Source organism: Pseudorasbora parva, chromosome 6, assembly GCF_024679245.1.
Source record: "Pseudorasbora parva isolate DD20220531a chromosome 6, ASM2467924v1, whole genome shotgun sequence".
NCBI classification, from domain to species: Eukaryota; Metazoa; Chordata; class Actinopteri; order Cypriniformes; family Gobionidae; genus Pseudorasbora; species Pseudorasbora parva.
This window is the reverse complement of record NC_090177.1, coordinates 21,679,876-21,920,757: the sequence shown is the minus strand read 5'-3', so window position 1 is coordinate 21,920,757 and position 240,882 is coordinate 21,679,876. Positions and strand designations below refer to the sequence as shown.

The following is a 240,882-nucleotide window of genomic DNA, read 5'->3' as shown; positions in this document are numbered from 1 at the left end:
CGTACATGCAACTGTGGTCCTTAGCAAAATACATCAAATAAATGTATTTTATTTTTGTTTTATGTTACGGAAGAGTTTAAACATGTCCAGTAATTAGTTTGCACTCACAATTCAAACAATTAAGAGGAATAAAACTAGCGACAACATTTTAAAAAGGCAAGCCATACAGATATTGATTTACATGTTATGTGAAGTTTACAAGTTAGACATCTTATTTTTGCACATTTGATATTGATACACTCCCAGAAAAACATAAAGGGTTCATATTGGTTCCTTAAAGGTACATATTAGTTCATAAAGTGGGCATATTATTACCTTAAAGGAACAAAAGTGTACCTTTTGTAAAGGTACCACCAGTGACAGCTTTTGTACCTTTTTTGTCTGAGTGTAGACAGAAATATACAGATATGCAGATGTCAGACTTACAGATTGACACATTGACGAGTTATGCATGTCTATTAGACTAGAGAATGTCTATTTTTTGTCTTGATCAACACAAATCATGACAATATGGTTACTCTGTTTAAATCTGTTTTAAAAAATCACAAGATTTATGCTATGTTCTGCAAATATCAAGGACAGTAAGCAGGTTTTCAGTGACCATGACCCATTTATAATGCTCTTGGTCCTGATATGTGACACAGAATAGGCTACTCTATGTTTGGAAAGAGAAGGTACACTTAAAAAAATTCTAGGTAAAAAACAACCCAATGTTGGGTCAAATATGGACTAACCCAGCAATTGGGTTGTTTTAACCCAGTGATTGGGTTGTCTTAATCAAATATTTAACCCAACCGCAGGATTAAAACAACCCAAATGCTGGGTTAGTCCATATTTGACCCAACATTGGGTTAAAACAACCCAGCATTTTTTAGAGTGTATACATGCAATCATTAAGTTAAATCTGTGATTAACAAATCTCCACCAACTTAGTTTATAAAACATGCACATCTATTGAGAAAAATTATGATCTGACCTAATTTACTACCCTCAGATGTTCTTACATCAACAACTTGTAATCAACAGATGTAGCTTGAACAGAAACTGTTGTGCAAACGATAATAAAAGTCAAGCTTTAGTACTATTCAAAACAAAACAAAAAATTAATAGAAAAAGGAAAAACATGGGGTATATTAGCTTTGTAATTCTATAAAATATCAAATAGACTGTATGAAAATAAATAAATACATGGGTGGTATAAATCTTATAAATCCACACAAAATATAGACTATCTGTCTGTATAAAAATTTTTATGTTTTATATATTATGTACATTATTAAACTAAACATCACAAAACTACATTTACTATCAATATGCCTTAACTCAACAGATCCCAGATATCTCATTTTCATTTCAATAATACTAACGTAATTGTGTGGCCAACACACGAACCAAAAGAACAACATCCCTGGCTGTGCTTGGAGAAAAATCACACCTTGATACGCAGAAAGAAAAATCAAGCAGAATTCTCATACTGAAACACCGACGCAAAGCAACAGTAACTGCTCAGTATTGACAGACCATTCGAATTACGCCCAAATTATGACACAAACCCCACGAATACACATATAAGGCCTTAATGTGACAATCTCCATTTGGATAAATGAAATGAAATGGGGAAGACTGTGTTTCGGAGGCTGGAGAAGGGCTCAGGCCTATGAGCTGTTAGTAGATGGGGAACCTGTCAATTTCTGGATCTCGTGCTAGAATTCAATTCATTACTAACGTTTTTATTTAATTTATTTTTTACCTTCCACAGTTGCAATGACAGACGCGGTCCTCCCCTCGTAAATGCGGTAAGATGTAGTTGTGAAAGCGGTCCAGGAGTGCGTTCATGTCCATTAAACACGCTATCGCCTGCAAAGAACCATTCGAGTCAACCGGGACATGACAAGCAGTATTGGAACACAGCAACCGCTACATGACCTGGTACTGTGACCACTGCAGGGGAAAATACACATTACATTTCCACATCAGCCAGTAATAGACACAAGTACGGTTGTGCTGTCTTAATGAGATTTTTAAATGGACTTTCAGCAGTCCACACTCTCATTAAGCCCCGATTTCACTTTGAAAATGACAGAAATGCACAATTACGAAGTGCTTAGACAGACTAAAGATCTTACCATGACAACTGAAGCACCGAGGATCATAAAAATCATGGTGGTTGTGATCATATGCATCAAAACTTCCGAACTCGCCTTTCCTCTTCCTCAGTCTATTCAACAAATCCGGTTAAACTAAAAACATGCCGTCCCGGGAGAAGACGCTCATGGATGCGCCCTCGCCGCTACACCTGCCTCAGTCCTGAACCCGCCAGATTGGGAAGTGTTCTTAAGGCGCATAGGGTTAGGATGACCAGATCTCGCTATCCCAGCGTATGAGCCTACACGCGCATTCGCACAGTCTTCACCCACATCCAGCGATACGTTCCCCCAGTGCTGCAGTTGAATCCGCCTCAGCCGTGCGGTTGGGAGGGAGCTGAGGAGCGCGTCCTAGTCTGATTACTGATGCTACTGCCTCTCTCTTCCTTCGCGTTCCGACGCCGCTGGAAATGTCTTGCGAAAACGACCAATGCCAGGGTCAGCTAGTTCTCTGATATATCTGTCTGGTAGTTGACATCTAGTAGACCCGTGATTCGTCGTCAAGGCTTTATTTGAAGAAATGTGTAGTCGGCGTTAGATATCTGCTGCGATCGCCACACTATTTGTGGCAAGCCAATTTAACATTTAGACTATTAATAAGGAAGTTTTAAACACTTTTTTTAAAAATGTTATTGAAAGTAGTCTCTTCTTAAGGCTACACTTATTTAACCAAAAACACAGTTAAACACTGTTGTGAAATATTATTACAAATACAATTATTGTTTTATTGTTTTATTGGCTATTTATATTTTATATTTTTAATGAACTGAGAAATCAAATTTCCCTTGAGTGTTTGACATAGGCCTATTATAGGGTCATCAAACTATAAGAATATCCTGCAAGTTAAAGAACTGAAAACTTACTTTTAGTCCAAAACAGTTTATATTGATACCAAGCCTTCATCATTGCAACTTTGGCCCCAGGCACTGACGTGTTAGTGAGATCATAAGGAGGAGAAAATAGCAATTCAGGATCACTCAACTTAAAAAGAATAATGCTATTAATGTGGTTATTTTATTTATTTTCAACCACGTGAATATTCTCAGTTGAGCATTATTATTATTTGTATGCAATACATTTCACTGTGGATTCTCTGGTAAATTAGTCACAATTTTGGTGCAGGCTTTGCAAACAGACTTTTACGATATGGACTTGACAGTAATGGGACAACATGCTGTGTTAATTCTATCTATGACCAGGGATTTCTGATATGATTCGTGTACAGTCAGATGTTCTTATCTGTGCTAGTAAATCAAACCAGTGAGTGGCAGTAAACTTCATATTGTTTCTCTTAGTATGTGAAAATAATCTGTTATTTAAACTGTGAATAAATTACATATAGAAAGTGATCAAAGAATTTGCAATAACTGGAGATGTCAATCATCATACTCATTCCAAAACTCCCAAAATCAACAAATATCTTATTTACATTGTGTTTGCACTTCTAGTTATGACATTCATTAGTGTGCAGAATCTAGTTGCAGTGATCGCTGCATTCAGCTACAATGCTCATCACTACAACTTTTCATGTCATGATCTAAATATAATGTCAGATCTAAATATAATGCCAGATCTAAATATAATGCTACAACCAACACTTTACACAATTAGTTAACCTTGAGAGCTGTAATAGTAAAAAAGTGCTAAAAGTTTCAGAGAAAGTTACACATGTAATATGCTAATTAATATACAAAAATTTCAGCCAATCACAGAAGTGGGCGTTTACACTGAAGTCTCACAGCAGACAGGCCCCTTCAAACAGAGCATTCAAATCAGAGGGTAAAATCAGTGAAGGATTTTTATTTTATTTCTAAATTATGACAATTTATGATGTAAAAATAATACTAACATTATACAGTAAGTGCACCACAGGAAACATTATAAAAAAATAAAACAATGCAGTTCATAACCCCAAGCTGAGTTTTCATCATCCTTACTCTATGAGAATTCAGTGTCACGTGATCCTTCAGAAATCATTTTAATATGCTGATTTGGTGCTCAAACAATTCTTAAAAAACATCAATGTTGTGCAACAGTTGTGCATCCTAATGGAAACCATATATACACAGGCCTATCGGAATATAGGCTTTAAAACATGGAGTTTAGTTCAACCTAAAAATCTTACAATATTAAAAATGGAATTAATAACAATTAAAAAAATAAATAGAGTCTAATAAATGTGTAGCCTACTAGCATCAGTTGCATGGAACTGAAAAATAAATAAATTATAAATAAATATTAGGCCTACTTAAACTGAACTAGGTACCAGCAATAACTATATTCTACCTATATTAGGAAAGTGAATAGCTGAATTCGGAATCACAGAAATATACTAGTTTTAAGGAACAAGTGTTAAAATGGCTTGCCACACATTGTAGGTTTTTGTTGATAAAGTAGGCTTCTTCAAGCCACCATATACGACCAGATCCTTCTTTCTTAATATCCATTTGGGGTTATATGCAGAATCTGCCATCACCATTTTAAATCTTGGGATTTATCCACAGCAGCCAGGAGCGTTTCTTCTCTATCTCGTGGCGGTGCGTGAGCGTTTGTGCTCGTGAGAAGGTGGGGGTGGGGTGGAGGTGTTGGAGGGGTGTGAGGGGGTTTGGGTGGGGAGTGGTAGAAGAGTCTTGACTAATTCACTTTTCCCGTAAAAACACGGCTGATCTTTTTCAATTAATGAAATGTACTACATTATATAGGACAGCCATCCCCCAAGGAGCGTGTAGTTTTTCCCAACACATCCTCACGCCCCCTCACGCGCTCTGCAGTTCATATTGCGCCATTTCGTTATAGCCCATGATTGTTCAGCTTCTGTTTTCCACCTCCTGTTCCAGATCGGCTTTGCACGTTAGCTAACACATGTGAAAGGACCTTGGCCGAAGATACAACACTGACTGGCTTGGCAGGAATTCAGACTTTAAGTCTTAACTCAATTTCCTATTGATGCACTTCAGTTTCTTTCCAGAGCGCGCATTAATGCAGAGTGATAACCAAAACGCAACCAAATCCATTCTGTTACTACAATGCCGTGACAGGAGAAAATATATCTGTGACGTTTTTCAGTAAGCTTTTCGTGCAAAACTTGCCGCTATTTTTGTTAATTCACACCAATTCTCGGCTGATAAATGATGACACATCTTTATCTGTGAAGGTCACCGAGAACATGCCACGATGTCCCCCACATTCAGCAGCAACGCATTTCAGCACCCTGGAGAGCAGCAGAGTAGAGATTTACTGCTGACCACCATCAAACACACACACACACACACACACACACACACACACACACACACACACACACACACACACACACACACACACACACACACACACACACACACACACACACACACACACACACACACACACACACACACACACACACACACACACACACACACACACACACACACACACACACACACACACACACACACACACACACACACACACACACACACACACACACACACACACACACACACACACACACACACACACACACACACACACACACACACACACACACACACACACACACACACACACACACACACACACACACTCTCTCTTTCTCAATAAGCTGACACAATGTAGACTGAAATGGAGAAATTCGTTTTTGTGAAAATCCTCCAATTTATCATGCTCAATAGTCTTTAGATTATTTTTGCACTGTAAAACAACAGGATTAAAGAGTAGGCCTATTATTTTACAATAAATTACTGTAATCGGAAATTTACTGTGAAATGAATGCACAATGGGTAACTTTCCTACAAACTACTGTTAATCAACAGGAAAAGGATGCTGACATCATAGTAACTTCCTGCACTTGTTTCACTGTGAATTAACCATGCCACTGTAAGAAATTATATTGTTTAGTACTGTAATTGTTTTGAAGTCACCATAATGGTGATCAGTGTTCCATTTGCTTGGGATTTCGGACCTTGTATATTCATATTAAAATTTCTGATCTAGCTAAGTCATAAGTGTGAAAAAGGCTAGAATATAAAATAAGCTATTTGGCTGATTCTAAGTAAGTCAAACTATACTGCCATTTCAGGACTAATGCAAACCTCATGATGACAAGCATAAAACTGACTTATCACATTGATTTAGATTATTTATTGGTGTCAGGGATTCTGAATGAGAGAGGACCCAGGCACAGAATGAACAATATGAGACTTTATTAACAAGACTATAGAAAGGGCACGAAAAGGAGATACGAGTGAAATTTCAGACAGCAGGGCAGGGAACACGACACGATGAGAGGCAGGGAGGATGACCCCTGAAACCAGTTTAAGGAGACAACAGACTTGGGGACATCTTGGGAGGCAACACCAGGCAGGATGAGGGGAAAAACCAGGCAGGAACACAAGGAACCCGAAGCTTGATGCTTACTCTCAGAAGTAGCTCCAGTATTGACTGCTTGGCAAAGAGTGGTTTAGTCAGTTAGACAAAACTAAAGCAAACAAAACTTTAATAACTAGATCTAGCAAAGAGAAAATTAACAAATACCAAATTCTAAAAATAAAATAAAATAAATAAATAAAAATATTTTTAAAAAAATCACTGGAACTTAAAAACAAAATTAAACAAGACTGCAATTGTACAAGGGACTAGAGATACATAATAAATAATAATAATAATATATATATAATATATAATAATATTAATAAATAATAAATAATATTAGCTAGCAAACAAATAAAAAACAAGATAGACACCAAAAAATAAGGCTTGAAAGAACTAGATAAAAAAAATAAAACTAGCACTAGACTTGAGAAAAAATTCAGGAAAAAAACCCCACTAGATTTTATCAAAAGGATATCAGACAATGAAACCTAACTCTAGCAGAGAACTGCACATACACACAACAAATGCAACAAACCAGTGAAGACATGAGGGAAAGGAGCACAATATAAAGAGACAAGGGCACACAAGGATCAGGTGAGCACAATTAGTGACACAATTAGCACAATTAGTGTGGTAACAGCAAACAAGGAGGCGGAGCAAGCGGTGGACATGGCACACACAAACAAAGACACACAGCCATGTGCTCAAGCACAATACAAACAAAGAAACATTAAACAGACAAAACAGACAAGACTGTCAGGGCAGGATCCTGACAATTGGCCCTATGTTCAGTGTACACACCAAGTTTCATTAGAAGAAAGAGAATTATAACATAATTATAACATAAACTAATAAATGAATAATAATAATAGAGTTTTCATAAAGCAAAATTCTGTCACCTGCCCATTACCCATTATATTTTAGTGAATTTTTCTGACACTTATGTCTATGCACAACTTCTCCCTGGTCTTTAAAAATGACTGAATGGTCAAATTTAGCATTCTTATGTAAATATATTAATATTTTGTAATATTCTGTAACTATAATTAAAATCTGACTAATTTTCATTATAAATTTGTTATAAATCAATATCTCAGCAAAATGTTAAGGCGTTTCTAAACAAAATGCGACTTTCTGTTATAAAACAAGGCATTGATTTCATATAGGACACTGGGACTTAAAGCATGTTTATCAGGCATTTTAGGAGATACAACAAGGTAGAATAGTTTAGAGTTTCAGCAGAAGTCAGCTTAACGGCTTTTTTTAGTTTGTACTGTCCTTAAGGGAAATCATTTAATTTTCATTTTTTTTCAATACTAAATTTACATTGATATGAATGTGAAACTTAAATGATTACAAGATTGATAATATAAGCTTAATTTCATATTAATTCCAGATTCCAGATTTCATATTTGAAAAAAACAATTACATGTTCGTATAACAAAAGAAAATTACATTCCAATTTGTCATTAATCAATTAAAAAACTTCCTTCCATAACCTCTTTGTAGGCTAGCCTATATTTAGAGTGGCAAAAATATGTCTAGTTGCAAATAACAAAATTAACAATTTACATCTTTATCTTTGTTAAACTTGGATAGAAAATGTTTAGCGGGGAAAAATTGTGCAATATCTTAAAATAATAATATATAACCGCGCGCGCGCGTGCACACACACACACACACACACACACACACACACATAGTTTTGTTTTAATTTTATCTATTCATAAGTCTTCTCTGATGAAATATATGGCTAATCAACTTATACATATTTATCAAATAACTACGTTAACTAAATTAAACCAAATAACTTTGGCACTTTGTACAAAAAAAAAGGTTTCTAAAATATCAAGTTATGAAGTTTTTTCTTCATGGCATATGCTCTAGTCTAGTCTAGTAGTATGTTGCCTGGTCTACGGTCGCTTGCTTCACGCGGGTAAGTGCTTATCCTTCGACGTCATTTCCGCTGCAGTTCACGTTGTTGTTGTTATCGTCTATGGTTGATGTGAGTAAAAGTAGATTGAACCTATAATAGAAATAAGTTATGTGCCACTTAAATTATTTAACGAATGAAATACCATAAAAGCGTTTTCGTCACAAATTACACAAAACGCCGTATTACATCTATCAGCTTTGGAAAACGTAATTTTATAAGTACTGAAATGCCCCTTTACGAGAGTTAGCTCGCTTGCCGGTATTACATGGCAACCGTCAAAGCTGACAACTGACAGATGGCTTTTTTCTGCACGTTCAGTTACAAATAACCCACCAAAGAGGTATATAAGTTACCAATATTTAGTTTAATTAATTAAAATGAAAAGATAATTATTTTCTCAGGTGTTTTTATTTACATTTGTGAATATTGCTTAATTTGATTTAATCATCTTCGTGCATTAAAGTATTTTAACATTTATGTTTTTAGAATGATCAAGAGTTTGCCCCAAGATGTTCAAGCACAGCTGCGCTCTGGTGTTGCTATCTTCTCATTGCAACAATGTGTGGAGGAGCTCATATTAAACAGTGTTGATGCTGGAGCAACATGTGTCGCTGTCAAAATAGACATAGAAGCCTGCAAGCTGCAGGTGATCGACAATGGCTCAGGAATGTGCCGGGAGGACATGGAGAAAGTGGGATTGCGATACAACACGAGCAAATGCAGCTCGCTGGAGGATCTGGATAATCTCAGATTTTATGGGTTTAGAGGGGAAGCCATTTCCAGTATTGTCTCCCTTGCAGAAATGGTGGAAATGTCATCTAGGACTAAGCTGTCAGTGAAAACATACGTTAAAACCTTTAATGAAGCAAATGCATCAGATGTTTTGGAAGCTCAAACTGTTCGTCCCTCCGCAGGGACGACTGTGTCAGTCCACAATCTTTTCCACAACATGCCAGTCCGAAGAAAGAGAATGGATGCTGTTTTAGAAACCGAGCGCATCCGTCAGAGAGTGGAGGCCATATCTCTGATGCACCCATCTGTGTCATTTACAGTGAAAAAAGAAAATTCGGCTCACATGATGGTGCAGCTCTCTAAAACCAGCAGTACCTATTACAGGTTTGTTCAGATTCATGGCTTGAATCGAGCCCAAAAGCTCGGAGAAGTAAGTTACGTCCATGAGCAGTTTGAAATGACTGGTCATATCGGCCGTGAGGGTCACTACAATAACAGCTTGCAATTCCTTTTTGTAAATGGGAGACTTCTTCTGAAGACACAAATCCATAAAACACTCAACAGCCTTCTGAAGAGAGTAAGCAGTGCCGCGAGACAAAACAACAGCCCGACCGCATATCCTTTAACATCGAGTCCCAAACAAAAGGGTGGGTGTGATGTCCATGGCGTCTATGTCTTAAATATCAAATGCCATTACTCAGAGTATGACATATGCCTTGAACCAGCCAAGTCCTTGATAGAGTTCAAAGACTGGGATAATGTGCTCATCTGCATTGAAGAAGGAGTAAAAGCATTTCTTACTAAGGAAAATCTGGTGACAGACTTTTCTACGAATGTTGATGGTCTACCACGCAGTCCAGTGAAGCATGCAAAGACTCCTGTGGCAGAACAAAACCTCAGTCCTGAGCAAACATGTGAAGCATTGCCTGAGAAAAAGGATAATGTAAGTAGTTTGGACATCTCTGGTGGTGTTCAAATGTTGGAGCAAGTGTCGATAAACAGCGAAACCATCCCCAGTGAAGAATCAGATGCTGAAAAAGCTCTTCAGTGTGGCGATTTGCCTTTGCAGACAACATGTGCAGTTGCTGCAGAAATGAATAACAATAGCAAAGAAGATGAAAATGCAGTTTATCCAAATACAAGCCATAACGATTTGCCAGTTAATGTTAACAACAAAAATAACAACAACATTAATGCGATGGGAAGCAAAAAACACAAGATTTCAATTCTGGATGTGAAAGGAGCACAGGATAGTTTAAAAAAGTTCTCCTCTCTAAAAAAGAGAAAGTTGCCATTAAATGACATTGAAGAAGACAAACATGTTTTTTATGGTACCAGCTCAAAGACTTGCAGAACTGCACCATGCCGTAAATTAACTCTGTCTTTTGAAACAGGATCTCTTGACAAGTTCAAAAGGTTGTTTGGGAAAGATGCTGAAAAAACAACCAGAATCCAGAATCCTCCACCAGAACCGTCTAGACAATCCAAAGACTGCTTTGTAGAATCTAGTTTGTGCTTCCATGATTTAGACAAGCCCTTATCGAGGAACATTTCAGGTGCTCCATATAGTTCTAAATGTTATGTAGAATCTTCACCATGGAGCAAGGGAGAACAAATATCATTGGCTGCTAAATGTTCTCAATTAAAACATGACAAAATGGCATTCAAAGAGGTCAGCAGAGATACAGACCTTCTTACTATGGAAACGTTATCTTTTCCAGTTGTACATGACTCGCACTTTGATGAAAAGTCCTGTGAATTAGAAAAAAGCCTTTTAGAAGATGTTTTATTTGGATCCTCTGGAACTGTTGGTTCACTTGTCCATGATTCTACAAAAGACTTTCCTGTCTTTGCTCAGATTGAGCCGGACACAACAATACCTTCCTCCATTTTAGAAGACTCACACCCCTGCAACAAAAATGTGACCCCCTTTTTGGGAATTGTGAACAGTGTTAATGAAGACAGCGTAACCTCTTTGCATGATCCTCTGTGCAGCAACACAGGAAATGAATGTCAGACTACAAATGAAGGTATTGAAAGAATCCCAATGTCCAACAGCTGGCTGCCTCATTATGACAGTTGCTTAGGAAAGCTGGTTTACATAAACCAAGTAACAGGGCTCAGCAAATACGAGACTCCTCCTGTGGAGGAGACTCAAGTGCCATGTACCACAGATGTCACTAATATGGCAGTCAGTGTTATTTCAAGAACAGGTGGGAGAAATTCAGTGAGACATATTTGGATCACTAATGTACAGATATTTATATTATAATCAGCTTGTCTTTGCTCATAGGATTTGAGTACAGGTGTTATCCATTTCACACAGACATTGTACTTCCCTTTCTGCCCAAGCCCAGAGCAGAAAGAGCACTTAATTCAGGGACAGACAGCAGAGGTACAGCTCTAGATTGACAGCAGGACTGAAATCAGCTTTTTAGTGCACATTAACTAATTGTTTTTCTTGTTACTCTTTTAAGAGGATGCCCAAGGTTCATTGTCGACTTTATTCTCAGAGTGGAGTAACCCAGTGTTCATACGGCCACCAGAGGTATAAAGACTACTGGTTTAATAAATTAAATCATATAAGCATTTTAATACATTGAATGAATGTATTAAATGCAATGCATTAAAAAAATATTCGGATTAATTTTGTTCTCACTATTAATTATTCTGAAAAGGTTGCTGTGGATGTAACCAGTGGTCAAGCTGAGGGTCTTGCTGTAAAAATACACAATATTCTTTTCCCTTACCGGTTTACCAAAAATATGATCCACACAATGAGAGTAAGTATTACACATCTACTCTTTTTTTGTGCACTGAGGAACTGACACTTACACTGATGAAAATGAATATAAGATTTATTTATTTTTTACCTCAGGTCATCAATCAAGTGGACAAGAAGTTCCTTGCTTGTTTGATAAATACAACAGAGAAGGATATGGCTGAAAGCAGTACAAATGAAGGTGCCATGGCCAGAACATCATTACATTAAATAGTGTGATAATGTCCTAAACATTTGTCATTGCCTTTTACCTGCAGGAAATCTCCTAGTGTTGGTTGATCAACATGCTGCCCATGAAAGAGTTCGACTGGAGGGGTTAGTAACAGGTAAATGGTAATTATTTAAGGGTTAAAGGGAAAGTTCATCAAATTACCCCATGATTTACTCTCCCTCAAACCATCTTAGGTGTATATGGCATTCTATATGATTATTTTTATAATGGATTTGTGGAATTGTGGGCTCCCATTTGCTGCCATAATAAAGCTTGGATTAGCCAGTTTTTTTTTTGTTTTTTTTTTAAATGTAACTGTGATTGTATTTGTCTGAAAAAAAGAATGTCATATACACCTAGGATGGCTTTAGGGTGAATAAATCATGGTCTAAATTTCATTTTTTGGTGAAATAACCCTTAAATTACCAAAATAGCATGTTAGAATGGTTTCTGAAGGATCATGTGACACTGAAGAAGAGTAATATTGCTGCTAAAAATACATCTTTGCTATCACAGGAATATATCACATTTAAAAGTATATTAAAATAGGAAAAACAGAGATTCTTGATATTTGTAAAAACGAAAACAAAAAAATAAAACAAATGTAGCCTTTGCGAACATAAATGTATTTCATAAACATTTCGGAATCTTAACAACCCTAGATTTATTTGAAGATTAGAACAAAACAAAGTCCATGTAAAAGCATTAAAAAAAGGCTAATAAACTGTAAGAGGTGCATATGGATTCAATGTATTTTTCCCCACACTGCTTGTTTGATGTAGACTCCTATGAGGATGACCCAGACATACCTGGAAAAAAGAGGCTATGTTCTTCAAGTGTTACCCCACCGTTGGAAATTAATGTAACTGAGGAGGAATTGAGACTTCTGAGGTCAGTGCAGCTGTTTGAACATTCCTGATCTCATAGTCATCTCCTCTTAAACATGCATGTGTGTTCAATTAGTTCTGCACCTTTGCCGAAACAAAACGCCATAAATCTTTCTTTTGTTCTTGAAGGTCATGTCAGGCTTTCCTGAGGGGTCTTGCTTTAGATGTAAGGCTCCCAAAGAGTGAGTCACTGAATGTGTTGTTGGAGAGACTTCCTACGTGTTTCATAGAAAAAGAAAGCACAGAGCTCCGCCGTGGAAGGCGGTCAGTAATTAAAACCATAGCAGAGGTCAGACTCGGTTCTTATTTCATTTAATATTTTTAATTTCAAATTAATTTTAATTAACCCTTACATGTATATTTTATTCTGTAGGACTACCTGCGAGAACACATTGAGGTGAGCTGGCATGTCCATACGTGATTTGCAGTTTTGGGTAGATTGCTTACAGATTGTAGTCTATTGCTGAATACAAATTACAAAAAAATTGTAGTTAGTAATGCAATCTAATACATTACTCTTTTTAAGTAATATAATCTGACTGCTTTTTAAGACTACTTTTTGCCTAATTTGATTATAACATTGATTTGGATAGTACAATCTTGTACCATATTAATAAAAAATACAAAGAGAAAAAAATAATAACATGAAGTGCATTGAAAATTACATTACATTAGGATTTCCCAAGCTAGCATTTGGGAAGGATCTGAGGAGGCATTGTAAATCGAAAAGCTACAAAATTAATTAAATCACACAAATTTTAAATTAATAGAAGTAATTTTTAAAATAAAAAATATCAAAATAAAACTTTACCAAAAAGATTAAATATTTTATTTGTTTATGATTTGTGGCCTTTCAGTTCTTCACATAATTAAAGACCTCATTCACAGCATCGCAATATTTGATTTTTAACGGGAAAGACGGCGAGGAATAGACATAAATCTCTTCAGTATGTTGTACTGTTAATGTGTTTTTGGATTGTTCTGCAGGCGAAACACTGCAAAAATATCTTACCAAGAAATGTCATTAGACAAAAAAAAAAACAACAACAACTCCAGACAACATGTGCTGTGGAAAATTATAAAAGATCTAGGAGCTTTATCCTGCTTTTTATAGCAGATGCCATGGAAAATATGGTCAGTTGATTCCTCACAACCTTGGCTCTCATACCTGTCATGACACTGCTCTGAATAAGGTCTATAGTCATCCTGACTGGCCAGTGTGTGTGACACTGGCAGTGTGTGACTTTCTGAACAAATGTAAGCAAATGAAAAGAAAATTTAAAAGATAAAAAAGTGAATATGAATTCTGAATAATTGACGTACATTTTGTGAATGTTAAGTAATAATGTGTTCAATAAATTATGTGGGTTTTTTCACACATAATATAATCCAATTCCAAGTATTTCATTTTTGGAATCTAATTACATAATCTAGATTACATGTAATCAGTTACTACCCAGCACTAGATACTACTGTATCTAATATGTGAACAAAATGGGATGTTTTTTGAGCTTGAACAGGATATACAGCATATTTATGAAATATATATAATTATTTTTTAATTTATTTTTTACTCATATTGCAGCTTCTTCGCTCAACAGGAAGAGTGAGAGGAACACTGCCTCTGACAGTACACAATGTTCTCGCTTCACAAGCTTGTCATGGTTAGTTATAAATCCATCACTGAGTTTAACTTAAATATATTCTATTTATTAACTGTTATTGGGAACACGGAAACAGTCTCTCATCCCCCCATTTACAAAAGACGCCACAATGCGTCTAAACATTTTTGTGTACATTTAACAATTGTCCAATTTTATTTGGTACTTTTAACTATGTAGGCAATAGTTTTTTCAAAATATTCTAGTTTAAATTGAATTTAATTTGTTTATTTGCCTTATTTCTCTCTAACAGGAGCAATTAAGTTCAATGATATTTTGAGTAAAGAGGAGTGCTGTAGTCTGGTGAGCTCGCTCTCCTCTTGTCATCTTCCTTTCCAATGTGCTCATGGAAGACCTTCCATGGTTCCTCTGGCAGATCTTCACCACTTAGAAGATCAACAGGTATATTTCAACAGAATCACTTTATTTGACAGTGTCCTTGTTACATATGTTACATGCACTTACCATAGTTATAACAGTACATTTTGCATAATTACATGCAACTAACCCTTAACCAAACCCTAATCGTATCCTAGCTCATGTAGTTATTTAATATAAGCATGTAGTTAGTTAATATAACTCAGTACTTAAATATATGATACACTATAACATTGACACTATAAAATAAAGTATATTCGTTTTAACTAACAAATTTAGTTTGCTTTGGAATATCATAAAAGCTGAGGATAAGCATAGCATTATCAGGCATAACCCATAGCCTGATTGTTTTTTGTTGTTGTTGTTGTTGTTGTTGTTTTTTCTAATATTTTATATGTTTATTTTTTATATCCACACAGGATCTTCCCAAACCAAATTTGAGGAAATTGAGAAGGATGTACAAGTCATGGCAGCTTTATGGAAAAGATCAATCTCTTGCACAAAACAAAGAATGAATTTATAAACAAAAAACCTCCTGCACTTCACCGTTTTTGAATTAAATTATTTATTTTAGAGTTTGCCTGCTTCTGTGTATTGCTGGACTGCTTTTATTTTGTTACAATTTTGGCGCATACAGTTGCTGCCACAACAACAACTGCTCTGGGATAGAGTAGCCAATAATAAACGTCTGTACTCGATCGTGAAGTATTTTCCTCCAATGAAATGGTTCCTTACAAGGTTGTGGTCCAATCAACGTAAACGTAGGAGGGCGCTAAAATGGATGACGACGTTAACAGAGCTGAGAGCTCATTGTTACTAGTGCATTGCGTTGATCTCTGGAAGGGGCAGCGGGAAGATCCCACTTAAACGTTAACAAGTATTGCTCCATAGGTGAGTTTTCACGTAGAAATGATAAAGTATAATAATAACTTAAGAACAGTTTTATACTCAACTGAAGATTATTATATTGATTCATTATATCAGTTTTTGTGAGTTAAAACCAAGAGTATCTTATCCTCCCAATTCAAAGATGGCCGAACAGCAGCACTGACGTATGAATTTGGCGCTTTCTGCATAAGATTAAAACGACAATCTTACGATCTCTGATAATGTTTAAGAAATCGCAGTTATGCTAACGTTACAGTTTTTTTAATGTAAAGTTAAAGAATTGGTTTATACGATTGGTTGAATGCTCTTGAAGATTACTGTTTAGCCCACATGCTTTAACGGGATTTAAACGAATATCGTGTGCTGATGTACGTTAGAGTAAAGCCTTAACGTTACCATGTTACGTTTAAAAGTTATTGTTTATCATTAGAAGATGCGCATAATGCATTCCGGACCGTTTTGGCCACTTTGTTTATACGTGAATTGCAGCATTTATGACATGTGGTTTGCAGGAACTGTAACTTAAGTATCAGGTCATGGAAAACCTAGACATATCGGGGAGTTTAAAATTTTTGATGCGGATATTTTTAAATGTTAAAAGTTAAAAACAAACAAACAAATGTTTTGTGGTTATGCTCTAAGCATATTACGCTGCATTATTTTCTTAATACATAACATTTTTATGCTGTAGTAATGACCTAAGTAATAGTGTCTGTATTTGATTAGGTTATGTTAACTTGCTCACTGCATCAGTGATGAACAGGATTCGGATCCACGTGCTGCCATCCAGCAGAGGCCGAGTGACTCAAGCTGCTCGCTCTCAAGAGCCTCAGACCTGCTCCTTCACCCAGAGACCTTGTTCACAGCCTCGTTTGGAGGGCCTGGAGTTCTGCATCAAACATGTACTTGAAGATAAAAATGCTCCGTACAGGCAATGCAGTTATGTTTCCAACAAGAATGGCAAACGCTGCCCTAATGCAGCCCCAAAACCAGAGAAAAAAGAGGGGTGAATGTGCTTGCTTTACTGCCTTAACATGGTTAAGAATGTAGCTGCTGTAGACATTTGACTAGTAATGTTGTTTTTCTTTATGTTAGGGTAGCGTTCTGTGCTGAGCATGCGCGCAGAAATGCTTTAGTTCAACAAGCTCAAATGCGGAAGGCGTCTGCTTCTGGACCGTCGCCCGAAGTTCTACTGTCCCAGCTCAGTGGCTACAGTCGGCCAGAATCTGGAGCTCACAGTCAGGAGGGCCGGAGTGAAGCTAGTCGCATACTAGGTGAGATCTAACTTGCTTCAAATCGCGCTGTTACTTGCTTTTGGCATTGTAATCATTGAGAAATCTCTTTTAAAGTTTGGAAAGGTTGAAATTTTTCTTTGCAACTAAAGTGACACCAGTTTGATTGGTGCTCCAGAGGAAATTACCGGCAGTGAAATCAACAAGCAACAAAGACCCCATTATAACAAGCAGAATGCTGCAATTTTTGCATGTTAAATTTTATATATATATATATATATATATATATATATATATATATATATATATATATATATATATATATATATATATATATATATAATATGATTTAACATCAATTGATACTGATAGTTTATGCAGTGTATTATTTTATTGTGATATTGTGCCATTTAAACATTTATGAATTTAAACAGAAATACTTAGAGTATTAGTCATTTTATGTGTTGCCTTTTGATCCAAATGTTTAATAGATTTGGACATAATAAAATAACGATGCAAGTGGTGAATTTTCTTTTTGTGATGTATTTTGTCTGTATTTATTTCCCTTGTATAGATGAAGATAGCTGGAGTGAGGAGGAGCAGGATCCAATTGTTTTGGATCAGACGTGGAGAGGAGACCCTGACAGTGATGCTGAAAGTCTTGATAGTGACCACGAAGATCCTTTAAAGTGAGACATTGCTTATTTGATTCTTCTTATCTGCTTTGTCAAAATCAGTTTGAATACATTTCCATTATCTTCCATTGGTAACAAACCTCAGTGCACTTTTCTCCTTTGGATTGCCAGATGCCAAGAGAATAAATCCCCCAAATGTGGCTTTTCTCTAAAAAGGATACATTTTCTTCCTAGTGTTTTATCATCTAAATCTGGCAACAATGTGCTCTCTGCGGTGCAAAAAAGTGCTGATGATCTGACAACACTGATAAACATTTATATTGGAGTTGTGATACTCCTTTGTGAAATTCTGCCTAAATGAGCGTCTCACAAATAAATAATAATCACGAGTGTTTGCTGTAGCATAAACATGAGTGAAACTTTGGACTGGTGGTGGCGCTAGAGGGAATGTTTTAAAGACTCCAAATTTGGCGTGGTTACTATTGGTACTGACCTCTATAGGTGTACCAAAATTCATAACTTTCCCGCAAGCGGTTCTATGGGCTGCCATAGACTTCAATGACGGAATAATAATAATAAGAAATCTAACAATTTCAAGAGGGGCTCTGCACCTTCAGTGCTTGAATGGCGTAGCGAACAGTTCAATATTATATTGACAATTGTGGCATCCCTAATACACATACACTACTGGTCAAAATTTTTAGAACAGTAAGTTTAAAAAAAATGTTTTTAAAGAAGTATATTGTCATTTTTTTATATTGTGAAATACTATTAAAAAATAACTTTTCTATTTAAACAGCACTAGGTAACTTTTGCTCTTGGGGTCCTCCTACAATTGGGAAAAAATATTGTCCTCTGCTACTGTCGTAAACTCTGTCATCCTTCATCAGGGGATGCGCGGCATGCATTTGTTGACATGACATCCATGATAGCCCTGAACTAGTGATGAGCGGGGTCGGCTCATAACCCTGGGACCCGGTATGTCTATTTAAAGGTCCCGTTCTTCGCAATTCCATCTTTCAAACTTTAGGTAGTGTGTATTGTTGCTGTTAGAGCATAAATAATACCTGTACAATTATAAAGCTCAAAGTTAAATGCCAAGCGAGATATTTTATTTAACTGAAGTTCCCTGTTAAAGCCTACAGCAGTTTGTTGACTAACCCGCCACCCAGAAGAACACGCAAAATAGGGGGCGTGGTCTTGTTGCTCTTCCACGTGGAGAAGAGCGCACATTCAGCACTTGCATTTCCCCGTTATGGTAAGAGGCGGGACCTTTCCGGGCAAAGTGCGCTAAGCTGCTGTCCAATCAGAACACGTGAAGCGCTGGCCTAATCAGAACTCGTTGCGTATTTCTGAAGTAGGGACTTCATAGAACAAGAAAATCATCAGGCCGTTTTTAGGACAGAGGAAACAGCGCTGTACAGATAAGTAAACTGTGTGAAAAATACTGTTTTTTTTACATGCGAAACATGAACTCGTTATATTGCACACTGTAAACATAATCAAAGCTTCGAAAACACACGAAGAACGGGACCTTTAAAGGTTGTGTGTGCGGGGCGGGTTATAAAAATATATACAGTGGTGTGGGGAGGGTCAAATAATTCATAAAAGACCCGAGAGTTGGAAAAAAAGCAGACCCGTGCATCACTATCAGTTACCCTGAACACTGTTCAGATGCAGTTGTTCTGATTGCGTCGCGTGTGAAATGTCTTCATCTCAGGTACAGTGGCATATGTTTCAGCATGTCATATGAATATAATATCATTGGTTTGATTTTTTTCAAACGCCAAATGATCGTGATGCTCACATTTACAGGCCAGCATCATTATAGTAGCCTAGTCTATTGTTTACCGTTTTATAATCTATGATGCGTCAATTCAATGTTTGAGTGGTAGGTAATAACTATAGCAAGCATGACAGCCAAGTCATCATTGGTTGGGCACGCCTCCTTTAGCTCACGCCATCGAGCAAACGCTGGCCCAATGTTGATCCTTGTCCTGCCTTTAATCCGATCACTTTTGTTTCCTCTTAATGCTTTCCTCCAACAAAACCTTTGCTTTTTTATTTTTCTGTGCTGCTTAGGACATGACTATAACATCCAACAAAAAAACGATAGTTGGGCTCACACGTCCGAATGTAAGGAAGTGGTGGTGGAAGTGATGTATATGCCGTAAAGCAGTCAAATTTTGTTGGTCCTTTTGTTCTTGGGTTACTACCGAAACCCAAAGTTTAAAAGTACCATTAAAAATGATAGACCCAGTCAGGCTGTGGCAGACGTGTAATTCAACCTATTGTAAGTTGATGTATAACTGTCACTTCATCATTTTAATGCATCCCTGCTAATAAAAGCTGCTGTAATGATACTAATTATAGTAATCATGATTATCATTTTATCCATTATCATGTAGCCCTACTTTAGCTGATGGAGTGTGACTTATTTTCTATAGGCATGCAGGTGTTTACACAGCAGAGGAGGTGGCGCTCATCACGCGTGAAAAACTAATCAGACTTCAGTCCCTCTACATAGACCAATTCAAACGTCTTCAACATTTATTAAAAGAAAAGAAACGACGATACCTGCACAGTCGCAAAATTGAGCATGAGACTATTGGTAAGGCTGCTGCTGTCATTCGTTGGTTGCATTCATGTATTGTCAACATATAATACAGTACATTTTTTTGATACAGGTGGCAGCTTGTTAACGGGTCCAGAGGGCCTGTCCATGAAGGAACGAGAGAACCTGAAAAAATTAAAGGCTCTGCGGCGTTATCGCCGTCGCTATGGTGTAGAGGCGTTGTTACATCGCCAGCTCAGAGAACGAAGACAAGCAATTACTGAGGGAGGCACGCCACAGGTATGGATGGACTTTCTAGTAATGTCTTATGGTTTTGTTTCTCTGTAATAAAATGTTTAAACTGGTTTTAACAGACCTGAATGAAATTTGATTGTTAGATTGTCAAATGGGCATCAGCAGGGCTGTATGCAGGGTTTTATAATTATAAAGTGCAGTTCTGTAGATTAGACATACGAAACATTATTGGATAACTGACATTTCTCTGGGCCAATCGGAATCTTAGCACTTGCCCCAGAATCTTGAAGCACACAGCGTCAACTGAGCTCGCCATTGATTGAATGAGACGCCTGGCTACCATGCGAGTCTGACGGTTGGAAGGAAGCAAGCTTAGATTTCAATTCAAGCATGGGCGTAGATTATGGGGTGGGGACGTGCCCTCTGCACTTTTAATAAAGTGTATTTTCATCCCCCGCACTTTTACTGGGTCTCACAGATCCTAGTCGACCCGCTCCGAGCGGGATTCGAACCGACGTTACTTGCGCAAAGGCGGGCAAGTTAACAGGGATGCTAAAGACAGCTTTCTCTACCTCAGTTGATTGCGCGCTTCTTGAGGTCACATGCAAGTGTATTTATACATAAAAACCAATGTGAATACATCAAGATTTAAATTCAGAGACAAAAAATAATCTATGCATGACCTGTCATTTTATTCGTATCTAAATATGAGGTCGGCGCTCTCACAGAAAGTCCAAAAGCGGATTCGTAGAAACTTACTGTCATGCTGGTGCTGCAGCTGAAGGAAAACAATCGTTATGAGCTGAAACGTGACAACGACAATCAGACGATTGCGACAATATATGCGCTATGTGTGTGTTTCAAGCCATCTCAATGTAGGCTATTTATTGACAGTAAAGTAGGCCTATATCGTATGAATAATGCAGTGCTAACTGGCAGCTTTTTAAATGTTTATCTTCTGCTCACCAAAGCTGCATTTATTTAATCGAAATACAGTTAAAACAGTATTTAAAAAATATTTGTAATGGTATTTTATTTCACAATGAAAACAGCCTTTTTTCTATGTGAATATAGAAAAGTGTAATTTATTCCTGTGATCAAAGCTGAATTTATCAGCATTAATCCAGTCTTCAGTGTCCCTAATCATCAAAAATATTTGTTGAGCATCAAATCCTCATATGAGAGCCCCCCCCCCACCCACACCGTCACCTTTTTTCTCTGAGGAGTTTGCAGGTTTGTTTATAATACACATTTAAGATGTCTACATGAGTTCTGAGCAGGTCTAAAATTTTTGGGTCGTTTGGTTTATTGGTACTGCCATCTTAACACAATGACAACGTGAAAATTCCTGTCATTTCTGAGCTTTTTTTTAAAGCTTTATTCGCACGGGACTAGTATTATCTGGGGAACTCTGGTGATTTGTAATAATTGCAGAGAATGTCTGTGATCTTAATCCTGTGCAAATCACCTTGTTTGTAATTCGTAAAGTAAAAATTTCCCCGCAAATTACTTTGCGCTTAACATCGTAGTCCTGTGATAGTAGTCCTGTGCGACTCTGTGATTTGGCCAGGATTAGGTGGATCGTGTATAATTTTTGCAAAGTTTTTATTTCCTGTGCGCATTTCTATCTTTATCTTTCACGAAGAATGGAGAATTCATTCAATGGGAATTCATAACGGTGCACATTATGACTATGTAGCGTTCATAATGCGCAACGTTATGAGTTCCCGTGCGGCCGGATGGATTACTTTCACTTTAGAATAAGTACCAATTTGGGAGCAAACTGATTGAATGGTGTGTTTAATATTAATATCAATACTATTCTTAATGAAGAACAGAACAGCTTTGCTTATCCCGTTCGAATGTGCCACACAAAACTGGGGGATGTGGGGGAGTAAATGTGATTTCTAAAATAAATACTATTGAGCAAAGATACTAATAAAATAAACAATGCTTTTCAGGGTTTTCAGGGAGGTCTAACATTGGTTTTTAGGCAGAGGAATGGAATAAAGTAATCAAATATAAAATAACTGCATATTTAACTGTTTAAATTAAAAAGTAATCCTTATTAAACTTACAAAAGCTATTCAATCAAGAGCAGTGAGTGATGTCCTTATCTTTTGTTTGACATTAAACAGACAGCAGTAAAGGCTACTGCACCTTTAACTGTAATCCTTGACTGTATAAAGGCATATACAGAGTACAGATCGTCTGCTAGGATACTCATCAAGACAGTTTGACATGCTTTTTTTTGTGAGTTGTCCGTTCAAGCACAAGATTTGAAAGAGAACTCATCATTTGCGTGCTTTGAGACGAGTGCGTGCTTTGGGACGAGTGCACAGAGACAGGCGAAAATGACTGGTCATATCCGGACTAGGGCTGGGCGATATGACGATATTATCATATATCGAAGATGTCTCGCAAATATGTCGATATCGATAACAGTCAGTGTTATCAGACGATAATCGACATCATAAAAATGACGACTGATAAACTCACAGGACATTGCGTTGCCAAATTCATTATAAATAGTAGTTACCATACACTCACCTTTTTAGTGTTTTTGATGCATAACTACAGTAGCCTATATGTGTTCAAGCAAAACATTGAATTATGGATAAGACGTTGGTTGTGTTTTCATTATACACGCGCAAAGAGAAGCACATTGGCTTGGCTAAATGTTTTAAAACGCTCTAAATAATATTATTTCCTATTAGGCTAAATTATAAATATAATAGCCTATTAATAATAGAAACATTAATCAAACATGGAAACCTGGAAAACATTTAAAATAGCCTACTTACGCTAAAAATAAAACGAGAGAGAAACCTTTGGGGGAAAAATAGCTCAACGGAAAAAAAATAGCTCAACCTTAAACGGTTGAAAATGTCTATAAAAGCTAACCATAGGCCTGTATTTTAAATACTATAAAATAAAGGTGTTAGAATAAAATTATTATAATATAAAAAATGAAAGAAAAATATATTAAAGTGAAGTAAAAACTCACAGCTCGTGCAGTGATGGAGCGCAGTATTCTGAACAGAAACGCATGAGCTACTCGCGTCAACACTGCACTTTGCTTAATTACATATTTTGGTTTCGAATCGCTTCGTTTAAAAGTGGACATTTTAAGCTTTCTATGCGCATATTTCTCTTGTCTGTGAGGCAAGTAGCCTGCTGCATTTTGGTTTATTTATGAGACAAGCGCTCCAGTTCATAAGAAATTAAAGCGATCACTCCGGCGACTTCGACACGTCTTCCATTTGCATATTATTTATTAAACCCAGGCAATTGGCCAAAGAAACCTTTATTAAAATTAAGATACAATTTAAACAAAACGAAAGAATGCTTTCTACAAAACAAAACTTAATATTAAACTAAATATAACCACCAAAAGCATTTCTGACTCACTCGCATCTTTGCACTTATCATAATCAGATGAAATGTAAATATACTATTATAATAGGCCTTTTCAAACATAATATGCAAAAAGAAAGAAGACAAACATTGTTTAATGGCTACAACAAAGTGAGCTACAGATAAATGTCTGAGCTGGATTTAATTATTTTACAGGTGAGCGGTTCACGAGCGCGCCTGCGGATTATTGAGCCGAGTCAAGCCAAGTCAGCTTTATTTATTATATAGTTCTTTTACAATGACGATTGTTTCAAAGCAGCTTCACAGTGTTAAACGGGACAATATTGCAGCAAAATTTGATTTCCAGTCGTTCTGGGAAAACAGTGATGTTATCAGCTTTTTTCGTTAATTTTAGTTTTAACATGAGTCACTCCGGTCCGCTTCGCTCATTACATGCTCGTTCTCATAATTAGTTAATGTGCCGGGCCGGGCAAGGCTCGGACACAACGAGCACAAGCTCCGGTAGGGTCGGGCTTGATTTTTTTGAGCACAATCTAAGCTCTAATTGACATTTAATGTGTCATTGCCGCTCGACCACATATCCGTCGTCTTTGAGAAGCGGCTGCAGAGCGGAAACGAGGCCGCTACTGCTGGGTATGGTGTAGCCTACGTGAATATGGCTGCGGAGGGTTCACTTTCTTTCTTTTTTTTCTTCTTCTTTTTTTTTGCACAGCCTGCAGATAGCCTCTGTTGGATCCACTGGTTCACCATTTGCATTTGGTTTAAATCCATAATACTGCCAAATTACTAATGTACATCTTTTCTTGGATATTAAGCGTTGTCCTCCATTTTATGCCTGGAAAATTGTGGCGCGGGGATCAGTGCGGAGTAGATGATATTATCGGATATCGCGATGTTTTTGAAGGCGATTATCGCCCCCCAAAAATTAACATATCGCCCAGCCCTTATCCGGACCACACAACACAAACAAATTTTACAAAGAGACCGTTTTGAGTGTATAACTGAGCCAGCCCATGCATCTATCAACAGAAACATACATAAAGCATTATTTTCAAGTTACAACCCATATTAAAGATGCGTCGTCAGATGTGAGATGAACTGCGTTGCAAGTGCGTCTCGGCACCCCTTCTTGCGGCACCCCGGTTGGGAAACACTGGCCTTGACACAGCACTAGTTTGTCTAGAACTATTGAGAGTGCCGTGACATGAAGGCATATGTGGCGGCCGGTGTTGATTCTGTGGCGGACTGCCACAAAGTAGTCAATGTGTGGGAAACACTGGAGATAGCTCGGATGAGGAGATCTTGGTCCTTTGCAATATCCTTGCAGCACAAAAGTAGAGGTAATACTATATTAGGCAATTATTTTATACACCTCTGAAAAATACAGAGGTCTGGACCTCGTGACCTCACAGCTGGCTACGGCCATGGGCGTCAGTCTGAGCCTATTGTCATGCTCAGTTATTTTATTAATATAATTTGTGCATCTTTTAATTATTTTGTTTTTTTTCTTCCCCCAACACAGGCGATGCGTTTAGGCCAGAGATGCATTTCCTTTGTGGAAGGAACACGCTGTTCAAATCAGTGTCTGCCAATGACACGACATTGTGTCTCTCGTATCCTTATTTATTTATGCTGTAACTTTATGTTCAGATCTATTAAAAAAAATGTAAACTGACTTTTGAACTAAAATAATACATGTATTTAGCTAATAATTTATTTGAATGGTATGCATAAACATTCACATTCTCTTGTAGCCCTGAATCAAGGCCCACAGCTTGCTGTAGTTGTTGGTTTCAAACAGTGGCTTATACAAAAGTCTTCTAATCGTGTGTTCTGTTGACTTCCCAGAATTATTTAATGGGATAAGTCGATTCGGTTTGAAGGAACAGTTTAAGTTTTACACCTCCACTAGCCTCCTATATCTTTGACAAGTTAAAAGCTATTTCCTCAGTTCTCCTTCTCGCTTCTTAACCCTGCACAATAGACATTTATCAAGATAGTAGCCAAGTTTTATTCAAGATGTGCCCTGGTCTGAAAGACGTTCCATGTGATCGGCCTGTGCACATGGGACAGTCAGAGGAGCCCCGCTGTCCTCTGCACCTGTCTCTGCCTCCACCCATGTACCAGCCTGAGCAGGAGTCTCTTGCCCCAGAGCAGCTGGCGTCTGCGCCCACAGACATGTACCTCAGTGCTGCAGAGCTCCAGCCAACAGAAAATCTACCTCTGGAATTCAGTGATGTATGATTTGTGTTGGTTTTTCCTATTAAAATGAAAATCGCTGCTGTCAATTGCTTTCCTTGTGTTTTGGAAATCCCTTCATGTAGAGTTTGGCATTATCAGAATAATTAACACCATAATCTGCACTAAATGTGTTCACCAAAATATCTTACTCCATCTTCAGATTGCTGAGGTATCCATCAAGTATCTACATGCCTGCTAACAGTGCTGCTCAAATATGTTCCCCGCTGTGTAAATCATATCCCGGAGCTTCACATTAATGAAAAGCAAATTAATCTCAATGTTCAGCAGTCATCTTCCTTTAATTTTGTGTCTGACTTTTTCTGTGCCCACAGTAAAACCTCTCATTTAATTTCATTTTTGGAAACGTCTCATTTTCTTGTTATGCTACAGACTATTTATGTGCTTTTCCATTATTTGTTCCCACTGCCTGCCTTCAAAGACGCAAACAACATTGCTGAATTTTGTGTTTGTTATTTGGCTGTCAATGACACTTCAATTTTGAAATCTTTGATTTAAAAAACAAAATAATTGTTTTAAAAAAAACATGTTAAAACGCATATGAAAGAAATGACGAAGTGCCAGTATTTTCTGGTTGTCTTAGATAATTATAATTTTTTTATTAATATACTAAATTATTCATATTTTTAATTAATGGGCTATTGAGACTTTTCAAAGGAAGTTTTGTTGCGAAGACATTATAATAAAAGTATCTCAGATTAAAACCAATCAAGATGTTGTTTGGTACAAATATGAATACCAAATCAATTATTAGTAAATTTTTTCTATCTGGAATAGGATTTCTCCTACTTGGACATTTTACATGTTTACATGTTCTTTAAAAAAAAAAAAAAAGGTTTACCACTGATAGTGTAACATTTTATTTTCTAGATGAATATCCATTTTTCATGCTGTACATTATAATTGTGTGATGCTTATTCTCTTTGAGCATTTTAGTTTTGATTTATCTATTTATTTTCAGACAAAAATAGCATGGGATTTAATATCAGCCATTGGTAATGTTCTTAACATAAAATAGATACTGTCCAGAGTTGAAATATTAGTGCATCCCTAATCATCAGTGATGTAATTATAGTCTCTTTGTGTGCAGGATCTTGATGTTGAAGATGAGGGATTGCAGTGTCCCCCGTCCCCCTTGCTGTTCGACACAGCGCTCGCATTAGAGGACCAAACCATCAGAGAGATTGCCGAGGCCCCCATGGACATTCTGACTGGGGCGGAACATGGAGATCTAGACGGATCTGCCCAAGATGCTGAGCTCTCGGAGAGAGACGAGTTGTCTGTAGAAGATGAGGTAATTATCATTATTGGAATAGGTAAACGATGCAACCTCAGTTTTGTGTTTCTTCCTTGCAATGGCTAGTGGGCACTTATGCACCAAACTACTGTCTTGTTTTACAGGTTGAATCTGAAATACTTGAAGCAGTTGGACATGCGGTTCCCATGCAGAATTCATCAAAGGATTCTGACACGAAAACAACAGATGCCTTATCCTGAGCACATTGTGACCTGATTTTCTCAGCTGTCATACTGTTGATATTTCGAACAGTTCAAATGATCTATTTAAAAGCCATATTCCGGAAGTCTTTCATCACAATTCAACTCAACATTCTCATGAATTAAAATAGCACAATGGCACATGTTCTGATATAGATTGTGTTTTGTTAAACTAAAAGAACATGCACAGCAGTTATAGGATATGGACATAGTTGTACAGAAAGTCAAGTCTCCAAGCACCATCTACTTTAATCCAGTACATTTCTGGCTTCATATGATTTTCATGAATCATACTGGGATTTGTTCACTAAAATAAACCTTTACATCTCATCTTGCTCTTGTTAATTATAATTTTGCACTCATGAAAGAGCTCCTCTGGGACAGTCAGGGTTCCCACGGTCTTGGAAAACCTAGAAATATCAGGGAATTTTTATCTTCAGAGCCATGGAAATTTCTATAGGGGATTACATGCTTGTAGTAACGATTAGGGGTGGGTTTCCCAAAAGCATCATTAGCCAAACTAGTTTCCTTGAACTCTTGGTAATGATGGAACTTTAAACCATATAGTTGGGAAATGCAACCCTGCTCTGTAGAACTTGCTTGCAAGCCATTGTTTGATTTGTGATAAATTGTAGAGTAAAAAAAGAAGATACAGAAATCAAACTGGTTCACAGAATATATATATATGTGTGTGTGTGTATATATATATATATATATATATATATATATATATATATATATATATATATATATCTATATATATAATGTTTTACACAAACAAATGACTGGAAAGGGTCATGTAAATAGTGAAAACCCTGGGCAATGAAATGGTGTCTTAATGTTTAGCATTTACTAGTTGTTTCCTGCTTTGTTTGAAACATTGTGGCTAGCAAGTAGAAAACATTAGCCAAAAATAATAGTTTTTAAATTATATATATAATATACATTTTATAAACTTAAAGGCAGAAAAAAATCAAAGATTGGCCACTGCATTTTACAATAAATATGTATAAAATACAGCTGACTGATGACTGCTTAGTCACAAGTCATGATTAATGAAATCACTGCAGATGCGTAACGAAAATAACGTGATGACGTCTTCGCTTAATAAAATAAAATGGGTTAGTAAATTTAAAAAAAATACTACTTAACAAAATAAATGTGTAAAGCAATACTATAAATGAAAAAAAAATGCTTTTGAAAATGCTACGTGGAGCATAAGATAGGGCCTTTTACTAAAAGTGGGGCGGGCAACACAATTTCAAGCCATGACATCACTTTTCCTGCGAGTGCTTTAACCTAAACACGGGAAGAGAGACGGATGGGAAGAGACGACGATAAAAGCTTTAATCAGCGGTTGGGGAAACAGATAAACATGTCCACAAGCTGTGAATTTAAAAGTACAGTTCAAGGTATTTCTTAGCGATATTCATCGGGGATATTTTCACACCTTCCGAAGCAGCACAAGGATCGCGCGAGGTAAAGATTTTTTTCTCTCCAGCTATCGCGCGCACAGTTTGACGTTTACGTGTCAAAAGTATGCTGATTTTGCAAAATGTAATGTACTATGGACATTATGGGTGTTTGTTGTGGTATTGAATGTTGATACGCGCGGTGTAAGATTGGAAAGGGAAATGTGGGGCATTAGCCATCCGGCTATCTGGGACACCGGTGGGGTTGTAGACTGAGGATGCTTGTCGTGATATCCTGCTTTGCTCAGAAATGCATCTGCGCTTGGCTCTTTAAATCACTAATTCTGCAACAATATAGTTTTCTAAGATGGCTTTATATATGAACCTTGCATTCTTTATGGCAGTGCACAAAATCACAATAATCCGATTTTATCCTAAGCCTTTGCATCAGTTCCCCCTGATCACTCTTGTTTTATGTAGTTAAAGCTATAGCCCTTCCTCTTTCTTCAGCACACTGAACCTGCAGCCTGTTTATACTTGCACACAACTTTTGTGTTTACACAAAAGTATTTACTGTGTGTGTGTTTGTGTGATGGGGACGCAGACTGCATTGTAAAATTGCTAATTTTGGCAGTTCATTTTGCTGGAGACCCTAAAACAGCAACTAATTCAAGAGTAATTGAGGGTAAAAGCATGTCCCCAGCCCCTCCCCTTTAATATTTTACAGATGTTTTTCACATTGGCAAGTCCCATGTTCAAAACCATGTTAATGCTGGCTTGCAACCTACAATTCTCCCACATTTAATATTCAAGATTTCTGGGATTTTTTTCAATTAGAGGAGCTTTCCTGTCTCTTAGGTTGATTTGAAAGCAATCATTGGTATTTTAAAAGTTTATTTTTGTTGCATATCTTTATTACTTTTCTAAGTAATACGTGTTGAAATCATAGGTTGAAATGTTCAATTTGCTCTGTACTCGTCTGTCTGTCTATCTATAGTTAAAATGTGCTTTGCACATTTTTAGTTGTTTGTATTTATTTATTTATTTATTTATTTATTTATTTATTCATTCATTCATTCATAGGAGTCACCGTTCTTGCTGTCATTGCACTTTTTATTGATGGAAAATACAGTAACATCATTGCACAAGTCTAAGTTTAAAGATTAGAAATTCATTTTTACTTCATTATCTGAGAGTTGCTTTACAATATGGGTGCCATATACCAAACTGGTCAGTTTTTTTAGAATTTGTTTCAGAAGCAGTCGATTTCTTTTAAGTTAGTTGACTTCTAGCTAAATTGTTGTGATATCAAGTCCAAGGTGAAAAATGTCATTACCATCATGGTATACCAAAATCTATTTAAAAGTTTTGAATCTTTTTTTTATTACCATGTTTAATAATAAGTGCTTAACATATTTTTTTAAAAAAAACTTTCATTCAACATTTAAAAAAATCAGAAGAGCCTCTATTTGAAGAATCACCCATTTATTCTTACATAGATCTCTTGGAATTTTGATGCACAGACAGACCGTTGCACAGACGATCAAGTAAATAATGTCCCCAAAATAGCTGACAGCAATCTAAGGCGAGATAAACTCCAAATTGCTCAGTAAACCAAATGGCCACAGAGGACATTAGAGGCGGCAGGGGGCCTTGCTGCCAGTTTGCTGATAGTCATGGTTGTGTGGTAATTTTGCGAACTACTCCCATGATCACAACATTATCTTCATTTGCTTTTGATCTTTTTGCATGCCCGGCAGACATGCATTGTCCTTAATGGGAGTCAGATGACATAGGCAAGATCACATTATTAAAGATTCCAAGACACTTAGTGAGGAATTCAGAATGTTTTCTTTCGTAAATTCACTTAAGTGATGTGTGAAAATATAAAAACGTTTCCATAGCTCCAGATTATCTGTTTGTGCAACTATATCTATCTAAACACTTTTTAAAAATACATATATTTATTTGTTTGCGTTCAATTTATCCTTGCTTGTAGAACACACACATGCCAGTTTGCTTTAGGCCGTTTGTGTAAAGCCGATTTTCTTGTTGGACGTCTTTACTCTGCAGTCTCATTTCTCAGGGCAAATCATTTTTATACTCTGCTTAAAACATAACTTCTAGCATTATAGAAGAGAGAGAGATTGATTAAAATAAAAATGCTAACTTTCCATATACCTACACAAGGTTTTTTGCATGTGCGGAAATAGCTGACTCCGTACTAATAAATATAGCAAATTCTGTAGAAATCCTCGGACTCATTTTAAACTAGTGTAGTTTGCATTCCTATATGTAATGGCTGTGGCCAAAGTGGTCACGCAACTATTGTTCCCATGTATACATATTTAAATAAGATGCTATCAGTCGTATCGCTGCAATGCCTTTCAACGCGTTGCAGCTCCCACATGGCCTGAAGTTGTAACTCTGTTATGTTGTAGCCTGCGAACAGTGCCGCTCGTTGTTTTTCCAGGTTGTGGCTCATGATGTTATTCCATGGATTGGAGCCCAGAATGGTTGGGGGAGATTGTGCTTGGCCACCTGATCCTAGTGCACGGCAGAGACGCAGATCAGCTGCTATCGCAAAACAGAGCCACATGAGCCGCATGCAAACAAAAGCCCTGTGAAACATCTGATAAAGAAATGAAATCACACAGGGTGCTGTGGGAAAATTTACTAGTGATATATTGCAGATTTGGCCCCCGGCTTTAATGTTTGTTGTTAAAAGGTTTATGTCTTTTAATTTGTTATTCGGTGGAACTTTAAGGCAAAACACCCCGGGTCAATAGGGTAAAAAAATGTACTAATTGTCACCATACTTCCCCAGTTGGTTGATTACATTTAAGCATTTTTAGTATTACAAGTTTTCTGATACGTTTAAATATGCAACTGAGGCATGCACTAATCTGCATACCTTTCCAGAAGAGAAATCTGAACATTGGATGAAGCCTGCATGGTTCAAAGTTCCTGTTTCGTTTTGTTGACATATGAGTCAAAGGTTTTTACAGATGGGGTTTTGGATATCTTTTTATCACTCCATAAATAAGAAATACTGTAAACAGACAGAAAAAAAAGTACATTTCCACCGTATATATATTTTAGGAATACAGTAATATTCAAACAAAATTAGGCTAATGAACAAAGCCCTCTGTAAAAAGCTGCAGAATATAGATAGGAGTAAGGCCGTGTGTCCACCAAAGCGTTTTTAGCCTGCTGAAAACGCCTCGCTGTGAGCGCTTGAGAGCGTTTTGGCAGGCAGCGTTTTTTTTCTCCTCAGTTGAGACTCTGCTTGTTGTTATGATACGGAAAATCAGCGGAAGTCTTTCTAATTTCACAGGTAGTTTGTTCATGTATTGATTCTATATAAAATTGCAGATACAATGTAAAGTATTTGCTCTGGCTTTTGTTTTAAATCATTTTATTCCATTATTATTTGCTTGTTGTCATCTGATGACGACACGCAGAATGGGGCGGTTGGTCTGTGTTGTGTTTGTCCCGCCCCTCCTCCACTTTGATTGGACGGCTGGGTGAAAAGTGACAGTAATGAGCGCTTTATTTTACTCAAAGTTGAACATTCTTCAACTCTCAGCGCTCAGCGCATGAGCGTGAAATACTCGCTCAGCACCTCGGTGCGCTCCAGGCGTTCTAAAAACGCGGCGCTCTCATTGAAAACGCCAGCCAGCAGCGTGAAAAAACGCTTTGGTGGACACGCGGCCTAAAGCCGTAAAGTTTGGTGTATGTAAACGCTGATTAAGTGGAGATTTCTGACTCATTTTACGAAAAGGACCTTTAAAGATATCTATTGTAATTAAAATCCACAGGCACAGATAGATAAAGTGCAATAAAATAAACACTTAAAGGAAAAGTTCACCCCAAAATGAAAATTATTTTATTTTACTCACCGTCAAGTTGTTCCAGATGTGTATGAGTTTTTATTCTGCTGAACATAAAAAAGATATTTTGAAGAATGTCGGTAACCAAACAGTTGATGGTCCAACTGAATTTATTATATTTTCTTCATCAACTGTTTGGTTAACCATTTTCTTTTGTGTTCAGCAGAAGAAACAAATTCATCCTGGTTTGGAACAACTTGAGGGCAAGGAAATGAGGACAGAATTTTCACAACTATCCCTTAAAAAAAAAAAAAAACCACGTGTTTTGCATGTTTTCTTTCGGCTAATCTGAAACAACATGTCATGAAAAGCCAAACAGCTCAAAACTGACCAGTGCACGAAAAAACTGTTTTTGAGGAACCACCTCAGAAAGTAAGGAAGTGAACCCTTCCTTAAATTTAAACATGAAACTGTAGAGTTTTTAGCTTGCGCAGTTTCATCCTCGTGCTTTGTCGGTCATCTAAACATGGCTCTTTGGACAATTAGGGCTGAGGCATGAAACTTTTGGCAGTGGCTGTTTGGCTCCGATAGCCTTCGCATAACCGGGCAGCTTGATTGGGGCCCAGAAGTCTTGCATTAGTCTGAGAAAATGGAAGCCATCATTAAAGCAGCATCTTTCTTGTCAACATAAAAGGCTAAGAAGTCTACAGTTGGGCCAGCGTTGGCACAAAACATGTTTAAACTCCCTCCAGACACGCAGGGTCTCGTTTTACCCATGCTGAGTTCGGGCGGCCATGTCTGTTATCAGTTTCTCTGCTGGCGCGTTTCCCCCACCCTGCTCCCCGGCAAACAGTTACCATGGTTATGGATCGGGGGATCATATAAATGTAGAAAACTCATCAATTACTCTGGGATGCTGGAAAGATATGCCATATACACAGCAGGGAAGTGGGCTGCCATCTCCCCAAGACATTGCTACTGTTTTCACAAACACTGCAGAAATACGGATGAGAGCAATTACTCTTGCAGCATTCTCCCCATCCAGTCTTTGTTGCATTTTTTGAGGTGCACAGTGAGGCTTTCTTGCACATCCTTGCCTGTATTTTACACATTCATGTATATGGGTGACTGGCCTGATGGTCGTTTTTACTATTGTCTGGGTCTGTTCATTTATTACGTTCTTATAAAATATCAAATAATTTTACTTTTTATGGAGGTTCAGGTTGAAAAATGGCGAGTGTTGTGGTTCCCCAAAACTATGAATTAATCGTTAATAATAACAATTAAAAAAATTGGTTTAAAAACATATTAATAATTTTTAATGGATTTTGATACATTTCAAAATATTTTAATTTACATTTTAGTCATTTTTAATGTGCCTTTGTCATTTTTATTAGTTTTTTTTATGTTTAGCTATAAATCTTTCAATTTTGGTATCATTGTAATTTTTAAGTTGCCAACATTTTCAAAAAAAAATTTTTTAATCATTTAAAACATTTAAAAAAAATATATAAAATATTTTTTAAATCTAATATTTATATTTAATTTCAGTAAACAAAAATATAAAAGTTATATTTTATAAAATAAAATATCAAATGTTTTTATAATGATAAAATATTGTAATTGTTTTTGTAAACATCAACATCAGTCATTAACTCATTAAACTAGTAGAAAATGGTATAAAAGTTTTTTGTATATAATTGTATATATTTATTATTTATATATCAATAATAAAAAATAGTAATTTATTATTATTATTATTATTATTATTATTATTATTATTATTATTATTATTAATTATATATTCTTTTTTATTTTATTGAACTTTTTCCCCCTCTTAATCATGGACACACTTATGTCATTGACATGTACATGTTAAGGTATATATTATTACAGTGGGTTTGTCCAGAGTACATTCCTATTACCTGTATACTTAGCAAGTAACAGTATCTTTTGCGTCGAACAGTGGCGCTTAGAGAACCTATCAGCAGTGACCTAGTGAAAGCAATGCACCATTGCAAAAATATATGGATTTATTTTGCTTTACATTCACACTGAAGAAAAAAAAACAACGAAGCAAACATTTGCTTTGGTTTCTCACAGTACGCCAGTCTTTAGCTCCTACAAACATTCAATTCATAGTTTTACTCCGTGGAAATATGCTTTGGAATGTGGCCTTAATCAATTCAAGCAAACCAGGTCAATGGCACATCCTGTTTGGGGAGAGAGGGGATAAATGTCTATGATTTGGTTGGGCGGCAATGAGAGTCAAACAAACCTCATCATCAGTGGTGTAGAGTGGGGCATTTGTACAGCACTATACATTTGATATGGCAGGGGTCCCTTTTCTCTGGCACAAAGAGACTACAGTCACAGACCCCCTTTGAAAAGCCACACCACCACCCTGTTTGAAAGCCGGGAAAAATGGCCTCACGTGCTTTCATTTCCCTTCTTTTTTTTTCTCTCGAAATGAAAGCGTCGGTGGTTTAGGATCCTGCGACCTTTAGCCCGTTAATTACACCAACTATTCCCCTGAGAGGCTTACCAAAGCTGATGTATGTTATGTTTATGTTAAATGTGCATCCTGCCCTGCGACAGGGTCATTTCTTTTAAAACACCCACATTATCAATCTGGCCTGTAAGAGCGGTCAGTTATCTTCGCAACCTTTTTTGGTCGACAGAATTCACATATTTATGTAGCGCAGAGGATTAATGGCAGGATGGAAGTAGACGCAAAATGCATTAATACGGCTTAAATATAAATTCTTGCTTTTCTAAGTGGACTGTGGCCACGTGCGGCAGAACAAAAGAGGAAAGGTAGGGAGCTGGAATGACTGCGGCGGCCCAGCTGGAAGGTGCCGGAGGGTATTCGCTTTGAGCCATGACGCCTGGTGTCCAGATGTTTAGTGGCTGTGTCCATGTTCACTGGCTCTGCAGTCTGCTGAAAGCCAGGCTTCACTGCACTTTACTGCAGTGCCGGCACGGGGACACCGGCTCGGCCAGCACAACTCACATGCCAGCCTGCAAACCAAGCGTATAGCCCACTGGTTTATTATGCCGAGCTGTTTATTTTACAGTGAAATAACTTTTTTCCAGGTTTGTTATATGTGTGGCTTTTTTTCTTCATTGTTTATCAATGGAACCAGAGCCCATTTTCCCCTCCCTCTTTTTTTTGTGTGTGAGCGTAGCCAATACAGTAGCCGGTGTGACATTTAGTCAAGGTGGTAACCATGACTACAAGATTATTCCGCTTTGGCTTTACCAGATGTCCTTGTCCAGCAGATGTAGCGTTTACTCGCTTGTTTGTGACCTCCAAGTCAAATTTGCTTTGTCAGGCGGGTTATTTTATCTCAACATGTTTATGTACAGTTCGTACATGTGTGATATATTTGAAATGTAGTGTTCACTCAGATCTTTGAACTGATGTGATTTCCATCTAGGAGGACAAATACTTTTAGAGAAGTGTGGTTTAAGTTATTGTTTATTGGAAAAGTCATGGTGCTCAGTCGTCAGTGTTTATCACTACATAATTGTTGCTGTAATACAGAAGACGCATTCCCCGCGGGGCAGAAGGACCGGTCAGTTTAGAACAGTGGTGTACTGCCCCTCCCTCTCTCCCCCCAAGACTAGTGTCACATTTCTAAAAGGTGGATCAGCCCCTCCACCTCACATGGAGTTCAGCACATTACCGCCCATTAAGCTGTCTCACTCTCAATGGGGGCTTTTTTGCCATGAGCCTGATTTATTCCTTTAATCCTGAGTCACCCAAATGCTTTGTCATTGACCAACTGCTGGCAAATGGAGTTGGACCAAACACTAGCAAATGTCTGTCGGGAGGATTCTTTAATTAGGGATGCGGCAGTATTAAAATTCAGGCTGAAATCAATAAGCACAATTTCATGTGGCAGTCATAAATTAAATGTTGTTGTGGTTGTTGTTATAAATGATATGGTATTATTATCTAAAAGAAAAACATTAAAATCAGTAGTAGATGTCAATGTTGTGATGCCTAAATTAAAGCATCACATTGATTTGACAAGGATTGTATTCAGGGGTGGGCAATATACACGATTAATCTGTAGAAATTTGTCAACCGTTTGAGATTTTGGACTATCGTCTTTATCTGGGTTACACTCATGTGACGTCGCTGTGCTGTCACAAAAGCCTATCGTTTGCATGCGTTTTTAAGCATTGCGGTTTAAAAACAGGGGTGTATTCCAGAAAGGTTAAAGGGTTAGTGCAACCAAAAAGGAAAATTCTGTCATTAATGCCCTCATGTCGTTCGACACCCGTAAGACCTCCGTTCATCTTTGGAACACAAATGAAGATATTTTTGTTGAAATCCGATGGCTCAGAAAGGCCTTCATTAGCCACAATGTCATTTCCTCTCTCAAGACCCATAAAAGGCACTAAAGACGTCGTTACAAAGCCCATCTCTGTACAGTGGCTCTTCAATCATTTTATGAAGCAACTAGAATAGTTTTTGTGCAAACCCCCCCAAATAACGACTTGTATAGTGATGGCCTCTTTTAAAACAGATTCCTGAAGCCTCTGAGCTTTATGAATCAGCGTATTGATTCAGATCGCATGTCAAACCACCAAACTGCTGAAATCACCTGACTTTGGCGACTGAACTGTTGATTCGATACACAGGTTCATAATGGTTCGAAGCTTTACGAAGCAGTGTTTTGAAAATCGACCATTGCAATATAAATCATTATTTGTATTTTTTGTGTGCACAGAAACTATTCTTGTTAATTCATAAAATTATTGTAGAACCAGCTTTGTAGCTTTGTAATAATGTCTGTAGTACCTTTTATGGGTCTTGAAAGAGGAAATTACATCGTGGCCAATGAAGGCCTTTCTGAGCCATCGGATTTCAACAAAAATATCTTAATTTGTGTTCCGAAGATGAACGGAGGTGTTACAGGTGTCGAACGATTAGAGTGTAAGTAATTAATGACAGAATTTTCACTTTTGGGTGAATTAACCCTTTAACTTACCATCACATATATCTTAAACTCTCGGTTGATTAACCCAAACCTTGCTTACTCGAGGTATGCTGGTTCCAAAAACGAGTCCGGGAGTAAGTTCAGACAACTCAGAGTATGTTCTCGGTTAACACAAGACATTCTCAACAGAGCTAGAAATCTATGATTCACCATGAAACAGACGCTAAGAAGAAGCGTGCCATTTTACTTCCTCTTCTTCTTTTGTTTAATAGCGATTTACATAACATACTTAATTCACATCATCACCTATTTGGTGGTTATGCAATCATTTTTCCAGTGTCTTTGTTTAATAAGTAATCTGTATTAACTGAGAATAAGGATTATATTGTTTATTTGATGCTAATAAATGGAATGCAGATCCAGTGAGATGACTAAAATAAATACATATTTTTTAATTGCATTAACATTTACACTTTTTGTAAAAAAAAATTGTATTCTAGTTCTTTAGAATTAATATATAATATTGTATATTATATAACTGAAACAAATTTGGTTATATTAATAACTATATTTATTATTCAAAACATCTGAATACCTCTTAAGCAAACTAAGGCCAGTTTCACACTGTACACGTTAGCAGAGCGTAAGCAGATTAGAGGATTCACATCGTACGCAGAGACGGCGCGGCAGCACGGAGCAGAGCCGAATCGGCAGTGCTTGCAAATTGACCTGATTAACATGAAAAACAACAAATTTTACCATAAAATAATTTAATGAAGTGTCCTGTGTTTCACTATCACCATATCAGATCAAGTGCTGTGAAAAATATTAAATAAAATACATGACAACACATCACTGCCAAAAGTTTTTTCCTAAACTTCAACAGGCCGTTTAAATGATTAAAACTAGAGGCATGTGTTAACTTTAAGGATACTTTTACAATGCATACCTACAGCATGTTATATGCATTTGTGTTTTGGACACAGGGGAACATGTCACATTTGCGGCAGAATTTGCTGCCCATCATAAATCAGAGCACAAGAATGACAGTATTGAGGAGAACACCGGAAAATGTGACAGAATGGACAATATTCATGCGGTTCAGCTGCGCGAGACAAACGCTGCCAGTGAGAATGCACAACGGGCGCGCACTTGCTCCCGCTCTCTATATGCACTGCTTCTGCCCTGCCAATGCACTGCTTGCCTGTGCAGTGTGAAGCCGGTGTTAGCCTGAAACACAACCTGCTCCGGAGCAGGTTATGTTCAGAGAGTGAGTTGCTAGGGTTACCTGCATACCCTGAAAGTTACCTCCGTTTTTGGATCTGAAAGTTGAGGTTATCTGCTAACTTGCCACTAAACATACCAGTGTATGTCACATAACCTGCTTTCTGGAATACCTCCCAGATTTTAAAGGGGTGATAAACTGAGAAATCAACTTTCCCTTGAGCTTTTGATATATAAAAGGTCATGGTAATTAGGGGTGTGCCAAAAAATTGATTCACAGAAGAATCTAGATTCTAATTTGCAACGATTCAGAATCGATCTGAAATGTCCAAGAATCGATTTAATAAATTAATAAAATCAGCTGGCTGTTTGTCTCCATTTTGTAACTAGCCTATACGCGACGTAGAGTCCTGCAACGGCATAAAAGTGGCAAATTGTGACATTTATAAAAATCATGGGCGGGGATGCGGATGGATAATTAACTCTGTGCGGGGGGGTAGTAGCCCGGATGAAAATTATGTGCAATATTTCTGTGGCGCGGTGGACGAGCGAGAGAGCGAGAGAGCGAGCGAGACCGGGGCGTGATTGTGACTGAGCGTCAACTGCAAGCCACACCGAGTCCTCTAAGGGAGCTCGGAGGCAAATAAGGACGAGAGCTCACCAGACCTGGATTTGACGTTGAGTTGTGTTTACGTTTTATGTGTGCGTGTGGCAGTTGTCCGTGAGGGGCTGCCCACGTTACTTTTTTTGTTTGTTTGGTTAAAGTCTTTTAAATGTTCGCCGGTTCCCGCCTCCTTCTTCCCCCTGTAACATACTGTATTACAATTTCTATGTTCAAGTTACCATTACACATACACACAACAACGATATGCCATTTGAACCATTACGTCACCACCTCTGCGACAGTGCAACTGTTGATGCCTCTTGTAGCCCAGTCGGAGCGAGCGTTGCAGGAGTAGCAATGGATGAAGAGTTGGTGAGTGGAGTATATGAAATTGTTGACAACGCGTCTTTAAAGGCAGAGCCTCTTTCATTAGCCCATTCATGACGCGGGCACGGGTTGGGTAACGGGCCAAATATTAACGGGTCTGGGAGGGTGCGGATTTTATTTTGATATTTTCAAAATCAAATCGTTTTGAATCAAAAATCTTTTTTAATCGAAAATTGGTTATGAATCGAATTGTGGCCTCAATAACCGGAATCGAATTGAATCGTGAGATAGTAAAAGATTCCCACCCCTAATGGTAAAATAAGAATATTCTCTAAGTTTCAGAGCTGAAAATTTCCTTGTTAGTCAAAGAAAAGCTTTTATAGACTCCAGGCCTAATAAACGGTCCTGTGCTTCATACTTGGGTGACGAAACATTGCCTCTACAGAATCTACAGTGCATCTAATCCAGTAGCCTTGCCCACCGACTCATGGAGCTGATCGATATTTGTGATATATATCATTATCGTAAAATAAAATTGCTCATATTGTGATATAAGATTTTGGTCATATTGCCCACACCTAATTGTATTGGTTTAACTTTAAAAAAAGAAGAAAAGTATTTTAGTTTTTTATTAAAATAATTAAATATGGATAACTGTTTATTCTGGAATCTTCTTAATCAGTATGAATGCAATAAATGTATTTATTTGGGGGTATTATACTGTGCGTCTGTCTGTTTGTATACTATAATACCACAAAAAATAAATTAAATAAAAATGATAAATATATACAGACAAAGTACTAATATAAAATATACATAGGCAGAAAAGAGATGCTAATTTAAAAACAAAAACAAAACGTATCTCTCTGTTTCTGCATCTTTGGATTAGAGTTTGGTTTCCAAGAAATTTCAGTAACATCCTTTTCTCAAGTGTTTCATCATCTCCCACACAGAATCCAAGATTCCCTAATCAGCTCTATCAAATCACTGTTGTTGTAGTTATGTAACATTTGTGAGTTCCAGATATTGCCCAGTCAGTCTTGAAATGTAATTGCCTGCATTACTTCCTTTGAGATTGTCTAATTAGGCCAAATGTCCAGCTGTGTTTAAGGAGATGTAGTTGAGCAGAACTGTTGCAAGCATGTTAATGTCACTTGGCACCTGAGGCTTACAGACGCTTTCAAGTGTGCTCCACTTTGCATGTCATTGCTGAGCAGTGAATTGGCAACTCACTGGAAAGGCAAGACGACCTCCCAATAAGATTCTGCTCTGAATTCCTGACATTTAAGACCATCATGTCACAATACACCTCATTATGGATCCGGATCATTGTATGTAATGCCGTAAGTCTATCCCTCTTGGGTGTTTAGAGACGTGAAAGTGGAGTTTAAAGGATCACAATGGCCCTTTGTCCAGAAAGCTCTCACCCCTTGACTGTTGACTCCAAGAAAACATGTGACCCCCTTGCATTTGGGTCATTTCATCCAATTTGGTCGACTCATGTGAAGACACTAACAGCTGAGGTGAAATTCCTCCTACAGACATGCACATATGAATTAGTATCTGGCAAGGGCATGATCTGAGGTTCATTCACAGTCAGGGACGAGCTTTTTCAGCCCTTTGGTCTCCTAGACCAGCTCTGTAGCCATAACGCTGAGATATTTAGATAAGATATTTAGATAAGGTTTTAGTGCCTGTAAGAATTTTGTTGTCCCAGCAAAGGGATTGTTTTTTTTTATAAGGGGAATATACAACGGTGTCAAAATCTCCTCTCAGGTTACCAATAAACATGTGTACATGTGCAGTTATAATCTAGTTAGAGCGAAGTAAAGTCTGTCTGTCGAAGGATGCATGACACAATGTGTAATCGAGCTCCATTCACATTATATAGGACACTTTCAAAAACCCTTTCTGGCACAAGCATGTATTTGTGCTGGTTCTAACCTTGTGAGAGAAACCTTTTTTACTCCATTAACACTCTTGAACACAAGTTGAAGCAAATACAGTTTTAGAGTTTTTAGCAAAATAATTTGTAAAAACCTGATATAGTTTTACCATAAATATTCTCGCTCTGAAAATAGCCACAGAAGCTGGCATTCTGTTAAAAAACAAATTCACAATTTGGTACAATTTTAGTCATAAGCATTTACATGACAATAAAATATAGTTTTAATCAACCTGTAATTAATCTTTTAAAGGTGCACTGTGTAAATTTTAGCGGCATCTCACCCCTCCCTTTCGGAATGCATAGAGAAGCTACGGTGGCCGACACAGGACAAAAATGTCATCATCGTAGACCATAGAGAGTAGCTAGCGCGTTATAAAGCAGTTTGTTTAGGGCTACTGTAGAAACAATACAGTGCAAAAGTTCACTGTAAGGGGACCCGCGGTGTATGTAGATAAAAAAAATGTTAAAGAATAAAAATGTAAAAAAATACAAACTCCCATTCTAAGGTATTGCGGTTTATTTGCGTGATATAATATTCTTCATCAGTACAGTCTGCTGATGTCTGTACATTACAATAGGCTACTTTTGACATTGAAAAAAAGATCATGATCATGGTTTTGAGTATTGATATATGTATATGCCCTTTCCAATTAACCCAAGCATACACCGTAATCTCAGACATCTTTATCCAGATATTTTAATCGCATCTGCAATTTTTTTTGAAAAACAAATTAGCCAGAGATCAGTTATCATGATCAGAAGATCATGGCATCTGTCAAATAATTTCAGATGTAATAAATAAAAGACATGTACCTTCTTTTTCATTACTCGATTAATTATAAACCAAGATGTGATAAAAGAATGGTTGTTTTCCCATTCATTTTTTTTATTTTTGTAAAAAAGAAAAAATTCTGCACAACAATAATTTAAATGTGTCATGAACTGGCTTTTTTATTTTTTATACTGTTGTCTGAGGTCAACTAATGACGTTCGTGTGGTTTTTACATTTAAAAACATAATAACTAATAAGTAATAGGCTATTTTCAACACTGGTTTTGAGGCTCTCTCCTGAACGCTGGGTTTTGATGGGCGTGACGCACTGGAGACTTGGAAGTAAACGCTCATGGCTAGGATTGGTTAAGATTTGCATATTTAATGAGCTTCAGCTCCGCTGTCATTTCTAGCCCCTGTCAGTTCACATGAGGGAGAGATTATTTTGAAAGCGGCAACTGCAACTTGTCTTTATCAAACAAACACAATGATTTATTTCTGATCAACCTGCGATTGTATTACATGGCCCTCACCCGCACGATTGGTCGATAGAAACTGCGTAGATCGGAACTGCGCATTCGCTCGCTCGCACACACACACACACACACACACACACACACACACACACACACACACACACACACACACACACACACACACACAGACATATATATATATACAGCTCTAGCCACAGCTCCAAAATAGCAAGCACAACATTGTGTCTGCAAATCCAGCACTTGAGACTTGTTTACAAACGATTCCGCTGTGAAATGAAGTGAACACACCTACATGGTCTTCCCTATGTGAGCTGGAACTTCACACATTCCTAATATTATGATCCGAAGGAAGCTTATACAGCGACTGTGTTCTTACACAATATCTTGCTATCTTCTTCCACATTGTTATTGCTGCTGGCTAGTGATCCGATCATCTTGTGGCACAAGGTGGGCAGGGCTACTGAATTACACGTTCTGTAGAGGTGTCTTTCATAGCCCTATAACGTAACAATGAAGCTCACAATCGTAGATTTCTCAATTCACGATCATTCAAATATACTCCAGGGTTTCTACTGATAGAAAGCCATATGCTAATTGCTGAAATAACCCTTTAATCTTTATTTCACAAGGTGGCAATATCTGATAGACAATGATAATGTGACATTTCACTTAAAGTTACTGCAGGCAGAAAACAAAAGAATAGGAATTATCATCAGCGAAACTTGAAAGGGCTCAGTGATTTACAGCAGAGCAAGCACTGAACACAATCAAATATTAGTTTCACTGTCACTTGATAGTAGATCTGGTAAAGAAGCTGTCAGCGAACAAAATTTTGAAAACGTTTAAAATTATAGTTTTGAGAATATGTTTGAGATCATGATGAATGTACTGGGAAATGAGCTCTGATGAGTGATGATGGTGTAAAACATCTCCTCAAACTGAACCCTTCCAAGCTCCAAAAGGTAACAAAATATTATTATTTTTAATTTATTATTCTATAATGTTACTCTAATCAGGAGAGTTTATTCTATCGCAACAGGTAGAGATCGATCCATGTTATGTATGGATCTGGGTCGCCAAAGACCCAGATATGTAATGATTGGCAAAATATTCATGCAAGAACGGACCCCTAATTGAAAATTAACATTGTTTTTTTTTAAGTTGGACAATTTTTTTTAATTTTTACTCTGCATCTTAACGTTCAAGTTTGAACACTCCATAAAATGGCCAAGGGCATCCATTTGAATGCATATAGCTCAAATTGTGATACATTTTTTGTGTGTGTTGTTTCAAATTTCGTTTTTAATCACCCGTAGTCTCTTGCCAACAATGTTATTTATCCAGGTCAGGTTTTGGTCATGCACTTCTACATTGACTTCCAAAGTATCTGCAGTTGCAATCCAATCAGTGCAAGTCTGATAAAGCAGTCTCAATCCTCTTAGAAAAGAAGCTTGACAAGGGGCCGAGTTGCCCAGGTAACTCCTGTTTTTTTTTGTTGTTGGTTTTTTTTTTTACCCTTGCTTCTGTTCGGATATCCGTCCTTGTCCTCATCTTTGTTCAGGGTGCCTTTTGGAAATATAACCCCCTCTATTTTTATGGCCTCTCCAGCAGTTGTAGGGTTAATGTTTAGCTGCAGCCGTTGGAGGAGGGAGAGACACTCAGAGGAGAGGTGGGGGGCTGGCCCACAGCTGTTGTAGTAGGCTGGGTCTATTGGGGTAGGATGCCTGCTTCACACTCCCATGAACAATGGGAGGACATGGAGGCCACTGCAGACGGCAGAGACAGTTTCCTCGCACTTGCCTAAGGACAGGCACTGTACTACCAATGTAACGTGAGGAGGATTTCCTCGGAGGGACGCTAAAATATCACAAAAGGGTTTCTTTGTGGCGTTTGCAGATCCTGCTCTTGTGTCTCACATATGCCCTGCATGGGCTGCACTAAAATGTCTGGGATGCTCTGACTGGAATTAAAGGTAATTTTTTGCATAGCTGTTTGCAGGTGTAATTTTTTTAGCCATGGTCGAATCTGTTCTATACACTTCTTGCTGTATTTCAGTGACTTGTGTTAGGAGGCACTTTGTCAGGAGTGTTTCGTGAACCGTTGGATATCAGATTTGGCTTAGTATGGAACAACTATGCATTTATTCGTTGGCAAACAGTTCTGCAGCAGTCTGTACAATATATTTTTCAGTATTATCCTGCTGCATTAACGTTTTTAAAAGCTCTAGGTAGGTCACAATGGCAATGATCATCATTTTTGTATGCTAATCAATCAAAACGGTTTGCCTAAGCCGGTGTAGCATGCTGAAACAACCTATACAAGTTTTCCTTGTTATGAAAAACAGTGGATGCATTTTTAAAAAGACTATCAAAAAGTCGCCATCTAGGTTAGAGAAGCAGTTGCATGCTAAAATGTTAGTAAGCACAAGACTGTTTGCATTGGTTCAGGGACAGCGTGGTTTACATCCTTCAGCGTGATGCCTGAAGGACTCATTGTTTGGGTGTGAGTGATCACCTTATTTAACTCCATGCCAACTGTAAGTACTTGAGAATTAGGCTGGAGTTCATTTACAGTTAGTCTGCGAATCAAAGTAGTCCTTGAACAAGCTGAAGCTTTTGCTTAGTCCTCATTTAAGTGTGTTTAGGTAGCTCGTGCTGCAGTCAAGGCCTTGCAGATGGAGACGGTGTTCTTCGTGTAGATAGGTGCACTGCCGCAAAGGAACAACAATAGTGCATGAGTCTGCAGATGGCTGCGTGGTAACTTTGCTGAAAGCTACAGAGTAACATGGCTTACCTTTCATGTTTGGAGCAAAATGGAGGACTAGACAGTCCATAAACATTTGGGGGGGCCTTTGCTGTCACCGATGCGACAGCCAGAGCGAGTGGATGAAATAATCTTTAAAGCGCACAGAAAATTGCAATGGAAATCTTTACCCTAGCTGCATAAACCTGCATTATTAAAGATTTTATATATTTAATGCCACATTCAGGAATAGAAGCTGTCTCGCCATACTTCAGAGACTCTTTATCCCTGGAAATAATTTACATCAAAGAGAAAAAATAATGCCCTTAGGGACTTGATGGACTGTCTATAATATGTTTGTTTGCTTTTTCACAAAATGCTTTTCTTCATTTTAGCTCTATTTAATGCATTTGCATACAGCCTGTTTCCTCTCCTAGCACGATTGATCATTTTATCAGCTCGTAAATCATGCGAACAGATCAATAATTGGGTTATGAAGGTGTCTGAGGGCTCTGTGCCCATTGTGCAGGGTGTGAATAATCAGAGATCGTCTCTTCGGATGCCGATTGGCTGTTTCTTAATAACTCCTCGAGTGTGGGGGATGGAGGCGGAGCTCTCAGCACATTTTGGGATCCCTGAGAGCCCTACTTGTGTTTGATTGCCTTCACACTGGCTTTATTCCACCCCTCCGAGCCATGCAGGTCCTCCCCCCAACATCCACTTTCCCTTTTTTATCTACACTCTTTTAAATCCTAATTTGCATTATTCGAGATATCATTCGCAACTATACGAGCCCCCCTCCCAAATATGCAAAATGACAGGCATATCCATGGCAGGCAGTCATTCATGGCTTGTTAGTGAACTGAAGCTGGTGAAAGAAATATGGAATTTTTTTTTTTTTTTTGCACACCGACACAAAGGACTAAGTCAAATACGCTTGTACTATGTTTCTGTGGAGAATAAGAATTTGCTGGAACTGTTTACACTTTTAATTAGCAGATTAAAATGTTTTAATCTCTCAGCCATCTACATTGTTTTTGTAATCGCTAAAAGTATGTACATTACATTTATTAAAAGGCATGTGGTTGTGATTTTTCTCTTAGTCTTCATGCCCTTGCATTGTACAGATAAAATGGTTCAATCTGTGATGGTAAAAATTAATTTGACATTGTGTGCAATCTAAAACTCCTTATCCGTCTTTCTTTCTGATTGAGTAGACATTCTCCTCTACATCATTTGATCAAGTTTACCAACCTCTCCAGATGCTGTGTCCTCTATACTGTCAGATAAGAGTGGCTCTCTTGTGTTTGATATATCCAGCAAAACAGACAGTGGCCTCTGGTGTCTGACTCCACCAGGCTTTGTTGGACTCTCGTCTCAGAGTGGAGCTTTGATTTCTAGTCTTAGTCACATTCAGTAGACTTCTCTCCTCTGGGCATCATACCAAGCCAGTGACTCAGAAGTATTGGAGAATATAAGTCCTACCAACATTAACAGTAGTCTCTCAGAAGCTTAGCCTCAATAAATGTACTGCTTTACAGACAAATGAGTTTGGGGCCCTGTTTTGGGTTTGCCACAGTGCTTTATTGCTATGTTTACTATACAGCATATCAGTGGATTAAGAGGCTTGCATTGTGCTTGAGCACTGCCAAGAATCCTGTTGGCATGGGTGCTTGTTTGCCTCTGTTTTTGCTTGTCGCTAAAACCAACTCTACTATACTGTGGTATATACAGTAGGGCTTTAACTATCCTAGATATTATGGTGGATATGTCCACCCCCGGAATTCTGAATAGTGGTTGATGAATGTGGATTTTTTTGTTTTTTTAAAATGCCTGATTGACCCAAATTTTTTTATCTTTTGTCTTTTGTGGAACAAAGAAAGGTGAATTTTTAAAGCATATTCCAGCCACTCTTTTTTATTTATATAGAGCTGTCAATATAATACTATCAAGCTCAAAAAATATTATTTATATAGATCTTTATAAATAAAATTAAAACATTTTCAACGCAACTTCAAATTAATAAATAATAGAATAAGTGTTAATGTTGAAATTAATCCGTTATGAAGCATACAGTTTCAGTAGGAAATTGTGTGGATATTCAGCTCAATTTAAATTCAATGTTGTTTCAATTCAGTTTAATAACTGTCCATGGCTGGGGTTCCATCCAAACGTGAAGCGACTCTTTTAAAAAGTTAAACTTTCAATTAAGTTGTTTGAGTGAGTGATGGTGGTATTGGTAACCTAGTAACCAACAGTAAATAAAACACCATCTGTGGAAACAGTCACGTGGGTTTAATATTCGTTATGTCAGAATTTATTCAGCAAATGTGTTTCTATCTCCCATTATTCGCATTAAAGGGTTAGTTAATTAATTAATGAATTACCCTAATGTCGTTCAACACCATTAAGACCTTTGTTTATCTTCGGGACACAAATTAAGACATTTTGTTGAAATCCGATGTCGCAGAAAGGCCTCCGTTGGCCACAATGTCATTTTCTCTCTCAAGACCAATAAAAAGGCACTAAAGACGTCTTTACAAAGTCCATCTCACTACAGTGGGTCTACAGTAATTTTATGAAGCGATGAGAAGAGATTTTGTCCCCCCAAAATAAGGACTATATAATGATGGCCGATTTCAAAACAACGCTTCGTGAAGCTTCAAACCATTATGAATCAGTGTAATATCTGATTCATCTGTAATCAGTCAAAATTTGACAGAATTTTTGCAATTCTGACTGATTCTCAAGTTCAACTCAGAGTGAACAGCTCAGCAGAGGGAATGGTTATCAGTTAATATGGGGTTTTTTGTCTTTTTATTGTGACAGAAATATACTTTAAAAGATACTTTAAGTATTGTGTGGCTTTTGAAGACTCAATTGACATATTTAAACCATTGTATGGTGACATTTTTGGAGTTTGAACAGACCTAGTCCCCATTTAATTTTATTATATTGAAGTTTGGTCAAGAATAGATATTCTTCACAAAAAAAATCCCTTTTTTGTTCTTGAAGAAACAAATAATAGGTTTGGAACAACATGAGGGTGACTAAATAAAGACACAATTTGCATTTCATCTATTTAATCAACAAAAGATCCCAGTACAGATCTAGGCTGTCACATGCAATATGACAGTGTGTATGCAGCAACTTTAAGTCCAGATGCAAACTGATGCTAATCTTCTTAGATCCTTGTAAGAACACAGAGGATTAGCCCTGTTGGACTGAACACAGTTGTGTGTTGAAGAAAATATTGTGCTGTAGGTGAGGCCATTAGGACCCTCAGGATGTCTGTCCTCGACAGAACCACATTTTGACAATGATGCAAGAGCCTTGCCGCAATATAGTCATGATTTAAATTCCGATCTGTTTCTCAAACGCAGGAAATGTTTCTAATAGCAGTTTGGTTGAATCATTTTTTCCAGGTGTGGTAGGACTGAAACTAACAATTAGATTGATGAATTTAGATAAAATAGATAATTAGATCAATCTATATCTGAAGTTCAAGATGAATGCAGAATAATATTAAAATGTGTTATGTTAATGATAATATTAATCACTATATCAAAGTTTAAAAAAAAATCCATCATGACTCATCTTCAGTAGCTAATGTTTTAGTCAGTTTAAACATCTCTTGAGGAATGTTGGGTGTTGTCTCTCTGGAGACATTTGAGGAAGGTTAAAAAGTACAGTAGCAGTAGAGGGTAATTTTTATACTGAACATCATCTCTCCACTACCGATGTTATCAAGACCCCAAAATAGGCTTTTGAGGCTCTGATTCACCAGAATCAGCTTAATCACCCATACATTTCTCATTTCTTGTAAGTGTTTCATAGATGAAAAGCAAGATGATCGAGGCTGCTGGTGATCTCATGAGATTTTGCCCAGCCCTAGCCACCAGCAATTGGAAAATGGTCAAGCTTTAACAGCATAGGGTAAAAATGGAGCAGAGACATGGCACAGTTCTAGCTAATCCTGTATTGCAAATGTTGTGGAACCAAAATGTCACAGCTTATGCATTATATGTAGATTTAACTTCCTGGTAGCTCAGAATCTTTATCACATGACTCTTTTAGACAGACATGCATGAGAGCTTGAGCATGACACAATGAAATTCAGAGGACAAGACAAGAGTTCTTAACCTGGAATACCGGTTAGTTCTACTCCTCTAGCTATATATGTTCTTCAGAGCGCTATCGTATGAACTTACTTTTAAGATATAACATTTCATTTGCCCAGGGCTTTGGATTTTTACTATATTCATTTATTGGTGAGTTTTTGGCTTTTATTTTATTTCACTTTATTTTTAAGGCTTTTAGTTTGTAAGATTTATGGATTTGTAAATGAATTAAATTCCGTGTTTTTGGATAAGATTGTCTTCTGAATTATCCGTCTTCTGAATGAAGTCCAAATGTATCCGTTCTGTCACAGTTATGCGACAAATACATCTTTTATTGGAAGGCTGTGCCTTGTGTCTCTGTGAAAAGAGTCTGTCATGTGAAAGGAGCCTCCTGGCACTACAGGAACTACCAGCTCTATAGTGTGGCCTGGAGCCTGTCGTAGGGCCATCCTTTACTGTTAAAACAGAGCAGTGTTCTCTGACCCGCTGCAATCCGTCAACCCTCTGACCCCAATAGCCTTTGTATTCATTTACTTCCAGAAATGGAGTTTCCATTTAAGCTATTCACTTGCAAAGAGTTAAATGAGCACAACGAATACTTAGAGGATCAATTATGAATGAATCCCATGAACATATTGATTTTTAGATTCAATTTTGCAATGATAGTCCATCTGCTGACTACATCCGGTGTTCATATTGAAGGTCAAATTTATGATATAGTGCATTGATGGGAATGGGTGGAGAAAGGTGACTGGATGCTACAGTTGTGGTATAGTTAAACAGTGAAGATGTTTACATAAACAAAACACTGATACCCATCAGCCTTTCCAACACATGTTAAGATGCGATTTTGATATCATTGGGATTTCTTTGAGTTCAAAATATTAACATTTTCTTAGGAATGCACAATCAGTTTGTCAGTTTTTTTGGCTGATAAATGTGTACTTTTTAATGTCATTTGAATTGGTCCAATAAGTATATATGAATTTACATTTTGTGATTGCCAATAAAACCTTAATATCTTAGCCAATACATTGGTTAATGGCTGATAAATATAAATACTTTTCGGTACCAACCATGTCAGTGTAGCCTTGCATTTATTAATATAAAGGTGTTATATGCAAAGTAAAAAGGGGAAAATTCTTGGTTTGCCAATCAGATTTTACTAACACACAGATGCTTGGGAAAGCCATACATTTATATATCATTGGTTTAATTTCAGAAAACTTCAGAAATTAGAGCCCTCATTTTCTTTAGCACACACTAGAACAGGTCTTTGAAAACGGCTTGTGTCATCTAAGTTTGAATGCATGCCACGAGGATGCGATTCTCTGCCCCAGTCAGTCAGTCAGTAGGTCATGAAACTGCATGATGGCTGGAATCCTCTTGTGTTTTCAGTCCTCTTCTTCTGTCTAATCCCCTCTGATGACACTATTAAAGTGAAGATGTGTTTTTGCCAGGGTCTTGAGTTCTGCTTACTCAATTCCAGCTATCTCAAAAACTTGATAATTACACTAACTACTTTACAATAAGATTAAAAGGAACACCATTAGTGTTTGTTCTGTAACTCCTAAAGTACACAAGAATGTATTGAAATCTGGTTCACAGGTTGTTTAACCAGTTGTTTGCAATATGCAAACACAGGGTTTACAAAGTAAGAATCTGACCTTCTGGAATGTGTAATTTGTTGCTCATTAGCACATCAGAGGGGAATTGGATAAATAATACCTGTCTTCAAACAAGTTTTGCCAAACACTTCCCTCATCTTCCATTTGAAGGACAAACAGGTAGTCCCATCCCAAACTCAAGTAGTCCCACCATAGTTGCCATGGCAGGTAGCTCAAACTATTTTGACTTACTTGTAGTATCTGCATATTAAACTTAGACAGAAGAAAGTATTGACATCAAAAACATTTGACACTTCACCTCTAAGAACTATAATAAGAAATACTGGTAATAATTTGTTACATTTTATATAGTGCTTTTATTTCATTCATATATTACAAAAATATTTGTTTTTATGTTTCAAGGTAAAGACAATGTCGGAAGAGGCCCCAAATAGAGTAGATGAGGACTTTGAGTCTGAGGAGGGTGATCTGGAGTCCTATCTAGAGGAAGAGAGTAGCAGTGAGCTTCTGGAGCGAGTGAGAGAACTTCAAGTAAGTGCCATATATACTTTAACCAAGAATACCGTTTTGTTTACTTTTCTTCCTTGCTGTTGAAACTGTTCTATTTTTGTACAGGCTGAGAACTCTGCCCTTTCATTAGCAAACGAGAGTCAGAGAGAAGCATATGAACGATGCTTGGATGAGGTGAGTTAAATATTGTTTCTTACCAAGCCATGCATTTGCCTTGCTATGGAGATTTGCAATGTTTTTTTCTAATGCAGACAGCCAAATCATTAAGGCCCCTTCGCCTTAATCGCCTAAATCGAAGAATGAACTGGTGCGCAAGTTTGCCAAGTCCGCATGTAACGCGACTTTGGGGTTCTTTTTTTTGGCAAGTCGCGTTAAAAAATTAGAGTTGTGGGTTGCGGTTTTTTGGGCTTATTTGAAAAAATGTGGTTGCTTGTTAGGAAAATATGATAAGCAACTTTTTTTCCCTACATTTATGAACGCTGTTTTGTCCAACACATTGACTGACACTGTCTTTTCACAGCTAATAGCCATTTAGTGCAATGATACAAGTGCTGTAGTAATTCATCCTCATACATCCCGGCTCTTTCACCCACTCATTGAAGAACAATCTTGCTCAGCGTGCAGGCATGATGCTATATAAATGCATGTAATGATAGTTAGTAGGCATGAATAGGCGTATACATTTTTTACAAACAATGCCACCAGCAGAGATGTACAGATATGGAGAGGAAATAGGAATGAGAGGCACCTAATTTAATTTTAAATATATTTTTATAAGGTATTTATCATTACAGGCTGTTATATATCAAAAATACGTATACTAATTATAATATTTTATTATAAATATGTGGCTATATTGCAGCACTCTCTTAGTGCTTGCCTGTGTCCCAATGTGGATATTATTAATCCAAAATAGTATGTGGCATTAGTAATTTTGAATACTATTTAGGGCATACTACTTTGTGTATATGCACATTGAGATGCAGGGCATATCTTTTTCACATATTCATCTAAATAGTATATCGCTGCTCACACATTTTTTGAAGTTCTTTTATACTAAGCAAAGAACGAAAAAAGAACTTCCTTTATGAGCATATCTGGTATTTAGTCAGATAATAATTTCATTAGTCAAAACCATTTGTCAAATGATAATTAAAATCTCCCTGAAAGTATTCTGTTTAATTCTTGTTGTTGGTTTTTAGGTGGCCAACCATGTTGTCCAAGCATTACTCAATCAAAAGGTAAAAACTTTTTGGTTTTGCATCAGAAACAAATTTATAAAAAACTTTAATTGAACTGAAAAGTCAAAAGATTTATTTATATTTAATTTGTTTTGATATATGAATTGTTTATTATACATCTTTATTAATTTAGTTATTGTATATTTTATTAGTGGTATATATATTTTTAATGTTTTGCCGTAAATTATTCTTTTAGGATCTTCGAGAGGAATGCATTAAGCTGAAAATGCGTGTGTTTGATTTGGAGAGGCAGAACAGAACACTGTGTGAGCTCCTGCAGGAGAAATTGCACAGTCAGTCATGTGTACATCAGCAGGTAAATGATTAAATCCTTCAACTTTAAACTAAAATAGAACTGGCACTATGCTTTTTTCCATCGTATTTTGATGTTTTGCACAAAACATTCTTCAAACTCCACAGGGATGTCTTATTAGGTTTGTTTGCAAAATGAAGAAAATGGCTCAATTAACCTCTTCCTGTTTAATTTTCCTGGTGTGCTTGGGCAGCATTTTTTAGTTGTGACTACAAGGATTTTATGCGTAAACAAGCAAAATACCCTTGTTATAAATCCATACATGTTTTGCATAATCCAGTAATTGATTCATATAATAAGAAGCTTAAAGCTTACCTGATGTGTCTTATCAAAGCAGCCAGGACCCTGTCTGGAGCACATCGGAGAGCTGCAGCACAGTGAATCTAACAAACTGATGGAGGCTCAGAGAAACTCACAGGCCAAGGTAGAAGCCGTAAACAAAGTCTTTGTTGAATCTTGTATGACAACTTTCCTCATCCTTATAATTTGGTTCCACAGGGCAACAGCGAATGTGCACAAAATTGCATACCTGAGACCCAAGGCTCATCCACGTCCATGGAGGCCATGTCCCCATTCTTGAAGAAAAAAGCACACATTTTAGAAGTCCTCCGCAAGCTTGAAGAAACAGATCCACTTCGGTACCATCGTTCCTCTGGCATTCCCTCGATCTGTGACTATAGCCAGGCTCTTGCCTCTAAGGAGGCTGTATTAGCCTGCAGAGACAATTCATCCAGGTGCAATGCACCCAAAGCACATTGTTCCCATTCCTGTCCAGATGTTTGTACACATCAGCATTTGAATGGAGGAGAGCACAGCAATGTAAAGTGTGGTAGTTGTAGCACATGCTTGATGCTGTCCAATAAAGATGCAGGCAGCTTAGCCAAGAGTAGCCACAATTGTTGCACTTCATCCCCCCTTACCATCGATAACCTCAATTTGGCTCGGCCCGATTTCCAAGAGAACATGGAAATGCAGAGTCTTGTGAAACCTGCCACAGGTACAAGTGAACTGTTTGTAAATAGGGCATCTGGAGATATGTCCATTGTTTCAGCTGAACAAGGTCTTAACCCACAGAATGATCCTCACCCATTAGAAGCCCCTGAATCATACTCGAGATTGACCATTTCAGAAAGAGATCAGCCCAGAGGAGTCTCGGATCATGTATCTGTAGAAACAAGAGACAAGAATAGGTTATCTGACCTTCTACTTGAGTCTCAGTCTAACAGGTCAAGCAGCAGCACCTGCAATGAGACAATTTGTGATGATGGCACAATTGATGTGACACTGCTGGACTCTGACTTGAAGCACTTAAACGTTGTAGTGCCACAAAGACTCGAGAAAGAAGAGTTTGCAACGAAAGAAGACCCTGACTATGTCTGTCGAGCCAGCATAGCCACCTCAAAGCTGCCTACTCTTGGACTCAAAGACAATTTACAAAATACACACTGTGAGATGGACAGCAATGAACCAGTTCACAAAGGTCTGTTATTTTCTCCCAATGAGAATCATACTGCCTCAAAAGTACTGGATGACATCTCTGTCCCTGTGAAAGACACCCCATCTGACCCTCAGTCCATTAGATCGAAAATTACGGTCGGCACAAATCAAGTTTCCTGCCTTAGAGAGGTCAAGGCCTCGCCCTCTAAACTGCTCAAGTTCCTTAAAATACCCACTATTGGAGAACGTACTGCAGTACCTGCTCCACCTCGTCTCAGTCCTCAGTTGACTCGTAGCTCGAAGATTCCTTGCCGGAGCAACAACTATGAGGTGCACAATTCACCCGTAGCCACTCGAAAAGCCACCACAACAGAGAGGCAAAGACAACTGCCCCCTTTTAAATCGGAGTCGCACTCTGCTCCGACTTCTCCACCCCAACCTGACGACGTTCCTGCACCATTGCCAAAAGAACTTGGCTGTGGTATCCCTAAATCAAGTCGAGTAGCCAAGCCTACACAAAGTTCTAATGTTCAAAAAACTCCTCAGAAAATTCCACACTACGAAAACGTCTCGGATATCTCCAAAACCGATGTGTCCCAGCTGCTTGGAGAAGTGAGCACATCTCTTCAAAATTCCAGCCCGGTTAATGAAGGTGCGAAAGGAAAGCAGACCAAGTTTGGTATAGAGAGACCAACGAGTTTCAAGCAGAAGGACATCTCGCCAGAGTCTGATTCTTCAGACCAAGAGGACAGCTCAGAGAGCCCGGTGTGGCATAAACAAGTCAACCATCGCAGTCTGCCTAGTCAGTCATCATCCCAAAAGGCTCAAACTGGGATTAGTACAAGGTCCAGGAGCCAGGAGAAAAACGAAATGGTAGATAATGATTCACAGAGTTCCGAATCACCTTTTAAAAGGAACGATCCACCACCTGTTCCTAAGAAATCAGGGATTGGTAGACATTCAGGTGAATCAAGTCATTCTTTTAAAGAACGACTGGCTGCACTTGGCAAGTTGAGGAACCCTGAGGAGTACACAGCTTGTCCTCCGCTTGCAGAGAAGAAAGAAATTCAGTCTACTGCAAGCATACCAACAAGAACTACCGATAAAAGTAAAACTGCTGATAGAAACTCTGATTGTAAATCTGGAGAATATAGACTTCCTAAAAACACAGATTCCATTGAGGATAAATCATACCATTCAAGTCATCTTGATGGTGCTGTTTCAAAACAACAAGGAGCCTTTCAGCCTGTTGAGCAAGCTGTCAGGTCTCTTCCGTCTTGCACATTAGTCTCCAAACTTGAACATGAAACCTCAAGAACATTCTTAGCCAAGCAAGAAAGCCCAAAATCTAAGATGCATCCACCTTCTACTAACCTAGAGGCTGCGCAGGCTTTGTTTAGCTATGCTAAGAATACAACACCCCATAGCCTTTCGTATAATGCAAAAAATGTTAGTGGTCCCCAAAGTGGCAGCCCCAATAAAATCCCACTCAAATCACCAACTAAAACTGTGCCACCCTCAATGAACCGAGATGGGAAGCCTACTCAAGAGTTTCAGAGGTACATGTCCAAATCTGAGGACAGAAGCCATCTCAGGGCCAATAAGAAGAAGAATTCTTCTTATGGAGAGAGTCTTCCTCCTCCTCCACCAAGGCCAGTAGAGTCCACTGAAGAAAAGAGGCACTCTGCCCCCAGCCCACAGTCTTCTATCGAGCAGAAGGTCATGAAGGGCATTGAGGAAAATATGTTGAAACTGCAAGAGCAAGATAAAGGGCAAATGGCTGAGGTCAAGCAAAAGGCTTCCAATGGAATTGCTAGCTGGTTTGGTCTGAGAAAAAGCAAGCTTCCGGCGCTTAGCCGCAAACCAGAAACGTCGAAAGTGAAAGATGATAAGAGAGACTGGAAACTCAATATATCCTCGGTGGGCAAGGATTCCAAGGGGGCTACGAAGAAAACAGAGGGTGAGAGCCTAAACATTTCTATGCTGATTGAGAAGGCAGAGGGCTTGCATAAAGCTCTTGAAGAAGAGCGGGCTTATGTGAATGGAGTGGCCTTGGACCGACAAGGAAAGGGTCACTCCTGTGAGGTGGTGATGGACCAAGCCCAAGGCCAGCTGTCTGTGATGTACAGAGGAGTGCCATCTGACAACTTCATGCAGCAGCTGCTAAACCGGTAAGTACAATAAAACAGTTGTTACAGTAACTATTTTACAGGCGCTTATTTAAGTAAATAAGTACTTAAGCAGGTCATTTCACCAAAAAGCATTGCATTTTCAGTGTTTTTATTTGAAGACATTTTCTTTTCATGCATGAATCACTAAATAAACCCACAAGTCAAAGACAAGTGAATTCCATGTGAACTTAACCTTTAAGTACATAGTTGTAGTGCAGGTTTGCAGGTAATGAAGGCTAATTGAAATATTTGATGAATGAGTAAGGTGAGAAAATGTGCTTTGAGAATAAGATTATAAATGTGCTTATTTGAATAAGACTAGTGAGTCAGCTGTCATAGTGGCTAGGCGACTGCATATTGCTTAAAGGGGGGGTGAAATGCTGTTTCATGCATACTGATCTTTTTACACTGTTAAAGACTTGGAATCCCATACTAAACATAGACAAAGTTTCAAAAGTTAAGGTGGACGTTTGATGGGAGTATTTCTTTGTCAAAAATACTACTTCCGGTTAGTCATAAGTTTCGGCAAGTTTTTTGAGATCATGCGTCCCCTTTGACGTTAACGGGGGCGGAATTTCCTTGTATGGGCCTTACGGACAATTCTACCGGAAGCGCGTGAGAGAGAGCGAGGGAGAGAGCGAAAGCAACAGGCTACGCCCATCAAAGCGCTGGCTTGTAGGATGCTAAACAGGTGATATAACCAGTAGCTACTGACTTACCCACTGATAGGCCGGCGGTCGATCTGTATTAGCACTTTCCTCACGCGACGGGCAAATCACTTTCCTCACAGAGCGACTCACTTTCCTCACGCGGCAGGCGAATCACTTTCCTCACTGAGCGAATCACTTTCCTCACAGAGCGACTCACTTTCCTCACGCGGCGGGCGAATCACTTTCCTCACTGAGCGAATCACTTTCCTCACTGAGCGAATCACTTTCCTCACAGAGCGACTCACTTTCCTCACTGCAGCGCGCTGCTCCACACGTCATTATTTAGCTCCGCTCACACGACACGCCCCCACCCGCTCGGCTTTTTTCGGAAAGACTCGGAACAGCGCATCTTTCTTATATAATTATAAAAAAAATAAAGACTTTTCGGAGATATGCAGGATGCAATGCTACTCTATAGGTACTCAAGATTGACATGACACTGACTGAAACTGAGTGTTTCACCCCCCCTTTAATAAATGAGAAGGAGCATTCATCCAAAATGTAAAAATCTACTCTCTCTTTTTTTCCATTACAAAGCTCCAGAAAGGAGATATGATTATCATAAAAGTAGTCCATATTCTATATTCTAGAAGTATTCTATAACCATATTATTTTTTAAAGGAACAGACTGGAATGTAAATAAACTTTAGACAAACAATGAATAGTATTTTCATATCAATTTTATTCTGATTCTTCTATAAGGGTTGATGGAAAGGACACTGGTAGCATCAGTATGGCACATCGACGTCTCTCGTTTGACTGTAAATCCAGACCTGTATTCAGTCATCCGAGTGTTGGCATTGCTAGTCAGACAAGAAGCAGTGATGACATGGAAAAGGTAAAAAGCGAAATTCATTAATATAATGTACATTGTTTTAAAAGTAGTCAATAGTACTTTAATGTTAATTTTTCACAGGTCTCTGCCTTACTGAGTAAAGATGTCACATCAGATGAGAACCTGGCAGAGACGATTCACGAACATTTTGCAGGTAAGGCATGATTACAATGCATGACATCATGGCTTTTAGTGTTTCCAGAGGCTGGAATTTGGTCAGCATGTAGCGACAAAAACGGGTTTTAACCCGTCACTGGTGATGAATAATCTAGGTGCGTCTGAATTTCTGTGGCTTCCATACGTGAGTCATACAGCAACAGATGTGTTGCAAGCATTATTTTAATGTTTCGAAAGATCCTTTGTCATTTCTTACCTATCTACCTACATACATACATGCATACAAACATACATACATAATATTCATATATTCTTTTAATAATATTCAAATTCCTCTTTTTTTAGGATCTGGAATCTCTACTCACACCCTTGACAGTGGTATTGGCACCTTTCCTCTTCCTGACTACAGTGCAAATGCTGGTTGCAAAAGCATTCCCAAAGGGAAGGCCCACGGGGAGTGTGACCCTTCTCATCTCCAGGGAAAACATGGCTCAGGGATGAAAATGTCCCATAAGGCCTGGACTTTGGAGAGAGAGTTGTCATGTTTAGAGGAGGATTATATGGGGGGTCAGGATATGGACCATCACACCAGCACTTTGGAAAACAAGATTCCATCCAGCCAGATTGCAAACATCGTTCATGATGGTATACAATACTTTAGCTGTCATTTAATGTTAATCAGTTATGGGAGTTTTCGATAAAAAAAAAGATTGTACAGTAATTAACAGGAAGACGTTCCAGGGGGTGTTTCTCAGCTTTGATTTATTTTTCCAGGCACTGATATCTGTGGAGCACCTATGAAATTGGGCCCCACAAAGAACTGGACTTTCCCAAACCTCAAAGCATCCGCAGAACCGTCTGAGGTTTATCTTGCCGTTGGTGACGGAGTGGAGCCAGTGAGTCATAAGAGTTCATTTAAGAGGGTGAGCATCACTTCAGATCCTAGTTTCACCCAACAAGACAATTACAACAATCCAATCCATTTACATGTTCAGAAGTTTGGGATCAGTAAGATTTTTTAAATGTTTTTGAAATAAGCTATGCTATGCTCTCTATCTTGCGCTCTCCAAGGCTGCATTTATTGTATTAAAAGTGTTGTTGAAATAGGCTCGACATTAAACCTGTTCACATGCTTGTCCTTCCTTCAGAGCAGTAACACATTCACTCAGTCACAAGCAGTTGACTGAGTAAAAAACTTGCTTGTCTGAAAAAAACTAGTTTAAAAATGAAGGTAAATATAATTAATTCTAAAGCAATACTCTCACTAGTGTCAGCTTTGACATATTTAAATATGCATATTTGTGATATTTTTACCTTTTATAAAGAGCATTTTTTCCCCTAATCTTATTAAATATAGGATTCAAAGCACTTAAACATTCAGTAATCATTCAGATGCGCTATGGTTCTGCTGTGATCCTTGTTTGGAACTATTTTCGCTGATGAAATAGAACAAAAACAGTCAATATTGCATCTAAAATGTAATTGACTTAATGTTTATGGTAATTCATTGTTTATGATACTGTGATATAACATCAGTGTCACAAAACGCAGTATGTTAACTGAGTTTCTTTGTGTGAGCTGTGCTCATTTGATATGATTTCTCCTTGAGAGGCTGCGCAAGCATCAACAGTGCATGCAGCCTTGTTACCGTCAGTTCATTATACACTATATATTATTATCCACTATCGATCGATTATTACACTAAATTAAGGCAGTACAATTCTTGCATTTTAGTGACTCCCTAGTTATTTTTGGATATTGACATTTTAATCAGGCTGCTTGTCCGGTCGGGCAAGTAAAAATCTTTTTCACTTGTCCCTTCAAAAAAATCCACTTGTCCCAGACAAGCGTTAATGTCAAGCCCTGCTACTAGGGGTACCCTCATGTCGCGATTCGAAACATATCACAATACTGAACTCACAATACAATATTATTATATCAAAGACATGCTAAAATATACTGTTGAATTTCATGCATACTGAGCTTTTTACACTGTTAAAGACTTGGATTCCCCTCCTAAACATAGACAAAGTTTCAAAAACTAATGTTGGACGTTTGATGGAGTATTTCTGTGTCAAAGATACTCCTTCCGGTTTCTCACAAGTTTCGGAGAGTTTTTTTTCGAGTATGGCTCAGCTTGACGTTAATAGAGCGGAAGGTCCTTGTATGGGCCGTACGGGCTCTTCTCCCGGTAGGGTGCGCGCGCACGCGTGTGACTAGAGCGAGAGAGGAAATGCACACCCATAAACACTGCTCTCAAGGTGCAGATCTAGTCGTCCGTGAACACTTATGTTGGTTATAGTCCGCGGCGCGCTCCACTTCATTCCTGCACTTTGACATTAAGCGACTTCAACGCTTCAGCACAGCATTCCGGGACGGCAGCGCTGCATTTGAACCGATTTGAACGCAGAAATGACGGGAAGCGGCACAACATCACGGTTCAGTTGCATCGCAAAGTGGATCTCCACACTCCAAGAAGTGTGTTTTTGATGGAGCGGTCCCAGCGATAAAGGTTCGGTCCTGCTTTTGAAGCAGCCGGTGAGTAAAACTGCTTCAAATATCTATGCTGTTGCTTATCGTCGCGTGAGTAAACATCAGTAAACGACACAATCGTGTGCTTCGTCATTCAAATGCGCTAACGTTACTCCATTGTTGTTCTATGTATAACGTTACACTAGTCTGACGTGCAAAACCGTTTTGCTTGCTACTGCTAAGGTTCAGTCGCATACAATGTCCATAAACCGAATTATGTCCATGACCTCATAAACTGCGAGTAAACACACACAAATGTTGACAGGCCACTAAATACAGTGCATACCACAGAGACGGACGTCCTGCTGCTGCTGTTTTATTTCAGCCTCCGAATTAGATTCTGGATCATATCTATTAGCTGAGATCGATAGCCAAGGGTTTCTCCACGCTTGAGGACGTCACCGCTTTGTGTGCGCTCGTCATTCTTTAGCTCCGCCCACACGATACGCCTCCAGGCACTCGTTTTTTTCCTGGAAAGACTCGGTACAGCCCATATTTCTTTTATAAAAATAATAAAACTAAAGACTTTTCGGAGATATGAAAGATGCAATACTACTCTATAGGTACTCAAGATTGACATGAGATTGACTGAATTGAGTGTTTCACCCCCCCTTTAAAACTCTAAATTTGGGGGTAGGTAGGTAAGAAATGACAACATGGGAGATCATAGATTGTATTGCATTTTACAAAATGTCCCAATTTTTCTTAATTTTTTGGTTGCACTTTCCATTGTTGTTCACTATGCATTTTTGGGCCTGTTTTTCCTGCAGCGCAACAAGACTAGTGATTCCGTAGCCAGCCGTGAAGGAGACCCGAGAAGTCTTCCTCAACCCGGACAGGCACGTAGAGGCAAAAGTCGTATTCCTGCAAACCCGGAGATGGTGAGGGACACTGGTTTGGAGTTGGTGAGAGAGAGACCTGATGAGGGCCTGTCTCCAAGCCATCCCCAGGTCCTCGAGACCCCCGAGTCCCTGAGTGATTCCCTCTACGACAGCCTGTCCTCGTGTGGTAGTCAAGGCTGAAGTGGTTTCAGAGGGACTGAATGATAACCAGGTACCAACCTTTTTGTAACCCCGATTCTCGTGACACTTCAAATATTTTTCGAAGAAGGATATTTACGGGATAACCCATTTTTTTTGACCAAGAAAAGCTCATGCCACATGTTACCCTCCATACACAATATACCCATGTTTCTATCCTGATGGTTGGAAGGAAGGACTTTTACAATGTGTTTATGGTGGTGTCATTTTAGCCCATTATAACAACTCTATCATCTCATTCGTGTTCTCTGTTTCAAGTGGTAGCAAAAGTAGTGACGTTCAACTCATTATAGTTAAATTGCGTTTCAAGGATGAATCCAAGCTCATCGCAACAGTCTTCCAGTTTTTAATCTCACAGAATGTTCTGGTTCTCATGCATCATCAGTGCACACTCTCTTTGGTAACATTTGTGTAAAGTTATTGGAAAGTGAATGTTAATATATGTGATTTTTCAGTTAATTTAATATGCATATTTCATGAAAAAAAAGGAAAAAACAAACCCTGCATCTGTGTTAAACTTGCATCAGCCGTTTTGATTCATTGTGTTTAAAGAAAAAAAAAAACCTTGTAGCAGCAACATACAGTAAGTTCGATCTATATAAGACAGAGCTACAGTGTTCCACAGTGATTTATTATTTACGTTTATTTATTTATTTTCTTTGAATAGTGTGGTAAGACAAGACCACCTTTTTATTGGTTACTCCTTTTACGTTCTGTTCAAACATGTACTGTGCCTAACTTTGTGTGTACGTGTATCACTTGTGCGTCTATAGGATAGTTTGTTCTCCAGATCCGGCCATGACTTTTGTTTTCTGTGTATGTTACTTTTGATTTGCAATGATTTAAAGAAACTTGTGACTCATGACCTAATTCTGAACTGTGTATTAATATTTCACCCTGAATCAGTGAACTTTTACAAAGCTTCAACTTAAACCCAAGAAGTTTGGCTTTGGCTGATTAGGCTGATTAATCAAATCATTCCTTGTGAATTTTCAAAAGGTGGCTGATGATTTTGTTACTCTTTGTGTTGACGTAACAACGCTGACTCTGCCTTGCGCATCTTTCCACAGCTGTTCAAAATTACCCTACCGTGAGCCAGGTTTCATGTTAATTACTCAGCAAAAGGGGTTTTCTTTGGGAAATGGTCGGGACTTTTTTTTTTCTCTCCCAGCCACAAACCCATCGTATTTCTTCAGCGTTTTGGTGCAATTCAAGTTAAGGTGCATTGCATGCATTTGACTGCTAATCCTGTGTAATGGATTACAGACAAGAACTTTCCATTTTCAAGTGGTTGCTCAAAAAGCCATAGGTTAGTAGATAAGTAGTACAACCCGAATCCTTTCCAATCTGTGCTCACCTCAATAGCTGTTTTTTATGAAGCGACCACAACAAAAGTCTAATTAAAAACATTCCCAAGCATATATACTTTGTCATCCGACAGTCTTTCCAGGCCTGTGTAAAATTTTTGTAGAGATAAATTAACTTTGTAGTCATCCTTAATCTTATACGCATGTTACTCTCTTGATTTGTCACAAAAATCTTGTTTTTGTATTTTATTTTTTTATAAGTAGTTTGTGTTACTATCGTAGTTCTCTAATTTGCCTGCCGTTATAACCTTTGTTATTTACTTTGTTGTAATTGTCAGGAATATTTTATATTAGTTTGGTATGTTTACAAAAGAATTTATGACGAAGTTGTTAATATATCTGTAAAATGTTTATATAAGGTGCTATCTGATTTTTGTTTTCACTCTGTCCTGCAAAAGCCATAAATGTGTTTTCATAATCTCCTTTCTAAGCAATTGCCATCACTCAATAAAACTCAACTCAATAAAAACCTTTTTAAGTACGTTTTTTTGTGGTATATTTATTACAGAATGTGACGCATATTTTCCTATCCTGAGGTTCTAGTGCCCCTAGTGGTTGAAAGGAGGGCGTACAACTTGCTTGTCAGATGTTGGCAACAATTTCATTTGACTGGAAAATTATGAAACGCTCTCTTTAGTATGTATGAATGTGTGTGTGTGTGTGTGTGTGTGTGTACATATATATATATATATATATATATATATATATATATATATATACATATCTATATATTAAAATTTGGAGTTTATTGAAATTAAAAATTTGAGTTGATACAATGAAGGAAATTAGTTTAATAATTAGAAACCCAATATGCTTACAAAATCTTTTAATAAAGGTTGTCGAATCTCCAAAAATGTTCATTGTATTAACTCAAAATTTTAATTTCAATGAACTCAAAATTTTAAGGCAACCAGGTAACTTTTTTTTTTTTAAATCATTTTTTAGTGTGTGTATATTTATATAATATATATTAGCTCAATGAGAGAATGCAGACAAAACAATTACAATGTTCCACAGATTTTTTTTTTTATTGTCGGCAATACAAAAGTCAAAAATATGTCAACACAGAACTTGTCAGGGCAAATTTTTGAACCAAAAGGCAATAATCTGCCCTTCGAACACTGTTGTTTATAAAAAATAAAAAAGCATGGCCATTTTGAATATTTGAACTACAGTTAAAAACAACTTATAATATAAACATGATCATGTTTAAATAATATAAGATGAAGTACAGAGGTGGAGCATCTGGTCTGCATCAACAGATCAAAGATGAACATTTTCAAGTTCAAAGATGTATCATACAAAGATGGACATTTTTCAAGTTCAACCAAATATACACATAAATGACACGTAATTGTCTGCATAAATACAGCAGAGAAGGACAGTAACTGAACAAGATAAAACTCTTTGGTTCATTTTGTGGTGTTAATCCTGCTCCTTGCGTATAATAAAACCCCATCAAGTACACTTGAAGCAGATAGAGATAAGGCCACTTTAAGATGAATACAGGAAGGTACGTAGTTGTAATTCACATGAAACAGTGTTTAAAACGGGTATTTTAATAACTTGTTAAACAAGGCATTGTGTTTAAGTAATAAGACTTATGAGAAACAACGATGTATCGGTGCTTGGTGTCACATTTGCATTTATGGAAAAACTGCATAGCATGTTGGATAAAACAATGTGTATTCCATCTGTGCCATCTCTTAGTTTCTGTGGCATTTCGCTGGAGTCTGGAATACATTAGCGACACTAGTTTTCCTTTAAAGTGATTGCGAATGCTGAAGATTAAAAAAGTGTGAGGTTGAGTTCAGGTAGAACTTGCATAGAGACTGGCCTGAAAGTTTATTGTGCTTTATATTACGTGCTGAGCTGTTGCGGATTACTGATGACTCAATTGGACTCTGCAAACTGTTTAATCTCCCAAAGGATGTCATTATAAACAGAAAACAAAAACAAAAAAACAAGTGACAAGTAAAAAAAATATAGAAAAGTAAAAAAATAATATAAAATCTGTAAATTGTTATTGCAAAAGGCAAGCTCAATGACTTAGACAAAGCTGGCCTCTGACCACAATATTTATAATCACAAACTGTTTAAAGCCTCAAACCATCTAGCATAACCGCATATACTTTGTGCCGAGCAGAATTATGAGCTTTCGTGTTTGTTTTCAGGTCAGGAGGCGGAGTCTACTGTCATATGAGCCGCTTGTGTGTGATTGGCAGTCAGTGCTACACAACATGGAGGTTTGCCCTGGTCCGGCGGTGTAGGGATTATGGACCCCTGAGTTGTTCGAGTCTGCTGTAGACATCATCAGCCTGACTTAACTCTTCAAATACTGGGATGAGGTGAAGCAGCTCGGTGTCCTCCGAATCATCAAACCAGGAAAGAACAGGAACCTGTTAAAGGCACACAGGTTATTATATGCCTATGGCTTACTGGGTTTAAGATATAATCATTTTGGGATTATTTAAATATTAGTCAGTGCATTAAGTAAATTAAATGAACATATTTCAGTTGGTGGGTTAACAATATTTTGTACCGTATACAGTGGGGTCCAAAAGTCTAAGACAGCATTGAACATTTTCAATATAATTTCAAAGCTTTTGAACATTTGTTTACACGGTTGATAATGTATACAAGATATATATTTTTTAATAGAATACTTATTTGCTTCTATAAGAGAGATATATACATGATTTTTCAAAAGGTTGGTATCAGTAAAAATAAATGTAATATTTTTATGTATGTTTACCAATGCAGCATTTATTTGATCACAAATACTGTCAAAACAGTAATACTGAACGACTATTACAATTTCAAATTAATTTATGCAAAACTCAACATTTTCAGTCATTACAAAAAGTTTTAAGAAAATCTGTAACACTGTCTTTACTGTCATTTTTGAACAATTTAATGCATCAATAAAAGCATTACCTTTTGTCTATATAAATATGTATATATAGTATTTCATCTATCTATCTATCTGTCTATCTATCTACCTACCTACCTACCTACCTACCTACCTACCTATCCTTATACTTTTATTTATACTTTTGATCGATCATTCAAAAAAAATGTGCAAAAACCTAACCTTTCATTAAAGTTAAAGAATAGAAAGTCACACATTATGAAAAATGTTTTTCTCCGAAACATGTTGGCCATAATTACTGGCACCCCTAGAATATTTTATGAGTAAAATATCTCTTAAGTATATTCTCATTAATATTTACATTTTTTAGCACACCAGGGTGACTAGGAGCATGAAATTGTTCAGCTATGACTTCTTGTTTCACAGAGTATAAATCAAAGAATATAGTTCTGATGTGCAGTAAAAGATTGTTGAGCTTCACAAAATATAAAGTGACTGAAGGAAAATAGCCAAAGCACTGAAAATTCCCATTTCCACCATTATCTGCCTGGAAGAGGACGTGTCTATATTGCCTTAATGCACGGTGAGGGGGAGAGTTTGAGTGGAGAAGAGATCTCCAAAGATCACAGATGGAGAATCTCATAGATTAGTTGAGTCTTCTGGTCAGAAAGCCAGGTTTCTGTTTTTTTTTTAAAAACCCTACATTAAAGAAAAATCCTTCTTGCTCGGAACTTCAAACGGGACCTGGTTCTGTGGTCAGATGAAACTATAAAAAGAGCTTTTTGGCAGCAAATCCACCAGATGGCTTTGGTGCAAACAGGAATTTTACCCCATGTTCACAGTTAAAAATATTACTGGATCTTTAATATTGTGGGACATTTTTTTTTTTTTTTGCTGGAGGTCCAGGACATCTTATTCAGATACATGGTTCCAGCAAATACCAACAGATAAAAAAAAATGCTGGAATGCTCATCTGAGCCGTGGTTGAATCTTCTATCAGGACAACACAAAACAAGCATCTAAATCAACACAAAAATGTGTCACTTAGCATAATGAAGCTTTGTCCATGGCCATCCCAATCTTCTGACCTGAACCATATAGAAAATGAGTGGTGTGAACTGAGGAGAAGCACCATCATGAATCTGGGAATCTGAAGGATCTGGAGAGATTCTGTATGGAGGAATGGTCTCTGATCTCTTTGTCAGGTGTTCTCCAATCTCATCAGGCATTATAAAAGAAGACTCAGAGCTGGCAAAAGGAGGTTGCAAAAAGTATTTCATAAAAGGATGCCAATAATTATGGCCAACATGTTTTGGAGAAAAGCATTTTTCATAATTTGATGAACCCCCCCCCCCCCCCCCCCCCCCCACACACACACACACACACAAAAAAAAGGTTAGGTTTCTGCTAATTTTTTGAATGATAGATCAAAATGATAAACAATGCAGATTTTTTTTACAGCCCTATTGGAAATTTACCTGGGGTGCCAATCGTTTTGACCAAAACTGTTTATGTATAGATAGAATAAATACTATCATATACATACATACATACATACATATATGTAAGACTTTGGACTCCACTGAATATGTAAAATACAGTGAAATAAACAAGTGTTAAATAGGAAGAATCTACAGGGCAGGTTTTAACAAAAACCTAAATAGCAGCAGGACAGTGAAACCCACAGCATTCTCAGGGTGGAAGATGTAGGAGGCAGGGGAGTTGTCCAGGATCAGGGTTTTGTGGAGCTCACGGCCGAGGCGACTCAGGTCTTTAACATAGCAGCCTTGATAGAACACACAAGATTCACGGAACAGCCGCGTCCGGAACACGCCACACTGATCCAGCAGGTCGGTCACCGGGTCTGCATACTACCAGAGCCATGATTGTGGAGAAGGAGGGATGGGTTTAGGAAATGTGATACTGGAGAAGAAAATAAATCTGACACTACATGGGCACAACTCTTTAACACTAACTAACCAGCATCTAGTAAGGAAATTCTACCATTTTTCTAAAGAAACTTGAAATGTGATACGTTTCGATACCTTAGCAAGGCTGGCAGTGAACAGAACACATTCAAACAGTTCTCCCATCCTCTGGAGAAACTCATCCACGTATGGCCTCTTCAACACATACACCTAAAACACAGATGAGTTTGTTGTATATAAGACTAATGTATTTTAATGCATCATTAAAATGAACCCCGTTTCACAGACAAGGCTTAAGCTAGTCCCAGACTAAAAGCATGTTTGAGCTGTTTTAACTGAATGCAATTGTTTTGTCTCAAGATGTACACCAGTAATGTTTTTCTAAGGCACATTTGAAAAATATATGCTTAAATGTCAACACATCAAGGCCTAATCCAGGCTTAATCTCAGCCCTGTCTGTGAAACCAGGCAATAAAAATTATATAATTTCTTTTTTTTCTGTAAAATCACAAAACGTTGTGTTGTGCACTAAGGCGCTTCTAGTGCTGTTGCTCGTAGCCTCCTCCTGAAACAAGTAACCAAGAATAGGCCGTACTAGTGGGAACTAACCTATCCTGGATTACTTGAACCAGGCAGAGGCCAGTTCTGTGAAAAGTGGGCGGGAACAACAAAGGTTTAGGGAATATTTTAATGCGAATTCAATCTACACATTTTAAAAAACAGAAGTATTCTGGCTGCACTGATTTTTATCACCATTTCAGGAGTAAAACAAAAGAATCAATGGACAAATTTTGCCTCTTGTGGTTGTACACAACATGACATCACAATCCTCCTCCACTGCTGAAGTGTTATTCTTCCATAAATCCAGCAGAGGGTGCTCATCGTTCACTTTTGGATATAGAACAACATCTCCACTGTTTCCTCGAGCAGATGTCCTGCACACTTCAAGTCAATGCGCACTGGCAGGGGATTACTGGTGTTTCTCACATACACAAACATTTATCAGATCTCACCTGGTGTGTGGTCCCCTCAATCTCCACAGGCACAATGAAATCAGCATTGCTTATTGGCTACAAAAACAATGTGGATATGGAAACAGTTATTAACCCTATTGTTTACAGGCAAATGGTATAATTATTGAACAGATAATATTTCATGTATGCAGCTATTCTGAAATTATCATTTACATAGTATTTCCATTAAAATGTTACATTTACAATATCAATCAGTGTTGCTGGGTGTACCTTAAAAGAACTATGCACCAGTGTTTCATCCAGATCAATGACCACACAGATCTTCCCTTGGTCCTGAGAGGTCACTGCTGGCAGCAGACACTCTCCTGGTATCTACAGGGGAGACAAGAACACAGAGGGTCAACAACACCAAGGAAAATGTATATTTGATTCACACACAAAAAGTGTATTACGTTTCATTTTACACATTCAAATTATAAATAGTTTTTATATTTAATATTTGTATGAATTTACCCAAATATATGTGGTGTAATATTATTTGTATTAAATACTAATTGGTATTAATTTAATAATTTACATATAAAAATAATAGGTTCCTATAATACTTTGGCAATTGTCCCATTGTCCTCGGGCGCTAGCAAGGCATCATGGGTAGGTGACGTTGGCAGTTGGGCATCTTGAGCTCGAAGGCAACAGATGAGCTTTTTGAAGATATTCCGACTTCCAGGTTTCTGAGGCGAGTTTTTATTCACCTGATCTGTTTGAAAACAATAAAACCATTTTTAATGCATAATTTGCATATATTAGCTTGTATTTAGCATATATATAGCATAAAAAGGCTCGTTGAGGGGTTTATAAACAACCCCGCTTGACTTCCATTAAGTCCTGTGCATTAGTTTATATTAATATTTTCAATTAACAACTTTAGTCTCCAACAAAACATATGATAAACAAAACTTAAATTCACATTCACCAATCAGCTAGATACATTTGCATCGAATACGCCACTGAGGCTTGATGGATCTTTTAAATAATTCAGAGCACTGGCATGAATTGTATGTTTTCGTCAGTAAATGCGGCGCCTATCAACATCAAAATGACCAAATGCTCAGCCGCCCCTCTCCAGAGATGGCACACGTTGCACAGAAACAGAAAATCTGTTTTAAATGAGACTGCTGGCCACGGCTGGTATATGTTATATAATCTCAGAGGGCGGGAAAGCCCACACATTTCAGCTGTACCTTCAGAGCAAAACATATACACACACACACACACACACACACACACACACACACAAAACTCCTGCCATTTCATCACAGAAGAGTCTGGCTGAAACAAGCCCTCGAAGTGCAAATGCCACAGACGTAACTCCTATCCACAGAAATAAGAGCTTCGTTTTGTAACACAACATCTGTAGCCAGCTTTGTTGAGCATTACAAAGGGGCTCCTTGCATATTTAGGGGGCTTCTGCATAGTTTTGCTGGCAAATATTTGCATGTAAGAGGAACATGGGTTTGTTCAGACATGTCTGTTGAGATTCCCAAGAAGCAAAAATGAAAAAAATGGGCATAAAAGCTCTTGCAACATGAAAGTACGCCATGCAGTGATTAGAATCTGTTTTTTTATTTTTTTTTATTATTCCTATGGTGATGTAACTTCAGTCCTAGTAATCATTTTTTTTCTCAGCAGAAGGAATTGACCATAATGTGAGCAGGGCTGATCCCAGGCACCTCTTCCTATGGCACTTATGTAGCCATAGGAATCATCTTATGTAACATACGAGCAGCATGTACAGCAGAGGGAGGATGAGAGAAAATGGCCTCCTTCGTCATCATTTACTCTGTGCTGTATTTGCCCATCTGTACACTCTCTGATAACGCCCTGCTTAACAAAAGGACTCAGGAAATGGAGTACAAGGAAAACGTATCCATGAATTCAAATGCACTTTCTTGACATTTGTCACATGCATTTCAAGCCATATTGTCAAGCTTTGTGAGAGGAGTGGAAGGAGTGTTTTGTTAAGGACCGTCAAAGGTTTTGCTAGAAGCTTTTAAAGGGTCAGTGTTTCTAGCTATTACATTTCTGCTCATATCTAAACAAATGAGAGTATGTTTTTTTTAATTGACTTCCCAAAAAATATAGAAGTTACTAATTTAATCCTCTGCAATTTGTCATCAATTTTCCTAGATAATAAAGATCTCCAAGACGAATTAAATGCCAAGCATGGGTTTGAGTTTCAGGTTGTCTGTAACTGGAGTCCAAGGAATCTGTTAAGAAAACAATATGTTCTTGATATTTATAATTAGATAAACCAGCTAACTTAGATTTTTTTTGCTCAGTTGTGTTGCATGTGTCTAACACGGGCATAACAGCAGCAATGTTTTCCTAGACAAAATGTCTTAGATTTGGTCTACAACAAACCAATTTTAAACATAACGCATTACCAATACATATGGAAGCGATTGTTCAGGCATTCACATGGCTGCCTAAGCACTGGCCTAAACTCATTTCTAATGCACTTAAGTATATCAAAATGGGGTTCCTAATAAACAGCATGCAGTGAGTATATAGTGACTTAATAGTTACAGACCGCAATTACAATCAGGTTAATAAAATATGTGGTCATTTTGAGATTATCTGAATTTTCTATTTATCTTCTCATTTGTTATCATTAAATTATATTACGTCTATATTAGCATTACATCTCCTGTCAGTCACCCTGATCTCTAGATCATGCATCAGTTTTGGTTGTTGAAAAACATCCATATTGGCTGACCATTATATTTCAACTAAGTATTGCTTTTCATTGCATTTTTCACTCCATTATGAGGTATATCAACTAAACCATAGCTGGATACTCAGCTGATGACAAGTTAAGACATAAGTCTACTACATTATACATTTCTAAACCGAGTCCTTGCTTAATCTGGATACTGTTAATGCAATGAATTCAAAGTAATTTAATCAAATTCCACAAGGTACTATACACACAACTTTACATAAACATTACAAACATTCTTTGCAGTTGGTATGTTTGACAGGTCAATGATGACACTCATGGTTTTTTGAACAGATCTATTGTTATTTAAAAATACTTTAAGAAATGCATTTAATACAGAAATGGCTTGAATGCATGGCTTTTATGATATTTCATGTTTTCTAAATTAAAGGTAAAAACGAGGTAGTGGAACTGGAGATTGTAAAACAGAAAACAGTTTCTTTAAAAAAATTAATTCTTAAAATTAAGCATACACATGTATTATTATCTCTCCAAATTGTTATTTTTATCATTATTATTATTAATATTTGAAAAACTTCTAACAGACAAATTAAAGTCAGTGTGACATCACAACAAGCGGGAAGCCATTTTGTTGACATGTCACTAAACAGAGGACCCCTTTAGACCCTGATGGCTTTCAATTGCAGCCATTTGGTTTGTTAAAAACATACTGTAGTAGACAATTTTGAAGCACCTTTTTGATATTCAAATGCATTCAATTTTTTACCTTGCAAAAAAATAGCTGAAAATATTTTTTTTTAAGACGAGTACACTTGTATGCAAAATGTGAAAAGAAAGAATGTAGTGCTTTTTACTTGGTTAAATCACTTGACATTGAATCAAAATATTTGCACAAAATGTTATATATAAATAAAAAAACTTAATAAAGAAATTCAAATATTTGAATTTTTACGTTTAAACGTGTGTATCATGAATACAAATATCATGAATACAAATATTGTGTATTAGAAACTAACTGGCACATATGTTTTAAATTATATTTAAAAATGTATGTAATCTTTTTATATTACTTTGCCTTACATTTGCACTAATTCATCTGTCCACATCCCGAGCACCATAATTCCCGAGAGCCTTTGCTATTATGGGACACACACAAAACAAAAAAACAAGAAAAAAAGGTCACACTGGACACTTGATGCCAGCGAGTACAAACCGAGTTCAATGGGTCTTCAAGGATTTTGTGCAGACTTGGCTTGGCCATTTTCCCAACATTATGGCTGCTCGTAATTCACCACTACAGATCGTAAACATCTGTAATAACAGTCAAATTGACACCAGTTAAGCATGGCCATACTAGAACGAGTTATGCTTATATCGTATTTGCGTAAGATCTAAAATAAGCGCACAGCTCTGCGCATATTGACGATACACAAGATAAACACTGGTCAAAACACCGAGAGGAGATAGACTGGCCCTCAGGGTAGCAAATACGGGGTTACAAAATGGTTACTTTCCGCATAATGCTTGTTTTCCGCCCAACTCTGTGGCCTTTACTAGTTAAACATCTAGATAAGGCCTTCATTAACCGTTAAGGTTTAAACGTGTGTAATGGTAGCGTCGCTCGGCAGATGGAGGGCGTGTGCTGAGGGGTGTGTTGTGCATTCCAGCGCGGCACCTTGCGCTCTCCATTAGGCCGATGTTTTTCCACATTTCAACTCGATATTTTGTACAGTTTAACTTCAGTACGAGTGTGAGATGTGGGTGTGTAGGTAAGTCGATTAAACAGAAAATGTTTTTGAAACATAATCTGCATAACATTAAAACAACATGCCACTCAAATTATCCATTAACCAGGCGATGAAACGACGTCCACAGAAGAGGAAACAACATGAAACGCGAATTAACATTGGTTACACGTTTTAAAAATGACCGAACACCAAAATTACATCTATTGTGAAACGAATCTATCAATAAATGAATAGTGAAATAAATCAATAGAAAATAATTGTTTATTAAAACACATTAAGGTAACGTTACCCAAAAAAAAAAAAAAAAAATACTGATAAAAATATTCAGAAAGAAAATACAGTCTGTTTCTGCAGGTCGTCTAAAATCGTTTTAAAAACTGATCATATTACGTAAACATTCAGCAATGCCTGACTGCAACAGCAAAGCATTTATAAATAATAAAATTAAGTTACACTGAGATTTATCTTTAGTATATTCCATGCAAAAACAAAGTGCTTAAATATCCTGAAATATGACATTGAGCGTTTTTACATTTCGCTGCTCGGAGGGGAATTCGTCAAGTTTCAACGGTCGGAACTTAACGAATTCCGCTCGCGACTGTGACATGTCAATCAGCTTAATATGACAAATAACTGTCACAGCGCGAACATCGAACATGTTCGAATCGCACATCGAACAGTGGCGCGATAATGGCGATAGTTAGAGTTGACAGCAGCGCTGAAACATCTCTGTATAACGTTAGCATGTGACAGTGCATTGCCTACCTGTTTTCGAAGACAACCGAGAATCCTCTCTCTGCACTTGAGTGATGATAGAACTTTCCATCTAACAAACGCACAGCCCTCAACGTCCAACCAACCTTTTCCAGCGACGAACAGTCGGCCCGCATTTAGTGGCATTAAAAGCTATCGAGGATTGAAAATGAATAATTTCCGTCCGCACAAAAATATCTCAAACCTACGGCGACGAATTATTTTGATATTTATTTATTCCCGCCTTCTATTCTCTTCCACATGGGAGGGGCATGGCACTTTGTTTTTGTTTTATCTTATCTGCTATTTTCTAGGCTTCGCGTCTCGGTTTACTTTATCGCTCGTATATTTATCCATAGCCCCCTCTAGTCTAGGTAAAGCCCTCACTTTTTCTCCAACAACATGGAGAATCCAGGCGAAAGAAGAAAAACAACCGAGGACATGGGGCAAGGACGGTTTCAAGTCCCCCTTACTACAGATAAACAACCCCGCAACTGGGGTAGATCCAAAATAGAATTTTCAGAAAAGACACGACCAATTCGCTCCGATGTATAATTTAAGAAGACAAGAAGCGAAAATAGCCGTTAATTGATGATTTTTATGTTTTTCCGTGTATTGTTTTGCTTTGGACGGACTGGGGGGGGGCGCCTTGAAACAGCTGGCCGTTTCGGATTGGATCATCAGGAAGTGGGAGTAGCTGAAGCATTCTTCTGTTCTGCACACTCCACACCGAAAAACATTCCAGTGCTGGTTTTGTCGCAAATCAGTATTCAGAAGCTGTAGTCCTATTAAATCTAAATTACAGTGCTGGAATGCTAATTTAATAATGAGGAAATTGCGAAGGAAATGAGTGATGCGACTGAATTAGTAATATCTGAGAAAATGCTCATGTTTTCAAAACGCGTCACACACAATCCACCTAATCATTTTCCTACTGATCCTCCTCCTCATCACTGTAATTGTGACGATGATGTTGATGATGATGAAGAGGATTAAGGTATATATCGATCAAATCAAAATATTTGCTAGTATTATTAGTCCACAACTTGAGCAATTCTGTGCTAAAATTGATTATTAAATACTTGAATAAACAAATAATAAGCATTACTCTAACATTAAAAGACAAAGTGTCATTTTAGTGTATTAAAAATGCTAGAGCACAGTCAAATTATTAATTTAATTAAATCAAATTTGTTTTGAATAATACAAATAGCCTAAACAAATGATGATAAATGCTGTTTTGTAATTACTCAAATTAATGCAAGTGTAATTTTGATTCCAGCATGATCTTATGAAGTAAGACATTACTAAAATCTTTTCATTAATCAGGTCATTAAACATTTTAGATTAGATAACAACTTGATGCTTTGACAGTACTTCATGTCCTGATCTGAAACGTAGTTGGTCAAGGCATCATTGTAAAACTGCCATTGACTGCTGTGAGATACATTTCTAAACTATGAAAGTTTAATTACATTTGACCTGCCCTAATTACCCTGTATAATGCCTAGCACAACCCATTTAGGTGCTAATTTAATGATGCAACTAATTATGTCCAAAGAAAAACGTGCAGCTGCATTTACTGCAATGAATAATTTCAATGAACGTTACACATTTGTTTATTAGTCAAGGTGCCATTATTTTAGTGCATGTTTTCAAACTGTTCCCTTTCAATCAAGGGAACAGAGGTAGAGAATGGTAAATGTAAGCAATAAAAGAGCCACAGACTTTTTACCAGCCTGAGTACTGCCCAGAACTCCTATGTTGGAAATCTATTCTATTCCCAAACGGGACCAATTCTATACCACAAAACCAAGACATAAACAAGAACTGTTTGCAGAAATGTGGAAGTTGTGCAGATGTCAGATATGTGACTAAAATAAGTGTAAGCCGGAGAGTTCCAAAACATGTTCTGCTTTTGAAAGAAGTGTTTTTTGCAACTCTCCAATGGCAGGCTTGCATGGGATCACTAAAGAACCCTTTGCTTTACATTGCATCACAATATCAAACCATTTCAAACTAACATTTTCACAGAAGGAAATAAAGAAGACACTAAAATCTGCTTTTATGGTAAAAGAAGCTTTTTCAATTCTGCATCATTATTAGCAACATATTTAGCTTTTTTATAACTTCATCGGTTCATTGCATATTAAAGCGTTTATGTATTACAGAAACTGTAACGATTCCTTGCTGTATACAGTGCCCCTTGTTTGTCCTGTCGACTAAGCATTCCACAGAGGTCAAAGCTGAGAGATAAAGACTCTTAATGAAGCTCTATCTTGATTTAACACGAGTCGAGATGCTGGCACTCTCTAAAAAGACTTAATATTTTAATAGAGTCAGCGAATAAACTGGATGAAAAAAATATTACAGTCACTCGTATGATGGAAGTAATCATAGAAAGCATTGACGGATGCTTTTCAGAGACAAATTCTAATGATTCAAATAATTATTGTTCTTTTGTGTAATTTGTTTTCACAGGAGAAAGACACAAAAATGATATTTCCATGACTCGGTCCATTTCTCATAATTTACATTTACAACAATATAGCTACGTAAAGAGCACAATTTTGTGAATCTGTAAAATAACATCATAGAATTGTACCTGCATGCAAAAAGTTCATTAAACTCAAATGGTAATCCTAGAACTTGCCCCAACCAAAAAGGGCAACCTAATTGTTGTGTTTTTATAAGGTTACAATTCTGGATTGGTGCCTTGAACAAGGACAGGGCGAAATTAGAACCTGTTCCCTAAGACTTAAGCATCTCTGGTGTACATATCAGGACAAGCAAACAAGAAAACTGACCAGCTGTTTAACATAATCATGAAGTTTATTATATATTAAAAAAATCCCTATTCAAAAGTTCTATTTTTTTTTTAAATGTTTTTGAAAGTCTGTTCTGCTGACCAAAGTTGAATTTCTTTGATAAAATATTTTGAAAAAAATAAAAATAAGATAACATTCTGAATATTAAAAAAACATAATATAACAAAAAAATATCCCATGCGCGCACACACACACACACACACATTTATATATAATACATTAATATAATACAAATATAATTATTTAATATGGAAGCAATGTTATATGTATTTATTTTAATAGTACAACATTAACTGTAATGCCAATGCACTTGTCTTGCAGTATAGTAACTGTAAATAAAAGATATATGGAAAGCAATCAGTCATATCCAACCCGTGTCCAAGTGTTGAAATGACGAGATATCTTCAGGATTCATTCAGTCTCTTCAGGCTCTTTGTACATATCAATAATCAGTGAACAGGATATAAGCTACTTAATCCTAGAGCCCTCCACCCTCAGTGACTTACAGTCCGTGCACTCAATGACCTGAACACATATGCTCAACTAGAGCTGTGCCCAGATTGACCAAATCTGAGGTTTCTGTAAGGCTCAGACTCAAGTCTGAACCCATGTGATTTGCAGGAAGGGGAAGGAGACCCCCTCCCACAATCACTCTCTCCCCCACTCCCCAAACCTGCCCCTGAGTGGCCCCTGCCAGGCTCTGTTTCCAGGAAAGGGGCCTAGTGGACAGGCGCAGGGGCCTGCGTCAGGGAGAGCCTGGCTCATTGAGAAAAACAAAAACAGAGAGGGGAGGTGGGAAGACTCTCCCTCCTTACATAACAGTCTCTAGCAGTGAAAAAAAGCTTCTCTCTACCACCACCGTACTTGAAACCCGTCTGTCTGCTCTTTACACAATGCCACACCCTATAGTAGGGCTCTGCTAAAACTTCATTATTTGGGACTGTTTTATTTATTAGACAAAGAAAGACTCCTTTTAATAATTTAAAGATTGCCAGCTGGATTCTCATTAGATGCACTGAGCGTGGAATAAATGACACACACGTTTAACATTTGCAAAAATCGTTGCTGCTGTGTGTGGATTTTAAGATGACAATAAATAATAGCTGAAGGTAAATCAGATATTGCAACAGATAAGTGTGAAGAGCATGTAATAATATGTTTAGGGTCGTAGAGTTCGGAGGCACATATGATGCTCATACCTACACTCATGAATTTTGACACTTTTCTGCCTCCCTGAGGTTACACTAGAAACTTCAGGAAGTGAAAATAATAGGCTTGTTGTGAAGATTCTTTTCAACCTTTATATTTAGTTAATTAAACCATTTTAGTCAAGGTGCTTTCATCCAAATCATCTTACAAATGAGGAACATAGCATGCAATGATACATTTATCAAGAGTCAGTAGTATTCACAGTGTCAAAGTGCAAATTAGAGAAGTGCAAAAGTGAAATTCAGAAAGTATAACGTTCAGAAGTATATTTAATTTAGTAATGAAATTAGATTCACTGACTGTAAATCAAGTGTAATTCCCAGGAGTGTGATTTGACATTTGCAGATTTTGCACAGCAAGACAGTTAAACATATACAGATATAACTACATTAAAATCTAAATCATGTATCAATATTTAATTGGAATGTCTAAATAATGTTAAGGTGTAAAATGTATATTTGCTCTGGAAATTGATTAAAGACACAAGAATAAAGATACAAGGTAGCCAATTCAAATTTAATGTCTAAAATAATAATTATATAGTGAACTACAATTACTGACTGTACTTGCATTTTATAATAATAAAAAGACAATCAGCCTGCCTGTTACCTCTCTAATCTGGAACAAATGTTTCAAGTGTTACCAGTGTTCACAGTTCACAGCATAACCTTTAGCTAATTTGAAAGGTAATGTAATTTCATGCATCGATTATGAATACTGTAGCATAAATACAGAACAACAATATGAAAATATATTATTTCAAAATAATGCAAAACAATGCATTTAAAAGCTTCATAACATTCAGCTCTCCCCTTTTTTAAACTTTAAATTAGGCAAGTCAATTGAACTTCCATACAATGAATGTAAGATATAATCAGTAAATGTTCAATGCAAAGATGGTCAACACATTAGCAGCTATATTTTAACATCCAGAATAACACATAGTGGGAGTTGTTTACAAAAAAGAATCCAAAAATAGCTAATTCATATAGCAAAAAATAAATTTGGAGTCTTAAACCATTACAAAAAACCCCAAAACTAGAGCTCAAATTTATACACAGATAGTCAGGAGGACATATTAGCCTAATTCTTTTTAAGGCAAATGTGTATTTTAATAAAACTTTATTATCAAATCCAGAAAATACATATAATAGTTCTTCCATTTTTAAATTATATTTCCTAATAAAAATTGAATTCCCCTCAAAACATTTCTGTTATGCTAAATTTAAAACACTTTGAATTACTTTTAATAAACTCTGACAGGTGCAATGGAGCAACATCAATGTCAACAGAGAATAAGCTGCTGACTGGAAGACATAGCTAAGGTAACAGGGTCAATTCAATTCTTAAAAGTAATAAAATAATATTCAGGCTATATACAATTGTGATTTTAACATACCTCAAAAGAATGTTGGTAACCAAAAAGTTGATGAACACCATTGACATCCATACGATCTCTTTTTCTATTATGGAAATCAATGGGTGTCGTCTAGTTACCAACATTCTTCAAAATATCTTCTAATGTGTTCAACAGAAGGAAGAAACTCATACAGGTTTGGAACAACTTGATGGAGAGTAAATGATGACAGAACTTTTGAGTGAACTATTTCAATATTATTTCTTTACTAGACTTTTAGACTGCCTTGCATTTGATGATTTCAAATAGAAGTGTCATTATAGTTTTCACAAAATTACAACCCAAATCATTGCTCGCCATCTTTGGAAATAACACACAGCTCTGGAAGCTCAAACCCTGTCAAAAGCAACCCACCCAAAAAGTGAATTCATTTATATATTATGGCACTCCAATTAACTACAGTATTTACATTAATCTATTTTTTTAATCAATGGAAAACACTCTTTCCCCTCACCAATTCCTCATATACAGACATTTCATTTAATTATCAACACTCAAAAAATTCATGAATGTGTCTAACATTAATTATATAGGACTTTATGGAGCTCACATATATGACATTATGAAGGCAGAGTCCTCGTAATATGTCATACGTGCACATTGCAACATTAGATACGTTTTTGTGGCTTGCCGGTCCGTACAGTTACAAACACGTCCAAAGCACTTGTTGATCCCCATTTGGGAAGCAAGCAAGGACCAACATCATCCTTGTGACACTCTAGGGATATATACATGCCAGGGATATATTAAGACTCAATTAAGACTCTTAAAACTCCTCATGTACGTTACGGGCATAGTCCATGAGTTTGCTCCCAGTGAAATACTCGCTATATTTAAGGATCTCCTCTAGTTCCAAGTTGTGGTTTTGGTTCTCATCTGCCACAGCAATCATCTGCTTGGCTTCATTCAGAGCATTGTACTCATTCATAGGGTCCATGTACTCCTGCAGGACAGAGAGAGTATCAGCACGAGACAGATATACATGTAAATGATTCATGTAAATAAAGTGCTCTAATCTATTAACAATAGTGATAAAAGAGGACCAACCTCCAACTCTTCCATGGTTACAATCGTATCATGGTTAGCGTCAATTACATCTTCAAACTCCTTCTTTCTTTCACGAACCCAGTCGTCATCAATGTCTTGGGCCTGCTGATTCTCCACAGTTCCCATGGGAAGGGAGATAAATTCGGCAAGAGTCAACTTTCCATCTCCATCTTGATCTGTTTAGGAATTTATAACATATAGTTCACTTAAGTCAAGTCCCTTTATTTATATAGTGCTTTATACTATACAGATCGTTTCAAAAAAGCTTCACAGTAATAAAATAATTATGCAAACTTGAGAAATATGCAAATATGGGAAATATGAGATAATTATGCTTATGTTTGTTCAATGTTGATTTAGTTCAGTCTTGATTATTTTTGGGGAAAGTTACTTTTAAAAGTAATGTGTTACAAATATTGTATAGCTAGTTGCATTACTTAGTTATTTTTTATGGAAAGTAAGGCATTACATCACTTTTGCATAATTTTTTGTTGACTGAGCTGTTTTTTTTAACAGCAACGCAAACTAAAAAAGTTCTGTTTTTGGGAAATGTCATTAGATTTGCCTTTCACACAAAGTCAAATGACTTCAACAATCTTACTTCAGCAATAAAAGCAAAAAACAAACACAGAGACAAATGGGGTTTAAATAAAGTAATTTTTGCCTATTATGGTTATAAATTATGCATTATTTACCATTTTAATTATTGCAGGTTTTCTTAACAACTTGCATTTCACTGTTTTTATTGATTTTGAGGAATACTGAATCTGTTTTGTAAAAATGCTTTTGACATTAGCCATCATGTTTACACAGCACACACAAAGCCTCATGTACCTTACTCCCGATTTCTCTCAACAAGGGGACAGGAGACATGTCAGTCAATACATGGTAAAACGATTACTTTGTAATCGTAACGATTGTGTATTTGAAAAAGTAACTCAGATAGTTTGCGTTAAATTTAAAAGTAATGCATTACTTTACTCATTACTTGAAAAAAGTAATCTGATTATGTAACTCGAGTTACTTGTATGGCGTTCCCCCAACACTGGTCTCGATGTTGCAAAATTCATAAATTACAGAACAAAGTTGATTAAATTCAAAAAAGCTATGAAGCAGCTCTAGAAAAGACAATACAAATCACAAAAAAAGTTTGGGCATGTCTTTGGTATGAATTTGCTTACCAAGATCACGGACGATCTCCTTGACCATGTATCTGAGCATGCCTTTACTGTGCTCTGGGTGCAGGAACGAGAGGAACTCCTCTTCATTCAGCAGCTGGTCAGCTGGAGGGTTATCTGCCTGGAACCAGCGATCCTTCAAGCTTTCCAACACCTCCTGAGCTGTGGTGAGGCCATGTTTTATTTATGTCATTAGAAATGGCTTCGTTAACAGTACCATACCAGACAAATACATAATCTACATTACAACTTACTTTCTTCATCCACTTTCAGTTCTTCATTGTTTTTTATCTTCTCAGCCACTTCTTTCTCATTGAAACCTTTGCTGGCTAAAAACTTCACACGGTATTCATCCCAAGTTACATGTCCTGAGAGAGCACAAATTGAGCAGTTTCAGTTAAACTTCTTTCACATCACCAAAACAGTAAAGACCAGATACGCGTTATCAAAACATGGAAATCAAAAAATATTTTAATATAGCACGGGTCTAAATAACATACACCTACCATCCTGATCAGGGTCCACGGCACGAAAACTGAGCTTGTTTTCTCTAACAGCTTCCTGAAAATGTTCTTCTGTCTTCTCCATGATCCAGCGCTGCATTTCTTTAGCACTGACACTCCTGTCTTTATTAATATCCACCCTAGAAACAATGTAGCAATTAGATAATTAAAAAGTAATCTTCAATGTAATCAAACATTTACTTAATGGCTAAGTGTGACTGTTTTTAAAGTCAGCATGAACTTTCTAAAAGCATTTTGATGATATTATTGCAAATGATTCACCCATGCATGTTTAATGAAAATAACAAAAAAGTAAATGTAATTATACTATCATTCTTCTGATGACTCAAGTCTTCTGATGAAAATGACTTTTGTCCATCCAGTCATTAACTGACTGACAGATAGAACCAAAACCTGCCTTACACTTTTTTTCTTTTTCGATAATGTTCACTTCCCATTTCACTGAGATGTACTCAGTGAAATGTAAATCTTTAACTTTATTGTTCAGGATGACATACATTAATTGCTTACTGTTCATTGGGTTAAGCTACAAATGCCTTTAGAATAACACCCAAGCACATCATGGGAAAATCTAATTGTTTCCACAGCTGTACACCTACTTGGTGAAGATTTCAATGAGCTTCTTCCTGTTCCGCCTGGGTTCTGAGTCTTCCTCAAACTCTTCTATCTCCTTCCCCAGAAACACCTCCTGATGAAAGTCTTTATTGAGGTGGCCGTCCATCTCCATCTTCACACCGTTCAGATGGTCAGGTGGAAGGATCTCATTGTCCTCCTTACTGTTGCTGGGGTGTTTGTCTTTTAATGCTGATATATTTGCAGGCCTGGCCTGAACATTTAGAGCCAGCATCACAAATACTGCCAAAGTTGAGGCGCACAGGCGGCTAAGCTGAGATCTTCTCCAGCTGAACATGGTGTTACTGATAGCCTAAATGTCAAAACAGCTGTTGAAACTAAGAAAAGAAGAAAAAAAATATTAAAACAAGCATAAGAAGACTTCGAAACATAATATTCAATGAGAGTGCAGTTTACTGGTGAAAATTAAACATCTCAGACTAAGCTGTTTTAAGAGTTTAGAGAGATTATGGGCATGTTCTTGGAAAAGACTGGAAAAACAACTTAGGCCAGTAAACCAATTGTATGTGAGTATATACACATGATGAGATCGAACAGAAAACTTTACTAATCTAAGTCGTGATAAATTGGCATAAGTATAACAATTAATGATTTATTTCGTCAGTGAACCAGTTATATCGGCTACCGTTTTATCAGTTAGTTTTGAATATGCATCAGAATATATTTGACAACACCTGCTGAACGAATAAATGCCACTTGTGAATGTAAATATATAACTTACCTAATCGCCTGTTTGAAAGGTCCTTTCCAAAAATCAAATGTCAGATGATGAGTAAGTAGAAGGCAATGGGCTAATGTATTTGAAGCACCCTGAGCGTACTGTTTATGTGCAGCTCATCGCGCAGTTCCTGTACACGTCGCCACTCGAGACCAAACGATGGTCACTGGAGCGGTTTATGGCCTTGCAAGTGACGTCCTCCCTCTCTAGACTCAGATAACACACAAACAGATACAGGAAAAACCGACAACCACAAGAATTCAGAGAGACTGACAGCAGAAAAGGCGTTCAAGAAAGAAACATTGCTACGTTATCATCAATCGCGCATCTTCTTCTTGTATCGCATGAGGTGAGCGGGGCAACGCGTATATCGCCATCTACTGTACCAGCTGCATGAATGCGTATGAAATTTACAGTGACACGAATGTTTATCTTTTAATCGATCGGTAATGAAATGAGCAAGAGCAAGCGCAAATGCTGGCAGCGGCAGGTCGCAGCGCCACTTCCGGTGGCATCGGCAGCTGCCATGGACTTCTTCTGGCAGATGCCAGAGTTTGTGGCGCCACTTCCGGTGGCATCGGCAGCTGCCACGGACTTCTTCTGGCAGATGCCAGAGTTTGTGGCAGCGGTCACGGACTTCTTCTGGCAGATGCCTGTATTGCCAGAATATATAATGGTTGCCACGGTCTTTCTCGGAGATTGTCGCTGTTTGTCAGCTGTTAAATGGCAATAGTAATTCGCACGAGCGCAAAACACAGTTAATTATTTGCTTGTATATCACTATATTAGCCGTTTATTGTGGCGCCACTTCCGGTGGCATCGGCAGCTGTCACGAACTCATATAGCACATAATCGTCTATGCACATAATGCCTTGTTATGAGTGACCATATTCTACATCTTAACCTATACCTGAACAGTAATTAAAAGTTTGAGGCAAAAGTCAATAGTGAGAATTAGACCCACAACTAAAGTGATACACATACACAGGCCTATATTAAAAAAAAAAAAAAAAAATATATATATATATATATATATATATATATATATATATATATATATATATATATGTTTGGGGTCAGTAACAATTTTTTATGTTTTAAAAGAAGTATCTTCCAGTCACCAAGCCTGCATTTATTTAATTAAAAATACAAACAAAAACAGTAACATTGTGAAATATTATTCCAATTTAAAACAGCAGTTTTCTGTCAATATACAGTAAAGTGCTATCTTCAGTGTCACATGATCCTTCAGAAATCAAATAAGTCTAATCAAGTTAGTGTTTTTATGCATTTTTAATTTTGTTCCAGATTAATAACAAAAGGCAGAAAAAATACAAACAATATGTACTGTTCTTTTTAACGTTTCCAGCGGGTGTCGCTGTTGGCTCATTGATGTTTTAACTCTAGAATTATGCCATATATATAGCATAATTCTAGAGTTAAAACAGCAATAGACACTTTTATTGAAACATTTAAGTCACAATAGTATTCATAAATTAACTTTGTCCAACAGCGACACCCCCTGGAAAGAACAGTACATATTGTTTGTAATTTTTCTGCCTTTTGTTATTAATCTGGAATAAATGTAAAAATACATAAAAACACTAACTTGATTAGACTTATTTGATTTCTGAAGGATCATGTGACACTGAAGACTGAAGTAATGATGCTAAAAAATTGAGCTTTGATCACGGGAATAAATTACAATTTACTGTATATTGACATAGAAAAAAGCCTTTTTTAATTTGAAATATATTTCACAATGTTACTGTTTTTGTTTGTATTTTTAATTAAATAAATGCAGGCTTGGTGACTGGAAGATACTTCTTTTAAAACATTAAACATTCTTAATGACCCCAAACTTTTGAACGGATATATATATATATATATATATATATATATATATATATATATATATATATATATATATATATACATTTTTAATATAGGCCTGTGTATGTGTATCACTTTAGTTGTGGGTCTAATTCTCACTATTGACTTTTGCCTCAAACTTTTAATTACTGTTCAGGTATAGGTTAAGATGTAGAATATGGTCACTCATAACAAGGCATTATGTGCATAGACGATTATGTGCTATATGAGTTTGTGACAGCTGCCGATGCCACCGGAAGTGGCGCCACAATAAACGGCTAATATAGTGATATACAAGCAAATAATTAACTGTGTTTTGCGCTCGTGCGAATTACTATTGCCATTTAACAGCTGACAAACAGCGACAATCTCCGAGAAAGACCGTGGCAACCATTATATATTCTGGCAATACAGGCATCTGCCAGAAGAAGTCCGTGACCGCTGCCACAAACTCTGGCATCTGCCAGAAGAAGTCCGTGACCGCTGCCACAAACTCTGGCATCTGCCAGAAGAAGTCCGTGGCAGCTGCCGATGCCACCGGAAGTGGCGCCACAAACTCTGGCATCTGCCAGAAGAAGTCCATGGCAGCTGCCGATGCCACCGGAAGTGGCGCTGCGACCTGCCGCTGCCAGAGGGAGCGCCAGGCCCTGCTGAATGAAATCGGTAATGAAAGCTTTGCTGCTTTAGTTTTTGAGTAATTGTCACAGCAAATAGGCTAGACACTTAGACATGAAAAGTCTGGTTTTTAACTAGCCTAATAGCCTACAACTGGCCAGATACAGGTGTGATGATGTCCCACAAAGCTTTTTATCAAGCAAGACTTCCTTAATCAGGGCTGCTTTACCTGAAGGACTATTGAACGTTAGAAAACCCCCCAAATAAATAGGTTATTTTAGGAATTGTATTGGTTTTAATGGAAACTGTAATGGTCCCTGTGGGTCTCTACTGGTAATTTGTGTGCCTTCTATTGGTGGCATGTTAAAACCAATAAATCCTAATGGAATATTGCCCAAAGCAAACTACAGGACAAGGGTTGCCAGGTCTGTGTAACAAATCCAGCACAAAGGCAATGTCTGTTTTCATAAGGGAGCTCTAAAAAGGCCCCTTTCTCTCACAAGACATAATCTACCACAATTTTACCATTGAATGTATATTTCAATATGCATTTCAGTAAATTAAAATTATATGTCGAACCTTTAAACCGTGCGTGTGTGTGTGTGTGGGGGGGGGGGGGGATTTCAGCAGTTTACAAGTAGCCCAATTGGCAACCCTGCTACTGAAACGTGATGGTTTTAATGGTTTACTCTTGATGGTTTGTAATGTCTGTAATGGTATTTTTTTAGTTGAATTTTTTTTTTCAGCAGGGAGGGAGGCATTATAGGATATTGAAAATTAATATGCAATTCATTGGGTCTTTGTTTTTTATTATGGTAGGTCTACTTATGGTTAGCCTATTTGTAAGAACAGTGTAGTGAATTTACATTTTTAAAAATTACTAGCAGGAACACAATACATTTAATACAATAAAGTGCAATTTGCACAAATTATGTCTTGGTGGATTTGAGTAAAATACAGATAACACTAAAATTTTGAGTTAGTTCTGTCAAGGTGCATTTCTGCAGCTTTATTTCCAACCACCAGAGGGGGGAAGAGTGCCAAGAGTAGGATCTTGTCGGCTATCTCCCAGTATGGTTGCAGTGCTGAAAGTACTATATTTTTAACCATAAAATTACAATTGTACCTAATTTAACTATTTTAAGTGTGATATATTATAATACGATAATATGATTAACCTATATATTTTGTGCTAATCTGAAACAGAAAGTTAAATAATGGATGGATGAATGACATTAACAGATTATGGTTGTAAATACTACGATCTTCACTAAAATTACACTCACCTTTAATGGCATTTTTTGCACGTTTTCTTCTGCATATAACGTTAAATATTGTTTGTAATGTTGAACATGCTTCTGACTCTTTCATCTCAATGAGTGTCAGCTGGTCAAACTACTTTTTAGTGCCTTAAAGCAGTTCTTTCCGACTTGTTTGAATTCTCTGAGACTAAATGTCACATGTACAGAGCTACTGCAAAGTAGGACACTACACACACACACACACACACACACAAACACACACACACAGATTTACACCTACACACATGAACACGCATTCCCTAGAGTCTGCCTGCCAAAGAGCTCTCCCTCAAGACTTGAGTATTTCATTAGTGAGATAAAACAGGGCTGAGTCCACTGAGGTTGCCAGTTTCACTGATGAGGAAAAGAGAAGCAAGGGAATCAGAAAGAGAGAGAGAGAGAGAAGAGAGAAAGAGCGAGAGGCAGAGAGGGGGTTGTGATAAACTCTGCTGTGAGCCCTCCTGTAAGCAGAGTGAGAGAGAGCAGGAGCAACAGCATAAGATCTGGAGAGGGTGAAAATACAACTGTGAGCAAGACCTACCACAAAGTCCACGCAGATCTTGCACTTTAAGGTGAGCGTGCATGTGTTTTTGTCACCCTGCTGAACTGGGCTGATGCATTTGGGTGCGATTGCCCCATCAAGTGCTTCACTTCTTTGAAGTTTCTCAGAGGGGGATAGATTTTTCCCTATAAGAAAAAAAGGCAATAGAAGGCCAAAGGCTACGAAAACTGGAGCATTTCCAACTTCCAATTCCCTCAGGACTTTTTTTTCCCACCTAGGCTTCAAGAAGGAACCACATGTGAAGACTGATGGGGCTAGAGCTCAACATTGCTTACCAGAGAATCGGCTCCGCTGCATCACTGCAGAGACTCCACATCACAGTAGGAGTGAGACGGAGTTAAAGAACCAAAGAGAAAGTTAGAGGGAATCTAAGTAATCTCCATCCACTCCCCCCTCCCTACCTTGGGACCTTCTTCAGTTGCCCTCTGGTACCCCCCACGGGGCAGGAAGCGTGAAAAATCTCACTAATGGGTTTATTTGCTGTCAGCTCTGCGACGACCTGTCATTTCCCAGGACCACTCCACACTTGATACATTTCATAGTCGAGTAAGCTTCGCTTTGTTTTTGCCAAAGGAGCTTGAGCCCTTGCCACATACTGCTGGCTGTTGAGAAGATCAAGACAAGGCTGAGGTATCAGGTGGAGTGGACAAGTCCCTTAATCACTTTGCCTGTCTATTACAATATTTTTCTTCCAGTGAGGTCAATCGTGTGGGACTTGCTGGCTTTTTTATATTTCTCGAAGTCGAGAACTTCCCGCAAAGAGAGACACCTTGAGAGAATCTGCTTTCTGACCCAACCACGGTCTCCTGGCTGGTGGGCTAAAGATGCGTTGCTGGCTGCTAGCTGTGGTGACAGCAGTGCTCTGGAGCCAGTGCATCCTTCTAGGGTGGGCCGAGGGCAGGAAGGTGCGTAAGAAGCTGAAGGAGCTCGCTCCACAGCACACCGAAGCATTCAACACCACTCTTTCCAACAGTGAGGAGCTGGATGGCAGCACGAAGGTAGATATCATATGATACTTTCTTTGCTTTCCTTGTATATTTAAGCTCTGTTAATTTTCCAGCTCCGCACATGGACATTCCTGTTACTCCATATGTGAGGTCACTGTCAGAAACAAATGGTTGTCAAAAATTTTCCTTTAGGCCCTTGAACAGGTTTTTACAGAGGCAGCATTCTCAAAATTTGTATCATCATAAAAGGTGCTTATTTTTACCGTAAGGCTTAGTATGTTAAATTACTAATATGTAATCAACAGTGTACTTAAATGAACAAGACAAAGGTACATTTTTTTTAAACAAATTTATTTCTGACAGGGTGTCATATGGCAATTTATTCTTTGTTTTTAATAACGTGTTTAAAAAAAAGAATTACCTTGTTCGATGTATCTTCATTTTACTAACAAATGTCTGATATTTCAGCAATCAGTCAGTTTGAAGGCTTTGAAAACTGACGCCACTGTTACTCGTGTTTTAAATGTCTTGGGGCTCTGTTTTATTAAGTAACCTAACCCTTATTGCTTGCTGTACAGTAAGTAAAGTCACATGAAAAATTATAGAAGGCGTTTACTTTGGCAATAATATATACATTTCTCCAAAAAGAGACAGTACCAATTTGAATATATTTTGTATATACTACCATTCAAAAGTTTGGGTCATTAAGATTTTTTAATTTTTTATTAAATTGATCAAGTGACAATAAAGACATTTATAATGTCACAAAAGATTCAAATAAATTCAAATAAATGCTGTTCTTTTGAACTTGATATTCATTTAAAAAAAAAAAAAACGTAAAAAAAATGATCAACGTTTCCAAAACACATAAAGCACTTCAACTGTTTTCATTATTGATAATAATAAAAAAAATCAACATATTATAATGATTCCTGAAGGATCATGTGACACTGAAGACTGGAATAATGATGCTGAAATTTTAGCTTTTCAGCTTAAATAATTAAATACATTAAAAAATATATTAAAATAGAAATCAATTACTTTATATTCCACAATATTACTGTTTTTACTGTATTTTTGATCAGATGCAGTCTTGGTGGGTATAAGAGAAAATCTTACCAACCCCAAACTGTTGAACAGATGTGTGTGTATATATGTAATTATGTAGTACATATTATTTATTTATAGTTGGCTAATACACACCGAGTTCCCAGGGACTCGTGCACAGTGTGATAAAATATATACCTTAAATGCACTTTTAGTTATTTGGGTATAAAACATCTGCCAAATGTGTAAATGTTATGCATTTTAGCAACCAATCATTCCTCACAATGTGTCAAAATCACCCTGCAACAGCTAGGCAGCGAAAATACCTCAGAATGATGTGTATTAATATGCTCTGTTAAATATGTCAGCACATTCATCAGAAAGCAAAGCCGATGCATTTGGCAGTCACAGTTGTCTCTCATCATACTTTTTATATGCGCCTGAGCAGAAGTCGCTGACTGCTTTGCAAACTATTTGAACAAGCTTACGGCGAGCTCATCCAAAGCCCTTGATGGAGATGCTACAACCATTTCTGGTTAGCTTGGCATAGACTCAAACATGTATGTTTCTAGAGAGCTAGAGTCCTTGACAGCTCTAATTCTCAGAGCAGCTAAACAGAGTGAGATTCAGTGTGAAACATAGAGCGGTATTGCAGGTGTGTGCCATTTAGGAGTCTAAGAACAGGCTCTAATTTGTGAAATGGATGATTGAGGCTTGAGTTATGTGAAGAATGCACATTGATGAGCGCATCGATTAGTCCTCTTGGTAGGGGTTCTCCACCAGAGCCTGCAGCCCGCCACCAGAACGTGAAGGAGGGCTTGTTTGCTGTTTGAGACTTGTGGTGTCAATAGGTTACGGATGATGATAACAGTAGGCAGGGCCTCATTACCATTCATTTCCATGTGCATAAACCTTGGAAAATATCATATTGCGCTGTCTGTAGCTGAATTATCGTGCATACATGCGTTGACATTTTCTGGCTCCACCAAGGCCAACATATTGCTATTCCAACCTTGTATTTGTTTATTGCTCCTGTATTGTTTAGATATCAGGGTTTCCATCAGAAAATTAGCTCCTGTCTCAGCCCACCCATAGAGTTGGCATTCTCAAATAACTCTACGCTACCCCTGTGCCAACCGCTCACCATAACTACTGTGCTTCAGTGATCTTGTTGACAAGGGTTATTGTCTTATTGAGTTTTTACACATCGCTGAAGTATGTTGTGACATTCCGGTTGTGTCTTATACCCATACTACTATATGTTTATTTTGACATTAATATTAAGGAATTTCCAAACGGGGACCATATAAAATGTGTATGTATGCTGTTAAAGACTTTTTTTTCAAGGCATTTGATCAAATCTGTCAGTAAAGACATTTCTGTTACAAAAGAATTCCATTTCAAAAGATTATTTGAAGTGCATTACATAAATAATTATTTGAAGTGAAGTCCCCTCTACAAGAGCCCTGTTGACCCTGAGTCAGCCCTTTTGATGGTGTACCTTCAGCTTGTCTCCTTCGCTACCTCCTCCTCTTCATCTTCTTCTTCTTCCTCCTCTTAGTGGCCCAGCACAGGCAGGCTGCCATGATGTAATTCCTGTGAAGGTTAGGTGGGGAGATATTTAAAGACCCTTGGCAGAGCTCTTTCCCAGCCCATTGATTCTGTCATTCACAGGCCAGGCTGACTCCGCTGTGTCTGGGACATCCGATAGGGGCGGTGCGGCCCCCTGAAAAAACTGGGGCAGCAGGCCGCATAAGCCCCTCACAAAGACTCGCAGAAAGGGTCCTGAAAGAGGACACCTCGAGAAGGATTAGTCACTCCCTCCCCTTGCTTACATTCTTTTCATCTTGTCCCATACAATCAGAGAGTAATGACATAATCACTCTAAAACCCAGTGTTTTGCCAAATTTGTCACTGCCAGAAAGCGTCAGTCGGGCTGGGGTCCAGTGCAGGGTGACATTCATAGAGATGGAGATCATCTTTACAGGTATAGGTGGGATTATTCATGTGGTAATTCTCCAACTACTACCAATATATATGCCATTGGCTTTGCCGGTAATCTCACCAAAAGACATATAGAGTTGGTCTACATGTTTTGTTTTTGTTTGTTTATTTTTTATTAATTGCGATCATTTGCGATTCATTTGAATTATGAATAATATTGATTTGTAAAATCTCAATATTGATCTGCTAAATGCCACTGGCTTCATGAAAATGTATTTCTATAGCACTCCACATCCTGTAGATCACTGCATTCTGTTGAATTTCTTCCTTCACTGCATTGTTTGGGCCTGGTTTACGTTTATAAATGAATCTACTTGCGAACTTGTGAATCTTAATCAGATCAAATCGATACCATGCCCTACAAAAGGGTAAACTGTCAAGGGTTAGAGTGAGTTGTCTCTGTTTTGGTTTTATAAATAAGAAGTTCTTTAATATTGAAAATGACTTTGTGAACAATGGCGGAGAATATAAATATTGTAATAAAGGTCTGCTGTTTACTTGAACACTAAGCTTCTGAGGCCATTGGGATATTCACATTAGGACAGTGAGCACAGACAACTTAGGAACACATTGGGTACGAATAACTCATATCACTCTCTTATAGACACAACTTTGCTATAGTGACTTCGTATGAACATCTGAAACCTCAGTTAATATTGATATATAATGTACTAAATAGCTATGTGAGATGTAATCTCACAATTTGTTTTATATCTTTTGAATTCAAAATGGCTTGTGAGCTGACAAAGAAACCACAGGAGTTCTTTGCCATCCTGGAGCCTGCAGCGTTGAGGTACATCGTTGTAGGTGTTTATCTGAAGCATTTCTCAGCTGTCCATTTGACCTCCCACAGATAATAAGGGAAATGAGCACTAGCGCAAACTAGCTCAATGTTATAATTTGCACACAAAGCAGGTGTGAGTCTGCAATCAGACTCCCTTCAACTCTTTGACTTTTTTATGGCGAGAGGAGGGCAGGATAATTCCTCAGTAGATCTCATAATAAGTCTTGTGGCTCTCTCTCCCCTCACATGTCTTCACTAGCCAGGAATGCACACTTGATATACATATAAATATCTAAACAATGTTTACCCTGTCACGATGGCATGGAACGGCGAGAGTTATTAAAACAACACAGAGCCTCATTACTCTGCTTACGTGTTAGTTTTGTGAAGTTACGAGTGTATTCTGACACATACATGTTGTTTCTGCTTGGTACGGGGGAAGATAGAGAGTAAATTGGAATCAGACGTCTTTGATGTCACTGTTTAATGACCTGTGGGTCTATAATGGGCACATTTCCAGCGTTCCCCCCTAAGTAATAACAAAGCGGTTAACTGCCTGTTTCACTGCTCACGTAAGAATGTGATGAAAGAAGCTTTATGGTAACTGCCAAACAAATATTCAACATACATGCTAAAGAAAAAATCTATTTGTCGACCATTTGGAGTGTATTAGTTATCAGACCTTGTCCACAGGGAAGGAATTACAGAATAATGAGGCCTCGGTAATGAAATATACAGTGGTGCTGGGTCTGTTACCTGTTAAATGATGGCCTTTGAAGCTTTCTGCTGCTTGATATCCAGCCAAATAATCATTTCTCTCCCGTATCACTATGTTCTGAGTTCCAAAGCAGTAATGACTTGGTACCAAAAGAAACTGTAATTGCAGGTAAGAATCTGAGGTGTGGTGTGAATGCGTCCATATAATCAAACCCATAAATCTGTGTACCGACCCATAAAGCTGTGTTTTGGAACGTGCCATCATCGTATTTTGTTCTCTCATATACATGCTGTGTTCAGTGAGTGTCTATTGAAAAGTAATATTCTTTTACAGCAATATTTGGTATATGGCTCTCTTTTGTCAGTGAGGGTATATACGAGAAAGGGTGTGTGAATTGGGAAATAATGGGTGCGTGAGATGTAGGATGCATGCAGATCTTTCAATATGGTAAGGGGGATCCTTCCCCAAAAGCTTGGGATGGGTAAAACCATCGAACCATGCATGGATGAATGCACAGAAAGTGATGATACACCCTTCTAGAAACAACAACAACTTTGGGAAAGCCCTCAGTCACTGTTTCTCACTGTAAAGCTCCTTTATGCTGTTTTTGCCAACTATTTCTGATGTGTTTGTATTGCATGCTGAATTTATTTTGCTATGTCAACAAGTTTTATTTTAAAGGGAACGGCATTGCATGTTTGTAGTGTTGACAATAGTTTCAGTCTCAAAGATTATATGACTTCTGTTAATGCAAGTTTTTTTCTGTTGTAAAATAGTATTTAAAATTAAAATATTGACATTTAAATTTGAGGGTGATGACTTTTACCAAATTTTACACTGAGACAGAAATAGACCCAATGGTATGGTTATTTAACTGCATACTTGTCTCTGTGTTACTGTAATGTCTGGTAAAAACTGGACCTGAGGTATAAAGATCAACAAACAGAATTTTATTTGTCATTAAATGTCATAAACCGCATGCTAGAACAGACCTAGTCTGGACTATATACTTGTCACAGAGTTACAGAGTAAAAACATTTTTGTGTCTTTTCGTACCTTCAAACTGTGTCATGAAATGGATATACAGCCTAGATGAGGTTACAAGGTTTTTCACAATTAAACACTGCAGCATAATTGTTGATTGTGGCCTCAAGGCAGATTTTTTATGGCCGTGTTTATGTTTGCTGTGGAGCGCTGCCATAAAAATAGTCTCTGACGTTTCTCTCTGAAAATAAACCAATTTTCTTATTTTTTTTCTCTCTGAATGTTAAATAAATAATGAGCACTAAGACTTGTGGAGAAGGCCGGAGATTTGATTTTGCTCTGCAACTCTGGAAACCTGTACATTCATTTCTACTGCTTGTGTTACACTTTTGCGGGAACCAATCACAGACTGGCTTATCCACCTGGTGCACTATTGGCGGGTTTAACACGATGACGGATATAGAAAGGATGGGTCGTTGCCCGTTGATCATGCCTCTTATGGTCTGATTGGTTGAAGGACTTTCCAATTGTGTATAGAGTCATTTGAATAATGCTCGTTGATCACTCCTCTTGTTCAGTAGAAAATACAGAGCAGACTCCCCAGACCAATGTTCAATATTAAATTGAGCGTGGTCTGGTGATAGCCAGACAAGAGAAATTATGCTGAATCAAGTTACTTCTTTGAAAACAGTTTAAATCTAAAAATAAGTTTGCTTATTAGGTAGCTTTTCCCTGTAGTGAAAACATTTATTTTAAAAGTATACTAAAAATGCATTAACAAATTTACTGACATAACGCTTGAGATTTTCTGATATAAATACAGTATTATAATGAAACTTTATTTGGAGTACTTCTTTTTCCACAATGCACATTTCTTAATATTAAGCCTAAAATATGTTTTAATATAACTATTAATCAGGATAGTATGATCTCTGTATAATATCAGTCTTTAAATGCAAGATATTTAAGCTATAACTGAAGTATATTTGCAATAGTTACATTTTAGCACAATCAAATGAGTAGACTTAAGTAGACCTCAGCTCTATTTCTGCGTTAAAGGCATTAAAGCTACACTGTGTGATATTTTTCCCCATCTAGCGGTGTAAAGGTATATGACCATCCAGTGAATAGTTTCTGTTCCTCTCAATTCTGATTTCGTATTAATTCCTACAGTGGCTGATTTAGTCCAAAATTAACATGGCAATCCCTCTCTTCACATTCGATACAGTGCCATCCATAGATATGTATACGGTGCCAAAGGCGAAGCTTGAATTTATGGGTATGTCCCTCTTTGGCTAATGTACTTTCAAGATGGAGGGCCAACATGGCGACCGGCATTCGAACCCCTCACCCGTATGTATTTTAAATGGCATATTATAAACTTACAGGAATACTTGATTACTTGAAAGAAGTAAATATACATTAATGAGCACATATATCTTTGAAATAACTAAGTGTTTTTAGCTAAGAATAAACTAAAAAAGTTACACAGTGTAGCTTTTAGTACAAAATAAGTTTTTCTAATTTTGAAGACTTTAAGTATACCGATTTAGTATACCATTGCAGGGTATTTAATTAAAGATATATGATATGTAAATGTATCTGTAGTATAGGCCCACTAGGCATAAAAGAAATGTATTTCAAAAACATTTTAGAATATAAATTTTTCACTATGTTTGGAATTTTGATATTTTGAAATTCCATTATTGTCTAAATAATGTTTAAAGATTATGCAATGCTTTTTTTAATCATTATTCAGAAACAACTCTTAACACTAAGGCGCTTTGTTCTGGTAAACCAAAAAAATTGAAATTGCAGGTTGGCAAACAACCATTTGCAATTAAACAGAAGTTTGACACGCTACCTAAAGAAATTACTTTGTAATTACAGGTTCCTTCTTGCACTTGTAGAAGAGTTAGCAGATACCTTTAAAATGCTAGAAATTTGTGGCTGGTTAGTGAATACTGATTTTCACCTTAAAGGGATAGTTCCAAAAATGAAAAATCAGTCATTTACTCACACTCATGTCATTCCAAACAATCTTTTTTTTCTTCTTCCATACAATGAAAGTAAAAAAAAAAAAAAAAAGTCTTCTGTCAGACTCCATTGAATTTCATTGTATGGACAAAAGCAGAAAGATTCTTCAAAAGTAATAATTTTGTTTTTTCAACAGAAGAAAGGAAAGTTTGGAACGACATGAGGGTAAGTGAATTACATAATTTTCCTTTTTGGGTGGACTTTTGAACAAATTAAATATTTTATGCAGTGGTAATGTCAATCTATTTATATAAAAATGAGTAGCTTTTAGTTTGCTTAGTGGTTTTACTCATAATACATTATTTTCTCAGCTTTCTTATCAAACTCATCAAAACTCTTTGATTGACTTTTTTTGCCCAGTCTCTAATGGAGCATTTGGCAGCTTTGCTCCACAAAGCTCTGCTGTTTTAACAAACTCATCAGAGAAAAATCCTCCTCAGTGGTATGCTGAGATAATAACAGCTTGCCATGATCTGTCATGATCTGAAATACTTCAGCATATAGGGCTTTTCATACAAGCCATGCTACCGCTGTCAACCGAATCGACTGTGTACACAGCGCCCTGAAATATTGGAAAGTTTATCGCACTGAGCAAACCACTGCACATTCCATATCAGCCTAAAGTCTCTGTGAAAATGTTCCCTTGTATCTAAAAAACAAAACAAAAAAATGAGCAGACTTTTAGCAGTGCTGGTCTTGTATGTCTACAGTGACAGACTGTTTTCTGACAGTCAGAGAATAGTTTATACTTTTTTTGACTTGAGAACATGAGGGAACATGATAAAATTAGATTGCACGGATATATATGTGTCTCCACAAACTTATTCTACGACTTTCCAGGCAGCAACTTTAGGCAAGTTAATCCTTGTCTTGACAGAATTATGGATCCTCCCTTGCACCATCTGATCTGACTCTGATCACTCGAAGTGTTAATGGAAGTTCTTCGTATATTTTGAAGTGAAGGTTATGGTGTTGACTCGTCCACCTTGCAAATCTTTTGGAAACTGGTTGTAATTCTCTTGGTGAGGCAGTGGATTCCCCTCAAGTTTTAAGTTAGCTTCTGTGCTAGCATCTGTGGTTTATCCTGTGCTATTTTGGCACAGGAAATTAAATTACACTCAATGTAGCTGCCAAAGTTGATATTGATTCTTAATAGAATCGTGTTGAATCAGTATTTAGGGGACTTCATGACCTGAACATTAATTCTTTTTTGTTATTAGAATCCTGCAGATCATTTTTTTGGCATGGCTAGCCTAGCCAGCTCTGTATTGCTTTGACATATAGTAATGATACATTCTGTATTTATAAAGCATTCCATAAAAGACAATGGAAAAGAAACAAATCATGTCTTCTCCCTGTGTTTGGGGAAGATCTGAGGGATTGCCTTTTACTGTAAAAGTATCTGTACGAATCTGTCTGTCTTTTGGCTGTCTTCAGCTCCTAATTCACAACAATAACACTCAGACATCCAACATGCGAGAGGCTTGTGTGATAGTTAAGTTGTTTATTTTGTCTCCTGTCATGAACAGAAAACTACGCCCAAGCAAAAATATGAGCTCCTCTCATTCCAGTATGTATAAGAAAAACAAGGGGTTACTTTGTTACAGCTTAACATGAGGCAAGTCTTTCTGTGAAGAGATGCAGCATGTTAGTTTAACAGATAAGTGATCCAGATCTTGGTGCCAAACCTAAACAAATTCCATTTCAGACAGCTCACCTCTACAACTTGTCTCTATCTCGACCACAGTCATTTGAAGTTTAGGGAAGGGCTCAAGGAGATTCAATTCATATTTGTGGTTACTGGGATTTATAAAGCCTCGCGTTTCATCTAAGCAAAAACATTGTCAGCTCTTCAGTATTGTAGGTGGTTAGACAATATGTGTATATAAATATTTATATTTCATAATAATATAGTTATTTAATATTTAGTTTGGCATTCTGGTGAAGTGTAAGTAAAATTATGGGATGCTGTATTCAAATGTTATTCAAAGTTTGTTGACAAAAACATACTTGAGCAAAGTAAAAAGTAAACTTTTTTTCTTAGTTTTCGAAATCGATAGATACAATTTTATGAACAAACAATGCAATGCAAGCAATTTTTAGTGTTTTGACTTTCTTGAAGTTCTTTATCAACATCAGATATTAAAGTTAAAGGTACACTTTGTAACTTTTTTTGGTTGTGCTTTGGCTACTACCCAATCACTAATGGTTTTAGAGATAAAACCAGTTTAGATGGAAACTCAATCTGACTAGTTTCATTATTTCATTATTTCTTATATACTTTAGACACGTAGAACAGAATTGGGTATCAATCGACTCTATTTTAACGATCTGAGCGTATTGCGCAGGTGCACTTGGGGGGGGGGGGGTGGTCGACGCGATAAATCAATCAGTCTCATCTCCCTTTCCCTTTAAAAGCCTGTTGCGCTTGCACCATGGTGTATTCGCTATTTACATGGCGGAATTTGTAAGTGGAAAGACTGAACGCTTCTCCAGAGTGGAATCCTTTTATTTTTTTATATTTATTTAAAATGTATAATGTTTCTGTTGACTCTCAATTCCCAAAGCCTTAAAATTGAGGAAGGATTCTTTTTGGAATCGACTCCCAGCTTAGCTCAGTAAAACTTGAAAGCTATTACAAAAATGTAAATATTATATATTAATTACATAATATATTACGTTTTATTTAATACTTGTGAACTTAATTTGATGCTATAAATACAATTTTAAAGATTGTTGCAGGATTTTTAGCTTAGCGGAGTAAAAGTACATCTATATAGTCCTGTTTTTTGTTGTTTTTACATTCTCCAAAATATGACTTCCTTACTACTTCAGAGGTGTGATGTAATATTTCTCATGTACATCACACCCATTCAAACAGTGGGTTCTTTCTACCAAAGAGCCATCATAGTCCATTTTTATAATCAATTCTGAATGCTGCTATTGAGAAAGGAGCTCAAATTGTAGAATCTTCCAAAATGGAGAAGATGTCATTGGCTTGGCTGATGATTGCTGAAGTCATTCCAGTGTGGGATTTAAAGGGTTGAAACTGTTGCCAAATAGAATGAGTTATATCAGCGATTGCATATTTGATAACCTCTCTTTAAGTTTGAGCTAGCTACCTCTGAGAAATGCACTTCTGGCTCTGAGATCTTACTGAAAAGAAGAAACCAGCTATGTTTCCACTGAAAGCCACTGTATGTGTGTGTTTTTTAACAGTTGCAAAAAGGAACCCACAGTATAATGCAACATGTCTCAGGCCTCTCATTTTTAGGTGAACAGTAATGTTGTGCTCATGGAAACTTGTTGAGAGAGATCAATTTAGAAAGGCTGTTTATTTTTTACAGACCCTACTGGGCAAAATTGACGTAGCACCTGGAGAACTACTAAGAAGGAGTAATTAAGCAAAGGGTAAAGTCCTCAAGAGAAAATTTGAGTGAGTGTGTTTGGCATGAGGTAGTGCTGCATGCCACACAAAAGACCTATTCCTTTACTGCACTGGTGCAACCTGCCTTGATGTCTGGCACCATTTAATAGCATCTTTATGCACAATTTTCCTGTGAGGGTTTGTAAGCAGAAATTATGACTCATTGGGTCTTGTTATATAGCTACGATGCTCTGCACTCAATGGCAACTGAAGAATGATCTCTGGCATAAATATCTGATATATCAGTTAGTACTCCCATTACTCATCAAATACGAAACTGTGAGTAGTATACCTTTTTTATGCATAGGCTCCGATGTGTACGCTAACCGAACATTATGAGAATTTGTCGGTTGGACATCATATTCAAATAATTGAAGTACTTAAAGTTATAAAGAAAAAAACAACAACAGGAATGTAATTTTAACATTTTCTTATTCTTTCTTATTCAGCAGGTCAGTGAGAACCAGAGAGTGGACCCTCTTGGGTCATGGATGGATTTTGTGAAGAGACCTGTGGGCAACTTTCCCGGAAAATGCCGAAAGCGAAAAAGACCACTGGTGAGGAAGTCTTTACAATCATAAATCATCAAACACAACTGACAGTAACACATAAGACAAATCTGAAATTGTGGAGAGGAATTTTCATTCACCCAGACTGTACTTTAATTCTTGTAAATCAATAAAAAGGTGTGCAATGCAAGAATGTTAAATGATTTATGTAAAGTTACATTACTAATGTAAAGTTAAGCCAAAATTTGTTTGCAGTCGTAGTGGACCAAATTTTTTCTTGAACATAGAGAGCCCGATTTTAACGATCTGAACGTGTAGTGCAGGTGCGCAATCCACTTTTGCTTGTTGTGATGGCGGAAAAAAGCAGTCATGACGCCAGGTACATGGTCCAAAAGGTGCATTAGTCTCTTAATGAGTTATGGGTGTGTTTTGGGCGTAATGCGCAAAAAAAAAAAAACAGTCTCATCTCCCATTCCCTTTAAAAGCCAGTTGTGCTCGAACCATGGCAGATTCGCTATTTACATGATGGAATTTGCGAGTAGAAAGACTAAACGTTTCACCAAAAAGGAATCCTTTCACTTCTAATATTTCAAAATGTTTATGTGCTGCTGCGCATCCCTACACTGCAAAAAATATGATTATACGTACTTTATGACGTATTATTCATAGTAAAAAAACACTTGCGTCTGGCCTGGCAACTCATTGTCTCTTTGCCCATGCTTTTTGTACTTTAGTAAATTTTTTGCCAACACTTGCTTACCAGCATGACTAACTGTACAAGATAATTTCATATATTCATAGTATATATAGTGGCAATTAATAAAACTGGTAGCTACTAATCGTTAGGTGCTGATATGAACTAACAAGCACAAATATAGACATTTCACACTTCAGAAATGTTGAGTAACTTGTCGTTTTGAGCTATTCATTAAACCTGGCTGAGCCATTATTTTCGAGAATCTAACAACAGCATTTGATTTACAAAAATTACTGGCTGATTAGTTTGGGAATTGGACTGCACTGGTCATGTCTGTTGCTTTCTGTAGATTCAGCACTGTAAAAAAACAATGCAGGTTTCCAATTGAACATTTTCAAGTGACTGATCACATCAAAAATTTTCATTTGGCCAAATTTAATTTCTGTTAATTAAATTGCTTCAATTCACACAAAATTCAATTCGGCCAACTGGAAAATTTAGATGTGATCAGGCACTAGAACATTTTCAATTGGCAACCTGATTTTTTAACAGTGAGTAGTGATGTTGGGGTAGGAAGTGTTATCAAAGTATTTTAGTATAGTATTCCATCCACACACGTGCGAGAACCATAAATGGAGCTGAAAGTCATTAAGTACAGATATCTTTTTTAGATATAAGTGATAATTAACTTTTAATACATAATTTACCTCTATCAGAAAATTTGTAATGTGTTGCAAATACATTCCTTTATACATTACAAGTTGTAACACGTCATTAAATAAAGTGATATGCTGTTTTGAGAACTTTGAGTCTTGATGCGATAGTGTTAAAATTATATAACAATTATATTTCTTTGACTATCAGCCTGGTCCCCCAGGCCCACCTGGTCCTCCGGGGCCTCAGGGACCTCCAGGATCCCCTGGGGCAGAGGTCACTCAAGAGGTCCTGCTGCAAGAGTTCAAAGAAATGATCAAAGGTGAGGACCCACAATAAGCAACACATTTAAATCTCAGTGAAGGTTTTATGATGAACATTCTCACAAGATGTCCATCGAGTTTCATATTCATAATTGAGGGGCTATCTGGAGATTTGGACTGCATGCAGTGATGTGATCTGCTTGAACAGAGGCCACAGAGAGGCGAGCAGCAGTGGACAGGCCTAACGAACCAAGCCAGCTGCCCACAGCTCTGATTACCCTGGAGGGTATGACCTCCTACAGGAGAATTGAGGAAGCCTTTCACTGCAAACTCAAAGGCCCTGTCGTCGTGGACAAAAAGACTCTGGCAGAGTTGCAGAACTTTCAGACAGTAAGTGCCTGCAGGGTCCAAAACTTTTAGCCACATCAGTCAATCGCGGGTTAATTGAGTACCTTTATTGGCCAAAGATATTTCATACAGGGCCAAGAAACTATGCATAGGAATGGGAATTATACATTTTGAAAAAGGTGTGTTCTTATACCGATCTAGCTTACTGCAGTGTGCCTCAAGTGTCTCATACCACCCACATTATAACATAACATTCAACACACTCAATTTTTTTTTGTATGATTGTTTTGACCAAGTAAAACAGTGCTGTGTTACCCCACAATTTTAATTAATCAAATAAAGTGACCTGTATGAGTAGTAATTCATCACTTGTGACTATTTCATTAGAATAAAATAAAATAATGTGAATATAAGTGATCAAACGTAACTGTAACAAAGTTCAAGTTCAGGGAAGGAGAAGGCAGACGTTAAACATAACTTTGGTCATAAAATAAACATTAACAACAAAACCAAACAAAAGGAGCAGCAGCGGCCGACTGCAGCATTTAAGCATCATAAACACAGCAAAGTAAAATGAAAAGAGAAGTGCAGTCTGCTTTACATGGAATGATGCATCACCTCACCTTTCCTCGTATTCTCGCCCCTTCACTGTCGTCATTCTCTAGGTTAGCTCATCTATGAACATGATTTTTGTCCCATCGGATTGGTACAGCCATTGGCTGTAGAGGTGAAGATGCCAACTCAAATGATCCCACGCACATTCGCATCAAGCTACATACATTTATTATTGTCTTGAATAAGCTACCACTAGTGGTGAAAATTACATACTGTGCCTTAAAGTCATGGGTTAATGAATCAGACTATACTGGTTGTGCTGTATATTGTTGATTCACTAAAAAGAACTGGTTGATAAGAGTCAATTGTTGTGTAATTGAACAACAATGGTCATGGTGTCTGTTTTGCTGCACTTCTGAATAAGCAGACATGTTGTCATTGGCTTTATTCATGTGCATTTTGTCTCTATCCCAGCTAAGAAAAATATGTTCCAAGAACGTTTTGCTAATGTTTATATTAAGTTGTGAAAAAGTTTTGTGAACGTTTTTTGTGAACCAGTTTTTAAAAATGTTTTAAATAATTTTTTTATTGTTGCTGTTAAGCTAACATTTAAGGACACATTTCATTGTATTATTCTGAAAACATTATGGGAACATTACTTGGAATGCTCTCTGAACATTCTAAACAAGTAACATCTAAAAAATGTAGATGAACGTCCAATTAAAACGTTTCAGAAAAAACCTTCCATGAACGATGCATAGCCTAAATGTTTTTGTGCTAACATTTTGAGAACATTATTAAAGACAGAAAAATAGGGTGTCAAAATTGTAAAAAGATAAATGTTTGTTCATAACTTTAGAATGTTGCCAGGACGCCTGTGAACTGGGATGAATTTGAGATTTTTTTATCATTATTAACATTTTTTTTAGCATTTAAGCATTCATTTTTATGCTTACGGTTCTTTCCTCACCACAAATGATTGGATCAGTCTCAATTAGGTCTATATGTATATATTTAACATAAAATGAACAAAAAAAGGAAAAAATGCATGGCAGCCCAAACAAAAGAAGGAAACAGGGTGTTATAAAACTGTGGAGCAGCTAATTCACACTAATGCCAATTTGAACATTCCAGTGATTTAGAAACAGTGATACCCTAAGGTACAAAAGTGAAAAGGTACATCTTTGTTTTCCTAAATGGTAGGCCTACATATCAGTACTTTAAGAGTGTGTATTAGTACCTAAAAGGTATATTAGCCCCAGTCACAACAATGCACCTTTTTTTCTAACAGTGTACAGTAAATTATACTACTTCCAAAGTGCACATGTGATCGTCTCGGCAACGGGTTCAGCTTTCACCAGAATGTAAGAATTCCAGTCTGTTGCAAATAATTTCAAATTGGCTTATTTTGTCATCGTTCCATTTGGCTTCTTGACTGTGACAGTTTTACAGAATACTAAACACCAATTCTAAACGCTTCCAACATGTGTGTGTTCAAACTAAAGTGTGTAATATCTGCATTAATCAAACGGAATGGCAAAAATTAAGTTTGGTGACGCTGTCTGCCATTGGTCAGTCAAACAGATAGCCCCACCCAGTCATCTTTAATTACACAGCTGAATTAAGGCCACTTGTTATAGTAACTTCATGATTGGCTCTTGTCACAATGGTGACGACACACTGGATTGGCCAACGTTTACTGGGCCAATCAAGCAGAACCTCAACCACCCTCCTCCTAAAAGAAATATCCTTTTTCAAATGCGCTACATTGCTTTCTTGGTGGTGTACAAAAGGTACTCTGTATGATGTTTTGGACCAGTGAGTGGTGTGTATAAAAATAGACACCACCATTTAAAACAGCATGCTGTTTTGAGAAAGAGCTATACCCTGTGGCATTTTGATGAGCCACACACGGAGGACAAACGCAACATTTTTTTGTTAAGTATTCTTTACAGCAGTTATAGGGGAAAAAATGCCATTGATTAATGTAGACAACATTCACACACAAATGCACCAATGAGGATTTAAATCTGCTGATCACTGAGGATGTATGATTCTTACTTTCCGTTTTAGAGAAATTATGATCCTATAGTTTTTCAAATCTGTCAAATGGATGAAATAACAGTTGTAAATGTCAACGCAAACTTATTCATCCCATGTAGAAATGCATGTCAAATAAAATAACGTTCTTTTCACATATCTCTTCGGATCGGACATGTATATGAAAGGCATTCATTGTATGTGTTCAAAGCTGACAGTACAAAAAATGGCAGAACTGAACAGTGTTTAGCACACTAATCTGAGGACTCATTATAAAAGCGTCTGAGTCTGGAACTCTTGGTGGGTTCTGGAGGCGTAATGCAGAATAATGTGGTCTGGCATGGCTGCAGTGTGCAGTTATGATCAAAAACAGAATCGGAGGATTCTTGGCAGATGTCTACATATTTCTAGCCATTTAATGGTTATGTGCTCCCAAACTGAGCCCTACAACTGGTATATTTTCTAATGCTGTATGCAGGATGCTTCGATTTGTATGTAAGTTTATTATAGTGTGGAGAGCAAGAATTTAGCTGAAAAACATATTCTTGAGATGCTTGGAAGGCTAGTTATGCAGCAAGTCAATTTACGTATATGATTTTCAGAGTGAGCGCTGTTGATGTTTGACAAATGGTTATAAGGTGTATTCATGGTAAGCCCTCTATAATTCTCACCTGTTTCATACCTTCAGCCTCCTGCCAAAGGTGCCTTCCTCAGAGGGACGGGGATGGATCAGTCCACTGGCCGATTCACAGCTCCTGTAACTGGAATTTATCAGTTCTCTGCCAATGTTCATATTGGTAAGGAAAGGTTCAAACGTTCTCCTCACTCAGTAAATATTCTGTCTTTCGTATTTTGTTTTCTGCCTTTTTCACTGTGAGATATGTAGGTTTGGGGTATGATAATAATCGGTTTGAATAATAATCATTCTTTGTTTTTAAAGCTCAAAAAGAAGAACGTGTGATTTTTTTTTTTTTTTACAATGTATACATTAAAATAAATAATAATAATAATATATTATTAATAATATTATTAAGTTAGATTTTATTATTAAATATATACAGCATTACCATTCAGTTACATGTATATATTTATTTATAAAAAAAGAAAAGAAAAAAGAAGAAGTGCTCACCAAGGCTGATTTCTATTTTGATGCATTTTAAAATGTAATTTATTCCTTTGAAGTATCAGAAGCCATTTCTCCGGTCTTCAGGATCACATGATGGAACATCCTTCAGATGTTATTCTAATATTTAATATATATTCAGTGTGAAACATTTCTTATTGCTATCACTTTTGAGGAAATACATTTTTTTTTTTTTTTACATATGAATTTCTTTCTTCTGCTGCATCCAAAATAAGATATTTTGAAGAATGTCAGGAACAAGACAGTTGATGTATTTTTTTTCCCCCATATTATGAAAGTCAATGAGACCCATCAACGGTCTGGTTACAGACATTCTTCAAAATATATTTTTTTGTGTTCAGCAGAAGAAAGAAATTCATACAGGTTTGGAACAACTTGAGGGTGAGCAAGTGATGACATATATAGATTTTTTGGGTGAATTATCCCTTTAAAAATAATCCTTTACCATACCTTAACCAAACCTTGTGAACAGTATGATGGATATGGAAAAAATATATATACATTCAAATTGCTTTGGATGTATTGCTTTGAGACTTTGACAAATACAGAAGAAAGATGAATGGAAAACACTTTTTCTCGGTTATAAACACAAATCGCATTGAGTACAAATTAATATTTCAATGTCATCTCTATCAGAAGGTGCCATCATGTAATGAATGTGTTTCAGACTTGGCAAATTCTCAACAGATGGATTGCATTCCCCTGTAACGTACATTCCAACTGTGCTGCATTTGTTTGCTGAGATTTAGGGTGTCTTGCACAATCTTGCATGTTTAAAAAGCTAAAAAAATTGTGCCGTGCCTGAAAACATACAAGCGTATTTTGTTTTTGTTGATTGATGCTCTAAAAAAGGGGTTCAGTGATCCTGTTGACTTCATCCATCGTTTCAGAGGCAATGCTTATGTGGAGTTACACTGAAATAAGCCCCAGGGACTCAGAATGCAAAACTCTTCTAAGCTGTGGCGCCGCCATGCAGCTCCGGGAAAAGGAATTGGCTTTCTGCAGTAGACTGTGGCAGAAAATCAACATCCCCAAACAAATTCACAAATCCACTGCAGACTTATAGAAGAGACCAATATTTAGACACGGCTGGAGGTCAAACATGACTGGCTGTGGCATCATGTGCTCCAGATACAAAGCTCTGTCAAACAACATTTCAACAGCCTTTACTCTTCATGCAACAGTTTGTAGTGCATGTCTGAAAAGTATTGTCAAGAAATATGTAATTTTTTTTGCACTTTGTGTACTTTCTTGCAGACCACACAGAGGTGAAGAGAAGTAAGAACCAGCTGAGAGCCAGAGACAATGTCCGAGTTTTGATCTGCATTGAATCCCTCTGCCACAGATATACGTAAGTTTGCTTGGTCTCACATTAAAAGGATATTTCACCTAAACATGTAAAGTCTGTCATCATTTACTCACCCTCATGTCATTCTTCTGAGGAATACGAAAAGAAAATCTTTGAAGAATATACTACTTAAAAATGATACCACTATAAATGTATAAAATGGTCCATACAACTTGTGCACTGTATTGCAAGCCTTGTGAAGATACCCTATATTGTTAAAAGTATTGGACACCCCTCCATATCATTTAATTCAGGTGTTCCAATCACTTACATGGCCAAAAGTGTATAAAAATCAAGCACCTAGGCAAGCAGATGCATCTACAAACATTTATGCAAGAAAGGGGTCACTCTCAGGAGCTCAGTGAATTCAAGCGTGGTACTATGATAGGTTGCCACCTGTGCAATAAGCCCATTCATGAAATTTTCTCACTACTAAATATTCGATGGTCAACTGTTAGTGGTGTTATAACAAAGTGGAAGCAATTGGGAACAACAACTCAGCCACAAAGTGGTAGGCCATGTAAAAGCACAGAAAAGGGGTCCAGTGACACTAGAAGTCATAGAAGTTGCGAACTTTCTGCAGAGTCAATAGCTACAGACCTCCAAACTTTGTGTGGCCTTCAGGTTTGCTCAAGAACAGTGTGAGAGCTTCATGGAATGGGTTTCCAAGGATGAGTAGCTGCATCCAAGCCTTACATCACCAAGTGCGATGCAAAGCGTGGGATGCAGTGGTGTAAAACACGCCGCCACTGGACTCTAGAGCACTGTTCTCTGGAGTGACGAATCACACTTCACTGTCTGGCAATCCAATGGATGAGTCTGAGGCGTGGGTTGTTTTTCAGGGGTTGGGGCCATAGACTGTAAACAAATATGGACGACGACATCATCCGTTTCCGCTTGCCAGATTTGAAGATTTCAGGCGGGGTGCATGGCGCTGACATCTTGGGGCCGAGTCTGCGCAGTAGCGCAGTAGAGAGCAGGAAGTAGAGCAGGAAGTACAGCCGTGATATCAAAAGCCCGCCCACACTCTCGCAGATGCAGAACAATTTATTATGTTGGTGTGAAATAAACAGTTATGGAAATGTAGAAATTAAAGCTAAAGCTCTAATCTGTTCCCAAAATTCCAAAAAAAGTCTGTTAGTGCCTCAGTGACAATTTCACTCAGAGAAGACGTCAGTCCCAGCTGTCAATCATGACATCACCCCCCGCCGTTTTTATAGCATCAGATAACTAACTAAAACTAAACTTATTTTAAAAACGAACACTTGAAATGAAAACATCGTGATGATAACTGCCTTCAATGACATAAACTAACTTTGGGGAAAAAATATTTGAAGTGTAATTTTATTGTTTAGTTTGCCTCGCGTCCATTAGAAAACACAGAGGGGCGGCTATACTGGGACCGGTCACCGGGGGGCGATCGAGGCGCGAAAGCTTCAGTATCTGAGAGGGAGACTGCAGGCTTGGTTGGGCCCCTTAGTTCCAGTGAAAGGAACTCTTAATGCTTCATCATATCACAACATTTTGGATAATTTTATGCTCCTAATTTTGTGGGAACAGTCTGGGGATGGCCCCTACCTGTTCCAACATGACTGTGCACCAGTGCACAAAGCAAGGTCCATAAAGACATGGATGAGCGGAAGAATGGTCAAAAATCCCCATTAGCCTTCCCAGAAGAGTTGAAGGTGTTATAGCTGCAAAGGTTGGGCCAACTCCATATGACACCCTACGGATTAAAAGTCATTAAAGTTAATGCGCATGTAAAGGCAGGTGTCCCAAAACTTTTGGCAATATAGTGTATATTTGTTGACAAACAGACAACAAAATTTGACATCTGGCCTGGGTCTTGAGAGAAGTAGCTATGTTGGATTCATTAATTAATCCTTCAAACTGTATATACAGCAATTAACTCTTTCCCCACCATTGAGAGAATTTTTCTCAATTTATGACACAGCGCTTCCCCGTCATTGACGGGGTGCTATTACGCATCCTCTGAAAGAGGACAGAATCTCAGAAATTATCACAAACGAGCGGTAGACGCATTGCTTAAGTACACGTTGTTGTCTTTCTGTTCTTTTTTGGGATATATTACATGTTCAGATATTCATACAACAAAATATACTGAGGGCCATAAACATTTTTTTAAAAATTATCAAAAATGCTGGTGGTGACTAAAAAACAAACAAAAAAAACATGGTTGGGAAAGAGTTAATGTGCTAGAACTGGTCAAAGTTCTGACTGGTCACACAAAGTTTCTGTGATTTCAGGTCTTTCTGTCAGACTTTCTGTAATTTCTGTTGGGAGAAAATCTGACACCAGCAATTTTGCTAGGAAAGTTATTATGATTACATTATGTCTAATTTACCCTCAAGTAGTCTATTTATTAACTTTCGATTTTGTACCCGTTGTCCACAGACCACATCCACATCAATATAAATTCATGACTCATGACTTATGATGAAAATTAGTATTTTTCTTGAGCTTCTTTTTACATTCTGAGCATGTGGTTTTTATTTCAGTGGCTTAAGCGTGTGAGTGCATGTCATAAAAATCCCTTTTCACAAATCAAGCAAAAATGAATTTACTTAAAAAGAAAGGAAAATCTACTAGGGTACATGAGATGGGGAAGGAGTGAATGGGGGTGGCAGACCTGGATAAACTCTCTTCCAGTGTTTGCTGGTTGTTAGCGCTCTTTTGCGCTTTGTGAGTAACGCATGGGCTGTAAAGCATGTTGTCTGGTCAAACTTCTGTGGAAACTAGCAAGGCATTTCCTGTGTTAAAGTGGAGCAGGCATTTAAAAAATGTCCTCTCACCTTCAGTCTGGTCCTTGTCACCTTAGTAACCTTTACCGCCACCTTTGACTCGTTGGGTCCCTATTGGTCTTAGCAACAGTACTGAAGGATAATTCAAAAATGTATTGCTGGATAGATCAGACCTTTCATTTTTAGGAAAAATGTGAGTAAAAATGCTTTATAATGGAATTATTTCCCAATTATACTACTTTATCTTTTGCACATTAAAGGAACATAATTCAATTACATTAAATTAAACAAATAAATAAAACTAAAACAAACTAAAATACAATATAATACAATACAACAATCTAATGCAGTGGTTTTTGACATGAGAATTTGTGAACTGTCACATAACTTGCATTTAAGTGGAAGATTTGAAAGGAGTTAGTTCAGTGATCAGAATGATTTAACAGATGTCACTTCAGAATTCACTCAGAAATTTCTATTAGTCAGAGTATTTTTTATATACGGATGTATTTTTACTTTCCAAGTAATTTCATTTTTCATGTATATGTACTTTATCAGTGTTCTTCTGTGGAAAACTTTCACTTCACAACATTCACAATCATAATATTGTACTTTTTACTGCACAGAGGTTCATATTGAATATCATTTAATACTTAATTTCATAAAAAATGTAGTACTGTAGTTTTACTCAGGTAAAAAAAAAAATGATACGTTGGATTTACTTAATTTTTATATGTCAACAGGTTCCACGTAATTGGGTTATGTTGAATTTAATTAACATTGTTAATTTCGGTAAACATAATTTTTTTTAAACATAAAGTTAATTCAATGCCATTTAGTAAAATCAGGTTAAAATTCTTAATTTTGTCCAAAACTATTAAGTTTAATTACTCTGAAATGAATATAAAAAACAAAACAAATAATCCAGTTTAACTAATTTTTTTTTTTTTTACAAAACCTTTTACATTACAAAATTGTATTTGCTAGATGGTTTTGTTACATCCATGGCATGCCCAAAGTAGTTGTTTTTTTATTAATAAAACAACTTTAATTGTTATTAGCAGATCCTTACCCCAAGCACATGCTCTATACTTCACCCAAAAACACTTACATAACACACTTTTAAATACCAACATAACAAAACATTAAACATTAAAAAGTCTCTCCATTTTCTCATCTCGTTAGAAATGGATAAAATAGCACTTTATTTAAATATTTACTCTCGGAATTAAGCCCATTTGCAAAGCATAATGGGAAGTGAAAGTCCTGTTGGATTGGGTTACTTGATTGAAACATGTTATTTCAAAATAAAAGCATCAAGTCAAAGAGTAACGGTGTTAAGTCAGTTTAACATTAATCAATTATATTTGAACCAGAAACCTCATATAATGGTGTTAAATCAAGATGAATTGCTTAAATAAAGAAAACAGCATCATAAGTTCATTTTTTTGAGTGCAAGAAAGTAATGTTTAATGTAATTAAGAGTTAAAGGTAAAAAAAACAACAACTTTTAGTTATGAAATGTAGTGCAGTAAAAAATATGTCATTATATATTATGCTTTGGAATGTAGTGAAGTAAAAGTTTTCCAAAGAAAAACGCTGATAAAGTACATACTGGAAAAATTTACTTGAACAGAAAGTAAAAATACTCCACTACTGTCCCCTTTGCTAGTAGTAAACATCAATACAATTACAAAAGAAATGGCAGGTAACATGTTTATTGATTTTTGGATTCTACAAATTCATCATCTGTCACTCATAATATTTTCTATACTGTTTTGCAGATCCTTGGAAATGATTGTTGGCCTTGAGAGTAACAGCAAGATCTTTACAGTCTCTGTCCACGGACTGCTAGAACTTCAGGTAAGAGTTAGTTAAACATACTCATTTAGATTTAAATATTGATGTGAATGCTGGAAAGTGAAATGAATCAAAAACGTGCGTTAAGAAAAAAAAATGGCTCACTTAGAACATGCAAAGTATTGAATAATTTAATCAATATCTAAATAGCTACATAACCATTGTTTTAGTAAGCACTACATTCAGTCCGGCTCCATTCTGGAATGGAATGCTCAGTTTTTACTATCTAATTCAGGGGTGTCCAAAATCAGTCCTTGATGGCCACTGTCCTGCAGAGTTTTGCTCCAACTTCCCTCAACCCACCTCCCTGGAAGTTTCTAGTATGCCTAGACCTTCAGCAGGTTCAGGTGTGTTTAATAGGGCTTGGAGCTGATCTCTGCAGGACAGTGGCCTTCCAGGACCAGGAATGGACACCCCTGGCTGATCAGTTCTTTGATAAATTTAGTTTTCTTTCTAACAGGCCGGACAGTACACCTCCATATTTGTGGACAATGCAGCTGGAGCATCGATTACAGTACAGAACGGATCAGATTTCATGGGCATGTTGTTGGGGGTATAGCCTTGTTTTACAGCCAGACTATATCTGGCAGGCCACATAAGACTGCATTGCTCCTCTTCGGACTATCACCCAGCACCAGATATCCTCATGAGACAATATTTGACTGCCACAAAGCTCTTGGTTTGTTCATGGAAGAGACATATTAATACCCACAAAGCAGAGACAGTTGGATACAAAACTGAAAGACTTTACAGAGGACAGTGGATCTACATCTGCCCTTCTCATGTGTTTCTACAGTGAGGTTTTTTTTACCTCTTCAGAAAGATAATTTCTCACTGTTTTTACTCTTATTTTGTGATATATAGATGTATACAAAGAGATTTTTGTACTTTGACAATGTGTTATGCCCTAGTGTTTATATACAGTGTTTATATACACAATATGTTTCTACGATGGGAGGTTTCCTACAATACAAGAGCTAATCTAAGAATTTATCTTTTGGATTTATGTTAAGGATTTTATGATCTTTTGGAGTTGTTATCCAAAATACAAACCTACTTTTATGCATACATGCCTATATATTTTTTTAATATACCAAGCTAGACAGTTTTTATCTACTATGCAGCTCCAAAAAGCATGTTGTAGTGACTTTATTACTGATAAAAGAACAGATTTTCCGTTATACTCTGCCAAAAGAAGGAAACAGCCAAATACAAGAAAAGAAACAAGATGGATGACTCAGTCTATTTTTACGTTCAATCGCTAACAGTCCCAAACAATAGCATTTATCCAAGCGTGTGTGTGTGTGTGTGTTTGAGTGTGTTTGGAAAACTACTGCTATGATCGATTACATGTTAAGAGTCCTGCTGAGTTTTCATTTTGTTTACTGCAATCCTAAATACGTCATCCGAATGTTTTTCACGTTTCCATGGAAGTTTATTCTTTGAGATGTGTTGCTCTTCTTCCTTTCCCCCCAAATGTCTTCTTTTTTTATTATTTACTTCAGTAAATACAGACATAAAGATGCATATACTTATATTAGCATATTTGCCATTCAAATTATTTATGTTTAAATGTATCTGCCAATTAAATTTTTTTGATTTATTTTTTTAATTGGCATCTAGCCTTCCAGTAGATCTCAATACAAGTGAAAATAATGTAAGCAGACCTGTTTAAACATACAGTATTTACTTGTATTGTGGTGTAATGGAAATGAAAGTATTCAATAAATGTAAAATATATCTATTCACCTGGGCATGCTTGCGGTTGACTCAAAATGACTTTTATGAGCTTTGAAATCTTGCTAACATTCGTAATTCTCTGCTCGATAAAGCAGGCAGCACATACTTCTGGTGCTGCACGGTGAAGCTCATGGAAAATATTCTTTGGTGCGGTAGTGTGGAAAATGCTTCTTTGCATCATTTGCATTGCAAATAATCCAGAATACCTCAAATACCTTGGCAAACAAGTGCAAATCTGACAGACTGATGGTGGCATTGCACCTGGGCACACTAAAGAGTGATCTTTGAAATCCAATCATTTAAGTGTCATTTAATCTTGTCATCAAATGTCATTTAGAATGTCGCTAAAAAAAACATAACAACAACAACAACAACACACTGACAGCTGACACACAAGGTTTCTTCAATAAGATCTGTGGTTTCGTACGAGCCACAGAACTTTCAAGCATCATCTTCAATCCATCATCTCCAAGGACCCCGATAAGGGTCCGGAATGACACCAAGTAGTTTATTTATATTATAAATGTCCGTGGAGGAGCTCTGACCTCATATATGATAGCATTTGAAAACTTAGAATGTAAACTTTTTGGATATATGCATACATTTTGGCATTTGTTTTACACAAAGTAACTTATTTACACTAAATTACTAAATGGGACCATTTCCGCCTGTATCTGACCCACCCAAATTTAAAAGCTTCGCATAACCACATACAGTGGTCTAAATACACATTTTTGGTTTAATTTTTCAGGAAACCCTTTGAAGTTACACTGCTAAAAGTGATAAACATGTAAGTATATGTTGTCTGAGCTGTAAAACAAAAGAGGCGCTTTTTGATTGTTTTGGTTATACATTCTGAAAGTATATATATATATATATATATATATATATATATATATATATATATATATATATATATATATATATATATATATATATATATATATATATACAGAATTTTCACATTTTTATATATATATTTTAATTATTATTATTTTTTATTAATTAATTTGTAACTTATTTTTTAACCTGAATGCTTTTTTCAGCTTAAGGATAACAACATTGGTCTGATGTAACGATTTAATGACTAGTTTGTGAGAAGTACATAGTGTACAACGCAACAGCCAATCTAACAGTTCATCAACAAGCAACACACAATGCACCTCTTCTTTTGTGCACACATGACTGTATTTTGTGTTTTTAAAGTCTACTACATTGCTTCAAAGAAACATGTTTCAGTATTTTGCTATTTTATAAACAACAACAAACAATAACAATTTTTCATGATGCTTGGCCAACAGAAAGAAGAAGAAGAAGAAAAAAAAACACCAAATAAGTGATGATAATTCAGTCTATTTTTGGGTCCAGGTCTGTAACAGTTTTGCAACAGCTTGACTAAATTATTATGTGAAAAATTTACACATAAAAGACTCCCAACACTTGTCACAATTTTGCACCACTTTTCTTTGCACTTAGGGATAATAATTGAAACATGAGTGCTAGTAACACAGTGTCTGCAGGTAATCTCTTTCAGCTGTTATCATTATCAGCATGTTTCCACACAGTAGCTGTGGCACATCTGAACTTTCCCACACTGACTTCAACACAGCTACTAAACAGATATAGACTCTTCTGCAAGATTAAGTTTATTAATCACTATTTGGAGGACAAATAAAACAATATGATTCAAACTTTTTCTTAATATATTTCAAGGATTTCCCCTGACTTTAATATATTGATTTTCATAATTTCACAATGGGCTCAATATAACAAGCTAAATATGAATCAGATCAGTTGATGTTTGGAAAAGAGTCTAACAAGTTGCTGTTTGGGTGGTCCATATATGTTTAAAGATAGCAAGTCTGTAGAGATCTGTTTAGTGTATTTCGTATTATGTGCATGTAAAAATTTCAGAAAAAAGCCATGCTACAGAAGTTTTTATGTTTGTGAAAACTGCAACTGAATTTGAATGTGTATGTGTGAGTTATGTTATAAAGACAAGATTTCTTGACACAACTTTTTCAGTCAAATGTTTGAAAACAGACAGCTAAACTCCTTCACAATTTAGTTGTAGATTTATACTGCGGTTATTGGAACATGTGCTTTTAAAAACTAACTATGCTTTGCCTGGCATAAAAACTTTGGCTAAAGGGCTATGTGGCCATTTTCTTAGAATAACATTAATTGGAGCACTGAAACATGTGGTTAAGGACACTAATGTTGCCTCACGCATTTAAAGACAAGTAATCAACTCTTTTAACTCTTTTATAAGCTGTTTGAATCGACTGAGACAGTGCAGGAGAATTTAGTCTAGAAATGCAAACATGCACTAAAACTGAAAATTAACTTTTTTATGTTTCAATATTTGATTTTCAATCATATTTCAGCATATTTCCTTTTACATGAGTACATCACAGGAAAGTTTCCTTTGAAACTGTTCACATAATTTTTTACTTTTATATTTTTTATGTATATACTGTATAAATATATTATATATATTATACTTAAACTATATTGACACTTCTATATTATATATTTAATATGACACCTTTAAGACAATAATCATTTAAATAAAATATAAACTAAATAAACTAAAAAATTGAAATATCTAATTATATTTAATTATTAAAATTAGAATATATTTATTTTGTGAAAATAAATTGTATACAGATGTGGTGTGATTTCCTCTATAGTATACACTGTTTTACAACAATTTTGCCCCTAATAAAGGTTTTGCAAAAAAAAATTGTATTGTTCATCATAAAGCTGTAAACCATTAATATGCAAATATTAATTGAGGACACATAACTAGCTATAAAAACAGAAAGACAAAGGAGATTCTATTCCAAAAATGTAATATAATTTCCATAGCAGAATATTGTCAAGCACAAAATATCAATTGAGATGTGATATATTACGTGAGGCATGAATGTCAACTTATGAAATAGCACTATTAGCCAAACGCATTGAGTAAATGTTCTTTTGTTTAAATCTTTGCATTCAATGGTATTGTTAATACTACTTTTAAAATCACTCAATATTTAAATGATGTAAAAAGGGGGGCACACAGAGTGTTCTTACATATGGCTATTCTCAAATAGCAGGATGGCAAACACTGCAAAGCGCTTTGTCTTTTTTGCTGTTATGTTGTTGTTTTAAATATGTTTAATGAGAGCTGTGTGAGCATGCTTCAACTCATACACCGTATAGTGTGGAGCGCTCAGAGCCTGCCAAGGCAGTTGCGAAACCACCTAGCACCACAAACTCTCTGACAGGAATTTCCCATTGCCCCATTATCAGCATCAGACAAGCTGAGTGATCCCAATTACCTCTTGCCCAAATGCTAAGAGCAACTCTTTTTTTTTTTTTTTCTCAGAGAGGAGAGTGAACGTTTATGAATGGTTCCATTGTGAATGTGAAGTTTCCTTGTTCGCTGAGCACTGTATAAACAATCACAGCACATGGCTGTAGCCTATAGGTTTTAATTAATAGATTCCTCATCCTTAACAAGAGGACAGGTAGGAGATAACAGCACAGACTCGCAGGGATTGACTCCAGAGATAAAATGAGGCACCGTTAGATGCTTAACAGGCTTCCTCTTCACAAATCTATGCCTTCATTGTTGTACTGTAAAAAAAAAAAAAAAAAAAAAAGAATAACAAAAAAGAAAAAAGAATGTCCTTGATAACAGCCTGTTTTTCAAATCCATTCAGAAAATGGCACCTTTCAAAAATATTCTGATTTCTAAAATATATTAATGTTCTGACGTTAATAATATACTCAAAATTTTGGGATCGGTAAGATGAAGTCTTTTTTCCTCACCAAGGCTGCATTTATTTGATACAATTAAAACACTAGGCCTAATATAATTCAAAATAAAAGTTTTCTATTGTAATATATTTGTTTAAAACAAACAGGGCCTAGTTGAAATATATGTAAATGAAATATGTAATTTCATAGATTTTATTTATATTGTGTAAATATTTGAGTGGAAACTGATTCCTTGATGAATAGAACTTTCCAACTAACAGCATTTATTTGAAATCAAAGTCTACTGTAGGCTAACTTTTGAATGAATTCTTGCTGAATAAGTATTTATTATTAGGCTATGACTAACGATTTAAAGAAAAAGAAAACAACTATACGATCACTCTTTATGACACTGACATGAGAGGTATGAAATAGGGTATGAAATCTTAAGCACATAGCCATCCACGATATCTATTTAAAATATATTTATTTACTTATGAAACGACAAACATTGTGAAATCTTTAACCAAAAATTACACTTATGTAACATTTTTGGTTTAAAATGAACAAAATGTAAATGAGTCAGTGCATCATCAATCCTTCTTCCAAAACCTGTTTTGTCTTACCCTGATTCATTGTAAGCCAATTGAAGACCTGTAGGGATGGTTTTGGCGGGAAATTGTGCAAAGAGTTCTCCGGTGTGGGAGTGCAATGGTTGGTTGTCACAACGAACGAGGAAGGTTGACACGGCACTCTAAATCTCAAACCTTTGGGGAACCACCAATTTAAAGAAAGTGCCGACCAGATCAGAGTCTATTGGCAAAAAGAAAACTCGACCAAACTCGAAATTAAATGATAATCAACACTGCTTGGCTTTTTGGAGGGCGAGAACTGAGGAATTTGAAATGCGACGCGGAGTCGGAGATGATGTTTTTATTACTTTACGGGTAAGTAAGGTATTTTATTGATCAGATAAAATTGCCATATGTAGCTTAATATCAGATAATTGTAAAACATTATCTATTGTGTAGGGTCATTTCATTATGGGTTGTTTGAATAGCGCTGCACTGGAATTTATTTTAAAGGATGTCTACCTTGTCGTCGTAGTAACGTCTTCAGCTAACGTTAGTCAGCTTGAGATCTTTTCTAAACGGGTTATCCCTTCTTAAGCCAGTGAATGTTTCATGAGGAGTAGGATATTTTTTGTCCTTTTCGTAGTTATGAGAGAACAATTTACTACCACTCCAAACACAATATATTTGCCACAGATCGATACTATTTGATCGGCGAATCATATTCATCCGCACAGTCACGCAGAGCCGAAGCACAACCAAAACAATGCTGAACTTCCTTTTTTAACCGCTGGAGGGCCAGCAGTAAATTATATCATAACTGACCTGAATAAAATAATAATTGCTTATAATTACTACATATAAAACACACGTGACAACTTATGAAACTTATGAAAATACCATTGTTATAAGAACATAATAATCAGTAAAAAAAAACATACAAAAAAATGCCTTTCTCAATCCAGCTGAACCACCATGTACCAATGTGGTTTTATTATTCATGTCTATTCCCAACAGCTATTACAAATACATTTTTTTTATTTTGTTTTGTTTGGAGGATTGAACTTGAACGAACACACACACACACACACACACACACACACACACACACACACACACACACACACACACACACACCACATTTAGTTGTGAAACCAACTCCCCAGAGAAATTAAGCATTTATGCATGGGCTGACTCCAAACCTTATACTGTATAAGATATGCTGTAGCCCAAGTGGCAACTATCCCTGTTGTCCTACCATACAGCACATATACACAATATGCATTTCTATTTATGTGAGACCATATGACTGAACCATGAAGTAAGACACAAAAAGTGGTTCTTTATGAGACCTGGACATTGCACAAGTCCATCGCAGTGGACGTTTGGAATGAGCCATAGTTCTCCACATTTCCTATTTGTCAGCATTTCCAAACAAGGCCACCTGTAGAGAGCAGAGCAGACAGAGAGACTCTCTCCCTGGGCGACGCTGAGTCCCTGTATATTATGTTTTGTGCATGCTTCAGATTTTTTCATGGCAACCCGAGTTACTCTAAACAGCTCTGCGCAGCCCCAACCCCACTGATACCAGTCGCCACCAAACACAACGGTTTCTATGGTAACGGCTCAATCCTGTCTCGTTTCTGTCTATTGGGTGAAAGATTGGATGAGCTCAAAGTAAAATGTCTAAATCTGTCCCAGACCTTTCATTCGTGGGATATTTTAAGGGGCACATAGTACTATTTGTCTGAAAAGTGCTCTCTTTGTTTATTATCGTTATTAGCATTATTATTTATCCGCCTGTCTCTAGGTCCCCACCTGGCAACTTAGTTTTCTTTTCTGTTCTTTTATCCCACTCTCTTTTTAACCCCACTTGTATTTGTGGTGTTCTGGATTATAAATGAGCCTGACAAGTTTCTCCAAGCTTATGTTACAATGTGCAGCACTGTAAAGCTTTGGAATGAGCAAAGTACACAGACAGTGAGCAACGATTGATTTTCCTATAAATTGTGAGCGGGAGCTATTGCTCAGACAAGGAGGCTCCGGTAAGACACAGAAGGCCTTGCCAGGAATGAGAACGATGCTCCTGTCTCTGTCTATTCCTCTGTCTCATTCTGCATGCAAAGAGAGCGAGGGAGAGAGGATAGCGTAAGACTGGTTTTCCTGCTAAGACAGAACACTTCGCCCACGCTGTTGGATTCCATTGTTGGGCCGACAGGTGGTCCAGTTACAATAGAAAGATGTGCCTGCAATTATACGTGCTGTGTTCACCTTATTTTTTAGAATTAGTAAAAGCAGATGGAACGTATTTATTAACATCTTCACATTAATTAAAAGCAACTTGGTTTTTGTATTTTATTTTAAGTTAGATGAATATGATTGTGAAAAAGATTTTCCATCAATAATATCTCAAAATTATGGAAGCTCGTTTCCTCCTCAGATTAAAACATTTTAAACGACAGTTGCAACTTTTTATCTCACAATTTCAAGTTTACATCTCACAAGTCACAATTCTGACTTCTTTTCTCAAAGTTTAATTATGAGGGTTAAAAAGACTGACTTTTTTTCTCCGAAATGCAATCATACAATTCTGACTTTTTGCGACTTCAATTCAATTTCCCCCATTGCTTACTAAACCCCCAGAGTTGTCATGTTTTCGGGTCATTTCATGTTTAAATTGAGATGACAAAATGATTGTGTTATCTAAGTGACTTGTTTAATTGTTTTATTAGTCTTCCCATAAATGCAATCATCTTCATTCAAGCCGATCCGTGGACGACCGCGAAAATGAGGCGGGATTTAAAATAAATGTGTGTAATTTCTTTACTCCTTAAAGGGGACATATCATGCCCCTTTCACAAAATGTTGTATAAATCTCTGTTGTCCCCAGAATGTATAGCTTGTCAAATTTGCCCATTTTTTGGGTGTGAGCAGTGTCCCTTAAAATGCAAAAATAATTGCTGCTCCCTGCTCCCTTTTCAGAGGAGGGCGGATCCACAAGCTTCGGAGTTTGGATACTCCGTCAACAGCAAAACAGGGAAATCTCACTCAGCCAAAATGTCAGAAATAACCAGTTGTGGAATGCAGCCTTACATGTTTGAACCAAAGTCGGCAACTTTTAGTCTGCATTACCCATTTCTGAACATGGTTTATGAATACATTTATGAAACGTTAGTTGTTGTGGCGTTACGTTGATTCACCTCATCGACTACCATGTACCGTCATGTTCATGTTAATACCGTAACATTATTTGCCCGATCGGATTTCGGTCAGACAGGACCGACCCAAATCCGATACTGTGCGTATAAAATTCTGTGTTATTGTTAAGCTCCAGTACCCCACAAAAGGCACAAAAACATTATAAAATATCAATGCTTCGTGCACTATATTAAATGTTCTAAACCAATCCATTGTTTAATGTGAGGTACAGATAAATATTTAAGTCGTTAAATTCAGGTTCACGTAAATGTTTCCATCTGCTGTGTCTGTCAGTCATTCTCCATTCAGCTTTTAAACTGCGTGTCGCATTAGGTTACGACAGCCAACACGATGAAACGCTACAGAGATAATTCAAAGTTCCTGTAATTATGCTTGATATTTAGATAACGGTCTATGGTTTCGCATAAAATGACTTAATCTTACTGGAGTTTATTGCTGTTTTTTAAAATTGTGTTACTTTCTAATAGCCTGACAAGCCAGACCAACATCAAGATGTTTGCAGGCAAATTAAATTTGCTGCCGCTAGGGTGCGTCTAGATTTCTAGGCTAACTTTCTAATCTCTGGAGTAGAGATTTTATTGTTCTTCACATGCACCATAAATGGAATTTTTAACTCTTAAAAGAAAAGGCTTAATAAACTATTGCATAGATAGATAGGCTATACTATTAGTGTTTTGAACTTTTCAATGCGGATGGATGGCTTCGCACTGTGACTTCACGTTGCTTCAAGCGCATCATCCTGCGCACGGGATGCGCAAAAGCACTTCATGACACTGTATTGAAGCCTTTCGTATTATATTTTTGCATAATGAAAGATTATTAATAGCCTTTCATATTCTGCCCTATCTATAATATGTTGCTGCCTCATTAAAAAGCTGCACTATACATTTAAAATAAATAATAATTTCTTAGTATATAGGGCCTCTCTCTCTCTCTCTCTCTCTCTCTCTCTCTCTCTCTCTCTCTCTCTCTCTCTCTCTCTCTCTCTCTCTCTCTCTCTCTATGAGAGAGAGAGAGAGAGATAGGCCCTATATATATATATATATATATATATATATATATATATATATATATATATATATATATATATATATATATATATATATATATATATATATAAAGAGAGAGAGAGAGAGAGAGAGAGAGAGAATGATCTTGTTTTTCATGAATGTATTTTACAACAATGTGTAACATTTTATCAGATTTATTGCTACACATTCACAATTATTTATTGCCCACTAAATTTCCCCGACTAAATGTTTAGATTTTATTCAATTATTGTGCGGTCTTTTCTAGAGTAACTTTTGCTGCTGAATTATCCAATACTCTAGTTTATCCACAATCTAGTTTATAGTAGAATTTTTGTCATAGATTGTGATTTATATATGTTTTTAATTTGTTTGTGATTCAGTTCAACACACTGAGGTATAGAAATTCTATATTGAAGAAAAAAAATTGTAAACAGATGCGCTGGTGTCAGGTCGGTATTGGTAATGGCCAATATTCAGAATTTTTGGTATTGGATCAATTCTGAAAAAAATAGTATCGGTGCATCCCTAATATTAATCTTTAAATTGTTGTGATGCTTGAGTAGAAACGTAAAAAATCCTGTCACCTCACTACAATGCATAATAAATGTGCATTTATGAATTACCAGATGGTGAGCTCTTTCAGGATCAACTTAATGACATAGCTCTAGCTAGCTGATACAGTGAGTTAACAGAAATGGTGGTCTCTGTGCTTCTCACTCAGGGGTGTGTCTATGCTAAAAGAGCTGCTCATCAACATGGGGGCGGCAGGGTTCCCCTACTCTAATGTAAGAGTAGGGGAAATATGAAACCAGAAATATGAAAGTGCATTATGACAGATTTTGATGATTGATGGGATAAAAAAAAAAAAATGGTGGATTTTTACTATTATAGACAGGTTTTTTTACACACTGTGGACACAAATCTGTGTTCAAACACCTTATAAAAGTGAACTTTGCATAACAGGTCCCGTTTAACGTGTCATGACTTTTGATTTTCAACCAATGCTGCTCTGCTTATAAAATAAATATTGACTTTGTTTGATATTTGATTAAAAACTTACAGTAATATATAAAAGTAAAAGCATTCCTTGTTTTAGAATGCTGAGTGATTTTTATGTGTACAAATTCAAATAATCCTAGGTGATTTGTATTTATATATATAGTCATCATAGTTAACCGCAATTCCAACTGGCATTCTTCTTCATTTTCATAATCTCCCCAACTCCAAAACTGCAAAGTAACGCCCCGAGGAAAGACATATTATAAATCTCATAGCTGCATCATTAGGTTAATTACCTCACAAATGCACAGCGGCTGGGTATGTTCACTTCAGAACGATGACTGCGAGACGTGATGACACTGGCTGTCTTTGAGAACGTCCTCATAATTGCCCCAGCTCTGACATGCATCTGTCAATGACACACTGCTCACGTTAATGCCCTTCTGTCCACAAAAACCAAGGGGGAAGGAGGTATTTTGGTAGTTTGAGGTCGGACAGGTTGCCCTTCGGAGACCGTGGGAGGCCCGAACTGGAGCCATTGGTTTAGATTGGTATCGTGTTAATGGTTCCCCAGACTCTGAGACCCACACTGGAAAACCGTAAGAGGCTGAAGAATGCAGATCTCCCTGAATCAATGTCACAATTAGAGGCAATTGCACATACAGATTTGAGTCAGGCATCCAGACACAATGTGCATGTTAAAACGTGGCTCATCTCATACTGCCCCGTCTCCCCTTAGTCATTGACAGTGTTTTATATACGCAGTTATGCAGTTTAACACCCTATAGACCACAGTACAAACTGTCAATGACGTTTCACTTTCACAAAGCATCCAGTGATGCATACATTATCTAGTAGCATACAATGTCTAGTAGCAGCCGTCAGTCCTCCTCCCTGCTCAGCGCCACTGTGCTGGGCCGTTATGAGAAACATGTCAAGCATCTGTGATTTGGAGACAGGGATAGAACTAATAGCACTAATCAGAGTAAATCTGCCCCTATTGTCTCTGCTCTGAGTGATAAGACAAGTGGAGGGGCTGTGGTACCCCCCGACAGACTGATGAGAAAATGAATGCTGAACTCGCCTGGGGAATGGAGTAAACAGATCGATGAAATCAGCTTTTTTCTGAAAATTATCAGATTGTCAGCGTAAGACCCGTACTTTTGTCTTACGAATTTAAAAAGTAGTTATCTGCAACAGTTAATCTGTAAACGTTTTTTTTTTTCTTTGTGATCTAACACTTTAGTTTTTTTTGTTATGTTTGTGTAACCTAGTGTTCAGTAGGTTGATTCAGTGTTGTTGAATAATAATTTAGACTTGAAATCTTACCCCCCCCCCCAAAAAAAAATAATAATAAAAAAATTAAAATATTAAAAAAATTAATAATAATTTGCTTCATCTGGTAATATTCCTTTGTTTGTAAAATGGTGAAAAAAAATAAATAAATAATTATATACACACACACACACACACACACACACACACACACACACACACACACACACACACACACACACACACACACACACACACACACACACACACACACACACACATCAATGTTGTTGTATTATGGACACTTTTTATTGACATAATGATTTTTATACTGTACTAAATGTTTATTCTATCACCTAACCCTAAACCTACCCATCACAGAAAACTTTCTGCAATTTAACATTTTCAAAAAACATAATTTAGTCTAATTTAATATGTTTTACTCATGGGGACCAAAATGACCCCACACGTAGGATTTTGGATATTGCCATCTTTGTGGGGACATTTTGTCCTCAAAATGTATGGTTTTATCTGGACCACACACATGCACAAAGTTTGCAATCAGTGATTTTTAAAATTATAAAAAAATTTAGATCAAAATAACAGTAATATTGTAAAATATTGTTAAAGTTTCTATGTGAATATATTAAAAAATTAAATGTATTCTTGTGATGATAAAGCTGAATTTTCAGCATCATTACTCCATTCTTTAGTGTCACTTTCATCAATCTTATTGTTGTGCTTCTTTATATTTTAGTGGAAACCATGATAGAGTTTTATCAAGATTCTCTGATCAATTTAAATTACAATATTGCTGCATGTATTTGACATGGAAATCTTTTGTGTATAGAGATGCTGCTGAGAGAGCAGAGGTGAAGATAAGTGAGCACACTCAATTGTGTTGCTTTTCACTCTCTTAGATGATCGCTGAATTAGCTTATTTGGATAGTTTCAATTAGCTCTTTCAAAACACAAAATGTCACAGGCATTTTAAATGCTTTATTTGTGTTTTTAAATAAAAGCATAAGTTCAGAATGTGTATTTCTATGTTGCCCTACAATACTACCACATATAGGTTCTCTTTGCCATCGCGATAACATTATTAGTTATTCTCAAGCAATATTTTAAGATCCTGTCTGCTTTAAAAATACATTGATATTCACAAGCAGCGATCGCCTACAGACATTAACTCAGCTTTTCCTTTGAAACGGCTGATTATGAGTTCCAGTTACTTCAGAGTGAAGTAGGAGTAACACAGAAGTGAGATGGAGACAGCCAGAAGGAGAAAAATCTGAAATATTGCCTTGTCTGGTTCATAAAGTTCAGCGTCAACAATCCAAATGGATTTCTCATTCTCCCATTGGTGATGGTATGTGGTGTGGTTTGACACGGCTTTGTGCAGACCCCATACACACAAACTCCCTATTCGGCCTCTCAGCCAGCCACCGCGCCATCACTCAATCCTCTCCTTGTTATAGAGCTCATAAATGTCAAAAATATCAGAGCCATTACAGCAATACCTCCATTTATGCTCTTTTTAGGAAAGTGATCTTTTGCTGGGTGATGATGGGGTGTCTGCCGGGTCATTTGGATGGAGAGTTGCTCGGCTTCCCTCTGTCGATGCCTCTCAGCTCCTGCTGCGATGAGGCCCTTTGCTGTGTCTGGCATGAAAGATAAAGGGATGAAAATGAAGTATATTCGGCCACATGGGATCCCGGCCAGGTGAGAATATATTGAGGTTGTGGCATGATGTAATGGTCTGGCTTAGTTCTCCATTTGTACCAGCTTTGCAGCTCATTATGTGGCCTTCCTCTCCACATGGTTGCAATAATCAAAGGGCTTTCCTCAAAATCCAGTGATGTGTGTCTGTGATAATTCTATTAACGTAGCTTGAATTATGATGTATTAATATTAGGGATACAGGGTAAACCAGGATTAGTTTTGTGTGTAAAAAGATTAAGCCACACATACAAGATACAGCTCGTTAACATCGTATTGTTTTTTTGTTTTTTTTAAAAATGCTATACATCTTGATTTTTACATATTTTTCCTAACTGCATTTATGCTTTTAAAGGGAAAAAAACAATGTAGATACTCTAGCTGCTAAATAATACCATTTGCGGAAAAGAGAAAATTTGTGGACATAGTTTTCCCAATGTGGGACAGGTTTACAATCTCATGCTGGCAGAATATATTCCTGAAATAAACTTTCCAGCCTCTGGGAGTGAAAACAACTCCTTTTCTTTAGTGAGTGCTACTGGCCTCAATCTGATATTCATCAGCGGGGATAACCTCTGACCTCTGGAATCATGTGATGCTGAGTGCTGGGGATCGTGCTGTAGCCAGACAGTCTGCCTGTGTGGCAGCATCTCTTCCTCGCTAACATGCCCTCATCTTTCTCTTTCCCCCCCTCTACCTCCTCCCCGATCCTGTGGTTAGGCTCAACAATATCACTATGTATTTGCTTTGTAAATATTTTTTCACACCATCCTCCCTCTTAAAAGACTTCAGAATAAAAAGAAAACTCTCACAATCATCACAGTTGGGCAGTGCTTTTTTTACCATATTAAACTGCTAAAAGGCATATATTCAAGGTCGTTTATATTTAAAGATTTAAACTATATCACACAAGTCAGACTTGTGTATTTCTGTTGTATTCTATTAATTTTATTTTTTTAAAACATTAGGTTAATATTTAGGGGTTTTGTGCTTGAATTAATTGGACAAATCAGCTGTGCATACCATTCATCCTAAATAGCATGTGGGATTAGAATAATGTGAAACACTCAGTCTTATGTCAATCTTGAGTACCTTTAGAGTAGTATTGCACCCTTCATATTTCCGAAAAGTCTTTAGTTTTGTTATATTTATAAAAGAAAGATAGGCTGTACCGAGTCTTTCCGGAGCGGCTGGAGGCGTACCGTTTGGGAGGAGCTAAAGAGCCACAAGCACATGCAGCTACGGCTTTGAGAGCGTCTTTGAAAACTGTGAGATCCTTAAACGTGGAAAAGAAAAGTTATCCTAAATAAACCATGGCTATCAATCAGATACAACTCTACATATATGGTCCAGAATCTGATCTGGAGGCTGAAACTGAACAGGAGCAGCAGCAATAGCAGGACGTCTCTATGTGGTACTGTAACTATTTGCTTAGTGACTTGTCAACATGTGCGTGTGTTTACTCATGGTTTATGAGGACATGATTTGGTTTATGACAGTAGCAAGCGGAACGGTTTTGCACGTCAGACTACTTTGCACGTCACTACTACTTTGTGTGAACGGCACCTAGCCTAGGTTTAATATTAAATAATTCATTTAGTTAAACACCTATAGTGGTCAGCTAAACAAATGTATTTAAACACACACCATACTTTGCATGCTGCATTGATAAAAGATCATGTTGTTTACTGATGTATACGCAACAATAGCCACATTTACATTTTACATTTAATCATTTAGCAGACGCTTTTATCCAAAGCGACTTACAAAAAAGGGGAGAGTAATAGAAGCAACGAAACGGACAAGGCCAACCCTGTAAGAGCTGTAAGAAATCTCAATTAATTAGCACAGTACACTTTTTTTTTTTTTTTTTTATAGAGATCTACAACAAAAACTCACGTACGCAAAATGCTGAGCACTGGAATTTGATAGCTATGATAACAACCCATTAGCACTAAGGCTGTTGCCCCAGCTGTTGTCGTTAATGCAGATTCAGTGGCCCAATGGGTTGGTTTTGTATGGCATTCTAGCTAAACGCGCAGCAATAGCCATCTACAACAAAAACTCACGTACGCAAAATACAGAACACTGGATTTTGATAGTTATGATAACTATGTAACAAATCCGGATGAGAGACGTAGATATGATCCAGGAGTGTACGCTTTTTGGTCGTTGCTGTGGTGATCAGTAAGTGCTATTCTGTATTGGTCAGGTGCAATTGGAAAAGATGTGTCACGAATTGAGATCGGCAGGTCATTCCACCAGGTGGGAACGGTCCAGGAAAATGTCCGTGAGAGCGATTTCATGCCTCTTTGAGATGGAACCACGAGGCGCCGCTCGCTCGCAGAACGCAAGCTTCTGGAGGGTGTGTAAGTCTGAACAAGTGAGTTTAGGTATATTGGTGCAGAGCCAGTGGTTGTTTTGTAGGCGATAACTAGCGCCTTGAATTTGATGCGAGCAGCCATTGGCAACCAGTGCAGTTTGATGAAGAGAGGCGTAACGCACTTCTTTGGTGACATTGTTGATTTCGAAAATTCCTGTGACTGCAGTGCAGCCGCCCTTTACCAGAAAAGCGTGTTTATGGGCGTACATTTGCTCCCTCACTCTGGTTCCGGGAGAAGAGCCCATACAAGGAACTTCCGTCCCATATGACATCACGCAAACCCATACTCGAAAAAAAACTTTCCGAAACTTGTGAGAAACCGTACGTTTTTGACACAGAAATCAAACGTCCATCAAACGTCCAACTTATGTTTTGAAACTTTTGAAATCTCTCTTCCTGAAAGGAGGAATTTTCCTGAAATAAAATGCATAAATCTCTTGTCTTAGGGGGATATAAGTGGGGGAAGCACAATCATTTGAATATACTCCAGGGTTTCTACTGATACAAAGCCTTATGCTAATCGCTGAAGTAACCCTTTAAGAATTCAGATAGCACAAGCGCAAAGCAGATACCTTTGGCCAATATATTAAATGTATCATTATGCAAAAAAAAACTAAAAACATAATCTCTTCGCACGAAGGACCCTTCACTAGCAGATCAACGTGCTTCCTGTTTCCTCTCCAATACAGTAGAAATAACTTTTTTAGTAGTGTAAATTATAATAATGTGGAGTGTAAAACTGCAGGCCGGCAGAATGCATATTAACTATGCAGCAAAATGCAATTTTATGACACTCTAGTATATCCCAAACTTTGCCTGCTTTTCTCCTACACACCACAACAAGAGTACATATTTTAGGGTGTTGTATGAGTGAACAAATTGGGACACAGCAAATTACTTTCCACAGGCGTTATAGGGGAGATCGGATCATTTTAATTGATCAGATTTACTTTTTCATTCAATCTTGTTCAGCAAAATAAACTGATATTTATTGAAATAATTTTGTTTATTTGAGTGGGTTAAAAACTTGGCATCCACTTAAGCAATCTTTGTTTACCTCCTGAGTTGTTTGTTTATTTGTCATGTGAATCACACAATGAATGAATCATCACCAAGAAATGCAGAGTGGTCATTTTTCTATGATGGTCCATCTCCTGTGTCCCTGATGTGGTTCAATTAAAATTTCATCACACCTGCTTTTGCAAATACTAGTAGCCTAATCTCTAAATCCTGACGAGACTTGTAAAAATAGGATTACATTTTTAAAAACACATTTTTTTTCCACCAGATCCATCATCTCAATTCTGAAGAACAACTGTGCCTGTGATACTGTTAATTGTATTATGTTGCGCACACTGAGGGCTCACTGAACAAACTAAAGCATTCCACATATATTAGTCATATTACTGTACAAGCACTGGGAGCTGTGCTGTTTGGAGTAGAGCGTGAGACAACATGTTTGGCTGTCGAGCCCTGTTGTGGATAGAAGTGCTGGTGTAATTAGTGCTTGGTGATATAATAGTACATAGCCTGATCTCCCCCCCCCCCCCCCCCATTCGTCACAAAGCCTTTTAGAGCAAGAACAAGCGGAGCATTGGCAATATGACATTAAGGTCTCAACTTGGCCAAAGAAGCTGGACGCCCCATGGCGGCTGGCCGTTGACCAGCGGCCCATATGAACCCACAAGTGGCTCCCAGCTGTAGTGGGGCCTAAAAAGAGGCGCTGTGCTTAACTTGCTCCAGCCCACTTGCTCGTCTGAGAACATGTGTGGGGTACGAGCGAACAGGTTTGTCTTTGATGAGAGAGTTTGTTTTTGGTTCTCAGTGAGGAGAGAGAGGTGGCATAGTCTGGCTGCTGACGTAGCCTGTGGGACAGCCGAGACCGTGTGGGGGGTACAGCTCGCCAGGCAGCTGGGAGCTCCTGTGCTGGGATGTCTGCCTGTGGATTTAGCTCTCTGTGGACATGTCTAGATACTGTGTCTTTATTTCCAATGGCCAACCCGCTGGACAAGAGGCCTGTACTGTGTGTGCTCTCCGAAATGAATGCGTCTCTGTTAGAACTTTTCCAAGCTGTGCCAACTGTCCTCTGATGTCTGAAAAGCTGACCTAACACACGTAGTTTAACGTACCAATTAGGGGCGTGATGACATTTCGAAAATGGATTTGGTAAAAGAGATGCAACATTTTTTACTCAGTGTGTTGCATAAACACCACATAATTCAGTTAAGTTTATTTAAATGTTCCTACGCTATGACCCATAAGGAGACGGCATCATTCACAATCATGCTTCATTAAGTCCGATGTTTCCAATAACGGTAAATTTTTCAATGTATTTGTGACAATAATTTGTTTCCCACCTACAGAAAACAGAACTGGGAATCAATATTGAATGATTTAATTAAATTCTGATATACAAACTCCCGAATTGATTCATCCAATTAAACCCTCATCTTAATAAACCTTAAATAAGATATTAAATTATCTACAGAAAAGTGGTACAGAAAACATGCAAAGAGACTCTTCGCCTTTTGTGCTTTTGTGTTTCCCGTACAGCTTTTCCATTTCGCTGATGTTTAATTTTCAGCCCCACTTAAAAAAAAAAAAAAAACTTACCTAAGTTATGAATATGATTTATCAGTGTGATCAACTAAAAGATTGAATTAAAGAATCAATAGCAAACCTTTCAAATGAAGAACACAACAAATCGGAAATTTTTTATTTTCCCCAGACCTAAATCACACCAATATAACGAGTTATAATAAACCAACACCCATTTTAGTGCCTTTGAAGAGCCATCTGCAATGGCCACTCACTGAATCCTGGGAGTGGAGAGGAAGGTCCAGGCTGCTCAGGGCCACAACCTGATTAAGTCCACAAAGTGGGCTCGAAGTTGGAGTCAGACAAAATAAGTGTCAAGAGAGCGTGCTGCTAATTATGCCTTGACTATTACCTGGACTGACAGCAAGAGAATGGGAGGAGAGGGGGTGGGTCCGGAACATTCAGTCAAGCAGAAAGTTCCCAAACGCTGAGGCTAACACAGGTCAAGTGATTTGGCGCCTCGGGTGTATTAAAGCTATTTACAAGAGGCAGAGGGATTTATGGTGCTTTTGCACAGTCTGTTCTTTTATATGACCTGGCACTAGGTGGTCATGCTTTCTGACCTACTCAATCATTATTTCAACCCAATAAAAATCTTTCTTTTCATATGTATTTAGGTTGCGTTTTAGGGGCTAGAAGTGTTCAACGAGAGAATTGCGTCTCTGCAGGCTCCATAATCTCAGTCAGGCTGTCTTTTTCATAATGACTCTATAAATAACACAGGAGCACAAATGTTTTTGTATAGTTTTACAGTTGTTATACAGTGGGGCCACAAGTTATTGAAGCTCAACCAAAGAAGTGTTATGATCTAAAATAATAAAGAAATATGTAAGATTCTCCACTGATGAAATAAGTATTATTATTATTTTTTTACATTGATCATGTGACTCCTGTATCATTAAAGCTCAAGATGCCTTTTGAATAATCTCAAATCACACTGGAGAACATTATCATTTTACAAAGTTTTTACACAAACTCTTGGAGTTCATGCAGCTTTGTCAATAATGCAAAAGAGAGACAAACCAAATAATAAGACATTCTGAAATTCATGTGTTTTTTTGTCCAGCTTTAACTGGTTCTAACACTGATCATTTATCATTAAAAAATATATGTATTTGTCATATTTAATATATAATTATTTTTTACATGTCTCATGATGATATATTTTTTCATAAAATTGATTAACCAAATGTAAAACCTAATGTAAACATTTTCTGAGTGGAATGGAATGCGAACCATGCATTGGAGAGGCAGGTAATCCACAACCACATTTTTGCAGCTTGCGTATACTTCCATCTAGTGGACATAAATGATCAAATTGAAAGAATCTAACCGTGTTGAAACAGATTTGCTTTTTTTTCTTTCTTTTAGTAAATTATGGTATATTTTACTGTAGATTTTTACTGATTATTATTTTATTGGAAAAAAATTAAGAGACCTCTTAACATTGAGACATTTCAGAGCTGTGTGTGTGTATATATATATATATATATATATAAATATAAATATAATATATATATATATATATATATATATATATATATATATATATATATATATATATATATATATAATATAAATATAATATAAATATAAATATAAATATATATATATGTGTGTGTGTATGTGTGTGTGTGTAATATTTTGTAATGCACACACCTTTCTAATATTTTGTTGGTCCCCTTTAGGTAGGTGGTACGTAACAAAGTAACATCCACATGTGACCCAAGGTTTCCCAGTAGAACATTACCCAAAGCATCACACTGCCTCCGCCGGCTTGCCTTCTTCCCATAGTGCATCCTGGTGCCATGTGTTCTCGAGGTAAGCAATGCACACGCACCCGGCCATCCATGTGATTTAAAAGAAAACATGATTTATCAGACCAGGCCACCTTCTTCCATGGCTCCGTGGTCCAGTTCTGATGCTCACATGCATGGGCACCCTGACTGGTATGCAGCTATGCAGCCCCATAAGCAACAAACTGTGATGCTCTGTGTATTCTGATACCTTTTGTCAGAACTAGCATTAACTTCTTGAGCAATTTTAGCTACAGTTTTCTGTTTGATCGGACCACACGGGCCAGCCTTCGTTTCACATGTGCATCAGTGAGTCTTGGCCGCCCATGACCCTGTTTCCGGTTCACCACTGTTTCTTCCTTTGACCACTTTTGATAGATACTGACCACTGCAGACCAGGAACCCCCCACAAAAGCTGCAGTTTTGGACCTATCACAATTTGGACCTTTCCATGTCAAATTCTCTCAAATCCTTACGCTTGCCCATTTTTCTTGCTTCTAACACATCAACTTTGACGACAAAATGTTCACTTGCTGCCTAATATATGTTTGTGTGTGCATGTGTGTAAATATACAGCATCAAAAATACTGCATAACTGCAGATCTGGTCAATGACATAAAATGTCTGATGGCTCAACAAGTTTCATGGCCCCCAGTCTGCAATAAACTGATAGTGTTGTCATGACGACACCAGCTGCACAAGTGAGACATTAAAGTAGTATGAAAATCAGAAAGACAGGAAAAGCTTAAAACATAATTTCAGTGATTCCATATATCTCATATTTCATATGATTTATTTTTTCGGTGGAGGTGGGCTTTATGTGGAATGGTAAACAATTACAGAGATACGTTTATTACAACAATATGAGAAAAAAACGGTCTTTTTGTTTTGTTTGTCTGAATATTGAGTATTTCCCACTTATTCAGGGTCTTGCACTTTATGTTAGTTTTCCTCAGTTACACATAGCATATTGTAATGACAAGTGTTGAAATTGACATTTTGTCCTTGGATATATGGTATTGTGCTCAGGTTGTGTGAATCCTTGATAGAGCTCATTTGTCTGTCAAAACAAAAGGTCAGTTTCTTCACTCACTTAACCTGAAGAGCATACTGAAAATGAAGAAGGTAAAAAACAATACAAAGCATTTTTTATTCACAGTATTGACCCAGTCAAATACCACATTCTTTCCTAACAACATTCTTCAGTTCTCAGAGCCTTTCTTTTGAGCATTGAGGAAAATGTACTTTGTTGGTCATGAAGAGATATCTAATCAAGATATTTAAAAAACTGCAATATGTGAATAATTTTTATTAAGTTTGACTTTCAAGGGATCTTCAATTGCATTTCACTTTAAATAAACTGAGTGCCCTTTCCATGGTATTTGCATTAGCAGGATGATTTGATTTCCTGATCCATGTATAATAAGTTCCTCATTAAGCGAACATGAGGAAAGTATTACTTTTGGATGGAGGTTAGACAGTTACAAATGGGATTGTTGACACTTTTGCCATTAGTATTTATAAGCAACTGAGAAAAGCACAAATGTCAGAGCATGTCAAAACTTCTGAAGGGTATTGGAATAAATGGTTCTATGAAGAAAGTTTAACATCCTTGAAACCTTTCTATTGCTAAAGGGTCTATTACTAAAAGGTTCTTTATAGTGAAAAAGGGTTTCTTATATAGACATTAGTACATTTTCTTCAGCAACACTAAATGGTTCTCTTTTGAGGACAGAAAGAGGCCAGAGATACATGGCTCCTCCCTCAGTATAAGTAAAAACATTCCAGCCAAGTGAGAGCCAGCGAATTTGAAACCCTGGAAGTCCCTGTTTTTTGGTCCCTTCTCCTTGTGAGCACTCACACACTTAACAGAAGACAAGGACGCTCCATAAGCAGCCGCAGCACATCTTTTTTGAGAGAGCTTTTGTTTTGTGGAGTACATAAAAGCGTCCCATATCCAAAGCCACCATGAAAGCCACCATATTTTTCATTCTCCTGACCGTTTTGCCTCATTCCAGAGGTCAGTACCACTATCAGGGCCTGATGAACTACCTGGAAAACAGGATGCTCGCAATGGAGGTAAGAGAATTTTGGTTAATCTGGTCTCATTTCAATACTGTCTGCAGTCCTGCTAGTTTTCAGCCATTTTACAGAGGCATCCACTTTTCTGGACAAATGTCAAAACTCTGAAACAATTCTAGTTCGGAGAGTTTTTGACATTTATTCAACTCGACAACACTTGAAAATGTTGGCAATATCTGAAGCACAGTTTGTTCAAAGGGAGAGTACAGACACTCTGAAGTAACCCAGTCCCTCAGACACAGCAGTGACTTCTCAAACCAAAGAACCATACCATATCTTAGATCAACAGACAAAATGTCTTTTTCTAAGCAAGTGCTGGTTCGTGTCTACCTAAGATGTACTGTAGTCTTTTTTGTACACTAAGTGAAGTTGTACCCCAGAGCAGAAAAACATCTCCCTGATTGACAGAATAGTTTATCTTAGCACTTTTGTTCTTAGTGAATCTGTGCTAAAAAAGTCACAACACTGATTCAATAAGCAAAATAATTACTCATGATTAAGTTGACACTTCATTAAAATAATGCATTTATTCAGTCAATTTGCATGTCATATGCAGACAGCCAGGACTATTTTGATTACCTGAATCAGCAGGAGTCCACTGAACATGGTGTTATTAAAATAAGTGTGAGGTATGGTTCAAGAAGACTAAATGCCCATTCTTAAGAGTTTTTTTTCTGCTTAGAAATATATACATATATATTTTAATCTAGTCCCAAAGTATATAAAGACAAAACATATTTCATTATTATGGAGTAAAAAAACTTATGCAAAACAAAGTTTGTTTTGATTCAAAATCATGTAAAATTAATGTCAGCTAGAGCAGTTAACCTGGAGCAAAATACCCCTGGGGCAGCCACATGGATGTTACATTGTACATACAGGTCCTTCTCAAAAAATTAGCATATGTGATAAAAGTTCATTATTTTCCATATTGTAATGATAAAAATTAAACGTTCATATATTTTAGATTCATTGCACACCAACTGAAATATTTCAGGTCTTTTATTGTTTTAATACTGATGATTTTGGCATACACCTCATGAAAACCCAAAATTCCAAAAAATCTCAAAAAATTAGCATATTTCATCCGACCAATAAAAGAAAAATGTGTTTTTAATACAAAAAAGTAAACCTTCAAATAATTATGTTCAGTTTTGCACTCAATACTTGGTCGGGAATCCTTTTGCAGAAATGACTGCTTCAATGCGGCGTGGCATGGAGGCGATCAGCCTGTGGCACTGCTGAGGTGTTATGGAGGCCCAGGATGCTTAAATAGCGGCCTTAAGTTCATCAAGAGTGTTGGGTCTTGCGTCTCACAACTTTCTCTTCACAAAATCCCACAGATTCTCTATGGGGTTCAGGTCAGGAGAGTTGGCAGGCCAATTGAGCACAGTAATACCATGGTCAGTAAACCATTTACCAGTGGTTTTGGCACTGTGAGCAGGTGCCAGGTCACGCTGAAAAACGAAATCTTCATCTCCATAAAGCTTTTCAGCAGATGGAAGCATGAAGTGCTCCAAAATCTCCTGATAGCTAGCTGCATTGACCCTGCCTATGATAAAACACAGTGGATCAACACCAGCAGCTGACATGGCACCCCAGACCATCACTGACTGTGGGTACTTGACACTGGACTTCAGGCATTTTGGCATTTCCTTCTCCCCAGTCTTCGTCCAGACTCTGGCACCTTAATTTCCGAATTACGCAAAATTTGCTTTCATAAGAAAAAAGTACTTTGGACCACTGAGCAACAGTCCAGTGCTGCTTCTCTGTAGTCCAAAGTGGCTTGACCTGGGGAATGCGGCACCTGTAGCCCATTTCCTGCACACGCCTGTGCACGGTGGCTCTGGAGATTTCTACTCCAGACTCAGTCCACTGTTTCCGCAGGTCCCCCAAGGTCTGGAATCGGTCCTTCTCCACAATCTTCCTCAGGGTCCAGTTACCTCTTCTCGTTGTGCAATGTTTTTTGCCAAACTTTTTCCTTCCCACAGACTTCCCACTGAGGTGCCTTGATACAGCACTCTGGGAACAGCCTATTCGTTCAGAAATTTCTTTCTGTGTCTTACCCTCTCGCTTGAGGGTGTCAATGATGGCCTTCTGGACAGGGTCGGGTCGGCAGTCTTACCCATGATTGCGGTTTTGAGTAATGAACCAGGCTGGGAGTTTTTAAAAGGTTTAGGAATCTTTTGCAGGTGTTTAGAGTTAATTAGTTGATTCAGATGATTAGGTTAATAGCTCGTTTAGAGAACCTTTTCATGATATGCTAATTTTTTGAGATAGGAATTTTGGGTTTTCATGAGCTGTATGCTAAAATCATCAGTATTAAAACAATAAAAGACATGAAATATTTCAATTGGGGTGCAATGAATCTAAAATATATGAAAGTTTAATTTTTATCATTACATTATGGAAAATAATGAACTTTTATCACATATGCTAATTTTTTGAGAAGGACCTGTATTTAATGGACTTGAAGAAAATTATTTCTTTTATTTAGCAAGGTTGCATTTAATTAATCGATATGTGACCATAAAGCCATTTATAATGTTAAAAATAATTTTTCTAAAATAACTGCTGTTCTTTTGAACTTCTGTTTTCATCAAAGAATCCTAAAAAGCATCATGCTTTCAACAAAATGTTAAGCAGCACACCTGTTTGCAACATTGATAATAATTTTTTATAATAATAATTTTATGCACAATCAAGTCACTAAATAGTTGCATAAAAATATAACTGATTTGTGGACCTGAAGGCTATCAACAATTGTCGATTCCTTCAACTCTGCAAGAACCAGTGAAAAATTGTAGAGGCAAGGATTTTTCACAATTCGTTAAAAGAATACGTATTGCATTTTAAGCCCTTGACTGATAGCCTCAGATATTACTTAGGTTCTCCATTTCCTAAGTTCAGATAACAATTGATTTTGCCTTTGACTAGGAAAAAGATGCTGACACATGCTGTCTAGAATTACTCAGCACTTCTGAACCATCATTACCAGCAGGCTTTCAATAAAGCACATAAAATGATTCACCACTGGAATAAGTTCAACATTTGGAAAGAATTTGCTGCACTTTTTGATCTGGCTGCGGATCATCTTAAACAATTACGTGACTCATTAGTGTATTTGTCTTTCTTCCAGGAACGCATTGCCCTGTGGCATGAACAAAACAACCGGTACAACTCCGACCTGAAGGAATTCCGGCAGCAGGCTGCAGACCTGTTGGAGAAGTTGGGCAAGGAGCACAGTAAACTGCGTTTGGACATGGAGGGCGCAGGAGCACGGGTAGACCGCGTGGAGCGTGAGATGGACTATATTGAAACCAAGAATCCACCTAAGCCTTGTGTGAAAGCAGCAGACAAAATGGTGGAACAGGATGTGGTTGTCAAAGAGAAGAAGAAGGAAGACTTCTTCGAGCTCTCTGGTGAGTCGGGGAAATCAGGTTTTGACAGCTGAAGCCCAACTTTTGATCATGTACTGTCAGTTTTTGCCTAGACATACTCTTGGTCGAGGTAGACTATATTTAGCCTAACATTACAAATCAGACCAGTTTAGGGGGATATTTCCAGAATTCTCCCTGGAAAATTGTAATACTGGAAAATCTAATTGGGAGAGTGAATGGCTGCAATTCAAGACCGAGAGGTTGAACAAAAAGCATATGCTTTGATTAAGACATTTGTATTTTATGAGAACTAGCATCCCAATTACACTCATCCATATTGGGATTGTGCTGCGGGTGTTTGATCTCACTTGAACAAGTATTTGCTTTAATGGTAGAAAATGTTTTTTTTGCTAATGCTTGGCTGCCTTTACATTGAGGATTTATTTATTTAGAGGAAACTTGCTGTGTCCTGGTAATTAGGAAACAAGGAACAAAGAATCAAGTGTCACAAAGTGTCGCAAATCACTCAGTGTGCGTTCTTCTCCACGTGGGAGATCAACAAGAACACGGCCCCTTTTTTACGTATTCTTGTGGGGAGAGGGTTAGTCAACAAACGGTTCTAGTGACGTCATTAAAGCAGGAAGTGCAGGGCTGTAGTCCAAACCGGCCGTTCGCTGTAGGCTTTGAAAGGGAACTTCTGTTAAATATAATATCTCGCTTGGCATTGAACTTTGAGCTTTATAATTTTACTGGTATTATTTATGCTATAACAGCAACTTTACACACTAACTAAATTTTGAAAGATGGGATTGCGAAGAACAGGACCTTTAATGTTACGCAATTGTTGGGTTCTGGCCTATTTTGTTGTCCAGAATGTTGGATTCAAAGCAGATTAATGATTTCTTGTTTCATATGCCTGTTTATCAGACACCTATATAGTAGATCCAATGAAGGCTGAAGACAAAATTCCAGTCCATTAAATTTATTTATTTTCAAACAAAAAATATTTATATATACTACGGTTCAAAATTGTACGGTTCTTTCTAAGATTCTGATTTAACGATCAAGAAACATTTATTAAAGGGTTAGTTTACCCAAAATAAAATATGTCATTAATGACTCACTCTAATGTCGTTCCACACCTGTAAGACCTCCGTTCATCTTCAGAACACAGTAAATACAATACAAAATACATTTTGGTCCAAAAAAAGCAAAAACTATGACTTTGTCTTCTCTTCCGCGTTTGTTTTCAAATGAATCAGTGTATTGATTCATGATTCGGATCGCCAAGGTCATGTGATTTCAGCAGTTTGGCAGTTTGACACACAATCCAAATCATGTATCACTAAGCTGATTCATGACCATTTGAATCTTTATTTGAGGTTTGTAAACAAACACGGAAAAGAAGACAATGCTGAATAAAGTCGTAGTTTTTGCTATTTTTGGTCCAAAATGTATTTTCGATGCTTCAAGAGATTCTAATTAACTAACTGATGTCACATATGGACTACTTTGATGGTGTTTTTATTCCCTTTCTGGACATGGAGAGTATAGTGTGCATACACTTAGATACACTGTCAGACTAAATATAAAATATCTTAAACTGTGTTCTGAAGATGAACGGTGGTCTTACGGGTGTGGAACGACAATAGGGGGAGTCATTAATGAAATTCATTTTGGGTGAACTAACCCTTTAATATGATCAATTTTGAAAACAGTTGTGTTGCTTAATATGTTTGTGAAAACCATACATTTATTTCAGGATTCATTGATGAATATAAAAACACAGCAGTTATCTGAAATAAATATATTTTAACAATGTCTGCGCTGCTATTTGATTAATTAAATAAAAAAAAAAAATTTAAATCTTAAAAAAATTATATTACTATTAAGAAAAATAATTAAAATAGCATATTAGCATTTCCAAGATTGGATGATTGCTATATATATTCATTTTATATATAAATATATATACACACTCACCTAAAGGATTATTAGGAACACCATACTAATACTGTGTTTGACCTTTCTATTTCTACCAATTCTAAGTGGCATTGATTCAACAAGGTGCTGAAAGCATTCTTTGGAAATGTTGGCCCGTATTGATAGGATAGCATCTTGTAGTTGTTAGAGATTTGTGAGATGCACATCCAGGGCACGAAGCTCCCGTTCCACCACATCCCAAAGATGCTCTATTGGGTTGAGTTTTGGTGACTGTGGGGGCCATTTTAGTTCAGTGAACTCATTGTCATGTTCAAGAAACCAATTTTAAATGATTCGAGCTTTGTGACATGGGGCTTTATCCTGCTGGAAGTAGCCTTCAAAGGATGAGTACATGGTGGTCATAAAGGGATGGACATGGTCAGAAACAATGCTCAGGTAGGCTGTGCCATTTAAACGATACCCAATTGGCACTTAGGGGCCCAAAGTGTGCCAAGAAAACATCCCCCACACCATTACACCACCACCATAAGCCTGCACAGTGATAACAAGGTAGGATGGATCCATGTTCTCATTGGCCCTCATTTATCAAAAGTGCGTACATCAAATTTCCAGCGTACACCTTGCGTACACCCAAACCCATGGTGACTTTGAGATTTATCAATATATCAATATTTGTTTGTTTATTTGGGTGCCTTTAATCCCACTCTTTAAACTCCCAAATAAAACAATTTCGTTTTTTTTCCACTTCCATTGTGATGGTCTCGATGGGCGCGTCTCAATCATCTTACTAGTCCACTAGTCAGGGCACTGATCAGGGAGTCAGCCTATTGACTTATGTCCTAATCAGTGCCCTGACTAGTGGACTAGTAAGATGATTGAGACGCGCCCGATCTCCACGTCGGAGAAGTTTTGCTTCTTTGCCGTCTTCCGTGTCCATGGCATAAAATGAGGGCGTGGGGGAGGCAGAGACTTCAATATATAGGGGCGTGTTATTCTAATAACGATCCTTTTCAGCCGTGGCATTTATCAAGGGCAAGTATTGCGTACACCTGGGCCCTGATTTATCAAGGGTGCGTACGCACAGTTCTGTGCGTAGTGAGTGCGTAAGAACAGTTTCAAGCAAAGTGTGGGATTTACCAACTTGTACTTATACGTAGAAATGTGTGTAAATATAAGCACACCTCTGAGCATGCTTACGCAGAGAAACTAGTGGTAGAACAGCGATACTACACATAAAACAGCATGTAAAGGGTTACTTCAGCAATTAACCTGTGGCTTTGTATCAGTAGAAACCTGGGAGTATATTCGAATGATCGTCCTAAATTTATTTGACACTAAATTTATATATAAAATTATGCATTGTCTTTAAAATGACTATATATCTTCATCTATAGATGGATGGATGGATGGATATATAGATATAGATATAAAGTCATTTTAAACACAATTGTGTAATTGGTTTCTAACCCTAAAAAAGTTGTGACAAATGTTGGATGCAATTATTTACTTGGACCCAACCCACAGTTCCCTTACTGAAATCCTCAACAAGCCAAAATAAAATGGGGCTTGCATGCTATCGCCAGATTTCCAAACAGATGTGGAGCCACAGACTGCACCCACATCGCCATAAAAGCACCATCATAAACCAACAAATTTAATTATGTAAATAGAAAAGTGTTTCATTCTGTTCTCTGCTAGACAAATAATCATTTGTGTTGCAAATTTGTTGTTGTTGTTGTTAAACGTCATTGTCGTCATTGTCATTGCCGTGAACGTCAAAATGATTGACTCATATTGTGTTTGTGAAGTTCCTCTTTTTGCCATAATTGCGGTGACAGAAAAAAAAAAACAATCTCGTGATTTTTAAAGGGATGTGTTGTCACCAGATATGTTTTTTTGGAGGCGTTTCTGAATGCTAATGACTGTGAACGTGAACGAGCATGGCACTTACGCACATGTGGGATTTATCAACAACGATTGCTTACTCATGTGCGTAAGAACTGTGTACGCACGTTCGATAAATACGGATTTTCTTGTACTTAGACACATTCTAAATTTCAGTCATACGACGAAATATAGAACCTTTTCTACGCACTGTTGATAAATGAGGGCCCTGGATTGCAGAGGTGCGCACAGTTTCATAAATCAGGCGGTGAGAGGAGTGGAAGCATAATCTTACGCCAACATATACCCCCTTTCTACGCAAAATTGATAAATGAGGGCCATTCTGTTTACACCAAATTCTGACTCTACCATCTGAATGTCTCAACAGAAATCGAGACTCAACAGACCAGGCAACATTTTTCTAGTCTTCAACTGTCCAATTTTGGAGAGCTCGTGCAAATTGTAGTCTCTATTTCCTATTTGTAGTGGAGATGAGTAGTACCCGGTGTGGTCTTCTGCTGTTGTAGCCCATCCGCTTCAAGGTTGTGCGTGTTGTGGCTTCACAAATGCTTTGCTGCATACCTCGGTTGTAACGAGTGGTTATTTCAGTCAAAGTTGCCTCTTCTATCAGCTTGAATCAGTCGGCCCATTCTCCTCTGACCTCTAGCATCAACAAGACATTTTCGCCCACAGGACTGCCGCATACTGGATGTTTTTCCCGTTTCACACCATTCTTTGTAAACCCTAGAAATGGTTGTGCGGGAAAATCCCAGTAACTGAGCAGATTGTGAAATACTCAGAACGGCCCGTCTGGCACCAACAACCGTGCCACGCTCAAAATTGCTTAAATCACCTTTCTTTCCCATTCTGACATTCAGTTTGGAGTTCAGGAGATTGTCTTGACCAGATAATTAGATAATTGCATTAATGATAAATTGAACAGGTGTTCCTTATAATCCTTTAGGTGAGAGTATTTAATATTACTAAATACTAAATATTTTTATTTTTTATTTTTTATAGAACACCCTGACTCAATTTATTTTTAATACAATTTCACCTACAAAATATGATAAATCATGACAGGAGAAACTAATAAAGCCTAACACATTTTTAATAAATTGTCTTTGAATAATCTCTTAGAAATAGTTCCCAATGGCCTGTATATTAAAATCAATATAATAATAATAATAATAATTCATTACATTTATATAGCGCTTTTCTAGACACCCAAAGCGCTATACATATAGAAGGGGGGAATCTCCTCAACCACCACCGATGTGCAGCACCCACCTAGATGATGCGACGGCAGCCATATTGCGCCAGAACGCTCACCGCACACCAGCTGATTGGTGGAGAGGAGACAGAGTGATTAAGCCAATCAGGATATGGGGATTATTAGGAGGCCATGATGGACAGAGGCCAATGGGCAAATTTGGCCAGGATGCCGGGGTTACACCCCTACTCTTTATCGAAGGACATCCTGGGATTTTTAACGACCACAGAGAGTCAGGACCTCGGTTTAACGTCTCATCCGAAGGACGGTGCTCTTTGACAGTACAGTGTCCCCATCACTATACTGGGGTGTTAGGACCCACACAGACCACAGGGTGAGCACCCCCTGCTGGCCTCACTAACACCTCTACCAGCAGCTACCTGGTTTTCCCATTTGGTCTCCCATCCAAGTACTGACCAGGCTCAGCCCTGCTTAGCTTCAGGGGGAAACCAGTCTTGGGCTGCAGGGTGATATGGCTGCTGGCAATATGTATTAACAATAAAGCTTGTTAAGTCTCACACAATCCTGCACATTTATAGAAGCATACATGACATTTAAGGGTCTATCTTTCAATAATGTTCAGGCTTACTTTAGTTTTAACTTCCTTTTTTTAACTCAATTTTCACATTTAAGTTTTCTAGGTGTATTTCTTTCATAAAGAACAAAACGCATTCAAACTAATTTAAAAAAGAAAAGAAAAATGTTTTTTCATAATGCTGTCCTCCAGTGTTTGTGCAGACTAAGCAGTCTGTGTAAATTGCTTTCAGAGTTTACAATATTAATCATAGTATGCTCCCTAGTGACATTAATCATGTTTGTTTTCTTTGACAGTGTGCGTGAACATTGTATCCAGTTTAAAAGCAATGAAAATCCTTAAGCGGTTGGGAAGCCCGAAAGGTGTCTGGACCAAAGATGCCAGATCAGCAAAAGTCTATATCTTCAACGGCACATCGGACGACATGCTGTACGAATTCAACTCAGTGCGAGAGCTCTCTGCATCATCAGGCGTATCAAAGGGCAGGCAGATTACTGTTCCCACCGCATGGAATGGGACCGGTCTTGCAGTCTATGATGGCTTTCTCTATTACATCAGTGAAAGTTCAGAGCTCCAAGTTATTAAATATGACCTCAAGAACGGTTCGGTTGCAGACAGTGCAGTGCTTCCTATGGAGGACCGCAGCCCAGTATACCAACTCAATCCAGAGACGCTGGTGGACCTGGTGGCGGATGAGGATGGGCTATGGGCGCTGTATCCGGCTGGAGACACTATAAATCTTGCTAAGATGGACTCTAACTCTCTGGATATAGAGCAGATGTGGGACACGGCGTGCCCAAGAAACAACGCTGAAGCAGCTTTTATTGTCTGCGGCACAGTCTATGTGGTTTACAACACCAAACCGCCGAGCCGCTCGCGTGTGCAGTGTGTGTTTGATGTGAATGACATGGTAAGCAGCGGCGAGGCCCCTCTGATTTATTTCCCCAGGCGCTACGGGGCCCATTCCAGCCTCAAATACAATACTGAGGAGCGGCAGCTCTATGCATGGGATGATGGGTACCAGATTCTATATAAACTAGCGCTGAAGAAGAAGCTATGGGCAATAATGCCACCACCTGAGGAATAATGGCCCTTTTTAGCTTTTAAGGGGCTTATTGTTCCTGAGAGTTTATGTTCCTGAAAATGAAAATCCTGTCATTATTTACCCACCTTCATTATTTCTTTACTTTATTTCTTCCATGGAACTCAAAACAACAAGAATCTTTTCCATTTAGTAGATGAGGATTGAGGCGTTCCAAAATCACCCTAAAAGTCATCTTCTTTTAGTCAGAACTTTTTAATTAATTGGCTAATCCAGTTTACAAAACCAGTCTGGAGTGCATTTCCCATACAACGACGTAACTCGCTGCTTATAGGGTTAGTTCACCCAAAAATGAAACTGATGTCATTAATGACTCACCCTAATGTCGTTCCACACCCGTAAGACCTCCGTTCATCTTCAGAACACAGTTTAAGATATTTTATATTTAGTCCGAGAGCGTATCTAAGTGTATCTATGTCCTATGAGCGTATCTATGTCCAGAAAGGGAATACAAACATCAAAGTAGTCCATATGTGACATCAGTTGGTTAATTAGAATCTCTTAAGGCATCGAAAATACATTTTGGTCCAAAAATAACAAAAACTACGACTTTATTCAGCGTTGTCTTCTCTTCTGCGTTTGTTTTCAAACCTCAAATAAAGATTCAAGCGGTTATGAATCAGCGGTATTGATTCATGATTCAGATGGCGTGTCAAACTGCCAAACTGCTGAAATCACATGACATTGACGATCCAAATCATGAATCAATACGCTGATTCATAACCGTTTTAATCTTTATTATCACGCTGATATTAGTTCAAGTGTTTATTCTTTAAATAAGTTGATTTATAAATTGATAAATAATAAGCAACTTCTCTGAGAGAAGTAGTCACTGAGGCACAGCCATTTTTGTTTTTTCAGTCTTTACAGAAAATTTTCCACAATTTATAAAACAAAACAAAAACACAATTTTTTTTAAATAAAATAACTAAAGAAATATAATATACATAACCGAAAAAGGTGTAGGCAGAAGCCACTGCTTATTATACCTACCCTTTATAATATTTCTGTATATGGGGTGCACTGTAACATGGGTTCATGCTTCGTTTGAAAAGCAAACAAAACATTTTATCTTTATTCTACACTGCTGTTGTCCCTTCTTGTAAAAATGTCTGAATAGCTTCCTGGTTCTATGAAGCCCCTCCCTCAGAAATACACAATGGGCTCAGATTGGTTAGCTGGCCGAGTGAGTTGTGATTCGCTAACCACCTAGTGGAGGTCGTCTGTCTTTGTTTAGAGTCTATAACTCTACTTTGCAATGCTGTTTGCAAATGTTCATTGGTACTTTGGTTTCGGGAAACACAGACTTGTTGAACTATGTCGAAAACAACGGAACTTGCGAGCATAAGTTGGCTACCGATGCTTTTGGGAAACGGTTTGAATAATTTGTCGATAACTGAACCTGTTCTCAACTTTAATTCACTGATTCAGTGATTCAGTTACAGCAGGTAACGGCTCACTCAAATATAGGTTAAAGTAAACCTATATTTATACGCATAATCACTTTTATGTGTGTTTACCCCTAAACCTACCCATCACACACACACGCACACACACAGCCCCTAAACCTACCCATTACAAGAAACATTCTGCATTTTTACATTTTCAAAAAAACAATTTAGTATGTTTATAGATCCATTTACCTTGTGGACACACACATATTCAGACACATTTTGAACCCGTAACTCCAACGCTCCCCTAAACCTACCCATTTGTGTATTATAAAATACAGGATATAACAGGCAGATACGACTGCAGGCACAATTTATTCAGAAAGTACAAATATCCCAAGTGTTCAGAACGATTGATTTGTGTGAAGAAAATCCCAAAAAGCGATCAGTAACGTTGAGTCCATCCGCCGAATATTAATAATACATTTCAAATATTGCTGCCGAAAGAAACGTCACATCAGCTTCGACAGCATTGGCTCTCTTGTGTCTTGTGACCAAATGCGTCATTATGTCAGCTTTGATTGTAAAATGCCATTGGCTCTCTTGTGTCTTGTGACCAAATGCGTCATTATGTCAGCTTTGATTGTAAAATGCCATTGGCTCTCTTGTGTCTTGTGACCAAATGCGTCATTATGTCAGCTTTGATTGTAAAATGCCATTGGCTCTCTTGTGTCTTGTGACCAAATGCGTCATTATGTCAGCTTTGATTGTAAAATGCCATTGGCTCTCTTGTGTCTTGTGACCAAATGCGTCATTATGTCAGCTTTGATTGTAAAATGCCATTGGCTCTCTTGTGTCTTGTGACCAAATGCGTCATTATGTCAGCTTTGATTGTAAAATGCCATTGGCTCTCGTGTGTCTCGTGACCAAATGCGTCATTATGTCAGCTTTGATTGTAAAATGCCATTGGCTCTCGTGTGTCTCGTGACCAAATGCGTCATTATGTCAGCTTTGATTGTAAAATGCCATTGGCTCTCGTGTGTCTCGTGACCGATCGCGCCACTTTCCGTGTGTATCATTTGAATTAGAAATATGAATGAACGAGTGCATGTGTGTGTTCTGTTCGCAAAGGAGCGCGATCATCATTTCAACGAATAAAACATTAAGATCATCTCTGTTCTTCACATGACGATATCGTATGACTTCAGAAGACTTGGAATGCAAAATGAGTTAATACTTTTATAAAGTTTTTTGGTCAGTTTTTGCAATAAATACATGTGACTGTACATTTATTTGCCTGTTACGTGTTTTATATTGTTGAGAGTTGGTAGGTTTAGGGTAGGAGTGGAGTTAGTTGCTCCAAAAAATAAAATTAGGCTATAGATCAGGTTGACGGAGTGCCTCTGGTGTACATAATTCATTCTAAACATCTTAAATCTCCACAAAAAGTTATAGTATGATTTCACAAGACTTGAAATATAGTGTCTCATACAAGTGGACCTCTAATACTTTTTATGGTGGTTTAACTTCCACATCCATTGTAATTGAAAAGAAACCAGAATAAAGCAAAGTGATGAAATAAAGCCATACAGGCTAGGCCTTGAACGACATGAGGGTGAGTAAATGATGACAAATGTTTTATTTCTGGGTAAACTAATCCTTTATCAACACACAAATATATTGCTTTTGTTGCACATTTTATTAAAACAATATGAGACCATATTCCGATGTAACCCACTATTTGTGATATGGAAATTCACAAAAGTCAAAGAGAAGCAACTCTATCCTTGAAATAACTGAACCAACATTTTATTTGGCATTTTTGAAATACAAGAACCTTTTCAAACATTACAAGTTATATTGCAAGTACAAATGATCAATACAAAATTAGAAAGTTGTTTAGATTCACAAGGGGGCAGAAACAGGTTGTTAAAACACCAGCACACAAGAGTTAGTGATGAGGTAAAGAACCAGATCTGAACCTTATTAACTTTACATTCACCTACAGAAACACACTTTATATGATCTGAGTATTACAACATTGGTGATATTGTAAAAACGGGACCAAAATGTTTGTCACAACCATTTGACTTGGAATGAAAGATTCTGTTAAAATATTGAATCTACTTGAGGATATAAATTTAAAGCTTAACATTACCCTATGAGATGATGGAGGGCATTATATAAAATAGCCCCCAAGTGCCATGTATGTTTCAAGATATTTCAACACCACCAACTGGAGCGTAAAGTCATTGATCTAGAATCTTGAGCTTTGCCCGCCATCTGACAATGAACTTCCTGCATAGGTTGTCTTTATCAGGGGTCTCCATTATGACAGATGTTATGTGCATTGGGAAGGGAGGCTCTGAACTAATTCAGTTCAGTTTCTGTGCATTTATGTAATTCATTTCCAGCATATGCAGTACGTTTAAAAAATAAATAAAGGGAATGACAGTTAAATTTAAATTCCAAGTTAAACTGTGTTAGGGATGAATGTATAACAAAACATAGAAACCACAGAGATAAATAAATAAAATATTGCGGGCAATGGAAGTGTTGAATTTTGCTAAGACATTTACGACATTTAAAAAATAACATTGCTTTGACTGCTCTGTTGAGCATGAAGTATTATAAAAAATAATACTTGGGCAAGATAGCATGACTTCTTTTTGAGAAATGGATTGGTTGACAGTTATATTGTATTGTTTGGTTATACAGATATTTCCATGTTACAGTTCTGCTGGATAGACTGTACAGTGCCACACTATTTTATTCACATTTCAGATATCCCTCCTTTTTACATATAATTATTGTGAAATAAAACAAAGAAATTAATCTGAAGATGTATGTTATTTGCTTACCTATACTTTTTATGATGTAATGTCAACCCTGCTCTTTTATACCGGCTAATTTGAACATTGTTTACTCTAGACATTTTTCCAGACAATGTGTCAAAATATGGAAAACTTTGACAGTCCAATATAACTTGCAATTAAATTACATGTCAAAAGATGAATGAGATGTCAGCGTTAGATTGAATCAGCAGGAGAGTTCACAGAGGAATTGAATTGCTATTAAATTCAGTGCTACTAAGATACCGAGCCACTTTAAATGCTATTAAAACAATGTGAATAAAACCCACATAAATAAAGACAGAACTATTTCAATGGCCACATTTGTACCTGGTCTTGACGGTGAATATTATTTTAATCACCTACATTTATTCAGCTACATGTGAAGTGTTTTTGTGTGTGAACAGGAAGTTCTTTACATGTAAACCGTCTGTTTCGTCAAGAATTGAATAGAAAGGAAAAAAATGTTGTGCTCTTATATATTTAGTCTCTTTTTACACATAACATTTATACAACATCTATAAATCGATAAATATTTTAAAACGTACACCTTCTCACAGGATTTGACAAATAGTTTGTTTGTAGTAGGCTATAGCACATGACAAATCCATTTGCCTTCTCTTTTTCACACTCACACAAAACATTCTCAATATTTTATATAGGCCTACCTCTTTTTCTCACTTCATTGTTAGGACTTCCAGTAGCTGATCCTACTTTCCTACACAAAGACTTTTGCAGCATTGTGCAGAAACTTCTGATTGCACGTAGAGTGCTTGCAGAACACCGCATCGAAATTTCAAACGCTTCAGGAAAATTCATATTGGAAAGAAACATCTCCGCTGACGATACCAAGCTATTCTAAGAACACAAGCTCGCTTTGTAGAGTATTCTAGGTACAACGGTTTGTACAACACTTCCAAGAATTGACTGAGGATCATATGGACTGGAAGAGCTTGAACATGAGGAACACCGGGGCAGAGATAGCAGGGTCTGATCTTAGATCATTGTTTGGAAACCATCTAAATCAACCCATAGGGGAAAGTGGAAGTAGCAGGGCTCTCGTTTTCATCGGACAGACAAATGGACAACAGCGAGGATGCCGAGCCTGTAGGTTTACATATGGCTCTGATCAAGGGCTGGCAGCAGGTTTGGGGGAGGGGCAAGACCCCTGACTGTCAAAACTGGCTGTTCTAGCTTTCCACTGTAAGAAAAGACATTAAAAAAACCCATCAATGAGAGCATTATAGAGCAGAAGAAGCACAGCAGAAAAGACGCACTCTATACAGAGCAAACATTTCTATTCTAAAAACAAGTGAATTTTACACTGTGATCACATTAAATTTATGTATAATATTTAGAGTAATGCAAATGTACAGGTGCTGGTCATATAACTAAAATATCATGAAAAGTTGATTTATTTCACTAATTCCATTCAAAATGTGAAACTTGTATATTATATTCATTCATTACACACATACGGGTATATTTAAAATGTTTATTGTAATTTTCATGATTATAACTGGCAACTAATCTGTAAAATCCCAAAATCAGTATTTCAAAAAATTAGAATGTTACTTAAGACGAATACAAACAAAGGATTTTTAGAAATCTTGGCCAACTGAAAAGCATGAGCATGTACAGCACTCAATACTTAGTTGGGGCTCATTTTGCCTGAATTACTACAGCAATGTGGTGAGGCATGGAGTCGATCAGTCTGGCTCTGCTCAGGTGTTATGAGAGCCCAGATTTCTCTGATAGTGGCATTCAGCTCTTCTGCCTTGTTGGGTCTGGCATATCGCATCTTCCTCTTCACAATACCCCATAGATTTTCTGTAGGGTCAAGGTCAGGTGAGTTTGTTGGCCAGTAAAGAACAGGGATACCATGGTCCTTAAACCAGGTACTGGTTGCTTTGGCACTGTGTGCAGCGCCCAAGTCCTGTTGAAGAATTAAATCTGCAAGTGCTCTAAAACTTCCTGGTATATGGCTGTGTTGACTTTGGACCTCAGAAAACACAATGGACCAACACCAGCAGATGACATGGCAACCCAAACCATCACTGACTGTGGAAACTTTACACTGAACCTCAGGCAACTTGGATTGTGTGCCTCTTCTCTCTTCCTCCAGACTGTAGGACCCTGATTTCCATAGGAAATGCAGAAATTTACTTAATCAGATCATAACTTTGAACCACTTAGCAGTCCTTTTTGTCATTAGCCCAGGTGAGACGCTTCTGACGTTGTCTGTTGTTCAAGAGTGGCTTGACACAAGGACTGCGACAGCTGAAACCCATGTCTTGCATACGTCTGTGCTTAGTGGTTCTTGAAGCATTGACTCCAGCTGCAGTCCACTCTTTGTGAATCTCCCCCACATTTTTGAATGGGCTTTGTTTCACAATCCTCTCCAGGGTGTGGTTATTCCTATTGCTTGTACACTTTTTTCTACCACATCTTTTCCTTCCCTTCGCCTCTCTATTAATGTGCTTGGACACAGAGCTCTGTGAACAGCCAGCCTCTTTTGCAATGACCTTTTGTGCTTGCCCTCATTGTGCAAGGTGTCAATGGTCGTCTTTTGGACAACTGTCAAGTCAGCAGTCTTCCTATGATTGTGTAGCCTACAGAACTAGGCTGAGAGACCATTTAAAGGTTGTTACATGTGTCTTGATTTAATTAGCTGATTAGAGTCTGGCACCAGAGGTCTTTAATATTGAAACTTTTCACAATATTCTAATTTTCTGAGATGCTGAATTTGGTATTGTCCTTAGTTATTGTCCATTTATAATAATTAAAATGAAAAGAAATTAACATTTGAAATATATCAGTCTGTGTGTAATGAATGAATATAATATACAAGTTTCACTTTTTGAATGGAATTAGTGAAATAAATCAACTTTTTGATGATATTCTAATTATATGACCATCACCTGTAATCTAACCATGTTCCAGCAAACTGCATAAATGAGGCTACGAATTAAATAACTAATCCTCAACCTGACTTTTCTCATGCTTTTATGTAATTATTTACATATACCAGTTGTAAAAATGAGAATCAGCCTTTGTTTAATAGCCTCTTTCTTATACTAGCAGGAAAATTCTCACTAATTTAATTTATTCAATACGAACTTAATTAGAAACAACAATATTTTCAATAATGGTGATTACCAATAAAACCTATGTTAACTCATATCAATAAGGATAAAAGTCAGTAATGGAAACAGCTAAAATGACCAAAAACAATGGCTTACAATCTAGCCACTCATTATAATTTCTCTGGCCTACTTATTAAATATTGGGATGAAATAGTGTGTGGCCACGTCCCCAAACACAATGCAGAGATGACCACACAGGACCTCGACTGAAACAACTGTATTTTTTTTGGTATTAATTTTAATGAATTTACATAACTTTGTTCAAAATAAAGACAATATTAATTAAAGGGGCATGTTTTTATTTTTAACAGATTTTTTTTTAAAGTAAATTGAATGAAGAAAGCAAAATTCATGATAAATTCATGTTTTCCTCATGATTACCTCTTGAGCACATTTCAGAATAGGGGACAGAATTTCAGTGTGTGAATTAATATCAACACTGACATATTCCACTCATGTTTTATTTATGAAGTACGAGGCTGAGGATGTGACTAGAGGGATCTGAATATTTACAAAGAGAGATTGGCGACTGGTCAGAAATGAATTTGCATTTAAAAAACCTAGTTCTTAGTTCTATATAATCCAGGGGTGTTCAAACTTGGCCCTGGATTGCCACTGTTATGCAGAGTCTGTCCAACATGCCTCAACACACCTGCCTGGAAGTTTCAAGTATGCCTAGTAAAACCTTGATTAGCTGGTTCAAGTGTGTATTAACCCCTTATGTAAACACTAATTCAGAGGGTTATTATATATACCCTTCACTTTTGCATTCCTGGAGGAAGGTTACTTACCACTTTTTCTGATTTCTTAGGCTCCAGCAGGGGGTGCCAGTGTGCAATTGGCTTACGGGGGTATGCGAGCATCTCATTCCAGTGGTCTCTACCTAAACCTTCAACACCACAGCCCAAACGGCACACACCAATTATCTCATTGTGGCCCACCCTGCAAGATAAGATTTGTTTGTTACAAAATGGTCTGTGCATTGGTATCCGTTTTAATTTAAGTGATCCAAACATCCACTCTGGCAATGAATACTGTAACAATTTGCATGACCTAAAAGCATTTTGTTAAAAGACAATGATATGTGTTTGCCTGCCAGTGCAACTGGCCTCTTACTGAGGTAGGTGTGTAAAAATATGTGCATATTTGTACTCAGATGAACTAGCTGTAGTGCCACAGGATAAAGAAATCAACATACATTTACCTCAGTGGTGCTGAACTTTAAACAAGTCTTTTTGTGAACCCATGGAAGAGAATTATGAAATAGCAGTTCCTGACATCTAATTGTGTGTGTGTGTGTGTGTGTGTGTGTGTTTGTCTGTGTGTGTGTTCTTGTCATGACTGCTTGAGACTTGACAATTTTGGGTAAAATGTATGCACCCGGTTCTTTGAGCAGTTCCGGTAGAGAGGTGAGCGGTGAATGCTCTGACATCTGACCTTTTTCTCTTTCTACTTAAGCACATGTACCATGCGATCTTTCTGATGTCTGATCCTGCTAGTCTAATATATCCTGTACAGGTTGTTTCAATATTTTAATATTTTTTTGTTTGGGTTATGTGCCTTGAGTTTGTTGCACAAATATACCACACAACCCCATTTCCAAAGAAAATTATCAAGAATTTGTGGTTTAAAATAAGCATCTTATTCTTTGCCAGCAAAGATGGGTCATGGCTTAACACTTGGTGCTAAATATCCTGAGAGAATTGTCAAACAATTCAAATATCCTATTTCTTAACGCAAGATTGCAAATTGTTGAGGTATTTCAACATTTACTGTGAAAAGCTTCAGGGAATCCAGAGAAATCTCAGACCATGTAGGACAAGGCAGGAGACCTCTGTTGAATGTGCATGACCTTTGAGCCCTCAGATGGCATTACATGAGAAACCGTCATGCTACTCTCTTAAATATAGCCACATGGGCTCAGGCGTATTTTGAAAAACCATTGTCACTTAACAGTCTGCTGCTGCTTCAAGACATGCAGCTCGAATCTCTGTTATGCAAGGAGAAAGCTGTACATTAATGGTATGCAGAGATGCTGCCAAGTTCTCTGGGCCCAAGCTTATCTCAGATGATCCAAAACACAGTGGAAATATGTGCTGCGGTCAGATGAGACCACATTTCAACGTGTTTTTATAGCTTTCATCAGCGACAGGTGCAAAAGTAAACATTGGTCACGGTATGGGTTGCATCAGTGCAAACGGCACGGATGACTTGCATGAGTGGGAAGGTGCCATTGACATAGAGATGTATTGGGATTGTACAGAGACTTAAACTAATATCTAAACGATAAAAGAGAATGGTCACAGACTGTTGAGCAGCTGTGTTGTATCAGGCAAGATTGGGCAAAAAATCCACTTGAAAAACTTCAACAACCAGCATCCTCAATTCCTGAGTAATTAAAAAGTGTAATTAAAAGGAAAGGCCATGTGAAAGGAAAGTTGGACATGCCTCTGTCCCAAATTTTTGGAGTGTGTTGTAGCCATCATAGTCTAAATTTGTTTAAATTTACAAAATTTTAATTTTAATAAATGTTTAATAAATTTTGTATTATTATCAGTTAAATAAATGTACAAGAGAAACTACGATTCTTGATTTGATTGCATTTTACAGAATGTTCAAACAATTTCTGGAAATGGGGTTGTATGAACTGTGTTAAAGGTATAGTTTAGCCAAAAATGAATATGAATATTCTCTCATCATTTATTCACCCTCTTCTGATGTACATGACTTTCTTCCTTCAGATAAACAAAAAAAATGTTTTTTTACATTTATGTTTGATTATTACGGTAATCCATAACCCCAGTGGATGAATTAATGTCTTCTGAAGTGAAATGATAGGCATGTTAGAGACAAACTAATATAAATAATAAACTTACGTGCATTCACAATTTTAGCTTGACATAAATCTAAGTGCATTGTGACGTTTGAGCGAAAGTAACATGGAAGCAAAGACGACCACCACTACGGATGTGGGAAACACGGTGTGGACTCATCAAAGAACAATACATGTTTCACAGTGTCTACAGCCCAATATTTGAACTGTTGGCACCAATGAAACGGATATTTGACATTGGCATGAGGGAACAAATGTTAGGCCATAGCAGCCCGACCATGAATATTGACTCTGCGGAGCTCCCAACAGTTTTGGTGGAAACAGGATAGTCAAGGTGTGTTAACTGCATTTAATTCTCTAACTGTGGTAACACTGCATCACAATGAGCCCCTTTTGGACCTACGCTATTATATTCTATACTTTTATTAATTATTTTGAGATATCGTCAGAAAATGGTCAATGTCAATGTGCCCCTTGCATGTTACCCGATTCCAAAAAAGTTTGGACACTGTCTAAATTGTGAATAAAAAAGGAATGTAATTATTTATAAATCTCATAAACTTATATTTTATGCACAATAAAATATTGATACCATATCAAATGTTGAAAGTGAGACATTTTGAAATGTCATACCAAATATTGGCTCACTGTAGATTTCATAAGAGCTACACATTCCAAAATAGTTAGCAATAAGAGGCCAGAAAAGTTAATAGTACATATAAGGAACAGCGGAAGGACTTATTTGCAACTTATGTCAATTGGCAACATGATTGGGTATAAAAAGAGCCTCTCAGAGTGGCAGTGTCTCTCAGAAGTCAAGATGGGCAGAGGATCACCAGTTCACCCAATGCTGAAGCGAAAAATGGAGCAATATCAAAAAGAAGTTTCTCAGAAAAAAAAATGCTAAGAGTTTGAAATTATCATCATCTACAGTGCATAATAGCATCTAAAGATTCAGAGAATCTGGAACAATCTTGGTGCATAATGGTCAAGGCCTTATAACAGTACTTGATGCCCGTGATCTTCGTGCCCTTACGGCACTGCATCACATACAGGAATGCTACTGTAATGAAAACCACAACATGGGCTCAGGAATGCACTTCCAGAACACTGTCTGTGAACACAATTCACCATGCTATTCGCTGTTGCTGGCTAAAACTAAATAGGGGAAAAAAGCCATATCTAAATATGATCCAGAAGCGCAGGCGTTTTCTCTGGGCCAAGCGCTCATTTAAAATGGACTGTGACAAAGTGAAAAACTGTTCTGTGGTCAGACGAATCAAAATTTGAAGCATTTTTTGGAAAACTGGGACGCCATGTCATCCGGACTAAGGAGGACAAGGACAAGTTGTCATCAGCGCTCAGTTCAGAAGCCTGCATCTCTGATGGTATGGGGAACAACATATGCTCCCATCCAGACATTGTATCTTTCAGGGAAGACCTTCCAACATCACAATGCCAGACACATCCTGCATTAATTACTACATCATGGCTGCGTAGAAGAAGGATCCGGGTACTGAAATGGACAGCCTGCAGTCCAGATTTTTCACCCATAAAACATTTGGCCCATCATAAAGATGTAGATGCGACAAAGAAGACCTAAGACAGCTGAGCAACTAGAAGCCTGTATTAGACAAGAAATGGACAACATTCCTATGCCTAAACTTGAGCAACTTGTCTCCTCAGTCCCCAGACGTTTGCAGTCTGTTATAAAAAGAAGAGGGGATGCCACACGGTGGTTAACATGTGTTGATGCCATGAAATTTCAAATCAACTTATTTTCCCCCTAAAATGATACATTTTCTCAGTTTAAACATTTGAAATGTCATCTATGTTTTATTCTGAATAAAATATTGAAATTTGAAACTTCCACATCATTGCATTCTGTTTTTATTTACAACAGTGTCCCAACTTTTTTGGAATCGGGTTTGTACAATGTACAAACATTACACATTCCTATGGGGCATGTTGTCACATTTCACTTAAAGTAGACACTATATTAATGAAACAAAACCACATAGACGTGTGAAATTAATGTAAAAAAAGTGTTAGGTTGTGCCCCGCTGTCCCCTACAGCTGTGATATTACTCTGTTTATTCAATCTTTACACTCTGCACTTACTGATGGAATGTAAAATCAGTGAAGATTGGCCACCAAAAAGAGTGAAACCTCCAACATTATATTGGCCTGTGTTTTAGTTTCATTGTCCAACCCCTGTATCGTTACGCTTCAGAAGACATTGATTCATCCAGTGGAGTCATATGGATTACTGTCATGGTCGCTGTGTGTGGTTTTTCAAGCAAAGGAGCGGAACCCATTCAATGGCATTTTATGGACTTACAGAGATGGATTATTTTTGTCTTCTGAAGCCATTCAATAGCTTTGTGTGAGAGAAAGATTCTTATGAAAATTCTTATTTGCAGCGCGACAGTGTTTTGGAAACCTGTGTCATTTTCTGTTTTTGGTGGGCTGGACACATTTAAGTTCAGTTTCCTGTGTCTCAGTTAGTTTCTATGGTTCCGTATTGATTTGATTATTATGTGCATCTGTTTTTAATTTCGTCGATTGGCTTGTTTGGGTATTGGAGCTCTATGATTCTTTCAGTTTGTTGTCTGTTCTCGTTGTGTGAACTCTGAAGTTCTGTTCATGTAAATGATCAAGTATATTCTGGGTATTCTGATAATCATTTCTTGCTGCAAATAGATCCAGCTCTTTACCTTTATTTTTGCAACCGCAGCTGACAGACAATTCACAATTGACACAATTTTCACTTTGGGTTGATCCGTGTCTTTAAATTTCAGTGTATAAATGAGAAATTGCTGTTACATACAGATCATAGTCCATGACTGAGATGTGCAAGCTGACTTGGTCCATGCTCTCGGGAGGGATGTCAAAGATAATAGCCTCATTATAAGTGGGATTCAGGGTGTTTTTCTTTGTTGTGGTCTTCTTCTTTTTGAGACGTCTCCCATCACAAATGAGGGATACTTTCACATAGGGATCTGTTCAGAGAAAACACTGATATTAGCCTAGATCATATAACTGCTATTAAGTTCACGTTTTGCAGTTTGACTTTTTATTTATTAATTCGTTAATATATTCTTTAAACAGATTGCAGTATGCACTTAGTTTTAATTAATGAATCCTCTAACAATAGCTTAAAGTTGATGAGAGTATAAGATGAGAAGATTAGAAATGAATGCTGGATAGCTTCATAGAGCTAACTTAATATTCAGCGTGAATAGAAGGCCATTGAGATTTAGGGCCTTAATGAAATGACTTGAGCGCTGATTCTGACATCAGAGCTGCATACTGATTTCCATTCCTCTCCATCATTGCGCGATTTGTTTGATCCATTATGCTTGTGCATTAGTAAGCCATAAACTACTTCCAGCTTGAGCAGAACAAATCAGATGAGAAGTACTTGTTCTGACACCAAATTAGCTTGGGGCACTTCTAAATAGATATTATCCACTGAATGTGAATTCAATTTTACTGCAAATGAAAAACGTTTACTCTTCAGCAGATAAAAGTAAAAATGTCTGCTATGTGACACTATCATTAAAAGGAAAACCATGATAGTGTGAGCAATTCATGTTATTAGAGCTTAAAATCATTCCCTGCATCACATTTTTAACGCTTCTTCAGACTTTCTGCCTTAACTCGATCAGTAATGCTGATGATTTACCGCTGGGAAAGTTTGTTTATATGAACAGACTCAACAGAATTTGTAACATAAAACCACAATTAGAGCATGCTGGACGTGTGCATTGACAATATGAGAAAATACAAAAAGCTTTCCAGAAGCCATTATGCCAAATTGAGCAATTATAGGGGAGATTGGTGCTACTTTTTACTTAAATTGTCCTCTAGGCAAGGAGAAATAAGACAGTGGTAATACAAATGATTACTTTAGAATGTGTCAAGAGGGTTGAATCAAAGGAATACATGAATGATTTATATTTCAAATCAAAATATGAACATAAATGAGAAAACCTGCCCAAGTTTAATATTTAGAATATTTGAATGTTTTTAATATTTTTTATTTATTTTACAGAACATACTATCATTTTTCACAGCGTTCGTGGCTCGACTCGTCGAAGCTGTTTTCCAAGATGGCTGCTGTCCGTATACGCATAATGTACTGTCTTTATAAAGTATCTTTTTATTAAACTGTTTGTACACTTAAAAAGTTCTCAATGCTTTGGTTTGCATGTAGAGACCCTCATTATGCTACCGTGTTAGTGTGAGGCTATTTTGAGCCTTGTTAATGATGTTAAAGGGTTAGTTCACCCAAAAATGAAATTTCTTTCATTAATGACTCACCCAAATGTCGTTCCACACCCGTAAGACCTCTGTTCATCCTCGGAACACAGTTTATTGTGTTCAAGATATTTTAGATTTAGTCCCAGATCCTTTGAATGTAAATGTATGCCCACTTGCTGTCCACATCCAGAAGGTAATGAAAACATCATCAAAGTAGTCCATATGTGACATCATTTGGTTAGTTAGACTCTTTTGAAGCGTCGACAATACAAAAATAACAAAAAATACGGCTTTATTCAGCATTGTCTTCTCTTCTGCGTTTGTTTTAAAACCTCAAAAAAGAATCAAACGGTCGCGAATCAGCAGATTGATTCGTGATTCATATCGCCAATGTCACGTGATTTCAGCAGTTTGCCAGTTTGACATGCGAAACGAATCTTGAATCATGACCGCTTGATTCTTTATTTGAGGAACACGGAAGAGAAGACAATGCTGAATAAAGTCGTATTTTTTGTTATTTTCGGACCAAAATGTATTGTCGATGCTTCAAAAGAGTCTAACTAACCAACTGATGTCACATATGAACTACTTTGATGATGTTTTCATTACCTTCTGGACGTGGACAGCAAGTGGGCATACACTTAGATGCAAAGGACAGAAAGGCCTTAGACTAAATCTAAAATATCTGAAACTGTGTTCCTAAGGATGAACAGAGGTCTTACGGGTGTGGAACGACATTGGGGTGAGTCATTAATGAAAGAAATTTCATTTTTGTGTGAACTAACCCTTTAACTAGCAATTTAATTTTACTTACTCTGTGCCCCATATACAAGCCTTAAAAGCGAATCTGTTTTTAGAGATAAAACTCTTTATATTCGATTTTCATGATACGCATCCCAGATAACGTTCTACTTGGTAACCATTTGTTAATTACCCCTAGGTTCATTTTTCACTGGAGTTGTTCTTTAAGTTTAGGTATGGGGTAGGATCTCTACATTAAGGGATGCAGAATATGGTCATGCAGAAAAAAGCATTAATATATACGTACTTAAGTTCTCATAAACACCATTATCAATACCAATATCTTAGTAATACACGTGCTATACGCTAAATTAAACTATAAATACTTAATAGTAAGAATTGGGCCCTAAAATAAAGTGTTGCCAAATGTTAATTTCTAAATGTATGGTCACATGACAAAAAGTATGAGTTTTAGATTGAGAGAGTGCTTATGACACGTTTCACCCCCCTCTTCCCTATACTTCTAATCTCTTGTCTGTATTTTGATGCTCAAAATGCTACCTGAGTATCCTGTAATGTCCATTGCCTTCAGGTTCCTGCACTTGATGACTGTGAGTGTTAATCTGCCTGCTGTAGGTAGATAGCAGAGTGAGAACATGATCTCCCCAAGGTCCACGGTCTCCTGTCAGACACAGACAGACACAGACAAATCAATGTAGCATGATGTATTGGCACATTTTGTTACAAAGGTCACCTTTTCAATTCAATAGCTTCAGATAATAGAGATAAAAACATCAAATGTGCAATAATGTACCAGAAAAAGACACTGTTCTACAAGCATTCCCAGTCAAGATATGAGTATAGAAGCCCATTTCCACCACATAAAAAAAAGAAAGAAGAAAGAAAGAAGCATGTCTTGGTAAATGATGTAAAAAGTCAAAATGAAGGCACAAAAAGTTGATATTATTTAAGTGTCATAATTCTGAAATAAACAGCCTTAATGAGATGCTAAGTTATAATTATGACAAGAAGTACACTTTTTATAAGCATAATTATGACGTTTAAATGTATGAGATATTTTTTTTTAATGAAAGTCATTTTTTTTTTCATAATTATGACTTTAAATATTAATCTGGCCTTTATATCTCATAATTAGGATATTTGGTGTTATAATTTACTAAAGCGTGATTTTTTTAATGTGGTAAAAACTGGCTTCCTTTCAGACTTACCAATGCTATGACAGCTTGTCACTAGCGGTGTTTCATCTGTAAACGAATCTATGTTTTGAACAAATCTTTTAAGTTGAAAAATCATTGTATCAGTAATTATTGACTTTTCAATCTGCACAATAGCTGAATAGAGAAAGATTCTGCATCAATATGATCAATACAGTCACTTTGCTATTATTTCCCAGATATGCTTACAGCTAGTTAGTGCTGCAAGTGCAAGAAGTTTTTTATTGGTATTTGTGGTTTGGCATTTTGACTATGAAGGTTGGGTTTAATAAGCCTGTGACTCAATATCGAGGTCTAGGGGAGTTCTGTTCGGACAGATTTAGCCACATGCAGTGACCAATTAACTGTTGTGATTCTCCAAGACACAAGCTCTCCTGGACACCACTCCAGCAAACTGTTAATTAAACGCCAACACTCCAAAACATTTCGGCCTTTCCACCAGGGCATGAGGTCCAACATTTCCCTTACAGCTGATCCAAGCATATCAGCAGGGCCGTTTCTAGCCTTTCTGGCACCCTAGGCGAGATTCATATGTTGCACCCCCCCCCCCCCCTTTTTTTTTTTTAAACTACAACTTATTAAGTAACTATGACTTCCTTATTTCATGGGCATATTGTACATGCATTAATCGAATAATGTAGCTAGGTTTATTATCACTGAGATCACAGATGTTGGGGGGGTCGGGTTGCATGCTCCCCCGAGAAATTTTTGATTTCTATGATCTACATATGTGTATTTTAAGATGTTCTGAAGGCCAAAAAATTAGATAACAATAGCTTGAAAACCATGTCACTCGGCGCCGCTGCGGATTGAAGAACACAGTGACACAAAGACTAAAAGACGGGGCGAAGCCGTAGCCGAAGCCTACGGGGGGGGGGGGGGGGGGGGGGGGGGGGGGGGGGGGTTATGCATAAATTCATAAAAAAGGGCCTAGTGAGGCCCATGGTTATGACAGTATTAGCCTACTTGATCAATTTACACTAAACAGCTATCTCTAATGTAAAAAAAAAAATATTCAAATGAACTGCTATAATGTTCTGCACCGGAAATGAGCATGGCGTGTGGTCCGGGTCCGTCCAGTACTAATATTGAGTGTAATGTTTTGCTCAACGTTATGATAGAGCAACCAGATTAGTAGAGAACAAGTAACCAATAAGTAGGCTAACATACCTGTATATTTCACTTTCTTTTTTTTATATTTCCTCTTTTTTCTTTTTACGATACTGAGCCCCTGATGGCTTTGACCCTTTTCATGATGATGAAAATAAAGCACGCTGTAACGAGTACAAATGTAGTGTGGCCCCTTTAAGAGTTGCGCGCGCTCCCTGCAAACGAAGTCTGCATCTTGAGTCTTGAGCTCCCATGTGTGGAGATTATTTTCTCTTTTCTGTTGCTAACAGTCAGTTATTTTGTTTTATTAAGTAATGCTGTGGACGAAAAGGGAGTTTGTGATGAGAGTTCAGCGGGAATAAAGTGCGATCTGTTTTCTGTTTCCGCCTCCGTGTTTGCATCCACTCCAGTTACATTAAGTGAGCTATCCGCATTTTTCACTCGGACACAAGCGTTACAACTCCACGGATGACGACGTTCCCTGCCGCCCTCTACATGATCTCATTTCATTACAGCAGCGCCACTATCACCATGGTGACTTCACTCCAATAATCGCAACTAATCATAATGCCTTGAAATAGCAAAATTATGAAATATTAATAATAAAATATATATGAAATAACTTAAAAATCTTGTTGGGGCGGGGGCTAGCTGGCGCCCCCCAGCTGTTGGCGCCCTAGGCGACCGCCTAGTTTGCCTATGCCTAGAAACGGCACTGCATATCAGGTTTCTTTTAAATTAAGATAAAACCAATGTAGGGCTATCCGACAAAAATATCAAAGGCAATGCATTGGGACAGCGGCATTTCAGACATAAAGTCCACCCACTTTGTCTGAAAGTTAAGCGCATGCAGTGCAAAGGCAAAGTAAGCTAGAGTTAGCATCTTAGCGTCATCATCTCAGCAGTATTAAGACTGGTGTAAAAATTAATCACTTTAAATGAGCTCAATAAGCCTCTCTCTGACAGACATATCCCATGACTCCCCTACTTGTGGCTTAATGTCTCTAGCCCTCTAAGGTGATTATTTGCAGTTTGCGCTTAAGTATCATACAGGGACTTTTTAAAGTGGACTGATGGATGGGCAAAATACAAGCCTGACAGAAAAAACACTATAAAAAATGTCTCAGATGTATTTGTAAACAAAGTAAACTTTAAGGAAATATATCCATGTGCAAAAAATTGGACTATTTCCCAGATCAGACCAAATTCATTCCACCTTCGTCTATTGGAACATGTTTGCTCTGAGCTGGCAGGACGGTTCACCCCTCCAAAAAATCTATCATCTTTTACATTTAGCCCATTGGTATAATCTTTCTCCCTTGAAAAATAGAGAAGTTTAGCTGTATTTTTATGTTATTTTTCTTATAATGAAAATAAATGGTGACCTATGCAGTTTCTGAAATGAGCAAAATATCCCAAGTCTTCTAAAGCAATCTAAAGCTTTTTGTATGAAATAAAGCTAAATTTAGTATAGGTCTGAAATCTCAAGCACACATACACACATATTTAAATTATAGCATGTCAAGACGTATCACACCATGTCTGATGTCAGTGATTTCAAACGTCATTGGTTCTTGTGTCTTGTGACACCAGATTTTAACAAATTAAAATGGCATAATTGAATAACAAATCAAATTTCAATATGCACATATCTGCATTGCGTATATATAAAAAGCAACTTAATCTTTAGTCTTTTGTAAAGTTTTAGAATAGCTTCAGAAAACTTGAACCACAAACCAATTTTAAGATATTTATATGGTGCTTTTTGTCATTTTATGAGCATGAGGGTCATTATTAACTTCCATTGTATGGAAAAGAGCAGTGTTAACATTCTGCCTAACATCTCGTTTTGTGTGTAAAGGGAAAACATAATGCGGGTATGAAATGACTTTTTAAAGTGAACCTTCCCTTTTGATTGTTTTGAAATGAGGTGCCTTGAGTTCCAGATTCAAATCTCCTGCCAAGTGTAATAGAACGTGTGCTATTGTTCAAGGGGCAGCCGGCCTTCTGCCACGAAAGCAATAACCGCGGGTTTATTGAATTGCTCCTCTGAGGATAGCTGTAAATCTAGAAAACAGAGAGAAATAAGACTCACCGAGGAGCAGGTTCATCTGGCCATTACGGAGTGACTAACTAACCTCAGATGACCTATTTTGGAGGTTACCTTCAACGTTTAATATTGCGCTGTGATTGGCAGCACCTCTTATTAGTGGCTGTTACGAAAATGAGGCAATTACTTTGTCCACACATACAATCAGCCTGTGTCAGTCATCTTCGTGTGTCAATTACTACCTTATCTGTGTGTTAATGAGGGTAGATCCCTGAACTCTCATTAATTCGGCTGTCTTGGCGTAAACAGGTGTACGGCACAGAGCGTGTTGAACATTGCGATTGCATTTGAACAGAATATAATGCAAGAAGCTAATTCATGTAGTCGGCCTTGTTATTTAAAATCAATCTGTTATCTCATCTACACAAAACACACAAATTTACTTGCTAAGGTTTCAGGATCTTTCCTTCCTTTTCTAACCAACCAACATTTTCTTGAATGTTGTAGATGACATGGATGACTTATGATTATTCAGATCAGATTCACGTCATGTGAAACAGTGGGGTCCAAAAGTTTCTGACACACAAATCTTACATTTAATCTGTATGATTTTTTTTGAAAGAAGTCTCTTATGCTCACCAAGGCTGCATATATTTGATAGAAAATACAGTCAAAACAGTAGTATTGTGAAATATTATTAGTTTAAAAGAACTGTTTTGTATTTTAACATGTGTAAAAGTGTAATTTATTCTTGTGATGCAAAGTTGTAATTTTATCATCAATATGTCCAGTCTTCAGTGTCACCTGATCCTTCAGAAATCATCAAATTGTGCTGCTTGACATTTTTGTGGAAACATTTAGGATTTAGGTTTCTTTGATGAATAAAAAGTTCTAAAGAACATAATTTGGAAAATAGATTTATTTGTTAACGTTAATACTTTTTTATTGTAAATACTTCTATTTTTGATTATTAAAATGCATCCTTGTTGAATAAAATAATAATTTTCACAGCTTTTTAGTATTTTTTAATACTAATAATATTAGTATTAAATTAGTATTAATTAATAATTTTTTAATTCTTTTTTGTCACGAATCAAAAAAGCAAATTGTGACAGTGATCATGTAAACTGTATTGTACACATGGTCAGATGTTCTCAAACTGCCTAAATATTGTGAAATTCAGCTTTTTACTCAAATTGTTGTGCTCATATTTAAATTTGCAATTAAACATTTTTATAATAAAAAAAAAACTAGTAGTCTCAGACTTTAGCACCCCACTGTATAGTCATTGAAAGTACTTTGTTTCATTTAAATAGCGCTTTTCTCAGCACTCAAAGTGTTTTTTCAGCACCCTCCTTATGTTGCACCTTTCTCCATAAAAATATAGCTTAAAATCCATCAGAATTTCATGATTTGGCAAACACATCAAGAGAAGAGAGACCGGCAAGGTTTTCTTACAGAGGTAGCATACTGAATGTCTCTCCAGATGGAGGTTTCCCTTGAGAGGTCAGACACTTCAAGCAGATTGTCCAATATGACCTCCCCAATCATATCGTGCCGTGAGAACCGGTCGAAGTCAAAAACGCTGAGATGGAGCTTCCTGACAGGAAGCTCATCATAGGGTACCGGAAACTGAAATGACTCGTCAAACGTGGGGTTGAGGGTTTTCCGATGGACGCGTGTCTGGAACTTCTGCTTCCGATCTGGAAGCAGATATATCTTGACATAGGGGTCGGAGCTCCCACAAAGATCCTTGGCTGGTAGATCAAATGCCTTAAGTATCTTGACAAGTAACATCTCATTCTCATAGTCATAGCGGAGAGAAAAGTTGATCTTGCCACAATTTTTGCCGTCTTTACTATTGCCGGAGTCATCGTTGTCTGTGGTCATCTGCTTGTAGAGTTCAGGCTTGATACGGCCAATGCTGGTTGGCTGCTCATCCACATCATAATCATCTCCCAGGTCCAGACTTCCTACCTGCATTTGACGGGGAAGGTGACGTTTGAAGGAACTGTGCCTGAAAAAAGGAGATAAAGGAGAGAAAGAGTAGCATGAGGGATTTGATGACATTTGGAAAAGTTGGATTAAAAACTGAACAGGGAGATTTTTTTAAATCCAAGGGCCACAAAAATGTGTTAACAAATCTATAATTAATGTTAATTAATTTGTATATAGACACACGGATACACACACACACGTTTCCATAGGCAGAATGGTTTTTATACCGTACAAACTGTATTCTATCCCTCTGCACTGCCCCTGCCCCTAAACCTACCCATCACTGGAAACATTCTGCATTTTTACTTACTGAAAAAACCCATCCTGTGTGATTTATAAGCCTTTTGAAAAATGGGGGCGTGGTTAATGTCTCATATTTCACCCTCTCCTTGTAATGTCATACCCATGTCATTATATACATTTGTGTCCTGATATTTCACATATTTCATTCTTGTAGTATGTCCTCCATAATTTGAAGTATACTGCTCTGACCCTTCTTGCAATCGACGAGTGTACACGTTTGTGACAAATTGTCACATCTGTCCTGTTTAACTCCTGGATGATGAGCTCATTAAATGCCGTGATCTTTGTTGCTGAACTCATCTCTACAGAATCCCCCACAGGTACACAGAGTGTTAAGATTGGGTGAAATATATGTACACAGAAGGATTTTCACATTAGGAGGATGCATTTTGTCATTGTCATGTTGAAAAAAAAAGCCCAACACTGCAAGAAATGAGGAGAGGATATGTTCTCTTTCAGGTTTTTGTATTATATCACACATTGGTGTGTGATAAAGTATTGAAAAAGTACAACTTCCTCACACCTTGAGCACTCATACATCTCTATAATAGAGCTTAACTACCACTGAACTTCACCGTAAGAACCAGGCATTTCTCATTGTACTCGTCCTCTAGCAACACCAGAAAACTTTGGATGCTGTTAGATGCAAAATGATTGACTTGTTCTAATGAAACCAGAGTATGGATTTCCAGAAGTAATTTGTTAACATCGTGGAAAAGTAATTTGTTAACATTGTCCTTGGGAAAGGCTATTGTGCTTGAAGGCAGTTCCAGTGTGGACAACAACCATGCATGTCACTTCTGCAGCCTGCATCTTGCTCAGTGAGATAATCAGTCACTCTTTTCATAGCTTTTGCTGGATACTCTCGCTTGGTTTTTCTTATGTTCTTTGTCTAGTAAAAAAACACTCATCACTAAATGAAAGCTTAATATTAAAGCCTGATTATTTCAGGGGCATTGTCACAAGCCCCTTGTTTAATATCTGTGTTACATTTGCTATATTTTCACACATAAAACAGTGATTTGGTAATCCCTTTTATACCTCTGTTCTCTTTTGTGTTAATAAAGTCTCCTGACAGTTCTCTCCCAAGTGGTTTAATTGCACTCAGCATTAAGTCTGAGAATGGTTCAGTGGGCTATATAATATTTTTAATTGTAAAGAAACTTCTCTTTAAATGTTTTGTTTCAACATACTTACGTGTTGTTAAAAATAGCCTTAAACTGACACCAACATTTTTATTATTATTTAGCTTTCAGGAGGGTGTACTCATTTTTGCTAATTTAATCACTTTGATAATGAAATCTTATTTTCGTGAATAATTTTGACATGCTTCTTTGGTAGCTAATTGATCAGGACTTCCTGGAACATTATGGGCACTATTTTAACAATCTGAGTGCATGGTCTGAAGCGCAGACCATAACATTTAATATTTAAAATTTGTTGTGTTTGTTGCTGTGCGTCCCTGGGTGTATAATAAGCAGTGTGTATGCGCGTTGTGCACCCACCTATAGGCAGATATTACTAATGCGCTTTTTAAATAACACCAAAAATACTGCGCAAATCCTCATAATAGTCACACGCCAACAATGTGCCTGAACACACCTTGTTTTCAGACCAGCTCGCCCATGGGCGAACAGATGCGCGAGTGCATTTGCCATTTAAACAACGTGGCACTGGACGTGAAATTGATACCTGCGTCAGGCAAAAATTGATACCTGTGTCAAAAAAACTCTTGCATCACACCGGGCGTTGCATTGTGCATTATATATATATGTGTGTGTGTGTGGGGGGGGGTGGGGGGGTGGGGGGTGGATGGATGGATGGATGGATGGATGGATGGATGGATGGATGGATGGATGGATGGATAGATAGATAGATAGATAGATAGATAGATAGATAGATAGATAGATAGATAGATAGATAGATAGATAGATAGATAGATAGATAGATAGATAGATAGATAGATAGATAGATAGATTGATTGATTGATTGATTGATTGATTGAGCTTTGGTCAGGGGTGGCAGAAATGCAACTTTATAGTTAGCCAACTATGGTTGCAAGTTCCGTCGTTATCATCCAACCGTCATTATCATAGTTCAACCAGTCTGTGTTTCACGATACCATAGTTTTAACGAACATTCACAAACAGCATTACAAACTTGTGTGGTTGCAATAAAAACTCTCGGCCTGTGGTTATAGAAGCATAGTCTCTAATTTGCATTCAATGTGTACTTAATAAATCATTATTGTGAGCAAAATAAGCAAGCTGACATTTAGTACTTTTACTTTTTTTATATCTTTTATTTCAAATACATACAAATCTCATTTTTATCTTTTACGTTTTTTAAAAGCACCTATTTTGAAGAGTTCACATGTGCGGACATGCTCTAGTATGTAAGAACGAGCCTATTTGAATCTGGAAATAAAGCAAAATAAGAATTAGTCCTCAGGTGCCATATCCATAATTTATAGCAAAAAATCTAGCATGAATTCGATCACAAAATAATGAATTACTCCACCACCTGCGTGACATCATTAAAAGGATAGTTCACTGTAAAATAGAAAATTTTTCATCCTTTACTCACCTCAAGTTGTTATAAACCTGTATGAATTTCTTTCTTTAGCTGAACACAAGGGAAGACATTTTGAAGAATGTCAGTAACCAAACTGTTAACTGGAGCCATTGACTTTCATAGTATTTTTCCTACTATGGAAGTCAATGGCTCCAGTTAACAGTTTGGTATATCTTCCCTTGTGTTCAGCTGAAGAAAGAAATTCATACAGGTTTGAAACAACTTGAGGGTGAGTAAAGGATGACAGAATTTTCATTTTAAAGTGAACTATCCTTTTAACCAACATGGTTTAATGACAGATTTGCGACAAAACGGTTTACGGTTTCAGGTAATAGTTGTGACTAATAGTTGTGGCTAGCTATAAACAGTGAGTTACGTCATTGTACTGAAAACGCACCCCTGCATGGAGAGGTTCTTGAGAGACTCCAGCAGAGCTTTCTTCCCCCATATATTGAAACTACGATCTTAATAATGAGGTGGAACAACCATTTAGCTAAGAAAACCTGGCAAAGGAATTAAACCTGTCTGAGATTGATACCAATTATTTAAAAAAGATATAAGAAATAAAATAAACAAAAACTAAATTCTGATTGTTAGATCAGAAATATATAGACTACATTATATAAGTATAATATTGTTGTATAAACTTGAGATTTGCTGCACAATTCTCTAGAAGACAAACCTCAATGCTGTGAAAGCAATTGTTTCATTCATTATGTAACAGCTAGTCTCAAGAGGAGGCCGGGTGTTAAAATTAATTCCGGTGCAGTTAGTTCAACTGCATACTATTTAATATTGATAAAACCCCATATTTCCCTGTCAAGTTGTTCTCGAGCAATGCTCTGTAACAAAGAGCAGTGAAAAATCTTCAAAAACAGCCACATACTGACGCTAAATTAAATATTTATCTTTAATGTGCAAATAGTACATGACAGATAATTAATTCTGAGTGGACAACTTCTGTGCCATAATTAAGGTCCCTGGAACAAATCCAAAAGTATCAAGTATGCATGAGCAAGACTTCTCTGGGTTCCAGTGATTATAGAGCTGCTAAACATTAAAAACTTGCCCTGAGGTGACACTGAAAATAGATGACAGTCTCACATGAAAGACTTCAGTCCTCTAAATAATTATGCATCATCAGCAATATACTTTTCAAATATAAATGACGTTTCTGAGAAGAGTACATTTCTCTTGTTGGTGTCAGTATTCATCTGTAATGTCTATAGGAGATTCTCCTGGGGGAACTGTGATTGATGCCTTTTGAGCCACACTGGGATAACCACCTTGGAAATAGACGAAAGTACACATATCTAATAATACAGGGACGGTGGTCTGACAATCTGATTCATAGTCTGCATTTCCTTCAGGTCTTTATGTGACAAATGAAATGTGTAAATGTCTATGCAGCACTGGGTGCGTGTAAATGGTTGCAGACATACAAGATGATAAAAGATGGGCATCCCTTAAAGGGTTAGTTCAACCAAAAATTAAAAATTAATTTGACACCCGTAAGACCTCCGTTCATCTTTGGAACACAAATGAAGATATTTTTGTTGAAATCCGATGGCTCAGAATGGCTTCACTTTATGAAGCGACGAGAATAGTTTTTGTATGGAAAAACAAACAAAGAAATAACAACTTATATAGTGATGGGCCGATTTCAAAACAAAGATTCGAACAGTTGTATTGATTCATGATTCAGATCGTGTGTCAAACTGCCACACTGCTGAAATCACATGACATTGGCGATCCGAATCATGATCCGATACACTGATTCATAACAGTTTGGAACTTTGTTTTGAAATCGGAGGAAATTGCATTGGTGTCAAAGGAAGCCTTTCTGAGCCATCGGATTTCAACAAAAATATCTTCATTTGTGTGCCGAGGATGAAAAGAGGTCGACGTTAGGGTGAGTAATTATTGACAGAATTTTCATTTTTGGGTGAACCAACCCTTTAAGAACAGTGTGCATTTAAAGCAAAATTTTAACATATCAAGAGATGACTTTAGCATGTAAAGTAAGATAATGCATCATGTTGTATATTATTAAAGGATATAAATGGAAACACTTGGTAATTTTGTTATTGCACAACACTGAAAATTATGAAAGGTGTAGATGACCTTTACCGCGGGCAAGAAGCTCGCATTTTACATTTATTCCATAAAATGTTAGCAGAATAAATAGAATACATTTGTTTTTTTTAAGTATCAATAATGTAAAATATTAAATCAAATTGAAATTTTAAATAAAAATGTATTATAAAAATGATTAAAATACAAATTCTAAGATCCTATTACCAACTAGACATAAAAACCATTAATATTGTATCAATATTCAATTCATTAATCACATTTTGATTATTTATCTTACCCTACATATACACTACTGTTCAAACATTTGGGTTTGTATTTTGATCAAATAAATGCAGTCGTCTTTTAGGAAAACATTATCTTACCGACCCCAAACTTCTGAACGGCAGAGTATAAGTGTGTGTTGGTAGGTGCTTTTTGGCTCTGTTACCTGGTGGATGACGCAGGCTCTGTGGTCTGTCTTTGCATGCGCTGTGTACGGCGCAAAAAGTGCTCGGTCATGGAGAGCTGCACCTCGGCGGGGATGTCGGGGGACGTTCGGCTTATTTTAACAGCTGCCTCCAGGAAGCCCATCGAGGCCATAGAATACTTTTCCTTTTCAGTCGCCATGGCGACCTCAGACGGCTGAGGACTGGGCAGGAGAGACGGTAAATGAAGTGAGGGGCAGTCGTCAGGGGCGAGGGCCGCAGAACTTGACGAGAGGGCTTTGTTCCTCCAAGGAACCCAGCAGAGCCTCCAGGAGACGAATGAGGAGAGCAACAGCAGCGCCAAGCCACACGCTATTATCACACCGATGGGGAGGCCAACGGTGATGTCTACAGCCGGGCGGAAGTGATGGGCCGCACAATATGGACAAACAGATGGTCAAAACAGTGAGACAGACAGAAAGAAAAGCGCATTAGTTTCAAGAAGGTTCAAATGAGCAACGACTTTAACGTATTTATATCTAAAGATCCATGGGTTTATTTACTTAAGCCTGTTTGAATCAAACACTGTCTGAGGCCCTGAATTTGATACCACACATACACACACACACACACACGCACACTCACAAACACAGTGCAGAAATGATGAAATGTAATTAAAGTTATCGCAGATACAGGCCTATAATCTATTTCCAAGGGAACAATGCTTGCGGAAGATGCGGCAGCAATATCAAGCCCTCTTACTGCAATGCTTTTCACCCATCAATGGCTCTTGCGCATGTAGGCGGAAAGCAAGCTCAAACTCATTTCTTCACGATTACAGAGAATTTGCTTGCAATAGAACAAACGGACTGAAGAAGCTCCAAGACTGCTGACAAGCACCATGTAAACATTAATGTAAAAGAAAAGGGAGATCTGTCATTTTATGCGGGGGCTCTATAGGAATTTAGGTTCTATATGGGATTTAGAACAATAATATTGAGGCAGCTGAATTCATTTTTATTCTCCGTCTGAGATGTGTTTTTACAGTGAGAAACACTGATTACGTTTTTTTCCCCCCTCACCAACAGTTGTGAATGCTCTCAACCCAGTGCTTCGACCGGTTTGATTTATTTGAAATAACGCATGCTGAGATCTCCCTGGGCTTCCTGGAACGTACAATGTGTCCTTGCTCAAATGGAATACAAATCTCTACTGACAGTTCTAAGGGCTTGGGGCCACATCTAATTTAGTGTCTTTTAGAACTTTTGTTCTTCATTCAGTTCTGCATTTCTTTCTAAGTCATTTGTCATTATGTGACTACTGTAAGCACACAATCCAAAGTAAAGAAGACTCAAAGTCACAAACAGGAGAAATCAATCAAGATTTTGGTAACAAAATTCTTCAAATTCAAATAATATTTATTAGCCTATATAAGTATAATATACAGTACCGGTCATAAGCTTGCAATAATTGTGATTTTCTTTATTGTTTCTAAAAGTCTCTTACAGTCAAACCAAAAATTATTCAGACACTAGATATAATGTCTTACTAGTGACTCTATAATGTCTTACTAGTAAATCTAATCTGCCCACGAGTGTCGTCTAGCGACTCTCAATACCCTTCTGAGCTGTATTCGCCTAACTCTTGCCGGACCAATCAGATCGTGTATAGATAGAGTCGGTGGGCGGGGCCATAATGACGACGGCCGAGTTGCGTTTGCGTGCTTCTAATAAACACAGAAGCTGGTGAACGGCGGCGGTCTTTCGAATCAGCTTTGACCGCGACTCTGGAAGACTTGGAGTTAAGCCTTTCTCTGAGAAAAGAACAAAGAACGGCACTGAAGTCATTCTTAAAAAGGGAAGATATGTTCTGAGTTTTGCCGACCGGATACGGTGAATGTTTAATCTATCAACAAGCTCTGCTTCACCTTCGTTGCTCTGGTTGGTTGTAGCGCTATCCTATCGCGTGCAGAGGGAGTTTGAAAGACAACTGTTTATCCCGCCCCTCGGATTGAGCCCTGTCAATGGTGAGTTTCCAGACCAAACATCTTGATGTGGATCTGGCTTGTCAGGCTATTGACTACCAGTGAAATTGATCAAATTTGGGACCAAAATGATTCAGACACTTTGACCTGACCATGTTTTGCTAAAGTGTTTTTTCTTTAATTCCTATTCCAACCTTTTCCACCACAGACTGAACAAAATTAAGTATTGCGTGGCCATTGGTTGACATTTTGTTCTGACACAGAGTTCTTGTCATATTTCATTACCATTTTCTAAACTAGCAAAAAACCTGCGGTAATGTGAGAACATTTTGAAGATGAATTAGTCATTAGTCCAGTCTTTGTCACATTATCCTTCAGAAATCATTCGAATTTGCTGATTTGATGCTCATTGCAAATACAAATGTATCTTCTGTTCAGATTGTATCTTTATTTCTTAAAAATATATCCTTACAACAATATTTGAGTTTACTTGAGAATTTTTTTTCCCCCCTAAACACAATCTTACTTTAAGGCAGTTTAGATATTGAGTGTAAAATAATACAAAATAAGATTCTTAGTGCATAAAACATGGTGATGTAGCTTTTCTAAAGTCTAGTTTTCTATAATACAAGCCGTATATTTGCTGAAGTTTCCCATTTCATGTGAATAAGCTGTCAAGGGGTTTTCTGTAAATTCTGTAAACTGCTTTCTCTAAAGTGTCCATTTGAAGGGCTCAGAGTTTATCCCGAGTGGATAAGAAATTTCTAGGTCCAGGGATTTATGTGTTCAGAGGATTTTCACATTCAAACGCTGCCATATAGCTTCTGTTTTGTCAACTGAAATGATCCAGACTCTGAAATGTGGCTCCCACTGGTTTGCGTCTGTTGTCTTTTGATTTCTATTAAGTCTGGCTTTCCTGTACAGCTGGACAGGACTGATAATGCCAAGTTGATGTGGCAGTTTCGCGGTGAGGTTTTAACAATAATTTTAGTCATGTGAAAAATAAATGCCTATTTGATCCTTTTCACAGCCAAAATAAACGAAATAATTTGGCTATTACCCAGTGTGCCCGTTTATAGCATGCATACTGGACATTAATGATGATTTGGCTGTTAATCAGCATGAAGACAGCAGCACAGAAGACATGCAGCAGTAAAGCAAAGTGAGCTTCTACCCGTTGAGATATGGATAATGAATCCAAACAGTGTGACATTATGACTCCCCATGGACCCGGTTGCCAACCAGCATGATATTTCACACAGCACTGGTCATAATACACAGTTAATGATCCATGCATGTAATGGTTCATAAATGCATCAGTCAGTCAACATATATGTTTCTTAAAGCTGTCCAAGATTCAGGTGGGTTAATGCGAGAATTTGACAAAAAAGCGTACCTTTTTTGGATCAAAAGCCTAGCTAACGTCACTGACATGTAACATTTTTTTTTTTTTAATAATTGGGAGTTAATTGCTTTCAAAAAAGTTTTTAATATAAATTATGTTATATTATTTGTGTAAGTATTTAATTACATGTATATAATTTATAGCTAATACAAATAATAATAAAAAAACATATAACAAAAAATTCATGTAATATAATGTTTCGTCCAAATGTTTTATTCATGTTCATAATTATTCATCATTTATTAATTCATAAATATCATTATGTTTTTGTACCACATTTTATTTTAGAACTTTAACTATTAAAATGACCTGTTAAATTAATTTCCTGATCCATTATACGGTATATTAGTTATTTTAGTATTATTCATTTACTATTGTTGTTTTTAATATTTTTAATTATTATTTGAAAATTGAAGTAATTTTGTAGTTTTTTGTAATTTTATACGTTTTTTAAAATATGCGTATTTTAAATACATTTTTTATTTCAGTTTTAGTTATTTTAGCACATCAATTTAAAGTAAATGGAAATTATGCTTTGGCAACTAAATTGTTATTTTTTATTTTAATCAACGTTTATTTTATTTCTTTGTTTATTTTTATATTAATTAATTAATTATTAACACTTTTAATGTGTTAAAAAAATAACAGGGCAAAAAGTGCGACTGACCCACTAGTCTGTTTTGAAATCTTTGACGCTATATTACAAAATCTTTGAGAATACATATATTTTGACAGGTCAGTGGATCGAAATGCACCTGCTAATTATGCAGTCATGCCTTTCTTTAATCTAGCTATCCTGAAAAAAACAACCACCTCTGATACATAATGAATCCACAGCATTTATGTTTGTGGAACCTGTATCCCATCTCAAAAGCCTCCCTTGGCACTCAGCACAATTTTCCAGCCCAGTGCTGCAGGAGCAGAGAGGAGAACATGCTGTCCTATGAGATAACACATGAAAGGAGGGGGTTGTTAATTTCCCCCCTCCTCCTCAGGCACAGGGTTCACTGGGGTTGGGCCATGTCTGGAGCACATGAGTAATATCATGAGGCCTACAAATTCAATTAAGATTTGTTTTGAAACTGAGTCAGGGCACAAACTGGGGCCTGAGGGTTTTTCCTTCAAATGTCTTCAAATGTAACCTGGTTTCCATAGAAACCCAGCTATAAGACGCAACATGCGCCCTGTCAACTCTCATCATCTAATCCCGAGCAAAAACAAAAAGCTTTGTTGTGTGCTCAAAGCACAGCATGAAATGAAGAATTAACGCGTGAGGACATAAAAAGCGAGGCGACAAACAACAACATCAGAGGGGTCATCTGAACCTTGAAAGGAAGCCAATTAAAGAACCTCTAACATGGTCCTTTTGTTAATTACAGGGTAAAATTGCAACAAAATGGACCACTGTACTAACACGTCCTAATTTAACCACACACAAAGGGCAATCAGGAAGACAGTGTGTTAACCCAACTCAGCGAACCTCAATTACACAGTCTCTGCTCCACCCACGCATCTCTGACAGCTGATATTTTCAGGACAATGGGAGCCACATTGATAGGAACTGGCATCACAATCAGTGACCACCATTAGGGAGAGCTCAGAGGCACTGTCATATCATGCCTTTGAACTAGATCTCTGTTCCCATGTGAACGCATTTAGATTTAATATTGATGGTGGAATTGGCGGAAAAATACAAAGTGTAAATCTGCCTCCTATAGGGTCTATCTCTTGAGGGTGTATATGCAATCATAGTAGGACTATAGCTTCCGAGTCCACCAAAGCCTTGCTACGGTAGTCAAAATCAATTACATCGGCCTGAATAAATCAATGTGACAGCTCAGTAAAGAGCGCTTTGTAATTTCTAGTACCAGTACCTACACATTACTATTTTTAAAAAATGGAGTCTGTCATTTTTTTTAAAGGACTTAATATTTGATTCAGCAAGGATGCATTCATTTGATCAATAGTTAAGCATTCAACTTTATATTCATCCTGGAAAAAAAAAAATCCTCAAAAATATTAAGTTAAACAACAGTTGTCAATATTGATGATAATAATAAGAAATCAATATTAGAATGATTTCTGAAGGATCATGTGACACTGAAGGAATATGCGGAACATTTAGCTTTATAACAGGAATAAATCACATTTTTAATTATATTAAAATGGAAAATAAATATTTTTTTATTGTAATAATATTCCAAAATATTACCAATTATAAATGTCTTATTTATAAATATTTACTGTATGTTATTTATTTATATATAAACTGTATTTTAATATATAATAAATACATAAATAATATGTGTATATATAAATGAATCTAAATCTGATAAAGCATATAAAATGTCCTGAAAGGAGACAAGTATTAGCCAGGAGTTAAGCGAAGAGGACAAGTGTAAAAATCAAGGTGCAGCCTTAGGGTCCTTCCTCAGTTCGGCTGCTTGTATAAATCACAGCACATGATGCTGCATGACATCCCAGGCTTTAGAGGGGGAGCTTTTCTCCTTGATTCCGCAAAGAGGAAAATATCAGCTCTGCAAGTAAATCTCCATGCCCCTTCCGGGCCATTTTTAGATTGCTCTATTTCATAGCTCCTTCTCCACTGCAATCTCAAATCCCCTAATTCCCAGGATCTCCGAATGGCGGAGCGCCACAGCAAACAAAGCCGGGGGTTCTCAAACTGAAGGACTGCTGGGAGCAATGCAGAAATCATACGCTAAGACTTTTGGAGGTAAACAGCCTCTCATAGAGCTTCAGGCACATATTCAGAAATTAATTGTAACACCATCTGGACAATGTTTTTTAGCAGTGACACATTGGTGTTATTCTTAAGTCCCAGAGCATTACACATTCCAAGAATATTTGGAGAAGAGATTTTTTCCATGTCAGTGAAATTGATCTAAAGAGTATCCTGCTCATAAATAACTTTAAGCTAAACCCAATAAGAAGAGACCTGTAAGCCTATCATCGAAACGCTCGAAATCTCAGAACCCCACAGAGATGGTTTCTGTAAGGACAATAACAGAATCATATTCCAATCCACCAGACAGACAGGTGATGATTTTGGAATTTAGCCCTTAATAAAACATCGGGAGAAATGTCAGGAAAACTATATAAGTGGTGTTATATAGCACTAAAAGTGAGTAGCATCTGCCTGCATAACCGGAGGCTGCATTTTCAGGACCGCATTTCTAGCACCCTGGTTTTTATTGACAACGCCACCTAGCGAATTAGAGGACCAGCAAAGGTGGATGACGATCAGAGGGTGAGTGTCACATGTGAATCAGTTTTCATTTTAACATTCAAAACAATCGTGATGCATTTCATCTGAAAGTTAAGGAAGCAGAAGTGATCGTGATTTGCTGAATGGTCTTGAATGCATATAGCTATCATAGTTAGTACTTTAAATGAATTGTTAGCACATTATAATGCTCAAGTTGATTGTTGATTGAGACATAAGATGTTTTTATAGTCAGGCAGGCATAATAGAGGCCATCATAATAATTGACTGTTATAATACCACGTGTTAGACTGTGTAATGTATAGCCTACTGTGTACTGTAATCTATGTGCTTTGAAGGACACTGCTCCGGGCAGGCAGAAGTATGACAAAAGATGAATTAATTGGTCAAGTCCTAGACTTAGCCCCAATTTATGCCTATTTATGCCTATTTATTTATATTAAATTAACTTCAAGAAACCTATAACAATCCAGGAAGGGATGCAGTTCCTGAACTAAAGAGATGCACATGCTGTGAGGATTTCCACTGCCCGTTCTGCAGCTCTTCTTTGTTTCAACCAACTAATTGATTAAAGTAAAATACCATTTGGAGAGTCATTTTACATTCATACATTACAATGTGTGCTTTAAATATTTAAAGGACAGGTAAAGTCATGTAATTGTAGAAATGGCATGTTATTTCTATTCAGATTTCTTGCATCTCTCATCTCTCTCTTATTTTTTCTCAGTTCAGATGAGCTTTATTGACATGAATGTTTCAAGTACCTGTTCAGCCAAATCTTTGAACAGTATGCAATAACAGTAATATGAACATTATTTGGTAGCCTATGAAGATTGATATAATTTTGTGTGCTCTGTGGTGACTAAGATCTTTAAAATTAAAAATGAGAGGATTGAACAAGCTTAACTTAATGTTCCTTATTTCATTCACTTCTCTATCTTTCTCTCTCTTAGCAGTCAGTGAAGACATTGTCCATGAAGTTATATTCCTATATGGTTCACGTCATGAACAAATTTGTTCTTGTTTGTTTTCAAATTCATCTGTTGCAATATATTATTTTATAAAATATACACTTATATCTACCCCCTGATTTGTTCTTGTGTATTCCCTCTGTACTTGAAAATGTGGTTGACTGAAAAGGCTATACCATTCCTTGTTTATTTGAATTTATGAGTTATTAAATTATGCAACTTGGACCCAATAATTACTCAACATTCTTAGAAATGCAGTCCTGAAAGTGCAGCCTCCGGTAGTGCAGACAGATAATGTTACTAAAAGTGGTTCTTGGCTCGTAATCAGGGGAAGACCTTTTGGTGCTATAGCACCATATCTGTAAAGGTGCTCTACAGCATCTTTTTCAAATGGTTCTACGTAGAACACATAAGAGGTGCCATATCACATTTTATTTAGCCTATTCAACAAAAAGGGTGCTAAACAAAACCAACCGTGGTTCTTTGACTGGTAAAACTTAACACGTTTTTTTTGTATGGCAGTGTTGCACATTAACCACCTAAAAGAACCCCTGAAGAACCATATAGGGGCTTAAGAGGTTATTTTATGGCAGTGGTGTACCTTAAAGGGGGGGGTGAAATGCTGTTTCATGCATACTGATCTTTTTACACTGTTAAAGACAATCCCATACTAAACATGGACAAAGTTTCAAAAGTTAAGGTGGACGTTTGATGGGAGTATTTCTTTGTCAAAAATACTACTTCCGGTTAGTCATAAGTTTCTGCAAGTTTTTTGAGATCATGCGTCCCCTTAGACGTTAATGGGGGCGGAATTTCCTTGTATGGGCCGTACGGACAATTCTACCGGAAGCGCGTGAGAGAGAGAGGGAGAGAGCGAAAGCAACAGGCTATGCCCATCAAAGCGCTGGCTCGTAGGCTGCGCTGCACAGGTAATGTGCACAATTAACAATGACATCAAAAAGTGCGTTTTTGGTTGCCAGACCAAGACAGTCCTGCACAGATTCTCCAAAAACCCCGCGTTAAGGCAACAGTGGATGTAATTTGCTTTTCCGGATCAGCAACTGAGTTGCGCGAATGTTTATATCTGTTCGCTGCATGTCGGTGCCGACTGTTTCATAAACAAGGCCCAGCTCGACGCCGGATTTTCCAATAGCCTAATGCTGAAGGATGGAGCAGTCCCAACGTTAGAACCGCGGGCGGTGAGTTAGACTGCTTCAAATGTCTGTGTCTATGCTCATCAAGTAGCCCAAACATGATCACGTATAGTTACTATATATATTACTATGTATAGAAATTGATCAATGGAGCATGCGATGTGTAGTGCGTGTACATTTGTTTAGCTGGCCACTATATGTGTAACTTTATGTTTGTGTATTGTAAAAGCACTCCAAACAACAATACACAAAGAGTGGGGAAATATGTTGAACTAAATAAGCACGCTTCTTCATTCAAATGTGCTACTATTCCGTGTTGTCTACACAAACCACGCGTAAACACACACACACACACACACACACACGTGCACAACTGCACTTCCCACATGTACATCTTCAAAGACAAAAATACGACGATATAATTCAAGTATAAATATGTAAATAACACAAGCCGCTAAGCATATTATATAGTTAGTGTATAACTTGTACCACATACAGACGTCCTGCTCTAGTCGTTTTTGCTGCTGCTCCTGTTCAACTGCAGCCTCTGGGTCTGATTCCGGATCATAGATGTATGGCTGTATCTGATTAAAAGCCATATTTTTAGTTTGAATATAGTTTTTCCCGCTGTTAGGGATGACAGCATTACGACACACTCAACACGGCGGCGCACACGTCACTATTTAGCTCCGCTCACACGACACGCCCCCACCCGCTCGGCTTTTTTCGGAAAGACTCGGAACAGCGCATCTTTCTTATATAATTATTAAAAAAATAAAGACTTTTCGGAGATATGCAGGATGCAATGCTACTCTATAGGTACTCAAGATTGACATGACACTGACTGAAACTGAGTGTTTCACCCCCCCTTTAACAACCCAAGAGAACCCCTGAAGAACCATATAGGGGCTTAACAGGTTCTGTATATGGTTCTGTGTACACCTCTGTCATCCCAAATAACTGGTGAAGAAGTGCTGACGAACCACTGAAGCACCAAGATTTGGTGCTATAGTGCTTAGAGGTATATGATTACGAGCCAAAGAACCACTTTTAGTACTATATAGTGCAATTTTTTAGAGAGTATGCAATGTTTGTACGGGCCAAAATATGTCATATTTAGTCATCTTGTATTTATACCGACAACTATTATCATGAATGCAGCGTCACACAAAAGTAAGTTGTCAGTTACTACCATCATTGTAGAAATGTGCAATTCGCAGTCAGCCATGATTCATTTGGTCAGCGAGCGAAAGTGTTCGATAACAGCAGGTTTACCGAGATTAAATCAGTGATATACATCAAGTCATATAATCTCAACATGACAGCCTCCGTGAGGGTAGTCACGGAAAACTTTTGAGTGATTGTTTGTAAGTGGGAAAATATTTGGAGAAATATTCTATACAAAATATTAAATGAAAAGTCAAGATGTAATGAAGCACAATGTTAAACCGCTGCCATAGCCAGCCCCATGACAACGCTAATCTGCTCAGCTCCTACCTGAATGTCTCACTGGATGGTTCACATAGCTTAGCAACAGACTGCATGCACACATACGCTATTAAATTCCTGAACTCACATCCTTTATTTGACACAGCGTGATTGTCTGAAGTGTTTATCGATCTGAATCGACCACTCACACCTCTCTGCAAAAGGTGTTACAAATCACATACTGCTGCTGTGCACCTTCACATCCACATTCCCCTATTAGAAAAAACATGCCAGCACTGATCATTTCAGGAGTAGACAGGGGTTTATGTGAGAAGGCAAAAGATAAGCCAGTGTTTATTCTGTATCTTAACAAAAGACCATGTTTATGTGATGTGTTGATTATTTAATATGGTGCTTGATTAGAAATCATAATATCCCATATAGTAGATTGCTAGTGCAATCTTTACTAGTAAAATATGACAAATATGTTTTTATATGTCTTTATGTCAAATATCAAAGTATATAACCAAATGATCAAATGCAAAATTTGTCATAATATGTGTTTTTAGTCAGTAAACATTAGCCAGTCAGCCACATAAGTGTTTTGCCACTTAAAAAATGGAAAACATTTTAATTAATGTGGTTCATTTCAAATATATTTTATTTTGGTGACATTGGCCAATTTACTGACACAGTAACTAGATTTTGAAGGATGAATTAAATGTTTTGGATGATACAAGAGAAAATGAACTGATATGTAAAATAGCAATCATCATTATTTTTAGGACTTCTATTATAATACACCAAGTTGTGTTTTTATACCCATAGAAAACACACTAATTAGAATAGAGATGAGGGGGAAAGGGATAAAACAACAAGGGACATTTTCAATGTTTTGCATTAATATACCAGCCATATCTAAGGCCACTTCATAAGGGAACTGTGACTGTAATGACTTTAATCCTACAACCACCAAAGATGTCAGTTCGTATGAATTTCTTCTATCAGTGCAAAGGATTTCTTTGCAGATATTACATGTTTGAAGATGTAAAACACTGTAAATTAATCCACAATATTTGTATTTATTTTTTTATATTGCATATAATTTGAATATTTAATTAAATTGAACCATATGACTTTTAATAATCCACTAAAGTTGCATTTTGTCGGTGCAGTAAATAAATTGCTAGAGTGACTTTTACTAATGAGAGTGGATTTCGCAAACAACATAAAAAATAACATATAGGCTCAACTATTTAAAAAAATATATATATTATAAAACGGTACAATCATATATATCTGAGTTGTGACAATTGGCTGAGCTCAAGTCGGAGTTTGTTATGCTTATTTTTAGCCCAGCGGATTCCGGTGTGTCAATTAACCGTGTGGAATGGCAATAAAAACGCTGCTGTCGGTCCCTGCTGCCCATTGCCGCATTTACAATCCCCCTAATAACTGACCCCATCACACAGATCTTCCTATTACACATACCTCAAAATTTAATTGGTTATTTCAGGAGTACTTAATTTATAGATCTTTCATAGAGAAACACATATCCCAAAAATCATGGAGATGTCACATGTCTGTTGTGTTGATTGCGTTTTTCAATGAGTTCCTGTGTCCTTAGGGTTGAATCTCAAATTGCCTCCTATACCCTCATAGGGCACTATTTGAAGGTTCAGCCATTTGTAGTGGTGTCCGAAACCATAGTGGACATTATTGAGTACACTCATTCTATCCCACAATGCATTACAATAACAAATGTACAGCTGATATACACAACGGCTGTCCGTTAAAAATTACTCGTTTTCATTCACTCCATCAAGTGAACTATTTTAGCAGACTAACGTAGGGAATAATGAATGAGGGTTTAGGGGGTGATTTCGGATTCAGCCTAAGGCTTGGTTCATACTCCACAAGAAAATAAGTTTTTTTTTTTCTTTTCTTGAGGTGGCAAGAACAAGAACAAAGTTCCTTCTGGCCAGAACATTCCATACTTCACAAGAAAAGCAGGTGCCGAACATGTCCGTTTCTCCACATTAACCCTGCCCACTTCAAATTTTTGACTAATCACATAGTTCTCGAACACCCAAAAAAAAAAAAAAAAAAAGTTCTGCTCAGATGCAGGGCTGCAAGAACTCTCAAACCAGGGCTGCGATTTTGCCCTGGTTTGTCATTTTCAGGGTCATTTTGTTCTCGCAGCCCTGGGAGCGAGAACTTTTTTCTCTGTTCTTGTGGAGGATGTAATGGCCTTTAGTTTTCCAAAGTCAGTCTAACCACATCTTTCACCTGTACCTCCCTTGTTAATCCCCCAATCACTCTGAGTATTTAACCCTTCAGTTCTCCCTCAATGTTTGTCCGTCTTCATCTATGATACTATATGTGTTTGATGTGAATTCAATGAGTTATTAAATATCCTGTTCCTCCTTGTCTTCATGAGCGTTTATACGACACATTACGTGACAGAAAGCAGATGCCATCGGATGGACACTGGGAACGTTTCAATAGGGATTTATGTGACACCGAAACTGTGATAAAGATTTGTCTCATGCATCTCCTGCCAGTTTATGGCTGCTTTCATTTGAACACGTATCTCAATAAATTCACCTGGTTTCATTTCTAAGCTGTAAAATTAGATTAGGCTCATTTGATTTTTCACTTATTTTTACCACAGCTGGAATTAAAATAGTAAGCCCTGTCTGTCCACAGAAATTAAAGCCTACTATGTCTGATATTCTCCAGACACGGTATTGCTAAAATGAGTCATGCTTCTGCCAGGCCGATCTTGTGAAATGTGCTGTTTTATAAAACTGTGGAGAGATGCTTTCGTTTTAACATTTGATTGCATCCAAAAGAAAAAGAGTGTGAAATAAATTGAAAATCCAACCTATCGTGACTAGCCATATCATTTGTCAAACGGGCCTCTTAGCTGAAATGGATAATATATCCCAAAAATCCCCAAAGAGAAATATATTAGTATGAAATATATTATGCATGAAAACATTCTTGCTAATCAATGAAAATATGTAATATAAATAATTCGAAAGCAATAATTGGTGCATTTTATTCAGAGTCCCTGTAACACATCTTACATGTAATTACTATAGTAATAACATTAATTTATGCATAATTACAAGCAACTAACCCTAAACCGAACCCTCATCATAATCCAAATTATATAGTAAGTATACCGACTAAACCTTAGCAGTAGCAAGCAAAACGGTTTTGCACGTCAGACTAGTGTAACGTTATACATAGAACAACAATGGGGTAACCGTTAGCGCATTTGAATGACGAAGCATGCTTTGTGAGAACGCTAGGTTTATGTTTGGGTGGTTTTACAATAAACAAACAGACACCTATATTGGTCAGCTAAACAAATGTTTTTCAACACACACCATAGATCACATTCTCCATTGATAAATTAACTAAACTTATACACGATCGTGTTGTTTACTGTTTACTTACGCGATGATAGCCAACAGCATAGACATTTGAAGCAGTTTTACTCACCGCCTGCTTCTAAAGCACGACCGCGAACCTTTATCGTCACCGCTCCATCAAAAACACACTTCTTTGGTAACTGTTGATTTGGTGAAGTCCTGTGACAGCAGTGACCCTGGAGATCCACTTTTGCGACGCGACTGAAGCGATGTTGAGCCGCTTCCCGTCATTTCTGCGTTCAAATCGGTTCAAATGCAGCGCTGCCTTCCCGGAATGCTGTGCTGAAGCGCTGAAGTCGCTTGACTTCACCCATAGGAATAAATTGAAGCGCGGTGCGACAGAAGTGTTGCACGGATGACTGGATCTGCACCTGAGAGCAGTGTTTCTGGGCTTGCATTTGCTCTTTCGCCTCTAGTCATGCGCGCGCGCACCCTTCCGGGAGAAGAGCCCGTAGGGCCCATACAAGGAACTTCCGCTCTATCGACGTCAAGTCGACCCATACTCGAAAAAAAGCTCTCAGAAACTTGTGAGAAACGGAAGGAGTATTTTTTAAAACAGAAATACTCCATCAAATGTCCAACTTAGTTTTTGCAACTTTGTCCATGTTTAGGATGGGAATATAAGTCCTTAACTGTGTAAAAAGCTCAGTATGCATGAAACAGCATTTCACCCCCCCTTTAAATGTAATCTCACTCCTGCAGTTAGTGCTCAGTGCTGTGATACTCGCGCGGTGACTCACTCATTAACAGACATGTACAGTTTTTAATTGTAGTGTCTTCTCCAACTCAGTCACAGTAATCAAGTTGGTGGCTTTGGGAATGACCTCACAGGGCAGCGAAGCATTCTGGGAATTGTAGTCTTTCATCACAATGAGACAAAAATAAATTTTCTGTCTTTTCTCAGTCTAGAAAGCACCAAATTCAAAAATAATTTCACATTTGTACTACATTGATGACCGAGTTTAAATACAGATTCATCTTTCCAGCGCTGAAGTACCCCTTTAAAGATTTGAGCAAGTCAGACAATGGCCAAATTGCGATGGCTAGATGACTGGGTCAGAGCATCTCCAAAACTGCAGTTCTTGTGGGGTGTTCCCAGTCTGCAGTGGTCAGTTTCTATCAAAAGTGGTCCAAGGGAGGAACAGTGGTGAATCGGTGAGAGTCATGGGTGGCCAAGGCTCAGTGATTCACGTGGGGAGCGAAAGCTGGCCTGTGTGGTCTGATCAAACAGATGAGCTAAAAATGTCTCAAACGTCTCAAGAAGTTAATGCTGGATCTGATAGAAAGGTGTCAGATTACACTGTGCTTCGCATTTTGTTGCCTATGAGGCTGCATAGCCGCAGACCAGTCAGGGTGCCCATGCTGACCCCTGTCCACCACCGAAAGCGCCAACAGTGGGTACGCCATCACATGAATGGTCGAGTATGTGTGCGTCAGTTACCTGGGGAACACATGGCTCCAGGATCCACTATGGAAAGAAGGCAAGCCATGTGGATGTTATTTTGACACATGCCACCAACCTAAGCATTATGGCGGACTAAAAATGTTGAGGAAAGTAGAGTGTCAGTAGAAGGTAATATCAGAGCTTTTCACATCCCTTCCTGTCAAAACTGTCTATGTGAATTACTCAAATCCAATAAACCTCAGGCCTGCTCTGGATCAGGGCTCATTTGAAGGTCAGACAAATGGTTGTTATAAATATGAACCTTTTTAAATAAAATTAATGCTTTTTGTAAATCGCTGACTAATCAGTTGCCTTGGTGGCTCGGGGTCTTGGTTCCTTCTGGCCTTTGGCCTGTGACATGAAATAAACATCATGTCAGCACTAGAGAGAGCAATGCATCACTTCACTGATCCGTGACTTGACAGTGGCATGACAGCGGGAGTCATGGGGTTGTTGGGCGAAACATCACACCACATTAGGACTGACAAGAAGTGGGTGGGGAGTCTATTTTGCACATATTCACTGTAGAAGTACAACATAAATCATGTTCAGCTAATGCATCAAAACTGGGTCCAAGTTTAGAGGAATACGTACTTTACCCAAAACTCACTCAACTGTTATTTTCTTTCTGTGGGACACTGTAGATGTTTTTGATATTTAGATGATTATGTTATCGATGTGCCATCGAATGTCGTATGCAGAGTTGGGATGTAGCTAGCGATGCTGCAAATTTTTAATAGCTAGTAGTGGTGTAATGTAAGCACATATGATCACTGTTTGTAATGCATGACGGAAAAGGTAATAATCATAATCTCTCACATAAACGGTCCTCTCTCATTATTATGTAGCTTAGGAAAGTCTGATTTATTCTAGTGAATCGCTTTGTCCTTAACTGCCCTTTCACTCACATGTAGCACTGAAAATTCCACTTCATTGAGTGAATCAGTATGTTTATTTAAATTACCATATTAACAAAAATTATTTGCCAATTAACCAGTTTATTATACTTCTGACCAGTGTTGTTATTGTTAACTTAAAGTAAAACTATTACAAATATTTGTAATTAATTGAAATATAAATATAACATGAAAAGCTTAAATAAAATGAAAATTAATAGTTGAATTAAAAATATGTTAAAGTTGGCGTAGTAAAATTACTGCAATAAAAAACTGAAGTGAAAATGAATTAAAACTAAAAAGAGATAAAAAAAACTAAAACTAATAAAAAGACAGGCATATAAAAAATGAAAACTAAAAATTAAATGAAAACTAAAATATAAAAATAAAAAAAGAATTTAAAATATTAAAAATACTATAATAATATAAAAATACTATGATAGTATATAAATAAATAAGATAAATAATAATGTATATAAACTAACCTGTTAAATTTTGATAATGTCACTCTACTAGATAAAAAAAGACCTATGTGAGGAGGCATATTTTGGGTTTACAATAACAATCACATCGTGTGTGTGTGTGTGTGTGTGTGTGTGTGTGTGTGTGTGTGTGTGTGTGTGTGTGTGTGTGTGTGTGTGTGTGTGTGTGTGTGTGTGTGTGTGTGTGTGTGTGTGTGTGTGTGTGTGTGTGTGTGTGTGTGTGTGTGTGTGTGTGTGTGTACTATCCCTTTAAACACAAGCGCTATTTCCCCCACACTCTGTACAACATCCTTCATTTACCTCAACCCATTAAAGATCGATTTTCTGATACTGATCAACTGTGAAGAAACATGTCTACTGGCCACAGGATGTTCTCCACATGGGAGATAGTTTTGCAGAACTTGTTCAAACTGGAGCGATTGGGTCTCCTTATAGCCATGCTCGTGGGGGAATTTCCCATTAAAACAACATGAGGAATTAATACCGCATGGGTAAATTATTGACAGAACACACTAGTCTAGTATACACAAAGTGATACACAGAGCTTTCTTGTATGTGACTATCATAAAAATGAGATCCATTCAAGTTAAGCAGCCCGCAGCTGCCTTCCTAATCTCACAAAAGTACTGTTCGAATATCAGCATTTCTTGTCACGTTTTACTAGCCTGAATGGTGCTATTTTCAATAATTTTACACTCAAAAGTGAAGCATTGGTCTTATCCAGACTGATCCAGAGTGATCACAATGACACCCCAGGGGAAAAGTGCTACTGTGTTTTACAGTCATAAGACAGGCTGCTCCTTTAAAAGTCCTCCCGGGATGCACATCTCACACCTCGACACTCACATTTGCCACCTGCCAGTACAGACTTTACAAGTGACAAATTTCAAGTCTCACTTGGTTCACACACCCAGCTGTTATATCAGAATTTCTTTACAGTTTTGTCTGCCGATGACATTTGTAAACCCCTAAAGCGTCCTACAGAGCCACAACCATGACCCATCAATGCATGGTCAGATGCAATGGCACGAAATGAAAAAAAAAAGTTTCAAAAACAAAACTATGCGCATTAAGTTTAATGGAAAAAAGTAGGACATTGTATGCATGTTCATTGATTTTTTTCCGGCATACAAACAATTAAAAACATCAACATACAAATCAGCGCAGTATCCAGTACCATTGGCGTTTTAGCCTATGCAATGTGATATTCTTTTCTATTTCTATTTGTATTGTTTGTGTTTTTTGGACTGTGTTTGTCCTGAATAAAGCTTTGGTTGATTGATTGATTGATTGATTGATTGATTGATTGATTGATTGATTGATTGATTGATTGATTGATTGATTGATTGATTGATTGATTGATTGATTGATTGATTGATTGATTGATTGATTGATTGATTGATTGAGTGAGTGAGTGAGTGAGTGAGTGAGTTAGTTAGTTAGTTAGTTAGTTAGTTAGTTAGTTAGTTAGTTAGTTAGTTAGTTAGTTAGTTAGTTAGTTAGTTAGTTAGTTAGTTAGTTAGTTAGTTAGTTAGTTAGTTAGTTCGTTCGTTCGTTCGTTCGTTCGTTCGTTCGTTCGTTAGTTCGTTCGTTCAAGACGGTCTATAACACCTGGGGTAGAATATCTTTTAGCATTCATATTCGTATTTGTATTTATTTATGGACACAACTGTCTATAAGCCATCAATGTCATATGACTAATCACTCAAGCTGCAGGAAAAGTTGTCATTGTGCATACAGGGGAAAATACAGTCCATTTCACTCTTTAAAGGAATAGTGGCTGCCTATGACCCTGTCGCTGGTTCACCAATTTTTCCTTCCTTGGACCACTTTTGATAGATACTGACCACTGCAGACCAGGAACATCCCACAAGAGCTGCAGTTTTGGAAATGCGCTGAACCAGTCGTCTAGCCATCACAATTTGGCCCTTGTCAAACTCACTCAAATCATTACACGTGCACATTTTTCCTGCTTCTAACACATCAACTTTGAGGACAAAATGTTCACTTGCTGCCTAATATATCTAATCCCACCCACTAACAGGTGTGTGATGAAGAGATAATCAGTGTTATTCATTTCATAATGTTATAGCTGATCGGTGTACATATTTAGTCATGAACTGATAGGTCATTTACAAGAAATCTACAAGCAATCACATTATTATTGCATGGCACAAGCTAATTGGCCTCTGCTTATCCTGCAGCCAATGAGATTGCTTGCTCAATGTTTAAATAGCAAGCAATTTATTTTTTGCCATAATCTAGTCCTGCAGCACGCTATCAGAGTTCCTCTGAAACCCTCACCTATAGCTCCACCTGCCTAGATCTCCAACGGGATTTATGCATGTCTATTTGTGCAGCAGCATATCTTACATGCTCACAGCAGCATGTCTGTGTATCTATTAGCAGTAGCAAGTCCATTTGCTCTCCAGCAGAATAACAGATCTAGTCCACCAAGACCAAATACATTAACAATGGCATATTGCCACATGTTAAAACTATTCTGAGAGTTGTCGTGATCTAAATATATACATAAAATAAAGAATTTTTAAAATATAAACACAAAAAAGTTCAGAAAAACGTAGGTGAGCTATTGATAACAGAAATTTGTACTTTTTGTGTCAACTATCCCTTTAAGAATACTTTACGCTTTTTGACTGTCTCTGTTTGTGTAAGTCCATTTGAGGTTCAAAGTATTAATTTTTTTCCACATTAATATCCCACATTTTTTGTACATTTATGTGGTTTTGTTTTATTAATACAGTGTATACTTTTTTCTTGATTCATCCCGACAGCTTAAAATATTACCTGCTATAATAAAAAAAATATCCTAGACAAACTAAAATATTTTTTTCCCAAATGATGTTGATATGGCAACTAGTAAATACACAAAGTTTCGTCATCCTGGCATGTGTGGAAATTTTTTAACCATGCATGGAACAACCAACCCCGCATTATGTTGTGCTCCACACTCCCCTATTCTGTAATAAAATATTAGCCAAACATATGTTTCTTAAACCAAAAAAAAGCTGCTATTTGCCTGCAGAGTTTGTAATTACAACATCTACCAGTAGGGGATAACACCGACATGCTCACTAGCATCCTTTCTTCTGTGAAAAAAAATGTTTTTTTGTACAAAAAATCCTTCAGACTTTAGACAGAATAAGCCTTAGGAGAAAAACTGAGTTAAGCCAGGGATTGAAAGTGAGAAAGTAAAAACGATGCAGAAAGAATAGAAACAAAGAAACAGGATACAAGAAAGAAAAAAAGGACTAAGGCTAATCAACCCTCATCATTTCAGTAAAGTGTGTTAATCTGCACAAGAGATCACTAGGCATCTGTGTCCACTGCAGATAGAAGATGGACTTTAAATGACAGCATGAAACAAATGTGTAAGTGTCACCGCAGACATGCACAGCATTACAAAACACGGAATAGAGCCATGGGCTATAAGCCTCAGATGTGTGCTTTTCCACCATCAGCACCTAAAACACTTTCTCCTCCATGCATAATGCAACACTATTGATTTATGATAGTGCTGTATATTTGGGAGGTGATAGAGCCAAAGTTTGCTTACTCTGACTGCACTGCTGCACTGCCGGAGCAAGACTCTCTCTGTGGAACGAGGGTGTGCCGATGCCTGCGCTGTGCTTCACAGATGGACTGACATATTTACAAGGGGTTTCCAGCAGGATGAGACACTGAGACTGGCCCCGAGTTGATCAGGCTGAGTTTTACCGAAGCTGACATCTACCCCATGCACTGTTCTTGAACTCAATGTGACGCTAGGATCCCCTGTGCAGCAGGTAAGATAGTATCACTGATGGAGGGGGGGGGGGGGGGGGGGAGAGATTTACAAACCCTGCAGCTATGATTGCTCACTTAATACACACATGCATACACAAACAAACAAACACACAAAGTGATACTGGATCACAGTCGCTGTTATGCGCCGCTGAGCACAATTCACCTGCCAGATCAGCTCTGCCGGCAGATGGAAAGAACTCATAACAGAAAGAAACAAACAAAAAAATGCACACAGAGGACACGGTGTGGGCAGAAACCCCTTTGATTAAAAATTTACAAAGGCTTTTAAAAGGGCAAGAGGTAAAAAAAAAAAGTGCCACTCATTCATCATCTGTTTTCAAAGTGTTTCACATTCAACCAGAGAGATAAAATAAAAGCGATAAAGAGCACACAGTCGCAGCCACAGGAGCAACTGCATCCCCGTTTTGATGTGATGGATGCAGCGTGCACGTGCACACACACATAGTAAATGCGCACATTGATACACCTGCTGGAAAATCCATTTTAAGTGTTTAAACAGGTCTTTAGCTAGTCTAAGCAAGTTGCCATGCTACAGCTGGACCACCTTGAGCTGTTTTTTGCTGGTTTAATAGCATAAAAAACAGCTATAATGCTCCAAAAAGCATAGATTTTAAGTAGATTCTGGATTTTCCAGTAGGAACTACTTCACACAGTTGTAAAATCAAAGTAGCACGTGTAAAGGAAGCCTCTTTGTTTCCCTCTATCACAGCATGCTCATGCAACCTGTTTCTCCCTTGATGCCCAATCCATCTTTCCAAGCCATTTAAACAAATTCAGACTACTCCAAAAAGATGCAACACGTGTGTACTCACCAATACTTGTTTGTTTCTTCTTACACTTTCTCTCTCTCTCTCTCTTTCTCTCTCTCTCTGTCTATGTCCTCCTTGTTCCCTTTGATGCTTACACTCGGCAGCGCCCAAGCAGAATGAGTCTCCACCGCGCTTAAGAACCCCGTTTCTATGGCAGTGAGAGCAAGCCAGTCAGCAAGATACGGCAAAAGGCTGGGGGCAGATCCCTCTCTGAGCTCTACGCACTCTTACAAACACTCCACACTCCCATAATCCCTGTGGTGTTTCACCGTACGGCGCAATACACAACTCGCAGGGCACAGACCTCTCTGTCACATGGGCAGATGTACATCAGAGATGTAAAACACCAGAGAAACAGCTGTGATCTAACAAAGCAGCGGTGCTGCATAAGTTTGTTGCATGCATATTAATAAGGCAACCTCATGAATATCAAACATATTTATTGAATGCAGGCAGTGAAGGAGAGATCGAATGAGTTTAGGATGTGTCAATGGATGAAAAGGGACCATTATGCACAAAGTGATTAAAGAAGACCTGTGACAGCTTGAAAGATGGATGTGTAAGACACGGCGATAGCCTTTTAATATTCCAATGGCTGTGTTTTTTCCAAGGTTCAGACTGCGGCGTCAACGATGGGTTTTGAACCATACTGCAGTACTATCTTCACCCGAGCCGGAGAGATAGCGGTTCCCCCCTGCCTCGCTCTATCTAGATTACCATGACCCTATCAGCTGCATTCAGTTGAGCACACAAGAGAAGTCAAACCCTGGGACCACTTTCCTCCTGCTATCTTCTGCGCCAGGGATGCACCTTGTGCATCTCAAACTGGAATCATTATAGCAGCCCTAATGAACAAGAGCTATTTTGATTCACATAATTTATGCAACACTACACACGAGCCCCTAAGAGCCAACAACACTCTGGTGTAAAATGGGCTTTTCTTTTAGGTTTTTGTGTGTGTGTGTGGCCATTACCAAATTTATTTCCCTTTATTTGTGGCGCAATTTACTGAAGAAAAGGCCTAAAATCGTTAGCATGCTTCATCTAAAAGGATATTTAGCCAACATAAAAAAGTTATGTATGTCATTACTTCTTCACCCTTCTGTCTACACACTTCATTTACTTCTGAGGAATATAAAAAGGACGTTTTGAATGTCTAATGGACCACTTTTATGGACCACTTTTTAGAAGTGTGAAAGTCTCATTGCATAGCAAATAGAGACTACTATGGTATTTCTCCACTGAAAAAAGGAATTTTTGGAGTAAACTATCCCTTTAATTTCCATTGTGATGCATTGCATAATAAACAAGTAAATACATATATAATTAAATCAATTAAAAATTACATTTCTGAAAAAAATGGATCTCTGAAACATCACAAACATTTAATATGAAATGTACTTGATAAATAAAGATGGTTGGTACATTACATATAACTCGGAATGCTGCGTTACTAACCCTTCTTTATATCTTTTAATTCAAATACAGAATAAGATTCCTAAATCAAATCTAATTCGGGAAAGGGACATCTCATAGACAGCATTTTAGAAACACTATGCAACATTTAGGGCCCTGTTTTAACGATCTGAGCGCATGGTCTGAAGCACATGGCACAGGTGCACTTAAGAGTGTGTCAGAATCCGCTTTTGCTAGTTTAACAATGGGAAAAAAAAAGATTGGTGTGCCAGGCGCATGGTCCAAAAGGGTTGTACCTAGTCTCTTAATGAGTCATGGGTGTGTTTTGGGTATAACCTGCAATTAACCAATCATCTCTCATTCCATTTAAAAGCCAGTTACGTTTACACCATGTTACGTTAATTTCTTTGTAATATTTAAAAAATGTGGGTGTGCTGCTGCACGTGTGTAATGAGCAGACTGTACGCAAAAAAACCCCGGAAATATCAGAAACTCGCATCGTACCTGTTGTCACATTGCGCCGGGTGTATGATAGGGCCCTTAATCTTCTGTTGTGAAACTACAGGTCCTTCTCAAAAAATTAGCATATTGTGAAAGTTTATTATTTTCCATCATGTAATGACAAAAATTAAACTTTCATATATTTTAGATTCATTGCACACCAACTGAAATATTTCAGGTCTTTTATTGTTTTAATACTGATGATTTTGGCATACAGCTCATGAAAACCCAAAATTCCTATCCCAAAAAATTAGCATATCATGAAAAGGTTCTCTGAACGAGCTATTAACCTAATCATCTGAATCAACTAATTAACTCTAAACACCTGCAAAAGATTCCTGAGGCTTTTAAAAACTCCCAGCCTGGTTCATTACTCAAAACCACAATCATGGGTAAGACTGCCGACCTGACTGCTGTCCAGAAGGCCATCATTGACACCCTCAAGCGAGAGGGTAAGACACAGAAAGAAATTTCTGAACGAATAGGCTGTTCCCAGAGTGCTGTATCAAGGCACGTCAGTGGGAAGTCTGTGGGAAGGAAAAAGTGTGGCAAAAAACGTTGCACACCGAGAAGAGGTGACCGGACCCTGAGGATGATTGTGGAGAAGGACCGATTCCAGACCTGGGGGGACCTGCGGAAACAGTGGACTGAGTCTGGAGTAGAAATCTCCAGAGCCACCGTGCACAGGCGTGTGCAGGAAATGGGCTACCGCACTCCCCAGGTCAAGCCACTTTGGACTACAGAGAAGCAGCACTGGACTGTTGCTCAGTGGTCCAAAGTACTTTTTTCAGATGAAAGCAAATTTTGCATGTCATTTGGAAATCAAGGTGCCAGAGTCTGGAGGAAGACTGGGGAGAAGGAAATGCCAAAATGCCTGAAGTCCAGTGTCAAGTACCCACAGTCAGTGATGGTCTGGGGTGCCATGTCAGCTGCTGGTGTTGGTCCACTGTGTTTTATCAAGGGCAGGGTCAATGCAGCTAGCTATCAGGAGATTTTGGAGCACTTCATTCTTCCATCAGCTGAAAAGCTTTATGGAGATGAAGATTTGGTTTTTCAGCACGACCTGGCACCTGCTCACAGTGCCAAAACCACTGGTAAATGGTTTACTGACCATGGTATTACTGTGCTCAATTGGCCTGCCAACTCTCCTGACCTGAACCCCATAGAGAATCTGTGGGATATTGTGAAGAGAAAGTTGAGAGACGCAATATATTTATATATTTATACATGTCAGATGCCTGAAAGTTGTATTTTCAAGACAAATGAGATGGTTTTCTGAGTGTCAATAAAGAACACATCAGAATTTTTCATTTTTTCGAACAAAGTTCCTGCATGAGAGGTTTTGCTTTTTAAAAGCACCTCTAGGGGAAATACGATCCCTGCATCTGCACTGGGAGGAAGTTGAGCTCTGATGGCTTCAGGGTCAGGCATCACCGGACATGCCATTCATCTCTCTAATGAGCCATATATCTACACCTCAGGTCATCTTTGGCAGCAAGCACGACACAGATCTGACAGCACCTGGAAACCTGCTGGGAGATTCTGGGCAAGAGGTTCAAAGCAAAAGGGGATCAGGAGTGAAGCATCATTCTTTAGAGACTCAGCATGTGGAAAAGTAAAATCCAAATCCTATTGGTTATTCTCAGATGTTTTGGGTGTGCTTTAAAGCCTGTCGAAATACGCCAATCTCTTAACAAAGGGCACTCGCACTTAAAAGGAGGAGAGAAGGTTAAGGACGGACTTGTGAAAATGATCTGAAAAGGGCACTGTTCAAAAAAAATTGTGAAAAGGTGATTTATACAGGACAACCCTACAGTACACGATCTGATCAAAGCTATTATGTCCTTGGGAATTTGCGTCATTGTGTTTCAGACATGTTTGTCTGCATGAGACAATGAGTTTCATTGGCAGTTCAATTAATTTCACAGCAAATAAACAATCAAATTAAAGCTCTTATGTGAAAGCACATTTATTTCACAGGGCTGCATTTCCATGTTTCTCTTGATTAAACAAAGCCAGACACTTTGCTTATTACAAAGATAGCAAGAAAGAAAATTCTAGAGAGGAATGGAGAGATTGAAATGCAACTGACTGAAGAATGACAGTGGACAATGCATAATCCACTGAATCTTAGCTATTGAATAAAATCCTCAAATCCTGCTGATTCCACATGGTACTGAGAATGAAGATATGCTAGAGTCTTTGACAGTAATACGTTTCTTTTCAGAATCTCTATATTTGGCAACTTAAGACATCACAGTCATGTTATTGAATGAGTGTTTTCGCCAGTGCAGCAGGTTCTCAGTTAGAAAGTGTTTTTGTTGTCTTGAATTCTTGAGAGAGTACAGTCAGCAAGAATCTTCCATATTGTACAGCTAATCTACACTAGCTTCTCTGGATTGATCTCCTATCATTCGATGACTTTGGAGTTGTTGACCTCAGGCAGTCTCAATACTATCACTAATTACAACAGCTTCTCAGGACAAAAATGTGGGACATGCCAATCAAAATGTCTGTGTTGGAATCTCTAAAGATTTTACAAAGGAGAAATTTAGAACATTTAGCTTAATACACTTAGAATAGACTATACAATATGTGATGAAACTACAATATAAATAATGCAGGACAGTTTATGTAAAAAAATAAATAAAATAAAAAAGATAATGTTTTTAAATAATAAATAAATTCAGAAATGGGAAAAGCCACAATATGCATGCAATTAGGCTAGCATGCAATATGAAGATCTCACAATTGTGATTTCATTTCTGATAATTTGGACTTTATATATCTTACATTGTCGCTGTTACAAGATATTAAGGAGCTATAATAAAATGTTGAGATATTTGCATTTACGAGAGATAAGGTTGCAATTGTGAGATACAGTATTGATGTTGAAATTGTAGATTAAGTTGCAATTAAGATAAATAATGTAAATTGTGCAATTACTAAAAAAATAAGGTTGCAATTATGACAGTTGCAATTGTAAGATATAAAGAAGCAATTACTAAAATGGTGTGTGTGTGTGTGTGTGTGTGTGTGTGTGTGTGTGTGTGTGTGTGTGTGTGTGTGTGTGTGTGTGTGTGTGTGTGTGTGTGTGTGTGTGTGTGTGTGTGTGTGTGTGTGTGTGTGTGTGTGTGATAAAAAATAAACAGTTTTTATTATTAGTTATTTAACTCAAAAGAAATGGGCTTCCATAAATAAACAGATACTGCCCCTGGCTTTGATGAAAACATTTTTAGGAGACAAGCAATGTAGAGATCTCATCTTTTTTAAAGACACTTCATTTTAGACATTCATATCATATCAGACTGTTGGTGCAAAATGTTCCATTCACTCTCGACACCAATGACTCCTCAGGACTGTTTAACATTCAGCGTGGGTCTCATATTCTGGCCTTTCAGCACCTGTTTTAATGGTTAGTGCATTCATGTCCCATTTTTTCTCCCATGTACATCACACATTTTCTAATTACATTACATCTACCTCGCCCTGCAGCTCACTGATGCAATTTTTTTTTTTACAATGTGGGTCTGCGTTTTGGTGCACTCCAACTCAATTCAATCCACTATATGTCATTACATGAGTGTTTGAGTGGAGAGATAACAGTTTTCTTTTGGTCTAGCGGTCATTGTTTGGCTACACAATATAACTGTTTTTGATGTTTAATGAACTGAATGGCTCAGTGCGTAAACAGATGTGTGGAGTAGGCTTCATACATTGTGCTGTCGCTCAACAAGAGGCTTGTGTTACACGCCCGGTTACAGCATTATGATAGAGGAAGGCCGATGAAGAACGCCACTGACATTTCATGAAAACATACAGTCTTATTTTGTTTGTAATTACACGCCTCACTGGATTACTTTGCCTTGAAAGACAGTCGTCAGAGCTTCTAAATTTGCATGTTGGAAATTTAATGAAGTGACCAAAAAGTAACAAGAATTAGGTACGTGAAGCAGAGCTGTATCGTGAATGTCACGGCTCTGCAACCCCTTTAGTCGTAACTTAATCACGATACAGCACTAGCCTCGAGTACCTTGTAGTAAGTACTTTTATAAAACAGTTGCCACACAATACAAATATTAAAGCCAAAAAATAAATACAAAATTATCAATGCACCTTTCATAAAGTAAAATTACAAAAAACCTTCCTACCGCTGAAAAAAATTGTCCCTGAACCTGTACAGCAACAGTACTTACATTATTGCGCCAATAGATGGCGCCAAAGACTGTCTTTATGAGTAAGTCACTCAGTCAGTAAAGGTTAGTTCACCCAAAAATGAAATGTATGTCCTCAGTGACTCACCCTAATGTCATTCCACACTTGTAAGATCTCTGTTCATCTTCGGAACACAGTTTAAAGGTCCCATGGCATGACATTTTTATTTTATCAGGTTTTTCAACATTAATATGAGTTCCCCTAGCCTGAATGTTGTCCCCAAGTGGCTATAAATTTTGATCGGTGTAAAACAAGTTCTGGCTGTCTTTCTCTGCCTTTGAGAAAATGAGAGCCCAGAGCTGATCTTAAATTCGCCTGTTATGACATCATACCAGGAAAGGTTACTGCCCTTTCCTCTGCTTTGCCCGCCCAGAGAATTAGTAGAGAATGATTCAGTTTAGCAGTGAATGTCAGCAGCACAGGCTTTACCATAGCCCCTTTCACACTGCACGTCGGACCCGCAATATTCCCGGAACACTGCCGGGTCGCCTTCTGTGTGAAAGCAACCACGTCCCGGAATTGATTACCGAATTGAACCCGGGTCGGGGACCTCGTAACATTGTGGGATTTGATCCGGGACGAGCGCTGTGTGAACAAAAGCCAAAACTAATGCCGCAACGGATGTGACGTAGTGATGACGTAGTTATCGTGCAAACTCCTAGAGCAACAAGTTGCAGAACAAACTCGTGGTGCGTGACATGTGAAAGTGCTGACGCCACTGATCGGTGGTGAAGTTTTCTAGGACATTTGTCCAAAATACAGCACCTTGAGGTCTTTGTAGAATTCACATTCTTCTATCAGAAACACCCAGTTGCATGAGCCGTGTACACAGAGCGGTAGCTTTTAGCATCCGATGGAGCCTCTGTGCTCTAAGTCTCGCTGTTTCCTACTCTCAGCAAGCTTTGCTTCCAGCGTACGCGTTATCTCATTAACTCTCTGGAAAGAAGTCAATATCGAAAAACATGAAGTAATATGAGCATTTAGCATAAACAACAATGTCGCTAGTTGCTGGTCAACAGCCATTTTTACAAAGCAATGAGAACACTTCCGTTTTGCCTTTCCTTATTCTTTGGTGCCAATTTTTTTCGACTCCCTTTGTTTTGTGTTTTTCAGAAAGAATTTTGGGATTTTCTGTAAATCTTTAAGAATGCTAAAACTGAAAAGTGGTAGAAGACTACTTGATTTATTGAAGAAATTTAAACTATTGGAAGACCTAGTTTAATTTTTTAGTTTATTTTTTGCTTCATTTATATCTAGTTGTGCTCTGTTATTTAGTATTTGATTCTGATTTTGAATTGCCTTATTGTAATTCTGTTTGTTGCAATAAAAATAAAAAATAAAATAAAAAATAAAAAAATTACTTTTTTTTAATAGTACATTATACGTCACATCCGGATGTCACGTGTCAACTCGATCCGGGACCGTTACGGGTTGTGTGTGAAATGAAAGCGCACATATTACGGTATTTCGCTGGCAGTGTGAATGGAACACATCTACCGGCCCGGGAACAAATGCCGGGTCGCCTTATCCGTGTATTTGCCGGAATCGCAGTGTGAAAGGGGCTCATATGGATTCAACAGCACCACCACAAACAGTGAGTAACAGTGTTCATTAATGTCTGATCTGGGATCAGTGAGTTCTGATGTGTAGGTAATCATTCAAGTTCACACAGACTTTCTTTCTAAATCGTTTAATACTGTTAGCCGTCTTGATGCAACAGTGAATCAAGCCAGTGACTAAAACGATCGACTTCACATCATTTCTGTTAGCAGCATGAAACAAATCTGGTATTTAAATGTTTAAACTACAGAGAACAATCAAAGAATACTATTTATAATGTCCGTATCGCAATCACACGTTTATCTGCAGTGCACACTTGCCCAAACAGCCTGAATGACGCTGTTAAACTGCTCAACAAAAGCTCTTACTGTATTCATGTCGATACAGTATTTGTTGTTAGCTGTGGTGAAAGCATTTTGTGAGAGAAATATTGTTGCAAAGTTCACTCGTGTTTATTCATAGCTGTTAGATACAAACAAAATAAACTCGCGCTCTCAAAAACTCGGTACAATAACACTTCCTCAGTAATCTTTCCCCAGCTCTGTCTCTCTCGACTGGCAGCTGCAGGCAGCTGATCGCGCCTGACTAAACCACGCCCCCTCCGCACGTAATCTCATTTCAAATGCAAAGATGTCAGCCAATCACAACAGTGGGTGTTTTCAATGAAGACTCACAGCAGACACGCCTCTTGAAACAGAGCATTCCAGACAGAGGGCTAATATCAGTATAGAAAAAATGCCTTTTATTTCTAAATTATGACATGTTTTGATGTAAAAACCATACTAACAATATAAGTACACCCCAGGAAACATTATCAAATAATAAAACAATCCATGCAATGTGACCTTTGATACTTTTTTTAATACTGTCCAGAAAGGGAATAAAAACACCATCAAAGTAGTCCATATGTGGCATCAGTTAGTTAAAATTAGAATCTCTTGAAGCATCGAAAATACATTTTGGTCCAAAAATAGCAAAACCTACGACTTTATTCAGCATTGTCTTCTTTTCCGCTTTTTAAAAAAAAACCTCAAATAAAGATTAAAACCTCTGGAACGCAAATGACAAATGCTTTGAGTGCTCCCAGGCACGCTGAACTATTAAAATAAAAATTAGCAGCGGAAATCTAAATGCAGGTAATAACTTGCTCACTCAATCGCTCACACAATATTCTACATAATACAGTAACTTCAATGAGTTATCAATGAGAACATGGAACAAGATACATGTTTACGTTGCTAAGTGTGATTGTGAAGGGTGTTGTGCAGTGATAGGCCTACACAATCTCATTTCGAAGGCTGTCCTCGATCTGGAGGTATTTGAAGTCCACATAAGTAATCAAGGATGTCTTATTTAAGAAAATTAACTACTAAAGCCCCGTTTCCACCACAGGAACTTTACCCAGGAACTAGGAACTTTGGGTGGTACTTCGTGTGTTTAGACCGCAGGAACCAGGGTAAAATTGAAGTTCCGGGTAAATATTTCCCCCTCCAAACGGCCCTGCTCGCGAGGTAGAACTTTTTCAAAGTTCAGGAACTTTCGAGGGCGGGACTTGGGCGCTGAACATGCTGATTGGTTGAGCTCACGCAGTTCAACCGGCATTTTTAAAAGTCTTTTGCGAGGTTCGTTCTGCGTTCAGTAAATATCAGTCTTTGCTCTCTGTCTGGTGGCGCGCGGTCGTCTCAGCCATCTCACGTTCAATGTCCGTAATAGCTGATAATAATATACATTGTCATTTTAAATCTAGCTTTACAAGCTTTCTGAATATGCTGCAGCTGCATGCTGCTGAATCTGCATATTAGTGCTCTTTTCTGTCATTGTTAATTACCTATTTAGTAAACCTATACATAACCAGCAAAAGCAGCAAAGCTTGAATCTCTTCCATACTCGTTATTAATTTTTTTTCACCATGTAAACGACCTGACCGATTACTTTTTTAAGTGTGTGTCCTTACATGACGTGACGGCGCGCGCCGCGCTCATGTTGACAAGAGAGGAAAGTACATTTTTCTGAGGGGTAAACGTTTTATTTCGTAAGTTATGAAGATAATGTTGGAGTAATGACACAGCGTATATTGCCCCAGGCAGTTTTTACTTTAACTGCGCCTGACAGAAGATTTTTTTTTCTGAGATGATTATTACACTTTACAACAAATAGCTATAAATAATACTGTATTAGTCCTGGTGGCCGTTAAGAGTTGCTATGGCTACAGTCAACACACTCCAGCTGCTGGAGAAAACAGCGTTGACATTTTTGGTGCGGCAGACAAACTGCATGTGACAAAATGATTGCGATTGAAAGTCATCACATGTAAACACCAGATCGGTTTAGATAACGTCTCATGTAAACAGATCACTAAATCTTTCAATCGGTACACACACAAATGATTACTGTCCTTCACTGATTTGGAGGAACAGTCGCGCGCAGTCCTACATCACCGGACTATATTTGCCTAATCTTCTCGGAACTTTATCGCGGTCGAAACGCAGACAGCTGCAGGTCTGGGGGGGAGAAAAGTTCCTGTAAAAAAGTTCCTGGTACAAATAGTTCCGGGTAATTTTGGTGGAAACGGGGCTTAAATGTCTACTTTTCTTAAAGGGGTACTTCAGTGCTGGGAAGATGAATCTGTTTTTAAACTGTGTCATTAATGTAGTAGAAATGTGAAATTATTTTTGAATTTGGTGCCTTCTAGACTGAGAAAAGACAGAAAATGTATTTTTGTCTCATGGGGATGAAAGACTACAATTCCCAGAATGCTTCGCTGCCTTGTGAGGCCACTCCCAAAGCCACCGCTACTGAATCACTTTTACTTTCCCACCACCGTTCATCTTCATAAAATCAGTTCAGTTAGAGAACAGACACTACAATTAAAAACAACGTGTCTGTTCAATATATTGTGATTTAGCCACTGAGTAAGTGTCAGCACCAGCGCAGCAGGAGTCAGATTACACGCATCGTGATGAGCTGAATGAGCTCTCGTGATGAGAGCTGAGGTAAACGCGTCCATGCTCCCGCCAGTATTTCTCAGCATGTGTTCAGTCTGGCGCGTTTTCAGTTCATGCCTTTGGAAGATTAACTTTCATAGGAATTAACTTAAGAAGATAAAATACTCAATTTGCTCCGCCGGCCGCACCGTTTCCATGAATGCCTGAGCCGAGCTGAGCTGTGAGTGTGACCCCATCCCCCATGGCCGAGTTGAAAACATGCAGAAATAGCTCCCTCTGCTGGCTGTAGTCTTTAGCATCTGGCCAAACATTTTAACAATGACGCAAATCGACGATATTTGCGTCACCGTAATAATTTTTCCAGAAATAAAATGCATAAATCTTTCGTCTCAGGGGGATATGAGAGGGAGGGAGCATGATAATTCGAATATACTCCAGGGTTTCTACTGATAGAAAGTATGCTAATCGCTGAAGTAACCCTTTAAATGAGACGGCCTTCATGATGTTTATGCATCCTTCAAACGCAACCACCAGAGAACTCCTGAAATGATAATATATGGTACAAAAAGGTGAAGATAATGCTTTTATTTAAGTTATTTGTTTATTCTAAACATAATAAAGTCACAAGCATGACAAATTAAGTTTAAGATGCATCATTTATAGTAAAGTCAACAAACTCCCTTGTAAATGCAGCTCTAAAAATACACAATTGGCTTTGCATTAATCAAATCAAATAGCCTATAGGCATGTCTTGTCAAATGTCTACCAGTACACTTTTTTATCCTTTCATACATTTTCAATTACTATTTGATTCCCTCAGTTCGTAAAAGATAGTTTATGTACCCGCAGGCAATTTTTCTGATTTGAGATTTAAAGACACCATGCAGTTGTTTGATGAGTGCAGTTTTCTGTCCTATTGAAACAGTAAGTCTGGGTGAGACATATTGAAGGACTTTTCTTCATGATTCGTTCAAAGCTGCAGGTTCAAGAAATATAGCTGTGTTACAGTTCTGCTAATAGAGAAAACAATACTGACAAAACTGTGTTTAAAATGCAACCATACATACAAAGCAAAAATAAAATCCCTCTGTTCTTTTGCAAGATAATTCATATATGATATTGTTCCTGATGTACCGTGATGTTACAGTTCTGCTTGTTCACATTATACCCATAATGTTGGCCCCCACTGTGGAGGGGCATATCTGCAGGGGTTCCAGATAACACTTTACAAGAAAACACAGCTATTTCAACTGAGCCTTTATGCAGGAAACAGGAAAGATAATGTCTGTAAAGCTTTGTCATTGTGGGAGCAGATGCTCTTGCTCCACCGTAACACCCAGGCTGTCTGTTAACACAGCACGACACAGAACGAGAGGAAGGGTTTGCTGCCAAACATGCTTCCTCATTTGCATTACACTGAAAAGGAATACACCATATAATGTATTTGCATTGATTGATGGACTTTATACAAAACAATGAAAAATGAGTACACAAAACTGAAATCATGTCTAATGATATAATAAAAACGTTCCCCTGTATATGGCTAAAAGAGCCCATGAAATTAACATTTGAGTTTTGTTTTTTAGTTCATGTGCGTTAGCTTTGAAGTCAACTAATTGTTAGTGTTTTCCAGTTAAGGAGATGTTCCTGTCTACAATGAAGTCTTTCTCTTTCCAGAATACTGACCCAATAAAGTATATTGATGACTCATGTTATAAAGATCAGTCATCGAATAAACTGAGATGGATCTTGATACCATGTGCAAAAAGGGCAATGGAGTGTAACTGCTAATGACTTTATTTGTTTTCTTCAAAAATGTATATTCTTTGAAGCCATTAAAGCAGCGGAATTTGCCAGCGATTTTGTCTGTAAAGCACAAACTATTTTCATCCAATTAGCAATAAGGGTGCTGCAACCTCTCCCTCCGTTCATTAATCTGTCAGGTTATTACCCTGCAGCTTTGGTTATGCAGCTGGTGTAGGCTGACTTATACTGCTATACTGGTCAGGTAAAGAATATCAGGCATTTTTATGGACACACAGGTGGTACAATTTGTTTCCATTCAGTCCTCATTCACTCTGGTGATGAGCAAGGAAACCTCCTGTGGCATTCGGAAAGATATTGTATTGTTTTGTATTAGGAATAAAAAAAAATGATTTAAATTCTGGTAACCGATACTCATGGTCAGGAATTGTATAGGCTAATAATATAGGTTTAATTTTAAAATGAAAATGTTGATTCTGCTTATCGATTCTTTTGTGCGCATTTCAGTGTGATTTCAAACCATTTTCAATTGCAAGAAGACGCAAAAGAGAAGTCAGTTCAGTTTTCCCCGTTTACATGCAAACCAGTAAACTGACAATGCAAGTAAACATTTACATGACTTTATTAATAAACCGTGTTATTTCCTTGTAGTGACGTCAAAAATAATAATGTCTGTATCTGACTCAGAGTTTTTCAAATGTTACATCAGTTGTGATGTTAAATAAAGCGTGCACCGGGTCAGCGGGAGATTTACGGCTCCTATTATTCCTCATGCAGTTCCAGCATTTTGACTGAACCTCTTCTACTTCTGCTGCATGAGATGAGAAGAACACATCTTTACCTTTTTCTGGGTCTTAAAAGAGTCTGCATTTCTGATTTTTTGTCCTTATTTAATGCAAAACACTAGCTCACTCTGTCTGGATGCATTTAAATGTGCTCTAAGTTAGCTTTTTTGTCACCTATAACACATGCGCACTCCAATAAGCTGACAGAAAGCAGGTTAATGCGTTTACATGCAGCGGGAAATCGGGGTAAGAGGAAAAAACTATACCCGTTCCGACCGGTTTATGCTTTACGCCGTTTATGACCTTACTCCGATAAAAGAAAATGGGTTACCACGTTTACATGACCATGTTCATTGTCGGCTTATTAGGCATAATCGGCTTAAGAACGTGCATGTAAACGCAACCACTGTCATGTGACCTATGCCATCAGTTGTGTTGCTTCACTGGCATTCACAACTCCTTTCCTGTGATCATGGGATAGTAAAGTGATCACTGAATGCTAACAATTTTTTATGAATACTATTGGCCTTATTTTAACAATCTGAGCGTATGGTCTGAAGCACATGACGGAGGTGCACTTAGAGCGTCCAAATCCACTTTTACTAGTTTAACACCAGAAAAAATGGCTGCCGTGCCAGTAGGGCTGTTTTGAATGCCATTTTTTGAGCTTCGAAGCTTAGGTGGCAATCAATATTCGAATATTCGAAGCTTCGGTGGGTGGGGCTAAATATATAATAATAGTGTCGGTTTGCATTTGTATCATCTTTCACGACTTCACGTTTCACTCTTCGGCATCGTAAATGTGTTGCTGCAGATCCAGTGGAGTGCAGTGTTGCATTTGGTGCAATATGATCAGGTGGCACACATTCTCTAAATATTAATTAACATTTAATAATCTTTTAAATAGAACAGTTTCCAGTATGCATTACACGGGCAGGTTTATGCTCCGAAAACGGACAGTGCACAAGTGATACAAAACACAAAGTCTGTTGAGAGCAAGAACTTTAATAAGGTATTAATAACGAACCTCTCTTTACAACAAATGAATCCCAAAACAGAAATTAAATTAGTAACACACAGTGATTTCAACGAACTGTAATAAATAAAGAACACGGTAGCATGCTTATAAACAGTTGAATAAGAATAAATGAATTGTTTTTAAAATGACACGAAATGTAATATCTATTACAATTAGTTTTATTCTATATAAGGGATTTATTTTGTCTTATTCTCACTTTTTGTTAATTTAAATCTTTAAAATGCGCGATGCTTTTATTGAAAGCATGTTGTGGTGTTTTTTTATTTTATTTATTAGTATTATTTCAAGCATGAGTGAGAATGAGTCCGCGACGGAAGTCACGTGTTGAAAAAAACCCCGAATATTCGAATCTCAACTGAAAATCGAATGCCACCTCAACGAACGAATATTCGATTATTCTAGTACAGCCCTACGTGCCAGGTGCATGGTCGAAAAGGGTTGTGCCTAGTCTCTTAATGGGTTGTGTGTGTTTTGGGCGTAATGTGCAATAAACCAGTCTCATCTCCCATTCCCTTTAAACGATAGTTGAGCTTGCACCATAGCGAATTTGCTATTTACATGGCAGAATTTGTGACCGGAAAGAGAGGAATCCTTTTATTTTTAATATTTAAAAATGTTTGTGTACTGCTGCACGTGTGTAATAAGCAGACTGTACACTCGTTGTACACCCGCCTATAGGCACATATTACTAAAGCGCTCTTTAAATAACACAAAAAAATACTGCGTTATTGACTGAAAGACCAGGTTTTTGTTGTTGCAGTCAGTTTCAGTTTCCTCAAAAATAGTAACACGCCAACAATGCGCCCGAACACACCTCGTTTTCAGAACAGCACGCCCATGGACGAGAAGAGGTGCGAGTGCATTTGCTATTTAAACATGGCACTGGACATGAAAATGATAACAATGTCTGGCTTAAACTAGCACAAAGCACTTGCGTTGTGCTTACCACAACCTATATGTGTAGTCTGGAAAAAGGCAAATTCGGATGCAACGACTGGCCTTATGAGTCACTGAATCATTTACTGAACCGATTCATTCAAAAACACCACTACTTTTTTGTTGGCCAGAGACTATTTCTGCTGTAGCTTTGTGTGTGGAACTATTTTCTGCAGATAAAAAATAGACTAAGTAACTTGCAATAGTATGTCTAAAATCTAAGTTCAATATTTGCCATACCTATTGAATAAAAGCACTATTGCATTCATAATAATTACCAGCAGTATGGATATGATCACAGCTGTGAACAACATATTGTGTGATATTTCTTAATTGTATTATAAAGAAGCACCAATTTGACAGATATGCAATATTTCCTATATAGTCCATTTTGGCATTAAAAGACAATGTGGTCAAAAGGAAGCTTGAGAGTATTGAAGATGCTTAGCTAAGAACTATACACTGTTCGGGTAAGGTGTTTTTATTATTTGTATAGACATGTTTTCCTGTCCATCAGCTGCAGCGTGTACTTTTATTGGACAAATTGGTTTTCACACCTCTCACTTTTCAGACCCAGTCCCCTCAAGCTTAGACCCGAACAACACGCGCTCATCCACCACAGCAACAATTACCCCGGTTTCAGAAAGACACATAATAATCATGTAAATTAGCCAGTGCTGTTGGACTTGTCGTAGCATCAATTTTCCTCTGTTAACACCAGCAAAAGTCTATTATCTTCCTGAGCCAAAATGGCCGCCAGCCAATTTGAGGGGTAAAGAGTGTGTTTCCTAAAAAGACATGATGAGACGCATATGAATTATTGAAAGTGTAAACGCATGTAGAGTTAAACTCTAAAGTACAACAAACAAAATAGCTTGTTTTGCTCTGCATTGCTTTTTTTCTGCACCTGCAATGCAAAATTTTCCCCATCCTTTCAAAGAATGCATCACAGTGTATAATAAATAATCATCCGCTACTAATGTCCTCTGTAGGGAGTCTGGCTTAATAAAGCCATGATGGGATTGTGAAAATGAGATGCAGTTAGAGCAGATGTTGAAATCACATCACCTGTGATCCGGCATCAATCATTTCAATAGATTTTCTTGTGGACAAGGACAACTGTGAGGGTGTCAGTCTGTCTTTAGTTATAAAACAGCACTCCAAGCTCATAGAGGTGAGTGTTGGTTTTTTGCCACTGTGTGCACTTCAACTTTAGACATCTGTTGACTGTTAATGGGATTGTGCTGGGCTTTCCATCCATCATTCACAGCCACACTCTGTCCAACCATCCCTGAACGGCATATGTGCTTCAGTTGAAACACTTATGATATAACCGAGTAGTGTAGTAACTACTTTAGTGCACTCACAAAAGAACAAGCTTAGATTTTAAATGTAGAAACGTTTTTTCCTTTTCTTTTTTTGTCAGAACGTTTCTGTTTTGCCTCCGCCAGAGTTTTCCAAAGATTATCAATGACAGACGGACATGGTGAATGCCTCAGTATAAGACAAGGCATCTGACATTTGAAGATGCTCAAAACTGGTTTGTTTACAGAATCGCAATTATTTGGCTGACAGCAAAAACGCAGGAAGAAACACTGCAAAATGATAAACAAATGTAGTACAAAAACAACATTTTGTCATCAAGACATGCAAGATTATCACCTTCTCGCACAATTATCTCACAATGTGAGATTTTTCATGCAAATTGCTCCTAAGGAACATTTCCTCCCTCTTACCAAACATAGCAAGCTGATTGGCATTTCCCTCTGAGGGAAACCCAACACTCGGCTTTAAATCTGCCCAACAATAACAGAAGAGCCCCTATTCAGCTTTTATCTGGCACTAACAATTCACAGTAATGGTCCAATAACATGCCATGGCATTTAGTGCCCCCACGTCTCAGCCATGGATGCCAATGGTGGGCTGGAGGGCCTTCGATTTGCCTAGTGAGGTTAATACAAAATGACAAGATTTTTGTCTACATTCACATGACACATTTCTTCCAAGGAGGAGTCTGTCAACACATCGACATGACAGAATGACAAACAAAACCAGCCCAAAATACCAGCATACTGGCTGCAAGCAAACTGATTAAACAGAAGTAAGAGACCTTAAAAAAAAGTTGAATTAAAATAAAAAACAACAAAAGTATAAATAAATATACAATATAGATAACATTAGAATCAACCCTAATGTTAATATTATAATAAAAATAAAATATTGGTCATAATTATTTTTTATGGATTGTAATAAACGTAAGATGATGGCTTTTTAATGCAATGCTTTAAATATTAACAATAAATATATCTATGAAAAAGATATGTTATATATTCTTCTAATAGATGTAAAATATACACATTGAAAGCAGGCATTTTACAGTAGCTATAATATATATATATATATATATATATATATATATATATATAAATGTTTTCTAAATAAATGCTTTTAATGCTATGCTTGTTTTAAAATGTTCTTGCCCTTTCATCTTCAACAATTGAATTGAATTGTAATGTTTCTAAACTTTCTAAGCGCACTTATAACATCAGTGAAATGTACATTTATTTTAAAATGAATTAAAATGCATTTAATTTATTGAAAAATTGCAATTTAATTGTTCTAACAGTCCTAGGGGACATTAAAAATGTAAAAACAATGCATTCTACCAAAAACAAAGGTTTCGGATAAGGCTTTCACACATGATGAAATGTTTTAGTCTACATCTGATAAAAATACAACATCGTTCTGATAAAAGCACGAGCATAATGTTTCTGTCACAGTGCATAAGCACAGAATCTGTGGCAAATCCAAATGATTTTTATCTCTCAGGGACACTGAACAGTAAATTGCCAAAGTAATTTTCTTAACAGTAAAGTCTGATAAGAATCTTTGGCCAGCAGTGCTGGCAGTCCCAGACATAAATAATAATTTCCACTACAACCCACACAACGCGGTCCAACCGTGAGTGATGCTATAATGAGAGCAGGTAATTTTAACTTGATGGCTCTTTCACAATTTGTTTCTGAGGCAAAATAAAGCATTTATGATTTAAAGGAGGTACTCAGTTAGAAAATAGACATCTACAACAACATAATACACTCTACAATTGGCAGAATTGTAAATCTACAGCAAAAAAACTCATTACCTGACTCTTTGTGGTTGTACTCTTGGTTGGAGATGAGAAAGAGGAACTCCTCGCAGGTGTCGTGGTCCAGCCCTGGGCTGTCCTGCATACAGAGGTCAACTATGAGAGACACTGCCTTCTGACAGATCATGTCATGCCCCTTTCCGGCAGCAGTCATGCTCCCTGACGCATCCTCTGTGCTACTGGCTCCGATCGGAACACACCCCCTCCAAACGCAAGTTTCTCCTTCTGCTGATTTGTATTGTTCCCCAAGTGCATGTGCAAGAATGTGTGTGTGTGAGACAGTTTTTGTTTGTGCATTTATGTGGATGTATCATGCAAATGTGTGTGTGTGTGCCATGCTTAATGATTCACTAACGCCCCCAGGTATTCAAGAGACGGCATTATTGCATCACATTTAATTTCAAGATCCACAAATGAAATGCAACAAATGAGTCCAGCAGTGCAGGAGGGAGGCTGTGATTATAAAACACTGAGCATCTGCCTCCTTCAGTCCCTTTTTGCTCTCCCCCGCCCCACACAGATCCCTGCGCCCTGTAATGAAAAGCCTCTCGTTATGACCATTGGGCTTGTTTTTCTCAGGTCGATGTGTCCCTCATTGCCGCCGTCTCTTCTGAATCTGTCCTCAGAGATCAGAGCCCTGGGTGCATATGTGTGAACAGAGAGAATAGTGTGTGTTTATGTACCATTTGTAAGTCTTTAATGATGCTTCTGCTGGGCAACTATGTGGAAGATTCATTACTCCAATTTCTGTTTTATGATGACTGTAACTATATGTGGCTGTTTGTAGTTAACTGTGTTTACATATTTGCTGCCTGTGTGATGTATGGGGATTTTAATATGTTCAGAGAACTCAGTCAATGGCCGTATTAACTCCGTGCAACTAAACTGCCAGGAGGAATCAGTGTTATGGGTGATTTTGTATCTGTAAGGAAAAACAGAGATATAAAGAAATAAATACACACACACACATGCATATATGAAACGCATGTATATCATTATTTTATAAAATACAAAACAAATAATGAAATATATAATGCAGTGAGAAATAATATTCTTGGTCCAACTACACAGTAAAAAAAATTCAACCCACTTAGTGACATTACGGTCTTACATTATTAAATAAAAACAACAGCAATCGGTTCACTGCACTTTGACCATTTTAAAAACTCTGAAATTTAAATACTGAGACAATTGTCTGAAGATGATGGACCACATGATATTTTATTATCAACAAGGTTTATTAAACAATAAGGCAGCAGGAGTAACAGCGTGCACTAACACAAATAACAACTGACAACTAAAGCATGAACAAAGAGGAACTTAAATACACAGTGGTGATGAACTAAATGAGGAGGTGAGATGGATAGTTAATGTCCAAATAAGTGGCAGGAAAAAAAGATGAAGAACGTGTGACTGATGAATACAAACTAAAAGTCCATGAAAGTGAAGCTAAAACGAACGGGTCCCCCTACTAGTAGGTGCGACCTCGCTCCGTAATAGAAGTGAGGGAGGGATGGAGGGGGCTTTGGAGTTGGCCGAGGCAATGACGCAGGGAATGAGACGGGATGGTGATATTCGGATGACAACAAGACCCTGGTGCCAATGATGGAGGACGTCCAAAGGCACAGACCCAGATCCCAGAGATTACAGCCCACAGCAGAGTCAAGGGAGGGAAGAGCCAAGGGGGAGTAGAGGCTGATGTCAACTGGAGGACGCCTGACGGAGGTGGAGCTAAAGGATCCCAGGGCGCAGATGGAGAGCCGATGGAGCAGAGTGTGATCGCTGGCATGGGAGGTCTAGGTGATGCCGCTATGACGAGTGTCTGAGGTGGAGCCAGAGTGCCTAAGGCGTACCTGAAGAGATGGAGGTGCTCGTTGCAGCTGTGGGGCTGCAGGAACAGAGTGTAGCGGAAGACATAAGTCCATGGCGGAGGTGGAGTGACGACTGACCAAGGGAGGTGGTGGGACAAGGGAACACGGTGGAGCCATAAGGCAGATGGTATATGGTGGAGCCGAAGTTGGGAGGAGCAAAGGCAGAGCCGACAGGTCACAGAGACCAGAAAATCCACTTGCTCAGGCGCTGATAGTGGTTGCACGACCTGAGGCTCGACATCACAGCATGGCATTCCAGGAGATGGCAACGGGCTGCAAGCCTCTTGCATAGGCGGGGCTGGAGCATGAAGAATTCATTTTTGTCCACTGACCTGCCTCTCACTGTATATTTTCCCACTGAATCTTTTTCTGACCATTCTCTGTAAACTATAGAGATTGTTACGCATGAAAATCCAAGTAGATCATCAGTTTCTGAAATACTCAGACCCGCCCGTCTGGCACCAACAATCATGCCACATTTATCACTTTATAATTTATCACTTAAATCACCTTTTTCCCCCATTCTGATACAGTTTAAACTTCAGAAAATTGTCTTGACCATGGTTGTGTCTGAAAACTTAACTTAAAAATGCTGGTTATGCATGCCAAGGTAGGAAGGTATCACGTCACAACCGAATCCAATGTTAGCTTCTTCCTGTCTCCTGAGATACCTTCATCTGAAGGCACCATGCATCAATTCTTTGCTGCCTGTAATATCCCATAATCCTATGCGCTCCATTCTGTGACAGTTGAGATTAAAATAAAGTTGCCATCTGAAAGTTGCGATTGGTAGGTTTTTGACCAATGTTTTCCACTTCTGATGTCATTTCTAGCAAAAAAAAATTGCTATTGTAGTAATTAAATATTTCCTAAGATATCACAAAATGCTCACTCTGTTTTGCTGTACATCATTAAACCGTTATGCTGCCTCGAAGTCTGTTTGAAATTAGTTTTATGAGGTGCCTTTTGAAAAGTGAGAGTAATATGACTTATTGGTGTCCCATACCTGGAATTTGTGCTTTTGATTTCACCCATCCAAGTGCACTTACACAGCAGTGAGTATTGAACACACGTCGTGAACACACTCCTGACCAGTGGGCAGACATTTTTGCGCCTGGGTAGTGAGGTGCGTTCACACGCAGTTGAACAGGTAATTAAGTAACCAGTGTTAAGCCTGCATATATGCAAAATTGAGTGAAGGCAGTTTTATTGTGACCATATTGCAAAAACAAAAATAGATAATTTTTTTGATGAGTTGTTTGATAGAACAAAATAAACCCCTAGGACATAAAAGTGGCCAAAGATACTAAGTTTTTTGTTGTTGTTTGTTTGGTTTTTGCAGTGCCCTTGTTACATGTTAATTATGTATAATTACATGCAACTACCCATAATCCTACCCTATGTTGTTCATTAATATTACTACTTAAATATTTAATTACACTGTAACAATGACACCTTAAAATAAAGTGTAACTTACTACAACATTTTGTAACTGGATCAGAATCACCGTTCCATGTTTTGTACTGAACACACAGGGTTAAGCAGGTACTCACATAAACAGTTTTTTGTCTAATTTCTGCATCATTACATTGTTATTTCTTGTGGCTGCACTGATCTGATTGTGAAGAGCGAGAGATGACAGGCATTAGAGACTCTGCCACAAAGGAATGGCTGATGTGACAGTTTGGTTATTCATGCTCCTACATTTTCACTAATTTCCTTCAGCAACTCAAATCACTCCATTGACGCAATCAACTGGCTTTTTTTAGCTTAATATCCAGAGGCTAATCAAAAACTTAGTATAAATCTGATAACAATTAACACTGGATTGTTGATTACATCTTTATGTTGTGATATTTTAAAGGGTTAGTTCACCCCAAAATGAAAAGTTTGTCATAATTTACTTACCCTTATGTCATTACAAACCCTTATGACTTTTGTTCCTTTTCAAAACACAAATGAAGGTATTAAAAAGAAAATCTGGGAGATTTCTGTCCCTTCATATATGTAAATAAAAGCCCAAATTCAATTTATTTATTCATATAAAACAATCAGATCTTTAGAATTTGGACAAAACCGTTCGATTCATATGGATTTGAAGTCTTTATTAAGTTTATGAAGTGAAAAACCGGTAGGTGTGTGGACTGTCAATGTAGAGACAGATGTATCTCAGATTTAATTTAAAATATCTTCATTTGTGTTACGAAGATGAACGAAAGTCTTACAGGTTGAAACATGAGTGTGAGTAAATGATTGATATGTTAAAAAACAAAAAAACCCTACTAATTCCATAAGTACCTGGGGTTATTGCAAAGGTGCTAGAACCTGCTTTTTAAAAACAATCGAGATTTAGACACCACTCATATTAAAGGGGTGCTGAATTGAGAAATCAATTTTCCCCTGAGCTTTTGATACATAAAAGTTCATAGTAATACAAGAATATCCTGTAAGTTTCAGAGCTGAAAACTTCCTTGTTAGTCAAAGAAAAGCTTTTATAGACACCAGGACCAGAAAATTGTGTGCGCATCTTTACGTCATCGCACTACGAAACGTGCCTTTACAGCACATCTTATTCAGTAGTCCCGCCCACCGACTCATGGAGGTGATCAGCTCACGCTAGCCAACAACAATAAACATGCTGAAGAAGATAGCAAGATACAGCACTATTTCTGGTAGTGGAAGAACACAGTCGCTGCATAAGCTTCCTTTAGATCCTAATATTAGGAATGTGTGGTACTTCATTTATTTTTAATTAAGTTCCAGCTCACGTGTAGCCTAGAAATCTAGATGCACCCTAGCGACAGCAAATCTAATTTGCCACGAGAGTCGTCTAGCAACTCTCAATACACTTCTGAGCTGTAAACGCCAAACTCTGGTCGGGCCAATCCTCACATTGTGTATAGAGTTGGTGGGCAGGGCTTAACATAATGACGGCCGAGTTGCGCTTGCGTGCTTCTAGTAAACACAGAAGCTGGCGAATGGCGGTCTTTCAAATCAGCTTTGACGGCGACTCAGACTTTGAGTTAAGCTTTTCTCTGAGAAAAGAACAAAGAACGGCACTGAAGTCATTCTTAAGAAGGGAAGATGTGTTCAGAGTTTTGCCGACCAGATACGGCGAAAGTTTAATCTTTCAACGAGCTCTGCTTCATCTTCTTTGCTCTGGTTGGTTGTAGCACTATCCAATTGCGTGCACACCGTGCAGAGGGAGTTTGAAAGACAACCGTTTATCCCGCCCCTCGGATTGAGCCCTGTCAATGGTGAGTTTCCAGACCAAACATCTTAATGTGGGTCTGGCTTGTCAGGCTTGCTCACGTGATGAAGACATTCATGTGTTCACTTCATTTCACTGCGGAATCAATTGTAAACAAGTGTCAGATGCTGGATTTGCAGACATTTCTGCATTTTCCTTCTATATTGAATCTGACATGAATGGTGCAACACACTTATGTGAGTAAAACATGTTTTTAATTGTGATAGTTTTGCATTGTTATAGATCGTTTTGATTATGTGTACGTGTCTAACAGACCATACCTTTAGCACGGGGGACTCAGACATGTATGGGCCAGAGCCCGGGGCTATGTGTTTTCCAGACGGGGTACCAAAACGTACTGAACACATAAAATAAATATAATACAAAAATAATAGTCCAATCAATCGCGGGTGGATGTGAAATAAATCATTGTGTTTATTTGATAAAGACATTTTTACGAGCCCTGTGGTCGAGAGAATCATTCTGGTTGCCGCTTTTTAAAACAACTCCTCATGTGAACTGACAGGGGCATAGATAAGACAGGGGAGCTGAAGCTAATTAAATATGCAAATCTTAGCCGTAAATCTTAATCCAATCCTAGCCGTGGGCGTTTACATCAAAGTCTCCAGTGCGGCACGCCCATCAAAACCCAGCGTTCTGGAGAGAGCCTCAAAACCAGTGTAGAAAATAGCCTATTACTTATTAGTTAAGATGTTTTTGAATGTAAAAACCACACAAACATCATTAGTTGACCTCAGACAACAGTATAAAAAAAAGTATTAAACATCATTGAAGTCAGCATTTGATCTGGAGAGAAAATTGCTGTGATTATTTTTAGTTGTATAACCTTTTATAACATCAAAATGTACCAACATTTTATAACAACATATAACATTATAACACATCTCTTAATCAGCTGCAGACAAGCTGAACAAGTATTCAACCATCTTAATGGGGAATGTAATCAATTTTGGTTTACAACACATAAAAAGTGCATATTACTTAAACAACCTAAACAAATGAACAGATCAACATGATTTTCTCGCTGTTACAATAAAACCAACTTGTTCTTTCATCATCCCCTTTTTAAAAAAAGTTAAGGTATATTTCTTTTAAAAATGAACATTTTGCCATCATTTACTCACCCTCGTGGCATTCCAAATGCATACAATGTCACGTTTTTCTGTGGATCACACACAAAACGAATTTTAAGCAGAATCTGAATGTCAATAGCATCAAACTTGTTCTCAAGTGCCTCATAAACAAATGTCATGACATTCATTTAAGTAGTCTATTCCTTCTTAATACATGGACAATGAAACTATTTATATGCTACTTGCAAAATGACCCGTTTTAATTAATAAATCAAAAAGTGCCCTCAAATTCATTGTATTGTCCTATTTTTTGACCCAGAAAATACACCAAATAGATTTTTTGTTGAGAACTAAAGTTAATGCAAGAGTTTGGACTTCGTCCATAAGTACGTCCCAAAACAGCAGTGATGAGACTCTGAAGTGACATGGCCATACCTGCAGGTGCAAAACTTCTCTGTCTGGCTGTCACATGGCATAAGAGCCTGCTTTTTCAAATCATGGTAATCAAGGACTGTGTAATGGCACAGATGGAGGAGAAGTATTTTGTTCAAATGGAGGAATACAATGTCTAATATTCAATTTGTGGCCTTATGAATACAAATAAAATATGGAAAATAAGACAAACATAAAATATACCCCTGACTGTCAGCAAATAAGCCAACCCCATAGGAAGTGCATTCAATCTCAGCCCTTTTAATCTCGCTCTATAAGGAGCCAATGAAAAAAATGTTTTCTTAATTCTTATTATTGTACATATAAAATATGACCTCAGACTCTATAAAACTCTAGCGTATGCTTGAGATGTCAGTTTATAGTAAATTTTGCTTCATTTACCTTTATCTTGCTTCAGTAGTTTGAGATTTTTATCTTTTATCTTGCTTCAGTAGTTTGAGATTTTTTGAATAACATACCTGTTACCATTCCGTTAATTCAGTATACAGTATACTATATATACACCCATCATATTGCTAATATTGTTTCTAGCCCCCCGAAGGTGTGCTGTGGTATCTGGCACCAAGATGTTAGCAGCAGATCCTTTAAGTAATGTAAGTTACATCTCTCCATAGATCGGGCTAATTTGTTCAGCACATGAGAAAACAGCTCATGTGCTCTTGTGCATTCGAGATGAATGCTCTATCCGAGATGACACCACACTAAATTGATCACCCAAGAATTGCCCTAATTTACATTTCATTCCCCTCACCCTCAACTCCCCCCTCCATATGTTGAAATTCACCTACAGTATATATATATATGGGTTATTGTGAACAAGTACTATACAGTTTTATACGTTTGGAGCCATTTGAAACAGACTGGTACAAGGTCTCATTCTCACAGAAGTAAAGCAAAAGATAATTAAGTTTAGAGTTTAGAGATATTTTGCTTATTGTGTGTGCTTATTGTTAACTGTCCTCTGCCAGTTGTCCTTAAAGGTGCACTATGTAGTATTTTTGCAGTAAAATATTTAAAAACCACCAGGCCAGTGTTATTATTTTGTTCTGTTGAGTTCTTACAATATCCCAAATATTTCCAACTATTTGTAAATTGTGAGAAAATTGCTATTTTAACCAAGGGGCCGGGACGTCTGAGGGAGTCGTCTGTCAATTGTGCCATATCTGTGTTATACCCTCGGTTTCCGGTTATATTTGGCAGAAATGTTTTACTCTTAGCAGTGTGCAGCAATTGTGAACAAGCAGCCGCTGAGCAAACACAAAGAAACATCATAGCATCATTTTAAACACATTTAAATGTATCTAATAGGATAAACAGAGCTGTGTCCTCATATCCATGACCAAAAAAGCGCAGACGACGGTGTCCCGTCATAATAAAAGTCCCGCTGCTCGCGAGAACGGATGTTTTGCGGAACAATCGCTCCAGCGGCCTTGCTCAGCTCCACAACACTCTATCCTGCTCTGCTCTGAAGGTCCGTGTATGGGCCGTACGGGCTCTTCTACTGGAAGGGTGCGCGCGCGCGTGACTAGAGGCGAGAGAGGAAATGCACGCCCATAAACACTGCTGCATTTGAACCGATTTGAACGCAGAAATGACGGGAAGCGGCACAACATCGCTTCAGTCGCGTCGCAAAAATTGGATCTCCAGGGTCACTGCTGTCACAGGACTTAAATCAACAGTTACCAAAGAAGTGTGTTTTTGATGGAGCGGTGACGATAAAGATTCGCTGTCGTGCTTTAGAAGCAGACGGTGAGTAAAACTGCTTCAAATTGCTATGCTGTTGGCTATCGTCGCGTAAGTAAACATCAGTAAACAACACGATCTTATAATGTTAGTTAAATTATCAATGGAGCATGCGATCTATGGCGTGTGTTTATTGTAAAACCACCCAAACATAAACCTAGCGTTCTCACAAAGCGTGCTTCGTCATTCAAATGCGCTAACGGTTTCTCCATTGTTGTTCTATGTATAACGTTACACTAGTCTGACGTGCAAAACCATTTTGTTTGCTACTGCTAAGGTTTAGTCACATACAATAGTCCATAAACCAAATCATGTCCTCATAAACTGCGAGTAAACACACACAAATGTTGACAGGCCACTTAATACAGTACATACCACAGAGACGGACGTCCTGCTGTTGTTGCTTCCCCTGTTCAATTTATTTCAGCCTCCGGATCTGATTCTGGATCATATCTGTATTAGTTGAATCTGATTTAGGGTAGCGTTTTCTTCTCCAAGCTTGAGGACGTCACCGCTTTGTGTGCGCTCGTCATTCTTTACCTCCGCCCACACGATACGCCTCCAGGCGCTCGTTTTTTTTCTGGAAAGACTCTGTACAGCCTATCTTTCTTTTATAAATATAATAAAACTAAAGACTTTTTAGAGATATGAAGGATGCAATACAACACTATAGGTACTCAAAATTGACATGAGATTGACTGAAACTGAGTGTTTCACGGCACGCCCCCTTTAATAACTGCATCCATGAACATGATTCCTGCCCGAGTCCTATTCCGATTCTTTTCCACCGGCTGTGAGGTTAAGACCACATGTCCCAAGATTCTGAGAGCAAACCTGGTGTCATCAAACTACGCCTTTGTATTGAATAGGCGATCTCTAGCAGACGGAAATGTTACGTTGTGTAGCTTTAACCTTTTGTCCTCAATAAGCTACAGGTCAGGAGACTTGATTAATGCAAATTTCCATTGTGAACTCATGTTTACATTTCTGTCTTGGTCTGGTATTTAAGGAGTGTTGCAGGCACGAACCTTTACAAATCTTCTAATGCATCTTTTACTCTTTACCTCAGAGCATTTGATGTTATGTATGGATTATCTTTGAATTGATTATGCAATTGGCATAATACATTTATCTGATTAATAATAAATTGTTACATTTGATTTTTATTCTGACTTACTCCAAAATGATTGATTTTAGTACATTACAATGCGTTTTTGCTACTAGGGTTAAGTACATACTAGATCTCGGATTGAATGGAGCATGGGGCACATCTGGCAAGATTCTGGATTTCTGACCAACTGCTTGACTTTAACTAAGTTGTAATGCAGTTGCATTCATTGTAGGGGGCCAGATAAAATACTATTAAAATATTATGGCATTGTTTTATAGTACTGGCCATTACCTCTGGTTACTGCTTCAGCTTTAACTTAGTTGTTATATGTGACTGTAGGGGGCTACATGGGTACTTTTTAACAATAGCAAGCATTGGCAGCATTGTTAAATTGCTTTAGCCATAATAACCTCTGTTTAAAGTCCCAGTGAACTGGAAGTAGCAAGTGAGTTTTCTTCAGTGCTGCAAAGTATTTTCAAATGAAATGGAATATTGGATAGAGGGCAGGGTTTTACTTCATCACTCCTCCTCCTCTTCATCTCTCGCTCATAGCAGACTAAGGGTTGTAGGGGAGTGGTTAAGCATTTTTAAACCTAAGCCGTCAAACTGTCGTCCTCTGAGAAGGAACGCCGTTTCCAGACTGAAATTAACTTGTCAGATTTTGATTAAAGATCACCACAACAAACCATTTTTTTCTGTTTGCACGGATTAATTCAGTTAATTCAGGTCTTTACTCTAGGACCTGTAATGTGTTAACAAAGTAAATATGGTCAATTTTGATTTCATGAGAAATTGATAATGATCGGACTGGCGAGTTTGATATTGGGGGACCGCATAACGGCCAGTGCGAGGACCCTGTGCGACTCTGAGAACCGAATGAATGATTTCATGTGAAGGGTGAAGAGTTAAACAGAAGAATCAAATGTGTAGTTAAACTGTTGTACAAATGACCTAATTACCAATCTACATTCTAACCTAAATTCGAGGTCATGATAAAATGGAGTCAGATAAAAGTAAATTAGAATTAAATTACTACCCCGCTGAAAAGACAGAACATGGAAGAAACCTTCACCCACTAATCATAAGATGTCATTGGGAAATTTGGAAATGTCCCATCCCGCCATGCAAGCAAACAGATGGGTGGAGCAATGGCTGTTGAAGATTTGTCTCATCTCTTTCTTTTGATTGAATTTTTTCACACTCAAAGTAAGGTACACCGTATGGTTGAGAAATCAGTTTTTAGTTAAACAACGCTTTCAGAGGACCACACAGAAACCTATTGGAATTGCGTTTTCTCCATTAATTTCGCAAACCTCAGAACAAGCAAAGGACAAGAGGGCAACAGTCTCACTCGATCATATTCATCAAAGCATCGCTTTCCAACACTGCTACTTTCATTACTGTTGTACAAGGACATTTCTTGGAGGTTACATTTGATCACAAAAAACACGAGCCTTCATCTCAACTACATGCTGAAGCCTGTAATCAAACATCTCTGCCTGCATGCTAATTAATCTCCTTTAATAGGCACCACTTGGAGGATATAGAACATATTTCCAATATAGTGTGTCATTTCCAGCTGTGTCTGAAATGAAGCTTTATTTTAATTAAACATTACACTTAAGTGAATGGTTTAATGCGGAAGTGATTTAAGAAGAACAATATTAAGAAGTTCAAGTCAAGAGCATGTTAGCACAAAACATTGTTCACACTATTGCTATTCACTACTGGTCTTGATCAGTGGTTCTGAACTGAGTTCCATCAAATGACAATCTAACACACTACCAGACTTGTTTATCATAAAAAGTAAACAAAATGAATATTAAATTAATGAATGTATTATTCTTTTAGTATATAAACAAGTAATGATATTATTAATAGAAATATGAATATATGTATAAATCAATATTTAAAATACAATTATTTTAATTATGAACTGAATATAAAACCTGAACTTTGCATTAATGCATTATTTATTAATATATAATTAATATTATATATATATATATATATATATATATATATATATATATATATATATATATATATATATATATATATATATATATATATATATATATATATAATTATTATAAATAGATGCATATGTTAAACATTTATTTAAAATATATAAAGATTAATAATTAAACAGACTAAACTAAAACTGCTGTAGTAATATAGTATTAAGTATTAGTATATAAATGAATATTTAATTTGAGAATGATTACTCAAATTAAATAAACTAAATATGAAACCTGATAGCTGCTTAAAGCAGAGGTCTTCAACCCTGCTCCTGGGGACCCACTGTCCTACCCTAATCAAAGAAAGCTGAAGTTAATAAGCTCTTCAGGATCACTTGTTGAAAATAGACATGTGTGCTGAAGCAGGTGGGAAATAAACTTTGCAGGACAGTGTGTCCCCAAGAGCAGGTTTGAAGAGCTCTGGCTTAAAGGAACACAATGGCTTTTTGAGACGTTAGTTTATTCACTGTGTCCCCCAGAGTTAGATAAGTCCATTCTCATCTCCTTGTGTGCCATACGTCTGTCTGACACACCCACCGCTAGCCTAGCTTAGCACAAAGACTGGAGGTAAATGGCTCCATCTAGCCTACTGCTCAATAAGTGACAAAATAACGCCAATATTTTTTGTTGTGATGTATATAGTTACAAGACCGACGGAAAATGAAAAGTTGCGAAAATAATAATCGGAGAACTTTGCTACCGTATGTGTGCAGCGGCGCAATGATATTACACAGTGCCTGAAAATAGGCTAACTTTCATCAACATAACCAACGTGACAACCTACTTGCACAGTAGAGTGCAGATCGGGCCGCATTTTTCTTTCCGAGCCCAACAGGCAAGATATTTATGTCCGAGCCCGACAGTTAAAATCTATATTTTCCCTCATACTCATGACACATGTATGTTTGTTTGTGTGGAAAGCTGCTTTTATTAAGCAACTGTAAGGCATTCTGAAATGTTTACAGATGAGCGCATCAGTGCGCATACGGTGCAACAAATCGCACATTAACACAGGGCCCAATCAAATAGCCAAATGAAAATAAATGAATAAAGGTATTGCCCAAGCTAAAAGAACAAAACATTAATGTAACACAAATGCAGCTTATTAAAATGAAAGTCACTCATCATTTTTCTCGAAAACTGTATAGCTACCTAAACTGCAACATGACGTACATTTACGTAATCTATCCATCAAAGTTTAGGCTAATCCAGGTTTTATGCAGAAAAAGGATTGCATTAACAAGGCTGTCCTCCTCTGCTCGATGGTCCTGCCAGCAGCGCTAAAGTTGCGGAACGGCAAGGATGCTGCGGGTAATATGCACGAACATCACGCTATCACAGCTACATAAACAAATTTCCGCAAATTTCCGGAAGACGGGTGTTAGGGTAATATTTTATTATAATATTTTAATCACAAAAACAAACCTTTGCATCGTTAAACAGGCCCATTGGCTACTTACATTAAGCTGTTTTAAAAATGTCCAATGCCTTATCGCGCTGACGTGACAGAGCCCGACTCGAACTCGAACATCATTTCTAAATATCTGTCTGAACCCGACCCAGCCCGTAAATGGGATGTTATTGTTGGCATTATTTTGTCACTTATTAAGCAGTATAGGCTAGATGGAGCCGTTTACCTCCAGTCTTTGCGCTAAGCTAGGCTAACGGTGGGTGCCTCAGGCAGAGTTATGGCATGCATGGAGATGAGAGTGGTATGTATTGACTTATTTAACTCTGGTGAATAAGCTAAAATTCCCAAAAGTCGACGTGTTCCTTTAAATGCATAAACAAAACATATTAGCCTTTTTTATTAATTACAATAAGATAAAGTTTTGATTGGATGCACAGCTTTTAAAAGGAACAACAAAATATATAAAGTGTTTGGTGTTTTTGGGTAAAGACCTTGTTGAGAACCACTGGTCTGGATGACACAAAGCAACAGAAAATGTGGCCCCACTTTATATTACATCAAAAAATAAGTACAATGTACTTACTGTGTCCAAATTGTATTGCAAAGCACTTGCTGATATTGAGGGGGGATACGGGTAGACAGGTGTAAGGGAAGTGCCAACTGTGTAATTACAAATGTAACTACAGAAATTAATTACAGACTTAATTACATGCAGGTATTTTTAAAATGTAAGTACAATGTAAAAACATGTATGTACACAATAAGTGCATCGTATCAAATGATTAATTGAAATGTTAGTACATAGTAGTTAAGGCCACTTATATAAAGTGGGTCCGAAAATGTTAATATGTAAACTCAAATTTGGGTACAATAAATCTATTAAGAAGTAGTGTGAAACTAAATCAAAGTTCCATTTACATATTTTCAAAATCAGAGCTGCATGTGAGCAAGAGATGCAACTGGTTATTTCCTTTCCCTGCACAGTGCTTTCTGTCTGAAATGAAACAAGTTGAACACAATCAACCTTTTTGATAAGAGCAAAATGAAAGAGAGCAACATAAATCCATGGCTAACTTTGATTTAATCCGACAGGAGATCACAGAGATGGAAATGCAAATGATGTGCTGCTCTTTAAAAGAGGACAGACACAGAATATTACCCTCAAAGACTGAAACTGATTGAGGACACACACTGGTCACCTGTTGGGTCCGTTTTCGAGCAGCCGATCGCTTTGAAGTTTACATTTAAATTAAATCATTTTACAGAAGAAGTCGAGTTTCTTAAAAGCTTTCTATCAATTTACAATAAATCTTTAATGCATACAAAATCATATTTGCAACTTACATTCTTTTTTGTTTTGTTTATGTTTTAAAAGAAGTCCAATGAGTGATGAGAACACATTGCTGTAATGATCTCAATTCCTCCGTTGTTGTTGTTGTCTGCAGGCTAATATCAAATATCAGCTGCTTTTGCTCTTTAAGTGTAATTCTCCCTCTCCCTCCATATTTACTTTGTTATTAATGTCCTGTCGCATCGTTGCTCCACCTGAGGCAATGAGAGATACACTGAGAGAGCATGTCAAAACTCCTTTACCTGTCTGACTCAAACATGGCATGGCATCTCATGCAAGCCAAACTGAGGATGTGGAATTAATTCAAGGCTGTGTGTCATTGCATCTCAGATGTGGTAGATTATACCTTACGCGGCCTCTGTTTGTTCTGGTGACTCATATCATTGACTTCAGAACCGGAAGTTAATGAAATAACACCTTCCTTTTCTTTCTTTCTTATGTTAGCAGACAGCCATATTGATGATTTTTCATTATTTTTAATAAATGTATTGATTCATTTTAAATGTATTTCTGTCATGACAACTCTCTGAGTGTTTGGCATGGTGTGGCTATTACAATGTTGTTTGGTCTTGGTAGAATAGATACATTGGTACTGCTGCTGCTGCTGTTGATTATTGCTACTGCAGGGCAAGTATGGGACCTGCTGCTGCCAATACACAACACTGTAAGATACACTGTAAAACTTTTCGTTGTAAATTTACAGTAAAGGGTTACAGTGTATGCTGCTGCTGTACAGAAGAGCGTACACAAATTACCTGTAGCAGTTCTATACAGGTGGAGCTGGGGAAGGTGGAGGGTTTCTAAAAGTGCGCAGAGTATTTGAAGGTTGAGCACACAAGCTCATTGGCTGATTATTGGCTGTATTGTTTCATTTTAATTTAAAGAGGGGGTGAAATGCTGTTTCATGCATACTGAGCTTTTTACATTGTTAAAGACTTGGATTCCCATCCTAAACATAGACAAAGTTTCAAAAACTAATGTTGGACGTTTGATAGAGTATTTCTGTGTTAAAAATACTCCTTCCGGTTTCTCACAAGTTTCGGAGAGTTTTTTTCGAGTATGGGTCGACTTGACGTTAATAGATCAGAAGGTCCTTGTATGGGCCGTACGGGCTCTTCTCCCGGAAGGGTGCGCGCGCGTGAATAGAGCGAGAGAGGAAATGCACGCCCCATAAACACTCTCTCAGGTGCAGATCCAGTCATCCGTGAACACTTCTGCCGCGCCCTATGTTCGCGCCGCGCTCCACTTTATTCCTATGGGTGACGTCGAGCAACTTCAACGCTTCAGCACAGCATTCCGGGAAGGCAGCGCTGCATTTGAACCGATTTGAACGCAGAAATGACGGGAAGCTTCACAACATCGCGTCAGTCGCGTCTAAAAGTGGATCTCCACCATTCACCTCTGTCAGGACTTCACCAAATCATACCAAAGAAGTGTGTTTTTGACAGAGCAGTCCCAGCGATAAAGGTTCGGTCCTGCTTTGGAAGCAGCCGGTGAGTACAACTGCTTCAAATGTCTGTGCTGTTGGCTCGTTGCGTGAGTAAACATCAGTAAACGACACGATCGCGTGCTTCGTCATTCAAATGCGCTAACGGACTCCATTGTTGTTCTCTGTATGTTCCACTAGTCTGACGTGCAAAATCTTGCAAGTGCAAGTTTTGCTTGCTACTGCTAAGGTTTAACGTTAGTCGCATACAATAGTCCATAAACCGAATCATGTCCTCATAAACTGGCTGCGAGTAAACACACACAAATGTTGACAGGCCACTAAATACAGTACATACCCAGTGACGGACGTCCTGTGTTGCGGTTTCACCTGTTCAATTTATTTCAGCCTGGATCATATATCTATTAGCTGAGATCGATAGCCATGGGTCTCTCCACGCTTGAGGACGTCACCGCTTTGCGCTCGTCATTCTTTAGCTCCGCCCACACGATACACCTCCAGGCGCTCAGTTTTTTCCGGAAAGACTCGGTACAGCCCATATTTATTTTATAAATATAATAAAACGAAAGACTTTTCGGAGATATGAAGGATGCAATACTACTCTATAGGTACTCAAGATTGACATGAGATTGACTGAAACTGAGTGTTTCACCCCCCCTTTAATTTTAATTTATTATATATATTATATATTATTCATTTATATGTTTATTGGTTTTAATTCATGGATTTCATTTCCTTCACGTCTTGTGTTAATCTCACCACTCCCTGTGACAATAAGCATATAATATTTAACAAATTAAATATAAATAAAATAATTTGTATTTAACTTTACATTGATACAACCTATAAGAAATCTTATTAAAGATGCAATGATAGAAGATTTTAAGTTATATCAGCTTGACATTTAAATTACATTTCTTACTTATTGTAGAGAAATATCTTTAATGTCAAGCCTTTTTAAGGCCTTAAATCATCTGATTTGTTTAAGTGAAAAATTGTATTCTAAAATTGTTAACCTGGCTTTTGTTGTTAAAAGATGTTCTCATGTCGATACAAACCCAATACAAGTTCTAAAACTTTAAAACTAAAACATTTGTCCAAAGTCTCCTGCCTAATTTGCCCCATGACTCTAATTGCACCAATTCACCCCGGTAACTGAAAGCCGGAGACGAACAGGGAAATTATGGGGTGCTGTGCGGTCAGCCAGCGAGAGACGTCTGAGTATGACTGCACCACAGTAGACGAGCAAAGTTCTAAGTGAGAGTGACGGAGTCTTTACAGTGACCTAGGTGCAGCAGCCCCTATCTTAAATACCACAAGTAATGATTGAAATAAAGTCTGTACAGCTGCTCTCAGACCAGTGTACTAAATAAAGGTATTACTGAACTCTGTTTGCAGCTTTCTCTCCAGCTGTGCTGTGACTAATAGCAGTCGCTCAATGCTTCAAATCAGTCAGGTGGAATGATGTGATGCTTGTCTGAGGCAGGGGTAGGAGATGTATTTCTGTGTGGATAAATACAACTTTCACCACCATATCATGGTCCACCAGAGCAATTAATTTAATTTCTAAATGGTTTCATGACCAAATTACTGCGAACTGAAGGTTACCCTGTAATCACAATGAAGAAATCTTATGTTTTTATGAAATATTAAAGTATTTATGATTTATTTGTGCACTATTTTTCTTGTTTACTGGCACATGGGTGGGACAACCTGTCACCACATGAAATCACAGCAATAGCAAAATGCAACCATCCAATCCATTCCCTTGTCAAGTCTTGCCCTATTTCTAATTGCCCTAATTTTTCTTGTTAGAGAAGCCGGATATATGCAATATGAAAAAAAAAAAAAAAAAAAACTTTTGCAACTTCTATTTCATGTCAACTTTAACCTTCCCAACATATCAGTGTTGGGAAGGTTAATTTGGAAATGTAATAGGTTACAGATTACAAGTTACCCTATTTAAAATATGATAAGTAGTGTAACTATTTAAATTACTTTATTAAAGTAATGTAACTGATTACTTTTTGATTAGCACTGGAACATGTTTATCGCTCGACATGGTGGCAGCTCTCAGACAGGTTGTAGCCTAAAGCTTTCAGCAATGTGGATTGATGTAATTGGCAGATGTGATGCGCTGCAAATTCAAATGAGAACCAATCAAAAGCATCAGAATATCATCTCTTTACTAAATGGCTTTTAAATAGCAGGAGCCATCATGCACATCAAAAAAGGGAAAGCAACAAATTAATATTATTCAATATATTTACAGAAGATATTCAGATGTAACCCTTTTTTACTCGTTAACATTAGTAAATGTAAACTTTTTTTGAGTTACTGTAACTGATTACAGTTACATTTATTTTGTGATTACATTATGTAACTCATAACTCATGTATCTTAAGAGCACAATCCTTCCACTTTTGATAAATGTTATCTATACTGATACAATACATACATTGAATTTGATTTACATTAGATCATTAAGTTCGGCTGATGCATTTTGCAAACGTTACACAAAAGCAACTTTGGAGGAACTCTTCTAAATTAATGCAAGTTCTAGATGCTGCCATTTACCCACAACTGCACATACAAAACACCCGGATGACATCTAGCAAAAGGTCACACAACTAACTGCCGTCACATACAGAAATAGACTGAGAAGCCAAGAGCTAACCCCCAGATACAGTTTCCCAGCAGCCAGAGCACAGAAAGAGCAGAAACAGTGAGAAATGTCAGAGGAAAGAGGTCATGCAGAAAGCTGAACCTACCTGTGCCAATTAAACTCACTAACAGCTTTAAAAAAAATAACTTCCATTCATATTTAAATCTTTGCACAAATCATACTACGTAAATATTTATGGCTGTTTCTTCAACTCTTGTGTCCCTTGGTCAGAGTATGTATGAAAAAATGTATGAACCATTTCAGTAGTTATAAGATGAATAAATACATTTAAATAAATGTCCCACAACTGCACAATAGAAGTCATTTCTACAACATGTTTTCTTCTAAGTTAGTGTACTTGTTTACCAGGAGAAAACATTGTCGCTGACAAGCATGATTAAGATGAAAAACCTGATAGAAATAAACACAAAAAAGTAAATATCTTTTTAAATTGTGCATCATTTCCAATCAAGCTCTACTTTTGTCATATTATGCAAGAAATGTTTTATTAAAATATGATTTAATTGTGTGTATTTGGAATACATAAAATACTAGCTATGAAATTAGCATTAGCAAACTTTTGAAAAGCCAGCCATTTTATTTATAACGTCTTTGAAATCCACGAAATTACATAATTTGAGATGGAAATGACACTGGGGTGGAATATTAATGTCAGGAAATAAAAATAGATACCTATTGAATGAAAAAAAAAAAAGCATTACTGGAATACGGAAGGTGGTCTGCCAGAGCTAGATATTTTACTTTATAACATGTTTATAACACAAACCCCCATAATGGATGGATTCATTTTTTTGGTCTTAAAATATAACTCGGATTGTATTAGTCTGAAAGAAGAATGTCATATACACCAAGGATGGCTTGAGGGTGAGTAAATTGTGGGATTTTTTAAGATTTGTCCATAGAGGAAAAAGTAAGAAAGCTGCATGTAACGGATAATGAGGCACTTCAGTAACTCGCTACAGTTCGAGCATCAGTGTGATTTTTAACTTTAGCACATGTGAAGACTTGATAACGTACACCTTTGACTTTGAGCCAGGCTGTTCCTTTCTTCTTCTCCCTTATTTTTTAGAGAGCTGCAGGCAAGGGGTATTTGAGGGTAAGCGGAAATATAATAAAGACCGAAAGCAGAGTCAGGGTTCAAATGGAGTGTGAAGTTTTGTGGTTGAGAGAGAGAAACCTCATCATGAAAGGGAATCACATGGGAAAAAATGAAGAGATTGTTGGAGCTGAGTTGTAATTGAATGTCTTCGCAACCTGGTATAGCGTACCTTTACCTTATCATCAGCATATTATAATTGAGATGTCATCAAAATACTGTAATAATCAAAAAATTTAAAAAATAAACATAGCCTACTTGGTCTGAAATACATTTCGATACATAAAGGCACAGCAGTTGTATTTGAGACAGTTTAAAAGATAATAAAATATATATTTCGACCATCTTCTCAAGCTGTGTTGGCTTTATCTGCAATTGTTCCAAAGTCAGAAGCCTCTTCAAAGGGCTTCAGTCCATGTGAAGTCCCAGCTCTGGCACTTTATTCTTGTTAATGATCAGTTGACTTCATTCTCTGCCCACTGAGGCTCCATTTTAATGACACAGCTGCTTAGCTGCCTTGTGATGGGGTAGCTAATTGAAGGGTCCTCCAGAGGGTGAGGCAAAGCTGTTCTTCAGACTGTGAGGGACATGTGGTTCTCAAAGCCTTCTGGGGTGTAATATCTTGTAATTTTGCCATGGCAGAACCAGATGCAGCGCAGTCAAGCATTGTTGGCTCGTCTCAAGAGTTGTTCAGATATGTTCTAATAAGGCACACCCTGCCGTCTCAGTTTCATACATTTTTTTTAGGCTTTGATTTGAGAGGGTTTGGATTGAGCTGCACTGAATTTCAAAACCTGACAAGTGAGTTTCATCCTTGGGTGCGCACACTGAGAAAATACCAAAAAGTGATGGGAAATAAGAGGTTGACCAGCCTGGTCTCTATAGCCCAGAGCAAAATAAAGACAGCGGATGTATTTTCACTTAAAACTAAATTATATTCTACAGTATCCTTTCATTTGCAAATGTACCTACACCTTTTATTTCAAATAAATGCTGCTTATTTGCACTTTTTTCAAAGAATCCTGAAAAGAATGAGAAGCTTCCATCAAATATTAAGAAGCACAACACTGATAATAATAGGAATAAATATTGATATTAAATGTTGCTTGCGCATCACATCAGCATATTAGAATGATTTCTGAAGGATCATGTGACAGTGAGGACTGTAGTAATGATGCTTGAAATTCAGTTTTACCATCACAGGAATACATGACATTTTAAATTATTAAAATAGAAAAGTCGTTTTAAATTGTACACAATAATATTGTTTTTACTGTATTCTTTGATCACATAAATGCAGCCTTGGCAAGTAGCAGAAGTAATTCAACCTCTATGGTTTCATTTATATAACATATTCTGTATGAACCATAGTTTCGCACTCTTATAGCTTCATAAGATCGAAGTTCATGGTAAATTGAAGGTCTAAGGAAGGCTGGGAAACAGAACCACTACACTATATAATAGGTGCTTTCACACACAACCTTCATCATAAATTGAATGGCATTTTCTTCTGTTTAGAGGTCATGTGTGAATAGGACCTGTTGTTGAAATGCCGTCTGTAATGATGCTATGAGTCAATAAAGCAATACGATTAACAGTTTTAGCATGTTACGAGGTTTTCATGTCGTCTGTTGCCAAAGACTTTGAGTCACTGACAAAGTTCTGAAAAAACATTTCCATCATGCTGTTTAGATGAAATCCTGTGATGCACTGGAGTCTAAAAATGTTCCTCTGTAGTGGGAAGAAATGTTGATGAAATGGAAGCGCTTCACTCGATCCAAGTGGATGGAGAAAATCTTTTCTACTAGCATGGAGAGGAGCTTTTTTGACCCGGTTTGAAAATGGCGTCACAGTTCTCTGGTTTTGGAGCAATATATTATTTTGTTTTTTAACTGACAAATATCTTTTTTCTTCAAATGTTTTTTTTTTTTTTTTTTTTTTTTCTTTCAGGTTTTGCCACCTGTGTCTTCAGACCAAAGCCATATTTATTAGCATACAGTTTAAAGTTCAGGTTGGTGAAATGTTTTAAAGGTTTTTTTCTCACCAAGACTCCATTTATTTAATAAATGGAGTAAAAACAGCCATATTGTGAAATATTATAATCCTTTAAAATAACTGTTTTTCCATTTTGATATATTTTGTGCTGCGTAATATTTTTGTGAAAACCATACATCAAAAGAACAGTTTTGTTTGAAATAGTTTTTCCCAATATAGAAGTCTTTACTCTCGGATCAATTTAATGCATCCTTGCTGAATATTTTTTTTCAATTATTATTAAAATAAGAAATCTTACTGACCCAAACTTTTAAACATATTGCATCTACTGCAAAAAGTATTTTTCATAGCCTACCATGGAAAATGTTGCATTTGGATAGACATTGATATATTTGGCTATAAATTAAATGATTCCTAGTATTTAATTTCCTTTATAATACTGTCCTGCAGCTATAGCTTAGAAATCAAATGATGTGATCCAGTTGAAAGTTAACTCACTTCCTGAAGTTTTCAAATTTCAGTTTACTTTTGAACCTTGTGTAGATGTAGTGCTGTTAGTCACTTACTATAATGAGTGATGCTGTGCTGGCCTTTCCTTCGATTGCCGACAAGATGGTTAATTGTGTTGGATAAATGGGTAAATGGATGGATGAATGTCTGCCGAGTTCTGGGCACTCTGTGGAGGCCATTGTTCCCTCTCCATGCTGTGTAAATAAAAGAACAGATTATGATAAATGTAACCAAAGAACCAGAGTAAACAGCCTTTTCCTAATGCAACCTAATGCATCTGTGACAAAATGAAGATGTGCGCAATAAATACATTTCTTCTGCAAGGGAAGGTAAATGCTAGTGGTCCTAATGTGAAATTATTTCCGTCCCATTTCACAAATGGGACACACCAGGGGAATTCAGTTGGAAAAACTAAAAACCAAACTTACAGTCAGTAGAGCCTTGCAAATGATGTTTATTTCTCATTCTGCCATAACTACAGAGGAGACAGAGAGAGCTGAAGGAAACCCATACATCATCTGATTTAGACTTATCGAATCGACATGTGTCCCAGAGGACAAGGGCTTCAGGCATCTATGTGTAATGAATGTAAATGTGGACTTGATTCGTTCATTGAACAGAACAAAGAACATCCAGATAACAAACCATAAGTTAGAATGTCAAATGTCTAGAAAGGGTTTCAGCTATCTATATGCACTCTTTACACCTGGTGTTAAAATACACCAGTTTCAACTAAAAACAGGAACATTTTTATGCATTTTGGCTGTTCATTTACAAGATGTGGTGTTTTGGGGCCTGAAAATGCACACTTTTTGAAAACAGGATTCAAAGTGCATGTTTCTGAAACTATGCCATTATCGTCTCTGCGTACAAGAATTTGTGAACACATGCGTACACTGTAAAAAATTATTGTTGTTTTTTGTTGGTTTAACTTAAAAAAGTAAGTAACCTGGTTGCCTTAAAATCTTGAGTTTATTGAAATACATTTTTTGAGTTGATACAATGAAGGAAATTTGTTTAATAAATAGAAACTCAAAATATTTTTGTATCTGAACCACATAGAAAATTTGATAAATCATGAAAATAGCACTATTTGGCATGTTTCACAGCGTCATCAGAAATAAAACACACACAATTCCCCAATATGCTTACAAAATCTTTTAATAAAGGTTGTCGAATCTCAAAAAAAATGTTCATTGTATTAACTCAACATTTTAATTTCAATGAACTCAAAATTTTAAGGCAACCAGGTAACTTTTTTTCTAAATAATTTTTTACAGTTTATTATGTGTTCAGGCGTGCAGTGTTTTTTTTTTTTTTTTAACAAAATTGACATCGCCAACTACTGGCCTGGCATTCATAATACAGCGTTTAGTCGTTTCCGCGGAACCGTGTGAACGGGGATTGTTTTGACAACATTGTTGTCTGTACGCGAGAAACGTAGAAAAAACACTTTAGTTTTTAGTACATCGTTATCATGTAAACGTATCCTTAGACCCTGTATACACGTTTTTATTTAGCGTCACCAACTTGATCCCATCAACCAATTAAAGCAGATGTAAACAGAGCCCTATTGGCACTTCAAGGGATAGTTCACTGAAAAAAAAATATTGTATCTTTATTTATTTATCTTTCTGTGGAACAGTTTTTTATTATTATTCATACTGTATAATAAAAGATGGTGGGGACATACTATCTTAAATGGATGATGAATTCCCTTTAGACTTATATGTATAAAAGTTTATGATATAAGAATATCCTGTACATTTCGGAGCTGAAAACTTCCATGTTAGTCAAAAAAAAAAAAAAGCTTTTATTGACACCAGACCCAGAAAACGAGAGATCTCAGACTATGTCAAACGTTGAAGTCATAGAATGCAGAAATGCCGCCTCAACAAATAAAAATGTATGCCTGCTTCTGGTCTGAAGCCCCTCCCACTGACTCTTGGAGCTAAACAGATTGCGTTACTGAGCAATAAATATGCTGGAGAGAGTAAGATACTGCACTGTGCCAAAAGAACACAGTCCCTGCATAAGCTGGAGAATCATTTATTTGTAGATTAATTGCGAATCGGGATCAGACATATGGGCCAGGGCTCGCAAAACCCAACGTCCCGGGGCTACTCTCTTGATCTGACATGCGTGCGGGGTTCGCGCTTATATCCACTGATCAGGCAGGCCAAGTAAAAAATTATATTCCAATCAATCGCGGGTGTATGAGAGATAAATCCGTGTTTGTTTTATAAATACGTTTTTGCGAGCCCTATGAGAGAATCATTCCGTTTGCCGCTTTCAAAACAATCCCTCATGTGAATTGACAGGAGAGCTGAAGTTCATTAAATATGCAGATCTTATCCAATCCTAGCCATGGCGTTAACACTGTCGAAAATAGCCTATTACTTATTAGTTATGATGTTTTGGAATATAATAACCACACAGCCGTCACAAGTTGACCTCAGACAGAAGTATAAAAACAAAAAAGCCAGTTGGCTTTTTGCCAAAAAATTTGGCTTTTTGCCAAAAAAAAATGGCAAAAAGCCATGACATCTTAAAATCTTATGTTTTCCACAGAAGTTGTAAAATCATACACAGTTTTAGAATATGTGTACTAGAATACTATTCCTTATCTGTATCAGACATGGTGCTCATGAGTGCTGACACAACATCAGGTTTTTAACTGCAATTGAATTCAGGTAATGAATAGTACAGTGAGAATCCATTGTGGTATTTTACGACTCAGTAGTTAATGACAAACAACCACCAAATGAGCTAAAGAGGCAATGCCAAATGGCCTAATGATAAAAGACTAATTACAGTATTACAGGAGGTATAATCATCTCAGACCCTAGACAATATCTAGAACCCATTTTATGCAGTATTCTGTAAAATGACTCAAACGAGAGTATTGCACTTCATTAATTTCCTCCTGCTGCACACTATTCTCTGTCTATTTGACCTGAAACTCTCCCTGATCCCACAATGTCACCTGCAGATCCTTGAAATCAGTTGAATAAAAGTGATATTTATCACATTTATTGTTTGTGGAACCATACTTCGGGTATTTGATACATTTCTACATGAATAATGTTCGGTTAACTCTTTTTGAGCTAATTAAATAGATTATAATTGAAAATCATCACAATTACATGCAAAGTAATCATACAATCAAAACATTTGATTTTATTTATTTATATTTGCATTATGCTGTGAGAAACTCCCTCATTGTGAAAAGAAATAAAATTGATACCTGTCAAGAATTTTAACCTATAATTTGGGAGAAAAACAGAACTGAAAACTGGAACTGGAACAGTGCAAAAACTGTCAAGAAAGGGGGGAACAATGGAACAGATTTAACAGATTCAACAAAGGAAAATGAGCAGAGATCATTTTGTTACAAGCTGTCATGATTATATTTAAAATATAATAAAATACTCTGTAAAACCCTAATGCTCAAAATAATTAATTGGTTTGAGTAGGACGAACTTAAATTTATCAAATGAATCAAATTATTTTTATGAGTATTTGGCACTTTCTTTTTCTTTCAAGTTTACATAACTTATATATTTTATGTAAATTGTTTCATTGTTTTGAGTTTTATAAATTAATTTATTTTAATTTAGAAGAACTTAAGTTTAACTGAAACTGGGCTGGGGTTTCTATTTCCCAGGATGTTTTGCCCATGCACTTGAAAATGAGAGTAAAGTTAATGTGTGAGATTTCAACACAATCTCATGGTAATGCATATCAATAGCACGAGTGTGAAATCTTGTGGAATGGATATACGACAAAATGAGTTTTTCGCGTGGATATGATACGCACTTTATGGTGTGCATATGACATGCTCTTGGGTAGGATTAGGGTGGTTGGGTGGGGGTTCATACGTATAATACCCCATAAAGTGCGTATCATATGCACACGAAAAACCGCGGACCATATGGACACCAAAACTCATTTTGCCGTATTCCACGAGATTGCACACTCATACTATTTATACACATTTAAAAAAAAAAAAAAATTATTTAGGTTTATACTGTAGAAAACAGTTGAAATGTGCATTTTAGATCAACTAAATGCAGCCAAGGTAAGCATAAAAGTCAAGAAAATAAAAGTAAAAAATATACATATATATACCCCAAACTTTTGAACAATAATGTACAGTATTTTAAACTGTTCAGTTTTGTATTATTATTTTCAGCCTTGATTTGGGTTGTTGAGACAAATATTTTCAGAATCAATGAGCATGAAAAAGCCAAAAATTGCTACAATTATTGCTGCTCTCATCCATCTGTGATGAGACAGCAAAGATAATAGTGTGTCAAAGACGAGACAGGGAGAATGTATGATCCTTTGTCACAGTGAAGGAGAGAAAGAAAGTGTTTTGACCTGATATGGGCACAAACCATTTCAAATAAGAGTTAAACAATGCCGAAACACCAGACTAAACGAGCACATGACATTCAGCTTCAAGGTGAAGGGCAGCTGTGAATTAAATGTTTTCTGTCAACTGAAGATGAAAACAGTTGGACCTTCTTTTAACTGACACACAGCCTTTAAGTTGAAGGATAGCAGCTAACTCCATGTCCCCAAGCCAGCAGATCCACATGGAAATGATCAGTCCAGCCTCCACTGTGTCACCAGTCTCCAAATTAAAAAAGCCAATGGTATTTGAAGGAGAATAAACCTCAGGCCAGAATAGTTAATCATGTGTGAATAAGAGGATAAAACACTGATAAATGGAGTTGTAATAGCAAATGTGGAAAACTTCAGCATACTCTGGGAAGTGGGAACAAATTAGCCAATTGTCTGAATAATGAGAAGTTTAGACACTAATGGTTTGTACCAGGAAATTTAATGAGCTTCAACAACTGTATTGTTGTTTAATTTTCCATGATCTCAGCATGATAATTACTGAGGTATTTATTGCAGTTTGGAGCTATAACATTCTTTCATGATTAACTCTCTGAACATCAACATTTGAAAACAGAATATAGGAATAGAATAAGAAATACAACAAAACTTTTCTTTTTCTACTCAGACAGTCAAGACAGTCCTCGGAAAGTCATCTTGGATTCCATGCAACACCCTTGAGCATCACTCGATGATAAACATTTCCCTGGAGATTTATGAGCTCAGGTTAGAATGTATTAACCCCTTCACCAGGATCTTCAGCATGTGTTTTATCATCATACATGGATAGGCAGACGCACACAATCTGAACATCCTGACATTAGTATGTGAATAATATTAGATTTCAGCTTGAAGTCACAACCACAGGCCTCTAGCACAGCTAACAAATATGCAATACATAATTTATAGGCATATTTTCATTATCACAAATAAAATTAAACCACAACAATCAAAAATGAATTGCATTTAAAAAACACTGCAATATGAATTATCCTTAAATATAAATATTTGGTTTTATAAATATAGCACGTCATGAACTTTATTTGCTCTAATTCGCCCAAAGGTGTCAAAGCAGTCAGGCAAGTACCGTTCAAACGGAAACCCAGACTCGTCCAGCATTGTCAGACAGAGAAGCATGATTAGCCACTCCAGAGAACACGTCTCCACTGCTCTAGAGTCCAGTGGCGGTGTGCTTTACACCACTGCATCCCACGCATTGTAAGGCTTGGATGCAGCTGCTCGGCCATGGAAACCCATTCTACGAAGCTCTCTACGCACTGTTCTTGAGCAAACCTGAAGGCCACATGAAGTTTGGAGGTCTGTAGCTATTGACTCTGCAGAAAGTTTTTACAGAAAAACTTTTGCACACTGTGTGCACCTCAACATGCGCTGACCTTGATTTTACACACCTGTGGCTATATAAATTATTGGAACACTTGAATTCAATGATTCCCAATACCTTTGGCAATATAGTGTGTTTATATACATGATCAGGCATAACATTATGACCTCTTGTGAGGTGTTCCCAGTCTGCAATGGTCAGTATATATCAAAAGTGTTCTAAGGAAGGACCAGTGGTGAACTTTTTACCCT

General features: G+C 37.4%; 9 protein-coding genes and 1 non-coding gene across 26 annotated transcripts in view; 6 read left to right on the top strand and 4 right to left on the bottom strand.

The window, feature by feature from the left end:
* The window catches only part of tmem240a (transmembrane protein 240a), a 9,061-nt gene extending 6,313 nt beyond the window's left edge, over window positions 1-2,748 (bottom strand). The window contains exons 1-2 of one of the 3 annotated variants that reach the window (XM_067446199.1): window positions 2,127-2,748; window positions 1,751-1,941 (exon numbers count right to left, since the gene is read on the bottom strand). In XM_067446199.1, the coding sequence (XP_067302300.1) occupies window positions 1,751-1,842 (92 nt within the window). In that variant the 5' untranslated portion in view covers window positions 1,843-1,941; window positions 2,127-2,748. The remainder of the gene's footprint in view (window positions 1-1,750; window positions 1,942-2,126) is intronic. The other 2 variants (XM_067446197.1, XM_067446198.1) reach the window with 2 other exon arrangements.
* Window positions 2,749-8,456: 5,708 nt separating this feature from the next.
* mlh3 (mutL homolog 3 (E. coli)) lies at window positions 8,457-15,662 on the top strand. Of its 5 annotated transcripts, none has more exons than XM_067446190.1 (13): window positions 8,457-8,505; window positions 8,923-11,381; window positions 11,462-11,563; window positions 11,646-11,716; window positions 11,847-11,951; window positions 12,047-12,131; window positions 12,208-12,276; window positions 12,944-13,052; window positions 13,178-13,337; window positions 13,422-13,445; window positions 14,634-14,712; window positions 14,963-15,111; window positions 15,507-15,662. In XM_067446190.1, exons 2-13 carry the CDS (start codon window positions 8,924-8,926, stop codon window positions 15,600-15,602), a joined length of 3,507 nt encoding a protein of 1,168 aa, XP_067302291.1. In that variant the 5' UTR covers window positions 8,457-8,505; window position 8,923; the 3' UTR covers window positions 15,603-15,662. The 5 variants fall into 5 exon arrangements, 4 of the variants coding, with proteins under 4 accessions (XP_067302291.1, XP_067302290.1, XP_067302293.1 ...); XR_010905335.1 differs by lacking the exon at window positions 15,507-15,662 and adding an exon at window positions 14,036-14,305 and having other exon boundaries at window positions 8,478-8,776; window positions 14,963-15,021; XM_067446189.1 differs by having other exon boundaries at window positions 8,478-8,776.
* A 151-nt stretch (window positions 15,663-15,813) lies between these two features.
* kansl2 (KAT8 regulatory NSL complex subunit 2) lies at window positions 15,814-28,115 on the top strand. 3 transcript variants are annotated; one of them, XM_067446193.1, is made up of 10 exons: window positions 15,814-15,978; window positions 16,702-16,981; window positions 17,071-17,249; window positions 17,782-17,896; window positions 20,290-20,453; window positions 20,530-20,696; window positions 25,552-25,642; window positions 26,014-26,267; window positions 27,379-27,582; window positions 27,690-28,115. In XM_067446193.1, exons 2-10 carry the CDS (start codon window positions 16,731-16,733, stop codon window positions 27,783-27,785), a joined length of 1,521 nt encoding a protein of 506 aa, XP_067302294.1. In that variant the 5' UTR covers window positions 15,814-15,978; window positions 16,702-16,730; the 3' UTR covers window positions 27,786-28,115. The 3 variants fall into 3 exon arrangements, with proteins under 3 accessions (XP_067302294.1, XP_067302297.1, XP_067302295.1); XM_067446196.1 differs by having other exon boundaries at window positions 15,896-15,978; window positions 16,729-16,981; XM_067446194.1 differs by lacking the exon at window positions 15,814-15,978 and adding an exon at window positions 16,152-16,343.
* Window positions 25,780-25,920, top strand: LOC137080132 (small nucleolar RNA SNORA2/SNORA34 family). The gene has a single exon (XR_010906004.1). It is a non-coding gene; the product is annotated as a small nucleolar RNA SNORA2/SNORA34 family (small nucleolar RNA).
* A 935-nt stretch (window positions 28,116-29,050) lies between the features above and the next one.
* On the top strand, window positions 29,051-64,598 carry nckap5l (NCK-associated protein 5-like). 4 transcript variants are annotated; one of them, XM_067446187.1, is made up of 12 exons: window positions 29,051-29,264; window positions 52,247-52,375; window positions 52,460-52,508; window positions 53,582-53,595; window positions 53,792-53,911; window positions 54,243-54,332; window positions 54,407-57,516; window positions 58,929-59,064; window positions 59,143-59,215; window positions 59,524-59,823; window positions 59,953-60,101; window positions 62,481-64,598. In XM_067446187.1, exons 2-12 carry the CDS (start codon window positions 52,256-52,258, stop codon window positions 62,730-62,732), a joined length of 4,413 nt encoding a protein of 1,470 aa, XP_067302288.1. In that variant the 5' UTR covers window positions 29,051-29,264; window positions 52,247-52,255; the 3' UTR covers window positions 62,733-64,598. The 4 variants fall into 4 exon arrangements, with proteins under 4 accessions (XP_067302288.1, XP_067302287.1, XP_067302285.1 ...); XM_067446186.1 differs by having other exon boundaries at window positions 52,460-52,528; window positions 53,557-53,595; window positions 54,246-54,332; XM_067446184.1 differs by having other exon boundaries at window positions 52,460-52,528; window positions 53,557-53,595.
* Window positions 64,599-65,118: 520 nt separating this feature from the next.
* Window positions 65,119-75,714, bottom strand: ctdsp2 (CTD (carboxy-terminal domain, RNA polymerase II, polypeptide A) small phosphatase 2). Its single transcript, XM_067446188.1, has 7 exons — window positions 75,145-75,714; window positions 70,497-70,648; window positions 70,162-70,263; window positions 69,931-69,987; window positions 69,035-69,127; window positions 68,675-68,860; window positions 65,119-66,516 (listed from the first exon to the last, which is right to left on the bottom strand). The coding sequence occupies exons 1-7, from the start codon at window positions 75,203-75,205 to the stop codon at window positions 66,391-66,393; spliced, it is 777 nt and encodes a 258-aa protein (XP_067302289.1). The 5' UTR covers window positions 75,206-75,714; the 3' UTR covers window positions 65,119-66,390.
* Window positions 75,715-79,666: 3,952 nt separating this feature from the next.
* Window positions 79,667-85,060, bottom strand: sdf4 (stromal cell derived factor 4). 2 transcript variants are annotated; one of them, XM_067446183.1, is made up of 7 exons: window positions 84,698-85,060; window positions 83,935-84,285; window positions 83,318-83,454; window positions 83,066-83,179; window positions 82,815-82,973; window positions 81,634-81,809; window positions 79,667-81,529 (listed from the first exon to the last, which is right to left on the bottom strand). In XM_067446183.1, exons 2-7 carry the CDS (start codon window positions 84,243-84,245, stop codon window positions 81,353-81,355), a joined length of 1,074 nt encoding a protein of 357 aa, XP_067302284.1. In that variant the 5' UTR covers window positions 84,246-84,285; window positions 84,698-85,060; the 3' UTR covers window positions 79,667-81,352. The 2 variants fall into 2 exon arrangements, with proteins under 2 accessions (XP_067302284.1, XP_067302282.1); XM_067446181.1 differs by having other exon boundaries at window positions 84,690-85,059.
* Window positions 85,061-88,790: 3,730 nt separating this feature from the next.
* On the top strand, window positions 88,791-115,728 carry c1qtnf12 (C1q and TNF related 12). 3 transcript variants are annotated; one of them, XM_067447252.1, is made up of 9 exons: window positions 88,793-89,046; window positions 89,255-90,034; window positions 101,434-101,541; window positions 103,055-103,166; window positions 103,316-103,497; window positions 106,739-106,847; window positions 108,452-108,545; window positions 113,089-113,167; window positions 113,625-115,728. In XM_067447252.1, exons 2-9 carry the CDS (start codon window positions 89,861-89,863, stop codon window positions 113,721-113,723), a joined length of 957 nt encoding a protein of 318 aa, XP_067303353.1. In that variant the 5' UTR covers window positions 88,793-89,046; window positions 89,255-89,860; the 3' UTR covers window positions 113,724-115,728. The 3 variants fall into 3 exon arrangements, with proteins under 3 accessions (XP_067303355.1, XP_067303353.1, XP_067303352.1); XM_067447254.1 differs by having other exon boundaries at window positions 88,791-90,034; window positions 101,437-101,541; XM_067447251.1 differs by having other exon boundaries at window positions 88,793-90,034.
* A 3,580-nt stretch (window positions 115,729-119,308) lies between these two features.
* On the top strand, window positions 119,309-146,852 carry olfml3a (olfactomedin-like 3a). 3 transcript variants are annotated; one of them, XM_067446180.1, is made up of 6 exons: window positions 119,309-119,601; window positions 127,292-127,472; window positions 134,139-134,271; window positions 136,265-136,325; window positions 139,468-139,750; window positions 145,641-146,852. In XM_067446180.1, exons 4-6 carry the CDS (start codon window positions 136,290-136,292, stop codon window positions 146,429-146,431), a joined length of 1,110 nt encoding a protein of 369 aa, XP_067302281.1. In that variant the 5' UTR covers window positions 119,309-119,601; window positions 127,292-127,472; window positions 134,139-134,271; window positions 136,265-136,289; the 3' UTR covers window positions 146,432-146,852. The 3 variants fall into 3 exon arrangements, with proteins under 3 accessions (XP_067302281.1, XP_067302280.1, XP_067302279.1); XM_067446179.1 differs by lacking the exons at window positions 119,309-119,601; window positions 127,292-127,472; window positions 134,139-134,271 and having other exon boundaries at window positions 136,047-136,325; XM_067446178.1 differs by lacking the exons at window positions 119,309-119,601; window positions 127,292-127,472; window positions 134,139-134,271; window positions 136,265-136,325 and having other exon boundaries at window positions 139,080-139,750.
* Window positions 146,853-149,624: 2,772 nt separating this feature from the next.
* On the bottom strand, window positions 149,625-213,152 carry syt6a (synaptotagmin VIa). Its single transcript, XM_067446177.1, has 7 exons — window positions 212,841-213,152; window positions 173,470-173,854; window positions 167,529-168,087; window positions 162,237-162,357; window positions 159,499-159,670; window positions 154,627-154,777; window positions 149,625-151,890 (listed from the first exon to the last, which is right to left on the bottom strand). The coding sequence occupies exons 1-7, from the start codon at window positions 212,995-212,997 to the stop codon at window positions 151,819-151,821; spliced, it is 1,617 nt and encodes a 538-aa protein (XP_067302278.1). The 5' UTR covers window positions 212,998-213,152; the 3' UTR covers window positions 149,625-151,818.
* Window positions 213,153-240,882: the final 27,730 nt, after the last annotated feature.

Excerpts from the sequence above, each read along its gene's own strand:
- sdf4 (XM_067446183.1), bottom strand. The coding sequence starts at position 84,245 with ATGTTCAGCTGGAGAAGATCTCAGCTTAGCCGCCTGTGCGCCTCAACT. Across the intron at positions 83,180-83,317 it reads CGTGGACCCTGATCAGGATG|GACATGTAACTTGGGATGAA; the intron begins GTAGGTGTATGT and ends GTGCTCTCTCAG. Across the intron at positions 82,974-83,065 it reads ACTGAAAGTGGATGAAGAAA|CTCAGGAGGTGTTGGAAAGC; the intron begins GTAAGTTGTAAT and ends GCCTCACCACAG.
- olfml3a (XM_067446178.1), top strand. The coding sequence starts at position 139,351 with ATGATTCACCACTGGAATAAGTTCAACATTTGGAAAGAATTTGCTGCA. Across the intron at positions 139,751-145,640 it reads AGACTTCTTCGAGCTCTCTG|TGTGCGTGAACATTGTATCC; the intron begins GTGAGTCGGGGA and ends TTTCTTTGACAG.
- nckap5l (XM_067446184.1), top strand. The coding sequence starts at position 52,256 with ATGTCGGAAGAGGCCCCAAATAGAGTAGATGAGGACTTTGAGTCTGAG. Across the intron at positions 53,912-54,242 it reads AGTCATGTGTACATCAGCAG|CAGCCAGGACCCTGTCTGGA; the intron begins GTAAATGATTAA and ends GTCTTATCAAAG. Across the intron at positions 54,333-54,406 it reads AGAGAAACTCACAGGCCAAG|GGCAACAGCGAATGTGCACA; the intron begins GTAGAAGCCGTA and ends TTGGTTCCACAG.
- c1qtnf12 (XM_067447252.1), top strand. The coding sequence starts at position 89,861 with ATGCGTTGCTGGCTGCTAGCTGTGGTGACAGCAGTGCTCTGGAGCCAG. Across the intron at positions 90,035-101,433 it reads AGCTGGATGGCAGCACGAAG|CAGGTCAGTGAGAACCAGAG; the intron begins GTAGATATCATA and ends TTTCTTATTCAG. Across the intron at positions 101,542-103,054 it reads GAAAGCGAAAAAGACCACTG|CCTGGTCCCCCAGGCCCACC; the intron begins GTGAGGAAGTCT and ends TTTGACTATCAG.
- mlh3 (XM_067446190.1), top strand. The coding sequence starts at position 8,924 with ATGATCAAGAGTTTGCCCCAAGATGTTCAAGCACAGCTGCGCTCTGGT. Across the intron at positions 12,277-12,943 it reads ACTGGAGGGGTTAGTAACAG|ACTCCTATGAGGATGACCCA; the intron begins GTAAATGGTAAT and ends TGTTTGATGTAG. Across the intron at positions 13,338-13,421 it reads TAATTAAAACCATAGCAGAG|GACTACCTGCGAGAACACAT; the intron begins GTCAGACTCGGT and ends TTTATTCTGTAG.
- syt6a (XM_067446177.1), bottom strand. The coding sequence starts at position 212,997 with ATGACTGCTGCCGGAAAGGGGCATGACATGATCTGTCAGAAGGCAGTG. Across the intron at positions 168,088-173,469 it reads GAGCCTGCGTCATCCACCAG|GCACAGTTCCTTCAAACGTC; the intron begins GTAACAGAGCCA and ends TCCTTTTTTCAG. Across the intron at positions 159,671-162,236 it reads GGACATTACAGGATACTCAG|ATCCCTATGTGAAAGTATCC; the intron begins GTAGCATTTTGA and ends TTCTCTGAACAG.
- ctdsp2 (XM_067446188.1), bottom strand. The coding sequence starts at position 75,205 with ATGGAAAGTTCTATCATCACTCAAGTGCAGAGAGAGGATTCTCGGTTG. Across the intron at positions 69,988-70,161 it reads TGGTGCATAGTTCTTTTAAG|CCAATAAGCAATGCTGATTT; the intron begins GTACACCCAGCA and ends TTGTTTTTGTAG. Across the intron at positions 69,128-69,930 it reads TTGAGGGGACCACACACCAG|GTGTATGTGTTGAAGAGGCC; the intron begins GTGAGATCTGAT and ends TCTGTGTTTTAG.
- kansl2 (XM_067446193.1), top strand. The coding sequence starts at position 16,731 with ATGAACAGGATTCGGATCCACGTGCTGCCATCCAGCAGAGGCCGAGTG. Across the intron at positions 26,268-27,378 it reads TACCTCTGGAATTCAGTGAT|GATCTTGATGTTGAAGATGA; the intron begins GTATGATTTGTG and ends CTTTGTGTGCAG. Across the intron at positions 27,583-27,689 it reads AGTTGTCTGTAGAAGATGAG|GTTGAATCTGAAATACTTGA; the intron begins GTAATTATCATT and ends CTTGTTTTACAG.